This window comes from Phycodurus eques, chromosome 8 (assembly GCF_024500275.1).
Source record: "Phycodurus eques isolate BA_2022a chromosome 8, UOR_Pequ_1.1, whole genome shotgun sequence".
NCBI lineage: Eukaryota > Metazoa > Chordata > Actinopteri > Syngnathiformes > Syngnathidae > Phycodurus > Phycodurus eques.
In genome coordinates this window covers 16,543,584-16,823,585 of record NC_084532.1, presented here as the reverse complement: position 1 = coordinate 16,823,585, position 280,002 = coordinate 16,543,584, and the positions used below count along the sequence as shown (strand labels likewise).

Sequence of the window (280,002 nt, the reverse complement as noted above, 5' to 3'; positions counted from 1 at the left end):
GAACTAAAATCATACAATGGTGTGTGTGTGTGTGTACGTGTGTGCACATAGTGGTCAATGTCAGTCTAAGTGCAGAGTGTGTTATACCCAGTGTCAGAGCTCACAGCGTGATCCTGGGGGCTTAAGAAGACCCATTGACCCATCGCCTGCTCTCCCACTCCGTCTCAGGTCAAAGTTCAGCGGGCCGTATCGATTCCCCATATGACGGGCGCTTTAGCCCCTCCGCCCGCTCTCCGGCCCACATGTTCCTGTACCAACATCGCCCTCCCAAAAGCCCCTCAATTGTGTTTCGCATGCCGATTGATCCAGTCGCCGTCCGAGGGGGCCGTCCATTCAGATAACTGACAACTGCAAAGGTCCCCTCTTGACAGAGCTTGTCAATATAAATTTCCACTATTGATAACTCATTAAAGAAAGCTGCGACATAAGGGGCCTTGCTTTTGAAAACATCTGTTAAACAGGAGACATTGACCAAAAAAATGGCAGAACAAAAAAGAAAACACAATAAGGAGGCACATATAACCACGCCTTCTCCCTCCTCATACCCATCTGCACTCTATTAGACGAGTGCATTAAGAACTATAACTAATACTTTATTATTGAGCCTCAGAAAGTTGATTTTTAACATTTGAATTCCTTCAATGGACTAATATTGTTGTTCTATATATTTGGGAACAACGGATTCATGAAAGAATAAATGAGTAATAATATATCATGACAATACTCCAACCACTTGCACAATATGATCCTTGCCAATTCAAGAACTGCAATAAATATTTTGCATACAAACATGAGGAGAAAATGCATACATCAAGTCCCTAGCTGAGATTTGATCGCAGATCCTTTTGACTGTGAGGCAATTGTGACCCTAAATAGAAATGATAAAGAAAATTGATGGATGGATAGATGGATGCAATGATCTAGCAATTGTTTATTATCATATATTATTCATATTTGTGGGGAAAAATGCTTTTGCGTTTTATTTTTAGAATTGCATGGCAGGCCGGACCAATTGCTCTTGCAGATCGTATATGGCCCACAGGACACAGGTGTCCCCATACTCAACTCGTTGGCAATTTTACATGGAAAGGGACCCATAATGGCAAAAGTCGTAAGCTTCAAGTCATCAAGAAGGATAAAATATGTTTTGACTGTTAGGCAGCTGTGATACAACATCCTGCGGTACATGTCTTCACCTGCTCAGTGATGTGACTGGCCTTTTGTCTTTCAACCACTGTAATCCATGCATGGGTAAGCGGATCCCCTAAGTGGAGGATCACTGCTTTTTTAGCGGTTTTACACCCGACAGGGGAAGCATGTGTGTGGGGGCGGGGGGGGGGGTTCACTGAAATCCACTAATTACTCATTTTCTCATCCTTCAGTCTTCAATGCAAGCTCCGTATTTGCTGGTGATTATATGTGCTGCACCAAATCAAGTAGTTTTGCACTACAGTTACTAAAGGATGCTACATAAGACAGTGATTCGAACCAGTTTGCCTTCTGAAATGATCTATGACACTTTATTAGACTGAAATAATGGCGGCACGGTGACCGACTGGTTAGCACATCGGCCTCACGGTTCTGAGGATCGGGGTTCAAATCCCGGCCCCACCTGTGTGGAGCTTGCATGTTCTCCCTGTGCCTGCGTGGCATATGCTTTATATGTACCCTGCGATTGTTTTTATATATGTTTATATGTACCCTGCGATTGGCTGGCAACCAGTTCAGGGTGTACCCTGCCTCTGTTCTTAACAAACCACACAGTGGAAAACCTGCTTCTACCACCACTGATGGAAACTCCAAACTTCTAGAGTGTTTGTGCAAAGCCAGGTAAAGTCAATCTGGTGGGCTGCAGTGGAATTTAGCATCAACAAAAACTCGATTCATCCATCCATTTTCTGAGCCGCTTCTCCTCACTAGGGTCGCGGGCGTGCCGGAGCCTATCCCAGCTATCATCGGGCAGGAGGCGGGGTACACCCTGAACTGGTTGCCAGCCAATCGCAGGGCACACACAAACAAACAACCATTCGCACTCACATTCACACCTACGGGCAATTTAGAGTTGCCAATTAACCTAGCATGCATGTTTTTGGGATGTGGGAGGAAACCGGAGTGCCCGGAGAAAACCCACGCAGGCACGGGGAGAACATGCAAACTCCACACAGGCGGGGCCAGGGACTGAACCCCGGTCCTCAGAACTGTGAGGCAGACGCTCTAGCCACCGTGCCGCAACCTCGATTCAGTGCATGCTTAAAGCTTTTCAAACTGTCACTGAACTGCAGTCGGGGGCACAGAAAATCATCTTGTCAGGCTCCAATGGCAATTGGCAAGCTATGGACAAAAAACTGCAAAGGCCTAGGCAGTCAAATGTTGATGGCCTCACATTTGTCTGAATTATATCTGAAATGGAATAGAAAAATGGAAGTGTCTAGTGACTTTTTGGACACCCTGTATATGCCTTGGCTAAGTAAAGGATGGGAAACCCTGCCCTCAAAGTTACTGATGTCATCAATTTGACATTTGGCAACATAACACTACCTTTTAAGCCTTGAAAAAGCCACAAACGGTGACCTCTAGTACAATAATTGGCCCCTAAATTGTACATTAGTGTAGTTCTCACTTGCTCATGTGGCAAGATCCAGCCAATGAGGGAATTGAGATGAGACATGATGCCTACGAGGTGAACTCGGCCAAGACCTTCGTGGCCTTCCGAACGGGAAACTATGGCAGAGGGAAGGGGTTGCCGGTGGCAGTGAGTGAGTCAGCGGTGGTGGCTCAGGGATGGGGCGGGTCACACACAAGCCCACTCTTTGTGTGCCTTTAATCCCCCCAGCCAACACAGCTTTGGCCAGGTTTCATCATGAAAGTGCCATGAAATAACTACTTTTTTTTTCTCTCCTCGCGCTAAATCTCCCCTAATCCTACGGGCTGCGGAGACAAAGGCCTCTGAGACCTAATCCTAGAGCTTTTAGTGGGGCTGAGGGGCTGGCCGACAGAGCCTCTTCTAAATGACTTATTTCTATCGGACACTAATATAGCTTGACAGCCAGGAACAGCGAAAGGAGGAAGACAAAAAAGGCCAAGTGGTGTGTGTGTGTGGAGGGGGGGGTAAAAAAAAAAAGTCCACAAACATTTTCACATATTTTCAAAGTCTGAGCTGCTGCTTATGTATGTCGAAGAAGAGAATTCCATATATTAGTCTTCACCCTCTAAGACAATAACAATTGAATGTTATAACTTTGGTCCCATATATATATATTTCAAGCATGAAACGGCCTTTTTTACGGTCGTGCCACAACATTTCAGTCGGATTCAGGTCCGGACTTTGACGAGGCCATTCCAAAGCAATCGAGTTTTTGAAGCCCATTCTGAAGTTGACTTGCTGGTGTGATCTGAATCGTTATCCTGCTGCAGAAGCCAAGTGTGCTTCAGCTTGAGGTCACAAACTGATGGCTGAACATTCTCCTTCAGGATTTTCTGGTAAAGAGCAGAATTCATGGTTCCATCAGTCACAGCAAAGTCGTCCAGGTCCTGAAGGAAAAAAGCATTCCGAGACCACCACACTCCCACCACCATGTTTAACTGTTGGTATGATGTTCTTTTTCTGAAATGCTGCGCTACATTTACGCCAGCTGTAACGAGACACACGTCCCAAAAAGTTCAACTTTCGTCTCATCGGTCCATAGAATATTCTTCCAAAAGTCTTGGGAATCATTCAGATGTTGATTGATTGATTGATTTAGTCATTCATTCATTCATCTTCCGTACCGCTTCTCCTCACTAGGGTCGCGGGCGTGCTGGAGCCTATCCCAGCTATCTTCGGACAAGCAGGCGGGGTACACCCTGAACTGGTCGCCAGCCAATCGCAGGGCACATAGAAACAAACAACCATTCGCACTCACAGTCACACTAACGTTCTTTATGTATTTATTTATTTATTGCAAGAGTCAGACAAGGCCTTATTGTTGAGTCATGAAAACTAAACTTAACTGAGGCAAGGGAAGCCTGCAGTTCACCGCTGTTCCATGTTTTTTTTTCCATTTGAGGATAAGGGCCCTCCCTCTGGTTCACTGGAATCCTCAAACTTTAGAACTGTTTTTTTTGTAACCCTTGCCAGACTGATAGATGTATTTCTTGTCTGTTTTTGGAATTTCTTTCGATCACGTCATTTTGGTGCAGCTTTTTGAGATCCTTTCGCCGACTTCATTTTGTCAAACAAGTCCTATTTAAGTGATTTGTTGATTGAAAAGGTCTGGAGGTAGTGAGGCTTGGGTGTGGTCAGAGAAGCTGAACTGAACTGAAAATGTGATTAACCACAGTTAATTCATTACACACATTGCTTCTTCACACAGGCCAGGTAGCTTTGAATATGTTTTATCCTTAAAAAATAAAATGAATATTTAAAAACAGCATTTAATGTTTACTTAGTTTATCTTTGTCTGATAGTTACATCGCTTTGCTGATCTTAAATCACAATTTCGCTGCCCTATAGACAGATAGGTTGAAGTGTTCATATAGAAATAATGAATAATATATAACTAAAAACAATGCCTGTGCGTATGAATATTAAGTGAAATGACATTGTATTTATTGCAGTTCTGAGCTCTCTGGGAACATTCCTAATTGAGCTTGCTTTGAAGAAGTTCTTAACAGGTTTGAGTTGGGATTACCTTCACACGGTGACAGTTTACTAAGGGAAATATTGTGTGTGTGTTAGCAAAACAAACCCCCCCTGGGAAGAAGGGAGGTAAGGAGAGGATTGAGGCGGGGGCAGTCAAAGGCAGCAGCGTGATGGGAGAAAGAAAAGAAGGCCGACTGAGGAGAGGGCGGCTATTTTAATCTGGGCTGCCTCAGAGATTAGCCCACCGCATTGTTTTAATTGTTTTAACGCTCGGTTGTAGGGGGATCCTTGGCATAAATCTCCCAAGTTCAATAGTTTCAAAAACTTGAGCCCTGTGCAACCCCCGCGGCCCCCTTCTCATCCCACCTAATCCCGGCTAATACCTTTTTTTCTATTGGCTAATGGTTGAAGGGAGCCTGGCTAAATGCTTCTTAAATAGTGCAGGCTGCCAATGTTTGCAGGCAGCTGAGGCGGACTGGGAGCTAGTGCACTGGGGATATGCGATACTACTGCACTGAGAACTTCTCAAAAAGACAAGATTATCATCTGAGGTAAACCACCTGTACACACCTACAATATTTTAACAGTCATAAAAAACGTTGTATTTGCATGTTTATCCAGAGATTGTATCTCATTCCTCCTGGAGTATTGTTTATTACCCTAAAAAGATGGTTTAAACCCCCTCATAATGCATTTCAAATGCATGTTAAAATTCAACTTTCACGAGGTGATATTCGCTGCCACGTGTCCTTGGATCTGGTGCCATTTGCGTTTGAATTGGCCTGCCACCTATTCCAAAACCAAACTTTCTGGAACAAAAAGTTTGACGTTACAAAATGTTTACCACAATGTTTATTTGAATTCTTTTTACAAAACAAGTTTCATGAAATTTTCTCAACGTTTTTCATTTAAAATTGGAAATCAGTTTCATGTTACAAGATATCACACTATTTTTTTTAACAATTATTTCTTTAAGGTTGAATGTTGTAAGAAATCTTTTTTTTTTTCAAAGTGAAGTGCCCCCACTCACCACCTCTTCCCTTTATTTTGTTGTATGTAAACCTCAGTTGAAAAAGTTTGGACACCCGCCTTAGCCTGAACAAGAGCTCGATTGGTTTGTGATTGCGCAGCATGTTTCCTCTGCATGGCGTCAACGCCGCGATGCTGCTGGAGCTCCACCAGCAGATGGCGCCACAGTACAGCAGCGTCTACGCGGCCAGCCCCGCAGCGCGCACCCTGTCGGTGGCTGAAAGACTTGCAGGTACTCAAATCGACACCATACGTACACTGAGGGGCCTCGGGTTACGACGGTAGCGATATCCGAACGGCGCAAGAATAAATCGTGACGCGGCACAAGAAGCACGCTCAGTTACCACCGAACTTACAGTTTTACATTTGATTGTTTTTATACACACTACTCACAACGAAGTAGGAATACTGTCAGGTGGAATTTCAGGACCTAAATTGCTTTACAAGTGAACTTAATTGGACCTTCTCTATACATTTGAATGCAAACGCCCCACTGTTCAACGTTTCAGTCTTTTGCATAAGTTGCTGTTCTTTGACGAGGAGCTGAATGGCAAAATTCATGAAAGCTGTTTGATCCATATTGCCCATTACATTTACTTAAAATTGGTATTTCAGCAATTCTCTTAATCGTAGTGTTGTTTCTTCTTCTTCTTCTTTTTTTTTTCCATCATGAGACCATGAGGCCACCTAAGAACTGATCAAGATGACCTTGTAATCGTTAGGTTTCAAACAACATGTTCTAGGAGGGATGTGGCCAATGAAGCGACTATCACAGTGTCATCAGCAGGTTGCAACAGAGGCACAGCGAGACTGGAAGAGTCACAGAGAGGCATCGAAGTGGCCGCCCTTAAAAAAAATAACAACACCTGTTGTAAATGTTTCCGTTCAGCAAGTTGTGCAAAATGTACTGCAACATTGAACAGTTGGACATAAAAATGTGCTTCAAAAGTTTAGAAGTGAAGTTAAGTTCACTTGTAAGGATTATGGTGGATTTTAGGTTTATCCTGAAATTTCACCCAAAAGCCCAATATCCTTCAGAGTAGTGTATTTTCTTGTCCAGGAATGTTTTTACACAAATATTTACTGTAATTGTGACATTTTGAGCATGCAGATGTCACACAATTAGCTCGTTTGTGCAACAGTGTAAGAATACGTCGTCACGAAGCATAGGAAGTACATTTTCAATTTGATTTAAGTTCTACAAGTATTTTGCATGCAAATATTTACTGCAGTTATGACATTATTACAGCTTTAGTGTAGGCAAGGCAAGGCGAGTTGATCTGGATAGCGCCATTCATACTCAAGGCAAATCCATACAGTGCTTTATGGAGCCAAAGAAATAATGATTAACTACACGAATACATTAAAAGTATGAAACATCAATCACCAAGGTAAAAAATAAAATGGTGAAAACAAGAAATCATATTTGTATGAAAAAAAGCGGCATGGTGAGCTAGTGGTTAGCGCAGTTCTGCGGTTGGGGATTCAAACCCGGGCAACAGCCATCCTGTGTGGAGTCTGCATGTTCTCCCTGCACTTGTTTGGGTTTTCTGCGGCTACCAAAAAAAAAAAAAGAAAGAAGAAGAAGCATGTTAGGCATATGTGAAACTGAAAATCATCCATAGGTGAGAATGTTTGTTTGTCGATATTGGACCTGCGATTTGCTTTTGACCAGTCCAGGGAGTACCCTGCCTCTCACCTGAAATCAGCTGGGATAGGCTCTGTTTTACCCGCAACCCTAATAAGGGCAAGCGGTAAAGATTTGTTTTTCTGGCTAGATTAAAACGTAAAGACACTTTGAGCAGATCACAGGTGTTCAGGTGGTTTGTTCCACAGTTAGAGGAGCATAAAATTCTCGAGCCTGCACCCGACAACCTGAGGCGTGTTGAAGTCTCACTGGGAACTTAAAGGTCTTGAATATATTCAGGCCCAAGGCCATTCTGAGCTTTGTAAACCAATGGTAACATTTTAAAATCTATTCGTTGACTCCCAGGAACCTACTGTAAAGAGTAAAGGCACATTCCTTACGTACAAATGTGCAGTTATCGTCAACTCAGGACCCACTGTATTGCTGACATGAAGTCAGTTGTATTTTTTTCCCTGCATATCCACCATCTTATCGATACTATCATATAAATGTGAATATTACTACAGTAGAATAGATGTGTCATCATCGCATACACACGTGACAGGTGTCGAGACCCAACACAAGACTGTACCTGTTGTTACAAAGATAATAATGCTTAGCTTTGATTGACACTGGCAGAGATGTCCTGTAGCCTACTGTATATCATTAGAGAGGTGTACTGTGAAATGTTATCGTGTGGGCGACTTGTTACCCGTGTTAATTGGTATTGTTTGAGGTATAGATAGATTGAAATGTTATAAGAATATTTAACTAAATATACATTCGATCTAAAGTCAAATGTAAATATTGCAGCTTTCAGCATTGTAGTTCCACATCACTGGAAATTACAGCCACAATAATAACAATAATATTGTTACAGTGTCAATTTAAACCGAACACTTAGTTGACAAAATTGAAAGTTCGATACAGTTCTTGTATCGGATCTCATCGTCTGTGCAGGCGAACCAATTGCTGGGCCCAGTTTTGTAGCCTTTTACTGTTTTTGTTACTGGTTTAGATTACACATAAGAAAATATGCAAACTCCTGGAGGAGTATATGGAAGCTCTTTCTGCATTAAACAGTAACAACAAGATTACATTTTATACATCTGTAATATGCATTGATTTTTTTTTTTTTTTTATCAAGTTATTTCTTTCCATGGCACCAGAACTTATACTTGAGGCACGCTATGGGAACCAGCAGAAGCAGCGCCGCAGCCGCACGGCCTTCACGGTGTCCCAGCTGCAGGCTCTGGAGAAAGCTTTTGAGCAGACCCAGTACCCTGATGTCAGCATGAGAGAGAGGCTCGCTGTTTGCATCAACCTGCCCGAGGCGCGCATTCAGGTCAGGCTCCAAGTAACACTGGATGGATTTGTTTACTTATGCTATAATCGGCCCCACATTTGTAGTTCTCCTGACCTTTTTCACAACTCATTTTGTCATGGCAACTGGTAGAATAGATCCATCCATCCATTTTCTGTACCGCGTTATACTCACCAGGGTTGTAGGCGTGCTGGAGCCTATCCCAGCTATCTTCGGGCGAGAGGCAGGGTACACCCAGAACTGGTCGCCAGCCAATCGCAGGGCACATATAAACAAACAACCATTCGCACTCACATTCACACCTACGGGCAATTGAAAGTATTCAATGAACCTACCATCCATGTTTTTGGGATGTGGGAGGAAACCGGAGTGCCCGGAGAAAACCCACGCAGGCACGGGGAGAACATGCAAACTCCACACAGGCGGGGCCGGGATTTGAACCCCGGTCCTCAGAACTGTGAGGCAGATGTGCTAACCAGTTGCTCACCATGCCGCCCTGGTAGAACAGATACACACATTAATTACCAACAATGGCAAATTAGGGTCGCATTTAAGAGGGGTAGGTTCTACCTTCTTACTAGTGCAAGAAAAAGTCACACTAAATAGCACTAATATGGAAGCATTTTTTCCATGTATTTTTGTATTTTAATCATAAAGATGATATACGGTCAAGCATTGCCATCCATCCATTTTCTGAACCGCTTATGTTCACTATGGTCACATGTGTGCTGGGGCCAATCCCAGCTGACTATGGGCGAGAGGTGGGTACACCCTAAAATTGGTCGGCAGCAAATCGCAGGGTACAACAAAAAAAAAAACATTCATACTCACATACGCACAATTTAGAGTCTTCAGTTAACCTACCATACATGATTTTGAAATGTGTGAGGAAACCGGAGGAGCTGGAGAAAACCAATGCAGGCAAGGGGTGAACAAGCAAACTCCACACAGGGGAGGCCGGATTTGAACCCCTGTCCTCGGAACTGTGAGGCAGATGTGATAACCAGTCACCCACAGCGTGCCGCTGGTCAAATATAGCATAACAATATTTGTTTGATATTCTTTCGCTGACACGGTCAAATGGGTGAATATTATTTTTAAGAAGAATAATGTATGACTGTACCGCCCCCTTGGTGAGACTCTGCCCTCTATACCACTTACACGTTACACTTATATTATTACATGCATAGGGAAATTCGACCTAATACACCTCACGGAATTGTAATACCTGGAAATGATGCTTTAAGATGAACAAATGGCATGAAAAGGCAGCACATTGGACTAGTGGTAGCACGTCTGCCTCACAGCTGAGAGGTCCCGAGTTCAACTCTCAGCTCAAGCCATCCTGTGCATGTTCTCCTCATGCTCGCAGGGGTTTTTTCCAGGTTCTCCGGCTTTCCTTCCAATAACCTGTAATTTGAAAAGGGGTCTAATGATCTTCACCTTCTTTGTTAATAGTTATAATTTTGAGTGTGTTGATTGTGTTAACAGAAATAACTACATATGTTAAATACATACCACAGTTGTTTTTTTTTTTTTTTATTGTATGAGCAACTGCCCCCAAAAAATCTCCTAAAAAGGGATATATAAAATGGTTGCATATAGAACAAAAATGTGAAGGGATTAGAAGACAGAAGAGGCATGTATAAAATGCACATATGCAACTTGACTATAATGTAAAACAAACAAACAAACAAACAAACAAACAAAAACCTCACTCAGTATACTTAAAGCTTATGTAAGTATTGTTAAGTTTCAAGTGCTTTCTGAAGTCCCTATTACACTGCCTGGGAAAGCCACTTTTATCTGAACGGCTCTTCTTTAGCGATGGCACTGACACAGATTGGAGGGAATTTCCCACCTTCTGAGGTAATACCCGAGATGTAACAGAGGCGGGGCAGTTTAGTGGAGTTATACACTCGAAACTCACCACTTCTCCTAAACTGTTGTGTTGAAAGAGATTTTTATTCACACCAGACGCCACTGGTGACATCAACTCACATCTAATGAAGTGTCAGTAGGATGCTGTGCTGCTTGTGTAACGGCGCACACAGTTGCGGTAATATCTCATATCACTGCGTTCTGTCGAAGTAATAGAAATGCCTGATTTTCTGTTATGACTCTGATGCAGCAATTTTGCAGGATCTCCGTATAAAAAAAACGCTCTGTGCCAAGGGCGGGCAAAGTATGGCCCGTGGGCCACATACAGTATGCCACCCACTGATTCCCCGCCTCCTGGTTCTTTAATCCTGCCCACCGAGTACGAGTCCTCTGTGTTTTGTTGCATACATTTTTCCTTCGATGGATTAATTCAAATGCATGTTCATTTGTCTCAATAAACAATTAGTTAATTGATTTATTGTAAATAAGCAATTAAACATTTTTTATTATGTATTTTATTGAATAACTGGTTTATTAATTATAGTTTTGAAAAAGAACATTATTTATTATTTCAGTTCATATTTGTTAAAATAAACAGTTTGACCCATTTTACATATGCAGTGGGTACGGACAGTTTTCAGACCCCCTTAAATTTTTCACTCTTTTTTTCTATTGCAGCCATTTGCTAAAATAATTTAAGTTCATTGTTTTACTCATTCATGTACACAGAGCACCCCATATTGACAGAAAAAAAATTGAAATAAGAAAGGAAAAACTGAAATATCACACAGCCATAAGTATTCAGACCCTTTGCTGTGACACTCATATATTTAACTTGGGTGCTGTCCATTTCTTCTGATCATCCTTAAGATGGTTCTACACCTTCATTGGAAGATAGGCTCCAGCACGCCCGCGACCCTCGTGAGGCTAAGCGGAATGGAAGATGAATTTTAAGAGGGTCAATACTTTCCGTACCCGCTGTGTATATATTCACCTCATAACCTGGCCCATCTGTCCATTTTAAAAATCAAATGTGGGCCTTAAGCACAACATTTGCCTATTCCTGCTAATTTTAGTGTTGGATTTAAGTATTTGTATTTTTCTTGAATCCCTTCAGGTGTGGTTTAAGAACAGGAGAGCAAAGTTTCGCAAAGGTCAAAGGTGCGTACCCCTCTCCAAAGACAAAAATACAGAGGAGGCACTAAATGACAGCAAGCTGGGAGAGGAGGGGGACCGACAAGACATGGACGCATCGCCCACTGAAAGCAACATCGCACTCAGGCCATGTCTGCCTCCCACTACCGTGTCAGATAAAAGAAGAGATATTTGCCCCCGTACAAACTCTCATCTCATCTCCAGCTGCCCCCTACGACTCCCCTCCCCTCCACTTTTCCCTTTCATCCCAGGCCAGAGTTATAGCCACCCACCTCGCCAGCCACTTTTTGGGATGTTTTCCACAGAGCTTGTAGCCCCTCCAGAGTTCTGGCCCTTCATACAGCAGCAGAGCCAGAGCCTCGGGGCTCCTCTGTCAGCCATGACTAAAAACTGTAGCCTCTCCCTTCAGACTGCTTGTTCCAGTAAAGCTGTGCTGTATCCTAACTTGGGCTTGTAACTGTGGATATGGGGCCACCAAGCCAAGAGGCTGCACGATGTGTGTGTGTGTGTGTGTGTGTGTGTGTGTGTGTGTGTGTGTGTGTGCATGCGCGCGCGCCCGCGCATGCTACGTCTTTTACCATATAGTGCTGTGTGATGCTCGCTTTTTAGCATATGAGGAATATATATTTATCAAGTTGCACTGCTCTCTAGCTGCAATAACAATGGCGACTTAAGACTCCTGACTAAATAAAGCTGGTTGAGATCAGTATAACAGAGCACTGCAATATAAACAAAATGAATGTAAAATAAAAGCATTTGTATGTAAAATCTCTGCGTCTCACTATTGTTTCGCTATTTGTTTTTTTAACCAAGACTACTACTTGTGATGAGGATAACTGAATTTGAATAGGCTTATCATTTCTTTTTCTAACTGTGCATTCAAAGTCAGCTTCCCCAAAAACACTCTCTGCAACTTTTACAGTTGGTTCATATTGTCAAATATATTTCACAAGTACACTGGGATTACTTGGTATGCAATTTTGCATGTCACATATACTGTATGAATTGTTACTGTCATCTCATCCAGCCAAATTGAGACTCGTGAAATTCCTAACATAATGGAATATATTATACAGTATTAGTTTTGGCATTGTGTCTGTAATACACTTTTTTTATTTTTAAAATTTTTTTTTTTACATAATTAAAGATTGTACAGTGGATATAAAAAGTCTACACACAACCTTTTCAAATACCATGTTTTATGATAGAAAAAACAAGAGCAAAACACATTTTAAAAACATTAATGTGACCTATATCCTGTACAAATAAATTGAAACAAGAGAGAAATGTTTTCAAAAGGGAAAAACATTAAACAACTAAAGAAATATACAAGTCATGGTCAAGTCAAGTTATACAGGTCTGCACACTGTCTTATAACTGGGAATGTGGTTGTGTTCAGAATTAACCAATTACATTCAAATTCATGTTAAATAGGAGACATCTGAACTTTATTTGAGGTTCATCAGAGGCACTTTAAATGGTGGCAGGCAGACTCCCATTTAACATGAGTTTGAATGTGATTGGTTAATTCTGAGTATAGCCACATCCCCAAGTATAAGGTGTGAGAGTTTTTTTTTTTTAATTCAGGAAAAACTTTTGAAATCATTTACAGTGTCTCTTGGTCTAATTTCTTTTCACAAAAACCTTTGAACAGGGGTGTGTACACTTGTTTTTATATCCACTGTAAATGACAAACTATAAACAAGTGCCTATCATGTGGCTAGAAAGAGAGATAACTGAGGTAAACATTTAATTCAATGTTAAGTGACCTTTGGAATGATTTACGTTCAAGCTTGTTTCATAAACATACAATCTACAGTGCGTTTTTCTTCTTCTTGTAAATGAATTATACATTAACTGGACACGTCACAATTTAATGCGCTCCAACAAAAGTGTCATATAATTATTAATTTATTATGACTGTAGTTTGCAGTGTTTTATGACTTGATGAATCATCTGAAGAATTGTTTCTGATTTCTTACTACGATGAAAAAAATAACCACAAAAGGTTATGAGAAGTTCAGATTTACATTACTGTAAAGACCAATCTGCACAACCACAAATGATATATTCTCAGGCGAACATGCTGAATAGAAAGTTTTCTATGTGCTCCAATACTATGAAGTGTTCACTGTTAAGGACCTATATTATGCCATTGTACTCTGCAACTATCAGAAGACCCAACTGTAAGAAGTTGAGTATGCAAACTTAAAGTTGCCAACAATGATGCACTGAGTCTTCTGCTACCAGTCTCAAGGTGGCATGGTGCCAGTCAATTGTTTGTCTCTATTAGGGTGCCAACTTTTGAGGCACTAAGACAGCTGATTTTTAGATTTATGAAAATGTCAATCAAAAGTGATCATTACTATTTTCCTAAAAAGACGGGATTTTAGGGTACAAACAGTGCTTGAATTTAAAATCTAATAAACTAAACTGCTCTAGCTTCATTTTGTCGAATACTGTACTGAACTTCACACTAAATTGCTAAAACTGCGGAAGCTGCGAACTTTCCTATCCGTATTCCCGAAGAAAGTTACGTCCCGTTTGTTTCTACGTAGTAGTGGCGTGAGGCAGTGTGACGCTGTGTCAGTATCGGCAGTCGAGGGAGGCTTAAAGAGACATCTTGGCAACTGGAGAACAAGAGGGGAAAAAAAATAAACGATTCACACGTACGGAGAGCCATGACTTCGACTGCCCGTCGATAGCTTAAGTCTAAAGGTAATTCCACACGCTTTGCTGTGGGCGTAAAAGCTCCTTCCCAATGGTTGTTCCTCGAGGAAAGCGCCTCGCTGTACGTGAACGTTTCGTGTGCTAGTTTGGCCAACCGCTAACGTTAGCATGTGAGCTAAAGAGAGCCCTGGCTGCCGCTGGTGTACATCTCGCTCGTTAGGATTAAGGAGTTGCCCGGCAGTGGTCGGTGCTATGCCAATGACGGCAAAATGTATTTAGAACTAAACTGTCAGACTAAATGGTGATGGATCGGACTGAAAGTGTACAACAGTCGTTACAATCTATAAGAATTAAGGAAGTGACAGTGTTATTCATTTGTTATTAGTCATTTACTAACCAGATTGTCGTAGTTTCGGCGTTGTCAATCAATGAATAATTTGTGCGTTGCCTTCTTCCTACTTTTTATGACTCGGTTCGCTTACTGTTAGTTTGTGTTAATATATTTTATATTCGTGTTGCTATATTAGCGCTGGCTAACATTAGCTGTTTTTTTAGGCGTAGGGCCAAGAGGAGCGGTGTTTTTTTTTTTTTTTTTTTATATAGATGTGCTAACTAGGTTAGCATTCGTCAACTTTGTAATATTTAGTAACTACCAGTATACATCCGCTTTGGATGAGGTGCTAGTTGTTCACCCGACTTATGTTTATGCAGCGCAAGCCAACACAGCGATATACATCAAATCGCTGAACGAATGAACGCTATTATGCTAACTGGCTAAATAACGCCAGGATGTCCTGAGAGTATCTGGCCTTGTCCTCCAACTAGCAAGTGTTAGTCTCCGTTTATTTTCGAAGAAATGTATCGCTGCTTCTTGTATTTAATGTCGACATCATCGCCGTCATAAGCAATATACTGCGGTATTTAGTTCAGGAAATAGTTATCTGTGGAACTAAACAAAAGTAACGTTAAATGACACCTTGTGTTAGCTAGCTAGTTGTTAGCTAGCATTAACCAAGTACGAAAGGCACGCATTTTACATCGCCATCACAAAACAATCTACTGATTGATGTGGGCTGTATTGATTAATATCATTTTAGGCTTTCGCTTTGTTGTGGTGACAATAATCACACCGAATAATTTTTTTTAAAACCATAGCTACACTGGGAGAACTGACGGTAAAGCTACTAGCCATGATTTAGACATCTTCTGTCTGTTTTACCTCTACAAGGTCTAAAATGTAAACCTATTCATAATTGGAATTCACATATACAGTATCCAACTTTTTAAACAACATTTCACAATTGTGATGATTTAGCATGTATCCTCTAATGGCTTTCAGTCACCTTGTTTATCGTACTTGTGCTCTCGTGACCAGGTGGCTAGTCTCTTAATTTTCTACAATATGGATCACCAAACAGTATATGTTTACTGACTGGATATCCACTTGTTTTCAGAGCGTATAGTCTAAAATATAATGTAAATGCAATGCCTTTTCAGACAAGTCCTCTACTATTTTGGTGTGTGCCTTCCGCTTTTGAAAGTATTTTTGGCAATATTCTGTAACCTTGCCTCTAATTGGAAACCGCTTTATTAACACTCTTGTATTGTCATGTGGCAAATTGAACCATTTTAGAGTAACAAAAAAGTGTAAGTATTATCGAAGCAGGTTTTTTTTTATGTGGGTGCCTTGAGCTCATTATGTAGTTAAAATTGATATTGTGTTCTTTTTACTTTTTCACTTTTGGATAATTAAACATGCCTGAGTCAATATGACCCAGGAACACTATTGCTGTTCCTGAGAAATGAACATGACAGGAGGCTTAAACCTATTTGTGCAGACCATTAAAATGTCACTTGTGTGAGTCAATGCTACATGTTCAGCATACACGTTTTAGAGGATGTTGTATATTTATGTTGTAATATTTATTCTTGGCCATTTTGGCCAATCGTCACTGTATCCAATACCTGTATATACTTATTATTGATCTATGTAAGTGCTTTCCCATTGATAAGAGTAGTTGCCAATTACCTGCTCTCTTCTACTCATATACTCATACAGCGTTCAGTAGAGCAGATTTGGATGCAGGGTTGAAGTTACACTGTCAAATAAAATAAAAATTATGTTCGTTATTGACAGCTGTGCCTGCAACGGATTGATTTTTACACCACATGCTTGTTGCTTAACTGAATAAATCTAATTAAAATGGTTTTGATTTTGACCATTCAAATTGATTTTTTTTCACGAGTCATTGTTGTGAATATCTGTTTATATTAATAGATTTTGGTTTTGTATTTATCTTGTACCATTAGCGCAAGATCTCATTAAACGAACAGTAGTAAGGAAAAGTACAATTCCACTCTCCAAATGCCTTTGAAGAAGAAGATTCGAAGAACAAATCACTGCTGTGTATTGTTTGCTCAAGTATATCATTGTAATTATAGAATTGGCACGTTCATCTCACCTTCAATTAGATGGCATGTTGAGTTGACCTTAATGCTTTAAAACTTGAATTTTAATGTTTTACAATTTGAATCTGTCCTCATTGTTAAGTCATGACTGAGTTTAGTATTTAGTTTAGGCTAAGGTTTGTAATATAATGCCATAATATTGACATACAAATCTGACAATTTAACCTTTGCCATGAGAATGCATGCTTCGTCAATGATTAATTAAATATCCTACAGAATTTTACTGACAATCGGCGACCCTATAAAATATATCTGAGAGCCATATTTGACCCCAAAGTTTGAGGCACATTTGTTATAGGTCAGACTGGGAAGTATGACCTAAGTTATGAACTCAATTTATTCTTTTGCTTCTTTTGCAGGCATCAAGGGGACATAAAACGAAATCCGTTACCTATTCATCTCATCGCTGTTTGCTCTCCGGGTCGCTCTGTGTCTTGACCCTACAACATGGATAGCATCCACTGTATCACTGAGGGCTGACCACAAGGAATGAGGAACCCCAAGGGATGTTCCCAAGTGGCCTTGTGGATGCAATAGCTGGCTTTTGGAGTGCTTTTTTATGATTTATACTGTATGTGTCTGTGTGTGGGCACATTCTAGCACCCCCTGCCTCGTCTCCTGTCGGGACCGTAATTCTGTTCGACTGGAGCTGCAGTGACGAAGAATTAAGAAGGCAACACAGGAGGACGCAGGATTAGATACATTTACCTTTTTCCGCCACCACAGTTTTAAAAGCAACACCTTTCCTCTGTCCATTGAGATTTGTCTCCCTCCCCCCTTCCTAAAGCTTCCTCTGCCATTGTTACTGGATCTTCTATGGTTTGCATGGCTGGAGAATAACCGTGGAGAGGCCAGGGTATCATAAGCTTATGGATTTTGACAAGAGAGGGGGCAAGGGAGAGACAGAGGAAGGGAAAAAAATGTCTAAGACGGCAGGTAGCAGGACTGGACATGGGGGCCGGAGTTCTGGGACCAATTCTGGAGTTCTTATGGTTGGCCCAAACTTCCGTGTTGGTAAAAAGATTGGCTGCGGGAATTTTGGAGAGCTGCGCCTTGGAAAAAACCTGTATACCAACGAATATGTGGCGATCAAATTGGTAAGCGCACACTCTCATTTAACACAGCATTGATGTTGTAGCTCCTCCTTTGTCAGTTTTTGTCAAACCTAATCCACAATGGTTGTTTAGTGATTATCAACTAGTTAAAACTGAATTGGGTAACTGCTCAAAGGGATAATTTGGGAGTCTGAACAAAGCAGTGCATTGTATTGGTCTACCACTTTATTCCATTAGAACCAATAGTCATTGTAGTGTGAAAAAGCTATGGCTGTACCAGGAAGTGGTGTGCATCTATTCTCATGGAATGACAACTATCTAACGTAGCTACCTTTACTCCTGAATTTTTAAAATTCAGGAATGAAATATACATGATACAAGTTTTTAATAAGAAAATAAGAATAAGAAATTGTGTCTGTAAAGTTATTTTAACAGGTTTATAACCAGAGCTGTTATATTGGTATTCAGTGTTTTCTTTGGGTTTTTATTGTTGGGCACTGACTAGACACAGCCAGACATTGACTAAATCAGACATTTGCTTTGCACACACTCTTTTCTCATCTCACTGCTTGTTGTGTACTGATATTTGGGTGACATTTGCCAGCTGGTATGATCAATCCTGATAATACATTAATGAAAGCAAAGCCCAAGTCTAACTCAAGTTAAGTAGTCATTACAAAAGATATTGGTGACTTGGCGTCATTTCCACCACAGCTCCACTGGTCTCTGTATGATTATTCTTACATTTGTATATCCCAGGGAGGTCATTATCTCTGAATGGGCATCCACTAAAGGCTTTGTGAACCACATGAAGGCAGAGGTTAGAAAACGGCTGTAATTGCAGTTCTCTCTTCTGAAATCTTACGTTGCGCTTACTGCCTCTACCCTTGCCTGTGAACCCTCCCATCTGTTCTGGTATTTTTATCCCCATGGTGTCCAGCTATATCTGGGTATGGCATTAAGGCAATACCATTACTCCATGATTCTTGTGCCCACTGTATCTAGTGTTCTTTTACACATGATAGTAGGTGGGCAGTTAAATACATAAATTTTCAGCATTCACCAGAAGAGTAGAAAAACAACTCATTGGAAAATTTAACACGAGTATTGCTCGGCCTGATATAAAAGGGCCGCCCACTCCTGACCAGTTGTCTTTCTACATGTTTATGTCCATCCCTGATCTCACAGGTCTGAGTGCCACACTGCTTGTCAAGTCAGTATCTATCTTAGTGTCCTCTTTGCTATAAGATCTGAACAACTGATGACTCCAGTACTGTAGCGTTTACTTCTTTGTCACCCACTTAAGCTGTTAATATTGCCTAACCACAGATAGTAATCTATGAGTAGCTATCCATATATCCCCTCACACGAGCAGTCTTTCTCTTTTCAAGGCAAGTAGCACATACAGGCTTCTGTTCGTCTGTCTCAGCTGGCTTGGTAATAGCGGGAGTATGGGAATAAATGTAAGAGTTTAAGAAAATGTTTCACCATTTTGCTGGCATATCGGTAGTGTGCAGTACTCTGTTGTTTGTGCAAAAAGGCATCTGAAACAGGATTAATTTTAATATGCCCACACTTTGTCAAACCTTTGTTTAAGAATTCCATCTAAAATCACAAACTGAGGCATGAAGAGGAACTTTTGCAATGTATAAATTAGATGATATAAAAGTGTTGTTTGACAAATTATGAAGCAGTGTTGTAAAATCTTAGTACAAAAGCAGCTTGTAAAACTCTTATGAGGAAGTGTATCAGCTATTTCACAGGTGAATGGTCTATGAGCTGATCAATAGGGAAGTTCTTCAATCTGAGTACTTCTTTAAACTCATTTGAAGTAATCTATTGTATTGAATGTTAGATAGCAGGCTTTGAAGGATAACACTTGGTTTTCCCAGTGTGCGTAGCCCCTTTTACACAGATATCCACTATATTCTGCATTAGGGCCTTAACATCTGGTGTGTGTCTTTGCCTTTTACACAGAATCAATTGAAGTCAGGATATTGCCATAAATGTAGCCACTGTCACACAGTGATACGTCATCCCGCAATCAGATAATTTGTCCCTCCATCTTGAGCAGCATAACAAAACAAAACAGAAAATAGAAAAATCCTGGCAGTGTAAAAGGCCCTAATGTTTTGCTAAGGACTGGTAACACCAAAGAGGACTGTGGAGTTGGCATTGTAAACCCTGATCTGGCTTCCATTTCTGCCACTGGCTGGGTAGGCAAGATGATGATAGCTATGTCAATGTATAACAACATATCAGCACAACACAGTAACCTCGAGCTATGCGATCATATAACAATATGTATCATAGATACGATATAAAACGTCTATCGAACAAAATAATCCTATATCGTTAGATTTACCTTGCTGCAACTGAGGTAATCTGTAATTTCTTTTCCTCTGCCTTGTTTTTACTGTATAAATGGTAGGCATACTTTGTTATTTGAAGGACTGTGTTGTATTTATTTTGCACTGTACTGCATTCCTTGAAAATGTATGGTTCCACCAGATATTTCGAATGGTGTTTATTTGGCCGCTGGGTATTTGTTTTTATCTGAATAATCCTTGAGTCATTTAATTGTGTGGTCTATACAAAATATGTATTTTATAAATAGAGAAAAGATCCCAGAAAATTACCATTAGTTTCATGTAATTTTAAGGAAGCATATGTCAGTATATACGTCATTATCGGGATATAGAATTACCAATACTGTATTGGGATTATATAAAATTTTGTCATTTTGTCGTTTGTGTTTCTTCAATTCCACTCATGTTGTTGCATGGTAGTGGCCAGTCTATGTCAAACAATCAACGGGCAGCAGTCAAGCATCTCCCTACTGTTGCACTATTGCAAAAAAAATGGGTGCTGAAAAGTGACGTGCGTCTCAGTTATGGCAATGAGTGGAAAAAATAATGGACCAAACTGAACCAAATTAATGATTGGTGAAAACAGCTATACTTGCAGATCAAGACCGGTGCCTACATCTACCTGAGACAACCATGCATGCCAGAATTACCTCTTTGACCAAATTATACCAGACCTGAGAAATAGAGTAACCTCTTCTGAGCCCGTGTTAATGTTGAAATGAAAAGCAAGAGACAAGTGGAAACTGCTGTGCTCTGAAAGGTTGTCTTTGTTATAGCAGGCCTCGTCGACACACAGTGGGTCAGTATGTGGTTTAGCTGGGTGCTTTCTTACACTGACTGAATGCCTGTGAGATGGTGACAGGACTGTATATCCATTTACGTATGTACACTGCAGGCTCAACTCACAGGGAGATCCCAGTCCCTTAAAGAAAACACCAACATGTAATGTCAGCTGTCATGGTCTCCTGTAGAAGCTATTGCTAAACCTTATGTATTTAAATGGCCTTGGTTACTGGTGATGTGAAAACATGAACAGAGAAATTTCCATCTAATTGCCATTTCTTTTAAGTATTCAAGTTTCTAAAAACATTATTTTGGTTTATTGAACTTATTGGTTCTAACATGAGAGTAGTACTCTATACAGGATTGATCATTTACATCAGAGACTTACTTTGTACATAAAAATAACTCATTACCTTATATATGTTTTGGCCAAAGAAGGGTCAATAAAATAGAAGTGTTCCTGAGTCACAAATTTAATAAAAAAATGTCAGTCCTGGCTCATGCTGCACTAAACCTAGTCTCCCAACCTGATTTGTGACCTTCTCAGTAAATAAACAGATATTCATTTGATCCAGAATCTAATGAAACAGAATACAAGCGCTGCACCAAAAATGAGAACTTAAGATAGGACTGTGTGATGAATATATTTAATAATTTGAGTTTCTAAAAACTAAGATATAAATATATATATTTTTAAGAGTCTTCCATAGTTCAAAGTGCATCCCCATGGACGGACAGGCATTGCAACTTTTATGCCCACCCCCCGCCCACCTCACTTTTACGACCCCCCCCCAGCCCCGTGCCTTTTTTTCACTGACTTTTTTTTGTGACAGATAAGCACAAGCTGAATAATTTTCAGTTTGTTTTCCGTATGACAAGAAAGGAGTCTGGTGTGAGTTACTCATGGAGTTAATAGTGCTGCACATTTCCAAAGACATGGTGCCCATTTATATGTTGCAAAAGTCATTATTTATCAACAGTTTGGAAACTTCGAACTAGTGGGGCACTGAATTTTTGGCCACCGAAAATCTTCGGACGAAAATGGCACGCAAGGGCATTTTGGTTTCGGAATCAAGTTTTTAGACGCAAAACAAAATGGCTGAAGCACTGTGGTCAGCACACGCTTCTATGGGTAAAGCTTAGAAGCCAACGACGAGGTGGTGTGTTCCGTGGGGGTCTGTCTCAATCCCACTGTTTCGCGGCTGCGACAGTCCATCAATTTCTTAAATGTCGTAATTAGGGTTGGGTGATAATAAAACGATAAAAAAAAAAACTGTTTATATCAAAATACCTTTTCCTTGATAAACATATGAGAGGCGGTGAGCTAAACACGTAGCTCTGGGCAGTCAAATAGATGTCAGCCATGACTTCACAGTTTCCCTCCGAAGATGAGGCTATTTTGACAAGAGAAGTCACTCAATGTTGATTGTGTGGCAGTATCTCCAAAGTGGCGTGGAGCAAATTAAGCCGATGTGCAAGGTATGTCAGCGGTTGGTGATATAATAAACAGACAACACCTCGAACCTGTTTCATCATTTGGGCAAGTACCACCAAGTAATTATGTGGAAAGCATGAAAATGAGAGCTGAGTCTGCACAGCCTGCCATTGCTGCCAGCAAAGGTTGAAAATAGCCAAAACCCATGAAAATACAGGCAGTGTCCTGGAGACGTCCAAAATAGAGCCACTAATGTTCAATAATTACTACATTGTAATATAAAATGAAAACGAGCCAAGAATTTTATTGAAATAAATAGGAAAAATAACTGATAATTTTTGTAACTATCTGCTGGACTAGTTTGCTGTTATTTTGTATTTTTATACATTTGTTATACTGTTGCGTAACATTAAAAAAAAATTATAATCTAATCTTTTTAACTTTTTTTCATTTACTGCATATGTTAATTAAATGTTGGAACTATTCTAGTTTTTTTTAGTTTTGTGAACAGATACTTTAAAACTGTCAGTTTAAAAACAATATAAAATCGAAATAATAATAGCGATTGGATGATTTGAAAAAAATAGATTGTGATAATTTTTTTTACCATACTGCCCAGCCCTAGGTTAGTACACAGTCGTAGCCATAAATGCAATTTTACTAATAATTGGCGGCATAATTTAATTCTGTTTTTGGTTTCGGCCAAGAATTTTTAATTTTGGTGCATCGCTACTTTTAACCCAAGCTATTTGCCTTCAAGCCCAAATGTTTTGCTGAGGTTGCCTTGCCTCACCTGTACAAATCTCCATGATAAAACAGCATTCGAGAGATGGAGTGGGTGCGATGTTCCTGACATATGGACCACCCGAGCCATGCAATTTAACAGTTAATTTACATTATGTTAAATTGTTGAATTTCTAAAATCTTACACATATTAAGCGGCATCATGTTTACATACATTTATAGACAAAAGTGACATTATTTTGCAAGAGGAAGCGCTTATTTTGACATCCGTAGAGAAGAGAATATATATTTCCATTATTTCTGTGGAATTGGATGCAAATTAAGTCAGAGGAAAAACACTTTCAAAGTTTGTTTGGTATACTATCAGGAGAAATAAAGCAAATTCCAGGAGAGAAAAAACAAGAAGCAAAACTTGGTTTGTATAATGTCATTATTCAGTTTTTTTCTAGACACAAAGGGGAAAAATAAATAAAATGAATACAATTGGGAATCAGATTTTGTGAAAAAAAGAAAAAAAAATGACATTTTTTATTTTAAGGCCGTGTTGCCAGGCCCTTCTTATAGATTAATCACCAGAATGGAAGTCACAGACCTCTACCAAGACTGAATTCTTTCAAATTTTATTTTGTCTGTCTTGTCTTGTTGGCTGTTGTTAGTTACTTCCTGGATCATGGAGTGTTGTATTATCCGACTATTGTGAAATAAAACATGTCAATATGTTCCCTGTGATTAATTGGCGATTAGCGTTTTACACAAAGTTTTCTGGCATGGACTCCAGCACTCCATAAGCAACAGAAAATGAATGGCTTATACAGTTTCTTTAGTGCATCTCTCTGGGCACTGCCAACGCTGTGTAATGACAGGCTACTGTGTATTGGTGAAGTTGTGGTTGATTTATTTCCCTATTATGTGAACTACAACAGGCAGGTGCAAATGCCTGTTGCATGATCAAAAAGATATATGTAAAATAATCAGTTGTGTTAGCAGAAGGTGTTGAGCAGTTGAGTGAAATGGCAGATGGAGTAAAGCTAGTCCATCAGTCTACTCGTGTAATATTTGTAATATGACCAGATTACGGCGGCATGGTAGCCGACTGGTTAGAGCGTCTGCCTCACAGTTCTGAGGACCGGGGTTCAATCCCCGGACCCACCTGTGTGGAGTTTGCATGTTTTCCCCGTGCCTGCATGGGTTTTCTCCGGGCACTCCGGTTTCCTCTCACATCCCAAAAACATGCATGAGTTGGAGACTCTAAATTGCCCGTAGGTGTGAATGTGAGTGCGAATGGTTGTTTGTTTGTATGTGCCCTGCGATTGGCTGGCAACCAGTTCAGGGTGTACCCCGCCTCCTGCCCGATGATAGCTGGGATAGGCTCTAGCACGCCCGCGACCTTAGTGAGGAGAAGTGGCTCAGAAAATGGATTGATGGATGAACATATTACATTGTATATGGTCAGTAAAAGTGTACTTCCGTCTGATTATATGCAGCTAGGTGAGGCTGACTAAAAATGCAGAAGTTTAAGAAAAAGAAAGAAAAAGAAGAAGAAACCATGCCAGTTGCTTTAAATAGGACATATATGAACATTTTGACTTTTTAATATGCAAATAGTTGGGTCTCTGGAGTGCCTGCCCACCCATCAAGCATGAAATTAGACATCCATCTTTTGCTATCTGCCTATTTCAGAAAATGTGTCTGTGATCAAGACCTCCTACACTTCGTAATTTACAGAATAAATACCACACACTACATTGAGTTTCTCTCAGAATGACATTTTATGCTATGGCGGGTGAAGATCCACGGCCACTTTCAAGCGACGGCTGGAGTCAGGCTGCTGGACTACAATGTTTGAAACAACATCATGCAGAGAAAGGGACAATCATTCAGAAACACCCACATTCCTGGGGCGTATCCAATTCTGATGGTATACTAACCTTGAGCAAAAATATGGCCCTATCATGGTTAGGGATGCATATCATTAAGATTTTAACTTTATTTTACTACTGCTCTTAAACGATACTGTTAACTGAGCCGGTACTTTAACGATATTCTTACCCAGCAGCAGTATATAGGGCACGGTGTCCAGTCGCAGCGTATCCATCTCTAGCAGGCTGATAAAAAGACATCTTGTCTCCTCTAATGCTGTTGCAGTGAAGCAGTGTTAGTCAGGGTCCGACATTAAGCCTTTTTGAGTGGTGGCCCTGTGGCCAGAACCGATACTGGCCCAGTATGTATATTCATGATATAATACGATGAGTTTCAATGATTATTTCACATTTAACATCTTTATACTGTATTATTTAAGCTCTTAAGAAAATATTACTTCTGTGTACTCTGTTTTGGATGTAAAAAAAAAAAAAAAAAAAGCAAGAACATCTTTATTGTATTTATTTATGAACTTACGCTGAACCGACACAGGCCCATCGTACCACCATTCAGGGCGGACCATGGTGTTGGTATATTTTCTGAATTCTGGATCTTGGGGGAAAGACATCAAGAATAAGTTTAAAACAAAAAAACTTTTGATTACACCAAAGTCTAATTAACTGACTCGGAACTATGGCCTGACAGCAAAACCAAAAGTATTTTACCAGATAATGACTCTTGCCAGTTATTTACTGGATCACGGTTCTGAGATGGATTAAGGTGTTTTATCCAACTCTTCTGACTGCCTCCCACTGAAGCGTGATTAACGGCTCGTTTCAGTCTAGCTCAGGAGGTTACATCTGGCTGCTATGAGGGAGTTGTCGCAGAACTGTAAAGGAATCAGAATCATCTTTATTTGCCAAGTATGTCCAAAAAACACACAAGGAATTTGTCTCCGGTAATTGGAGCCGCTCTAGTATGACAACAGACAGTCAATTGACAGAGAACACTTTTGGGACATAAAGACATTGAGAAAAACAGTCACTGAGCAATAAAGGGTTGCTAGTTATCTGGTAATGCCGGTACATTTTTTAAAATTTGTTTTATTTTTTTGACAATTGTGCAAAAAGATGCAGTGTCCTCTAGCACTTAGAGCAGTTCGAATGACTAATATTGCAACAGTCCGGCGCAATGACCATTGCGCAAAGGGCGCCGAGACTTCAAGCGAGTAGTACGATAGTCTGGGACAATGTTGATTGTGCAAATGTTGCAGATACTCCTCAGTCAGTGTGCAAATGGAGCAGATGCTACTCTGGCATGAGTTGCCAGTATTGGTCAACAACAGATATGCAAATAGTGCAGCGTGGTGAGACTACTACAGTGAGTGTACGAGTAATAGACAGAAATGTGACAACAAACTCAAGACAAACAATTGCCAGCATGTTGCAATGGAATTGTAGGTTAGGTGTTTAAGAAGTTGATTGCAAGAGGGAAGAAGCTGTTGGAATGTCTGCTAGTTCTAGTTTGCATTGATCGGTAGCGCCTACCTGAGGGAAGGAGCTGGAAGAGCTGGTGACCGGGATGTGGAGGGTCCTAGAGGATTTTGCACGCTCTTGTCTTAGTTCTGGCAGCGTGCAAGTCCTCAAGGGTGGGTAGTGGGGTACCGACAATCCTTTCAGCAGTTTTGATTGTCCGTTGCAGTCGGAGTTTGTCCTTTTTTGTAGCAGCACCAAACCAGACTGTGATGGAAGAACACAGGACTGATTCGATGAGCGCTGTGTAGAACTGCCTCACCAGCTCCCGTGGCAGGCTGTGCTTTCTCAGAAGCCGCAAGAAGTACATCCTCTGCTGGGCCTTTTTGAGGACGGAGTTGATGTTGATCGCCCACTTCAGGTCCTGAGAGACTGTAATTCCCAGGACCTTGAAGGTCTCGACAGGGTTCACACAAGGCAGCTGGACAGCGTGAGGGGTAGCTGTGGCGAAGTATGCCTCCTGAAGTCCATGATCATCTCTACAGTCTTGAACGTGTTCAGCTCCAGGTTGTGTCGGTCACACCACAGCTCCAGCCGCTCTGCTTCCTGTCGATATGCAGACTCGTCACCGTCCTTGATGAGGCCGATGACAGTGGTGTCATCTGCAAACTTCAGGAGTTTGACAGCCGGGTGCGTTGAGGTGCAGTCGTTCGTGTAGAGAGAGAAGAGCAGCAGAGAGAGGACACAACCTTGGGGCGTCCCAGTGCTGATGCTGCGCATGAATCGGGTGGCCTCCCCCAGCCTCACCTGCTGTGTCCTGCCCGTCAGGAAGCTGTAAATCCACTGGCAGATGGGAGGTGAGACGCTGAGCTGGAGAAGCTTGGAGGAAAGGAGTTCAGGGATAATGGTGTTGAACGCTGAGCTGAAGTCCACAAACAGGATCCTGCACTGTTGAGGTGTTCTAGGATGAAGTGCAGTAAAGCTCTGTCAGCATGTTTGATACAATTTAAAGTGACATTTTGACAATTTAAGGTCTTTGCTGCTTTGTTTGAGCACATTGGCCAGGTTGAATGAATTAATACTATCATGTAAAAACCCACCTTCAGTCAACTAGCTAATCTGCTAATGAATCAGTAGCCAGCAGCAGCACACTGGCTGTGTCCAAAATCATTCACTCACTCACTACTCCCCATGTAGGGTTGTACTGAGTGATGCACTGAAATGAAAATTCTTGAACGAACCCAAAAAATGAAACTCAGAAACCCAGGGACGAGAGCCAAAACACCTTTAAGAAATTCTCAATCAATCAATGAAACTTTATTTGTAAGCGCTTTTCATACAAAAAATGCAACACAAAGTGCTTTACATTAAAATTAAAATAAATCAAACCTGCCAATTATTAATTACAAAAGTATGCCAATTATTAGTAAAATAGCATTTATGGCTATGACTTCAGAGCTGCCAACCTATAGAAATTCACTTCCGGAACATTTTTAATTTCCATACTTTTAAAATTGTCAAGAACATTACTGCGGGACAGTTATTTCAGTACACAGACACTATACGGCGCTCTGTTGATGACGTCACAACCGTTGGAAAAGTAGGCTGTTGCGGTGGGTAAAAAACAACAACTGCTGCACATTAAAATATACTGTTACTGTACATTGCTATAAAAATGCCAACAATCAAAGCTTGGTTGGAAACATTACTTGCATTTATACAAAAAAATTCACTCCCGTCTGCGATGCATAAAGTCCCGCTATTCTTTTACTACTACTTCTCTGAAGACTCAATGCATTATGGTATATCATGACTTGGTGAGTGACCATTGGTTGGTCACTACTTTTTGTTATGCTTTTTGGAAAATTTTGACTGCACTATATAGGGCACTGAATTTGATCACTAAGCATTCGGACACCACTACAAAATGGTGTAACCACTACATATTGAGTGATTTCGGACACAGTAAAGTAACTGTGTTTACATATTGCTTTGACAGTGATGTAGTTAGTAATTTTCTATATAGTAACATACATTACCACTAAGTTTTATTTATCTTAGAAACAGTTTTTGTCCTTTGGTATAACTGACAACAAAATTTGAATGGACTCAGTCAGCAGTTAACACATTAATGGCCATGTGTGAACAATAGCATAATTGTATGAACGTTAATTACTGCCACTGCACTATATTATTCTTCCTGATGGGAGAAGGCTGTATTAAAAGGCGCAGTCTCAGTTACGGGGTCTATTTCTGTATTTAACATACACAAGGCGCACCGTATTATTGGGGGGGAACAGCTGGGGAACAGTTCTCCATCAAACATGCCCTCTCGTCATTGTCGGAGTTGGGCCACCTCGCCTTGTTTCCGCGGAAACTCGGCTTTGTCTTCTTGACTTGGCGAAGCTCGTTTTCCTGCTTCCTCCACTTGCGAACCATGAATTCGTTGAATTTGAATTCTCTTGCGGCTGCTCGATTCCCATGTTCCTCCGCGTAACTGATAGCTTGCGGTTTAAACTGTGCTTTGTAAGCGTGTCTCTTCGTAGGTGCCATTTTCGGGGGTCCTTAGCCAAACCGATGATGTTTTGCACAATGCACATACCGGCACTATATACATACTGGGGGCGTGCCTTTAGGGTCCTCTTTCACGCGCACCCTTCTCCCTTTAATGTCCGCATGCTGTCCTCAGTCACGTCCGCCTTTCCTCTATATAAGCAGCGTGTCGGTATGAAATGCTCCCAGTCAGCCAAGCGGAGCGCTCATCAGAAGTCACACAACAACATTTACAGATTTTGGAACTCTGTGCACACACAGGGCACGCCGCATTATAAGGCGCCCCCGTCCATTTTGGAGAAAATATAAGACTTTTAAGTGCGCCTTATGGTCGTGAAAATACGGCACCTATTTCATAGCCACCAAAATCATGCTAACAATGATATTTCTCTGGTGCCCTCTCAATGTAACGCCCTTAAACAATGGCTTTTCACTGCCTGACATTGACACAGTGGTCATTTTTAGTCTGGTTTAGATGTAGTATGTCTTGGCCTATGTAATAAACAGAACCAAACTAAAGTCATCAACAAAACGGGAATTCTAGTGGAGCTGCGCTTTGGCCCAGTATCAGCCTGAATCTGTGTCGGTAGTTCTTGTGTGTGTTACCGGTAAATCTGAAATGAAACAGGAGACGTGCTGGACACTGTCCAGCTGTTGTTCTGTGACACCACTCTCTTCAGAACACTCTCTCTCAACTGTAGACACTGCTCTTGTCAGGAAAACCTATCCCACTGGAACAAAATGCACACATGCATATCTCCGGGATCTTCATTCGTTTGAACTGTCCAGTCAGCAGATCATTTATACTTGTCCTAAGGCTTCTGATTAAAGATGGTCTTTGTTGACATTTGAGTAGTTCTCGACAGTTGAGTCACATTGCGAAATGTGTATTGTTAAATGGTTTACTGGGAGTCATGCAAAGGTCAATCTATTTTGGGGCTAATACATAATGTTGGTTCTATTGCATGCATGTCACACATTGGCATATGTTTTCACACTTAGATACACTCTTTTCTATTGATAAATTGCTAAAATGTAATGCTACAGTATTAACAACTTATTGTAAAATAACATCATTCTAGATGTTTCTTCTACTGTAGCAAAGACTGTTTGAAAATGTGCCCTGTTACTGATGTTTTCGAACTGATGATTACAATGGAACTGCCCATTACCCTATACTTTGGTGTACTGTATTCTATATTGATTTTTTTGCTGTATTTATTTTGAAATACAGCTACAGATTGGATGTTTAATTTCCTTAGGGTGTTCCTGTTTGCTGCTTTTTTACACTGTGTGAAAGCTCAACATGAAATGTATTAAGATTAACAGTTATTTTGTAGAATGTATGGGTTAGTAAGAAAATATGTAGTTTGCTGTCTAGTTGCAGAGGTCATTTCTGGTCGTTCTCTACTGTGATTGAGCAGCTATCAGATTTAGCCTGCATGACATGAAAAATTGGTTAATCCTTGAAAGATTATTGTTGATTTTCTAACCATACAAGTCTGTCCGAGACTACCGCGGTTAAAATACTGAAAACGCTCCATAATCTCTGATGACATAATCATGTATTTGTACGAGCTTCAAGTGTTTACTCTAAGAGGGATCCTTGAAATGGTGTATAACGTGTCATGGAACACATCATCCCAGATCTGTTGTACAAGCTTTTATCCTTCTAGAGCAGGGGTGTCTAACTCATTTTTGTCGTGGGCCACATTGTAGTTACGGTTTCCCTCAGAGGGCCGTTATGACTGTCAAACCATAAAAATGTTTAATCACCTCATAATTCTTTTTTGTGTGTCCTGTTCGGCTGTAACAGCCTGACAGCCGAATCACCTCATCATATTATTACACCCAACATTTATAAACTAGTTTTGGAATCAGAAATCAAGGGTAATGGGTTTTTCAACTATTGTTCATATTTGGTAACACACACACATGCTTGCAATATCGCAATGATATTTACGAAATATGACAATTTGAAATCTTTGTTACAGATTTTAACAAGAATCATGGAAGTTGACACACATGATTAGCCTTCGCGTGCCACATAAAATCATGTGGCGGGCCGGATCTGGCCCGCGGACCTTGATTTTGACACCCTGTATTCTTAAGCAATATTCGTTGGCATGACTTATAACAAATCAGTAAGCTTTTTAACTATATGAACAGCAACCAGTGTTACTCTGCTGTTATTATTTTCTGTATGCGCGTGTTGCTGCAGTTTTTGATCTAACTTTTTTAGTCAGTTATTTTTTCCTCTGTGTTGTCTGTCCGTCTTCTATACCAATAAGCATGAATGTGCTTGTGATCCACAACCCATCAGGTGATATCCATCCATCCATCCATCCTTTTTTGAGCCGCTTCTCCTCACTAGGGTCGCGGGCGTGCTGGAGCCTATCCCAGCGATCCTCGGGCAGAAGGCAGGGTACACCCTGAACTGGTTGCCAGCCAATCGCAGGGCACATACAAACAAACAACCATTCGCACTCACATTCACACCTACGGGCAAGTTAGAGTTGTCAATTAACCTACCATGCATGTTTTTGGGATGTGGGAGGAAACCGGAGTGCCCGGAGAAAAGCCACACAGGCACGGACGGGGAGAACATGCAAACTCCACACAGGCGGGGTCCTCAGGACTGTGAGGCAGATGCTCTAACTAGTCGTTCACTGTGCCGCCGCCTCAGGTGATATAGAGCTAAAATATGCTGGTACCCTTAGTGAAAGTCTTATCTTGGCCAAAATCACAAATTTACTTTGAGCAAACCTGCTGTGGTGTGGAACAGCTGAGCTGGATAGGTTAGTGCAGCAGCAGGTCAGACAGGGAAGGGCCCTTCTGGCCTGTTGGTCAGCTGCCCTGGACACAGGCCAGCATTCTTGGTGTAATACTGCTCTCTTATTGACACGCTACAGAGTAACCAAAGAATACTCTGGTATTGGATAACTTTAAAGGGACATTCAAATAGCATTAGTATGGAAAAATTATAATCCATTCAGAAAACAGCCAAATGTCAAGGATAACTGGATAGTTAATACGTCACTGCATATCATAGCAAGCCCTAAGCAAAAGAGAAAATTGGCCCGGAAGGACTTTGTGCAAGACTGGAATGACATCAGAGCAACCTGGACACTTTGTTTCTGACATCATTACCCCATAATTGCAGTGTTTGGACTGAATGAAGTAATAATTCAACCATTCCAAGTGAGCAACATATTTTTGCGGTAATGCTATTTTGCTCACAAACCCAAGGGGGCATATTTGTTTAAGATATGCCATGATGTATTGACCTGCATTGATTCCTCCCCTGCAATGACATTATTCAAATAGTTTTGCTTTGTTTGTTTGTTTGTTTTTTTATTTCTCCTGAAACCAAAACACAGGCTTTTATACAACCCCAATTCCAATGAAGTTGGGATGTTGTGTTAAACACACACAAAAAAAACAGAATATACTGTTTGATTGTTGATAGATTTTTAGGTGTTGTCTTAGTTTTCCATGTCTTTTTGCACGTCCCTTTCTTCATGTGTTCAGTACTTTTTCACTGTCATTTCACATTTGTACACAACTTAATTTCTGAGCTTATTTCTTCTACTTTCTTTGTATGTACGGATTACTTTGGTTGTGCCCAACATATGGTTAAATGTTCAGGTCAATAGCTCGTTAGGAAGTATATTTATTTATTTATTTATTTATTTCTTCAGAAAACGGAGACGTGTTAAATACTTATTTCAGCTGCTCAATATGAACAACAGGTATCTCACATGAACAGCAGCTATCCATCCATCCATTTTACATACTGCTTCTCCTCACTAGGGTTGCGGGTGTGCTGGAGCCTATCCCACCTGAGTCTGGGCGAGAGAAAATTTGACTCGAGGTTCTTTATAACCAGTATCAATATCCAACCTATGAACTAAAAGGTGTCTCGACCTAACCCAATTGACTTAATATTCATTCATTAATGTTTCAGCTAAAAGTTAAATATAGCATTGTTAAAGTAGTTATTTGGGACTGTTTCATGTCAAATGGTTTATATGTGCAAGTTTTAACTAGACTTCCTGTTTTAAGCTTGTGGCCTTTTATTTTGGAGGGTACGCACCGGAACTCAGCATTTTGGCACAAAAAGTAACTTCACATGGCAATCGGGGATTTATTATTATTATTTTTTAATGTTTTATGTTTATTTTTTAAATGGATCAAACCAAATGCTATAAAACACTGATTTCTTTTCCTGCGCACCAATGTGGCACAAGGTTAGTGTTTGTGATACAGGAAGTCCTCGAGTTACGACGCACTCGACCTACGATGTTTCGAATTTACGACGCCCATTCCTCGTCCGCCATTTTGTCCCAGCACCATAGTGTTTCTGCTTAGCTAGTGCATAGTGGTTGTCTGTTTTTGTGTGGCGGGAGTATCTTTGCCTTTTTCGCCCTCCTTTTTTCACACTCTCAGCAGTAATGATAAGTACAGCATCTTATTATTTTATTTTAATGTATTTTAGTTTCTTTATACGAAGTGTTAACCTTTCCTGCTACGGTCACCTGACCGTGGTAGGGAGACGCAGGGGTTAAATCCCTTCTCTCGTTGCACAGCCAACAATAAAGGCACGAAGCACCGATTTTCTGCTTTAATGGCTTTATTAGCTCCTCTGCACATTCAACGTCAACGGGTCCTCCGCTAATCGCTACTCTTCCCCGGTCGCCGTCACTACACTTGCTACTGTACACACTCGCACCGACGCGTACTCCTTCCTCCTTCATAGTCCCACTGGACGACGCCTGCGCAGTCCCGTCACTCACACGTCAACGCATACGCCCACACACACTGAGCTTGCTGTCACAATCACGTGGGACAATACCCGTAACAGAAGTATTTCGCCGTAAATTTCAACTTTAACGGTGAAATCCAACTTACGCGGAAAATCTTGTTACGTTGCCAGCGTAGGAACGGAACTCGTTCGTAAATCGAGGACTTCCTGTACTGTGAGACAACGTTTGTGGATTTTGTCCCAATTCATTGTCAATTTTAGCCCAATGTTAAGCTTTTTATTTATTTTTTTTTACCATCGGTGCTTACGTTGGTGTAAAGACTAAAATAAAAGCGAAAAACCATAAGTGCAAGCAACCGTTTATACCTTGTTAGCGTCTCAATGTTGGCATAGACCTATTTTGTTTCGCTCACCCAGTTGAATGAGAGTTGTTCACTGAAACTCCACGCGGTGTAGGCTGAGGCTCGGGTGGGAGCACGTCAGACGCTACACATCGTGAAAGCCTCCTTTGCACAATATAATCTTATTCCAAGTGTTGCACTGAGGCAACTGGTCATTAATATTAACAAAGTTAAAGACACACTTTTGTTCGCCGCCGCCTTTGGGCACAAGCACGTCTTCGTGCGTATTCCTTTCCGTTGGTTTTCACCGCTTCTTTGTTGATTTTCACCACTTCGTCGTGGTGGGCGGAGTGTAGGCATGTCCAACCCTACTCACTAGGGTCGCGAGCGTGCTGGAGCCTATCTCAGCTATCTTCGGGCGAGAGGCGGGGCACACTCTGACGTGGTCGCCAGCCAATCACAGGGCACATAGACACAACCAACCATTCGCACTCACATTCACTCCTGCAGACAATTTAGACTCTTCAATCAACCATACCACGCATGTTTTTGGGATGTGGGAGTTACGTCGCCAGCGTAGGAACGGAACTTGTTCGTAAATCGAAGACTTCCTGTACTGTGAGACAACGTTTGTAGATTTTGTCCCAATTCATTGTCAATTTTAACCCAATGTTAAGCTTTTTATTTATTTTTTTGCCATCGGTGCTTATGTTGGTGTAAAGACTAAAATAAAAGCGAAAAACCATAAGTGCAAAAGTGTAAGCAACCTTTATACCTTGGTAGCGTCTCAATGTTGGCATAGACATATTTTATTGTTTCGCTCACCCAGTTGACTGAGAGTTGATTTGACTGAAGCTCCTCAAGGTGTAGGCTGTGGCACGGGGGGTCAGACTCTACACATAGTGAAAGCCTCCCTTCCACAATATAATCTTATTCCAAGTGAGGCAACTGTTCATTAATATTAACAAACAAAGTTAAAGACACACTTTTGTTCGCCGCCGCCGTTGGGCACAAGCACGTCTTCGTGCGTATTCTTTTTCGTTGGTTTTCGCCGTTTCTTTGTTGATTTTCACCACTTCGTCGTGGTGGGCGGACTGTAGGCATCGAAACTGGGAACCAAAATGTTTAAATTTGAACGGTTCCGGGAGAACCAGAACGTTAGTCCTGGTTCCAATCGATTCTCGATGTCCAACCCTACTCACTAGGTCGCGAGCGTGCTGCAGCCTATTTCAGCTATCTTCGGGCGAGAGGCTGGGCACACTCTGACGTGGTCGCCAGCCAATCACAGGGCACATAGAAACAACCAACCAGTCGCACTCACATTCACTCCTGCAGACAATTTAGACTCTTCAGTCAACCCTACCATGCATGTTTTTGGGATGTGGGAGGAAACTGGAGTACCCGGAGAAAACCCACGCAGCACTGCGAGAACATGCAAACTCCACAGAGGCGGTGCCAGGATTTTAAACACCTCTGAAAATATCAGAACGATAGCCCAAATATTATAGACTTTATGGACCAAAAGTATGTTCCTTTTTTTCTAGTGAGGGTCTGTGGAGAGGAAAACGCCTAAACATTCATAAAATAAAAAATATCACCCAGCCCTATGATGTATTAATTAAAATGTAGCGCGCAATCCTATTTTCTTGCATTTTGTGGCATTTGACAGCATCACCTTTTGGCGTCATGCAATTTTGATGCGTTTTATGTGTTGCTGATTTCCAAATAAAAGCTGGCTTTTCAAATTCAATGTTTTATTTTATTTTTGACTTTTTAAAATTAAAAATATTTTTGTTTTGTTTTGTTTTTCGTAGTCATGCTTGATGCATCATTGCTTATTATTGGACACAGGCAATATGAAAGCATAAAGTATTCTAGCATTCATGCAACGAAATAACACAAAACCAAAAAGCAGCTGGAAATGTTGTCGTCTGTTTATGATATGACAATGGTATTCGAGAATTCAACAATACACATACGTGACGAACCAGTAAAAGAGGACCAGGGTGGATCTTTTATTGGTTCGTCACGTATGTATTGTTGAACACCAACGAGCTGACATGGTGGGACATTTCCAGTTTCCCATCAGATTGGGATGATTGAACCTAGGCTTGTCACGATAATCACTATACAGACTTATCGTTCGATAATTAAAATGAACATGATAGCTTTTCCGGACTCGATAAATTGTCATTGTTGTGGTGAGCCGGCGTGCGGACCACACAGTGAGCCGACAGAGTTGGGCGGCTGTGTCATTAGCACACATTAGTACACTCTTCACGGTGTTGGCTCTGTCCAATAAGGAGGGACCGAAAAATATGCACACATTAGAATTTCAGTTGTAGTTTTTTTTCCCGCTTTAAGCCCTCTGATATTGAACTTTCATTTGATAACTTGTAACAAACTTTGAGGAAAAAAATATATTTTTTGCAAAGGATCACGGTTAAATGACAAACCAATTCCATTTGTCTCGCTTGTGTAACTGCTATGTCAGAACATGGCCCTCCTTTCCTTCCATCCTGTGAGTAGATCACAAATGTGATATTTGCAAGTTCTGAGAAAAATCCGTCAAAAAACAAAGTTGTACATCAGACATTCACAGCTTGGCTTTGATCATTTACACAACCATAGTTTAGTCCATCTGCTGGAAATAGAGATGATTCTTCAGTAGGCTACATAAAGCTGCCATAAGCCTCTGTTTCCTATTGTAAGCTGTTTTAAATGGTTCTTTAATGTAGTGCCATCTGGTTTGACCCATCATTTATATATTTGTTGTCCATGTTCATGGTGTGCGTGTTTGTGTGTGTGTTTGTGTGTGTGTGTGTCAGGGGTGTGTGGGGGTGGGGGGGTTTCATACAAGCAGAGCAGTTGCTTGCTACGCCTCTCAAGCCTGTCACATGTCTTCATCCCACAGGCTTGCACTCATCTACATTACTCGCTCTGCCCTGCTCACAGTTTATGCTGTCCCTTTTGGGACTCTTATGCATGGTCAGAAAGCCTCTGGATATTTCTCTGGTTGCCATGATGTGCAAGCGTGACGTTTTTTAGATCAACCACTAATTATGTATATTTAGTATTTTTCCTGTTTAAAAGTATTGTTTTTATGTGTTGGGAAAGGTATATTTAAATAATTCTGTGACTGAAGCCTAAACTAAAAATACATAATTTAGTTTGAATATACAAGAAGAAATACTCATGTTTCACCGCCTTGAGCGGGACATACTTGGTGTGCAGATCCTACGTCTTGACAAGGCAGCAGAAGAGAAAATGCTCCTAATTTGATTAAGGCATAATTGAGTGAATGTGAGCGCTTAACAGCCTTCAGTTTTCCTTCAATTTAATTTAAAATCAGAAATACATCTGAAATTACATGTACTTGAATAATAACTTTGATTTGCTTTTAGTAAGATATTTCAACTTTTTTTATTCATTTGTATATAAAAAGGGAGGCCTCGATTTAAAAAAAAAATAAAATAAAAGAAAATTAAAAAAAAAAAGAAAATCTTGTTTATTGCTTATACAATGTCACACTGTAATTAGGCTTTACACGATCAGGATTTTTGGTGCCGATCAGCGAGTTTAAAAAAACTGATCCGATCACAAGATGGAGCAGTATGTTTATTTAAATGACTTGTTCATTTACTGTATTTACTTGTGTACTTAATTGCTCAAAACATTATATATACAATAAATAATGTATCTTTGTTCATCTATTTATGCCAGTGAGGCATAGTGACAGACAGAACAAATGAATGGATTAGATGGCAGGAAGTACATACAGTAATTAATGTATCAATTTTTCGTGACTATTTTGTTTGTTGGTGTGCCGTGAGATTTTTTTATGGTAAAATATGTGCCTTGGCTCCTTAAAGGCTGGAAATCACTGCTCTAGTCAGATCATGTATTCTAAGCAGTCAGGTCAAACCAACATTACAACATGACAGAAATAATGGGTGCTAACTTACTGGAATTAAATTACTTTGTCATTAAATTACTTCACACACACCAAAACTTTAGAGCATGATTCGACAGAAAGCCTGCATGTTCGCTTACAACCGTTAGTGCTAGCACTAGCTTGTGAGGTTACATACCATTTTGTTGCCTGCTTGCACGCGGTATCGTATTAAAACTACATGAACTTACCTCAAACAAGCCTTAAACGACTGTCCTCTCCCGAGCACCAATGACCACCAACACACCTTTCCCCCCATTTTGTTCTTATAAACACACGATGCGATCATTATTGTTGTCGTTGCCATGGTAACGAGTGTATCCGGTTGCATTTGAGTTGACAAGATGAAGCCCAGTGATTGTAAAAAATGGGATGTGGTGGTATCGGCATACAAGATTCGATTTCAATAGTCTGACATAGTGCAATTGTGAAAGACCAAATGTGTCTTGTCGTCTGATCCAGGCATTTTGTGTTGTCTGTCTCAAATGTGTTGTCTGTCCCACACCGCCAACGTTTTTTTTTTTAAATAACTTTATTGATGGTCCGATATACTACGTCAAAAGACACGCGACAAGGCTAAAAATAACCTAGCTTTTGGATTCAAATATCCTGTACATGATGGCGACACGGAGTAAATGTCTTTTGCGGATTGATCGGATCGGCGAATTATGACATTAAAGCCGATCGGCATAAAATGGTCATTTTCGGCCGTTAGAGTAAAGTCTAACTGTAATATAGGAGTTAGTAATTATTTTTGTTTGTCCAAGGAAAAATTGTTGTATATAAAGTACCTACATAGATCCCTACAGTAGTCATGAAGTCTGCTGGTATGTAAAGATTTGTTGTTACAGCAGCATAATGCAGGTGGCAATTTAAGTCTGACATACATTACATCGAACATTGGTGAGAATTTCATAGCTGTTTTCTGGTCTTTCTAAATCACTGAAGTCACTTGACTTTGACACTTGACACTGTTCATGTATGGATCATGTGCATAGTAATAAGACGTACCCCATATTAATATGCGTTTTTCACTGGCTTTATTGTGATTTGTCTTTTGCAGATATCAGAGGACAGACCAGGTCTTCCCTGTAGTGTAGGGCACTCATTGACTTTTCTTAATTTTTTTTTGACAGGTATCACTATTTTTCTTTATTCTGCTGACTTGAAGAATGCCAAAAGTAATAGTGCAAGAGCCATTTTGAACAAATACTTAAGTCTCCAAATATGGTTCCTTGTCCAACGTGGCTGCCTTGCAATTAAAAGTCTATTTCTGTATATATATCTTATTTCCATCCACTATATTGCCAAAAGTATTCGCTCACCTGTCTTGACCCACGTGAATTTAAGTGATATCCCATTCTAAATCCATCCATTTTCTTTACCGCTTATCCTCACCAGGGTCGCGGGCGGGCCGAAGCCTATCCCAGCTATCTTTGGGTGAGAGGCGGGGTACACCCTCAACTGGTCGCCAGCCAATCGCAGGGCACATATAAACAAACAACCATTCGTACTCACATTCACACCTACGAGAAATTTAGTCGCCAATTAACCTACCATACATGTTTTTGGGATGTGGGAGGAAACCGGAGTACCTGGAGAAAACCCACACAGGCACGGGGAGAACATGCAAACTCCACACAGTCGAGGCCGGATTTGAACCCTCCTCAGAACTGTGAGGCACATGTGCTAATCAGTCGCCCCCCCGTGCCGCTCATTCTAAATCCATATGGTTTAATATGATGTTGGGCTACCCTTTGGAGCTCTAACATCTTAAAGTTTTGTGTGTAGGCTTTCAACAAGGTTTAGGAGTACGTTTATGGGAATTTTTGCCCATTCTTCCAAGAGCATATTTATGAGGTCACACACTGATGTTGGACGAGAAGGCTTGGCTCACTGTCCACTCAAAATCAACCCAAAGATGTTCTTTCGGGTTGAGGCCAGGATTCTATGCAGTCCAGTCAAGTTCATTCATACCAAATTCTCTCACCTATGTCTTTGTGGACCTTGCTTTGTGCAGTGGTGCACAGACATGTTGGAACAGGAAGGGGTAATCCCCAAACTGTTTGACTGTCCAGAATCTCTAGGTATGCTGAAGCATTCATAGTTCCTTTCACTGGAGCTCAGGGGCTAGTATTTTGGACATTTCTAACTTTGTGGGAACAGTTTGGAGATGGCCCCTTCCTGTTCCAAGATGACTGTGCATTCAGTGCACAAATCAAGGTTCATAAAGACATGGATAAGAGAGTTTGATGGATAAACTTGATTAGCCTGCACAATCCTAACCTCAACCCTATAAAATGGTAAATGGACTGCACTGATATAGCGTTTTATCTACACTATCACATTGCCCAAAGCGCTTTTCAAAGCTTCACATTCACCCATTCACGCACACATTCATACACCAATGGGCGACTGCTGCCATGCAAGGCTCTGCCAGGCCCACTGGGAGCAAATTAGGGTTCAGTGTTTTTGCCCAAGGGCACTTTGACATGCGGACAGTCGGAGCCGGGATTCGAACCTGCTACCCTTCGGTCACTTGTTCTACCTACTGAGCCACAGCTGCCCAAATAGAACATAGAACACATATAGACCACTTTTGGGTGTATTAGAGCAGAGACAGGCCTTCTCGTCCAAAATCAGAGCGTAACCTCACAAATGCGCTTCTGAAAAAATGGTCATAAATTTTCATAAACACACTCATAAACCTTGTGAAAAGCCATTCCAGAAGAGTTTAAGATGTTATAATTGCAGAGGGTGGACCAATGTCATATTAAACTTGATGGATTAAGAATGGGATGTCACTTAAATTCATATCTGAGTCAAGGCAAGTGAGCGAATACTTTTGGCAAAAATAGTTTATATTGTGTAATGTGAATATGTTTGGTACTGCAGTACTGGATCAACTGTGGCACAGCTAGTGAAGTCTTAGAAAGGAGTACATTTGTGTGTGTTTATGTTGCTCATGTTTCTCTATAATGCCCTTGTCCTCACCTTCCTGGTGGGGTTAATCAGATTACATTTTAAAGTTGTAAATCTCGCAATGAGCAAAATGTGCGGGTGGGTTTTTTTTATTAGCAATGCCATCACAAAAGCCTGCTGTTCACCAGCTGGAGCTGCTCTTTATCCTCTCACAATGACATCTTTACTTACACTCAAAAGTTATTTTTAGCAATTAAAACCTGTAAAACACTTTTTGTTAAGTTATTCTGGCCAGTCACAACATGACTTGTATGGTGGTGCCAATTTCTATTTCAGAATTTCTTTAATTCTAGGTGAACTTTTTGTACTGCGATGTTTTATTCAAAATTTTCCTTTTTTCTTCCAGGAGCCTATTAAATCGAGGGCACCACAGCTCCATTTGGAGTATAGATTTTACAAACAGTTGGGGAATTCAGGTAAGAAAAATATGATGTTTTGAATTGCTGTTGGTTAATACTACTACAACGGATCTTTTAACACAAGGGATATGTATGTGTATACGTTATGTCGCCTCACAACACTGTTTTCAAGGTACCGTCATGTACTGTATGTCATTTATTTGTTTGTTTTGTTTCGCATGACAAGTGCATTTTGGTTCTTATTTAGTGACATGTGCCAACTTCCTTGTTCCATGTGCCGGAGCAAAAGTCCTAAAAGGGGTTGGGGCACAAGGGAAGTCCTTGACTATTTATAGATGGCCCTCTGCAAGCTGTGTGAGCCATTATGGTGTGTTTACTCAGATAACTTGCTCAGTCGGTATCCTTTGTTTTCCTGATTGTGCCACCAGCATAAATTATGGGGAAAATTCTCAATTATGCATTGCTAATAAGGCATGTCCCACGTTTCCTTGTGTGTACTCTTTTACTAATATCATCACTGATTATATTAATCGTACATGATTAATGTGCACACATACAGTGCCAGTTATAGCTTTTTTTTTTTTTTTTTTTTAATTTTTTTTTTTTTTTTTTAAAACATTTTACAGATTGTTAGTTGTGGTATTTTGTGGAAGAAAGAGACAATATGCCACAGTAGGTTTCAAGATCTGCCAGATTTGATGCTGCAGTTGTTTTTGAATACATATAGACAATAGCCTCTCCCCGATTTTGCGCCTAATCTACATACACCTACATTTTCCACATCTTGTTAGTAGCCTTCAGATGGAAGAAAAAGGCTATGCCCATTTTAATGAATTGAGCAAATTGGACACTATACTTTTCAGTGAATTAAGAATGTGGATAACTCAACTAAGGATTATTTTAATAATCAATTAATCTGTAAAATTTTTTTCAACTAATCAAAATCTATCCAGTAAGATTATTATTATTTTTTTTTTCCTCCATCCTTTTACTCAAGAACAGGAAATTCCAAATTGACAGTTCAGAAAATGTATTATGATGCAGTTTCTGGTTGAGTTCAGAAAATGTCAGAAAATAGCCAAAAATGTTGATCGTTATTTTCCAAAGTAATAGCCAGTATTTGCAAATGTTTATTTTGATTAAACACAAAGATAATAATTTTCTCTAATGGAGGACTACAGAAATCTGAGAACATTTAAAGTGGAGAGGCTATTTCGGGAATTTGGAGAAAGTTAAACAAGCTCTCTAAACGATTAATAGATTGTCAAAATAGTTGTTGATTAATTTGATAATCGATTAGTTGTTCATTAATAAATTTTTCAGCCCAGCCACAACTCAAGGATGGGACACAATGTTGATTAAGTCTATCAACTCCTCTTAGGTCTTGCTGTATTTTTCAGTCTTTTATCGTTTATATTTTGTGTTGACAGGCTAAGTTCCCGGTCTCTGCACTTACCGAGCAATGAGCAGACCGCGGCCCTTGTCTCCTGTTTGTAAAAAGCTCAGTAAACATATTATTTTGTGTTTCTGTAACAGAAAATAATCACACATACTAATTGCCTTTTCCCCACCGTCTGTCCTTCAAAACAGAAAAATGTTTTTTGCAAGTTCTCCCACTTAAAAAGATGAGAGAGGCCTGTAATTTTCATCATAGGTATGCCTCACCTATGAGAGACAAAATGAGGGGGGAAAAATCCAGAAAATCACATTCTCTGATTTAAAAATAAAAATAAATAAATCATAAGAAAATTATGGTGGAAAATAAGTATTTGGTCACCTACAAACAACCAAGATTACTGGCTCTCACAGACCTGTAACTTCTTCTTTAAGAGGCTCCTCTGTCCTCCACTTGCTACCTGTATTAATGGCACCTGTTTGAACTCGTTATCGGTATAAAAGACACCTGTGCACAACCTCAAACAGTCACACTCCAAACTCCACTATGGCCAAGACCAAAGAGCTGTCAAAGTATACTAGAAACAAAATTCGAGACCTGCACCGGGCTGGGAAGACTGAATCTGCAATAGGTAAGCAGTTTGGTTTGAAGAAATCAACTGTGGGAGCATTATTAGAAAATGGAAGACATACAAGACCACTGATAATCTCCTTCGATCTGGGGCTCCCACGCAAGATCTTATCCCGTGGGGTCAAACTGATGACAAGAACGGTGTGCAAAAATCCCAGAACCACACGAGGGGACCTAGTGAATGACCTGCAGAGAGCTGGGACTAAAGTAACAAAGGCTACCATGAGTAACACCGCCAGGGACTCAAATCGTGCAGTGCCAGATGTGTCCTCTTGCTTAACCCAGCACATGTCCAGGCCTGTCTGAAGTTTGGTAGAGAGCATTTGGATGATCCAGAAGAGGATTGGGAGAATGTCATATAGTCAGATGAAACCAATATAGAACTTTTTGGTAAAAACCCAACTTAACGTGTTTGGAGGAGAAAGAATGCTGAGTTACATCCAAGGAACACCATACCTACTGTGAAGCATGGGGTGGAAACATCATACTTTGGGGCTGTTTTTCTGCAAAGGGACCAGGACGACTGATCCATGAGGAAAGAATGAATGGGGCCATGTATTGTGAGAATTGAGCCCGGGCAACGAAGGAGTGGCTTCGTTAGAAGCATTTCAAGGTCCTGGAATGGCCTAGCCAGTCTCCAGATCTCAACCACAAAGAAAATCTTTGGAGGGAGTTGAAAGTCTGTGTTGCCCAGCCCCAACGGCCCCAAAACATCACTGCTCTAGAGGAGATCTGCATTGAGGAATGGCCCAAAATACCAGCAACAGTGTGTGAAAACCTTTGATCTCTGTCATTGCCAACAATGGGTAGATAAAGAATTTAGATGAACTTTTGTTATTGAGCAAATACTTATTTTCCACCATAATTTGTGAATAAATCCTTAAAAAAAATTTGATTTTCTGGATTTTTTCCCTCATTTTGTCAAAATTATAGGCCTCTCTCATCTTTTTAAGTGGGAGAACTTGCACAGCGGGTGACTCAATACTTTTTTGCCCCACTGTATGTCATACCAAAGCAACGGCTCTGTTGTTTTAATTAAAAATTCTAGCCTTGGGGGTGACAGAAGCGACAGTGCAGCTTCAGTAATTGTGGCACCTCTACACTGTACGTAATGTAAATTAATCGTTCCTTGAAATAAGTTTCAATTCAGAGAAATAACTCAGTTTTAGTGGTTAGTATGGTGGTGTTGCATCACCTGATATAATTTTTTTTTGTTTTCTATAATAAAACACTTTCAACATCGAATTACTTTGGCACGTACATGCACACTATGTTAATGCACCCCAATTTGTGGATTTCAGTTTACAGCTGCAATATTATTATGCTGGTGAAGATGCACCTAGGTAGGAAGGTGTGTAGGAATGTGGGTACTTTATTAATCCTGTAGAAAATTGTTTGGTGTAAATATTTTATTACCATGACACTGTGTATATGGGGTCTTCAATCAGTCAACATGTTTACAAAATGCTCTGCAGATTTTCCAACTTTTCTTTTTCAAATTATTTCTCTTTGGCAGCGCAAGCGCTCTCCAATTTCTCTTTTGGTAGCAGTCATTTTCACAAGCTTGCGAGCACTTGCCTGTCGTCATCCAAAACGTGCCTGTAGCCTATATCGGCTTTTGGCCACACTTTGTTCCCTGGAATCTACCTGCCGCACTGTTAACCTGCACAACCAGAAAATTCTGCTTTTTACTGTAATTTAAAGAACAGATACAGCTCTGTTGATTGAGTAACTTGTCAAGCAGTTGCTCCTGCTTTGACCAGTCATATAGGTCATTTCTGCTACATGAATTTTCATCCATCCATCCATACACCCACCCACCCATGCATCCATCCATCCATTTTCTTCCACTTTATCTGGGGTCTGGTCACGGGGGAAGACTTCCTTCTCCCCAGCCACTTCATCCAGCTCCTCTGGGGGGGATCCAGAGGCGTTCCTGGGCCAGCCAGGTGACATCCAGCGTGTCTTGGGGCGACCCCAGAACACCTCACCAAGGAGTCGTCCAAGGGGTATCCTAACCACATGCCCGAGCCACCTCATCTGGCTCCTCTCGATGCGGAGGAGCAGCGGCTCAACTCTAAGCCCTTCCCGGATGACTGAGCTCCTCACCATATACTGTAAATGAACATGAATTTTTACAAGGAAAATTGTCGTCTTTGAATCGTTTATCTCAGCCTCTGTACTAACTGAGAAGACACAGACAATGAGTTTCTCTATAGTGATTGTTGTCTTTATTCACTGTTAGTGTTGCTGGCAAGCATGCATGGATAAAGACAATGTGGTTTGAGAGCAGATAAAACATAAATACTGCCTTTACACTTCTCTAAAATTAGCAACATCAGTTTAAAAACTGCAATTAGCATTCTTGTGTATCTTTCATTTTGTTGGTCTAGCCTCAGCCTGAACTAACCAGGCCATTGATCTTATTTCAATCTTAGGAGGACATCTCCTGAGCATTTGGCCTAATGGAAGTCACTTATCTTCATCCTCTTCCTCTCCATCTCTCCGTAGTCTGAATGTTTAAAATCACTCCCTTCAACTCCTCTCTGGCCATCTCCTTTTTTCCCAATCTTTCTCGTCTCTGACCCTCAACTCTGACATTTCACTGTACGGCAACATTGTCTTCAGCTGCCATGATGCAGCCTGATAAGGCCAGCAGTGGATACAATAGATTGAATTGTCTCTAATTATGGCAACAGGGGCAGAGCACCACTGACGACTGGTTTGGCACGAAACCCAGTCTGTTCTTCATGACTAAAAATTGTATTATAACACAAGAATTAGTTGTTTCTTTGCCACTTGTGTTGCTTTTAAAATACAGTTTTTACTGTTAAAATGTATCACGTCGTACTGCAGTTTATTTTACTCTTCATAAAATCTTGATGAGGCAGAGACTTTTTCCGTATTATTTTTATGGCGCTATATATTTTAAAAAGACATTGCTCCAGGCAATTTAATGTTACTGTAGAATGTAGGACACAACCATCTAGCTGCTCACATTCACCAGCTCAGTGTTCATTCCCTGCTTTCCTTTTGTGATGACTATGCTTTGAATGCCCACTTGATTTGGCCAAGCTTTCATGAGTCAAGCCTCCCACTGACCTCTTGTCATGGGCTTCATTACCTAAAAAATATTACAGACTAAATTACAGTATGAATGGCGATTGGTTTTCTTCCGTATTGTCATGCATTGTATTTTATGGGACTGACGTAAAACAAAAATTAAATTCTTCAAATACAAATTGTGCAAGTTTTTGATAACACAATTTCTGTGTTAATGCTCAAGTGCTGCTCAAGATATTGAGTTTAGTATTGCTTCTCCAGAATAGTTTATATTTACTGCAATGCCAAGGATTAGTTATTTTATTGAGTCAAAAGGGCTGTTTTTTTTTTTCTCTACTGGAAATCAGCAATGTGGGAATTACACACTGTCATCAGTGATAGTGATGGTTTTACTCGATTGACATCCGCTGTCTTTAGATTCATCTTATATCCCTTTCACATACTCTATTGAGAGAGATTTCCACAAAGCGGGTCAGAACTGGAAAACTGTCTCGTTTCTGCTCTGGGGTGTCTAGCTAGTTTGCAAAAACCACTTCAAGAATGTAAATACAAAGGCCTCTTACCAGCCCAGCACAGTGTAACCCGCCAATAAATTCAAGGTGGAGAAAAAAGTCTACTAACAAAAATGTCCTTCAAGTTGTTGCACTAAGTCAAGAATCTCTGTTAACCGATCAACAGGAGACAGGGTGTCTAGATTGGTGCTTTTTAAGTATTACCACTGAAGTTGGTACCCCCACAGAAGGGGGCCCAAAAAAGACAAAGCAGTTATTTTGTTACCCTTCACAATTTTTGACTATAATTGCTGTAAACTTTGGGTACTATAGTGAACAAAATGGTACTGAACCACAGAATTTGTTGGAAGTAATCTTAACTCATAACACATCAGCGCTGCTTAATAATTTATGCAATATCTAATGTTTTTTGGGTGGCTGTTATATCGATGCTACGGTGGTCCATATTACTGTAGGTAGACCTTGACAATGCTGAAAGGTGGCATGATTTGTTTTTAACTGATTTTCAGAAGTGAAAAGGTGGCTCCTAAGTGTATTGCAATTATATTATCATTAAGGTTGGGCATAGTTTGAATTTGAGAGATTCCGGTTCCGGTTCCTTATTTCGATTCGGGTTCCAAATGATTCTCGATTCCGATTCTTTTAGGAGGCTGGGTCAAAAAAGTTCGCATGGTTTAAATAAAGGAACTAATAGGCAATGTGTGTTGATCCTAACCCAATTGACATAATATTCATTAATTAATGTTTCAGATAAAAGTTAAATATAGCATTGTTAAAGTAGTTATTTGGGACTGTTTCGTCACGTCAAATGGTTTACATGTGCAAGTTTTAACTTGACTTCCTGTTTTAAGCTTGAAGCCTTTTATTTTGAAGGGTACGCACTGGAACTCTGCATTTTGGCATGAAAAGTAACCACATGGCAGCGGTGATTTTTAAAAAAGAATTATTTTATTTTATTTTTTTAAATGGATGGAACCAAATGCTATAAAACGCTGATTCCTTTCCCTACCCACAGATGAGGCACGAGGTTAGTGTTTGATACTGTAAGGCAACGTTTATGTAAATTTTGTCCCAATTCATTGTGATGTAAAGTTGCTACGGTGAAGTTTTAGCCCAATGTTAACTTGCGCTGGTTTGAAGACAAAAATAAACGCTAAAAACCATCAGTGCAAAAGTGCAAGCAACCGTTTACCTTGTTAGGTGTCTCAATGTTGGCATAGACGTATTTAATTGTTTCACTCACCCAGTTGACTGAGAGTTGACTTGACTGAAGCTTCGCCCGGTGTAGGCTGAGGCTCGGAAGCGCGTCAGACGCTACACATCGTGAAAGCCTCCTTTGCACAATATAATCTTATTCCAAGTGTCTCATTGAGGCGACTGGTCATTCATTTTAACAAAATTAAGACACACTTTTGTTCAACCGCCACCATTGGGCACAAGCACGTCATCGTTGCACGTTCTTCTTCGTTGGTTTTTGCCGCTTCTTCGTTGGTTTTCGCCACTTCTGCTTTCCGGCTGGAGAACTAGGCATCGAAACTGGGAGCCAAATTTTTTTAATTTGAACGGTTCTGGGAGAACCGGAACGTTGATCCCGGTTCCAATCGGTTCTCGATTCTCAATGCCCAACCCTAATTATCATACACGTCACTACAAAATGGGGTGTGGTGGTGTGAAGTAGCAAATATATCAGCTTCAGATAGTGATATGCTCTTGACCTCCACTGAGGTTTTACACTTTCCCTTTATTCCCACTTCAGAAGAGTCACTCCTTTTCCTGACAGACCTTTTGAAGGAAGCAAACAAGTGTACTTCATTATTGTTGCTCTCTGAGGAGACGCTTACCATACTTATTCTTATCAGCAAAGGTGCAGAGGTTGAAATTGCTCCTTCCGCCCGCATAGGACAACAACTGGACAACTGTTTTATCATTGCTCATTGTGTAACGTAATTTCTCGTGTATAATGCGCACCTCCAAAGTTGACCTCAAAATTCCGCAAACCCTTCTACCTATGTATAATGCATTTTTACAATACATAATTTTTGACCATACCCATATGGTCAAAACATGAATTATCTGTATTTTGTTAATTTTGTTTAAAGAATTATTCTGAAGTTAACCACTTTATTTGACCACCTCATACTTTTTTAAATTTACTTGCTCATAATTTGAAATTCACAGCCCTACTTTTATTTATTAAATTAGAAAACACACAGTTGTGCTCATATGTTTGATTACCCAGGCAGAATTTGTAAGATGGGTACAATTCTTTAAAGAAAACATGAAAGACCAGGTGAAACACATTTAATTTTATTTTAATGGGATTCAAATTAAACGGTCAAGCATTTCAGAAAAAGCATTATCATTAAACAACATATAATCAGAAAGAAATTAATGATGGTTGTTGTTCAGTCATCAGTCATTTTTATATTAAAAAAAAAAAAAAACACCACAAATTCTGCCAGTTGTATGTAAACTTATGAGCACAACTGTATATATATATATATATATATATATATATATATATATATATGAAGTCATAAGTAACCCCTGTCATATTGGAATGAAAGTGTAGGGTACAGATTTTTTATAACCACTAGGTGGCGGTGGCATATTAGAATGAAAGTGTACAGCCTTTTCATAACCACTAGATACCGGCATACATTTATAAAATGTGAGGGTTTTTTTCCATTTGCCCCTATACCTACGTATAATGCGCAGTATTGACTTTTGACAATTTTTTGGGGGGGAAAAAATGCACTTTATACACGGGAAATTACGGTACTTGTTTGCTCTGCATCTTCATCAAATTGATGGTGTAATGTGGGGCATTTTTGTCATTTTTCAATGACACAGAGTTTTAAAACATCACAGATTGATACATTGTGTGAATGTGATCGTAGTCCAAACTAAAGACATCTAAGGCTATGTTCACGCTGCAGGTCAGTTCTGATTTTTATTTTTTTTTTGCCAATATGTAACTTGTATCTGATTTCTTTCATGTCAATGTCAACAGTACAATTCCAATTGATTTATTTTATTATTATTTTTTCAATCCGACCCAGGCCGTTTTCATCTATGGATATAAACTGGGTATATATCTGATGCGACTACAGTCTGGACACTCAGGTTGTGCTTATTTGACCTTTTCGTCATCAAAAGGCAAAAACTGTCAAAATAATTCAACAAAGCAGACAGCCGAAATCAGTCAGTGGTCAAAAGAAGATGCTTTAGAACTGATAAATATACAGATATGTGTTCAACCTCAAAGTCCCTGAAATTGCCACAAATGTTTCAGGATAAGGGGCCAGCCATATTTGCTACTGTAAACACACTGCGCCTTGTGTTTTGTGCGCATGCGTGTCACTTGAGAAGGTGCATTTGTTGCTGTAATCTGAAAGACTACTTAAATAGATCAGATTTAACAAATAATCCGAATTGGGTAACATGTCCTGCAGTGTGAACGGAGCCTAATTTCTACCAATTGTCATGTTAATGATGACCAATGATTTTATCAAAGCTTTATTAATGTGAAATGCACTATTTATGTTTCTTCCCACAGAGGGAATTCCACAGGTGTACTACTTTGGTCCTTGCGGTAAATACAACGCTATGGTGTTGGAGCTGCTTGGGCCCAGTCTAGAAGACCTGTTTGATCTTTGCGACCGGACCTTCTCCCTCAAGACCGTCCTGATGATAGCCATACAGCTGGTAAGGCTGAAAGTTATGTGGCACGTGAACAAATTTGAGCATTAAATATTTAACTGTATTTGCAGCAGTGAGGATAAGCAGTACAGAAAATGGATGGAGGAAAGAGTATGTGAAACCTTAAGTCTTAAATTTCTGCATAAACTGGTCATACAATATATGGTCTAAAGCACAGGGGAAAAAAACAAATTTTCAGTTTTATCCCAGTAGAGTATGCATGTTTCTGTCACTAAACAAATGTTTTACTGTACTTTGCTAATATACTGTAATTTCTTGTGTATATTATGCTCTCGAGAAATAGAAAACTCCCAAACTTGTCCCCCAAAATCATGAATTCCCTTCTACCCATGTGTAATACGATTTGCTGGTATCCATGCTCAAAACATGAAGTATTATCTATATTTTATTAGGTTTTTCAAAGAAATATTCTGCTCTGTGTACGACGTCCGTATCTCTCTATTCCTCCCTTCCTCTGACATATTGAGCAGTGCGATGTGTTCTTAACCACTCGGAAATAACAATGCTAAGCCACAGAACAGAACATGCTTCAACAACCCCTAAACAACACACACAACCAGTTCGTTACAATAATGTTAAAAATAGCACAGTCTTTTACTGGGTAGGAGCTTCTCCTTCGATTTACTCCATAAGTTTGGTTTATGTTAAACTGTTGAGCTGTTTTCAGGTTACCTGCCGACACTGCAACGGTGATCTTATTATTACAAGTAGCAGAGTAACTTGCTCTCCTTTTATTCAACATTTTTTTTCATTTGGGAGATGTGCTCCGTCAAGTGGGGGTTACAGCACAGGTGTCAAACTAGTGGCCCGGGGGCCAGATCCGCCCCGCCACGTCATTTTATGTGTCCCGCGAAAGTAAATCAAATTTGCTCAGTGTTCTGGTGTAATACCATTGAGATATTTGCAAGCTTTTTTTTGTTACCAATCCCCCTTTGAAAAGAAATGTAATAGTTGAAAACAATGTTTTTATAGGCTTCTGATTTCAAAACTGGCTATTCATCAATGTGTTGTATATACTGTATGTAATTACAGTATAGGCTGTACTCTTTCATTTATATGGGTTCACAGTTGTAGCGGCCCTCCGAGGGAAGTCATAACTACCATGTGGCCCATGACAAAAATGAGTTTGACACCCCTGAGTTACAAGAAATAAATCTGCAGGAAATGCTTAATCCGATCAATATCACCCGTGAGGCTCTCATGAGTCTCTGGGGACTTGCGAAAATGTACTACGGCGCGTTGTGCTACACTCCGGACCGTTCAGAAATGCAAAACTTTGTTGGAATATGCAGAACACGTACACGCTCAGAGTAGCATTAGGGCATTAGATTGACGTTCCAAACGTTATGTTATTTATTTATAACATTAGACATTGCATATAATTTTGGAATGAAAGTACACCTTTTTCACAGCCCCTAGGTACTGGTATATGTTATACAATGTGAAAAAATCTTTCCGTTTTCCCTTTACCTATGTATAAATACGCTTTACCGACTGATACATTTTTTGGGGGGAAAAAATGCATATTATACATGAGAAATTTGGTATATCATTCTGGGCACTATAATAGTAAAAATATTTTGTTGGTGATATGCCACCTTTAAATATTATTTATGAGGGATGACCCGTGTCGACTTTAAAGTGATTCTAATCTGGGAACATGTCCCAAATTTGTATTTAAAAAAAAAAAGAAAAAAAAAAAAAAAGAAAAAGGGTAAATTGATTTGAATTTGTGATGTACAACAATTGAAGTGACCAGAGATTGTTTCTTTTAGATTTTAATACAAAGGCAATCTTTGTTTTTTCTGAAAACAGTAAGTAAACATTTTAATACAGAGGCTGAAAGAAACAAAATACTTCTTGTGAAATTACTCCCTCCATTGTATCAACATTGAAAACTGACGGACGTTTCATCTATTGGCATCTCATCTAGATAACGCGGATGGAGTATGTCCACACAAAGAGTCTGATATACAGAGATGTGAAGCCGGAAAACTTCTTAGTTGGGCGACCAGGAAGCAAAAGACAGCACACAATTCACATCATCGATTTTGGTCTGGCCAAAGAGTACATAGACCCCGAGACCAAAAAACACATCCCATACCGGGAGCACAAGAGTCTGACTGGAACAGCACGCTACATGAGCATCAACACACACCTGGGAAAAGGTGAGTGAGAATATCATCTTGATTCTCTTTTATACATATATTTGTTAATTGAACTATTCATAATTAGTTTTGGACCACGTCTTAACCTTTTTTAATTAAGTGATGAAATCCTTTTTTTTTTCTTTGTAAAGCTTAGTTTTTATTGTGATATGTTGGTGTTTGGAATGACTATTCTGTTTTCCCTTATTGTCCTCACTTCATGCGTAGGTTCCACTGATTCGTAATTCTCCTATGATTGCTTTGTCACTGCCCAAGCACCACTGTCATTGTTGAATGAAAATATATTGCTTGATGGTACATAATTTTTTTCTTTTGTCCATTTCAGAGCAAAGTAGGCGGGATGATTTGGAAGCCTTGGGTCACATGTTCATGTACTTCCTTCGAGGTAGCCTCCCGTGGCAGGGCTTAAAGGTATATTACTGCATTGTCTATCGATTTGATTTTTAGCTTAATTGCATTCCTCAGTGCAGCCTCTCGCATCTTTGATCTAGATGACCTTGGGAAAACAACACCATTGTTTCACACAGGAGACATTTGAAGCTCTTCCCTTCTTTTTTTTTTTGGAGCCTGAAACCTAAGAGAGGCCAAAAGATTTTTGGTCTCAGCCTCAAGTCTCACCTGTATAAATGTGTATGCCTTGAAATACAGAAATTTTAGATTATACTGAAGGAAAATTATGCCTGTCGTAGAGTGGTTTCCTGTTAAAGCAGATGATAAGAATCTACTCAGAAATTGTTGTCTAATGATGGATTTCTTTCAAGGTACAATCCAGACTGTCCCTCTTGAAAATAATAAGTGTAGAGTGAGACATCTGAACATTTGTTATGTGGGAGGAAGCTTGTTGCTGATGAATGTGAGGGATGGATGACTGTGGGGGATGTTGCATGGCTTGGGGCAAGCCAAGTTTTCATCAATATGTAACATGGCAGCAAGCATAAAATACAATGACAGGGTACAGTGACCAGTACTGAAATTCACAGTGGCTACACACTCAAGTTGCCTTGGTTACAGTCGACAGCTGATATACACAAACAAAAATAATTCCTACAAAAGAAACCTGATATCTTAATTTTGATTTCTCCTTAAGAGCTTATTCCTGCCATTTTTGTGGGCAGAGTACTTAGGTTTTCATTTTTTCCATTTTTTTTAAATTTCGCCTGATTACATAGTCGATCCCATGCATGTGCATAATGACAGCCTACAACCATGTGACATACCAAGTAGTAGAACTCCTTAGGAAATCTAAGCGTAAACATTCCTATGCTACAAATGTTTGAAGCGGGTTGTAGTTGGAGTGCGAGGAAGGAATTGTCCACTTTCTTTCCCCAATTGAAATTTTAAGATATAGTGACTGTCTATTCAGGGTTTGATATTCACAAATTCACCTATTCACATTTTTTTTCTGTGGTACCTATGCTCAAATATTTGCTGAAAAATTCTTTCTTGTGCTTTCTGTAATGCTCTAAGATGCCACAAGATGACTCCAAAGCCCTGACTGATAGGAAAGTTGGAATTGGTGTCAAGGAAGGACATTTAAATAATACATCTTGACTAAGAGACTAAGATCTGTGTGTGTTGGGAAGGAGGAAAGTTTAGCCTGGGTTGTTAGTGGAAGGTGTTTGTTGACATTTAAAGTTCAGATTAATGTCTTGCAGTGTTCGTTCTCCAGTTTCATGTTTCATCTAACATTAAAAACAATACTGGAGGCTTTTGAAGAAACATTGTGGAGTACAGTATTTTTGAGTAGTTGCCAGGTTTTCATTGAGGATTACTTCCATCTGTCTGGGACTAAAGAACATCTAATTAAATAATTTGCAAAAAATCCAGTGTACAGACATTCGACTATGCCATATATTTGTTTACAGTCTTCAGTTATGTGCAAGACCAGCTTTCAGTTTGATAATTCTGGTTCTTTTCTCTTTCCTTTCTAGGCGGAAACTTTAAAGGAGAGGTATCAAAAAATTGGGGATACCAAACGAGCGACCCCGATCGAAGTGCTTTGTGAAAGCTTCCCTGGTCAGCCTAATCAACCGGTTGAAGTATTGTAATGTCATTCTATGATGAACCATCTCTTTTGTTGCTAACTTCCCTTTCGATACAGAAGAGATGGCCACCTACCTCCGATATGTGAGGAGGCTGGACTTCTTTGAGAAGCCTGACTACGACTACTTGCGGAAGCTCTTCACTGATCTGTTTGACAGAAACGGCTACGTCTTTGACTATGAATATGACTGGGTTGGCAAATCCCTGGTGAGTGCCCTTTAATGTAGAAATGATTGGCGCGTTATACTGTCTTAATATATACCTGTATATTTTCCATTGTTATTCTGTGTTGTTTCCATCTGGTTCAGGTGTTTTCTATTTGACTCTTTGTGTGTTTATTACAGCCCACACCAATAGGCCCTATCCCAAGTGATGCTCCCCTGCAGCCCAGCAGCAGGGACAAAGCACAACAGCAGACCAAAAACCAGGTGAGCTCATTAGCAATGTTGCATAATCAACACAGCCAATTGCCACTCTGCCAGCCGACTGACTGACCAACCCAGTCATTCGAGTTCCTCTGCCTGTTTGTTCTTGCTGTATCCAACTCTAAGCAACTTCCTTGAGAAAATGGCTCCCACTCATTTCCACTTGTCCGCCACTCGCAATAATGTGGTGAAAATCTTAGCAGTGATGTACAAAAGTGAGTCATTGTTCCAAGTCTCTGTCAGACAGCAGTATACATTTACCTGCGCAGTCATGAGTTTGATTTTGCTGCACTAGCTGTCAACCAAATCACTGTTTAGGTGTTGACTTTATTTCTTATACCATGCCACTCTAAGCTCTGGTCATTGCATGCCTGAGTTGAAAATGCAGACTGCATTGTTCATACCAGAAATGACAATAATTGCTTAGTGTGTGACAAAGCTTGGACTGTTTTCCTCCATTTTACCAACCATATCCAATTATTGTCTTGTTAGCCTTGTTAGTAATTTACAATGATTGTTATACAAAAAAATATTTCTGGTAGACACAGATGTGCAATTACACGTAATGAGCCCAACCCATTGTTTCCGATAAGGATGCACAGGGTGTTTGATTTAAGATTTTATGATTGGCTTCTTACTGTCGATTACATCTTTTATTGCTGTCTATGAAACGGTGACCTTTCACGCACCACCTCCACTAACATGCACATTGCCTATGGCTGTAAACTAGCATCCAGATACAATCCAGACAGTAACAAACTAGGCTAAGTATGGGGAGAGATTTGTCTCAAAATTATTTATTTTATTTTTCAGTGATTATTAAATTATTTCAGTGATTTACACGTGTTTTTCAGATCCACAAATATATCCACAATTTAAACACATTTTTCAAATCCACAAATATATGTGCAATTTACACTTGTTTTTAATGTTGTGTGTGCCTTTATCATTACTTATCATTTGTAAATACTCAATTCTGCTTGTGAATTGTTGGTGTGTTTGTGGATCAGCAGGCACGCACATTTATTTTTTAGACAAACGTAATGTAGTTCTCAAGGTATTCACACACACAAATTGAGAATATTCACGTGTGGGAAGGCCCGTCCCTCCATCTGCGAAGCAGCAGGGTTGCTATCCCCATTGAGAGCATAGACTATAAAATAGATGATTGAGAGCAAGCTATTATTTAAACACTGTAATAATAAGATGGTTTTTGCATCATGCTGACAGATGAGGAAAGCGTTTTTTTTTGTTTTTTTTAATGTTACTTACTAATGGCAGGGCTGCCGGTTGTCCACCTTGTTCAGCCGTGGTCGGTTAACGGGGATTTCAGTAGGGTCGTATCATAGACTGTTGGATTCCCATAAAAATGACTTGCAGTCAAGTCATCAACGGAGACAGCAATACTACTGCCTAGTTGATGAAGGGACGGGCCTTCCCACACCTGTGAATATCTTGAAAACTGCATTGTTTGTCTCAAAAATAAATGCGCGTGCCCGCTAATCCACAAACGCACCTTCAACAATTCCTAAGCAGAATTTAATATTCATGTCATGATAAATGCACACACACCATTAAAAAAAAAAAACGTTTTAATCGCGGATATATTTGTGGATTTGAAAAACGTGTGTAAATCCCGGATATACTTAAGGATCTGAAAAACACGTGTAAATCACGGATATATTTGTATAAATATTTTATATTTCTCCCCATAAAGGGGAAGTACATTTTCAAATGATAATCAGCAAATTGACAGAGCACCCTCATAGTTCCGTATTTTCACGACCATAAGGCACACCGTATTAAAAGGCGCAGTCTCAGTTACGGGGGTCTATTTCTGTATTTAACACATACATAAGGCTCACCTTATTATTGGGCGCAGGCAGGGTAAAACATACGCTAGCTTAAAACATACGGTAGCATGCATGCAAGCTAAAATAATGTTTTTAAAAAGGCAACGGGAGCAAAACTGAGTTCGGTTGTACTTTATTGAAGTATTTAACAATGTACCTCATCCACAAATCCATCAAAGTCCTCATGTTCTGTATCCGAAATGAACAGCTGGGCATGTTCTCCAACAAACACGGGGTGGTTCCCTCTCGTCATTGTCAGAGTCAGTCTCGTTGCCGGGGGGCTGTTCAGCAATGATGCCGGCTTTCGCGAAAGCTCGGACAACAGTCAAAGCAGATACCTTAGCCCAAGCATCCACAATGCATTGACATATGGTGGCGTAACTCGCCCGGCGTTGCCTCCCAGTCTTAGTAAAGCTGTGTTCACCATCTGTCATCCATCGCTCCCACGCCACTCGCAACTGCACTTTGAATGCGTTGGAGTTCCTTCGTCAAGGATCCCAGAATGATGGCAGGCTCGAGTTCATTTGCTGCACTTGGTTTTTCACAGCGGCTGTGAGATGGGCGCACATGGACTCACAGATCAACAGGGACGGTGACGCGTGGAAAAAAAACATCCGGTCTTTTACGTACATCTCACTCAGCCACTCTCTCATTTTCTCCTCGTCCATCCAGCCCTTTTGATTGGCCTTAACGATGACTTCGGCAGGAAACATTTCTTTAGGCAGCGTCTTCCTCTTAAAAATCATCATAGGTGGCAGTTTCTGTCCATTACCATGGCAACCAAGCACAACAGTAAAAGCCGACTTCTCGTGCCCCGTTGTGCTTATCGCTACCGTGGTGGTGCCCTTCTTCTCTACAGTGTGGTTCACCGGGATGTCGAAAGTGAGCGGCACGTCGTCCATGTTGGTGATGTGGTTGGGCTGGATGTATTTGTCAGCAATCTTTTTACTGCAGCAGAAGCGGAAGATGGCCAGCTTTTCCTTGTAATCCGCCGGAAGTTGCTGCGCCACAGTAGTCCTTGCCCGGATGGATAGATGCCGCCGTTTTATAAAACGAAAGCACCAAGACGGACCTCCTTGAAAATGTTCGATTTTCATTTCTTCTGCAAGCGTTATTGGCCTCAGTTGAATGGTGACTGTAGAGACGCTTCTCCCAACTGTTCTCGGGCCACCTCGCCTTGTTTCCGCGGAAACTCAGCTTCGTCTTCTTGACTTGGCCAAGCTCGTTTTCCTGCTTCCTCCACTTGCGAACCATGGATTCGTTGATCTTGAATTCTTTCGCGGCTGCTCGATTCCCATGTTCCTCCTCGTAACTGACAGCTTGCAGTTCAAACTGTGCTTCGTAAGCGTGTCTCTTCGTAGGTACCATTTTCGGGGGTCCGGAGTCAAACCGATGTTGTTTTGGACAATGCACATACCGCTGCTGTATACCTACTGGGGGCTTGCCTTTAGTGTTCTCTGTCATGCGCACCCTTTATGTCTGCATGTTGTCCTCAGCCACGTCCGCTTTTCCTCTGTATAAGCAGCGTGTCGGCAGGAAATGCTCCCAGTCAGTCAAGCGGAACGCGCATCACACAACAACATTTATAGATTTTGGAACTCGGTGCACACACAGGGCGTGCCGCATTATAAGGCACACCGTCCATTTTGGAGAAAATTTAAGACCTTTAAGTGTGCCTTATGGTCGTAAAAATACAGTACTTAGGTGTGTCTGTTGAATATTCAGTGCTAGTAAGTTTGATTAAGGCTGTTTTTTCTTTTACTCCTGCATGACTTTAAGTGTGTTGATCTGTGCTTCATATAAATTTTGCTTCCCTCTTCTCCTATATTAACATAGTATGTCTTAACAAGCCTGCTTCTGCTTGGGAGATGTCTTCTGTAATTGTTTTGTTTCTTTTTGTTTTTCTTTTTTGTTTTTACTCACCTACCCCACCTCTTCCTTATCCCCTCTCTCCCTCACAACTCTACCCTCACCCCAACTCCCACCACATCAATACCCACACCTCCTTGCCTCTTCACCGCCACCACCTGCGTCTTCAACCTTTTTTGCTATTGCATCAAGTCACCTGAGCCAAAAGGAAGTGAGTCTCAGCCCACCCCCGTGACCAATAAGGAGACTTTGGGGTCGCACCTCACAGCTGAGCGGCTGGGGGGCTCTGTCCAGGTACTGCTGCTACTGCTGCTGCTTGGATGGCTAGTGCATGAAGCTGTATGATTATGCGTGTGCTGTCATCCCTCACACTCACTTCATGCTGCCTGTGCTCTGTCCTCTGCTGTTTGCGTATATTCAACTGTCTGAATCCCTTTCCGTCCGTACTGTTTGCTCTCACAGCAGCAATTGCTTCATCTGCTAATTGCTTGATACATGAAGGGCAATGCAGAAATGACACCAGCAGCAAGTATCATGACATTATTTTTTTAAGGTTAGCTAAATGCAAAAGATTTATAATCTATATGTACAATAAATCAGTATTCCCCCCCACCACAATTTAATATTCCATTGCCATTTCCCATATTTGCTTGGAATAGGCTATTTGTAGAGCTCCTGAAATCAGAGGCCTCATTGTTAATGCTGCAACTCAATTATGCCACCAAGTGTTCGGCCAATAGTACTGCAGCTTTTAAGCTTCTATGAAGTTGCTTTGGTTGGAGCACTCAAGTTCCTGCACAAGTCGATCCACCCAAAGATGGCTGGCAAACTGATATTATATGAGTATGGGACTTTCCATTGTCACCCTACAACTAGTGGGCTCTTTGTGTGTGTGTGTGTGTGTGTGTGTGTGTGTGTGTGTGTGTGTGTGTGTGTGTGTGTGTTGAGCTCTCTGTTCTCTTTGTTTCCTCTTGCAGGTGATGAGCTCAACAAATGGTGAGCTGAACACTGATGACCCCACAGCTGGACACTCCAATGCTCCCATCACTGCTCCCACCGAGGTTGAAGTGGCTGATGAAACCAAGTACGAGACCACAAGTGGCTGTGTTTTACAAAACTGTGATGCTTGCTGTCATATAAACAGGGGTGTGCAGGTCCATCCATCCATTTTCTGAGCCACTTATCCTCACTAGGGTCGCGGGCGTGCTGGAGTCTATCACAGCTATCATCGGGCAGGAGGCGGGGTACACCCTGAACTGGTTGCCAGCCAATCGCAGGGCACATACAAACAGACAACCATTCGCAGTCACACCTACGGGCAATTTAGAGTCGGGTGTGCAGGTGTTCATGAGAATGTTAAAAGCGTACCTGTGCTCATTTGCGTACCACCAAGCATTTTCTTTCTTTTTTGGGAGGGAGTGGGGGGAGAACCATACATTAGGTCCACATCTGACTTCATCTTGTTCTCCTTTGCTGTTGAAGTCTGACCCAGCTGCTATTCATCATCATCATCATCTTCTACAGAGATGTTAAGTACAGGAGTAAAGATGATTGAAATTTGAATTACCGCGAACCGTCTGAAATTTGATCACGGTTTATTGGTAAATCATTTCATCCTTAATATACACTGCTTGAACATTGAAGGAACATAGTGTACTATTTTGTCAAATCTGAAAGAGATCACTTTCTACAGTCTTCTCCAACACATCCCAGATATTCTCAGTGGCGTTTAATGTCTGGACTGTGGAGGCCTCTCGGAAAATGTTTCATGTTGAACCACCCTTTCACCCTTGAATCCTGACATTATCATCTTGGAATGTCCATTTTTTCATCAGAAATTAGAGCCCATTGATAGGAAAATATACTTGGGTATTCAGCTGACATAATTTTAGGCATACTTAACATTGTTGAACGCAAGCAACTGAAGCAACCCCAGACCATAACTGTGCCCCGCCAAGCTTGTATGGTAGGCACTAGACATGATTTGTCTTGTCTTTACCAGCCTTTCTTTTTACCCTAATGTCCGTCACTCTTGAAGAATGACAACAAGTGGTCACCGAGGTTTTTGAAGCCAATTCTACTTTTATATGAGGAAAAAAGGTCCGCCACACTGTTAAGATACTTAAGAAATACAGTACGCCTCACTACTATTTGTTTTATTGGGCAGAAAAAAACTACAAAATCTATGGTTGTAAATCCTGAAACAAAGATTTGAACAGAAAAGGAGGCCTTTGAGGCCTTTGCAACACTCGCTGAGCAGAGTTAAACAAAACTACTTTTTTGTTATTGTTGTTTTTAATAATGCGTTTGGGTTGGCAGTAGCCTCTATTGCTTCCATGAACGAATATCCATTGTATACAGCTTTCTTGTGATTAGCCAAAAGTGTACCCGTACGAATTGACACCTTGACTTACTTCCGGTCCTATTCATATTTGGGTTCTCTAACTTGGGTAAAAAGCAGCTGCTGAGCTTTCATTATTCATTTCTGTACACGTCCAGCTTTGGCTGTTTAGTCCTCTTTAAACTTGTGGTGGTGGTGTACTGATGCTCTTTAAATTCCTTTGACTATACTGTATGTGTGTGTGTGTGTGTGTGTGTGTGTGTGTATATATATATATATATATATATATATATATATATATATATATGCCTGTTTATAATCTAACACAGACAAGGTTGCTTTCAATAAGGTGAGCAGGAACACAAGTTTCATTTAATTAATAATTACTTTTTTCTTCTTCAGTGACTCACTGCTAGCCAAGCCGACTGCTTACAGTATAATTCATACAAACACGTGCAACACAAGCCTTATTGGTGGGGAAAAAAGTAAAATGGGGGGGGGGGGGCACTCCCGATTATGATATGTGTACCCTGCTTTAGTTAAATCCTGGCGGTGACAGTTTTTATGGCCAGCTATTGTATACACAAGAATGTATCGTTTGTTTTTAACAAAAACATTCTCGTCTGTTTATCCCCAGGTGCTGTTGTTTCTTCAAAAGGAGAAAGAGGAAAGCCCTCCAGAGGCACAAGTGAATGACACCATTGGAGAGAACTTGAAACCTTGTTGTCACTGTCAAGTTTTAAACGGAAGCAACGACACAGACTCCTCCTTGTCCTTTTCTCTGCCCAGCTTCCCTCTTACCTCTTTACCGCCCCACTTCCACCTCATCCTCCACTCCCCTACCGCCAACCCAGCCCCTGCTTCTATCTTTCTCGTTCTCAGTGCTCCCTGGCTGCTGGTGTGTCAAAGGAATGTTGCAGTCATACTGACTCACAACAGACTCTGATTCCTTTATCAGCAGAAAAACTTACCTGCATTACAAGGAGGGAGGGGGGGAGGGTGGGGGCTTGAGAAAACGTTAAAAAAAGCTGTAACAATGAAACTGTGGCGTGAATATGAAAAAAGATACTGTTTGAAACAGTTGTATTCTAGATTCCATAAAGGTTTGTTGTTCCAACAGTGAGCTGTTGATCAGGGGGAACCATCAGAATTCTGCTCCTTAAGAAATTGTTTATTGCTTTTGTTTTCTTCCTTTGGTGTGTGTTTTGGGATCAAAGTAAAGAGGAAAGGTGAAAATATGATGTTAAAATCTGAGAGACACAGGAAGCTTTTCAACTATAACAGAATTTGGAGGATTTTTATGTATTTTTTCTCTTTTTTTGTAATTGACTCCTCAGTTTTCAAAGTCAAATCCCTGCATTGAAGACTTATTTTTATGTTGTAGTGTTCTGGAGTTTCATTTTTTTTTTTTTTTTTTTTTCCCCCCCCCCTTCCTCTGGCTTTCTTTTTGTCTGTCAACGTGGACTTTGTAGCACAGTCACTGGCCTCAGGTACTGTGGAAGATTGAGAGAAACAGATATTAAGCTCTCTTGCTATTATTGCACTTTTGGGAAAAAAAACAGAAAATTACAGTGAAAACTCTAGGTTTGGAATTAACAATTACGAAAACAAAACTTAATAAAGACTGATCTAGGAAGAGTCCTTCACGACGCTTATATCTGAGTTATGGCAGAAAATGTTGATTTACATTGGGGAAGATGTCTTTCAACTTTTATTTCTTACATCAGAATAATTTACCAGGAAATCATAGTTTGTGCCTTTCTAAGTAAAATGTTTAAAGCTCAACGAGTGTCCCGCCATGACATTTTATCTAATCTCTTCCAAATGTTTACTGTGTCACTGTGTGAATGTGTGTGCACTCGTGCACATACCTGCAGTTGTTTTGGAAGTGCGCATGGGTAGTGAACTTACACGTCACTATCACAGAATATACAGTTCCCCTCTCCTGGAGCTATCAACACATCTGTGCGGTGGTGCTGTGTTTGTGTGTGTGTGTGTGTGTGTTCACAATGGTTTACAGACAGCCATGATGCACCTCTGTAGTTCATGTTTCCTAGCTGGAGAAAACGTGACCAAATTCAAATTTGTTTTTTTTGTTCAGAATAACACTGTTGCACCTGTGGAGTTCTTCGCTGCTGCTTTCACAATGCAATTTTATTTCACTTTAGCTTTGTCTTAGCTAAATGTACACACAGGTGACAATTGACAGAAAATTCTGCATGGATGAGAGGAGAAAGAGGATGACTATGCAGGTGACCAAATCGGATGGTTGGAGTTGTAAAATATGTCATGCTGTAGTCTATGTGTTGTGTATTTGTCACCTGATCTCAGCCAAGTTATCACTTTTAGGGGAGACTTTAGACCTACAAAACAGCCAGCAATTTTCTACCGTGTTATCATCACAACAGTAAGGAAGGGAACACAGTATAGGACATAAAATTAAGTAGACCTGCACGAGCAAAACAAGGCATTTGCCTACCATTACAAAGATAATACTTTATTATAGAGCTGCAGCTAATAATTATTGTAATAATAGATTATTTCATTGATCGATGAATCTCTTGAGTTTTTTTTTTTTAAACTAATTACACCACATTATTAAAAAGCATCAATATTTCAAATTGACAGTGTAGGAAATGCACAAATGTTAAGTGATTATGATTCAGTTACTGATTTGGTCCATAACGTGTCAGTCAGCAAATGGGCAAAAATCTTGATCATTGGTTTCCAAAGTTATGGCAGAATGTATTATTTTGATTAAACATGCAGATAATCGATCTGATTTCATGGAGGACTACAAAAACTGAGAATATTGACTGTTGAGAGGATTTTGACAATTTAAACAAGGTCTCTAAACGGTCAACTGGTTATCAAGATAGTCGTCGAGTCATTTGATAATCCTACTTGGTTTTGATTGACAGAGCGGTATATAGGTACACACTTCTATGCTGGTTGGTAGTGGTGCAAAATTGCTTCATACTAGTTTAACGTATTGGTCATATTTAGTTACACGGAGCATAAAAATATGAAGATGCAAAGCACGTTTACAGCACTGCATATTACAACCACAACAGCAGTGTATTGGGACTTTTTCTTCATGCAAATTAAACGGTTCAGTTCAATAGCTGACATAGCACTAAACTTGGAAGTACGCTACATTTTCCACTATCATAAACAACGAGGATATCGGGTGTACTATGATTGCATACTTTTTTTTTTTTTCTTTGTGCATGTGTGTATGTGTTAAGAGCTTGTGTGAGCGTTCAAACCGGACGGATGGTGCTGAGATCCGAAAGCTCCCTTGCGCGTGTATGCCCACGCTCCCGGGTTTTGTGTTTGTTTGTTTATTTGTGTTACTTGTTTTGTTTTACTCGTCACTGTTTTACGAGCAGACGGATTGCTATGTGGTCAGGATATTACACAGTATTACATGCCAACATTTGTTCATGTTTATTACATTAGTAAAATTGCAAAGTTGGGGTACACGATGTCTTTTGAAGCGTACGTCGGACTTCCTTTCCCACAATGCAACAGGATGTCATCGTCCGAAACACTTAGCTTGCACTTTTTTTTGGGAAGGCATTGTTTCATAAAAGCGTTGACGAGGATTGTAGCTCAAGGCTGTGGTTATGTTTTGAGCTGCTGCTTGCTTGAGATGAGTGGAACCTGTTTTAGCTACGACGTTGTGATACTAATGGAGAAGTGGAACCACGACACACGTGTCAAGAAAAGACACGAAAACGGAAGTTTGGAGCCAGTGGTGAACATGTTTTGAGACCTAAGTGGCAAGTTTCACCAGGTGTTTTATGTAATGTTTATTTTGTTTTTGCTTTCGTAAGCAGCAGCTGTTTGTCTTCCTTGCTTTTCTCCACAAAGCACGGAAGGACTTTTGGTCACGAGTAAGCCACTCCTAATCGTAGTTTGTTTATTCATCTTTGCATTGCTTTGAGGCGTTTAAGAGTTCCTTGGTCTAGTAATCATTTGGTTATCGAGGAGGAGGATCGAAAGTTGACCCCGGCTCCTCCTCGCTGTATGATGGAGCACTGAATGAAGTAGCGCTTTACCTTTTCATTTTTTTTTTTTTTTTTTTAATTTTTTTATTTAAGGGTTTCATCAAAAGTTACTTCGGATTAGTTCAGCGTGTTGGGTATCCACTTTGTCATAATCTTTCACGCTGAATTAATTATATCGCTTAATGCAGCAGATTTCGTGAACGCTTAGCAAGTTGGGCTGGGCGGTTTTTTGTTGTTGTTGTAACTATTGTGCATGTGTAAATACGACAAGGACAGGTCTCTAAATTGCAAATAAAGACTCTTTAATCAGCAGTCCGGGTCATCATGGAGCCGTGTGTCCCAGTCGATAGCGAGAGGACCCTGTCAGTCTGCCGGCGCCTGTGTTACGCCGTCGGGCATTTCCTCAATGACTTGTGCGCCTCGATGTGGTTCAGCTATCTGCTGGTCTACCTGCACTCGGTCCTGGGCCTCCGGAGCACCTTTGCGGGCGTGCTGCTGCTCATCGGCCAGCTCGCAGACGGAGTGTGCACTCCTCTCATTGGGTACGAATCCGACAGATCTCCCGGCAGGAGGTACGGCAAGAGAAAAAGCTGGCATTTGTTGGGTGAGTAATGCAAGCGTTTTGTTCCGTTTCAGTCGTCCTGCTTCAAAGTTCTGTGCGTTTCCTTGAGTGTTAAAATATAGACCGAGGTGGCAAAAGTACGTGCGCTCTGTATTCAAGGAGAAGTAGAGAGAGTTGTTCGGGGAGAGGACAAGTGTTGCTACAAGTTAAAACCACAGCAAGAGAAGTCCATGCCGAAATGTACTGAACCGTCTTCTATATGAATTGTGACAACCAGAGCAATAGATAAAATGGCGTCACTGGGCACATTTGCGTTTGGGCACATACAGGCAGTCCAGTGTTTTATTCCATCTCGTTGCAGTCTACATGTGTGAGTTTGTTGGTAGATGAGCGAGAGGAAGATGATTGACATCTCCACTGACCAGTATGAAAGTGCTGGGATGCTGATTTGTATTATTTATTGGGAGGGGATGGTGAAATTTAAATCTCTACGGTTTTCCAACAGCTGCTAGTTCATCCACTGGCAGGTAATCTGACTTTTAGGGGGGCTACATGAAATGATTTTCTCTTGGCATCGTGGCGTGGAAACGGTTGACGTATGGGAAATGTGTGCCCCCTTGTGGAGACATAAAGGGTCTTCAAAGATTTTGCATGCAAAATGGCCTCTGGGTGCTGAGCGTCTGTTTTTCTTTTCTTGCCACATCTGCTGGGGACTGGCCAACACACGAAGAGGCCGCGTGGGTCACTGAGCTACGTGTGACAGTGATGTTTTCAGCATTGCTGACGAAAGAGCAAGATCCTCTACCTTCTCCTTTGACTTTCTTTTTATGCTTTGCATCAGCTTTTTCATTTACACACGTGACATTTACAAATAACAGTGGATCTATATATACCATTTAAAAAACAACTCCGTTTAGGTCGAGAAATCATTTTAAATTGACATAGATTTTTGCATCCATCTAGAAATCTTGACGACCACAACTGACTCATCACACCACACAAACTAAAGTGGGAGCTATCCAGAAAAGAGGATGTGGTTGTCCGCCCACCGTGTACATGAAAATACATATGTTGTGGCAGTGCACGACGAAAAACAAAAGGGTTCCACCATACCAACCTCTTTTGAACTGAAGCTGTTGACTGACATTTTTCAGGATTCAATCTCTTAAAATATTTCAACAGTCCTTTTCACAGGACTGTCATCCAAAGGTGGCACAGCATTTTATATGAAGCAGGCTACCTTTGATCCTGAAACGTTTAGCTTTCAAAAGTGTATCAATATGCAGAAGTGTCAAAATTTGAACGTTCATTACTCAAGTAGAGCTATAGATATTAGGGTTTAAGAAGACCTCTGTCGACGAAGTATCAATTCAAGCTTTTTACGTAAAAAGTATAAAGGTAATGGTTTAAAAACTACTTAAAGTATACATAAAATAAATGCAAGGGGGGAAAAAAATTCCATTCAGGACAAAAGATTAGGCTGTCTCACAGGAGCCTATTATGCACTACTCCACCACCCAAAAAAACATTTTGATTACCATGTTATTTTAATATGTTGCGTTGAAGGCTACCTGTTTCAGCTCCATTTATGCACACCAAACAATGTTGAACAGCGCCTATTGCTAGCCAGCAAACCATGGCATGCCTTGGTAGGGACTGCAAAAATACACACAGACACTAAACGTTACACACTTGCTCCTCCAAGTTTGCCACGGGCAAAAACAGAAAATTCAACTAGTTCTTGGAGAGATTCTAGTCTGCATACTGATTACTGTGATGGTGCCCTTGAGCAACCCACCACCTTCAGCTCAGGGGCACAGCACAATTCTCCTTGTGTGCCTGTTTCTCTGTGTTGTGTGCAACAACAAAATTCTTCTGAGAGAAACGCACGATAAAATCAAAATGAACTTATTTTACCCATTTTGTTTGGTACAGAATTTAATTGTATAATACATGGTGATTCAGTAGATGTCCTAGGTAAATGGAATTACAATAGGCTTTATTGAAAATTATTTTTAAAAAATCCCAACAGCATATTCAAATGGCTACATATACTGTATATTTTTAGAGTTGATTTCACAAAGCTTGACAAATGTTTCATTGGTGCACCACCCGTGACACGACACATTTTCCTTCTTTCCTTCCTTTGAATTGTTTTTGCCGTGTCCAAATCTGCTTTCCAACTATTGTATTTTTCTTGAATTTCCTAGAACATACAAGCTGGACAGTGCAAAGTATTGTTTGTGTTCAGGCATACTCTTACCACAGAAAAAGCGTTTTCATTGCAAGTGAATTGTTATTCTTCACCCCGAAAAACAAAACAAAAAGTAAAACATTAAAGTCAAGTTTCACATTTAACCTTGTTTTTATACATATCATCTTATTAGACTATGAAATGATGTCTTATTTTGGAACACGCTGTACAGTGTATAAGAATGGGTGATGAGGAATCTTGGTTCGGTACCAGCTACGTAGCAAAAGCTGCAAAACCGTCATAGTCTAAAGAGGACGTACTGTAAACGCGGGGTCACCTCTGCTTGAATACTGGCTCCAAAGCCACAACTGCTCCAGGTGGGTTAGCGATATTGCCCGTACGAAACAATGACTACAAACATTCTTTTCAACGTCAGTTGACTGTGGTTTGACAATGACTAAAAACATTCTGTTCAACTTCAGTTGACTGTGGTTTGAACAGCACATGATACCATAACCTTAATGTAAAATAATAAGCATTGTTTGGGTTTTTTGAAATCAGATATTTGCCCCGATATTTACAGACGGTCAGTCAGCAGACATTGCACCACACCGAGCAGGCCCCCAAAGATTGGAGCTGCAAATTCCCAATCCCAAAGAGAAATCCCAAGAGATTATTCCATCTCCAACTAAAAAGACTAGGAACATGTATTATTTGATCTGTTCAGGGTCACTATGTAAAAGACCCACGTCCTAAAAACATGCATGTTAAGTAATTGAACTCTCTAACTTGTCCATAGTTGTGAATGTGAATAGTTGTTTGCTATGGAAAAGTGCTATGGAAAATGGATGGGAGGTGCAACGTTATTTTATAAATAGCTGAGTAAAAGGATTACAGTATGTACAGTTTTCATAGTCAGTTATGTACAGTAGAACTTTTTTTACGATCAGAATATTCTGAGTATATTCATTCATTCATAGAGGGAAGTCATGTAAATTCACCTGCTGGTAGACAGGATTAGCTGTCCTTAAATTCCCCTTCCCTCGTTGAATGAATGTTGAACAACATTTGAATTGACCTGGCTTTCATTGCCAGATGAGAGCCCCCGTGCAGTGAAACAGAATGGACCGCTTAAACTTGAACAATGCTATGTAAACATCCAACAGGTCTGCTCAATGATGGCACCTACTGTATTTAGTGGCTATAGAAAGTCTATACACCAATGTTCCAATGGCAGGTTCCCACCATTAATGTGACCTATAACCTGTACAGCTCAACTGAAAATAAATACAACTTTTTGAGAGGTAAAATAAAAATAAACAACTGAGATGTGGTTGCACAAGTGTGCACATCCTCATTTAACTGGGGACGTGGCTTTGTTCATTCATTCATTTTCCGTACCGCTTATCCTCACTAGGGTCGCGGGCGTGGTGGAGCCTATCCCAGCTGACTTCGGGCGATAGGCAGGGTTCTCCCTGAACTGGTCGCCAGCCAATCTCAGGGCACATATAAACAAACAGCCGTTCACACTCACATTCACACCTACGGGCAATTTAGAGTCTTCAGTTAACCTACCACGTATGTTTTTGGATGTGGGAGGAAAACAAAGTACCCGGAGAAAACCCTCGCAGGCACGGGGAGAACATGCAAACTCCACACAGGCGGGGCCGGGATTTGAAAACCGGTCCTCAGAACTGTGAGGCAGATGTGCTAACCAGTCACCCGCCGGTATTGTAAGATGTGACTACAAAATGTCAGGGAAAGCATATGAGAACATTGCACTTAATTTGGGATAATGCAGAGGTAGTTTAAATGGTGACAGGTGTGCTCAGTCACCACCATATTTTATTTTTATTTTTTTTAACAGCTTCTCTAGAGCATGTGCTCAAATGATTTTTATCCCACATTTTCAGGTCAGCTTGAGGGCATTTAATTTTTTTTTTTTTTTAATGAGCCACAATAAAGGATCGTTGTTTTCTTCCTGATCTTTTCTGCAACACGACAACCCTCAAGTACAAACAATCCCTTAACATCAAAGTCAAACACTATGCCATACAGTCACACAAACCTCCCATAGCCGGACATATTTTTTTCCAAACAATTAAGTGAAATTGATTGAAGAAGAAACTGTCTGATACAACAATTCTCCTTTTCACCCCGCCAGGAACCATCTGTGTTATCGCATCTTTCCCCTTCATTTTCAACCCCTGCCTGGCCTGCTCGGCAAGCACTCCCCAATGGGCCAAGATCATCTACTTCGCCCCCTTCATCATCATCTTCCAGTTTGGATGGGCGGCAACTCAGATCTCACACCTCTCCCTCATTCCAGAGCTGGTGTCCAGTGAGAGCGGCAAGGTGGAGCTCACCGCGTACAGGTGTGCTCGTGATGGATGCCCTCATGGAGCATTTCCAGTATTAGTATTCCATACATAATGATCTTCAAAACGTTTACTGAGCTATTTGCATGATGGATTAGTGTCTTGTAGTGGATATCAAAAGTCAATTCATCCGTCCATTTTTTCATACAGATTACCCTCATAAGGATCATGGTTGAGCTGGAGCCTATCCCAGCTGAATTTGGGCAAGAGGCAGGATACACCCTAGACTAGTCGTCAGCCAATCACAGGGCGCACATAGACAAACAACCATTTACACTCCTACCTTGGGACAATTTAGTCTTCCATTAACTTCACATATTTCTTAAAAAAAAAAAAAAAAAAAAAAAAAAGTATCTGAGGAAAAAAAAAACAAGCATGGTGAGATCATGCAAACTCTTAAATTTTTAATCGACATTAATTCTTTGTACATTCACTCCTTTGTCATATTTGATCCATGGATGATGTCTTTGCTACGGCCATGTAAATCCCAATGCCTTTGAAGTTCTTCCTGTCTTTCATAAGCTTGTCTTTACTAGTAACACACAATTACAGTAGATGAAGACTGAACCATTTTATGCCGGGCGTGGTAGTTTTAAAGCTGCACTTAACGGTAAATGTCAGCACAATCATGAGATCATCTTAACTTTATTTCTGGTTAATCATTTACTTTAGTTATGGTCAGACTGATGGCCATTTAACATTTCAAAGTGATTGCTGACGACTATACAATCGCATTGATTTTTTTTATTTTTATTTTTTTTCTCCCCCCTCAGTTTTTCAGCATATTTTCCCCCAAACTTTAGAATCCACTGCTAACAGAAAAGCTTTCATTAAGAAATGTCTTTATCTTACTAAAATATTTTTGATCTTTTTACCTATTGTCACGAAGATATAATTTATGCCAATGTTTATAATTCAATGTAAGAATAACCACGTCTGCTTAGAACCACCAATTACTCAACTCACAATGTGTCCGCTTTGTTGTTTTCTCTGTTTGCATGACTATTTTGTCATCGGTGGATATGTGTCATAAACTCGTGACAAAAATGAATCCGGTGTGTTTTAGTCATCCAGTCCTTCTTAGTTTGGAAGCAACTTCTGTTTCTGATGTCAGTGACTGTGATGAAGGAACAACTGCATGTGGCTTTTCATAATATTATCCAACATGGCAAAAATATGCATACCGCATTAGTTCAGACGGCAAGATACTGTATCTGCTTTAACAACCCAACTGAATGCATTGTTGTGTCTCTCTGGCAGGTATGCCTTCACTGTGGTGGCCAACATCACAGTGTATGCTGTGGCCTGGGTGCTTTTTCACTTCCTGTCTCAAGAGGACATCACAGACAACCTGGGCCAGGCAGACATTCCTCTGTTTAGGGTAAGATATGAGATGCTCGGTGGTTAGCTGCTCCAGCTGCCACCTGCTCTCCAGTGTGTTCCACTAACAAGTGTGTGCGTGTTCACTGTGATTGGTAAAATGCAGAGAACCAATTTCGTGTGCATCCATGCATGTTCATGACAATAAAGGTGGTGATTTTTCTTCTTATTGTTATGTATTTATTATGAAATTAACCTAGTATGGCACTATATATGCTTTGTGAATACTGTAGAGCAGGGGTGTCAAACTAATTGTTGTCACAGGCCACATTGTTGGTACGGTTTTCCTCAGAGGGCCGTTATGACTGAAAAAGTGTAAAGGCTCATTATAGTTTTGAATACACAAGAAATTGATGTACAACTAGTTTTGAAATCAGTAGTCACTGATAGTAGTTTAACTATTGTTCAAGTTATTGTAAAAAAGGGGGTTATTACTTATAGACAACAATTTCAAATTTTGGTACAGATTTTAGCAGGAAACATGGGAGCTGACGCAACTGGTTTAATTTTGCGGGCTACATAAAACGATGTGGCGGGCCGGATCTGACCCCTGGGCCTTGAGTTTGACACTGTGCTGTAGAGGCTTTCAGCAGGCCTGAAAGCAAACCTAATCTTTTTTTGCACCTTTCATCATTTTTTGGAAGTACATGTGACAGAGAGAGCGGATATACCGTAATAGCTACACAGCAGCTGGAGGTCCGGCCCCACCATTGTTTTGTGAATTGACGTGTAGAATTTTGGTGAAGTACTGATTTTTGCATCTCTGAGTGCCATTCCAATGCACTTTTCCTCGTCACAGGATACACATTTTTGACTTCCTAATTTCATCTGGAATGTGGCATTGTCCATTATCGTAGTCAAGCCCAGTTGGACATTTATTTTTCCGTTGGTCTATCGGGTCCAAGTGATGTGCTTCATGAATTCTGCGTAGCAACAAATAATCAGGCAACTCTGACGTTACCAAGAAAAACGATATGATCAATTCTGTTGAACTGCTTTGGTGCTAGCTAGATAGTTCAAATGAATTGTAGCTTTGAACTTTGATAAAAATCTCCAAAGGATTCTGGGCTAGTCCTAACTTTTGAATTGGAAGAGGAATTAGAATTTTATGAAAGCCCATTTGACCTGAGATTCTCAAACTTTTTAGTTTTTCCCAAGGACGCCCCTAATGCCAATTAAACATACAGTACTGTAACTACCACATGTACTGGTAAATGCCAGAGGACTGTTTTTTTTTTTTTTTTTTTTTTTAACTTTTCAACCTAAATATTCACATTTTGTCATTTCAGCCAGTTTGGAATTAGCACCACTTGACATCTTTAAATCTACATCAACGTTGGTAGCTAGAAGTGATTCATGAGTAAAGTGACTGCTGCAGGGATGACATTTACGTGATATGACAACAGTCATTTTAGAGCTTTTAATGGGCCCAATGCTAAGGTAGGGAGGCGTAATCGGTATAGTATGTTAGGTTTTAGTGGCACGCCAATCCCCATATGTAGGTATGCACTTTTTATACAATTATATGACACAATTTATTGCAAATTATTTTGCGGTGCCCATGGTTCGCCAGACCCTATTTTGAGAAACCCCTGCATTACACAATAAGTGGAACTGACCGTGTAGTGGAGTGCCAGCCCAAGCCTTTATGGTGCCCTAAGCAGAATTTGATTTGGGGCCTCCCTCCCGCCACCGCAGTGTCATCTGGGCTTGACTACTACTAAAACCAGTGTTAGACTTGTATATAGGATTTTAATGTTTGTGGTACCTCTTTAATTTCTTGAATATTTTGAAAAATCCTTATGCTTTCTGGGGATCCCATACTGGCCAAGGGGCCCCAAGCAACCGCTTCATTCGCTTATGCCTCAACCCAGTTCTGGTAGTGGGGTTCACTCACCTTACTTCCGTTCATGGCGCGTGGGTTCAGTTCACATTCAGTAACGGTATGAATGTGAGTGCGAATGCATGTCTCTATATGCGCCCTGTGCTAGACTTGCAAACAATCCAGAGTGTAACCTATCTTTCGACTGAAGCCAGCTGGCATAAGCTTCGGCTCGCTCTGATCTTGAAGAATGTAAATGGGATAGAAAATGAATGGATAGCATAAGCTCGTAAGTGTAAGTACAGTACTGTAGTTTTTAAAGGACCTTAAGGGGTTGGTGCCTTGTCAACCCCCCAAAAAGACAAAAACAGGAGTGGCGATGCTAGCGATATTTACTGTACATACACACACACTGTCACAGTTATGTTTACCTGAGATTTCCCCTGTACAACAGATGCTGGCTCTCATTGTACTGGGGGTTGGAGCAGTGTTCTCGCTCATATTCCACATTGGCACAAAGGAGAAGTCAGGAGAGGATCTGCTGCGCAGACCTTCGTCTGATCAGGAAGCACTGTCGGTTCGAGTGTTGCAGTGGAAACACTGGCTTAAAGAGCCTTCTTTTTACCAGGTAACAGTCACTTCACTAATACCTCCAGGTAGTACAACAGTATATGGCTCCAGCCATTACATTCATGCTTTTTATTTATTAATGAAGTTTTTCTTGGCAGCATGGTGATCTATAGGTCAGCATATCTGCTTTGCAGTTGTGAGGTTTGAGGTTCGAATCTTGGCTCACTTTTGTGTGGAGTTTGCACGATTTCTGTGCTTGTGTGGGTTTGCTCCTAATATTCTGTCCAAACCATGGACATGCTATCATTAATTAGCTTTTGGAAGATAAAGATACAGGTACATATTAATAAATTAGAATAGTGTCAAAAAAAACAACAACTTAATTTAGTTAGGTAATTCAATTCAAAAAGTGAAACTCATTCTAAAGATGTACTACACACAGTCAGAGTAAACATTTTTCATGTTTGTTTTTTATTTTAATTATTATAGCTTACAGCAAACGAAAACCTAAAATTCACCATCTCTACAAACTAGAATATTACGTTGTGTTAAACATAAATAAAAACAGAATACAATGATTTGCAAATCATGTTCAACCTATATTTAATTGAAGACATTACAACGACAAGATATTAAATGTTCAAACTGATAAACTTTATTGTTTATAGCAAATAATCATTAACTTGGAATTTGATGGCTGCGACACGTTCCAAAAAAGCTGGGACAGGGTCATGTTTACCACTGTGTTAGATCACCTTTACTTTTAACAACATTCAACAAACCTTTGGGAACTGAGGACACTAATTGTTGAAGCTTTGGAGGTGAAATTCTTTCCCATTCTTGCTTGATATACAGCTTCAGCTGTCCAACAGTACGGGGTCTCCGTTGTCATATTTTACGTTTCATAATGCGCCACACATTTTCAATGGGAGACAGGTCTGGACTGCAGGCAGGCCAGTCTAGTACCCGCACTCTTTTACTACGAAGCCACGCTGTTGTAACACATGCAGAATGTGGTTTGGCATTGTCTTGCTGAAATAAGCTTGTGCGTCCATGAAAAAGACGTTGCTTGGATGGCAGCATATGTTTCTCCAAAACCTGTATGTACCCTTCAGTATTAATGGTGCCTTCACAGATGTGTAAGTTACCCATGCCATTGGCACTAACACAGCCCCATACCATCACAGATGCTGGCTTTTGAACATTGCGTCCATAACAGTCTGGATGGTTATTTTCCTCTTTGGCCCAGAGGACACGACGTCCACAATTTCCCAAAAACAATTTGAAATGTGACATTGTCGGACCACAGAACACTTTTCTACTTTGCATCCGTCCATCTTAGATGAGCTCGGGCCCAGAAAGCCGGCGGTGTTTCTGGGTGTTGTTGATAAATGGCTTTTGCATAGTAGAGTTTCAAGTTGCACTTACGGATGTAGCGTCAAACTCCATTTACTGACATTGTTTTTTTTTTTTTAATAAGTGTTCCTGAGCCCATGTGGTGATATCCTTTACACATTGTCTGTTTTTGATGCGGTGCCGCCTGAGGGATCGAAGGTTACGGGTATTCAATGTTGGTTTTCGGCCTTGCCGCTTACATGCAGTGATTTCTCCAGACTCTCTGAACCTTTTGATGATGTTATGGTCCGTAGATGATGAAATCCCCAAATTCCTTGCAATTGTACGTTGAGGAACGTTGTCCTTAAACTGTTCGACTATTTTCTCACGCACTTGTTCACAAAGAGGTGAACCTCACTCCATCTTTGCTTGTGAATGATTGCGCAATTCAGGGAAGCTCCTTTTATACCCAATTTTGGCACCCACCTGTTCCCAATTAGCTTGTTCACCTGTGGGATGTTCCAAACAGGTGTTTGATGAGCATTCCTCAACTTTCTCATTCTTTTTTGCCACCTGTCCCAGCTTTTTCGGAACGTGTTGCAGCCATAAAATTCTAGGTTAATGATTATTTGCTAAAAACAATCAAGTTTATCAGTTTGAACATTAAATATCTTGTCCTTGTGGTGTATTAAATTAAATATAGGTTGAACATGATTTGCAAATCATTGTATTCAGTTTTTAGTTATGTTTAATACAACGTCCCAACTTCATTGGAATTAGGGTTGTATAATCTGCATGTTTTAAAAGGCTATTTTTGAATAATACTTTTTATTTATTTGTTCTTAGCTTCTATAAAAATGGGATGCGACTTACAATGACGACAAGAAAATGTGTGTCCCAGTATGACAACAGTTGAGAACAAGTGCCTAGATTACAATGTTTCCCAACCTTTACTGAGCCAAGGCACCCATTTTACATTAAAAAATCTTACGGAACAGCACCAAACAAAAACGTCACAAAAACTCAAATAATAATCATCTTATCTCAATTTACTCTCAAATGTTCTCAGTGTGTGTCTGTTGCAACACAAACCGTTGGATACACAGGTTTATTGTTCCTTCTAATGTTCTGCCTGTCACTATACATCAACAGCATTTTGAGATGACCAAAGATGTATTTTTAATTAATATTTAATGGCACGTGTAGCGGTCCAGAGTCCCCACCCTAAACGGGGCCCTAAATCCCTAGCAGCGCCCTTGTCACAAGGTCAAATGATCCTATTAAATGATTTTTGTCAACACAGTGGTGCATTTAGTGCCACTGCGTCATCTGGGTTGCAAGCAAAAATTCAGTTTAAAAGCTGAATTTGCCATGCTTAAAAATGTATTGTTTTAAATAAATCAAAATGAGCATGTAGCTGAATGATTATCATGCGTGTTACTTTTCATACAAGGTGGCCTTCGTCTACATGTGCACTAGACTGATAGTTAACCTATCCCAGTCGTACATCACTGTTTACATCACCAACTCACTGTTGCTACCAAAGGTAAGCGATTGCGCCTTGTCAGCTTGCAACTTCTGTCTGTTTGCAGTCTAACGTGTACCTTATTGTCTTAACAGAACTTCATTGCCATCATACCGCTTGTGATGTATGTCAGTGGTTTCGTTAGCTCGCTGGTCATGAAGCCAATCAGCAAGCTTGTAGGCATCAGTGTGAGTAAAACACCATTGCAATCTGTTCAGCTTAATGTTTCTGTACATTCAGTGTCTTACAAAAGTGAGTTACACCTCTCACATTTTTGAAGAAAGGACTCTTTGCTACAATGTAAAGTAGTCAGTGTACAGCTTGTACAGGAAGTCCTCGCTTTACGAACGAGTTCCGTTCCTACGCTGGCGACGTAACAGGAATTTGCCCGTAAGTCGGATTTCACCGTTAAAGGCGAAATTTACGGTGAAATACTTCTGTTACGGGTATTGTCCCACGTGATTGTGACAGCAAGCTCAGTGTGTGTGGGCGTGTGCGTCGATGTGTGAGTGAGACGGGACTGCGAAGGAGGATGGAGCGCGCGCACCGCGGTGCGAGTGTGTACAGTAGCAAGTGTAGTGACGGCGACCGGGGACCCGTTGACGTTGAATGTGAAGAGGCGCTAATAAAGCCATTAAAGCAGCAAATCGGTGCTTCGTGCCTTTTATTGTTGCCGCCACCCAGCTCAGCTGTGCAACGAGAGAAGGGATTTAACCCCTGCGTCTCCCTACCACGGTCAGGTGACCGTAGCAGGAAAGGTTAACACTTCGTATAAAGAAACTAAAATACATTAAAATAAAAAAATAAGATGCTGTACTTACCATTACTGCTGAGAGTCTGAAAAAAGGAGGGCGAAAAAGCAAACATACTCCCGCCACACAAAAACAGACAACCACTATGCACTAGCTAAGCAGAAACACTATGGTGCTGGGGACAAAATGGCGGACGAGGCACGGGCGTCGTAAAGTCGAAACGTCGTAGGTCGAGTACGTCGTAACTCGAGGACTTCCTGTTTAACTAAACTTACTCAATGGTGGGGTGTACTCACTTTTGTGAGATACTGAAGGTGAGCTGTGTAGACAAGCCTCAAAATTTGAGTTATTTACAAATCATTTCTTCAACAATCTGTATTTGTTTTTGCTGTAGTTTTGATAATGGGTCTCTTGTGGGGAACTGCGATCCTTTGCCTTGAATATCATTGCATTATGCATTTGTACCTAATGCCAATGAGTTCAGCCACCCAACGTGTGATGAATGTGTGAGATTTTAGTGAGACACAATGTACTGCACTTTTCAGATGATGTATTTTGTCGGTCTGCTATTGGTGATCGGCTTTGCCATCTGGGTGATTTTTGACAAGAACATGGGAGCTGAAAGTATCTATGGTGCGGCTGTGCTTCTGGGAGCTGGCTCAGCTATCATCCTGGTCATGTCTCTCTCTATGACCGCCAAACTCATCGGCGAGCAAACAGTAAGTTTGGGGAGGATACACCCAAAAACCTTACACGCCCATCAGCATGCGGAGAAAGATAAGCATAAGTTGTCCTGCTGAGTCATGGCTGGGCTGTTACCACATTTTTTGTCTATAATGTCCTTTCCCAAACATTTTCAGCTTGAGACCCATTTAAATTTTTATCTTTCCTCATTACCTAAACAGATTTATATCAAGTGTTGCAACAGTAGTTACCAATTACACATGAACTGATAATGATATAGAACTAAACAGAAATGCATTTATGCTCTAACTGATTATTCATTCACTCATTCATTTTCCGTCCCGCTTATCCTTACTAGCCCCGCGGGCGTGCTGAGCCGAAAGGCGGGGTAAACCCTGAACTGGTTGCCAGCCCATTGCAGGGCACATATAAACAAAAAAGCAGTTACAGTCACACCTACGGGCAATTTAGAGTCTTCAATTAACTTACCATGCATGTTTTTGGAATGTGGGAGAAAACCGGAGGAAAACCCACGCAGGCACGTAGAGAACATGCAAACTCAGCACGTGAGGCCGGATTTGAACCCAGGTCCTCAGAACTGTGAGGCTAACCAGTCGTCCACCGTGACGGCTGACTGATTAACAACTACATTTTACTTTTCAATTATTTGTGCATTTTGTTTAAAGTTTTAAGGTCCCGTATGTTGCCAAACCGACTTTTTCTAGTATTTGCGATGTAATATTGTCTCTATGGTGCGGCAGTAAATGTGAAATATGAATTAAAATCGTTCACACATTCCTGAGGTCCAGATGTTTTTTTCTGCCGAGAGGCCTGAAATCAGGTCCTTCGAACTTCTCGAGCTTATCTACGTCACAAGCGAAGATCTCCGCTCCCAAGCCAGCGCTGTCAACATAACAAATGCGTGTGCTCTCACAAGTAGGTCTTCTATACGGAGGCAACTTATCAGAGGAAAGTGGGCGGTCTGAGCCAAATTTTGACAAACCGGATACAAAACTGGGTCAAGCGGAAGTAGCTGTCAGAGGGGCCTTTTCTGGATACTTTTCTGACAATACCAAGGTCTTTTTAAAAAAAAAAATAAATAAATAAAATTGAATTGACACTTTTATACTAAATCCATGTTAGATAGTCATTCTATGGCGGTCTAAATAGCCAAAATATTGGACCTTTAAATGTACATTCTACATGTCATTTCACAACATTTCAACCCGAATGACAGTTACTGTATGTGGTTGGTCAAGACTCAGATCTATTATGGGCCGGGTCGTTGAAAGCGCAGTTCTCAGGCCATGAGAAAGAATCACTTAAACACGTGATGCCAAACTGAATCAATACAACAGTACTGATTCTACAGCTTTATAAGCCAACCAGCTGTTCATCAAAATGCAGCTGTTTCCCCTCTGGTCACTCATCTTGTGTGCTGACACTCTCCTTTCTATTTTTGCCATCACGCTCACAGTCTCTTACCTGACCCTAGTTTGTGGCAATATGTGTTGATAGTATTACAGTGCATACCTCTTGATATGGATTGGACACTTCAAAAAGGGGCAAAATGGGCAAAGACCTTATTAGCACACAGAAACATTTATTGTTTTTGCGTCCATCATCAGATCAGCTGTTGTTTACTATCTTTTTTCTAACATCCATCTTTATACTGTTTATCCTCGCTGGGGTCAGGGGGTGTGCTGGAGCCTGTCGTAGCTGACATCGGTCTCCCCGGGACTGGTCGCCAGCCAATTGCAGAGCACATACAGATAAGCATTCACACTCCATACAGGATGTGCTGAAAATGCTGTGAAAGTTTGTGATATATACTACCTGTTCTCATGGATTTTTTTTGTAAAGTCGTATTAGTAGAAAAAATTATTTTAAATATTATTTAAACAATATACCGTACACTTAAAAAAAACAATGGGAAAGTATTGTTGCTCGCAATTCAATTAATTGATCCTGAATAATTTGGATGATTATGTGGAATTGATGGTTGATTAATTGCATCTTGAAGCAATTGCTGAAAAATGTGCCCTATTTGCATGACACTTTTGCTTCAGTCTTAACTTTGCTGTCAAAAGAAAACGGCATGACACATCAGCTATGGGAAGTTGAGTTGCATCCAGGTTTCCTCTGGCAGGGGAACAAGCACTGAGGACATTCAGGTATTCCCATCCCATCAACATTATACTAAAATAATTATGAGTCACTAAATTGTCCGTAGGTGTAAATATTATTATCATAGTCAATTCATTAACTTTCCTACAGTCAACTAAATGTGGTCTAATGCCTATCCCTTATAGCTACAGCATTTTTTCATGTAGGTCTAAGATCTAGCCTCAATTCCTGTGAGCATACTTTAGCGAGCGTTCTATCTTTCTACATGGATAAAAGAGCAGACAGTGGGTCTGCTGTGGAGCTAGATTTCCTCCCATTGTGCTTTGCATTTAATGGTGATGTCAAGTGTCTGATCTGTCATTCAGTCTCTGTGTGTGTCTGTGTCTCTCGTCTGTCTTGTTTGGCAGCAAAGTGGGGCTTTTGTTTATGGTTCAATGAGCTTCACAGACAAGGTGGCCAATGGCGTGGGTGTCATTATTATCCAGAGCATCAGACCGTGCAGGTAAGCCTCACTTACTCACATTGTCACGTCAAATATTGTAGGTAGCTGTTAGTGATGTTTTGGGTTTGGCTTCAGGGCAATAAGGCACTGGTTAATTTGTTTGAATTGACGGTGTTATAGAAAATGTATGGATGCACAGGATATTATGACTCCTACGTGGAGCACACAATTTCCTCATTTTACATGCTTCAAATGTTTTTAAAAAAAAAAATAAAAAAATATTTTAAAAAAGCAGAGTATAGATTTAACCCTACCCTCTAATTTATCTGTATCGTCAAATTATACATTACACTATACAGTATGACATAACTGATCACACGAGCATCAATGTAATATTGTCCAAAGGTTTTAACAGTGACTCAAAATTGGTGTTTCATTAACTTTGCTATTTGTAATTAACAGAATAATTGTTCAAAATTTCAAAGTTCAAAACTTTACAGGACATGTGAAGGGTCAAGATTTGCATACATTATACTCACACTTATTATATATTTGTGTCGAAAGAGTAGGCCGATTGTAAAATGACTGTAAACCATGACTTTTCCCCTCAGCTTTAACCCCTGCAGCTTAAACAATGATGCATCTTATTTGCGGATATGCAGGAGCATCACTTGTCTATTCTTCTCTCAAACTTGCCAAAATTGTTTACAGTTCACAATTTGTCAGGTGAGCTCCACATTAACTCTCAACTGTTCACGTTTTTAAATCAGTGTTTAGTTTGTCAGGTGGTTAACAGTTCTCCAAATCAGAGAGGCACAGTGTTCTGTTTATTTGTCAGAAATCTTCATTCAAAGTACTTTCAAGAAACAGAAGTCCGCTAACACATGGGTTAGCTTACCATCATTACTGCAGTAATTTTAAATCATCAAACAACTGTTACGTTAGCATAAACACTGCAGTAATGCACACAAATTGAACATTCAACATCACGCTCAGGCATTTATTCTTGATGCTCTGTGGAAACAATCAAAGCTAAAGATTGAAACTCTAGCAATTCCAGCTTGGTTTGCTGAACTGATAAATCAACTGTATTTGAGTAATATCACCATAACGTGCCTTTGAGATGTCCCCATTTCACCCCCCAAAAGTTGAACTTTTCCTTTGAACTTCATCACCCTTCTATTAAATATATATTATTATTAATACATAATAGTCCAGCTCCCACACTGTTTTATGCATTAACTGCAAGCAGACAATGCACATGCAAACAGCAAAATATGTAAGCTTGCTGTCAGGGTGGTCAATGACACAGTGGACATTTTTGACTGATGTTCACATTTTATGAGCACATGGGGTGGACCGTCAGTGAGCACCATATCAAATTTCTGAAAGTTTTTTTTTTTTTTTTTTTTAATCAATTGATATTTCACTAGTGGACTTGTTAAGGTTGACAATATCCAACTTCACACGCAAGATGATGAAAATTACTAAACACAAGTGTAAATACTGCGGTTGGCTGGCGACCGGTTCAGGGTGTACCTCCCACCCGAAGATAGTTGGGATAGCCTCCAGCAGCCCGCCACCCTAGTGAGTATAAGCCGTAAAGAAGATGGATGGATGGATGGCTCGGTAAGTGTAAATGCTTATTCTGCATCTATGCACTATTTCAGTTGGAAGAAGACAAAATGCTGGTGGTGATAATGAAAATATTAGAGGGTTTAATAAAGGTACAGTTGCACCATATTGACAGGGTGGACAGGGACCCAAAATGTTCAACATGATTAAAATATATACATATTCAAAATTACTCGTTTCATCAAATAACTTGTTGTGGACAATAAAACCATGTAAAAATATTCTGCTACATTTTCTTAATGACTGAGTGATTCTGATAAGGACATCAAAGGCACTTTATAGTGATACTGACCCACTAGTGTTAAATTGCTGCCACCATCAGATGATTATTTTTTTGGTTCATATTTAGTCATACGGGTGCTCAATAGGCCAAATTTTGTGGTACTTACTATAGTATTCCTTGTTGATTTTCATTATGTAATGCACGCATGAAATTAATATTTTATTGGTCCTACAGCAGTGTTGAAAAAATCTGCAGCAATAATCAGTACTCCAACAATGAGTGCTGTGAAAATCTAAATTGAATGACGCAAACTGACAAACTGGTGAGCAGGTGACCAATGAAATTGGTCTGTCTTTTTTACACCTAGATCAGAGGCATTGGGGCAAGAATTTAGGTGACGGATGATGAACCCCGGGGCCAGTGTGGTGAAGGACACCGAGCCACCCAAATAGCAGGAAATTATTTTAATACCAACTGTAACAGGTCACTTCAAAACCCGGATACAGAGCAGTTAACTTCACCGTTGAGTTTGGAGATCGGGCATTCGTCTTGGGGCAAATTCCCGATATCCGTGCTGGATAACAAAACTAACATTACTTCAAACCCATTAGGTTTTTATGTAAATACCTGTATTTTCAATGATTTCTTATTTTATTCAACACTGAGGTGTTCTTTGTGCTCCAAGCAAGTAGGGTACAATAGCGCCTCACTGGGAGAGGGAAAAAATACTGTACTCTAATTTATATAATTTTGTTGTTGTTGTTGTTGTGTTTTTGTTTTTTACACAGCTGTATCTTCTTTACCATGTGAAAGGGTGTTTTCAAAGGCTGGTGAGAGGTTGTGTTTAAAAAAAAGAAAAACTGTCCAGAAACCATTATTTTCCAATTAAAATTCATACATTATCCTCTCTTCTAAACATAATTTTCCAAGTTACATAAGCATATTAATCTCCTCTTCCTGGTTCCACAAGCACTTTCACTGTTCTATACCTGGTCATGCCACTTTCCAAATGTGACAGAAAAACGATGCAATATGCTCTGTCATATGATACTACTACTTTGGAAAAATGTATGCACACAGAATATGTTCCAAAAACATTTTACTGTCCAGTTTATCTCGAGGCATTATTTGGTCATACATACTTTTGTAATTCCTAAGAGCAAAAACGGATGCAAAAATTCAATGCATCACACATTTAAGAGATTGAGATGCAGCTGCCTGTGATTATACACATGGCCAGCAGGTGGTTTCGTGTATACATGCCGCTTTGAGAAATAAAAGCCTTTATCGAACCAATTGGCACAAGTGGTAGAATGCCACATGATGGTTCATCTCACCATCACTAACAAGCAAAGTTATAACTCTGTGGGTGTGTGTGACTTACTGGCAGAGGTGGGCGTGAGAGAGAGTGGGTGCTCCTGGTTTGTAGGGACAAGCGATATTGAGCAATTGATCAGGAAGTCATGCAGACACCTAAGTGCTGGTGGATGAAAGGGTAATCTAGTTGACTAGTTTTAATATGTAGATTAGTTTGAAATGGTCAACGTGGGAGGGGTTCACTATTCGTAAGGATGTCGATTATGCTAGTGTCCTCGGAGATGCCCAACTGTCTTATTTGTCATTCTCTCTCTTTTTCTCATCCACAGCACAGAGACATGCTGCCCAGCATGTATTTGGTTTTATCGTGACGTCATGGCAACAGTAACAGGAGGCGTGGCGTTGGCAGCAGTGGTTGGCCTGTTAACAATTCTCATCTGGCCACTCAAGACTAGAAAAAATGAATGAAGGATTATTAGCATCATTCCTAAATTGTGCATTGAGATTGTGAAAAGGAAACAAAATCCCATTGATGTTCAATACTTTCACTGTATGCGTGACATCATTATGAATGTCTTTTCATACTTAATGATATTTGTGCACAATTCACTTTGTTTTGTTTAAAAAAAAAAAAAGAAAATCTATTTTTAATACATTAGGTCAAACCCCAATGTAATGGATAGATATCAAACCTCATTCTTTTTATGTTATGTTATTTACTCACCAATTTACTAATGGCGACACTGTAACATTATAGAACTTAATCCGTTAAGGACACAACACTAAATACGTTGTCGTAAAGTACAGGATGTTTTTTTTTTTTGCATTACATTTTTTATGTTGCAGTGCATTTTTCTTTCATTATATTTAATTAGCATTTTTCCTGGTTGGCTGGAAGAAAGCACACGATTCTATTGCCTAATGAGGTGTGTGTCATCGATTTTAAATTAAGTCAAATGATGGTCCCTTGATAAGGTCAACACAGAAACCAAATGAATAAGCCAAAAATAATTAAAAAAAAAAGGAAGTACAATATCATCTCAGTGTGTGACTGAATTTATCTTTTCTGGGTCTCGATCATTTGGAAATGTACAGGAAATCACAAAAAATTAATACCAAATGTTACAATGTGTTATGGTATCATTATTGTTTAGCGGTTTAGAACTGTGCTGAGGCCTTTTTATTTTATGTTTTTTTTTTTTTTTTTTTTTGGTACCTGAATTAGGCTACCACAATTAGAAATGTAAGTCACTACGATGCAATGCAGATCTCATTGGACTGGGCAAGTGTACATAACTGGCATCGTTAGGCCTATTATAGGGTCGCTTCACCTACTTGGTAGTAGCATGGGACCTTCTCCTGTTAGCTGGGGACCTGAGCTAACTAGTTGTTTCTACTAGTAGTGATGAAAAACCCCAAAACAGTTGCCTGGGTGTTTACATAAAGATGAAAGGGGTTGTAGAGTGAAATTTATGCACGAATTCACATCATGAAACAGAAGCTGAACTCATTCACCTATAGTTGTCATCAGTGGATAATCATCATAATCATTCCACCCATATTGAACTGTAGAATTAGGACAGTTAAGTAACAAGGGAGTTGTATCTACTGGAAATATGAGTCTACAGGATTTCACAGTATAAAGCCATTTGTGATGCAGTCCAAGAATCATATTGAACTCTGTATGGATATATGAAACATTTCAGTCAAGGTGCATAGTATCAGCCTTTAACTTGAAATTTTATTTAGGAGAGCAATGATTATAAAGTGGAGAGGCAAGGGAGAAATACAAGCCATATTAACCTATCCCATCATTTACAAAACTACTACTTTATTTAATTTAAAAGTAATTGAGTAATCTTTTTCTCCAACCATTTTAGTCACATGCACCCAGAATATATCTGCAACTTCAAAAGTATCTGGGAGCAAACAATTGTGTTGTGAGTCAGTCTTGTCATTGGCCTTCATATTGATAAGTTATTAATTGTTTCAATGTTTCTTGAAGGAGAAGAATTCATTCTTACACTGTCAATTGAAAAAAAAAAAAACACTTCATCTGAGTAAAAACAGAGTGACAGACAGATTTGCCACCCTTAAAAATAGACCGATTCATTGATGCTTCCACCCATCAAGTACCTGGTGACAGCAGCTTTGATTAAAAAATTTGATTTTGATTCCATTGTTAACCCCTCAAAGGGAAATTATCTTTCCATTTTTGTCAATTGAAAACAATAGGCTTGGCTGACTTTGTGACAACACACACAGACGCAAACACAGTAAGTAACCTTTTTTTTTTGCATATATTTACATACAGTGTAACAATGCATAGATGTTTTTTTCTTTTTTGTGGTTAATGCTGAAAAGATACTTCCTCTGTTTGTGTAAAAAGGATGTACTTGAATTATTATGCGCTAATATGAGTGGCATAAAAACGTCAGCGATACTATTGTTTGTCATAATAGTTATTGGGAAAATATATCACCTCAAAAATGTGCTATCATGACAGACCTAAACACATATACTGAGAGAGAACAAGAGCAATGAATAACATAAAAATATTGTACAAACAGTGTAGAAAATAGAGTAACGCCTGTAATAAAAATCTGCAATATAGCAGGACCGCGAAGCAAGAACAGTGATATAGTGGAGGATTACTGTCTGTATTCCGTGATGATAAATTGCAGGGACTCATTGTTCCCGGGTTGGACTCATTGTTTCCGTGACTTGTGCTTCCTGGGACTCACATAGTCTCCAGTGTATAATTATCTGTGGTCCTTACTCTGTTCCTTTTGTCTTTGTTTATCTGAGTAGTTTTAGGTTTTAAGGTTATTAACTACTCCATTAAGTATGGTCCAAAAGAGCATTATATATATATGTATATATATATTTTTTTTTTAATCATCGGGGTTACATGGAATTTGTGTTGCCGGCGGACTGGCTCCCCCTGCCCCCTGTTAACTCCTTGGCCGCCCCTGGAGATGGCAACTTTTTTTCATTGTGCCAAGTTATCAAATTAGGCATTGTACAAAACTAACAACTCTTACTTTTTCCTTTTTTTTTTTTAATACTTAAGGACATCTCAGAATGCACCTTTTGCAGTCAAGTACAGGAGTTGAATCAATACTGTTACCTTCTTTTTTTTCTTTCTTTTTTTTACTCGAGTATCTATACCTCTTCCCCCAGTGTGTTAGTACTTTTGCCAACTCTGCCTAAATTAGGTAACCAACGTTTAAAACATCTCAGTATGATGCAGTGCAATGCAATGTAGATCTCATTGGATCTTGCAGCTGTACCTAATATTGTAGCTAGTGCATGAGGACAATGTATTATTAACAAATACTGAAATTATCTATTTTTATCGTAATATGTATATTAATTGTCCAGGGTAATGGGCGCACCATACCGAATAAGCTTTATTTTGAATGAATAAGGGGCAGTGTCGTAAACTCGTGTACCGAGGCTGACCCCTGGCGCTGGAACACATACAGTGTTGCGGGTGTTGTGCGGCCGGCCTCATCACCGCGGACCTGCTGGACCATCGAGCGGCACTTGGCTTCAGGCTGCTGACCGAGACTCATACCAGCGTCCTAAGTGGAGAAATACTTTTCCCACCTTACTTTAAACGACCTTAATATCAAGAAATTCGCTGCAAAGATATCGTAACAAAAAGTAATTATCCTCATTTTTGGCCATAGTTCTAACTTGGAAGTATTTTGACTGGAAACGAGGAGGACTGGAGTTTTTGTCTCACAGTGGTCCTCAGGTAAGCTCTACACTAAAAAGGTGTCGAATGGCGCTTTAAACGACCCCTTTTAAGACCTTATTTAAGCTGTTTAATGTCACTTCGGGCTTTTCGCGTACAAAAGGTAATCAATTTGGTCAAGTAGATTAGATTGTCATCCTGCCATTTCCTCTAGTTGTGGTACATAATTCTATGGACTCAAGTGTTAGTGCATATGTAGCAGTTCTATCATTTTATCCATCAACATGAATTTGCAGTACTGCCAATAGGTGACCAGTAATCGCGATTCATTCAGAAGTTGACCTGCTGAATGCTCAGGACAATAACGCCGGTTCATGCATGATAGTGTTCTGACGGCTCCCCCAACGCTAAGACTTTATCATCATTTTCGGTCCATGACCTCACTATTGATCCTCTTTCATAAAAATATATTTAGAAATCAATGTTTGCACTAAAAAAAAAAAAAAAAAAAAGTAACTCGAACAAGTCTTAAATTGTGTGATGATGATGATATGACGATGTTCCATTCCTAATCTGTTTTGCAGAATAACATTAGTGTAATGCTCACGCCCAAGGTACACCTGAGCTATATTTATTTCCTAGATGCTATGTAACCCTCATAAAAGAAATGTGCTGATACTTACTTCAGTGATATGGAGTGAATGCAATTCTTAGGCTACACCTCCGTCTATCAAGCAGTGCAATTCACTATCAACAACGACACAGTTCAACCAGAAATGCAATGTTTGGGTGCATTGCTTTTGGTGCAACGATGCAATGAATTACAAAACCATTTGGTGTAATATAAATATCTTTGATGTCCTTTTCCATAGTTATTTTTTCAGTTTACTTCATCCTTTATACATACATATTTATATAGGTATAATAAAGTCAATTTGCTCAATTGTAGTGGGGATTCTGTACATCGATGTGTCAAGTGATGATTTTAGGCATTCAACAAATGCCATGGTAGGATTTTCTGTGATGTGTTTCGATGGGTGTTAATTAAGTCCTGGGGTTATGCCAGTAGATCCCAGGCCACGCGAGGCAGGGGCCTAACTGTTTTTGACAGACCGAAGACATGTGACTGTATGAGTGAAATTCCATCGGTGGCAGCATATGAACCTGGTGGGTTCCTACCACTTGGGCCAGTGTTCTTGTTGTGATGACTCTCTTTCCACACCAATACTTAATGATCCACAGTCTTTGTGGAATTTGGTGCAACATGTCAACTAGCCTTCTGTTCTTTGGAAAATAACACAGCAAGCTCATTGCAGTTTGGTTGACCTATAACAATAATCACATCTTCCTTGTAGCTCTATGATTATAAACACAGCCATCCATTTTGTATAGTGCTGGAGCCTATCCCTATTGACTTTGGGTAAGAGGCGGTTTACACCCCGGACTGGTTGCCAACTGATTGCATGGCATTTAAAAACAAACCACTATTCATACTCACATTCACACCTGTGGAGTATTCAGTCTTCAGTTAACCTAACATGCATCTTTTAGAATGTGGGAGGCAGCCAGAGGAAATGCAAACTCCACACAGGAAGGCCAGATACAAGACTCGACCCCCGAACCTCTGAACTGTGAGCAGACCAGAGCTGAAAAATACATATTTTTTTCATATTTATATGAATATTTATATTCATTTTTCTATAGTACAGGTACCAGCTTTGTAAGGTCCAACAAATAAGCCCTCAGTGGGCAGTTGTCATGCATGTGGTAGTTTTCATTAAGGCTGCAACAGTACTTGTTTGATACATTCTGCATGGGACAATGCGTGCTTATGGACTGGGGTTTTCACATTTTGCAATTCACTTTGAATTAAAACTGTATGTGTGCGTATGCGTGCCTGCCCAGGCAGACTCAACAACTGCAACGTATCCCGCGAGGCAATATCCGATCAGTGTTGCACGTTCACCAACTCACAGTTGTATCTGTCTCCGGCTATTGCAGTTCATGGACGTTGTAAAATGTAAAACACGTCCAGTAGCACAAGCTGAGGAGTTAAGAGACTGAAATTTGTAAAAAAGCTTAATGTTGCTTAACGTTCGAAAACTGCAATCTATCATCACTAAATTTATGGAGACATCTCTACTTATGCCCATATAGAGCCTCCAAAAATAGTCAAGCCATCAGCCAAATATTTAGGATTTCATGGACGGTAAGCGCTTTCCTCTCCGTTGCAGTTCACTATACAGAAAAAGCTCAACGTCGCTTAACTATCATCAATCATCACCAAAATATATGTGGACATCTCTCGTTTTGCCCACTTCTACCTCTGAAGAAATTACAATGATGAATATTTTGGAAGTTCCCGTATTTTGCCAAACCATTTTTTTCTAGTATTTGTGACGTAATATTGTCTCTATGGTGCCTCAGTAAACATGTGGAATATAAATTTAAAATCATCCACACATCCTTGAGTTTTTCTGCTGAGAGGCCTAAAATTAGGTCCTGTGAATTTCTCAAGCTTATCTACGTCACTAGCAAAGCTCTCCGTCTACATCTCCGCTCACAAGTCAGCGCTGTCAACAAAGCATGCAAAATAAGTACAGAAAATTTACCAAACCGTGTTACCTGGGCCGTCCCACACCTAGTTTTTATTCAGTTATCTTTGCAAAAAAGACTCAGTGGCCAGTGATGAAGGGAAACCACTTTGCAAAACCTGCATACACCTGCATTCCCTTCTTTTTGACTCTTTCATAGGACTTGGGACACACAGAGGAGCTGTTGTTTGGTTCTCCCAGGACAGTGCCCCAATTTTCTTCTTTTTTTTTCTTTTTTTTTTAAAATCCTAACTCCATGACAACGCTATTCCTGTGAGGAGAAGGCCTGATTTTTGCCCCTCCTGTTCCCCAAACAAAGGCAGGCAGTAAGGACAGGGGGAATGTTGGCGGTTGCAAGGACACAGAGGAATGAAGGAGGGAATGATAGAAGGGTGTCTGGGATAGAGGCTCTGAGGCGAGACCTCCTCTGTCCCATAGAGAGAGAAGAGTTATGGTTGTGTAGGCTGTGAGCACAGCCAGAGAGCACATCTTTCAATGTCTCAACCACTGAATGGGGTTGTGTTTACAGTGACAGACAAGGGCACATTACTTTGTATTTTCCACTTCAATACTGCAAGTGTTTCCCTTGCGGGTTTAAAGACTAGTTTGGCTGAGATTACATTTGGCAAATTGGATACTCTAACGTTCTCATTTCAGAAGCTTCACTCGGTCTTCTGCCTGAAGGTCTTGGTGGCTATTGTTGAGTTGGGGCCTTGCTCCCTTGTAAGATTATTATTATTTTTTTTTATATAGAAGAAAAACAAAATGTGTTGAGAGCAGGACATACAGTCCCCTCCAAAAGTATTGGAATGGCAAGGTCAATTGCTTTGTTTCTGTTGTATACTGAAGACATTTGGGTTTCAGATCAAAAGATGAATATGAGACAAAGGTTCGGAATTCCAGCTTTTATTTCATGGTATTTACATCTAGATACGTCAAACAACTCAGGACAGAGCACTTTTTGTTTTAAGCCACCTACTTTTCAAGTAAGCAAAAGTATTGGAACATGTGACTGATGGGTGTGTCTAGTTGCTCAGGTGTTGCCTTTTCAATTGATTGCTTAAACATTAGATAGTGCTTGTTTTTGGCTTGGGTTTCACCTGTGAAAACTGCATTTGCTGTTAAGCAAACATGAAGACCAGAGAGCTGTCTATGTGAGGAAAGCAAACTATTTTGAAGCTGGGAGAAGAGGGAAAATCAATCAGAGCTATTGCACAAACAATGGGCATAGCCAGTATAACAATTTGGAATGTTCTGAAAAAGAAAGAAATGACTGGTGTATTGAGCAACAGACATCGAACAGGCCGGCCATGGGTATCAAAAGCAGTTGATAACATTGCGAGAGCTGTGAAGAAGTACCAAAAGATCACAGTCAGTGACATCACTGCCAACCCCCAAAGGGCAGGGGTTAAGGTATCACAATCCACTGTTCGATGAAGACTTCGAGAGAAGAAATATACAGGCCATACTACGAGATGCAAACCACTCATCAGCAAAAAGAATCAGAAGGCCGGATTGTATTTTGCAAAGTACAGAGATGAGCCACAAATGTTTTGGAAGTCTTATGGACTGATGAGACCAAGATTAACCTCTAACAAAGTGATGAAAAGGCCAAAGTATGGAGAAAGAAAGTATCTGCTTATGATCCAAAACAAACAAGCTCATCGGTGAAGCATGTGTGGAGTTAATGTCATAGCTTGGGCTTGCATGGCTGCTTCTGGAACAGGCTCACTAGTTTTTATTGATGATGTAACTCATGATGGTAGCAGCAGAATCCATCCATCCATCCACTTTCTGTACCGCTTATCCTCACTAGGGTCGTGGGCGTGCTGGAGCCTTTCCCAGCTATCTTCAGGCGAGAGGTACAGCCTGAACAGGTCGCCAGCCAATCGCAGGACACATAAACAAACAACCATTCACACTCACAATCACACCTATGGACAATTTAGAGTCTTCAATGAACCTACCATACATGTTTTTGGGATATGGGAGGAAACCGGAGGTGGCACGGTGGACGACTGGTTAGCATGTCTGCCTCACAGTTCGGAGGACCCGGGTTCAAATCCTGCCTCGCCTGTGTGAAGTTTGCACGTTTTCCCCGTGCCTGTGTGGGTTTTCTCCGGGTGCTCCGGTTTCCTCCCACATCCCAAAAACCAGCGTGGTAGGTTAATTGAAGACTCTAAATTGCCCATAGGTGTGAATGTGAATACGAATGGTTGTTTGTTTCTATGTGCCCTGCGATTGGCTGGCAACCAGTTCAGGGTGTACCGCGCCTCTCGCCCGAAGATAGCTGGGATAGACTCCAACATGCCCGCAACCCACATGAGAATAAGCGGTACGGAAAATGGATGGATGGAGGAAACCGGAGTACCTGGAGAAAACCCACACTGGCACGGGGAAAACATGCAAAATCCACACAGGTGGGCCTGGGATTTGAACCACAGTCCTCAGAACTATGAGGCAGATGTGCTTACCAGTCATACACTGTGCATCCGTAGCTTGTCACGGTTAGGGTTTTTGAAGGCAAGGCAAAAACGTGAAGGACACGTGCAGGGAAGCAGGGAGGCAAGGCAGGAGTCTCAAAAAATGATATTTAATTTCCAAAAAAAGGCGAACATGGAACAATCAAACTAAGTCACACAACTGATAACCAAAGTAACAAAGAAACACTTGAATAAACCTAAAACTGGGGGGGAAAAAACATGACTGGTGAAATAACTGAGCGACAACTGGCAACTATGATGTGACACCGACAGAGACAGTGACACCTGACAATGAACCGACAAGTGAAAGAAACCAGGGAACTAAATACGAACAGCTTGACGAGGCAACGAGGAACACCTGGACAAGACACGAGTGGCTGGAGGGAGCTGATTGGTTGACACAAGGTAGAAGGTTGATGAGAACAGGTGGACACAATAACTAAATGAGCACACAAGACATGAAAAACGTGAAACACAGGAAAACATGAAACAAAACCAAACGCAACCTAAACCAAAACATAGACCATGACAGTAGCAGCAGAATTAATTTTGAATTCTACAAAACTAATTGGTGTGCCAAACTAATCGGGAGACGTTTCATCATGAAACAGGACAATGACCCAAAACACACTGCCAACACAACAAAGGACTTCATCAGGGGAAAAAAGTGGAAGGTCAAATACCGGACCTTAACCGAATAGAGCATCCTGAAGAGGAGACTGAAGGGAGAAAACCCCCAGAAATAAAACAAGAACTGAAAGAGGCTGCTTTAAAGGCCTGGAAAATCATTTCAAATGAAGAATGCCACAGTCTGGTGATTTCAATGGTTCGCAGGGTTGATGCAGTTATTACAAGTAAGGGTTATGCCACCAAATGTTAAATGTTATTCACTTTAAGTTAATTTAATTGTTCTGTTCCAATACTTTTGGTCACTTGAAAAGTGGGTGGCCTCAAACAAAAAGTGCTCTGTCCCGAGTTGTTTACCACATCTAGATGTAAATACCATGAAATAAAAGCTGGAATTCGGAACTTTTGTCTCATATTCATCTTTTGATCTGAAACCCAAATGTCTTCCGTATACAACAAAAACAAATTGACCTTGCCGTTCCAATACTTTTAGAGGGGACTGTATGAACTGTTCAAGGCCTGAACATTGCAAGGGCAGCAGAAAGACTCTAACTGCCCGTGAAGACTCAAAAAATGAAAGTATTGTTTGGCTGAGCTCCCTGTCTGCCCTGGTACAGACATCTCCACACTGGTTCGGATTTTGCTCTGTGAAAGGCCTTCAAAGCTGAGGTCATTCCACTCATAGTTAATTTTTTTCTGATAATAACAGAAAGCAGGTCTGAACTAGTTCATGACAAGATCATAAAAACACTTTATGCCGCCAATAAACATCATCTACTCCAGCTGAAGACTACGATCGTGTTAAGATACAGTATGTATGAAGTACTTTCTGCCCTGATTTGTATGCATGTATTTTGGACAGTTGTTTAAAGTTGATTAATTTATTAAGGACTAACCTGTAGATTATGCTGTAAATTACACATGTAAGTGTCCATTTTGTGTTGTCACTCTCTTTTATGTTACCCCACTTTCTTGTTAATTATAATGAAGACGTTGAAGAGCAAGTTTGAGATTTCTGTCCCACCACTAACGCATTCCTCCATTATTTTTCTGTGCACGCAGAACAACCATACTTCGGTAACAGAGTTCACCAAGTATCTACAGTCATCACAGACAGCCAATTATTTACTGTTCTCTTACTAAGCCTCATTACGATGGACAGTCACACCCATCTTCTCATAATAACCGTGAACTCCAGCATAACTCTTATCAATGCTCTCTGCTCTTCGGCACTCACACAAGCATTTGAATTGCTTCTCTTTAATCTCTTACTTTTTTCTGTTTCTTGACATTTGTAGAGATGTTTGACAAACAGCCCTATGATAGTCCGCCTGTGTACACCCCACCATCCAACAATGGGTTTGGAGCACCAGGCAGCGTCCATGCTCCTCTGAGTGATTACAACGCTTACCCTCCTCCACCAGGCTCTTACTACATTGAGGACAAACCGCAGCACTTCTACAAATGGTTGTCACCTCCAGGGATCGTCAAGGCTATGATGGCTGTTGTCATCGTGCTGTGTGTGGCCATATTCGCCTGCGTGGCCTCCACTCTCATGTGGGACATGCAGTACGCGAATGGCATGGGAATAGGCTATGGCTATGGATCTGGCTACGGTGGTGGATATGGCGGAGGCAGCTATGGCTCAGGATATGGTGGCTATGGCAGTTATGGAGGATATGGTAACTACCAGGGTTCCTACATTTCCCCCTATTCAGCCAAAACAGCAATGATTGCCATGGCGGCCATTAACTTCATTGGGACACTGGCTTTCTTCATTGCCAGTTTCTCTAAAGCCTCCGCCATCCGCAGCAGGAAGTACTTTCTGGCCCTCCTGATCGCCAGTGTCATCATGGCTGTGCTTCAGGTAAGAGTCAGTCACACATTCAGGTACTCCAACTACCATGTGTAACAAAAACAAGACTGAATTTGTATCTAATGCATATGTATAAACCTTGGTTAGCGTGTTATAATTAAGGTAACTGTTTTGTTTGTTAGTAATTGACAGACCTCACATTTGTATTTAGTTTGTACAAACCCCAATTCCAATGACGTTGAGACGTGTAAAACAGAAATAAAAACAGAACACGATTTGCAAATGGTTTTCAACCTATATTCAATTGAATACACTACAAAGACAAGATATTTAATGTGCTGCAGGCATCAAATTCAAAATGAATAAAAATGAATATGTTGCAAAAAAAAAACAATGTTTATCAGTTTGAACATTAAATATCGTGTCTTAGTAGTGTATTCAGTTACATATAGGTTGAAAAGGATTTGCCAATCTTTGTTTTCTGTTTTTAGTTACGTTTTACACAACGTCCCAAATTCAATGAAATTGAGGTTTGTAGAACAATGGAAACAACACTGACTGCGGAGTGGCAAATATTCCCAAAACAGACTCTTGTTTTTATTACAACGAAGCAAAATGCAAGAAATCTACTGTAATGATCAGTGATGAAATTATTAGGTTGTATATTCTATTTGATTTATTAATTAATCTAAACTACACAGTGAAATAATGAAAACCGCACACACATCTTGTTTCTGTTCAAGGTTTCTCCCTGGTTTTTTGTGTGCTTTTTTGTACTGTGGATAAGTGCTATTCCTGCCACTTGACTGCTGAAAGTAACTAAAAAGTAACATTTTTCTAACTTAGTTACTTTTGAAATCAAGTAATTAAGCTCAAGTAATCATTAAAGTAACTAAGTCACTTTTTCAAGGTTTTTTTTAAACCTGCTCCATATGGAAAGCATATTGACGTAACTATTAATAGAATTGACAAGGCTTGAACATGTTTACAAGTCTTAACCAAGTTGTTTTAGAGTACATTGTCTTGATGTTCCATTCAGAGAGTTTTACTGAGGTGATCTTCATGTCCTAAGTTTAATCTTCCACAGTATTTGTAACAATGATAATACAATGAAATGCAACAAATGTCCAAATACAATTAAAAGCTTTATGAGATGTGGATGTTTGAGATCGATCCATGAGTGTTAAGCAAAGAGTAATAGTCAAATTTGTATGTTACAGGGTATCATAAACATTGTGTATATAGTTGGAGTAAACCCCATGGCCCAAGGATCATCCAATATGATGTACAACCCCATGCTCATGATGTGCCAGAACCTCTATCAGACAGGCTATTCGCAGATGGGAGGAGTGGGAGGCTTCCCCATATACAACCAATACCTCTATCATTACTGCTTTGTGGACCCTCAAGAGGTTTTTTTTCCCTCATATTATGGTTGCAGACTGGATTGGCTTTGATCATCTGTTTGTGATCGTCTTTTGTTCTCAACTGTTTTGCTACTTATTCCTCATACACAGAGACAAAGCTAGTGATATTTTGTATGTATTTGTAGACTTATACCAGAACGAACTGTCTTTGTGGTACATCTTATCTTTGACCCCTTTCATATTTGACTTCCATTTCCTTGATTCTGTAGGGAGTCGCCATGGTGTGTGGATTCCTGATTGTCATCGCCCTGGCTGTCGCCGCTTTCTATGCACACAAAACTAGAGGCAAGATCTGGCGCTATGGAAAACCAAATATCTTCTGGGATGGACCTCTGGTTGGCGGGAAGGCATCAGAGGGCAGAGATGTAGAGGAGTGGGTAAGAGACAAGAGTTTGGTGGTCACCATTGCATAACGTTGCACCGATGAAAACCAATCACATTTGACCTTAACTGATCCAGATTTCTTAACATCTCTGTCTGTAGTCAAGGGAATGGGGTCAGGGATTTAAAGCCAGCCTTGATGAAATATTCCATTACTTGTTTTGTTGTGGCTAGTAGATAAACTCATGAAAATTCAATGACATTTGCTCCTCAATGCTCGATTTCCGTAGAAAGCACATCTGCAGCAGGGCGCATGACCACTGGTCTAACACAATTTTGGAGAGTTTGACCGGGGCACAGGCAGACAGATAAGAAGCTCCGTTGACATATTTAAATCACGAGTGGTTATCGCCAGCTCATTCTATATAACCGCTCATATTGTCTGTTGCCACACCGGGGCCAGAGAAGTGACAATCCTCCACTCACGCACGGATCGCTGCGATTACGCGGGCCAAAGTGTTAATTTGCTGTATGTGAGGGATTAGTCTCCTCCAAGTTTTAAATGCAAAGTGAGTAAGTAGGTATCTCATGGGTTGTGGTAGTCATTCATCCTAAGTCGTCATCATTTATAAGATAATTGAGTTGACTGGCGAGGCAGAACATAGTGAAGATTAGAGTTCTGCTTTGCAACATTTTCATGCCTGTTGTGAGTTGAAATGCAGATTGGTGTATCAGTGTCAGTGTGTTACCTCTGATGGAGTGACTTTGTTCAGTCTCATGGCTGATAGCGGTCAGTGAATGTTTGTTCATGGTCTACTACCTAGTTTCATTCACATTAATTATTAACTACCTGTGAAGATAGTAAGCAGGCAGGTGGTTTCTACAGAGTTTTATAAATGTCAACAACACTCATAAGAGAGTCATACCTGAAATGGGGATTCATTATTGACTTGATCTGCCACTATTTAAGTAATGTGCTCCTTAGTTTGAATGACATTGAGTGCGAAACGGTATGCCTTGACACTGCATTTCAGGTCGAATAGGATGAAAAGTGTAGAAAGTTGTTGTTTCTCTGGAGAAAAATGGAGAAACGACAGCTGGTGTTCCCATTTAAAAAGTCCTAAGAATGATCATAGTTTGATTTAACTACTTAACAGTACTGCTTTCCACCAGTGTTTATCACTGTAGCATAGGTTATAAATGCCCGTATGTCATTTTCACATATAACATATTTAGGATTTAGGATATGTCTACCTTGGCTGTCTAAGAAACGACTCAAAAGGAAAAGGACTCATTTATTGCCACAGCACAGCTTATATCATCATCGAAGGAAATACCCGAACACAAAGGTGTGGTGAGCTATTTTTTTAGATGGTTATCTATATACTGTATCTTCTTTCATAGTTATTGCACCACGTGCATAGCAGTGTCACTCAATGAGTCATCAGGCTTGGTTTGACACTGGACCAGCTCCTTGAGGATGACCTCACACACTGGCCTCATTCTTCTCAGCTTGGGCTCCATTGTGTTTAATTCATGAGGCCATTAGTGCTGTCAGTGTGTTGGTAATACAGAGGTATTGCATGCTGTAGAATGCCACATACATGGGGCTGGTCTCCAACTTATATTAAAATGTCAAAATGTAGTATTGTAGTCAGAAGGGCAACATACAGTTTTTGGTGAAGTTTAATTTCTGGTTTGCACTTTGCTTTGGTTTGCATATTGTACGTGTTGATGCATTATGACATGACTCGAATGACACAATGTGATCTTTTTAATTGAATTGTCATTTTTTAAATGTCCAAGTGTTTCAAAAAATACTTCTGTCCTTCTCTAAATTACTTTTTTTCAGCCACTAATATGTCTATCACTCTGTCGTCTGCATGTTTTCTTTTGGTCTACCTCCATTCTTGGCATTTGTTTCTATTAACAGCTACATACTGGAGATGGTTTTTCATTTTTGCTTTCTTTATTTCACCACGTTCAATTATCAGACATTTTTTTGACTGTTCTTGCAGTTACAGTCATGGTAGCCTTTGTTTAGTTCTGCTCAGTCGGAGGGAATTTTTGGGATTTTTGCAAGAGCTGCGCCCTTCAAATAGGAATCTCATGCAGCTGTAAGGTGGGAAGCTGTACTCCACAGACTGTTATTATTATTTTTGGGGGCTGCACTGATATCTGCTTCTGCTTTGGCCCTTTGGGAAATATATAATTTTAATTATGCCTGAGTGCTCTCTCAAACAACATGAAGCACTAATTACCAAAATTGTGAGGGTTTTTGGGGCTACAATAGTATATCCTTCTCTTTTAAAAGTAAATACAGTATTTACACATACACTAAGCGGTCCAAAGTTAAGGCCACACTGTTGTTGGTAAGAAGTAGAACTGTCTTAGTGGGTGTTAAATGTAAGAGTTGTACCAAGATAAGAGTTATTAATTATATATGCTAGAGTGGTGCATATGTGTTTCAAGCAGGATGTCAGTTAGAAAAGAAAGGTCGGTTCACAGTCTTTGGGAATGGGTTGTTTATGTTGCGTCTGTTTTTCCTTCCTGCGTAGGTGAACAATGTGGAGGAAAGCCGAAGTGTTCAGGATGCCCCAACCCTTCTGGTGTCAGAGAAAGGAGGTGGTCTGCTCAATGCCTCAGCAAACAGTGTCATCTCCTATCCCCCAGACAAGGTGGACGGCAGCTCTCTCAATGGGGACACCTACGACAACAAAGAGTGGGTCCATTGCTCAACATCTCTCTGGAAACATGTGACTTATCATGCAAAGTCTACTCCGTTTAAAAAAAAACAAAAAACATATTGCCCGACCCACGCTGTGCCTCTGACCTTTGAGCCATTGTGGGATTATCTTTCCCTTGTTTTTCGCTCATGTTTATTGAGTTTTGTTCTGGTAGGCATTTTACAACAATGACAAATACATATTGCATTCTCACTCTTTATCTTAATGCAGAAAAACAACTTCAGCAAGCTACAATCACGATACAGTTCTAACATTTAACAGTTGGTGATTGCCTAACACAAAATAAACATCTTCATGTTATTGGCATAATTCCACTGCTGGGTTTCGATCCCTATACAAATCCCCCGCAAACACACAAAATTGGGTATGTTTCCTGCCTATGTCATTAAATCAACTGCCTATGTCTTTGTGTGTGGTGTCAACGCAATATAAGTCACTAATCATCGCCTCCATGGTAGCGAAGAAACTACACTTCTCAGCATGCTTCTTACACTTGCCGTTGACGTTATCATGAAGGGCGGGCGAGGAGTGAGTCGGAAAAGAGGGAAAAGCATGATGCTCAGTGCTAAGCTAACGTGTCATGAAATCACAAAACTCTGAAATAAGTGATTGGGTGATACAGTACACTTGTGACATAGATCTGGCTGGAACCGCGTTATAGCAGAGAAAAACCTCGTTTGAACAACAAAATGACAAGCCAATTCATATGTGTATGGCGATATAAATGCGTAGTAATTCACAGCCTCTGAACCGGAAATGAATTAATACGTCACTGGAGATGTCCTCTGAAAAGCGGGTCGGGTTTAAAGTACATTATTATTAATAATAAATATTGATAATGTATGATAAAATAACCTTTATTTGTCCCATAATGGGTTAACTTCCATCATCTCAGTAGCAACAGTGGATATAGGAAATATAAATACTGTATATAAATAGCATGCCAGACATACTGTATATACGTACAAGTACATTCACAAACTTAGAAATCTAAACTATTGTCCATGCATAAATTATCCAATTCAATCTATCTGAAAGTTATTTGTTTGTTTGCAAAATAGAGTGCTGAGATCTGATTAATCTGATTTAATACTGTAGACTTGCTTTTTTTATTTCATTTTTTTCAACCAAGTTTGAAAACATGATTGGTAAAGGCGAATTAATCCATAGACACAGATATTTTTGACGATGGCACATCGAAATCTCATACTTTGATTCAGGCTGCAACTGCGTCCGCCATTACAAGGTTGATGCATAAAAACATTACAATAACAATATTGAAGCCGTAATTTATTAACGGTTACGATTATAGAGTAATGCGCATTGTACATGAGAAATTACGGTAATTGTCCTGGGAACACCCCTTTCTTCTCACCAAAATCGATACTCCACCATCATGCCTTGGTGTATCGTCAGTGACAGAAATGGAGACCAAATTCGCTGCATAGCTGAAATAATGTGGTACACTATAAAGTGGCAGTATTTACTCATATTTTTTTACTGTATATTTTCGCTGTCGGGCGGAAATCCCCACCTCCAAAAATAACACATTTTCAGGAAATGAAAAAACATTAATAACGCCATCTTGCTTGAGTTCCCCCCAAAAAGTATTGAGTCCATATGTTGGATTTTGTGCCTCAAACCCGAATCTTAAGTCTTTTTTTTTGTGGTCAACCCAACAGGTACTCTGAGCGGACCGCCTGCCAACCATCAGAGGCGTTCGCCCACGGTGGGAGGACCAGCTCCAGTCCTTCAGAAGAGACTGGCGGGGGCCGTAAACCCTCTGCCAACAGGAACAAGCGGCGCAGACGTAACCCTGATATGGACGAGTCTCAGTATGAGACCGAGTACACTACCGGAGGAGAGACGGGCAATGAGCTCGATATGGAAGAGTGGGAGAGGTGAGATATAAGATGGAGGCTTACGTCACACAGTCTGGATTAGAGAGGTGCAGATGACCTTCGACAAGAGGACATCATGTAGATTAAAGATTTTGCTGCTCTCTCAGACCAAGCCTTAATTCTCAGATTTTTAATAAATTACGGTTGGATTTGGGGGAAAAAACATCTGTTTACAGCATACTGCAGCCAAAAGATCTGTTTTATGAGGAACAGATGGATATAGATGACTATTTTTCACTTGCACAAGCAAAAAGCTGCACTGGATATTTGTCATTCTGTTTTGAGGATTAGTTAATCTTGTGAGGCATGCCGTTGTATTCGTGCATGAGGAAACTCAGCCTAAGCTACAAAGCAGTTCATAGTATTATTTATCGTTTGCATAGACCTCAAATAGATATCCCATAGACAGTTGGCGCTCACCTTTTTCTTCAAAACGACCACAATGTCTTCCTTTCAACCACAGTGCCTTTTGTCTTTCCTTCCAGTATGTACCCTGAGATCACATCTGATGAACAACGCCACGACTATAAGTCAGAGTTTGATGCTGACCTAAGGGAGTACAAGCGCATGTGTGCAGACATGGACGACGTCAACGATCAGTTTAACAAACTCAGCAGGCAGTTGGACACAGTAGATGACACCTCTGCTAAATACCAGGTGAGAGAGAATATTATTAATATTTCATTGGTTAGATGGAAATTGACAGAAGAGTACCAAACAAAATGTATAAACAGATATACAGTATTTGTAACATTTTTACTTAAAGAAAGATTGAATGCTAATGGTAACAAATGTGTTCAGTGTCTAGCATGTGATGTGATGTGACACCACCGTGAATATGACAAAGGTATTTTTTTTTTTCCCTCTCAGGCTGTAGCAGAGGAATATAATCATCTGAAAGACTTTAAGCGGGTCAGTAATTGCTTTTAATTTGACAGTGTGGAAATGTCTGGATATAATTGTTCTTTATACCTAAATGGAAAGACATTTGTTTGCACATAGCAGATTCAAGCACTGTATTTGAATAATAAACAATAAGAGATTTTTCACGTTTTTGTACATTTTTGTACATTTTCCTTGATAGTCAATGCAATTTACACAGTAAAAATGTTTTTGATCATTAACTATTATATTTGCTTCCATAACAACTATTATTTGGTGCAAAATTACTCAAAATATAGTATTCCAAATAATTACACAGAAACACAACAAATAGGTTGTGAAGAACTGCGCTGCAAAGAGGTCATTAAAATAATTCATTTTCATTTAAAACAAAAGTCATCCAGTCAAATGAAGTTCACATAGGAGCCCCTCTTTGACATCACCTGACAACCCGTCTATCGAAGTTCCAAGTCCACGGCTAGTTTCTGTCTGCATCTCATTTGAGGATGCAATATTTTCCTCCCAGAGTTGCCGTTTTGAGGTATACTTCCATTCATCCTCATAAATCTTCCTTTAAAAGATGCATTACAGGTTCTCTATAGGGTTGAAGTCAGGGGATGAATATGGCCACACCGTGAATTTTTCGTCCTGTGAATACCCATGGCATCCACAGCGTCAATGCATTTGGATCCATTAGTTTCAACTCAAGTCACTGATGGTGGAGTGGTACACTCGACTGACTTTGTTGCGGGCATCGCGGGTTCACTTCCCACTGAGTGGTGAATGTGACTGGGAATGGTTGTCCGTGTCCATATGTGCCCTAACTCGCGACCAGTTCAGGTTGTAGTCTGCCTCTCGCCCGAAGTCAACTGGGATAGACGCCAGCGCCCCGTGACCCTGATCAGGATAAGCGGTGTTGAGAATGCCCTTGAGCAAAAACGATTAAAACAACTTTCCTGTTACTTTTCAGACACCAGAATACCAGTCGAAGAAGAAAGAGTGTCGGAGGCTGCGACACAAACTGTTCCACATCAAGCGCATGGTGAAGAACTATGACAAGAGCCACTCATAGACTTACGCCATCTTGATACCACTCTGATAACACTCCAAAAAGCTTCTCTCACTCTCTGTTATGCTTGGACCACAGTTACTGGCTTACTGGGACAGACACTGCCAATGTTCTCTGCACAGAGAAGGACACGCTCGCACACAGTAACAATGATCTAGAATACTATTTTAGTCCCTAGTCATTTATGTAAGGCGACATATGGAAGCAGACAAATGACTTAGCTAGCAGGACACTCTTCTGGTTTCCCATCATAAAACAGAAAAAGCACAATAATATTGTGTAGAACATGTCACCTTCTAAAAAAAATTTATGGCAATGATTTTTCCATATTGTACATTGAAAAATTTTTTTAACTTGATGCTGAATGCCAGATTCAGTGAGACCAAAAAGGGGAGATTTTTGACAACTTGTACTGTAAATAATCTCAACATCTGTTTATTCTCCATGAATATTTCAGTGATGATTTGTGTTTTCTTGCACTGCAGGAGTCAAAGGAACAACTGTAAAAAAAGTACTGTATCTATTTGGTTATTGATGCCATCTTTGGACTGCATTCGCTTGTTCTCAAACAAATAGTAATTCGAAATGTTCTGATACCTATGCATATTAGTAAAAAGAACAATGTCTCTAACCAATAAACTATGCAAATAATTGTATAAAGTTACTTCGAGGCCAATGAAAACAATTACGTTTGGTAATGTATGGCTCAACTTAATGCAGGATATTACAATCAATTGTGTATTTTTAAATTGCTTGACAAGTGTGATCTGTTGTAAACGTTTATGTTTTCGAAGAACATTGTTGTCATCTGATAAACCTTTTGTGAGCCATTTATTTTTGTATGAATTTTTCTAAGCTATTGCAAACCTTTGTAACTGACAGTCTAAAAAGTACTGAATTCATAAAATAATAAACATTTCTCATTCGCTCACAATGAGTCAACTGAACGTTTCATTAAATCAGTCTAGATCACCAACATTGTGCCTTTGGAGACCAGGTTGCCCCCAAGGACCACGGCCTGTTCAAAAATTAGCTTAGCAGTGAGGAGACACTGTGGTATATCACTGGTGATAATTATTGTGAGGAATCATCAATGTATTCAGTGTCTTCACATAGATCAGTCCATCCATCCATTTTCCGTACCGCTTATCCTCACTAGGGTCGCGGGTATGCTGGAGCCTATCACAGCTAACTGCGGGGCGAGGTACACCCTGAACTGGTCACCAGCCAATCGCGGCGCACATATGGACAAACCACCATTCAGACTCATATTCACACCTTGGGGGAATTTAGAGTCTTCAATTAGCCTACCATGCATGTTTTTGGAGTACCTGGAGAAAGCCCACGCAGGCACGGGGAGAACATGCAAACTCCACACAGGGGAGGCCGGATTTGAACCCAGGGCCTCAGAACTGTGAGGCAGATGTGCTAACCAGTCGCCCATCGTGCCGCCACATAGATCAGTATCATTGATTATTATTATTAACGTTTAGTTAATGGTAATGTGAGAAAATTAGTTATTTTAGGGGTGTGTATCAAACTGGTAGCGGCACGGTGGCCGACTGGTTAGAGCGTCAGCCTCACAGTTCTGAGGAGTGGGGTTCAATCCCGGGCCCCGCCTGTGTGGAGTTTGCATGTTCTCCCCGTGCCTGCGTGGGTTTTCTGCGGGCACACCGTTTTCCTCCCACATCCCTAAAACATGCATTAATTGGAGACTCTAAATTGCCCGTAGGCATGACCGTGAGTGCGAATGGTTGTTTGTTTGTATGTGCCCTGCGATCCATTTTCTGAGCCGCTTATCCTCACTCGGGTCGCGGGCGTGCTGGTGCCTATCCCAGCTGTCATCGGGCAGGAGGCGGGGTACACCCTGAACTGGTTGCCAGCCAATCGCAGGGCACATACAAACAGACAAGCATTCGCACTCACAGTCACACCTACGGGCAATTTAGAGTCTCCAATTTATGCATGTTTTTGGGATGTGGGAGGAAACCGGAGTGCCCGGAGAAAACCCACGCAGGCACGGGGAGAACATGCAAACTCCACACAGGCCAGGACTTTAACCCCATCCTCAGAACTGTGAGGCTGACGCTCTAACCAGCCGGCCACCGTGCCGCTACCTTAACTATAACTTTAGTCATTTTTTTTAATAGTAATTTGGTGTCTTAACAAAACAAAATACAGCCTACTGTAAATATAATTTGTAAAAAATGTAACGCGAGTGATGTATCAACTAGTTGACTAGTAGAGTTTGCGAATATTTGACTATGGATGACTAGCTTTTGTGTTTGATGCGTTTGCCGCATGATTCATAAACAATGATCTTGGACTATGTCTTAAAATAGTTAAGTTTTTATATAGCACATATACTGGAACAGAAACCCAAACCTTTGCTTATGCTCTAAGGCTATTTTTTCTTGACGGAAAAATAAGACTCATCAAATAATTTCCCATATGGTTGATATCTACAGGAGTGTGCATACTTTTATTTCAAGTATTGCAAATACAGCCTGTCAAACATTTAAATTGATCTGGATTTTGGTTCTTTCTGCAAGGTCATAGAAACACAAGTCGTCCATCCATCCATTTTCTGAGCCTCTTCTCCTCACTAGGGTCGCGGGCGTGCTGGAGCCTATCCCAGCTATCATCGGCCAGGAGGCGGGGCACACCCTGAACTGGTTGCCAGCCAATCGCAGGGAACATACAAACAAACAAACATTCGCACTCACATTCACACCTAAGGGCAATTTAAAGTTTTTCAATTAACCTACAAGCATGTTTTCGGGATGTGGGAGGAAACCGGAGTGCCCGGAGAAAACCCACGCAGGCACGAGGAGAACATGCAAACTCCACACAGGCGGGGCCCGGGATTGAACCCCACTCCTCAGAACTGTGAGGCTGACGCTCTAACCAGTCGGCCACCGTGCCGCCAAATCAAGTCGTGTAAATCTAATAAAGCAGCTCAGTCAAATCACTATAGTTTTAATTCTGACAAACAACAAAGTGAAGAACGTTTTGAGCTTTTGAGGAAGTTGTGGTCTTTTGACAATTTGAGAGACTACAGAAAAGGTCATACCAAAAAAACTTATAATTAGGTAGATAGATATAGATAATTAACTAATTAGATAATTAGGTAAAGGAAAACATGCATCAGATAGTCGTTGTTTGTTGTGTTAACAAGACATGAGTACCAACAAGTGCTTTGTGTAAGCATAGCTATCATTCTCTGCTGTCTGTAAGGCCCTGTTTGCTTTACAATATTGGATTACATACAGTATGTCCATAAATGAAGTAGCCTAAAAAAAATGAAACATAACAAGAGTCGCAAGAGTCGTATTCATGAATGAGCTACACAACCTTGGGCGCCTTGTTGAAGTACATTTCACAATACATTGTATCTAAAAAAAATCACTGCACATGGGTGCCTTGTTAAATTACATTTCACAATACATTGTATCTAAAAATCACTGCACATGTCTGTCCTTGGGAGGGTACGACTGAAACATTCTTGTGATGATGGTGATGACGACCTTGATCCCTTTACATTTACTGTTAGCACATTACAATCTTTGTCTTTAAAAAGAATAAAACATGAGGTAATAATGTCAGACTATGACGTGACAGTCTCGGGGGGGGGGCATGTTATGCTTTCTATGTGATGAACTGCATACAGCCTAAAACCTAAAACGGTGTGTAATTTACTACATACTGCATATTAAAGTCATGTGTGAGCAAAGATGGCTTCTGTTTTTCGGCCACTTGAGGGCAGCAAATCCTGAAAAGAATATGCAACTTCTTCAGAAAGTGACTGAGCATGAATATTTGTGGAGCAAATATAGTATGACACATTATGGGAAGCCGTTTGAGCATTTATTTCATATTCTTGGTATCTAGCTTAAGCTCCATATACTAGTACGCTCTTCTTCTTTCTCACCAGTAAGACAATTCAGAGCGCTAAGAAGAAAGACTGAATGATAACGAGCATTGTTTAGTAGGACAACTCTGGCCTACTATTAGGACAGCTACATGTTACTAGTGAGGCAAAACTGTGACCTCTGTGCACTACTGGTACAACTAGTAAAGTGGTAAATGTTAACTCGTTGAATTTTGTCACTAGTTGTACTAGTAGCCCACAACTTTCAACTAGTGCGCAGTTTTGCCTCACTAGTAACATTTAGCTGTCGAAAAAAAAAACATGACTAGTTGCCTCACTCATGTGCTGCATTGTCTTACAAGCAAGGACAGGGAGTGTGCTAGGGCATGGGCCTTAAGATTGATTTCGAATAAATGATCAAGCGTTTTTCCATTGACACACAATGCAACAACATGACTCGGGTGATACAATACATTTGGTAACAACTTTGATACAGTCTGCACTACACGCGGACGTTGCTATGGTTTCACTTGGACTCAAAGCAGATACGCCCGCTCGCACGCACGCACGCACGCACGCACGCACACACACACACACCCGCGCGGGCACACACACACACACGCAGGGTTGGATCTAACTCAGTCACATTAAAGGTGATACGGGATGAGGTAGTATGTGCTCATGGCCTAAGTCTGCATTTGAATAAGCCTTGTTTTTGTTTTCTTTCTCTTTAGTCCAGAATGAGACGAAGAGAGATAACGATGGCGACCAGAGCCAAAACACCCAAGTGCTGCAACTGAATTGACCTAACATCCAGCTCTTTTTATGTTCTTTGCATCCTCCAGTCCGATCTCAGCGTCTCCCACCCCGGCCTGCGGTTTCACTACTGTCCGGGGGCGTAGGGCCAGCTGATGGAGCTCCCTGACAGCTGCATGTCTCGGATCAGCGTCTCGATGGGCGTCTTGCCCACCAGGCGCATGAAGAAGAGCTGCGAGATGAGGTTGGCCGGCACGGCGCGGAGAGCCGGCAGGCGCAGGAGCAAGCGGCCAAAGCGCTGAGGCTGGTTAGGGTACTGCAACCTCTCGTATTCGGTCAGGGCCACCTGGGCCTTCTCCTGCAGGGACTCCACATGGGCCGGATCCGTCAGACCACATGCATCTGACGGCAAACACACAGAGGAGGACAGGTTAAAAAAAAAAAACCTGTGATCTGACGCCTGATTGGATTTAGAGCACAGTGGCAGTTTTTGTGTTTCTCTGTGAACACATTGGGGGTCATTTTACAGTTTTTGTGTCACCAATCTGGTTACATGCAGACTTACCCGGTGAAAAGAGAGCAATGGCTTTCAGGCAGCTGTATTCAGCGGTGTCGACTTGCAGTCTGTTGAGTTTGTCCACTTGGTCCTGGAACACCCTGACCTGGTCCATGAAGTTCACCACCCTCTCTGCAGACATGGGGGACGAGTGGAAGCCGGCCGCTGCCAGCAGTGGGGCCATGTGGATTGGCAAAGCAGACTGGGCTGCGTTGAGAATGAACAGTTCGCTCCAGCTCAGCCTCAGCAGTGCCACCTGTAGGGATCAAGTCAAGTTTTTGAGCCAGTGTAACCACAAGTCAGTCTCGTCAGTGTTTGGCACAGGTGGGAAAAGTACTCAAACAAGTACAGACTCTGAAAAGTACAAAAGTAAGTATTATTTGTTTCTTAACATGGCAGTGTATGAAGTGAGAATAAGAAATAAAAACGCTTTACATTACACGTCGCATGTTGTTGTTAAGCGTTAGCTAGCGTTGGCTAGACTTGTATCGATCAAAACAAAGTGTTTCGATAGCTTCGATAAAATTATGAACCGAGCAACAAAAATGCTAAATAAGCTAATGATAATTGAAAAAAAAAAAGACTGCACGGATTTTCTTTCCAGCGTGATGTTTCGGCTGGCACAAGATACAGTGTATTCATCAGACTCATTCTTTAAATCTCTTAAATGAGGCCATAGATAGGAAATATATTGCATCTCCAAATATGTCGCCGCTATTGCTCCCTGCTTAATGTTCTTCTTTGTTGCTGTTGTCCCTGTTTTTTCTCCACCCAAAGATCTCAAATCAATCAAGGTCTCAACCGCCGTTGACTTTAACTCTCTCTGTGCAAGGCTATTTAACGTTGTGTTGTCATCTGCAGAGGTTGAAAAAAAAAAAGAAACAATCTATATATTGACAAAGTAAAGCGTGGAAAGCACTTACTGTATATCTGTTCAAATGTAGGGAGTAAAAGTAACAAGTCATCAGAAAAATAAAATACTCAAAGTACAGTAAATCTAAAATAGTAGGTACAGTACTTTGTTGCTTCCCACCACTGTTGAGTAAAAACCTCTTTATTCTACTTAAATTGGTTAACCATCTGATGTTTTGGTACCTCCCATCATCCTTGACTGACCTGCTCAGAAACTGGCAGCTCTGGGAAGTACGGGATGTTTCTGGCCCATTCGATGGTGCTGAAGAGGAGCCGAGCAGCTAGCTCGCAGATGCTGTCGATGCCCATGACGGGGGCTCCGCTCGCAGAAGCCCCCATCTGCGCCTGGCCGTACGGGGTCCCGTAGCGGCTGTTGGGGTACGGCTCGGCCCGAAGCAGCTGGGAGATGAGCTCCGACACCGGCTGCCCGTTGAAGTAGTCTGCACCAAGGTGACCGGGCAACACGCCTCCCACTCCGCCAGCCCGTTGGGAGTTGGGACTGATACCTGAGTGGGAAGGTGGGATGCGACCCCGCTGGACAGCTGCAATGACGCATGGAGGAGTGGTGACTGTCAGCAGCCACAGACACACAGGCAACTATGCAAGACATGTTGGCAGTATCGTTAGTTTTAAAAAGTAAAAGTGCATGGTTGTAGACAAACACAACATATTGTATCCCACCCCGTAGCTTCCAATTGTTCATGATACTATAAATCAGTGCATTTAGTACCAGGCCTTCAGTGAGGATTTACTTGACTTAATCCACCTCTTAACTCATTCACTGCCAGCCTTCCCAGTTAACATGGATATTTGACTCCTAAAGCCGTCAATGGCAGTGAATGTGTTAATACCACCGCCACTCTCACGCCCCAAATATAGAACCCATCAATACTATACAAAAAGGCAAAAAAACAGCACTCAGCAGTGCAGTTCAGAATCAACATTTACCTAATAACAAAACAAACAAAATTATTTTTAATGAAAATATATAATACTTGCCAGAGATACTGATTTGTAAAAGTATTCATGTGTGCAGATCGCTACGGATGTGTTTTGCTCGCTGAAATTTTGCTTTGACCAACCAATCAGAGGACAGAAAAATGTTGACGTCATCGAGGGCCAGCGCTGTGGCCCTGCAACGACGAAGTTAAAATCGTATTGGCTAAATAAAACAGCCCTATAACTAACATAGTTTAAGTTTGACCATCGGTCAGCACTACTGCTTATGAAGGCCCAGGGCAGATTAAAGAGACATGGCAGCGCATAAAGGCTGAAGTCAGATTGGACAAAAAAGTCGAACATCCACATCCACCAAGCAAACGCTCGGAAATGAATGTACGGTCATTTCTCGTGTGTAATGCGCATTTGTTTTCACTCCAAAAATGGTCAAAAGTCAATAACGCGCATTTTATATTGGTATGGTGGAAAATGAAAAGACTTTCACATTTTATAAATGACATTCATTTCAGTATGCCACTGCCCCCTAGATGTTATGAAAAAGTTGTTGGCTTTCATTCTATTATGCTATCTAGAGCAAGGATTTCCAACCTTTATGGACCCGTGGCACATATTTTACGATTGAAAACTCTCACGGCACACCAACAAACAAAAATGTCACAAAACGTGGATACATTCATTACTGTATGTAATTCCTGCCATCTAATCTAATAGAAGAGCATGTATTTGTTGTGTCTGTCAGTATGCCTCACTGGCATAAATAGATGAATAAAGATACATTATTAGTTGGGAAATAAATATTATTTTGAGAAGGTAAGTCCAATTTGATAATTTCCCACAGCACACCTGAAAAGCGCTCACGGCACATTCATGTGCCCCGGCACACTGGTTGGGAATCGTTGATTTAGAGGTTATGAAAAAGGTGGAGCCTCCACTTTCATTCCAATATGACAGGGGTACACATAACTGCATATATGTACAATTGTGCTCATAAGTTTACATACCCAGGCAGAATTTGTGAAATTGTATTTTCTATTTTTCTTTTGTAAATACGACTGATGACTGAACAACAACCATCATTCATTTCTTTATGGTCATGCTTTGATTAATGATAATGTTTTCTGAGATGCTTGACAGTTTAATTTGAATCCATTAAAATCAAATTAAATGTGTTTCACCTGGGCCGTCATGTTTTCTTTAAAGAATTGTACACATCTTCCAAATTCTGCCTGGGTAATCAAACGTGAGCACAACTGTGTGTTTTCTCATTTACAAAATAAAAGTAGGACTGTGAATTTCAAAATAACAGCAAGTTTATTAAAAAAAGTATTGTGTTTTCCAATAAAGTGCTTAACTTCAGAATAATTATTTGAACAAAATAACAAAATACAGATATTACTTCATGTTTTGGTCATATGGGTAGAAGCCAAATCATGCATGGTAAAAATGTATTATACATAGGTAGAAGGGTTTTCCAGGATGTCGAGGTCAACTTTGGGGGTGCGTATTATACATGGGTGCACATTATACTCGAGAAATTACGGTAAACGTTGGGAATAAATTATTACAGTTTCATGTAATAAATAGAAGTTTGGTTGTGAATGTAGGTCAGAGCTTCTGATAGCGTTTCAGCTAGCAGCATCTGAGCATGCTCTGTATGTACTGTATGTATATTGCACGTCGCTATCATGCAAACAAGCTCCAATAATAAGGCCTGGCATGCTATTGTTCTTGGCCACACAAAGCAACAGGTCCTTCTTCTCGTCCCTGTAATCTAGTTTGTTTTCATATTGGTATTTTGTTGAACTTTAACTTTTAATGTTTTGCGTTGCTCATCCATCTACGCTCTGCCCCCTCGCTACCAAAGAAAATGGTTCTCATCTGCCATCCCGCTCCTCCGTCAACATTAATTAAGTGAAACTGTGCTGTGAATGGCATCTCAGCATCACTGACAAAAAAATGATGACCTTTTCGAAATTGAAGAAAGTGTCTCTTTCATTTTTTTGACAATGTCGACATCTCAAGTTACAAATGCAAAATTTGATCAAGATCCAAATAAAACTGTGACCCATATTGTGCGCACCATAAAATCTCTGCATTGGCAGATGCCCTTCCTGGTAAAGTCCAATCGGCATTTTTGAGAGAGGAGCTCTGCTGCAGCTCTTAGTGAATTTGGTTGCCTGTTGTGTTTATGTTTGTGGCATTTGAGAGGTTTATTCAAAAGAAATTGCTACCAATATAATTTTACCTTAGCAAACCTGTCATAAATGAAACTACAGACTCAGGCTACAGCTAACAGCTGCAATTATGATTATTTGGTCCGTTATCCATTACTTTTCCATATCCACAGTAAGTAGGGTTTATATACATTACTGTGAAAAAGCTCAGTCCATCTCAACTGTATTATTATTTTAATTGCCTTTATCACAGCAGTCAAATAGTTGAACAAAAAAATGTGTTAAAGGACAGCCTCTGCTAGCAGTCTTATGCACAAAATGCATTACAGAAACTTTTTAGGGGCTGCATGTGCTAAGGAAATGATCTTTCCATTTTGGTGTCATGCCAGATAAAAGGGCAATGAATTTGTTTATGGATTCTAATCAATGGAACAGTCCACCCCCAAGAATCATAATGGCACCATTCTTTTGATCAACCTCCAGTTGGACAAACGAATATAAACACCATGATTTTTTTTTTTTGTCTCCCCACTTGTTAACAGTTTAGCCTTGGCTCCACTGAGTGACCTTCTGGTTATATATGGCCATTTTAGAATTGATTTTAAAAAACAAAAAACAACAACAACAACAAAAAAACACGTCTAACAGTGGCCAAGACCTTTGCTCTGTATGCTGTAAACCATTTCTACATATAGTACCTTTAAGTTCACCCTGCAGTGGTATATAATCACCTAAAAAGTTAATACTACTTTGACTGGGCCAACGTTGAGCTCCACATTTCCAGGTAGTGTGGAAACAGCAACAACGTGCGTCACGGCCACAGTCAGGCATTACTAACCAGGCCCGATATAACCTCCGCCACTCCTTACTGTGCATTAGGTGTGGAGATCGTAGGTCACTCCACGACAGTCCAACATGTAAGCAGACTTTTATAGGATCGTCAGTAAAGTTTCTAAAATACATTTTGAATAGTTAAATATAAGAAATGAATGATTTCATTTTGTGTTTCTTTCCCTTCTGCCCATTCAAATGTGTTGTGCGAGCAGCCACTTTCCCCCCTCTCATTACCTTCGGCTGCCCGCTTATCACAGAGGATCAGCAGCTGCCGCAGTTGAGCACCGTGGTGAAAACGTGCCTTCGGTTGACAGTACAAATATTGTGCTTGGGTCAATGGCAAATGTCACTGCTCGCCCTCACAGTTAGCTATCTATCTATCTATCTCTCTATCTCTCCATCTATCTCTCTAGCTTTCTTACGAGCCCCTTTTTATATTTTTCCTTTAAAATCTTAAGGGCTCATCACTTGTTATTGAGGGTTTATTACTGATTATAAGCAATTTAAGCTTAAAATAAAAAATACCACAATTCTATTGGTGTAGGTTGTGTGTGTGTATATATATATATATATATACACACACAGTATATAATACATATCGGTGAGGGTTTCTGAGGCTATCTATGTTTACTTGTTTTAAAGAATCTTTCTTTCCTGTTCTATTGGCAGATAATTTTGCTTAAATTGAGTAATATATTCCCCATTTCATTACTTTTTCCCTTGTTTTTCTTTAAGTCCAGTTTTGCAGTGATCTCGCTGTTTGTCATGCTTCCCTGTTTAAATTCAGGCCCATGCATTTAACATTCTAAATAGCTATTTACTGTAAAACGTGCAGTTGGAAGTGTTTTAAGGATGACCCAGTAACCTGACGTGGCAGCCCAGCGGCAACCGTGTTTAACTAACCTTCTTTCCGCATGCCTACACGGAAACATTTCTTGAGTCGGCAGTACTGGCACTGGTTGCGATGGTGCTGGTCGATTTGGCATTCCCTGTTTGATCTGCAATTACAAACATGAATGTAAGGTGGTGAAAGCCTTCACATGCGGCATGCTTTTCCAATAAGCACTTTGTAATCGCACGAACCTACCCCCCGCCCCGGTCCCCTACCCCACCTCCCGCCCCCCACCATCCTCGCCTCTCATGGACCTCTCTGATGAGTGAAAAGTGCGAGCTGGCGTGACTGAATATCTCCTCAAGGCTGTGACCTTTGTAAATCATCAACCCTACGCGACCTTGTGTGGCCTTTTACAGCGAGACGAGTTGTGGCAACATTCCTTTCAGCCCTGGATGTGACACGCTGATTAAAAAGAAACATTCCTTTCAGGGTTAGCGCATTATTATGAGGAAAGGAATAACCACATTTTGTGGCTGAGAGCTCCCAGGCTAAGAGCAAAGAATTGAGTTTGCAGCACTTGTGCTCCTGTACGGCAACAATAATGACAATGGTGACCTTCTGAGGCAATCCAGCAGCATATGCCTGACCTTCAGGGTGATCATGTTTTTCCTTCTTGTCAGGGCTGTTTGCGAGGTGAGGACCGACAAGCACTTTGGGTTGCAAAGGGGAAGCTCGGAAATATGGACCCTCGCCATTGAGAAAAACATTATACTGTACATCTCATTGCCGCTGTAGTATTTCATCTGGTCTTGAGACTAAAAGAAATAAGTTACCTGCAGGAGTAGTTGAGGTTGCGTCGGATGCTCCTTTTGAAGAAGCTCTTGCAGCCCTCGCACGTGAACACGCCGTAGTGCTTCCCGCTGGACTTGTCCCCGCACACACCACAGTCCAGCACGCAGGCCTTGTCCTCATCCGCGACGTCCACATCGCTGCTTCCGGCGTGCGGCGAGCCCTCCTCTTCCTCCCTGTGCAGGTACACTTTCTCCTCCACTCCGGTCGTGTCCCCGTTGGGGTTGCTCCATCCCCCGCTTACCATGGCCATATTCTCCAAGTCTCGTCACCCCGTGAGTGGATCATACACTGACCCGCCCCGGCTTTAAACTATGCTCAAAGTCAAAGAAGTGAGCCCAGGTGACAATGCTCCAGTGTGATTTAGAAGGTAGGTCGGAGGCAAAAGGATGAAAAGATATCTCTACGATGACCTCTCGCTCCTTGTCGGCTGTTTGGCTTGACCCGGCGATCCTTCCCGGTGGCCTCTGGTCGTCTTTAATCTGGCTGCACCCTCTGTTCTTGCCTTTCACCCTTGTGTTTGCTGCCCTGACCTCCAATCAATGGCTCCTGAGAAAACTTAACACACGCATTCAGTGGTTCAGAGTTCAGGCAGGAGGAAAAAAAAAAGGGTGCAGCCCGCTCTAACCCAGGAAACAATAAATTATACTTTGTCTCCCACTCTGGTTTCTCCCTCCCTCTTACTTTCGTTCGAATACTTTCTCCTTCTGAGAAGAAGAAGAAGAAGAAGAAGAAGAAGAAGAGCAAACTCAGTTATCCCTCAGCATAGTGGCGAAGGCGCAAACAGCCACTATGATGCTCTGCGCGTGACTGCTTTCTCCCAAAAGGACGAGTGGGAAGAAAACAAAACAGAGTTCTCCTTCAGGCAGGGTTAAACTACCCTGCCCTCTGCTCCGACTTCTAAACTCGTCCAACCAGTTCCTGTGCAGTGCTGAGGTGTTATCTGCTGATCTGGGGCAGCTCGAGTCCAGACTCACTCTTGACTTGTCGAGGCAGAGGTGACACTCATGAAGAAGGGGGGAAACGAGCCCCGCAAACGTTGATCCACTCAGCTGCTTTGGAGGAGGAATCGAAGTGTCCTATACGGCAAGATGACAGCCAAGCCCCACACTTTGTACCAATGAAAGGATCTGTGACCTAAAAGTGATGAAAGTTTTCCAGTAGAACGCTGACACCGGCTGCAGGCATTATATTAAAAGGGGAGAGGTCTGAGAAAGACAACACACTTCTCTTTCTCCCGGAAAAACGCCTCTGTGGTTTCTGCGGCAACTAAACTCATTAGCCCTCTCGTGTGCAGTTGACTTCTGTTTTCTTACAGCGCCTCCAACTCTGTTGGAAAGGCTCAAATGTCACAAGACAAATAATACCCCAAAAAGTCGACCTCCCCTGAGATCCTTTTTTCTTTTCTGTCTTGTTAAGTCACTGTCCATCTAGCAGTTACAAGCAGAGGCCAGAACCTCTCCACATTCCGTGCCAGGGAGTCAGGGTGTACTGTTGCACTCTGTCGTCCTTTCTCTCACCCACCCCCCTCCTCCCCCTCCTCCCCCTCCTCCTCCTCCTCCTCCTCCAATAGGAATAAATTAGTCAAAGAAGCAGGAAAAAGCAGGTCACGGAGCTCCAGTGGAAGGCAGACTGTTCCGCGAAGAGCAGCCAGCCTCCTCTCGGTCTCAGTCAGCCCCTCTCTGCCTCTCTCGGCTCGGCCTCCCCCTTTAGGGAGAGTAAGCGTGTGTCTGTGTGCTCAGGGATTTGACACTGCTATTCAAGCCCCGCCGTTGCCATGACGCCAGATGCCTTATAAGGCCAGCAGAGTCAAAGAGCACAGAGTGGGCCACGGCCATACACAGCACACACCACACACACACACACACACACACACACACACACACACACACATAGTCACAGAGAAAGAATGCCTGACTGGCTGCCTGTTTCCCCCCTGACCTCGGGCCATGGAGAGAGCGGGTGGAGTTAACCCCAACACTGCCACAGGACAAAGAGGAGGGGGGTGGCAGCTATCGGGGTGGACTCGTCACATCAAGCGTATGGCACCCATACTTACGTTCCCCACTCCACTCTAATCCTCAAGACTTCCTGCGACATTGTTGACCCGATAATATCGGGGAGGGCCAGTTGTTGTTGTTGTAGCGCGACTTGCGAAAAGGTTATATGATAAGGCCGCGGATCGTTTTCACACCTGCTGCTCACACTAACCCGCACGCCTCCGCACGAGGGGGCTGGAAGACTCCCCTGCGCACCCTGCCCGCACACGCCGCACCACCGGTCACAAGTTCCTGCTGTGTTGTCACATGAACTATTTTCCTCTTGGAAACTGACTTTATGAAGAAATAAGGGAAAGGTCAGCGTGTCCACGCGGTGTGTTTTTCAATATATCACACTACTACAAAAGGCCATTTGATAGTGTTTGGCTTTTCATATTCAAGAGTAATAGAATCATAGCATATTATGTGACTAAAACAAACAGTTGTTTCAATTTGCAATATTATCAATAAGGTCTTTACATGGTTTAGGGTGACTTACTAAGCTGCAGGTCTGAACTTTGACAACATTTGCGTCATTCCTTTGTAGGATGAGCAGGTTTCCATCCAACCATCCATTTTCTGTACCACTTATCCTCACTAGAGTCGCGGGCTGAGCAGGTTTATTCAATAAATCTGATTATTATTTTTTTTTTTCATGAAGGGTAGCATGGTGTGCTAGTGTTCAGCACGTTCGCCTCGCAGCTCTGAGGTTGGCGTACTGTAACTATATCAAAAAAACAACAACAAATTCCCAAAGTACAAGCTAAACATTTTGTTTTTTCATCACGTGTCTGTCCATCCAGATCATGGTAATCCGCAAAGGTTGAATTGAGGCAAGTGGACTCTTCTTGTTTGTTGATGTATTCCCCCCCCCCCCCAGAAATATTCATTCCTGCTTCAAATCAAAAATGTCTCATCAGATGGCCGTGCAGGAATGTCGCTTGAATGGGGAAACATTTTCCCTTCGTTGCAACATTCTTTGTCTCAGAAGAGGACGCTTTGTCAAAATAACACAAATTTAAAGTTGTCCCAACAAGGTGCAGTTTTTCCTCCAGTGATTTTAAACTTGATTGAGGCTTTGGACTGTTAACCTAACGTAACTTTAACCGACATCTTTTACAGCGAGACTATTTGTGCATGGGTAGACGTTTTGTTTAGTAAAGAGTTTATCAGGGGTGGAGCTAAACTGGGAGCTGAATTAGTGCTGTCCTTTAAGCTGCTGTGTATCAGGCATAGTGAACTGTCTGTGATTTTCACCTTTGACAGCCCACATTTGTTATGAACAACAGTGACAAACAACAACAACAAACAGCTAATTGACGCCATACACACATAAAGATGATTCGGGGACCAAAAGACATGATGATTTAGCTGTGGAAGCGTATTTGTTAATTTGAGCGATTGCTCACCTACACTAAAGCGAGGTTAACGCATACCTAATGTTAACATCTTAACTTGTTTCAAAAATATAAAGAGGAAAACATTGCAATGTGTGTTCTTACTGCTCTTATAGGGTGTGGTGTCCAGACTGCATTCAATTATAAAAAAGAAGAAAGAGAAGGCTAACAGTTGACTACGTTCTGGTTGCAACATCTTGTCGTTTTTGATTTGGGAGACAAACAGTCAACAGAAGCGGCGGCAACAGCGCGAGGTTTAGATCCACAAACGTCATCAGTTTCTCGCCCCCAATCTCCGAGAGGACGGCGATTTTGAAGTGGAAATGTTGAACTGTTTAACATCCCGAGCAGATTGGGGAGGAAAAGAAATCGCCCAGGATAATCTTTCCGGCGTCCGAGAATCTAGCCTTTCCTGATTTGCTCAAATTTGGCTTGATTGTCGGTGTGCTGTTCTCACGAATTGGGACCATTGACCTCTGGGTCATGTCGTTGTCAAGGTTTTGTTACGAGAGAATACACCCATAGAGTTCATATTTACAGCTGGGGGTTTGTCGCCAACCTTCAACTCATCATGCATTTTTTTTTAAGCCTGAGGTTTTGTAAACGAGTTATAGCAGCTAAACAAGTGTCACTTTGTGTTGGTTCCCTGTTGAGCGTAATGCAGTGCGCCTAACTGAAAGACTGGGGCGTGTTTTGTGCTCTTTGGACCGCAGGTCAGGAATGCAGCTGCTCTCAACGTGAAGTCGACTTTTGCGGAGTCGCCGCATTCTTTACATAGACAAGAGTCCACAAAACGCCAGCAGGGCAAGCACTCACCTGAGTACGACACAACCTGAACACACACACACACACACAAACAAACACACACAGATTCAGACAAATACATTATCTAGTTAAAACTAGGGCGTCTTTGTCACAGGCAAAAACATATATTTTGAATATTATATATTTCATTTACAGTTAGCCCCTGTTATTCGTGGGGATGTTCCAGACCCACAACCACACCCCAACCTTACCTATAAGTGAAAATCTGAGCTATTCAGAGATCATATAAAATATTTGCTATAGCTTAACGTACAGTGTTTTAAAACCTATTAAAAACACAATTTTCTTTCGTGCTCTATTAAGTATTCATTAGCACTGTTTTCACTCTCTTGCTTGCACAGTTCTTTAAATAAGAGGCAAAGCGAGTTTGCTTCAAGCTGTTTATTTGTTACTACCAGTTGAAGTTAATGTAAAACTGACTCAAAAAACAATAGTTAATCAAACATTGTATCGTTAAAAACCAACATTTTCGACACAACCATATAATATTGCTTAATTGTTAATGCTAACATTTTATGAGAATTGCCAAAGACGAGCTAAAGGAAATTAGCATTGACGTTACGGTAATTAACCTTGAAACAACTGCTACTTTAACCTACATGAAGCAGCAACACAAACAAAGAACAATACTAACATGTATTTATTTTCACTGCTCTGTGGAAACAACGAATGTTAAAACAGCAAAACGTTGTACTGTATTACTGTAGACTGAAGGGGCATCCTCTTATTCTTGCTCAAATTAAGCCGCATCTCTTCCAGGAGACCTCAGTGCTGCCCGGCAAGTTGTGGCACAACGTGTGACCTCACTGAAAGCACGCAACTCTAAATTCAAACTTGTCTGTATGCTGTAAAAACCCATACCAAAAAAAAAAATCTGCGCTATAGTGGAGAAACACTTTACAGGTCCAACAAAATCAACAACAATCAGCTCTAATTTTAGCTTATCTTTCTAATGTCAGTTTTGTGACGTGCCCATGCGGCACATACACACAGTTATCTGCTACCTCTATGAGTTGAAATGTTTTATTGTCTTTATGGGGCCTCGATTTATTATGATTTTTTTCCCCCTTCCTACTCTGGGCTCGTCTGAGCTCAGCCAACCGGCCGAGTGACATGGAAAAGGAGACAAAACTCGGGCTCTCCCCTATCGTCATGGAAACAGAAGTCTCGGACAAGCCATTGGCCCAGGAGTATATGGGGCGGGATGACGACTGGTTCACTTGCATCAAAAAGTCCCTAAAAACAGGATGATTTCAGCAAGTCAAGAAATGGGGTGTGTAAAGCAAGCCTGATGTAATGGATATAATTGATCCTTGTGGTATTTTGACTAAAGCAGGTTCAAGGCAAGACACACACGCACACACACACACACACACACACACACACACATGCACACTCACTCGTCGTACTACGTACCTTCATTCTGTACAGGTTTAACCAGTTGAAGACCTGTGGGCAGCTGGACATGCTCCGCTGCAATGGCCACTTATATTATCTCAACAAGGGAACACAAAAGCCCTTTTGATGATCAAGTGTCTGAAAACATTTGCACCCGCTTGCTTTTTGTGTGCGTGCGCGTGTGCTCGTTCGTGTATGCGTTCAAACCCTCCGGTGAGCAAGGTGAGGAGAGCAGAGGTCAACATGTGGCAGTCAAGCAGTGCGGCAGGAAGCGCGTGTTCTTTGGTTTGGAGTGGAGGTGGGGGCATATAGCATGTGATGAGCACAACCGGCGTTGGGGAGATTACTTTGGAAATGTAGTTGCGTAGAATACTCCTATTCAAATTTTCAACAGAGCATCTTGAAAGATGCTCTGTTGAAAATGTAATAGGAGTGTAAATATTTCAATTACTTTCTCAATATAATATAACTAATTACATTTGATTGCATTTGGATTTCAATTTTCAATTAAAGCCTAAACAGGACCCATGTATGTTTTCTCTAAAAAAGTGGATTAAAACCATTGATCATTATTTTGGAATTAACCACACATTTGTTCTTTACACAAATAATAAACTGATAGCAAAACATGATGAAATGTCTATACATCATAAAAATGTGTTTGTTGCATTATATGTGTACAGCATCGGTGAAACATGATACCATGTTGACATAATGACAAATGTGCACAATTTAGACAATATTGCTTCATATGACAAGTGAACGTTCCATAAAAAAAAGTCCCAAATTATGAAGATGAAACAGTTCAAAAGTGTAACTATAAGTCTAACCTTTTCAAAACCTCAGACAAACTAATAGATTTGCCCACAAGGTGGCACTTCAAGGTCATATTTGGAAAGATATGTCACGTTTGAGACTCCAGCAGAACTGCACACGACCGCAGAGCGTCACAAACAAGCGTCAGCTTTAGAAGGAGGAAGTGCTGGACTGCCACATGTTGACCTCTGCTCTCCTAACCTCGCTCACCAGTGGGTTTGAACACATACACACGCGTAAACAGAAAAAAAGCAAGCATGTGCAAATGTTTTCAGACACTTGATCATCAAAAGGGCTTTTGTGTTCCCTTGTCAAGATAACAGAAGTGGCCATTGCAGCAGAGCATGTCCGTACATTTTGTAATTAAATTACATACTGATAATCTAGTTACATGCAATTAGTTACTCCCTAACAATGATCACAACATCAAATTGTACGATGTCTTTGTACCAGTGATTCTCAACCTTTATTGAGTCAAGGCACATATTTTACATTTGAAAAATGTCACGCCACACCAACAAATAGAAATGTCATACAAAGTGGATACACAAGTCAATTATCCACTTTCTGCCATCTCATTGAATAGATTTGTTTTCTGTCAGTCCTTATATGCCACTGGCATAGCTAGATGAACAAAGATATAAAGAAAGAATATGTTGACCAATTAATTGGAATTTGGTCATTTCCCACGGCGCACCAGAAGAGCTCTCACGGCACACTGGTTGGGAATCACTGCTTTATACTATTATACAATCACTTTGGTAGTTAATTTAAAAATATATATATTTGTAGCAAAACAATTAAAGCGGTTGTCATGGCACATTTCTTTTCTTTTATGAAGAAGCAAATGCACACTAATGCACTGACTATTGATCTGGGCGTGTGTAAGAAGAGTTGAATTGTCCTTAAACTCATATAAGTAATTTTACGTGTACAAGCACAAGCACATGATTCCCTTTCCTTCCTCATGAGCCCCCGTGCCCTTTGGCCCATAGAGCAGCTTCTTCTTCCCTCTCTCTCTCTCTCTCTCTCTCTCTCTCTCTCTCTCTCTCTCTCTCTCTCTCTGGCTCTCTCTCTGTTTTCCATCACGGTCTCTCACCCCCTCACAACACCCTCCATACAGAGGCCTTTGACCTCGAGCGAATAACAGAGCAATTGAGAATAAACAGGGCAAAGGAACCTGCCAAAGAAAACCATCTGCTGGGGTGAGCGCAGCGCACCACACGGCGTCCAATCAATAGTGCGCCTGCTCCACGCCCAGGACCTGCAGGAGGTGGTGGGAAAGTTCCCATTCGGTGTGTGTCCTTGTCATTCAAATCAGCTGCCTTGAGACGGCTGTGAACAAGGTATCGAGTCATGTCGGTGCATTTGCTGAGTTGGCGGGAATTGTGTCTTTTTGTATCGTGGAGATTAAATGTCACGGAGCAAATGACTTTCTACTGCCTGACACAGTAGAGCGATGACTGTTTCATTCTCTCCGCGCCTGAAGTGTTGCGTCACTATATCCGCTGTCTTTGTGGAACTACTCTCACTTTATTGTTGCGTATATTTCCTGAACTTTGACCTCTGCGTTTCACCCATCACGGTAGTGAACACAGTAAGTACATGGCATTAGTGACACGTGGCACAGTGGCTGACTTTCCACTTGCATTAGCATCAGCACTAGGTTTTTTAAAACAACAACACAATAAGATGCTCATTGTAATAGATTTGTTTTCTTAAATAACTTATGAAAGAAAATTCTATTAATATTCCTCCATTTTCTATCGCAATTGTCCTCATTTGGAACATTGGTGAGTTGGATCCTATCCGAGCTGATTTGGGCGAGAGGCTGGACACACCCCGGACAGGTCGGCAGCCAGCCGCAAGTGTTTCTTTATCTCTCCAATGCACAGCTCTGGTGCAGAAAACGGACTTCCAAGTCGTTCCTTTTATGCAACAGAGATCTTGTGTTGGACAGATCATAACTCACTGGAAATGGCTGTGTTCGTACAAATATGTCTGTCGATGTGCATCATCCATCAAGTAAGATTTATAATGTAATACAAGACATTCATTTGCCTATGAATTATGCAATAGCCATCAAAATAATCTCGAGGGTTTTAGAGGTCGATAAAGGCCAAGCAGCTATTTAACTCTCAAGTCCAAAATGATTACCACTGGCAGGCTGTCAATATGTTGTCAGTGCATAATCCAGTTGAGTGATTGTCACCATGTAAATTTGTTTCAGACAGGCCATTCATTTAACACTCAGGTGCAGTCACAACATTTCGGTCAAGCTCCTGACTTCTCACTTTTGTAAATCTTCGTCCAATCTGCTCTGTCGATGTGCCTTAGACATTGGCCAGAGGTCACAGAAGAGTTCTTAGGGCTATACTATGAACCTAATCTGCTCAGCGAAGATGACTCAAATGCTCTAACGGGATTAAAAGGAAGCCCCGCCCCTCGCCGTCTTTCTTCTTTAAACACCTTAGTGCAGTAATCTAACAGCCACAACCTGCCCACTCAAGTAACCTCATTAGCTCACCTCATCTGCTGCCGCCGCTGCTCTCGACGTCTTATGTTTGCTTTAAATCACGGTAAATCACAACCAGTCTGACGACGGCCTCTTACTTATACGCCACATTCAACATGCATTTTAATTCTGTTACCCTCTGTTATCATTCTGCTGGACCCAGTAGAGTACAACAGGAATGACAACACAGTCAATGATGTGAATTCACACTTAAAAACTTACTTCTTTCATTCATTTTTATGATCTTTATTTGCAACCAGAGAGCAAAATCTACATCTCATCTCATCGGAAATATTGTACTTTTTGAGCATTTGTGAGGCAATGATATCATACTTCAAAGCACTCGCGAATGTTGCTGTGATGTCATTGTTATACTGCTCACAGTGCAAAACGACTTGGTACTGGTATGATATGCTGTAACGGCGTTACTAGCGTTCAAAGACTTGAATTCATTTGTCTCTGTGGCATGCCAGCATTCGTCAACAAATATTATTTCTAGTTATAGCCCAAATAACTTCAGATATTGTTGCAGTGCAGTGGATGAATATTGAGATATTGTATATATTGTTGCAGTGCAGTGGATGAATAATATTATTAGTGTGAGTCTCAAGTATTAAAATGCTATTATGGAAATCACTCCACAATGCCCAGGTGCATCAAGTGTGTGAATTGTGGATGCATTCCTATCTATATTGTTGTTAAAATCCAAAGAATCCACAGGCGCCATTCCATGTGAGATGCCTGTTGCGTAGGTGTGTGTGACTTGAGTTATTGCGTACGACATAATCGTAATGCAATGCGCATTCATGTGGAAATAATCATAGTGGACCAGAATCCACTCTCTGTGTACTGTTGTCCCGCATCACAATCCCAAAGTTTCTGGTTGTATGTATACCCCAGAAAAATCTTTCGGTGGTTGCATCACAAAAGCCTACCCAAGAAAAGAAATCCAATAAAATAAAAGCAAAACATATTTGTGGTGTAAATCCTTTTGATGGACACTGAGCTGAAGCCTCACATGATTTAGCGACAATTGTTTGAACTCAGAAAAGTTGACTATTTTTGCAAAACATTTTGCTCAAACTACAATCGTACCACTTGAGAAGCATTTGACTTGAGAGCTTCCGCTGTGCATGTTTTGGAGTAATACAAGCTGACTTGGACAAGCCATATCTGCTAATGTATTATGAAGCTAATACACTGTACATCTTCGTGACTACCGCACAATTCACACGTGTCTCCAGTGGAAAATGTCTGATGCTTGTACAAAACCTAAACAGAGGTTTGGACTGAAGTAAAAATAAACCAATGAAAGTAATTTGCTTTGGAAACACATCTTAAATGCTTAAGAAGCGTTTGGACAAAAATGGTGACGTAATCCGGCCTAGGTGGGCAAAGTATAGCTTGCGTGCCACATATGGTCCACACCGTACTTAAATCCGGCCCACTGATCATAACATAAACAACAGTCCTGTAATATTTGGCTCACTCATTTCGCCCTTGTCCTTCAAATTGGTCAATTTCAATGTATTTATTCCTTATTTAGCTTATCTACATATGGATCTAATGAAATAAGTGATTAATTGATTTATTTTCAATAATACAAAAACAGTAAAATAAGCAATTTTATATATTAATTTAAAAACGTTATCATCATATGTTTTATTATTATTATTATTATTAATTAAATAATTATATAATCATACTTAAATAAATTCTGGATAATAAAATTTAAAAAATGAGAATTCCTATATTTTCCTAAAAAAAAAAATAAATGTTTGACCTCATCTGGCTCTGGCCTAGACAGCATCCCCTCCTGATATTTTCAGATGCTATTGCTATGACATCATTTATTACGAGTTTAAATTGACAAAAGGCAGTCAACTCGTCATGAGTACGTTTATGTTCAGTATATTATTCCTTCAAATGGCTTGTGATGAGGATGGTATATTTTGAAACAACTATATTGCGTGTCAAGCTTCCACACACACACGTGCTGCTGATGGGCCGGAGGAGGAGGAGAAGGAGAAGAAGAGGGTGGATATGGAGCTGTGTGACAGGTGAGCTAATGGCTTTAGGGGAGAAAGGGATGAGGCCACCGGCTGTGATCTCTTTACACAGATTACAAGGGGACAATTTATTAAAATGAGGAACGGAGGCCGAGTAAATGAATTGACCTAAAACCCCTGAGTCACTGCGCCCTTGTGTGTGCGTGCGTGTGCGTGTGTGTGTGTGTGTGTGTGTGTGTGTTTGAGGGAGAGATTGCATGCACCCTCACGCTGACACACAGGGATCATTCGATGTCTAATAATGGTTGGAGTATTTTTGAAAACTGCAGGCTTGCAGGCTTCATGCTATAACTGTCAACTGCAAATTTTGGGGGTTAATGCCACATCAATAGATTTATTTCTCTTAGGTTTTTGTAGGCCTGAGAGTTCAGTATATGAAGAATACATTGAGATAGGTGTGAATGTGAGTGCGAATGGTTGTTTGTCTATATGTGCGCTGCGATTGGTTGGTAACCAGTTCAGGGTTACATCGCACTCGCCAAAGCAAGGAGGCGAAGGAAGGCTCCAGTTCACCCTCAATCCTACTGAGGACAACTAGTATATGGGAGGAAAAATCCAAATGGAAAAGGCAAACATAGTTTAGTAATAACGTAAATATATAATAAAGTAAAAACGTCTCACAATACTGTGTCACTTCATGTAATTTATCACAAGATATAACCATTTAATTACAAAAAAGGAGGCTTTTTATACAATAAACAACGCTTCCTTTAGTTTTGTGCATACCTGTAATTCCATGATCAAATTCATAGCCACAGCACCAAAGTGAAATTAATTATTATTATCATCATCATCATCATTATCATTATTATCATTGAATCTAGCTGTTCCGTCAAAATCATTGCGTGTAAGCAAACAGGATTGAGTCCAACATGTGACGCAATTCTGAAGGCATGCTCCCTCATCTGGTGAGAGTTGTTGTCACAGAGTAAACATGAGTGAGAGCCAGAGGAGGAAGCGAGTGCACACAGTGGCACTCGAGTGTCCAGATAACGTCATCGAAGTGTGACCTGCTACTAGTGCACGGGAAAGCATGGCGGCACAGTGACTAAACTATCACACACTACACCGCAGTTTTGGACCAATATTTCCAAACTGTCAATAATTTACAGTTGACACAGAGTTGCAGCATTAGAAGATATACAGACTTCTTGTCAGACTTCTACAGATGTACAATAGTTACATTTTTAGCCAACTTAGTCAACACGGATTTGTGAGAGGAAGCGTTGTCAGATCTGTGTAAAAGTGCATTAAAAAGGCAAACAACAACAAAAAAGGATTTCCCCATGGGAAAAGATAAATAAAATAAATCTCCGCTACCACCCCGTCAATGGTGCAAATTGAAAATGCGATTTTCTAGGGTCCCTTTTAGTCATCGTGGGCGCTTAGAAAAGTCATTATTTTTCTTGGCATTACGGTGTCCCTGCACCTGTATCCAATAAAGAAGCAACCGCACAGTAACTTTAATTCGACTCTCGTAATATTACGCCTTTTCCCTTGAAAAATATGGCTATGTTCTAGTAACATTACATGTATTCTTCTCCAAAATACACTATTTTTTTAAATATCAAAAACATACAATTTTATTCCGTAATATTACAATTTAAATGTCATACTGTTATTATCTTTATCTGTGCAGCATGGCCCTAAAACTCAATTATAAAAACAAGAATAAAACAAAACTAACAACAATTTCAACAACAAAGATGATGCATATTTAAGATATTGCTGTTGTTGTTTTTTTTTTTTTTTTTTTACAGAGACCAAAATATATAAAATATTATATAAAGCTATACAATAGATTTGTTTTGGTAGCTATAGACTAAAGCTACGTAAAATAGTATAAAACCTAGTAGTATTTCAAATAAAACAAACATACAGTGGGTACGGAAAGTATTCAGACACCCTTCAATTTTTATTCAGACCCTCTTACATTCCCCCCCCCCCCCCCCCCCTTTGTTATATAGCACCCATTTGCTAAAATCATTTAAGTTCTTTTTTCCCCCTCATTAATCTCCATACAGCACCCCATATTGACAGGAAAAAACAGAATTGTAAAATGTTTTGCAGATTTATTAAAAAAGAAAAACTGAAATATCACACAGCCATACGTATTCAGATCCTTTGCTGAGTATTTATTTTAGTAGAAGCACGTTTTCACCACACATGCCACTTAGAATTAAGGCCAGCAGTTTCTATCTTAGTCTCATCAGACCAGAGAATCTTATTTCTCACCATCTTGGAGTCTCTCAGGTGTTTTTTTTTCGCAAACTCCATGCGGGCCTTTATGTGTCTTGCACTGAGGAGAGGCTTCCGTCGGGCCACTCTGCCATAAAGCACCCAACTGGTGGAGGGCTGCAGTGATGGTTGACTTTCTAGAACTTTCTCCAATCTCCCGACTGCATCTCTGGAGCTCAGCCACAGCGATCTTTGGGTTCTTCTTCACCAAGGCTCTTCTCCCTCGATTGCTCAGTTTGGTGTACGAAGGGCGCTGGTCGTCCCAAACGTATTCCATTCAAAGATTATGGAGGCCACTGTGCTCTTAGGAACCTTAAGTGGAGCAGATTTGTTTTTTTTGTAACCTTGGCCAGATCTGTGCCTTGCCACAATTCTGTCTCTGAGATCTTCAGGCAGTTCCTTTGACCTCATGATGCTTATTAGCTCTGGCATGCACTGTAAGATGTAAGGTCTTATATAGACAGGGGTGTGGCTTTCCTAATCAAGCCTAATCAGTATAACCAAAACACAGCTGAACTCCAATGAAGATGTAGAACCATTTTAAGGACGATCAGAAGAAATGGACAGCACCAGAGTTAAATATGTGATTCTCACAGCAAAGGGTCTGAATACTACGTTTTTTTCTGTCAATATACGGTGTTGTGTGTAGATTAATGATGGAAAAAAATGAACTTAAATGATTTTAGCAAATGGCGAGTGAAGAAATTAAGGGGGTCTGAATACTTTCTGTACCCACTGTACATTCTGATAAACTTAATAAAAACATCAACAACTAATTAAGACGCTCCACTGACAACAGCTGATTTCTCTCAATAGTGATCCAAAATTCAAGAGAATGAGCTAATGCGACACCAGTCTGGTTGCGCTCACCACCCACCGTTGGCTCTTAACAAAAGGTCAGCAGCATGTTTCCACACAATGCGGTCTCTTTGATACAAGAAGAGTCAAGCAGAGGTTACGACCGTAGCGTAATCTAAAGAAACCTTTGATGAACTCAAACATTAGACATAGATCTTCAAGAACAGGCACACAAAGAGGAATGATAATTGCGTCATCTGCTTAAATGGCAGCTATCACAACAATAGTGACAGTGACCTGGACGTATGGGCGAAGCGGGAAGGACACGGCCTTTATGGCGACCTTTGCTCGGGAAGCAGCGACCTGGCCAAGAGTCAGGGTGCCTGGGACTCGCCACCTCGTCTGCCATTGTCAAGCCTCAATTCACAGCACGACGCAACAGCCAGGCATCTTGTGGGCGTGACACTCAACCTTTGCCTTAACCTCCTGACCGCCGTTCACAGCTGCAGTTGACCCGCTTGGGCGGGGCGGGGCACAGTGTTGGCCGGAGGGTAGGGGGCGAAATGATTGAGAAATGAGTTTGGTTCTGGGGGATGGCATTGGGTCCCTGCGGCCTCCTCCAAGTGGCCGGTTTTCGGGGCGCCTTAGTGGGACCGTTGGACCGCCCCGGACCCCTGGATAAGTGACGTGTCCCGTCCACGGGGCCGCTCTCAGGTAGACTCCTGGGCCCGACCCCGCCTCTCGATTGATTAGACGGGGCCCTAAGCCCCCGCGGTGCAGGCACAGCAATTACAGGACACTTCTGACAGGCATCGTGGATGCGAAACGGCGTCAATTCACTTGCATGTGTCCGCAGACACACACCCCTGAGACTTATTCGCTGGGTATGAGGCCACGCACTCATTGCGAGAAATAACTTATGACTGTGAATTTCCTGGGTATCCCCGCACTCAAACTCTGGTCCTATAGAAGTTTATAATTTACATAGCCACTCCCACCACACTTCAGTCGTACAGCCGGGTTCACGACCCCCTTGTCCTGCGTGCTTCCCCTCCTGTCCTTATCCTGTCCCATCTTTCCCTCACAGGGTGTAGCACTACTACCCCATACAACATTCATATCTAATATATATTTGTTCGAGGTATATAATGATTTACTTTCCTCATCTTGTTTACAGCTAGTGCTTTGTCTTTTGTTGTCTTCTTTTCTCACTCCCCTCTAGAAACCTTGTTCTGTTCGACTTTGATTCCCAATAAATATCCATTAAAATACTAAGAAGCCACAGTGGCAGCGTAAAAAGTCCACTGTGACACAGTAAAACTGTTCCGGCATAAAAGGGATACATATCCTCCTTTCTGCTTGACCTAACAGCCGACCAGGACAAAAAAAAAAAAAGAAAAAAAAAAAAAAAAAAAAACTCACATGGATTTAGGGGGCCTATTATTATCGTTACGCAAACTAAGCCTAGGGCCTTCGGTAAAATAACGACTGAGGGCGGAGCAACCGCATGTAAGGCAAGATTTGCAACTCCGTGGCCATATTTATCCACTTTTCTGACCCCTTTAACAACTATTCTGAGTGAATTGTGTTTGTATTAGTGTGACTCATTTGCAGTGGCTTGCCACCACTAATTCAGTACAGAAAGTCTTGCTTACAGACATATTTTCAGATTTAGGCGCCAGCTCACCTGCGACTCTAGCAAGAACAAGAAAATGACAGAAAATGGATAGACTTGTTCTTGTGCAAACTTACCCTTGGAGTAAAATATTTTAGGTTTTTCATAATCCTGCAAAAATGCATGCATAAAAAAAAGTAATAATGAGCTTGGTACACAAAGAGCTTCCGTTTATTTGAAATTGTGCACTGTTGTGGAGGTGTAAAAAAAAAAAAAAAAAACTTGATTAAAATTAAAAACAGTCTTGTTGGTTGTTTTTTTTTTAATAATGGGAGAGACATTAAACAATAACATAAAATGTGGTGCCCACGTATTTTGTGCAGTGCCCTCTTATTGGAGTGGCTTTATAGTTGGCTTGAATGCAATAAAAGTGTACTTAGAGTTCTGCTATGCAATTGAAATTATGTTTATTATAATCCCCCAATGGATGAACAAGCAGTGTTTTCCATGTCTTACTGTTATGCATACATATTTAAACAGGTCTTGTACACTATCTGAAGTAGGTTGCTTGAAACAGTCACAACCCTACAAGCAGGACTCGACCCATTAAGATGTCCAGTTAGTTTGTCTCTGTGACGCATAACTGGATTACAGAACAGTCTCTTCCCTCCTCCAATCTGAATCTTCCCCTGCCGCCGCCGTCGTCGTTTCACTCTGGATGTGCTGACTCTCCATCATGGCTGCTAGTTTCTGCTCTAGCTTCCACACCTGCTCCCTGTACCTTCTGCGAATGTGTCTGTATGAGCTCAAGGCCTTACTGGAATGAAAACGATGAAAGAAGATTTGGTTTCATACATCACTTGTGAAATTCTTTTGCTACTTTGGACAGGAATTTATCTAAAAATATTGCACCTGTGAGCTTGTGCAATCCGTGCAACATGCTCGTCACTGACCCTGCTGTTGGAAGCGCTGTCTGGGAGTGTTGCATTGAGTGAGTCATAAACTAAAGCCAGTCTCTTCTTTAGGGCTTGTTCCCTAAAAGCAAGAAAGGAAAAGAAGATGAATTGTAGCATTTTCAGATCTGAAGTAACTGAAAAAAGAATGGGACAGTTTCCTTGAGCTCAGACCAAACACAGTGTAAACTAACAGGGGCGTCGCAGCCGTGCAACACTTTTCCCGATGAAACATTTCAGGACTCGGCCTCACCCATCTGACAGGGAAGTGCGGGCCGGTGCATCCATTCCACGGGCACCCAGTCCTAAGAATACCACCCACACCCAGAGTTTCCCAAAAAGCCAGGGGGACCCTCCTTTCTTAATATAAAGCCCCCCAATACAAGGAATGATAAAATTTGTTGCTAAGTTTTGCTCTACTTTCAAGCCACATTTTAGGAGAATACTGAATTTATGGAGTTAGATGGTGTTAAACTCTCTGTTAAGGAAGATGTAATGCTACTGTACTTCAATTGGAACCCCTTTTTGTCTTATTTTGGGGCCGTTGTGTTGTTTTCTGTTTGGTTACATCTTGACTACTGTAACAGTTATTGAGTCATTGATATTTCCCGTGTGAAAAGTCACTTAACCGACTGTTAAAAAAAAGACGTTCTCTGACGCTCATGCTGGATAAAACCACATGGTCTTGTTCAGACATTTTCCAGCATTGACAGCTATCAGGTAAGGCAACAGTACATCAATTGGAAACGGTATGCTTATGAAGGAACACCTCACCTCTGAAGCAGTGCCTGCAGCTCTTTCAATATGGGCCTCGTCCCGAGCCCAGCCACGTCACCATCACTACACACTTTAGCTGCATTCTCACAGAGCCTCTGAAAAGTTAACATTAACACATATTGTCAAAAATTACATAGTATCACTGAATGACATTTGCAAGGACTACACGACACACAAATGTAATTGTGCATTGTGCTTATTTCTATACTGACTTTGGAATGACTGACTCATACACCATTTAAAAGTGTGTCCTAATACTTCTGTCTAACGTGTATTAAGATGTGTTCTGCCACGTCCTTGTCCTTTGACGGTGGCAGAGGTGTGAAGAGCAGCTCTAATCTAAAGACCTTGTTTGACCAAAATATCCCTCTAGGCCTGGAGGGATTCTCTGCTTTGGTAGCTAGATGTATGATTTCCCATGTGGGACACCCAGATTTGAATCGGGTCTGTCACAAAAGACCAACGTCCTGCTCCCTCTTGTACATTTCACCTTGACTTTGTATCACTTGGAAAAGTAAAAGAAAAGTGAGCTGCCGTTCGTCCCGTCTACCTGTTGTTCAGTCTTACAGTCCCCAAGCTCCTCTCGGAGGCTTTCTGGAACACGTGCTTCAGATGCTTCCTGTGCTTTTTGGGCCACCACACTCCACTCCAGACACCTGAGCTCTTTCTCCTTCAGACGAATCAGAGCACGGAGATCTGACATCTCTTCCTGAACAAGCAGCGAAACCGTGAGGTAATATTGTTATAAGATTCATCATTGAGTGAATTTAAAAAAAAATACCCTTAACTAATAAAATGGATCAATCCACATGTCTTTGCAGCAAAGGTCTGTGTTCCATATTTGAGGAGCTCACTGATGTAGATGTCTTACCCTGGCCGTGATCAGCTCATGGAACAAAGATGTCTTATCTCTCTTGCTTTCACCAGGCTTGGTGTTATCTTTTGATAAGTGCCCAACTCTCATGCCAGCAGAGTAACCAGCATCCGGGCTCATTTTGACTTCTGCTTGATGTGGACGTGGCTTATGGAGGTAAATGGCCGCCCGGTCTCTTTTCAGCCGTTCAATTAGCTGACGCAGCGCAACCTCTCGATCAGTCGGTTCAGGAGTTCTGGAGTTACAAATTCTGAATTATTTTGCCATTGCTATTCTTAGCTTTGTATGCCAGGGAGTCCTTCAAAACATCACCTCTGTGCTGTGTCTGTTTCCATCTCCTGGGTGACCTCTACTATTGTGAAGGAGGTGGACAACTCCTCGCTTCCCATTTTGTTGTGCTGCTGTGATGGACTGTGCTGCTCGTCCTCGACGCCTGCCAAGGACAAGAAAAAACAACAACAGTTGTTGTTTGGGAACGACAGGCGCACACACAATGCTTGTACATGGGTGAGTGCTGAGTAGTAAACACTGAAAAAGTGTTATTCAAACACCTGCTCTGTTGGTCTGCAGAGGAATGCTTTGTTGCCTCTGAGCATCATAAAGTGACAACAGTTCGCTGTAGGCCTCTTCACACTCTTCACTGGCAAAAAAAACAAAAAAACAGCACAATGTGATATGATTCTCTACAGCTGACAGGTGATAAGCATGTTATGTGACAAGCGTGTTTACGTGTACCAGTATCTGAGAGCCAAGTGCATGGCAGAGCAATCGGCCTCAAACCTCTTCAGTGTAACACTGATCTGCTCACACTCTGCCCGCCTTCGCTCGAAAGCAACAGTCAGACGTTCATTTCTGGCCTTCAGCTTCTCAATGTACCTGTAAAACACCAGAGGAGAAACGATTGGCCACATTTGCTACCAGGAAATCCTGCTACCAGGAACTCAAAGTTTTCTTTGATGTAAACACCTGCAAGTAACAAAGTACAAATAACTTGTTACCGTACTTAAGTAAGTTTTTCAGTTGTCTGTACTTGAGTATAATTAGAATTCGAATCTTTATTTTTCTGACTCGCTACATTTCAAAACTCCCTAAATAAACTATGGTTGAGATCATGACTGATTGTATAAGATCTTGGGTTCTTATAAGGCAGAAAAAACAGGGACAAAAGTAACATGGAGGAATGTGAACTGGGGAGCGATAGATTCCTGTCTGATTATGCGCAGTGGCAGAATTTCAGAGGTGCCTTTGTGGCCTAACTTCTAAGCAGCAGTCACCAGCAGCATCATTCTTTCTTACCCATCGTCCAGCACTGCACAGGTCTCAAGAGTGTGGCAACCTTGGTGAAGGGATACAGGAACTACTTGAAGCAGAGTCCATCCACCTTCTGTTGGCTGGTTGTGGTAGAACACTCTTGTGGAACTCTTACCAGTATCCTGCCATGACATTGCTGGCATCATTTGCCTTCTTTGTCCTGTGTTGGCATTAAGTGAGACGTGTAAGTGACAACCTTGGCAGTTGACCGGCCTTCCTTAAATTGCAATGCGCTGCATGGTGTGCGTGGGCACAGCGCAAGCCACTTCAATTGGCTTTCATCCACTCAGTGACCGAGTCTTTAATTAGTTGGCCGATGGCCGCACACTGGCTGAGGTGGTGCTCATGGCTACCACAGAAAGCACAATAAGGTGAGGGTTTAGCTTTGGCTGGTATCACTTCCTTTGGCGTGTTATCTGAGTCATGCAGTACAGGGACGGGTCATTTTCCTCAGTACTTGTCAGGCTTCGGGTAATTCTCTTTATCCTTGGTCCTTGTAGGGGATAGCTCACCGTGGAAGTCTTGACACCAGGATCTATACTTGTGCCACTGGGCTAGGTCATCGAGAGTATTGTAATTGCTGCGCTGAGTGAGCGTGTATCAGCGAAACTCAGCTCATTGCTCGGGCGTAGCCTGCTGATTAAACAAGTGACGTAAGAGCTGCACTGTGGATCCACTTCTCCATCTGGGCCAATATTGAGCAACCCCACCAATATCGAGATCTGAAGGGAATATCTTTCTGATGTCGGGTGAGTACATCACTGTGGCGATTCTCTTCAGGGCTAACTGGTGAGGTTGCTCCAACTTCTCATTTGCAGCCCTCGGTGTCTGTTAAAGGGGTGTGAGAAGGGAGATAAGCATCACCTATGAGTTTGACTTCCTTTCCTCCAACTCCAGGTGACAGAGAGGCAAGACTGGTACTTGAACAGTTCAGTGCTGTCAGCAGAAAACAAGTTCTCTATTGCAATCTTGAGGTTTCTTTGATAGCGATTGGGGATAGTTGGACGTGACATTCTTTCATGTGCTACATTCATCCTGATGCTCTGAAGAAGGGGGTTTGTATGGGTGGTGGATGTGGAGCAGACCACGAGGGCCGCTGAAGTGGGTTAGCCAGTTGGGTATAGCAGGCGGTTGTGGATCAGTAGATAGAGCGCGTCGTCCAGTGACGCGAGGGTAGCTGGTTTCGAATCCCAGCTCCGACTGTCTAGATGTCGAAGTGTCCTTGGGCAAGACACTGAACTCTACTTTGCTCCCAGTGGGCCTGGCAGTGACTTGCATGACAGCAGCCACCCATTGGTGTGTGAATGGGTGAATGTGAGGCTTTTTAAAGCGCTTTGGGCACTGTGATGGTTTTGATAAAAGCACTATATAAGTGTATTCCATTTACCATTCATAGATGGGGTTGCTTAACCTGAGAGGTATATGGGAGGAGACGGTCAAAGTCTTGTGCTTCGTAGCTTGAAGTTCTCCCATTATCTGTTGCGGTGTTCGATTGTAGATTGGTTCAGCGGGGCCCTGTCTGCATCGTCAATCACACTACTACTACACTCTTAAGGCCAGTATGCAGTTTGCAGGAATAAGGCAGGTGCAGTAAGATGGCAGAATGAACAGAAGGCAGAGGGAATGGGCCATCACTTTATCCAACGGATTCCCAATGGTCATCCTGTACGTTTCAACGCCACAATGAGATAAGTATTTTGCACATTTCCCTTATCTTTTGTGTATTCTCTTTGAGGGTTGTTTTTGTAAATATTTTTGTTTGTGCAGTGCTTTATGAATAAATTTAAATCAAGACAGGACAGTAAATTGGTGGGCACGTCTGCCTCACAGTCAACAGGGTTGGATCTTGGTTTGGGTCCTCCCTTGTGGAGGCTGCGTATTCTCCCGCTGCTTGTTTTCTGCAGGTATTTGGGGTTTCTCCGACATTCAAAATACCCCAACCATCTCCCAAGGTCAACTTGGATAGATTCCAGCTCACAGATCCAATACAAATGTCCTTCTGTAGAAAACAATAATTCTCATAGACAGTGTAAATGAGAATTATTGTTTTGTACAGAGTTTTGGAGTGTGTCTAATCACACTCCAAAACTGTGTGGGAATTCTTCCCAGAAAACTGGAAGGGGTTGTAATGTCTTCTTATTATTACTTTGTGTATAAGTAATGGCCAGGAGTCCCAATCAATACTTTTGTGTATATAACTGAAGTTTGCGATTGGCTGGCGACCAGTTCGGGGTGTACCCCGCCTCTCGCCCAGAGTCAGCTGGGATATATCCAGCACACCCGCAACCCTAGTGAGGATAAACGGTATGGAAAATGGATGGAAATAACTGAAGTTGTCACAGAAATAGTAACACAAATTACGCTGTCAGTATACCAATGCACTTTGGGAACAGACAAAACTACTTGTGGATTTTTTCCAGAACTATTAAAAGTGGTTGGGCATAGGTCATAAAAGAACCTTTAAAGGTTTGTGTGTGGATTCAGATATAAGTACACATATATAACTTTAATTCATTTCTCAATGTGAAAATAAAAAACTGATGTGTTGATGATAGTGTGCAGTTTGGCTTGGCAAAGTTCTGAGCTTTATCCTTGTGTACTCTGCTACAGTAGTAGTAGTAGTAGTAGTAGTAGTAGTAGTAGTAATTGCAGGAGGTCTAGCTTGATAAGGCGTACCAACCTGTTCAGCCGTTCTATCTCAGTCTCGAGGCCAATGGGGCTTGGACAAGGACTTCCTGAGATAACAAAGCTCAGTGGGGAGCTGTCACCTCCTGAAGATAATGATCCTCCTGCAGCTCTTCTGAGGAGTAAAGGAGAATTCGGAAAGGAAGAGGCCCTGTCTGTACTCAGAGGCCCAGTGGTGCCTGAAGATCTGTATGGAGGAGAGTAAATAGCAGACCTCCAAGCCCTCTGTTGACCAACCTGCCAAAAGACAAGACAAGAACTTTCACATACACATATAGTCAAAACATGTATTACTTATCGGAATGAGACACCAAAGCCGATGCCATGGTTCAATTTCTTCTCATCAGCGACAAAAATGGGCGTAATATGAATAAAAAATATTTTTGTGGCCCTTCATGAAATACAAAATGCTTACAGTCTCCTTAATGCAACCACTATACGCACACATATATAACAAATTCCTAAAGCAGTAACCTTGCTCTTCTCCTCTTCCACCTGGCTGATGCTGTGTGCTCCCTGGAGTTCTCCCACTTGAGCCTGCGAGAGAGGAGAGTCTATACCCTTTTCCATGAACACCTCCTGAAATGTTTCCTTTGCCACATCTGATGGACAAGAAATCCCAAATTCCTTTTCAATTTCCTCCAAAATCTGCAGGGACCAGAAGACCCAAATGAAATGCTGACAAGGACACGTGATCACTTGGAAGCATTTGAGTTTTTTTTCACATTGTTTTTGTCAATACCTTAGTAGCCTTAGCCCAGCTGTCCTGAGCTGCTCTCAGATGCTCTTTGGGTTTGTCTCGGTCAGAGGATGTGATGGGGGTTGCCCAGGACCTTCTGCAGTTGATGGAGTCCTCCACAGCAGCCAGAGCGCCCTTGAGTTCTGCCCACATGATACTACAGCCTCCTAGAGGAAGATGTGAGTACTAATCATTTTAGAAATGGATACGAGAAGCCTCTTTTATTCATTTTATGCAGTGGCACGCCATCAGGGCCAGCAAGGCCTTCTCTGCCAGTCTAAACACAATATGAAGCACTGATCTATGTTTACAACTTCTACTGTAGTAATATTTCCATGAAATTTTATTAATTTGTTTCCAACACGAGCGTTTCTCTTGGCAGGTTCCAATAAGTGTAAGATGATATTTGATTTAGGTTTTTTTTTTTTTTTTTGGGGGCCAATCTGATTATAACCTCTATTTGTTGCAGTTGCCATGTGAATGTAATCTTCCCAGGGCCTTCAGAATAGGTAGTGCTGGCTGATGTGCATTACCAATGGGACTGCTAAAGCAATCCGATTTCAAATTTGTCCTCACAAGCCCAACCTGATGATGACGGTCATCGATGATGTCAGCATTTTTCTGTCCTCTGATTGGTTGATCAGAGCAAAACGTGTTACAACAGTTCACAAGTTAGACTGGCAAAATCTGTCTGCACACATGAATACATTTAATAATGAGTATCTTTGGTGAATATGATGGGCTTATTGAACTGCTCCAGATGATGTACGTGGCACAGGTGCATGCTGTTTTTTGTAACAGGTGGTGGTCAAAATCCCACGGGCCCCACCAATAACAATGCCGCGTGTATTTCTTAGCGTCACTGTCAGTCATGGGTCTTTAGAAACGTCATCACTCTTATCCCTTTAATTGCGCCTTTGCATCTGATGATCAAGCGCCACAGGCAACATCTGTCCGTCCATTTCTACTGCTTATCATGACAGGATAGGAGTCGGTCCCAGCTGACAGTTGAGAGGCGCGGTACGCTCCCACTCACATTCAGTCACTAAGCGGGAATCGATCCGACGCTGGCTGCACAAGTCACCGCAACACTATCGGTGGCACCATATACTGTAAGTAAGAAAAACAAAAAAGAAAGAGAAAGAAAAACCTCGGTAAGGCAGTGAAGGTCTACATTTGACATCAGAGGCAGTGTTCTTTTCTGGGATGCTTCTCATTAGCCTGTGTGAAAGCAGGTCAGGAAACAGAGGGCTGGGTGGTCTTGGTGGTCTCAAATCACCTGGGTCACTGGAGAGGAGCATCAGTATGCTGCTTTAAGTATATTCAACTGTGATTATTGTAAGGCAAGCAACTGTATTCATTGATTAACTTTATGAGGTAGACACATTATTGTAGTTGTAGGTGCAGTGGGGTAGAACAATCACAGTTGTTCCTAATATTTAGCTTTTCTTATTATTATAGTATTACATATAATTCTATGATGCGAGTATACCTACTGTAGCGTGCATTGAGTGTATACTTTACAGATTGGACAATTCCGATGAACAATAAACTTTCTACTAATTAAATGGGAATAAAATTGAATTGAATCATGTTTATCCCTGACATCAACTCGCTTACCTTGGCGCCTTCAGTGAGCCCATCTTTTTGTTCACTTCAGCGATGATGCTGAGCAGGGTGCCCAGTTCTGCTTCACACTGATCCAATTCTGCTGGCGAAGGCGCCACCTCAGGATAAAGACTCCTGTGGTCGAAGCGGGTCGTCAGCTCCTTGTCACTGCCAGACGCTGTATCCAGGCTGTCACAGCGGACCAAGCTGAACTCCTACAAAACCATGTCGTACACTTTTTTTATATATGAGGACTAATATTTTTATAAATATTTTTTTAAGTAAGATTACTATAGGTACAGACAACTTAAACAATTATACAAGAAAGCAGAACAACCACACTGTTAAGTGCAGTAGCCATTGCGGTTTGAAGGAGGTGTCTTACGGTTTATCTATCCAAAGATTTGTCCAGCCCATTTAGTGTCTATTTATTAGGAATGAATCAATAAAAAGGATTTTAATTAATTCTATAGATGAAATCTGTTGTGAACTCAAAGCAGATGTGTTATTGGCACCTATTGTTTTGCGCTGCGGAAAGGGGGGAAAGTAAAACATCCTGTATCCAACTTCCTGCCTGTGCAAATATTTGTGCATCAAACAACTTTGTGTTGTGCACAAAAATCAAGTCTGTTATTTAACCATCCAGTAAAAGTGCAGGATTATATCAATAGTTGAGCTCAAATGTGCAGTTTCTGACGAATATAATGAATCTCTTCTAGGCAAAGTAAATATATTATTTGTTTAGCAGAAGGTTTTGGTGGCATATTTGAATTCCTCATTCCAAAATTCATCCTGACAACGAACAATAGGGATACATTCCTGTTCTGCATGACTATCTCAAGCATCCACTGGACGAAATTCCAAGACCTAACACATTTTCATGCAATATATATATGGAATATATTTAGCTAAGTGTATGAACTTGGACCTAGAAGAACGTGAAAAGTAAATATCAAGAGCAAGGTTTCTGTTAATGCAATGATGATACCAGCACAACATGATTACAGGGGGATTGATTCAGTTTATTGTTGTAGTCTACATCTACATCTTGTTCTCTCAGGGGTTAATTGAACAATATTGTCATTGTTACTTCTAAAGTTACTTCAACGTATTAGATCATGTAACATGTCACATAAAAAAAAGTCATAATAATAATAGTGAGTCACTTAAACATGACTTACCTCCATACTTGACAGAGCTGAGATGAAATTTAGGCAAGATGTCCCCTTCCCACTGCAAAACGGACAAAATAAGATGTTACACTGTCCCTGCAGTTATTTTATACAGTTAAACGTTCATTAGAATGTCAGCCACTCTCTACATGTCTGGCAACAAGAGTTTAGTAAATGGAAAGTCATCTCCACCCATCCCTCGTCATTTTGTGTCCCTTCCTGTTTTGCCCAGTTTTACATTTCATGCTTTTTAAATAGCAGCCTATGACCAGTAGTGTGAACACAGGATGTGTGCAAGTTAGGTAAAGGGCTTATTATAGTTCTGAATGTTGACTGAATTTGGAAACTTGCCCATATCTACAATACACGTAGAGTAAATGTGTGTGTGTGTGCGTTCTTTACCAGTTTACTTTGATCAGTTTAGCTGCTTTACTTTGCTTTTATCTTAATGACACTCTTGTCATCCATATGCATCCTTATCTATTAAAAGATCAAAAGAAAAGTTTCTGAATCTGAACCCTTCTGTGAGTACATGGCTAACAAAGTACAAGATGGCAGTATATTTGTATATTGACCACTATATATACATACAATTATATGTACTGTGAATACTGTTGTTGTTGTTGCTGCTGCTGCTGCTGCTATTGTCTCTGTTTTCGTCTTCAGATGCTAGGAAGCGGCAATGGGTACTTTGTTTGCTCAACTACATTCCCCATACTGCTTAGCGATCTAGCTAGCTCTTTGTCATATCCTGGACGGAAGTTCAAAACAAACACTAGCTGCTCGGGGATTGCTCGGGCAACTTTCAATGAGTTTTACGTTATTTGCATTTGAGAACTATCCAAGCCATTAATTAGGTAGGTCTCCTCATTACTTGAATCGTACGTCTTTGTGCAGGGAACCGGTTGCGCTTTAAAATTCCAATCAAGGCTGGCTAATGCTAGTAGCTGCTCATTTTTGCTACTAAGCTGTCATCAAACATCGCCTTTATTATTATACAGTATTTTTTTTTAATTGTATCTATGCTTTTTCTACCTGCTGTTAAGCTGCCCCGCATTTCACACTGCATACGTCACGTCTGCTTTATACTTGACATAATGATAACTACCTTATCTATATATCGTCTTTCGTTGTTTATAAGGTGGCGTTTTATGAATATGGGATGATGTAATAGTAGTTTTTAAACCATAAACATTATTATGAAAACACTTATTTAAAGGGTTTAAATTTCTTCTGTATGGATGCAATAGGCAACAGAAAAGTGTAATAGTGGTTGGCTCGTCTGCCTCACAGTTCTGAGGTCATGTGTTCAAATCTCAGCTGTGGCCTTCCTGCCGTCTGCTGGAATTGGCTCCAATTCACCTGCAACCCTAATGAGGATAGAAAACATTTGGCTGGATCAAATAAACAGCACGGTACAGTAGTGGTGAGCACAACTGCCTGACAGTCAGAGGTTCTGGGTTTGATTCTTGGTTCTGGCCTTCCTGTGTGTAGTTTGCATTTTCTCTATGCTTGTGTGGGGTTTCTGCAGGTACTCCGGCTTCCGCCCACATTTCATAACATTCATTTGAGATTAATTGAAGGCTCTTAAAGGGGACATAGTTTGCTAAACCAAATTCTTCTAGTATTTGGGATGTAATATTGTCTCTATGAAACCTCACTAAACGTGAACTATGAATTAAACTTGTCCACGCATTCCTGAGTTCCAGAGAGTTTTCTGTCGAGAGGCCTGAACTCAGGTCATTCAAATTTCTCGAGCTTATCTCCGTCACTAACGAACATCAACGCCTTCTATTTCCACTCCCGAGCCAGCGCTATCAGCATAACAAACGCCCTCACAAGTGGGTCTTCTTCACAGAGGCACCCAATCAGAGGAAAGGGGGTGGTCTTAGCCAAATATGGACAAAGTGGATACAAAACTGGGTCAAACAGAAGTAGCTGTCAGTGGGGCCTTTTCTAGACACACGTATGACAAAACCAAGGTGTTTTTTTTTTTTTTTTTAATTAAATTGACACTTTTATACTAAATTCATGTTCGAGAGTTACTCTATGGAGGTCTAAATAGCCAAAACACAGGACCTTTAAAATATCCATGGGTGTAAATGTGAGTGAATGGTTGTTAGTCCACGTGCGCCCTGCAATTGGCTGGCGACCAATTTGGCTGATTTGGCTAGGACAGCTGGAATAGGCTCCAGCTCACCTACAACCCGAATGAGGACAAGTTTTTTTTTTTTCTTCTTTTTCTTAACCGAGCAGCCTGTGTATCCATGGAGACGCCCGAGCCTGGCCCTGCAGATGGAGAGGAGCGCCAGGTAGAGCTGCGACCACGAACCCGCTCCAACCCTGAAGGTGCAGAGGACCGTCGAAGCAGCACAGGGAGCCTCGGAGGCGGAGGTAATCCTAGTTTATCGCAACCGGCCGTGGGTAGCCGTGTCGAAGGCGAGGGCGAGGCCTCGACCAGCGACAGTCCTCCGTCTTCCGCCACCGCGACCATCTCCACAGCCGTGGCTCAGACTGTCGTCCCTGTTGCTGCCGCCACAACCGTACAACTTGCTTTGGCTGCTGCATCCAAAGAGAGGTCCAAGCCCACACCACAGCAGCCTGCACTGATAGCCTCCGTCCCCCCACCAGCAGAGTACCAAATCAGAGTTCCTCGTGTCAACTGCCCAGAGAAAGTGGTAAGCTCACATTTAGGGTAGCAACATTCCAAGATTTTTTTAAAATTGGAAGATTTCCATAGGAATTAAGGAGAATGAAAGGAGCTCGATGGAAGATGGGTTGTTTTGGAATGGAGAGGGGCTTTTTTCATTTAAAATGTTTTCTTTTTTGGGATTTTGTGGGTGCATTTTTGTTCATTTTTAATGGGTTTGGTGACTTCGGTCAGGGCGGAGGATTAATATTTAACTCAACATTCATGTTTTTGTTCAATAAAATAATTTATTGTTCAATAAAATATGTAAAATGATAATTATAATTACAAATAAATCTGTTGAAATATCATGCTTTTTGTATTGTTTTGTATGGATGTCTTGCGATAAAAGTAAATGTTGTCTTTATCCTTATTATTTCAAAGATTCCTCAAATCAACTTCCCATGGACATTTACCATAAATCTTCAAGAAATTTACTGGAAATTTGCCACCCCTTTGCAGCCCTACTTGCATTGTACACAGATTTACAGCTTTAAATACACTGTGTAATGTACACTTCACAAGATGAATAGAATGTGAGTGTGTTTCCCCTCCTCCCAATAGATCATCTGCTTGGACCTTTCTGAAGAGATGTGTTTACCGAAGCTGGAGTCTTTTAATGGGTATGCTCCTGTTGTGTTTTAAACTTTCCTCACCCCAATGAAAATGTTTGTTTTTTATTTATGTATTTATTTTGTAAATCATGTATCTTTCTGACCAGCTCAAAAACAAACGCCCTGAACATTTCCCAGAAGATGATTGAGATGTTTGTCAGAACAAAGCACAAGATTGACAAACGGCACGAGTTTGCTCTGGTGGTGGTCAATGATGATGCTCTGTGGGTGAGTCAGGGATGCATTTGATAGGCATAATTCATGTAACCTGCCTTTTACAGCAGTGCTTTGTCCGGGCGAGGGGGTGGGGTTTAGAGGAATTTTGTTGTTATTTTAATTTTTTTTATTCATCAAGAAATACAATTATACTTCATGATAATAATGACGAGCCATTTACAGTGGCTATAAAGGTCTACAGAGCCCTATTTAAATGCCAGGTTTTTGTGATGTAGAAAAATGGGTTGGGACCCCTGTTTTACAAACTTTTCCTCTTTGTCTCAGCTCTCAGGCTTCACTTCAGACCCCAGGGAGCTGTGCAGCTGTCTGTATGACCTGGAGACCAACGTATGTGAGACGTTTAGTATCCTTCGATTCACTATCCATTCAGGTACAATTAGAAGTTCTAGCCTTAACTGTCCTCTGCAGACCTGGAAGATCTTCTCAGTGTCATGTAAGTACACTCAGTGCACATCTTGGTTTCTCACAGGATTCTACTATCTTAAGATGATTTTACAAAAATAGTCTTGTTCATTTAACAGTCGTCAAAAGATTGAACTGCCTTCGATGGAGAATGTTCAAACTGTGCCACCTCCTTACGTGGTGCGGACTGTACTTATTTACAGCCGCCATGCTGGACAGCTCCAGCTCAACCCATCTGAGGCTGTCAGTGTAAGTTGGACTGAGACGGTCACCATTACTGTCTATACACTTATTTTGCTTTAATTTAAGCATCGTTGGGGTGGCAGTAGCTCATCTGTATTGACTTGGACTCTTCAGAGGTTCTGGTTTGAGTCCCAATGCGTCCAAAAAAAATTACTCCTCTATTTTGAAGAGATGCTAGTCTGCTTCCTAATGTCTGTCGAGGTGCCTTTGAGCAAGGCTACAACGCCATCCCGACCCCGAAGCCCCCATACACACCCTCAGCGCTGTTTGCACGGCTATTCACTTTGTTGTCGTCCTTGCGGTCCTCCATAAATTTGGTTCCGTGTGGTGTCGTAATAAAAGATGCCAGGAAGGGCAGCTGGTGTAAAACTGCCAAGCAAATCATCAAAGTGACTCGCTGTGGCAACCCCTGATGGGATGAGCTGAAAGTCGCAACAACAACATGTTGCAGAATATCTCAGAACTGCAGACATCACTCACTATTTGTTGCATTCACAAGTGCTTAATTTCAGTTGTTTTCAGTCTTTGTGTGTCCTATATGTAAGGAGTTTTGTAATTCTAACCATCACAACATGTTTATTTCTCGTGTCCTCCAGAAAATGCTACAGTCTCCCTACTTTTTCTTCGACGTGGTCTACCTCCACAACGGTGCGGAAGATCACGGGGAGGATACAAGCTGGCGGGTGAGTGGGAACCCTCTTTAAGCCAAAGCAAGAACCCCCTTAATTTTGAACATCGTCTCACACATGTAGCGGGTCACTCGCCTGACTTGCATGGCCTCGTTTCCCACCCCTGTGAATGGTTGTCTGTCTCTATATGTGCCCGTGATTGACTGGCAACCATTCCAGGCTGTAGTCTGCCTTCCGCCCAGAGTTAACTTGGATATTTGCATGTTCTCCCCGTGCCTGCGTGGGTTTTCTCCGGGTACTGCGGTTTCCTCCCACATCCCAAAAACATGCATGGTAGGTTAATTGAAGACTCTAAATTGCCTGTAGGTGTGAATGTGAGTGCGAATGGTTGTTTGTTTGTATGTGCCCTGCGATTGGCTGGCAACCAGTTCAGGGTGTACCCTGCCTCCTGCCCGATGATAGCTGGGATTGGCTCCAGCACTCCCGCGACCCTTGTGTAGATAAGCGGCTCAGAAAATGGATGGATGGATGGATGGATGCTCCAGTTATCTACGACCCTGAACAGGATAAGTGTCTAAAATATGAAGGGATGGATCTGACACGTGAAGTAGCTAGAGTAAAGATAATCTATTAAATTGATTCCATCGGTGATTATTCTATACCGTATATCATTTTTAGCTTTTATAGCATATAGAGGAAATCATACAATTGTAGGATGTACTTTCAGATACATTGTGGTTGTCTATGACCATGCTTTTGCAGGGTCTGCACATTTGTTTTCTCATTTCTCTCGTTATCTACTGAAAGTGTTGTGTTTTCTGTCTCCAGGACAACTACACTTCTTTCTGCAACCTTGACTCAAAGGGCATGTGCTATCGCTTCGAGGTGTCCTTGAGTGGCCCCGCCATCGAGCTGCACAACTGCATGGCCAAACTTCTCGCTCACCCTCTGCAGAGACCCTTCCAGAGTCACGCGTCGTACAGCCTCCTGGAGGGAGAGGAGGTGCAGGACGTTGAGGCCACCGTCTAGAAGAGGTCTAGTTCTGTGGGGAATAAACGTACACTGTAAATGAATAGACCAGCGCTTGGATTGTCGTTTTCTGTTGTCTTTTAAGTTTTTCTCTTGATTATCATGGCTAAGGTATAAAAAAAAAAAAATACAAAGTGAGCGCCACGCAGGCTCGGGGGGAACATGCAATCTCCACACAGGCGAGGCTGGATTTGAACCCCAGTCCTCAGAACTGTGAGGCGGATGTGCTGCCTTAGTTCGAATATATTTTACAAAAATAATTTTGATGATTTTCATCATTTGGCTTACTGTATGTTATAGCTGACGGGAAATCAATTCACTGACCACTTTTGGTGTATCCAACGCACGATCCAATTCAGTTGCCGTATAAAATAATCAGACTTTGCGACGGTAACGTTGACGCTGAATTCATTAGATTTTTATTATTGAGCTTGTAGTTTGCAGTGGCGTGCAACTGCACAGCATCATACTGAGAGTTGTTCCTGATAGAAATTATACTAATAATAACGCCTCTCTCAAGAGCATGGCTATTTTTGTAAAGCCAGAATGAACACTTGTATTGGTGGTCAATACACTGCAAAGTGGTCAGTGAGTTCGTATGCTTTGTATTTAACAACAAAATTCATCATACTGCACTTGTAATACACTGTACAGTTTTATAATGTTTCTGGAAAATGACTCATTTCCATTCTGTTTGAGCGAGTCCAATTGTAAGTGTTTTTTTTTTGCTCTCTCCATAGTTGTCAGGAGATGGCAGTATTCCTCCTGGAACTGATGGTAGAAATTCAATAGTCTAGCTTGAAAAATGACGTGTGGACGTTACGTACATGTAAGTGCAAGCCTGCTTAAAAAATAAATGTTGCTTGAAATTCTGCTTCGAGGCTCTGTCATCCATCTTCCGGTTCATCGGACAGAATGACGACCATTTAAGTGGATTATCTTTAAGAATGCTTTCTCTTATCTACGTTTGGTGTAAATATTACATTGGTGCTAAAGACGTGATTTGTCTGCCGTCTCCTGTTACTTATCTAAAGTAGTCGTTTTGTCTTATCCCTCCAACACAAGGTTTCCTGTTTTGAATCCAACGTCTGTCTCCACTTGTGATCGTTGCTCACTTTCTGTCACTCACGGGCCTTCATAATTGAGGTTTGTTGGTGAGACAATGGGGAGCAGGAAAGCTCGGGGCCCAGAAGACCTTTCCCCTTTTCCACTCTGCCCCTTCACTGTCGGCCGGTCCTCACGTCACCGCTGCAGATAACAGCGTGCGGGAGGGCCCGCAGACTCTGGACTGCAGAGAATTTGTTGTCCCCTCATCCCTGCAGAATGACAGCTCCCCATTGTTTTCATTCCTTCACTCCTCCGCAACCGTGACTCCTTTCCGTGCTTGCTTGGGACAGGATATGCTGTTTTCTTATTTTGTTCATCTACAGTCTGGGGAATGTGGGGAGGCAGCATCTCGGTAGCAATGCAATTAGTTACCAGAAATGTCACTATTTTACTCCGAGCCTTCATTCATTTTCAATGAATTTTCAAGTGTGTATTCAGTATTTAGATATACCTGTTACTATTGGAAGGAAAAGGGTCCAGGTTTTGAAATACAGGTGCTTACGAAACCACATTCGTATAAAAACATTTTCACAACAAGAAGCTCAGTGCTTGGGACTCTGATAGGTTGATCCCAAGTTTGAGTACAGAACATGGAACTGCATACCACAGTTATTATTATTATTGCTGTTGCTGTTAATAACAGTAATAATACAATACAATTCTGCAAAGTGAGCTGTAATAAGCTCTATATGTATGGACGGATGAATAACACAGTGCAATATAAATTAATTGCCATAGAGAAAGAATTTGAGACACCCGTGCTTCATCTGGGTCAAATCACAGTAAATGCAAAAGCTGTTCATGTTTTTAAAAGTGTGCTTACAACTTCACTTTCTGCTGTAGTTTAGTGCTAGTACTTGGAGAGGATTTTCCTCTGTTCTATTTTAGTACAGTATCTATGCTTTATTAGTACTGTAAGAATGCCTTTTGAATTTATGGTATCATAACCAGCAAGACGTTGATAATCTTACAGCTCATCAAATATTACAGGTATATTGCATGAACAGTGTCTGATGAAAACAAATACTGTGAATTCTATCATTTACACTGGTATCAGACATTTTACAGTATTTTGTATTTACTTTTGTACTATAGATGTAACTCCTTTATTGCAGTATTGTGAACAAACCCAACGTAATAAAAGCAAAATAAGTATCAAGTATGCCTATTCTTCTCCATATATGTTATTTGCTGAATAATGTTAAAATATTTCAGTGTGTTATTTCCGACAGTGACAATGGCCATCTACTATATATACTTAATGTTGATCAACAATATACCGGTCGAATTCTCCATGCACACCAATCTATTTTAGTAATATTGACTTGAAGTATGAGTTGGTGAGGCTGCCAGAGGCTGTAACAGTGACAGAGGTCGATGAGGGGGGTGGGGGATGAGGACGGGGGAGGTATGTGAGGTGAGGGCTGGGCCAGGATGGACTGGAAGTGTGCCCCCAAGCAGCATTTATAAACATGGCCCCACTTCTCTCCTCAGGATTTTTGTTTACATACGTCCATACGTGCGTGTTGTGCTGTGCTGTGACGGTGTCACAACCTCGGAAGACAAACGACTTCCCCGCCAACGCTCGACTTTGGGCTTCTGCGCTTCAAGGGGGAGAACCTTTTGGATTTGAGGGTCCTCTAAGCTATTCCTGTTTAGAGCTGTCAAACCAGTTGCTGCCATTTCACCCCCAAACATGTACAGCTCCAGCTATTCCCGGGCCAAGTTTGGCCTGCAGGCAAGGGAGCCTTTGCACAAGCCCAAAGGCAAGAGCTGTGGCTACTACATGAGGATCGTGTTCTTCTTCTCCTCACTCATCCAGTCCCTCATCATCGTCAGCCTGGTGCTCTTCCTCATCTACGGGCAGCCGGAGAAGTCAGCCGAGGAGATGAGAGTCAAGGTCAGGGATTTGATTCTAAGATATTCAAGACCTTACATACTCTTTAAAACATAAAACGCCAGTGTATAATATTCTTATTTCAGAGTAACACACTGCTTACACCAATAAGGATGTGGGCTTATTTCTGCAGCAGCTTTTGCTGATACCCAATGGACACCTCTTTTATTTTTCATTACTCTCTGAGATGATGCCGACTGTTCTGCTGTTGTGCAGGAGCTGGAGCTGGGCTTCAACAGACTAAGTGACAACAACATCGAGCTGAGGAAGGAGAAGGGCGAGCTGAGAGCTCAACTCGGGGCGCGCACGTCGGAGAAAGATGCTCTGGAGAAACAGCTGGAGCAGCTCAGGAGCGTTGCCAACGCCACAAAGCTTGACCTAATGACTAAATTAGTAAGTATATATATATACATATATATTCAAGAAATGTGTTTATGGCTCATTATTGATGATATATATTTTTTTAAATCAACAAAAAATCTTTCTTGGTTTCATATAGGCCAATTATGAGAGGCAGATTGTGCAAACACGAATGATGACGCGATGTCCCACTGCTCCCATACAGCAGCCTATTGTGGTTACTTCTAGCAGTATGTATTCCCATCCATCCTTCCTTGTCATACTTTAGAAATTTCAGTGCAACAAAAAATGCTCTGTCTTCGTCATCTAGTATTTGTTTGCCATTTACCCATAATCAGTCAGAATTGATCCAAAATTATTATACAAATGATTATTAAGAATCATTCATCATTCACTGTTAGGAAAAAACATAGCCATGGTGGACTTCTTTGTACCTTAATTTCACTTTTTTCCTGCAATTTTAGCATTTACCTGTAAAATTATCACATGAAATTGCACCTCATGTTTGTATAGTCTATTCAAGTGGATCCTGAAAAATTGAATATGGAGACACTGTTAAAAGTCTACATAAGCACAATAAATGATTTTTCACGGATATAACATCCTAAAGGAGATTTTTCAAATTCAAATTATAGCTTCTGAACCATCTTATTATTTTTACTCCAGTACTCAAATAAAAAAAAAAAGTTTTATCCTAAAATGTAACCATATATAAATTAGTTAGGAAGTAGGAGTTTCACTTTATAAAGGAACTACTGAAGTGAATAATTAATAATAATAAACATTTATTGTTCTCTTAATGAAATCTGTAAATGTTTTTTTTCTTCTTTTTTTCATTAAATCACCAGTGCAGTTAGCCTCAGAGGAAAACATCAACAGGTTGTAATATTAAAGAGTTAGCAAGTTGGACACAAACAAACAAAGCCACAGCTCTCTGGCAAAGTAATGAAACAGTAAACAGCTACTCAGGAGATGAAATTGTTAAAACAAAAAAAAACCCTAAAGCTTGTGTTATCCCTCCAGATGAGCTCAAAACCTTGCAGAGCCTCAATGCGCAGCAGAGAGCCATGATTGAGCTCATTGAGGCCAACTTCAGCCAGACGGTCCGCTACCTGAGTCAGGAGAGGGACAACGCCCTCAAGGAAAGAGACGTCCACCACCAGGACGTCATCGCTCTCCGCAGAGAAAACATCATGCTGAAGGAGCAGCTCACCACCTACACCAGGTATACATACCCACGTGTGTGTGTGAGTGTGTATATGTGTGTGAGTGCATCAAACTGAATCATTGCAGGTTTAAATTCAGATAAATGAAACATTAAACATTGTGTTTCACCAGGAAATGTAAAGAAGACTTTGCTCATTCTCTGGATGGGATCCAATCGGTGACCAGGGATTTTCTGAACAAAATCAACAACCTGTTCCCCCACCAGATGACCTTTCACCTCACCTGTGAGAGCCAGCAGGAGCAAATGGAGAAGATAAGAAACAGCTGCACCAACCTGTCCAGAGACGTGGAGAACAAGTTTCAGTTGTATTTGGACAACGTGGGCAACAAGGTATTTGCATGGGAAAAAAATATAGACTACTGTAGTTGCTATGTAATTTTTTTTCTATTCAAAACAATCAGCATGTAGTGGAAAACTTAATTTATTTCAGTAGTTCTATTCAAAAAAAAAGGTGAAACTCATGTAGTATGTTTGCTACACGAAGCGTGAAATAGTTCATAATTTTGAAAATGTTGATAATTATAGCTTGCAACGAACAAAAAAAAAAAAAAAACAACAAAAAACATACAAGTTAAACCAAATGTTTTTTTAATTTAGAAATTACATATGTAAGTTCTGAAAAATACTGTGTTGTGTTTAATGAATCTATGAGTCTCACTTTTTGAATTGAATTAGTGAAATAAATGAACATTTCTCCAAATAGAAACTCATACCTGAGGTATTGCGTTGAAATGGATATATTATAGTGTATAAATAACTAATTAGACCTTCTTTACTTCTGTTAAATTGATCCCGATATTATTACTGAGAACAATTTACATTCTCTAGAGAGGATGTCTTTCCTCTGGAAAAATACTACTAGACTGAGTTAAGGACACAGCTGCCCTCTCAGGTGAATTCAGGGTCAATGTAGAGGGGACGCATGGCTCTGCTGATACAGCAGAAAGCTATACAGAACAAAGGCACATATCCTCTCCAAATCACTCACCAAATCTAATGGCGATACACTGCTAAATGAGGGGTAGAAAATGTCTCTTCATTGTTTTAGCACTTGAATGCATCTTCGCTTTCTGAAACCATTCGATTTGCAGGTAAAAACCAAGTTCTCTTCATCTCATTGCCTTTTTTCCACTGTGCCCCAAACCATTAATGTAATGGAAATCATCCATAAATCCATCCATCCATTTTCCACACCCTTTATCGTCGTCACTCGCGTCGCGGGTGTGCTGGAGCCTATCCCAGCTGACTTTAGGTGAGAGGCGGGTACACCCTGAACTGGTCGACAGCCAATCACAGGGCACATATCAACAAACAACTACCTGTACTCACATTCATTCCTACAGGCAGTTTAGAGTTTTCCATGAACCTACTGTGCATGTTTTTTGGGGCGGATGTGGGAGGTAAACCGGAGTACCCGGAGAAAACCCACATAGGCACGGGGAGAACATGCAAACTCCACACAGGCGAGGCTGGAATTGAACCCGGGTCCTCAGAACTGTGAGGCAGATGTGCTAACCAGTCGTGTTCTCCCCGTGCCTCTGTGGGTTTTCATTCCGCTTTCCTCCCACATCCCAAAAACATGCATGGTAGGTTAATTGACAACTCTAAATTGCCCGTAGGTGTGAATGTGAGTGCAAATGGTTGTTTGTTTGTATGTGCCCTGCGATTGGCTGGCAACCAGTTCACCGCCTCCTGCCCGATGATAGCTGGGATAGGCTCCAGCACGCCCGCGACCCTAGTGAGGAGAAGCGGCTCAGAAAATGGATGGATAAAATAAGAGGATTGGCTTACTGTATGTTATAGTTGATGGGAAATCCACTCACTGACCACTTCTGGTGCATCCAATGTAAGATCCAATTCAATAGCCCTATAAAATAATTAGACTTAGCAAAGGTAACATGTTGCCGCTGAATTCACTAGATTTTTATTATTGAGCTTGTAGTTTGCAGTGGCGTGCAACTGCACAGCATCATACTGAGTGTTGTTCCTGATAGAAATGATGCTAATAATAATGCCTCTCTTAAGAGCACTGTCTGAAATGTATATTTTTTGCATCATCTTCAGTGTGATTTTACATAATAACTCAACTATAGCTATGTCATGGAATTAATCGTGAAACAGTTTATGAAGAACTGCACCAGCTGCCATGTGCATGACGTTGAGGAAATTGCGCATTAAACAAACTGACACAGTCAACATTAGGTTAGACAATTTGTAAAGGCAGCTCTGGACAAAGAATTGGCACAGAAGGGCGGAACCCTGTCAAGTCTCTGCGCTCACACCCAAATCTATCTTCCACAAAGTTTAGAGCGTCACATCTGTCTTCTTCTTGCAGGTGGCTCAGATTCAAGGTATGTCGAGTCGACTGGAGGTGCAAAACTCGCACTTGAGCGCTGACCTGCAGCGGTGTGAACACAACCGCAGCGACATACTCGCCGAAGTCAGCAAGCAGCTGCAACTCAAGGAGAAGAACCATGACGAAGAGGTTCTTATAAGCACACCGCCATCCCTCTTATTATTAGTCCTACTCTACTCTCCCTTTGACATTAACACACGTTCTATTCAGATGACGAAACGGCTGATTGAGAGTAACCAGCTAAGAGAACAGAAACAATTCTTGGCAGACAACTTAGCGCTGAGAGAAAACGAGCTGCAGACCCTGAGGGCATTGCGCAATTGCAAGGTACAATACTCTCACTTGACATGGTTTGTTGTACGCACACACACGTCTGGGGAAGGCAGTGTCCGCAGATGGTCTCTGATTAAATGGCACATGGTGCAGAGGTGAGACGGACGTGTGTGTACTCAGCATTCGTGAGGAATCATAGCCCAGTAGCAGCAGCAGCAGCAGCAGCAGCAGCAGGAAGGATGGGCGGCCAAGATAACAACTCCTGAAATCTGTCACCTTTCAAGCGCTGTAGTTGAACCCGTCAGTTTGCATGTCTGTATGTGAGCGTGTGTGTGTGTGTGTGTGTGCAATCACAGTAAGCTGCACTCGTATATAAATAGAATTGAAATGTTCTGCAGGTTGGTTTGCCACAACCTGCGGGTGGCCTGTCGGTCCAACAGCAGAACAGACAAACCGCTGCCAAGTGACCTGCTATTAGAGCACCGAGTCTCAGCAAAACACCAACGGTAACGTTGCTCAAAGTGCACAGCTTCATACATTTGCATTTTTCAGAGAAATCGATGACTATCCAGAGAAAACAAGCATACAGTAGTTGATTTTCTTCGAATATTACTTCAGTTGTAACTACAATGAATCTGCTGTCTCGTCAGCTCTTTGCAGCCTAGGTGATATTTAGTCACAATTTTTATGTTTTCTCTTTCAGGTGAGATGAATTGCTCCATTAAAAATATGTGTGGAAGCACCGTTAGCGTAAAAACAAGATATACGTATCAAGACACAACAAACAAGGACAAAGAACAACCTGTAAATATACCGATGTCACATGCACTCATGATTGATTCTCACTTTGATTGCTTTGTAATAATGTGTAATGTGTGTGTATCCCTGCAGTCAGGTTCATGTCAAAACAGAATGTGACACAGGTTGTAAATATTGCTTGCGGGTGGTACTCACTTTGTTTATAAACTAATATTGTTTCTTTTTCACTTTAATAAATTAAATGAACCATCAAAATGTCTTCTTTTTTGTATTTGCTGTTATAAAACTGCAAACTAGCTACTACATTACAGCTCAAGCTCTTGAGATGGTGAAGTTTGTTTCCTCTGGCTTCCCATTTTAATGGGAACCAAGAAAGCTTCGTACTGCACGTTCAAAAGGTGACAACACACCATCCGTGAACTTTGAATTCAAAATAAGACAGAAGTAACAAGGCATGACACATTGACGATTTCAGTTATTAAAGAGAGTCATACTAAAGATTTATGCCCATTCTTATAATGTGTTTAACACACTAGCTATTATATGAGCGCTAGCTTTATTGCTTCCCTTTCCTTTTATAAACAGTGTTTAGACGTTACACAGCTGAGTAGCTGCATACAACGTGCCAGAATTTTATGAATGAATAATAACCATTATCCTGTTAATGTGAACACTACATTTCATGTGAAACTGGGGAACACTTAAGACTAGAGTATCGCAAACACGCACACGTACGAACACGTATGCCTTATGGTACTAGTACCCTGCACTGGAGTCCATCCTATTTACAGGTATGTGTTATAATAACCATTAATATCTTCCAAAAAGGTATCCAAATCTAGCCATATCACAAATGCAATACAATGCTCTGTTTCTGTATTCATTTAACAATATACGTAATCAAACACATTTTTGTCGCGGGCTACATTCTAGTTCAGGTTTCCCTCAGAGTGCCATTATGACTGTGAAACCATGAATAAGTTTAATTGCCTCATTATAGTATTACACAACAAATTGATGGATAACTAGTTTTGAAATCACATGTGAAGAATTATAGTTTGTTCAACTATTGTCAAAGTTACTGTAAAAAGGGGTTTGGGAACAAAAAAATGCTTGCAATATCTCAAGGTTATTATTCATTACGTATCGCAATTTTTAATTTTGGTGCAGATTTTAGCAAGCATCACGGAAGTTGATACACATGATTTGCTTTCGCAGGCCACATAAAATGATGTGGCGGGCCAGATGTGGTCCCCGTGCCTTAAGTTTGGCACCCGTGAATTAGATGAATGACTTTTTAATTGCGTTCTCATTCTTGTGATTGCAATTGTGTGAGGACAATGCATTTTAATCCAAATTTCACTTTTAAGACAGAGGAGGATTTACGAGAGACATGACAAGAGACACTGCGCTGATGATGTAACGGCTACAGGTGACTGAATTTGTCCACAGGAAATCCTGTTTAACAGTTTTCAGTGCCCTGTGGATCTAACACACACACACAAACACACACACACGCACACACGGCACAAGTCAAGATTACATCAGAATTATTACAGCCAATGAAAATTGGCATCCAAGAAGCTAAACATTCAGGCAAAAAGTTATGTCTCAAACGTTCAAAGTTAAGCGATTTTCTTTTTTTTTTTCACGTCAACTAACAACAAGTGGGAGATGTTCTGATAAGCTCAGCAACATTTTGGGAGTTTAGGAATGGCGCGCTCATTCTATATTCACATAGGGGAGAACGGGCCAATGTAAGACATTGAGTATTGTGAGACACACACTGTAAGAGCCAACCGAATACATTTGTAGTCATGTGACCACATTTTTAAAGCCCCTCCCATTTCACCTTAGCCATGGAGAAAATGACCTCATAGTGCTGTGATGAGCTTGTTTTCATCACAAAAATATATTTTTCGCTTGTAAAGCTTGCTTTTGACTTAATCAACGGTTGTATCAAAGCTAATTAATTCTGGCAGACAAACTTCCTCATACATGTTGATGAACGACCAGTGTATTAAAACCATGTGATTGATGGAGAGAAGTCTTTTTTGTTGTTGTTCTTAAATGGCAATTGTGGGGTAAAGTGAGACATTGTTACTGATGATCCTGAGAAGCAGGAAATGGAAAAGGCTTATAAAGAGGGACAAAAGAAACCAGCTGGGGGAAAACCAAAATAGAAATGGGAAAACTGAAAAAGACAGCAACCAAAAAGAATATAATGGCAGCTAAGAGAGTGATGTCCTGTTGCACTTGATGATATAGGAAAGAGAGCTCTGAGGATGAGATAAGTCAACCAGGAAACACAGATCTGTCCATGGGTGACTTTGTCATGGTCAGTTTTCCAACTGAACACAGGATTGTTTGTTACATCATGTTCCGTTACAAAGTTGATAGTGATGACAGAAGCGTGCAATTTTTCAGAAGAATCTGGGGAAATGCGTGGGAGAGACCCATGTTTGCTTTTAGGGAAATGATGCAGCAGATGTCTCGAAAAGAGAACAGTGGTGGTGAAGGAGTAGCCTCAACTGAAAAACCGAGAGAGCAACGCTTCATCTTTCCCTGCAACCTTCAGGGGTGCAATTAGGGGCAGGCCTAGTTCTAATCCACCTGTAGGTGGGTCTAGTCCTGTTCTGAGTTTCAGACTGTTCAAACTGGTTCTGATGGTCCTATGTTCTGAGCCCCAGACTGTATTACCTAGCTTTTATTCTTGTTCTATGTTCTGACGCCCATACTGTGTACTGACTGACTCTAATGCTCCTGTCTTCTGACCTCCAGAATGTGTTTAATTTAACTGGTTCTATCAGTCATTTGAATATTAGATAAAGCATTTTGCATTACATTATGGGGTACTGTATTTGGTTGATCTATATTGTTCAGTCAAGTATTTTGAGAAAAACAGTTACAAATGTACGCCTTTTGATGTGTTGGACAGCAAGTCTCACATTTAGCTTAACATGCCCCCTCCCTTTTTGTGTTGTAATTAATCAAAAAGAACATGAAAAGGCTGACAAAGTAGAGCGGGAAGAGGAAAGGTCTGAGCGCAGAGAGACGCCGGAGAAAGACAAAAAGATGCAGAGACATGCACTTCTGTTGCCGTTAAAGGGGACCAAATGTCGTCAGCGACCACCGAATGGGGAAGAAGGGTGACAAGTTCAACAAAGAAACATAAATATTTGATCAAGGCCAGATTGACAGCGGAACAAAAGCCACAGCATTCATCGCCTCGACAATGTTCCTTTCTCACAGCCTGGAAGAGACCTGGGTCACTCACTTTCTGCATATTTTGGGTACATTTAAAGGCAAAACCATAACAACTCTATCGGTGTCCAATTAAGATGTGACGTGAATTGAAAATTGTGATTACGGATATATTTACAATTTTATTTTGAGGCCCTTTAAAGGGGAGTTGGCAAAAAAACAACAACTTGTTATATTTGTTTAAACTGTATCAACTGACAGTAGTACATGAGTTAAATCCATCCATCCATCCATTTTCTGTGCCGCTTGTCCTCATTAGGGTCGTGGGCGTGCTTGAGCCTATCCCAGCTATCTTCGCGCGAGAGGCGGGGTACACGCCGAACTGGTCGCCAGCCAATCGCAGGGCACATGTAAACAACCAATCATTCACACTCACATTCACACCTACGGGCAATTTAGAGTCTTCAGTTACCCTACCATGCATATTTTTGGCATGTGGCAGGAGTGGGAGGACCCGGAGAAAACCCACGCAGGCATGTTGAGAGCATGCAGACTCCACACAATTGAGGCCGGATTTGAACCCAGGTCCTCAGAACTGTGAGGCTGATGTGCTAACCAGTCGCCCAACGTGTCGCCGACATGAGTAAAATGATCTACGAAAAAAAAAAAAAGGCCTCTCTGGCCCCATCTTGTGCCTCTAATTCAATAACAGACAGAAGGTGTAACTGATGAGGTGTCAATCATTTCTCACGCTGACCCGTTACCTTGCGCTTCAGGAGCTTTGCTGAAACTGGAGCCTAGTAAGTGTGCGGAAGAACCATGCACAGCCACAACAGCCACAGCCTGGCACCTCCACATGACAATGTAAATGGAGTGCACTTATATAGTGCTTTATCGACACCATTACGGTGCTATGCAGGGCGCTGCCAGGCCGATTGGGAGCAATTTAGGTTTCAGCGTCTTGCCCAAGGACAGCGGACAGTCGGAACCAAGTTTCGAACCGCCGACCCTTCGGTCACTGGACAACTGAGCCACAGCCATCCATCAGAGCCTTCCCGCATGCTGGGAAGAGCAAGCCCTCGCGGATCCCACAAGAGTTCAATGGGGCCGAGTTGAGAACATTCCATCCTCTCCACTCCCAAATTCTGGAGGTAGTCTCTGATAAACATCGCTCTGTGCGGGTGAGCATTGCCATCTTGGAGGATAGAGATCCATCCGTCCCAGACTGCAGCCATTTGAGACTGCCACTGGTTGGAGGAGCGCCTCTCGATGTGTCTGCATTGAAATTTTTTTTTCCAATAAGGTAGATGCCGCCCCCTGCCATCACACTGCCTCCACCAAGAGGTAGTTGTCTTGCAGCAATCAGATGGAGTTCTCCATGACTTCTCCACACTTTGACCTTACATGAGAATCTGCACTCCTCACTGAACATAATGTTCCTCCACATTTTCAGGTTCCAGTGCACGTGATGGTGAAAGGCAGTCATGGCAGGCCTCCTGGCAGCCCCACGAGACCGGAGATTGGCCGTATGCAGTTTGTTTCAGATTGTTTGGACAGACAGTCGTCAGCCATATCGTCCTGCAGATCTGTAGAAGGCAGCCTAGAGCCGGGGTGTCAAACTAATTGCTAATTGTTGGTGCGAACTTGTCCTAACCTCATATAGATTGTGTTTTCAGCTCTGGGTGACTAATAAATAAGCAGCTAATTTAAGTTTGTATTTTGCACTTACTGTGGATATGTATGTCTTTAATACACATAGCTAATACATTTATTTTGCCTTCTTTTATCATTTCTTTGATTATTTTTATCATTTACAAGGCAGGGAGATGACTGTGATGATTTCATTTTGAAAATCTGTAACGTGTGATTGGTCAGTTGCGCCTGTCAGGATTTCCAGATGGGTGTGAAAATGTATGTAAATTTAAAATGATTTCTAAATAAGCTAAGTACAGTTTATAGATAGCGTGTGATCTGCAAGTTGCATGTGTAAATGAAAACACTGATTCATATTGTTGAAATTGCACAAAGTTTGTTATGACAGTTGAGATTGCCCATATTATTTGAAACAATAATCAATTGTTAATATTTTCCCAAATGTAGTTGTACCAAAAAAATGGTAAAAAATTGAATTGTCATTATTTATAACGTATAAGGCCACTAATATACTGGTCCAGCCCACTTGACGTCAAGTCGGGGTGAATGTGGCCCGCAAACTAAAATGAGTTTGACACCCATGGCCTAGAGCACCTAAGTGCTGACAGCGTGAGGAAACGGTTTTCCTGGCTCGTCTTCTTGGGATACCCACCTTGCAGCTTGTCTCTGACATGCCCATTATATGGAATAATTTTTTAAATTTTGATTTGGAGATGGTACTAGAGCTCTCTTCAAAGTAATGCTGCAGCTTTATTTTGTAGCAGAGTGCAGACTCTAAGAGACCGCTCTTGCAGGGCCAACGCTCAGGCTGGGGGCAACAGAAGCTCAAAGCAAGAGTCAATGCCAATAGTAAAATAAGCTGTTTGGCATTGGCAAAGAAGACTTGGAAAATGTTTCATGGTCGTGGGGACCCATACTGTATATTCAGTGCCGCTGATCTTCACACAAATTAATGTTCATTACAAAGAAAGAACAAAAGGCATTGTTACATCAATAAAATCTACCAGACACAAATGCTCTTACATTTTGTACTCCGTATAAATACATAGATACTTTATTCATCTCTTGAGAGCAATTAAAATAATTAAATAAAAGAATATATTATGACAAATCATAAGTGGGATTACTGTAGTGAATTTTCTTATCACTCCATCAAAATATATATATATTTTTTAAATTCTGCATTCATTTGATTTGAAGCAATTAAAGACAGATTTACCGACTTGAATGCATAAACAGAAATGATCAAATAGAAAGTTTATAAAAGATACAATAATACAGAGATAGTAATTCTAAAGTAATTTATTAAAAGCACGCCATTGATGCATCTGCTCTGCTGGTTTATGTAATCATTCACACAGCAAATTAAAACATACCAACACATTTTACTTGAATCGAATGCCAGCTTTCACACAGTGGAACAGCCATCCATCCATTCTCAATATCGCTAATCGTGTTCAGGGTCGCAGGGCGAACTGGTCGCCAGTCAGTCGCAGAGCACTTATAGACACACACATTCACCCCGTCACTAAGTGGGAACTTAACCAACGCTGCCTACACCAGAGGCAGGCGAATGTACCACTACACCATCAGTGACTCACAGTGAAACAAATATGGGGATGCAGCTGAAATCATAAATTCTTCCAGGTCAGACTGTACACCCAAACATCCGTACTGAGAGTTGTGACTGCAGTTGTCAGGTGGAGCCAGTTTATTATGCAGGATAAATTTGGCTTTGTTGGACCCAGGGGCCAAATATTCACTTATCAAAGGCTCGAAACATTGTTTCTAAACATGACTCCAGACTGGCCAAACTCTTGTACATAGTGTACAGTATGTGTGTGAGACATCATGTCAAGTATTTCCACTCCATTCAGTTAACAAAAAACAACCCCCCAAAATATTTGGGTGTCTTGGGGGCCGTTTGGAACCAAGAACGCAATGTGTTCTTTTGATGACACAAAGCTTGGCACAGTGCCAAGGTTCTAGCCTTTCACCTTCCTCTGCCTGTACTGCGGGTCAATGCAAGAATGCAGCTCAGCTTCTCTATGCAGTTTATTGTTATCATTACAGTATTATCAGTATTATTACATAGGGTGCCCAACTATTTGCCAATGCAGAAGTCTTTGAAGATAATATCAAGGATCTCCTCTGGTCCGACCTTTCCAGTAATCCGGCCCAGGCTGGTGAGAGCCAGGCGAACGCCCTCGGCTGCCAGAGCGAGATCGAGGTCACGGTATCGCTGGTACTGATCCAGGGCTGCGAAACATTGCTGCAGGTGGGCCCTGTGGCGTGCTTGGGTCAGGGTAGGGGCACCAGACAGAGGGTCGCCACACCTAGACGAGAGGTTTGATATACTGAACTGGTGAAATATGGATTTTCTTTTTAATTCATCTATTTATAGCACAAGCATTCCATTGTATTACTTTCCCTTTTCCTTACTTATTCATACCCTGCGGGTAGGAAAGTTGCGGAAAACACATCTTCTATGGTCAAATGGCAGTAATAAAGTATAATATAGTCTGCCAATAAACCCTGAGTCTCAATTAATTAGTGTATTAATTGCCTTCCCCCAAGGGTGACAATTCTCCATCAACCAAACAGACAGCAGTATATATTTTTACGACCCATAAACATGTATTTGTCCTTATAAGGGTCCTTGGTATACAATGGCCTTGTACATCATCTTGCGGTGATGAAGTGTGCGCGGCACAAGAAGGCACACTCACTAGCGCTGTCCTGACTGTTTTCCCATTTGTTTACTTTATATTTACGGCCCAGAAGTTTTTTTTCATACAAATATTTTCGTTAATTATGAGTCTACAATTGTTTCGGTGTAGGCTAGTGATGGAATCTGGTGTGTTTCAATATCCAGTATGTAAAAAAAAAAAAAAAAAAAAAAATATAGAAATCAGCATTATGTCACAGCCACAGGAACAGAACTCGTGAACGCAGAAACACCTGTATGAAGGCCTCCTCTCAAATAAACTCCTGCTATACTCTGCATTTGAGTAAATAAACACCCTTGGCCAAGGTTTGAGGAAATATGGTATCAAAAAGTAAAGGTGTCATGATAATACGGCTCTGATTTAGGGCTCAAAACAGTAACAGTTATCTTAGCATAAATATTAGCAATACCGTAACTTATATAGCTTGGAATTCGTCTTTCTTAATTATTATTAATGTTATTTCAAAGAAAGCAACTTAGTTAAAACTAAGACTCACAAAGTCTTGACTCTGCCGTGCAGTGTTGTGAGGAAGTCTTGAAGTCCCTCATTAGTGTGACAGGACAGCAGACAAACAGGAGGGAGCCCAGCTATGCACCCAAACTTCATTTTCAGCATGTCTCTCTGTTCCTCAGGCAGCAAGTCCACCTTGTTCAGGACCACAAGGAACCTGTCAGATTGTAACGCTGGGATGAAAAAGTAAATACATTTTTACTGTACTTAACCATAAGGTCCTATATTGTTGTGAAAATGCCAATCTGGTGTGTACAAGCATATCTAGATCAGTACCTGTGTGGACCTGCTCCTGAGTGAGGAGAACACTTCTGAGGTGGTCCTGAAGAAAGGCTACAGCTTGCTGGATGTCAGTGGGGAGATGAGAACTATCCACAACCACCAGAGTCAGATCTGCTTGCTCAACTCTGGAGAAAATAAATACAGTACATCAACAATTCAGTTGTTTAAGAATAAATGTATGTATAAAACCAGAGCCTGTCCCAGCTGACTTTGGGTGAGATGCAGGCTACAAGCTACAGTAGTCATCAGCCAGTCGCAGAACATCAGAAGTACTTAAAGGAAATCAAATGCTATCTTTCATGGAAACATGTATGTTCTGTAGGAGACCTCGATTTTCAAACCTGACTTTGGTTTCAGTTGCTCTGAAAAAAAACGCTCGGTAATTCTCTGAACCCCACACATGTAAGCATTTATTTAATTAGTTAGGTGGCTGTCAATAAATGCCATGAGGTCATCTAGTTCATTTATGTCCATTCATATTTCCATTGGGAAAAAAAATACAAGTTTGCTTTAGCAATTGCTAGCACCAACCCTGGTGCACATCCATCTTACGAGAGGAGCAAGTTGCAACAGCGGATGCTTGTACTTACCACCTCCTTCCTGTAGTGACCCAGGTCACAAGTGTCTGACCTGCTTCATGCACACAAAGTTCTTTATACAACACGGACCGTACACCCTTCCTATACAGAAGCCCACCCCTTGAACAGTTAGTTAAAAATTGCACTAAAGAGTACTCTGTTAATACAATAGCAGAAACCTCCCCAGAACACAAAAGACTGAAAAGCATTTCCCTGCCAAGAAGTTCCCTACTGTATAATTGAGTATGTGACAATAATCCTGAATAATCTCTCTCACTGTACAGAGGCTTTAAAGTACAAACTAATGTATTCCTACTGAATACATTAATACATATTCTTACAAAAATAATAGTGATTTAGCAGCTAATCAGTTATTATCTTGGAATCAAGTGGAACAGAGGTGAATGAATTGTTACATACTGAACTGGAGCAATAATTATGCTCACATTTCAGAGTGGATTAAAGTGGTGAAATGAAGAACTATTTATTATCAACCCAGGAGACATGCAATGTGGTGTCACATAAACATGCATCGGGACGCTGCTACTTTTTATTGGCTAAATGTTAGTTTTTCCTCACTACACTTGCATCGACCTGAGCAATTGGTCGAGTGCGCGTTGTCAGCTCTCCAGAGTCATTCTGATTGTTTTTGACCAATTTCAAATGTGATCAAACACATGCCAATAATAGTGTGTGTGTCCGTGGCCTGTCTGTCTAGTGGCCTCTTAGTACAGGACCAAGTAGCGCTGACGGGCTTAACGAGTACTGCTATTTTTCTCAGTGTAAACAGGGGAAGCGGCTGTCAGTAAACGCCTCTCAATATGTCCATTCTCAGCATGGATGAGGTGCTGTAAATATATTAAGGAAAGGTACAACTTCATTACGCAACCTCCTGGGAGTGTTTTTCCAGGTATTTATATCCACAGAGCAATAAGACACGTTCTGTGGGTTTCAGAGCCATTTGTATAGGTTGATGTACAGGGGAAAAGTGATGACTTATTTCTTCCTTTATTTGTTTTCAAACAGATCAGACATTGGCCACAGAGCTAATGTATGTCACCACCAATTATAGACAAAAGGCCATTATGTGAGCGCTAATGTAAACATTGTAGTACCTTTCACGAGCTCGACGGACCCCCTCTCTCTCCACCAGATCCCAGCTGTCTCTGAGCCCCGCCGTGTCACTCAAGAGAACAGGAAATCCACCGATGTCCAGAGCCGTCTCCACCACATCTCTGGTGGTTCCAGCGATGGGGGACACTATGGCTGCAGGTCTCTGGCCTGCATTTGAAAACATCAGAATAAAGCACTTGCCATTTGTAATTTATCAGAAATAATACACACATTTGTATCAGACTGAAGCCCTACACACAGACACAGTGCTAAATTAATTCAATGAGGAGGACAAAATTACCAAAGACTGGTTCTAGTTTTTAGATTTGTTGTGATGTGTTTGTATCAACAATATTTGTGTTAAAAAAGCTGAAACCTGAAAATAAAGGTGGTTCAATTGTGCCATTTACAGTTGTAGACCTGGTTAAAATACCAAGAGACCACAATGAATAATTAAAACTTTAGTAAAGAACATTTTCTTTAATGACAACATTCAGACTTTTTGGTTAATCAGCATGGCACATCTTGACTTGTCCTTCGTGTTTTATTTGATCCTGAAGCAGTTACGTATATTTTACAGGAACTCTTTCATTACTACTGACGACATGTCTATCAAAAGACTAATCAGAATAGGAAACTATGATATCATTTGACAAATTGAGCTATTATTAGAATAGGAAGTGGTGAGGAGACTGTACGAGTATCCACTCAGGAAAGTTTATATAATGTAATTCTAAATGCTTTCAGGATACAATATGCTAAACAAATGTGTCCTTAGTCTATAAACAACATGTATTTGATTTGCAAGACACAATATGGGAAATGATGTGGCCATACAAGCCTGGACTAAAGTCATGTGAATTTAAGTTAAAATATTCAACTTTTTTAGGCGGCACGGTGGCCGACTGGTTAGAGCGTCAGCCTCACAGTTCTGAGGAGCGGGGTTCAATCCCCGGTCCCGCCTGTGTGGAGTTTGCATGTTCTCCCCGCGCCTGCGTGGGTTTTCTTCGGGCACTCTGGTTTCCTCCCACATCCCAAAAAACATGCATTAATTGGGGACTCTAAATTGCCCGTAGGTGTGAATGTGAGTGCGAATGTTGTTCGTTTGTATGTGCCCTGCGATTGGCTAGCAACCAGTTCAGGGTGTACCCCGCCTCCTGCCCGATGATAGCTGGGATAGGCTCCAGCACGCCCGCGACCCTAGTGAGGAGAAGCGGCTCAGGAAATGGATGGATGGATTATATATATATTTATATAATGCATATATATATATATATATATGCTTAGGGTTTGAATACATTATGGATTAATGTGGATAAATCTCCCAATTGTGGCAGCAGGACCACACTGAAATATTGAGAAATTAAACATTTTGACTCAAGAAATTATAAATACAGCAATCCCTCGTTATATCATTCTTCACGGTCCTGCTATATCGCAGACTTTTTTTGTTACTGCAGTTGTTATTAAATTTTTTTTATACTGTTTGTAAATTTTTGTTATCCATTGCTCTTGCACTCTCTCAATACCACGTGTTTAAATGTGCTTGTATTGCTTTAAAAGTGTGTTTAAAGACCTTAAAAAATATAAGTGCAGTAAAGGCTATAAAAATATGCCTCGGGTGTATTTAAATAGGATATTTCTATATTGTGTATTTCATTTATCGCGGGGGTGGTCTGGAATGTAACCCCAGCGATAGAGGAGGGGATTACTGTATTCTGTATTAAAACATTCCTTTTACAGTATTTTAATTGCAATCATATATCATGACTCACAATTCTACCAACAAATGGGAAGAATTTGTTCCTAAATGGGCCTAAGGGCCCCAGGTTGGAGTCCCCTGAACAGCCAAGGAATAGAAGCAGGGCCTTTGAGCAAGGCACACATCTCCCCAAACTGCTCCACAGGCACTGCAAAGCTGACAACCTGTGTGACACTCATATTGTGTATTTGCTGTGTTCACCACTGTTATCCATGATATAAACTCACTCTTTCCCTGCAAGTAATACTGCAGTCTAAAGACTGGAAGTGTGTTTAACATTTAATCATACTGTAATCCCATCGCGTGCTATATTCCATGGTTGTCTTACAGAGCGAGTTGAGGAGACTGCTTTTCCCTGCATTGGTGGCACCCGCAATGACCACCTGCACACCGCTACGTAGCCGCTCGCCCCTCCTCTCATCCTGTAGGTGTCGCGCCATCTCCGCTTGCAGATCATGCACCACTCCATCTACTGGAAACACAGGAACGGGACATGACGGAGGTTATCGCGCTCAACTTCACCTTCTTGTCTTTGTTCACAGAATTTCAGTGCTTTGAAGCAAAGACTTCCGCTGTCAGAAAATATGTCTAGACATAAACTGGGTCACGCTCCCTCTTTCTTCACATGACTAAAAGTACAAATACATAAATAAAGCATTTTGTGTTCCAGATTAATCAGTTTGTTACAAAATAAGATATATTAGTTCAACCGATAACCCTACAAACATTTATACATGTGCAGTACAAAAAAGGAAACATTTTGTCCACATCCTTTGGGGCATATTTGCGTGTGGCAGTGGAAGGACAATGTGCCAGCGAGGCTTATTATTTTTAAACACAAGTCTATTATTATTTGCACCTCTGAGGCGTGAGCCTAGATTCCGTGCCATCAAAACAAACAACAGTTCCCAGGCTATATTGTGTCGAAACTTGGGCTCGAAAAAGTTCTGCCAATGCCAGACAGCAGGCGACAGACTCTAGGGAGGCATTCCTCACACACAAACGCACACACATGGGAAACCAGTCTAGAGAGCAACGGTAATGCTGACAGTACTATTCCTGTGAGCACAGCGGCAGTTTGGCTTTGAAGGCAAGACGAAAGCTTCCACTGTCCCGCTCCTCTCTTTTCACGCTTCCTAAAAGGAAACTGTTTTTTGAACAGTTTGATGTCTATGGCTTCTCTCTGTGACCCTGTACTGTTTTTTGTCTTGTTTTTTTACACGAGTACACATACCTTGGGTTAAGACTCCATCCTCAATAAGCTCATCCTCACCGAAGTCTATGAAGGCCTCCACATGGGCAAGACACTGAGACAGAAGAGGAGAAACAAGCATCACTTAACATCTGTTCAACCCACTGACTTTACAGGTGAAATAATTGAGCAGCGAGCGTTGTAATTAATAAATGTAATCAAAAGAGCTCTCATAAGAATTATTGCTAAACATTTCCTTGCTGTTTTAAACACACTACATTGATATCTGCCTCAATAGTTCAACCCATTACAGTATATTTTAGATGATGGTGGCTCATTGTTAAGACCTGGCTTGGGGACCAGGAGTTCAAAATTCAAGACCTTACCTGGGAATCCCCATTTAAACCTAGGTCTGCATTACCCGAATCCCTGAAACACACAACTGGGCACTCCCTAATTAGTTACCTGCTCCAGTAAGTTCTACTGTGATAGGTTACCTTTTATGAATACAACAACAACAACAATAAAGATTATTCTTAATTTTTCTCTACTCCCCCCCCCAAAAAATCTCCCTTCACAAATATGATACTGTTGAGTTTTGATAGACACGGCAAGGGGGATTAATTTTCCACTATTTTAGGATGAATGTAGTGTGTGTAGCGGTTTAGCATTGCATTGCTGATACTTTTCATTTTAAATACTAATTTAGAGACTTGAGGATGTATAATGAATACCTCTGTGACAGTGTCAATCAAAACTCAGCTTTATTATGTTGATGAAAAGAAAAACGATGTAAAGAAAAAGTCAGCTATCATCCAAATAGGTGTCCTTCACCTAAGGCTAAAAAAACAAAACCAAACAGAACAAAACAAAACAAAACGTCAACAGTAGTTACTGTAACTGAGCATCTGACGTATACATAGCATGTACTTGATTTATATTGGAAACCAAAATATAAAATTGAACAGCTTCCAAGGTGTTTTGGAAGCCGAATCCAGCTGAAGGAAAGCCTCTGGACTTGCACCACACCATAAATCAGTAACATGATTGACATTGCGGAACACACACAATAGTAGTATAGCTGAAGAAAAACAGGAAGCCTCAGATTCCCATACTCAGATGCATACACACATGCGATAATAGTTTAAAAAAAGTTGCATTGTTTTTTTGTTTTTTTAAATAAGGTTTCACGCAAAGCTTCACACGGACAGTGTACTTCTGATTTATCACATTCCCAGAGGTCTGAACCAAAAATAAAGTTTCTATTAAGAAACCTATAGAAAAACGTCTCAGGAAGTTTCTCAAGGAAGAACATCTGGCCCGCTTGCTCCCAACTGGTGCAACGGGGATGTGGGGTAGAGGGTGGTGGTGTGTAGTGCTTGGACAGTGTCCATAAAGTTCTTCCATGTAGAGACAGCAGCTTGACAGAAGAACAGTCACATGATGTGAAAAGAAAACCATGCGTTTCTCAGAAGTACCTAGTTTTGAACCGGCCAAACATCTGTCAGCATTGTCCATCAGCATTGGGGGCCATAAAGGCTCTAGAGCCCACTGAAGACACACACAGAATGACTTTCACAAACACTGAGAAGTACATATAGAACAAATCTCTCCAAGGATACTCAATTGGGTTAAGTTTTTTGTTGCTACAAGTCACATGGTAGAAACTCAATGCATGTAGGCATGGCTAAGATTACTTGCTGAACTTTAACTTGAATGAGGAAGAAATGTGATTGAAGTTATTTCAAATGTATTATAGGAGGTTAATTTTATTTCCCCCCTCCCTCAATTTTAAACAGTTCCCAGGTGTAAATTAGCCGACTTGTGACGTCTCATGTGCACACATATTTTAGGAAACAGGCAGCTAACGAAATATTTACTTGGTTGTGTAATCTCACACTTGATGTGTGGGAAGACAATTCGGAGAACCAGCTATTTGTCCAAACAATTCAAAAGTCAAGTTTCCGTAATAAAACCCCTTTGATTGTAGTTATCACCTGACAACTGCTTTAAAAAATGATGATGTACTGGAATTTTCACACACAATCATCGGTAGAGTTTGCAGAGGATGTCAAAAAGGTGAAAATATCCATGGAAGCAGCAAATCATTGTGCAAAACAATACCTTGGCGATAGCAGAGGCCAAAGGAGAATGACCAGAAAGGTTTGAGGTAATAGAAAGTTAACTAACTCAAATCACAACTGAGGAAGCCGTCTGTCCTGAAATATTTCCTTTGTTGCTGCAACATTCAGATGGTAGGGTCATGATTTGGCAAAAACAACATAAAGCATGGACTTGGATCAGCAGTTCAGGCAGGTGGTGAAATGGTGTGGGGATATTTTCTTGGGATACTTTCAGCCCCACTTGAGCATCCAATAACATATTTTACTGGCCACATTTATCTTTTTATGACCGCAGTATACCATCCTGTGATGGCTATTTCCACAAGTATAATGCAACAAGCCACAAAGCTAAAACCATCCCAAAGTGATTTATTAAAAATAATTTCACTGCAATCAAAGGATTCTATTGTCACTTGTTCTCTTTCCAAAATAATGCTTTTGGGATGTGCTACAATGGGAAATTCACATCAAGAATGAGCAGCATTCTACAGCAAATGCCTGATGTCCACACTGAAAAAACAAACTTGTTGCCTGTGTGGAGGAATGGGCCAAAATAACACCAGAGCAATGCATGCGACTAGTTTCTCCACACAGGTGTCTTGAAGCTGTCATTATAAACAAAGGCTGTTGGAGAATAAAGTATTAAATAAATACCAGTTGGTGTGCCAATACTTTTTTCCCTGTTTCATTTCACATTATTACACATAAATTAATTTATGATCTTATTTGTTCTATTTTCTTTGTATGTATGGATTACTTGGGCTATTCCCAACATCTGGTGAAATTTCCATGTCAATAGCATCTTTAGTGAGAATATCAATATGTCAATATATTTAGTGAGAAAAATGGTGACGAGTTATATAATTATTTCAGCCGCTCCAGTTGCCAGCACTTTGTTGCCATGAAAAAATAAGAATTAAGGCTGAGAGTTCCAAATTTGTAAAAGCAAAATATACAATAAGGTGGCTTGTGAAGTATGTTTAACACTGACTATACAATAGAGATTAGAGATGGTGAGGTGACTAAAGCCAACGTACCCGTTTCAGGTTGTGAGTCCAGCCTTGATATAGACGGGCAAGTTCTCCTGACATTTGCCTTAGCGCCTGTCTCCTCTGGGCCTCGGTCTCAGCGTGGATCAGATCCCCGAGCCCTTCCACCTTCAGGGAGTATTACAACTGACAGTGAAGCAGTTGAAACTATAGTATATACAGTGGGTACGGAAAGTATTCAGACCCCCTTACATTTTTCACTCTGTCATATTGCAGCCATTTGCTAAAATCATTTAAGTTAATTTTTTTACTCATTAAATGTACACACAAAAAAAATAAATGCAAAAAATGAATTGTTGAAATTTTTGCAGATTTATTACAAAATGAAAACTGAAATATCACACAGCCAGAAGTATTCAGACCCTTTGCGGTGACACTCGTATATTTAAATCAGGTGTTGTCCATTTCTTCTGATCAGCCTTGAGATGGTTCTACACCTTCATTGGAGTCCTGCTGTGTTTTATTATACTGATTGGACTTGATTAGGAAACCCACACACCTGTCTATATAAGACCTGACCACTCACAGTGCATGTCAGAGCAAATGAGAATCATGAGGTCAAAGGAACTGCGTGAAGAGCTCAGAGACAGAATTGTGGCAAGGCACAGATCTGGCCAAGGTTATCAAAACAATTCTGATGCTTTTAAGCTTCCTAAGAGCACAGTGGCCTCCGTAATCCTTGAGCTCTCAAGCCCTCTTGAGAGGGGTTGGACTCTCTTCCACTCTGGAGTTTCCCACAGTGAGAGGCGCCGAGGAGGTGTACTTAATGCCCACCGGCTCGACGCCTGTACATTGGGGTTCATCCCGGTGGACGAGAGGGTAGCCTCCCTCTGCCTTCGGGTGGGGGGACGGGTCCTGACTGTTGTTTGTGCCTATGCACCAAACAGCAGCACCCTGATACGGGCTGTTCGGTCCCTGTACGACCAGTGTCAGAGTTTGGTGCGCATTGCTGGGAGTGAGTCAGATTCGTTGCTGGTCAGGGTTGGACTCCGCCAAGTCTGCACTTTGTCACCGATTCTGTTCATAACTTTTATGGAGAAGCTTCATCATGCAACCCAAAACACACTGCCATCACAAAAAAAAGTGGCAGGTCTTGACTGGCCAAGTCAATCAACCTTAAACCAGAAAGAGCATTCATTTTACCTCCTGAAGAGGAGACTGAAGGGAGAAACCCCCAGAAACAAACAAGAACTGAAAGAGGCTGCAGTAAAGGCCTGGAAAAGCATTTCAAATGAAGAATGCAACAGTCTGGTGAAGTCAATGGGTCGTTCAGTTCAGTTGAGTTTAGCTGCGAGCGTTTGCCTTACCAGAAACTCCCCCGCAAAGGGTGCCACTCGCAGGGTGGCGACGGTGGCTTATTAGCACTGAGGGGCTATGATGACGTCGTTATGTGAAACCAATCCGTGGTGCAAAAAAGACTACGGTCCGCTACAGATGTTCACCAAATCAGCTCTTTAAGCAGTCCCATGCTATAAGTCTTTAATTGTGTATCCAGTGCTTGCAGGCTGTCTACAGTGGTCACTCAACAAGCCCCACGCTGGGGCGTGCAAGCTAAATAGTGATCGAACCTCGACATTCAATGTTTCACTGTGTTTCAGTTATTTCGCTTACCCATACATCAATACTGATGACTAACAGAACAACTACAAATGCCTCTTCACTCTCCTATATTGATTCTTCACTTTGTATTTTAGCAACTTATGGAGAGCTTTTGTTTTTTTCTAATTTAACTTTGGAATTAATTAAAAATAATTAAAAACAATATTATATGTTGTCAATTTCTGTTACCAACCATACCTACCAAAGAAAGCCCCAAAATCCTGACCTCCCAATGACTTGAATAATAAAAAGTTACCAGAAATTGGTGCATTGTCAGTTTTCATATCACTGGAGTCATCTTTAAAAAATCTGTCTGATAACGCTGGTCCAATGTAAAACAATAAAAATTGTACAATGTACACACATCCCTACTTTCAGTTCATCCAGTGAGGTCGGTAAAAAAATGAGGACCAAGAAAAACAACGTCTGGTGCTCCTTTGAGAACCAGACCAAAATTGTTATATGCACCCCTGCCTATTTGGAATAAGCTCAATGGTCTCGATTGATTGAAAAATACCCCCAAATGACCTACAGTACCTCTGTTAGGCCAAGTTTCCCTGCTTGAAAGGCTCTTCGCGTGAACTCCCCAGACTCAGCAGGCCTCATGCCAGCCACACTTCCTGAGAAACAAACACACAACCAGCATGCAAATATGATAATAATGTATGCACTTCACACACAAAACACACACACGCACACGTACGAGTGCGCACGCTCACACATCAAATAAGGTTCACGTGAAACTACAAGGAAGAATTTATGCATTCAAAGATTCAACAATTATATTGGCAAGAGACAGCAAAACTGTCAAACTAAATATAGCCTTTAAATACCGTCAAATATTATAGAGCACATATTTTCTTTAGAATTTGTTTTATTTCACTTCAAAACACTATTGAAATATGCAATAACTTGCAGAGAGCATTGCTTTTTTATTATGAGTGGCGACAGATCACCATTCGAATTGATACAATACTGCTCTCGAGAGGCACAAAAGAGCAAGTGCAGCCAAACAATTTTCTGTTTTCCAAGTCACGTGGTGTTGCTTGTCAAGCTTAAGGATGCAAAATGGGACTGTACAACAGATCATATGATAATTGTGTGAATGCCACTGTACAACATTGCATGCATGTATTCAAACTGTAAAAATAGTGTAAATAGAATGCTACCAAGAGCCTGAAGGACAGCAGCAGTAACAGCAGGACCTCCATGGATGTGGAACTCAACACTGTCCTCTCCTGTGAAACTGTGAGGAGCTGATATCATGAACACAAAAGACACAGAAGTCAGAAAGCTAATCAGTCATTTAAATGTAAAGAAGCAGTAAGATGAGTGAAATTGAATAGAAATGTTTTTTCAAAATATTTTGTAAATATGACTCAGCAACATCCATATTCTATAACCCTTTTCCTCATTAGGGTAGCGCATGACCTGAAGCATATACCAGTTGACTTTGGGCTAGAAACAGGCTACTCCCTGGACTGGTCATCAGCCAATCACACGGCACATAAACAAACAACCCTTAATACACATGGAACATTTAGAGTCTTCAATTAACCAAACATGCACGTTTTTGAGATGTGGAAGGAAGACGGCGTGCCTGAAGAAAACCCCCAAAATAATGGATGAACATGCAAAGTCCAAACAGAAGGGCGTGAGCCAAGATTCCAACCAGTCACCTCTCGGCTGTGAAGGAGATGTGCTAATCACCACTCCATGGTGATGCACTAGAAGTCAACAATTAGCAAAAAAGTATTCCAAACAACATCTGGTTATTCGTGTACAAAGAATTACAGGGCAGCGAAGTGGAGTCATGGTATTGTTATGGGCATTTTCCGGGTACTCTCACATTATAACGACATGCGACACAACAAGTTAAATTAAGACTCTAACTTGCCCATAGGTGAGACAGTGAGTGTGAATGGGCAAACAGTCCAAGGTGTACCCCGCCTGTCACTCAAAGTCAGTTAGGATAGGTTCCAGTTACCCATGACCCTTATGAGGACAAGCACTATAGTAAATGGATGGCTATACATATAAAAAGGAGAAGAGGCATCAATCCAAAATCATTTTGTGTGAGTAATGTAAGAGTTTTAAACACCTGGAAACCAAAGGACAAGCCCACGGTCCAGCACCTCTCTCGAATGGGGATGCGTGATGCTCCTTAACAATGCGCTGCGAGGAACTGGCAGGTTGCGGGTGAGGCCCGCCATGCACCTGAGGGCTGTAGTGGATGCGGGTCCACTGATCCGTACCACAGCAACCCCACACTTGCCGTGGCCTGATGATAATGCAAAGATAGTTTCAGCATCAACCAGTGCAGGAGGGACTCCATCGCAGGAGCTCAGGTGCCTTAAGAGTGAAGTCCATCTGCTATATAGGGAATAATAGATACACTATATTACAATTTCATAAGATAAATGACAGACCAAATACATCCCATTTAAATTGTTAATATGCCAATAGACTTGTTACAATTTGGGAAGGGCTAAATGGTAAGATGGCTAGTAAATTGTACCAGTAACTTTAGTATGGCTTTTGTAAATCTGCAGTTTACTACCAATGGTTCTAAATAAAAATGTCGCTCCAAATTCATTTTGAAGCATTTCTTTTTGCTGACATATTTTAGCGTCCTCCTGTAATATCAGTCAACAAACGGAAATGATGGTGTGAAGTACAAACCTCGTTTTAAAGTAGTGGACTGTAGCTCTCCTCACTCCATGGATTGGCGATAGTAGCATTGTATTATTATTTTTTTTAAGAAACACAAAGGTTACGTTTCGCTTATTCCACGACATTTTGACATTGCGAATACCACGGCGCTACATATTACTTTATAATGACACATTTACGAAAAACCAATGAACACAAGTGACCCATTGTTTATACATAGTGTGGTGTGTGCTGTTGTTCCTTGTCGATTTCTATTGGTTAATTTTCATCACTAGCGGTAATAATGAAGTCCCATTCGTTTAAAAATCTGTCAAGCTAAAATTCATCCCGCCTACTGTGCGTCTTGAAATTCATTCCGTCCTGCTCGGGGTCCTCAGCCTTGTTACAAAGGTGAGTGCCATCGAAAAATGTAAAAACAAACGAAACATTAAAAACATCCATTGGATTTTTTTGGGGTGGTCTTGTGAATATGGTTATTAGTTTCTACTAGTGTGTTTCTGTTTATTTGCGAGCTAACATCTCTTTATCCTCAAACGTTACTGTGTAATGGTATTGGGGTCTGCAGTCAATATGGAATGATATAGTTATCAAATATAAACTATGCACGCAGATAGATATACTGAAGTTGCCACACTTGATATGTAATTTCATTAGCATGAACACAGAAATTTCTGTGTTCATTAGCATGAACACAGAAATTCAGGTTTCCACTGGCAGCCTGCAAAAGTTTACTCTTTTGATGTTTAAGCCATGATATGCTATCACTGCAATGTTTGCACCTTGTTCTTTATATTTCACAATTATCTGTTACTGTTGTTGTAAGTGAATGTTTGAATGAAAGTGTATTATGTGCCTCACGCCAGAAACACAGACAACATTCCACACATGGTGAGTGGGACGTACAGCAGGGACATATATGTCTGTCAGTTCAAAATAATAAGAGAAAGCAAACAAACAAAAAAAAAGCTAATATGAGATATACAGGGGTCCGGGGTTGTATGAATGCTGCACTATAAAACACACCATCCAAGGCATGTTGTGTATACACAAATGATACATGGCCTAAGATCCAGAAGCAATCTTTACCTAGGATCTCAATCATTTACAGCTGTCCATTGTGTGTAAAGAACAGGAGGCAGGACAGGTGTACCCAACAGCTGTTGATCAGCACTGGACAAACATCCTTGTCTCCAACCACTATTCTGTCATAATGTTACACAAACATTGGAACAGAACATACCAAGCATCAGCTTACTGCCACGTAATCGCGAGTACTGTTTGTTCATTTTCATTTTATTTTTCCATCTCGCTTATCCTCACTAGGGTCGCAGGCATGCTGGAGCCTATCCCAGCTGACTTTGGGCGAGAGGGGGGGTACACCCTAAACTGGTCGCCAGCCAATCGCAGGGCACATATAAACAAACAACCATCCGCACTCACATTCACACCTACGGGCAATTTAGAGTTTTCAGTTAACCTACCGTGCGTGTTTTAGAGAGGAAACCGGAGTACCCGGAGAAAACCCACGCAGGAACAGGGAGAACATGCAAACTCCACACAGGGGAGGCCGGATTTGAAACCGGGCCCTCAGAACTGTGAGGCTGTTGTCCTAACAAGTAGTCCACCATCCCACCCAGTACTGTTTGTTTTGAAGAATATAAGTTTACATAAAAGACACTGATGTGTAGTGGTACAATTGCCTGACTTTGGTCCAGGCAGTCCATATTTAGTCCCTACCCACTCAGTGACAAACTGAAGCCCAATAGATTTGTTCTTTTGATTGTGTTGTCAAAGATAATTACATGATGATTACAATTTTAGTTACATTTGAAAAAGTGCCACAAAAGCTAGATTTTTTTTTCATATCACTTCTTCATTCTAAAGCCGACACTTGTGATTGGCTCTCTCTGTTCACGTGCCATTCGGATGTAGTCTCAAACATGACCTCGAAGTGTTACCTTGTAATACAATCTGTTAGTTTATTTGAGATTTTGAAATGGTTAAACTTTTAAACACAAAACAAAATTGACTTTTTTTAACAGTTTCATTTTTATAATTTTTGACTTTATTGATGGAACGTTCACTTATCTGGGTTGTCATATGAAGCGATATTGCCTAAATTGTGCACATTTGTCATTAGTCAACATGGTATGGTATGCTGGTTTTCCACATGGTTTACACATAATGCAAGAGACACATTTAAAATATATATTTATTTACTTTTTATCTACTAGTCCGTGACCTTGGATTTCTGATTGTGACATTCCACTATTAACCATCATGAAAATGCTCATTTTCTCCATAACATACGGCTAATGTGGTGAATTGTCCTGAAGGTGCGTGTGGCCCAGCCCCCTTTCCGCCCCCCGCTCCCCTCGCCCCTCGCCCCTCTCTTGGTCCCGCCCCAGTAGTCATCGCGGGGTGGCTCTCCATGGAACCTCGCATCCTGCTCCACAGTCCCACCGCCGCACAGTCACAGACAACCTTCACGCCACATTCACACTCATTGAACACCCAACTCCACCGCCGCGCCGTTCCCATGCTCTGCCCTCACCCTGAGATGCGACAGCCCTGCTCGATCACCAGGAGAATCCCCTCAGCAAGCGTCGCTCCTCGCGGATAGAGAGCATGCCCGACGCGGGGACGCAAGGCGCCGCAGCCCCGGTGGCGGCCGCCGCCGGTGGCGTTGCGACAGCGGCCGGCGACGGATCCGAGAGCGGCCGCCACCGACACCGAACGCAGCAGGCAGAGGCGGAGAGGCCGGAGACGGTCGCTACCCTCCCGCTAAGCTCCGGCTCCGGTGTACTGGGTAAGTTTGGCCGGCCGGGACGATGGCAGTGTGCGGGCAGGTGGATTGTGGGATGGCTGGAAACGAAACGAGCGTCAGACACTTCGAGGCAGCCTTCTTTTGTCTGCACCGTGCTGCCTTAAATTAGCTCCAGATTACACTGGACGTCTGTAAAAAAAAAAAAAAAAAAAAAAAAAAAAAAAACAACAACAACCTTTCACCTGTTCTTGTCGCTGTTATCAGCGACATAAAACATAATGGATGGAAAATGGCCATTTGTGAACCTAGTCTGCCTTTGACCTTCTGGTGTCTGTTATTGTGGTGGATCATACTGTACCGTACCTCCACTGCATTTATGGGCTTATCCAAGCCAGTTGGGTTTTATTTTAGAAGGGATTCGCTTCTGTGGTAATTGTGAGAGCTTCCTTCCCTCCTAGTAACCAAATGTTTAACAACTTCATGATGTCATCCAGAGATTTCTAACCTATGCACTGAGTGGCTGTGGTCTACTTCACAGTTATTGCCCCAGTGCAAATTGTTATGCTATTTGTTAGCAATGCAAACGGTTTAGGTGCAACTCTGTGTTGTATACATCTCATCGCATTCAAATAGGTTTGTCTGATTTGGCGACAGCATGAAAACACCTCATCATAGCTGTCTTTTTAACAATAGCACAATATTTTCTAAACAGACCAATTATTAGACGGGGTCTAGTTTCAGCTATGGAGCCAGGTTTGTTTTCCTGTGTGCGGGTTGCAGACTGCAAGTGCTGCTGCAGAGTGATGCGGTAGACTGTCAGGCACTGCGAGTGCCTGCTGGAGGTAACCTGAGAAGACTGCTGCTGACTGGAAGAGAAGACTGATGTCATCTGGTGGAGGTGGTGGCACCCAGTAGTTTCCAGTATACAGTAGTGTCAAGCTGAGCCAACTTTGTTTTGAGGGGCAGCAGTGGCCTTGTAGTTAAGAATGCAGCATGTGACCAAAGGACCCCAAGCGTAAATCCCAGACATCGGTGGAGTTCAAAATCCAGAGATCAAATGCGCAAACAGGACAATACAAAAGATGTTAAATATATCACAATACTGTATCTGATAGGAAGGTTGAGAGCTAATTGCAGTGTGTTTCGTCAGGTTTTCAAATTCCCCCCCCCCTGAGTAAGTTCCTTTTTAATTCGCCCACAGATAAATTCCCTTAAGGGCCGTCCCCAAAATCTTTGGTTTGACATAGCACATATTAGAAAATACATAGATGAATGTTTGTTGATTCTCCATTTGTATTCAATGTTGCAATTTTAAGAGAGACAATCAAATCCAACCCATGCTTTTAATTTTGATATGCATACAAAATACACACCAGCCACCAAATTAATAATTTACAAAGACAACTTGAAATGCCTGGTCATTGTTGTAGACAACCACAATCATGCATCCTACATGTTTTTGATTATCTCATTCATTCCAGTACACAAGTGGATAGAAACAGATATCATCAACCAGTTAACACCTTGACAAAAACTGTTGAAAATCGAACACATTTCTTAACATTGAAGGAAGCACCATGTTTTACATGTTGTGATCCCATGTACTCTAATACACAAAATCTGACAACTGTTTTGGCAAATCTTTTTCTGACAGAGTAAGCAAGGAAGCAATCTTGTCTTTGTGGGTTTTTATTACAAGAGGTTTTTTTTCATTAAATTATGAGTTTACAACATGTATTGAAAGTAAAATATGTATTCTAATGGCTTGGTTATTGTACTTAGCTGTGTCTCTTATGTACAGCGTCTTATTTTAGCCACTGAATTTGGGGGGACTGAATGCACTGGTGAAATTTGTTGATACTATAGTATTGTATCACTTTAGATTGAGCAGGTGTACTTAATGTGTGTCTGGTGATTGTAGCTAAAATATAGGTAATATAGTTCGAGGTACTGGCAATCCAATAAAACAATATCTTTCAAGAACAAGTACTGAAAGTACCGAACTAATGTTCAAGTTTCTGTTTTGGAGTTATAATGTACATCTGATTTTTAGATGTTCATGTCAGAAGTGTGTGTTATAAATCTGAAGCATTTATTGGCCTCGTGAGAACTGTTACCACTATGTAACTGGGGATTTTGTCACTTGGGTATTGAGAGTGATGGATCCGGACTGGCGGGGCTTCAGTGGGATTACCATCATGATATCTCATCTCAGCTGTGACATGTGTCGGTGTCAGTCATCCAGCACTGCACCAAAGCCGGGTAATTTCTCCAACTGAGATTTTTGGGTTCTGCTTGCAAGGATTTTCCTCACCGAAGGCATGAATCGTCGCCTCTTGCCTCCGCCTCGTTTTCCTAATCCCATCACAGTTGACTTGGATGACTTTGTTCCTGTCTTCCTACTTTCATCACACAAATGCCAATTTTCTTCCCTTCAAAGATTTATTAAGCGGCCATCATGAGAAAGACGAACATAAAAATCTCAACAATTAGTTGGGGTTTCCTCAGGGGCCACTGTTGATAGAGAGAGTCTATGTAGTGGAAATCAGGTCATGTCATTTATGGATGTCCAATTAGCCAGCCGAGATACAGTGAGATACATACAATGAACGAAAAGTGCAATCAGATCATGTTTAAAATGGAAATGTGGATCTCTCTGTTCATTCTTGTAAGTTAATTGACACTGCAGCAAAATTGTATTAATATTTAACCTTTTAAAATATTTGTTGGGCAGGTCCAGTACTAATTATTTTAATGATTTGTGTTCTTCATGACAAGTGAGTGAGGCTTAATCTTCTTCTCCAATGACTTATCACCTAACTGCCATCTTTTATTTTATGTACCTAATTTGTCAGGAAAGAATCTTGATTTATTTAATCTGTTTGATAAATGGCGAATGTTATCTGTGCAGTAGTTGGGAAACCACTATGGTATTTTCTTTGGCATTCTATTGCTTATTTGTGCAAAAACAATCATGACAATAGCCTGCATAATAGTAGGTTGTTTTTGTAGATTGTGTTCAATTATTTGTCAAATCGTCATATGTTTTGAAGGAAGTGAAGAAGAGAAACTGAGTTGACTATTTGGCTGTAACAGCAGGGGCGCTGTTGGTTCAGTAACTAATTCAATGAAAAATTTAATTTTCAAGAGAAACCAAGGAAGAGGGCAGTATTACTATAATTAAGTTACATGACAGACATGTAAAACAATACTAAAGACAATCCTGAAATTTCAAAAAACAACTAGCAAGATTCAACTCATGTTCAGCTACTGTGACCAGCACATTTGGCAGTAGTGTTTTTCTATGTCCCTTAAAATCAACTTTAATTCATTAAGTGGAATCAGTTCAGATATATTTGAAGCCCTTTTAATAATCATTCCAGGATGATGGAGCAGCTGCTCTAAAAGCTAAGTTAAAAAAACAACTTTTTCCATCTGTATTTGGAAGGTCCAGTCGGCGGCAGCGGGGTGATTCAAAATGTGAACTCATCTATGAGCTCAATGCCTGCTGTTATTAGATGCACTTTACAGTCTGCAAAATGTATTCGTAAAATCTGTCAAGGAGAGATTTGTTCTCTTGACTTACTCTCCTTTCCTGCCTTTGCTTTGTTTCTGAGATTTTGAGTCAGGTTCCTGTTCACGCAGATCACTTAAGTACTGTCGCGCAGAGCAGAACTAGGGGTGAAAGCAGCGTATTGAATTGTTTTATTTGCCCAGCGGCAGTCATAGTAAGGCAATGGTTTTGCGTCCTCCCACAACACTCAAATGAAGGGGCTGATGTTATGTGAAACGCAATGGCAATGCCAGTGGTGTGTTGCACCCTAATGACTTCCACCTTAACGTCTCTCTCCCTCTATGGATCTCTTATTGTATCTATCATATGCGCCACAGAGAACATATATCCTGTTCTTTCCCTTTGAACTAAGGGAATATTTGAGGCAGGTCATTGAGCTGACTTGGAAACTAATGTGTTAGTGGGATAATGTTTATGTTTATTACACACCTATTGAGGCTATAAAAGAATACAGTAGGAGTTGTTCAGTGTGTGGTTGTTGTTAGTGCTACAATCAATTTGATTGATTTTCTCTCGATGTATTTTACTGGGCATAGTATGAAGGGTGGGAAATGAAATAGCCAGGCACACATTATTTCTAAACAGTTCATTTTCATCTTAAACATCTGGTCTTTTTTGCAGAAAACTGTGGTATTGTTTTCCATTATAAATTGTGAATGCTGAATTAATGATGTTCGCCTGCCATTAAATAAATATAAGCCCGTCATTGGCCTGTAACATTACACAAATCCAAAATTTAAGAATAAATAGGTGTTTGGAGTGATACAGCTTTCTGATGTCTGAAGGAGGTGTGCTGCTATTAGGTATATGTCGAATGCTTTTAGCATTTATTTGCACAATAACTTTAAGAAGCATTAACTGTCTCTCAGCATTTATGCAAGTTACAATAACAATAAATAAGTTTGTTCTGTTCGACTGATCAAGTCTGATTCTCAATAAACCTCAATTATAATACTAAGAAACCACAGCGGATGCTTAAAAAGTAAAACTGTTCCGGCATAAAAGGGATACAGATTTTCCGTTTTGCTTGACCTAACAGCCGAACAGGACAACCCACCCCCCCCCAGAAAAAACAAAAAAAACAAAAACAAACTGCTACGCCACCTGACCTTTCCCCTAGAAATCCTAATAAGGTCAATTACTTCTGCTCATGGTGTCAGTGAAAGCTGGCAATGTAGTAACAAATACTTTATCAATAGTTTATAAAAATGAATCAATCCATAACTGCCTAAAAGTGTCAACCCAAAACAACCTTTGGTATTGTTTTGTTTCATTAATGGAGGATGTAATTTGGCGTGTCTTCATGGTAGCACAGAAGGACAAATTGATAAACTTCTAAGCATCCTTAGGAAAATTCTACAGCAAACTGAGAGCACAGACAAACACAAAGTGTGGCTGATCGGTGATGCTGCTGCCAAAAACAGACACATTTAAAAAAATATATATTTTAGTTTCTAAAAATCCACCCAGCGATGATGGCACACCTGCGTCACAAATTACAAAGTACTGTTCAGGAAGTTACAAACCCTTCTTTAAGATGTGATAAGGCATATGTTGTGCCCGGTGGCAATTTATCTGCCCTGGATTCTCAATTTTTAGTGGTTTTATCACCACAGATAATGGATCATTGCTTCTAGCCATCCAACTTCTAAATCACCATTTCTGTTTTCTTGCCATTAAGTTGATCAAACTGAAGCAGAAAATGATGTTGCACAGCCTGCAGCTTAATATACTTGAAGCACAGATGGCATGCTGCTTCGTGCAGAATTTCTACCATGTCGCATCTGTTATTTTAGACTTCATTCAATGTAATCAGAGGAGATTCACTAACCGTCGTCCTCCTCCTATGTGTCATTGATATTGTGGAGAAAAATGCATTGGGTAGGCCTGTGATTTGTTTATCCTGTGACATTTTTTGTAGTTGCTAAGCAAAGCCGGGAGCATTCCAAAGACCAGGGTGAGGAATGCTATGTGGAGTTTCACATTAGCCACTTGACAGCCTCCAGCGGAGACTTGAGAGAATGACAATGAGTCAAACGGCTCATAATAGAAGAGGGGATGCTAACAAACACTAAGACAGTGATGAACAAGGGAAGCACTGGGATCTGTTATGAAATAAATTCATCCATTTTCTGTAGCGCTTCTTCTCACAGGGTCGTGGGTCAGGCAAGGGGCAGGGTACACCCTGGATTGGTTGCCAGCCAATCGCAGGGCAATGCAACAAACAAAAATAGTGCCTTCACAATGATAATAATGCTCAGAGAGGTATTAATGTGAAAAATATTTCATACGTTAGTATTCTTCTTATTTAATTAAAATTGAGCATTATCTGTGTAAAGGTAATTTAAACATCCCTTGAATTTGGATCGCATGAGTGAGTGCAGAAGTATTTTCTGAGTGTGTATAAAGCTCTTACCCTCCATCAGCTCTTTTTTTCTTTTCTTCCTTCTGTTACGCTGGCCAATTAATATACAGTATTTATGGAGTAGATTCCTCTAATTTCATCAATGTAAGTCACTTTCACTCAGCACATTTTCAGCCTATTTGTCCTACTTGTTGCAGTTGATCGCTGTTTGATGGAATCATGGTGGTCACTGTAGAATCGAAATCAGTACTCGGCAGCCTCTGGGATTTATCGCTGACTGAAGTGTGTCGAGCGAGTGATTTATATGCAGCTTTGCAATGGGATAAACAACACATTAACATTAACAATAGAGCCCGCAGCTGGAGATGACAGATACAAGCTTCACCATGGTTTCTCCTCTGAGATGTCACCAAAATAATTTCTATGAAAAGTAATTTTCCTTTTCTAATCTGTTTTCCGTGTTGATATAAAAGCTCAAAGGTTGGAAACATTAGTCACTAGGTGCCTCAATTTATTATGTCATGGTTGAGATCCCTATAACGCCACAGCATTTAACCTTAAGAAATGGGCATGCCTGCAAGGAGCTGCAATGTTATACTATAAATTGGGCTATTCCCTCGAGTGTCAATGACACATAAAAACTGCAATATACACTCACATTTATGATTCATCTCTGTGATCATCACTCTAAATTGTACACCAAGGCAGGTTTGCTATTAAGTACTTTATATCACTGTTGTTCAGTAACTTAAAGTAGTTTGGGGTGGAGTTTTATATGCATGAAAATTAATTTCAGTTGTTGCTGTTTACAATTTTACAACTCCTAACGAACAAGGAAACAAATGTGTAAACAGTTTCAGGTGTGTATCGCTGATTTTTGTTTAATTTATTTTAGCAATGTTATGATAATAAGGATACTGTTTCATCTTTGTTTATTACAATATTGATTTTTATTATTATGCTTTTTCTAATTAGCAACATGTGAGTGGGACTATTAGAATCCCCCTCTTAATATCCTTTACATAATGACATGACCACATCAGACCTAAACTGTCACATCATTTGTGTAGTTTGGTTTCTAGTCACTCACAACTTACTGCAGTACTTCACAACTATCCTTGCTACTTATATTGTCCTAAAAGTGCTTATTTTCTCTTTTCATTTCCTGTCAGTATATTTCTAACGTTCTTCAATATTTTTTTTCTGAACCACGCTGAGGTAAAGGAGTCGTGAGGAAAAACTGCATTGATCGGCTTTAAGCTTCTTTTCTGAAAGCACCCGGAATCAAAGCTGCCTCAGTCATCAATGGTGTCTTCCTCTGCCTGCCATTGAGGCTGGATGGAAATGGAATGAGGAATGATGCACTAATACATAATAATTACTGGCTCCTCTGCTTATTGACCTCACTCCCTTTCCACCTAAAGAGGATCACGTAATCACACAGATTGGTTAGGTCACAGACGTCAAATTGTGCTGAAGTCGCTGAATTGATTCGATTTTGTTGCTATTGTGCCCAGCAGCGTTTCTGATGGTCTCACTTTAGCAGAGGCTCTGATTATATAATGATTATAATTATCATCTAAACCCCCAAGGCACTGGCTCAATACAAAGCCAATCTCACTCGTAAGTTCAACTCACAATAACATAACTGAGGCCTAAATAGGTGGGACTCTGAAAACAAGCAGTATTATCAACTGAATTTACTGCTCTTAAAGCTGATACAGTCACATCCAGACCCTTGAAGTGGAAACATTTTACACCTTATCTCTCCCATGAATGGGCATAATTTTGCATTTTATGGTATTTTATTGTTTGTGTCACTCATCCTGATGTCGTTTTAGTACTATTTGACATCTGGATACTTAAGGTGGTTTCTGCTCTTCATAAGGGACACAATGTACAATACTTCATTTATTTCAACAGTGTTTGTAGCATGAACTGGAAATGCTGTGCATGTGCAATGAATGTAAACGTCACCCATTTCAACACGCTGTCCTTTTTACTCGTTTTTTGAAGACAGGCCAGTCAGTGGCTCAGAGTAATCATTTTACTCCATAGTGTTATGAGATTAATTGGAAAGACTTAATTTATTATATTTTTCATACACTACTACGTAGGTAAAACTATTGGGACACTACAGCTACAGGAACGGAAAATGGAACTGACCTTGAAAGACAGAAGTGGCTACTAGGGTTCACAGGACATTGGTATAAGTGTAATCTACATTCTGTTGTTGTGAGTTCATTTGAAATCCTTTTCTCTGCAAGTCTGGCTGTTGCCCACTATGCAAGGAGGAGCCTTGTTTGCTGCACAAAGGCAGCTATTCATCCTACTGTCTTCATCATCACCACGTTTACGCTTATTCATAATGTGTAATCTCTACATTCAACCGAAAGGAGAAGTGTTCATGTGTCAGATGGATTCACCACATTCCTGTTGTTTCTTACCTGGATAAATACAGACAGGTCCTATCCCCTTTTCACCTCACTTTAATAATATATAGCGCAGATAAATCGCTCATGGTTTTGCAGTATAATCCTAATAAACCAGCTGAATGAAACAGAGTGATGCAGCAACTGTGGCCACTGTGCTGCTGCTTAGTCATATTTAAGCAATCTGAAAGCAAATATGTTTTTCATTTTCATCAGTAAAAAAATATTGGTAATGTTTATTTCATTGAGTTTACGTTATATCCACAAGGTTATGTTGCATAGTTCTTTGCCTGAATGGGCTGCTGTCAAAATCGAAACTATACTAAACCTAAACACGCTTTAAAGTTGTTGTTGCGACTTTATACTTGTCTCAACAGGGCTCCCCGCAGCGAGTCACTCGCTCTATTTGTTTGGCACAGTTTTTACACCAGATGCCCTTCTGACGCAACCCACCTTTTTTTAATCATATTTTTTTTTTTTAATCAGGGCTTGGGACTGATTGTGGCTCGGTATTGGGGCACTGGTATGGTTATGGAATCCGTGCCATCTGCACAAAAGGCAGAAGCATGTACTACTATAATATCAGTGCCCTAAACACACTTCAAAGTAGATAAGTGTAAATGGGAATTGCTGTAGACTTCATAAGCATCTGACCAGTTTTAGTTAAAACTAACAAATAATAATGATTAAAAAAAATCTTAGGCTATTCATGACCTACAGAGACACATTCTTTCCATAACTCCAGAGAGCAAGCAGTAGATCCCCATTTTCGTATGCAAATTCATTGTTTGTGTTGATGCTCTATGGGGTTTCTTTGGACACTTTTTGACATGTAACTTACAATTTTTTTTACCAGATCATTCTTATCCAAAACTATGCAAAAAAAGGTGATATGTTCAAGTTCCACTGCAAACCGTAAAGTGGGGAAAAATATTAAAGTTTGAATTGATTAATGTTGAGATCCTCATGCATGGATTTTCTCCGGGCACTCCGGTTTTCCTCCCACATCCCAAAAAACATGCATGGTAGGTTAATTGAAGACTCTAAATTGCCCGTAGGTGTGAATGTGAGTGCGGATGGTTGTTTGTTGATATGTGCCCTGCGATTGGCTGGCAACCAGTTCAGGGTGTACCCCGTCTCCTGCCCGATGATAGCTGGGATAGGCTCCAGCACTCCCACGGCCCTTGTGAGTATAAGCGGGTCAGAAAATGGATGGATGGATGGAATGTTGTGATCCCTATTTGATTGAGCAAGGCACTGAACCGTCACGGCACCGAGCCTTGAGTTGAAATGGAGCGGCATTGCTGTGTGCCGTCAGACGGCGCTTCTAATAGGGGAGGGGTTGGCGGATTGATTTCAACGTACAAACAGCAATACACACATGAATAGAAGACTATATAAATACTAGAAGGCATCTATGCACCGTAGCAGCCCGACTAAGTGGTGTCCCAATGTGGCGGCCACATTGGTGGGGGCAACGTTATTATCAAAGGCAATGCATTGACATTAAAAAGAAATATGAGCGACGCTTGCTCATTTCTCAACCAATTTTCTTGAGGTTTACTGTTTTGTCAACATTACAGCATGTGCTATTACTACAGAAAATTTGAAGAAAGAGCCACAAAAATCTTTTTACCGAGGCTAAGACAGTTCATTCCCATTTCCCTTATTGTGAATGTACGGCATTCTGTGCAACCATATGAAGCACAATGTGAAGGCATCCTTGTTATTTTGGTTTTCGTTCCGTCCACAAACATGGACTGCGCAGACACATTGCCCCTACTACCTTAGCATTGCCGTAGGCACACAGCAATATACCAACAAGAGGGAAAAGCAGACTGGTTACTATACTGGACGTATCTTAATGAACAGGATTGTCGACATAAAAGCAAAGAAAAGGAACAGACTTTGCTGTGGAAATGATATGAGAGTGGCACTTGCCAAGGTGAAAGGTAACAGCAGAATCCACATTCATTTACAGTACATTTTCATTGAATCGGATTGTGTGTTTTTTTGTTGTTGTGAATTTCATTTTTGTGGGTTTTGTTCTTTGAACTCAGTGATGTTGTGTGCAACTGATGTTTGGTTCATTTTAAGCACAAATAAAATATATAACTCTTTTGAATTTGAAATAAACCAGATTTATTTTTTCCAATTGTGAGGGGTTTTGTGAATGTGCAGAATAAACTTGTAAGGTTCACTCCGTCCACCGAGGTTAAGAACCACAGCTTTATGGACATTGCTTTGTGCACTAGGGCACAGTCCTGTTGGAACAGACTTTCCATAAACTGTTCCCACAAAGTTGGAGGCATAAAGATTTTTTGTATGTCTAAGTCCTTGTCCAAAACATAGATGTTGAAATCATTGCCGGCATGAAGGAAAGCTGTAGAATGGACTGTTTTTTTTTCCAAATGCCTCGAGAATGTTACCTTGAATTTGGATTGACAGCTCCTTTTTCTTTACCCAAGACATCCAAGTCACAGTTTCTTCTGCTTCATCTTTGTGTGTCAAACATTTATTGTGGACAGTTCATATTTGATGACTCACTGCTTTGTTTGTACAGTGTGTTCATATTCTGTCCTTGATATGTTTGCGTGTGTGCATTTTTCGCTAGCATATTTGTGTGCGAGCGTCTGTGCAAGCGTGTGAGTGTGAGTGTAGTCATGCGGACAGTTGGTAGCAAGTTTGAAACGGAACTTGTCATCCGTAATGTTGGTTTATCGTACAGAGTTGACAGCTGGATAGCGTACTCAAAACTGAGCCTCTTACTGATGTTATGTTCATTATTTGTTTCATTTACCCTCTTTACCTGTAACCTCTTTCCCAATATTGTCTGCTAGTAGCTCTATCATGCTATCCGGCTTCAGTATTCTGTGTCTGTATCACTATTATTATGCATCACTGAAAGTCATATTTACCAAGCTGTTGTGGAAGTTTTGCCATCGTCTTCAGCCTCCTGTTTCCACCCCCCCCCCCCCCCCCCAAAAAAAAAAACAAAAAAAAAAAAAACAACAACAAAAAACACTTTATTTTTTTATTAGTTCGTCATGCCGGTGTGAAACTGAGGATTCAGGTCTCAAAAGACATCTTTTTGTTTCCCTAATGCTGTATGTAGACATTTGGAAAACTACAATGACAACAAAGTTCTTTTGTATTTTATTTTAGATTGCAGTTAGAAGAAAACTAGATTTGATATATACTATTTTTTTTCATTTTATGCCCGTGACTACATTTACAAGAATGTCTTCCACTGGGTAGGATGACATGCTGTTTTTATATTTAACGATATGTGTTGGCACGGGGCACTTTGCTAATTTTTAGCAGCATTTGCTGTCCTTTGAATCTGCTGAAACATGACAGAATGTTATCTGAAAGCTTCTTTGTGAGTTTCGGAATGATAAAGTTGTATTGCTCTTTTAAACGCAATGCTCCTTATGATGTTGGCTATATACAACACTATTTCCGTTCTTCTTTGCCTCGTTTTATTGATTAGCAATATTGTACTTTTTCTCTGCTCTCATCTCTGGTCAAGTGGGGAAAATACATACCGACGAGCAGGCCAAATTTGAGCGATTTCCCTTCCTTGCAAACAAAGTCAGCAAAGGGTCTAAAAGATTATCCTGGGCGATTCTCCTGTGGTGTAGAGTGTGTTAAAAACAGAGGTGGGACTAAGTCATTGATTTGCAAGTCACAAGTAAGTCTTGTCCCTCAAGTCCCGAGTATGAATGTTAAATCTATGGTTAACACCGACTTTGATCAAGTCACGGACGTCGTGATTGTGACGTAAAACAGAATGATAGCCAGTTGGGAAGCGACCTGAAGCTCAGGCTGTTGCAGGACACAAATAGAGGAGCAACTGGTTGTCTTGAGTGTTTGTATGTGTTTGCTACTTCTATTTCTTCTTGTACAACTACTCTCTCATCATAGATTGTACCAGTGTGGAAGATGAAACTAAATTGCTGCAGTCGCGCATAGAGAGCAGCCACTTATCAAGGAGCATCACACAGCAGGATTTCAAGGGTCTGTGACCTTAATTTTACTGTTTCATCTGTGGCTTCACCCTATTATCTGCCACTTTCTCTCTCAGGCTCATGGCCGTGTTCACATACTGTACCTGTACGGACAACACAGATGGAAATATGTTCTTTCCCAGTTATTCCATTCCTGGGAATCGTTTGTTTGCTTGCCTTACGATTCCGCTCAATGATTCCTCTTACGTTGCAAAGGAGTGATGCCGTCACACGCATCTGGCATGCATTCCAATCGCTGACTAATTACAAGCGACGATCCCCCCAAGCTGAGAACAATAGCACACTAGCCAACGACTTGAATACCTTCTACTGCAGATTTGAAAAGGACAGTTTCACACCACACACCCACCCAGCCGCACCCGCGACCACAATCACACCTCTGACTTCTGCGTTAACCATCCATGAACAGGATGTGAGACGCATCTTCAAACAACAAAAGATTAACAAAGCGGCAGGCCCGGACCATGTGTCACCATCCTGCCTCAAAGTCTGCGCGGACCAGCTCGCTCCAGTCTTCACTCAGATCTTCAATAGATCTCTGGAAATGTGCGAAGTTCCATCCTGTTTCAAACGCTCCACCATCATTCCAGTCCCCAAGAAACCTGCAATCTCGGGTCTGAATGACTACAGGCCTGTCGCTTTGACATCTGTGGCCATGAAGTCCGTTGAACGTCTCGTGCTGGACCACCTCAAGAGTGTCACAGGTCCCCTGCTGGACCCCCTGCAGTTTGCCTACCAAGCGAACAGGTCTGCGGATGATGCAGTCAACATGGGACTGCACTTCATCCTAGAACACCTCGACAGTGCAGGGACCTACGCGAGGATCCTGTTCGTGGACTTCAGCTCAGTGTTCAACACCATCATCCCTGAACTCCTTTCATCCAAGCTTCTCCAGCTCAGCATCTCACCTGCCATCTGCCAGTGGATTTACAGCTTTCTGACGGGCAGGACACAGCAGGTCAGGCTGGGGGAGGCCACCTCATCCACACGCAGCCTCAGCACTGGGGCGCCCCAAGGTTGTGTCCTCTCTCCGCTGCTCTTCTCTCTCTACACGAACGGCTGCACCTCAGCGAACCCGACTGTCAAACTCCTGAAGTTTGCAGATGACACCACTGTCATCGGCCTCATCAAGGACGGTGACGAGTCTGCCGTCAAAGGTTGTGGGATTTCAAAGAATGTCTGTGAAATGGGCCTCTCCATTTCCGGGTTTCCGCAATTGTAATTTGTTTCGTCTTTTTGTAAAAGTGTTTCTGCTTTTGTTTTTGTGTTTCTTGAAATGTTAGTGTTTCGTGTTTTGTTTTCGTGGTTCCTAAAATGTTAAAGTGTTTCGTCTTTTGTTTTTGTGTTTACTAAATGTTAAAGTGTTTCACAATTTGTTATATTGTTTTGCACTTGCAGGTCACCGTGCTTAAAGCTATATTTACATCGAACAAAAAGCATGCGGCTATCTTATAAAATTAATGACCATGGACATACAATAAATCTTCAGTAAACACACACAACTAAACTTGTTAAATATACCCTCCATCCCTCCTCTTTCATTTATCTGGGGATGCTTCGTGGCACGGGTGCACCAGCCTGAGCAGAGAGGTCCAGACTTTCCCATCCCTGGTCACTTTGTTAGAAATATACCTAGAACAAATAAAGATAATTTGATTCCCCTTGTGAAATCAGTACCTGGGGTTGAACAATAGGTCATGAAAAACTCGTTAAGACTAGAACCATTTGTAAACAGATAAGGTGTTGCATCTTCTCTCCCCTGAATATTTACTTGTACTTTGAGATGTGACCTCTATGCCTTTTATTGATGATTGGGTCATGAATGACTTCATCATGACACAGGCATTTTCAACAAAAGGACTTCTGTGTACCATTAAGTTGAAACTTCAAACTGACTGTGGAGTTTAGGATCTCCTTTAGACAGTTAGAAATGAATAATTAGTTTGGATTAAAAGGGGTTCTTCACCCATAAAGAAGATCACTTGCTTTATAGTTAACCTTCTTGTTCATTTTGCACATACAAGGTGGCGTGGTTGGAAGTTTTCATGGGAATTTCTGAGACTTTACAAGATTATTTGAGTTTGTGAATAAACTGGAAATGTGCAGAACTGCAGGTTACTATTTAATGGAATGGCTCGATTTTTGTAAAGTAAGTTACATTCTCATTTCCTCTGTGGAAAGTGTCCAACTTGTAATTTTTTCAAAATTTCCCTTAAAGGTTTCTACCCTTTAACACCTATCACTAATAATTTAGCAAAGTCTTTTAGATAATGGTAATTGTCTTGGGATAATATTATATAGTGTTATATACAGCGGCTGAAATAAGTATTTAACACGTCACCATTTCTCTCAATAAATATATTTCCAAAGGTGCTATTGACATGAAATCTTCACCAGATGTTGGGAACAGACCAAGTAATCCATACATACATTTCCATGCCTTTTTGCACCTCCCTTTCTTCATGTGTTCAATACATTTTCCCTGTGTCATTTCACATTATTACACACAACAACACATTTCTGACCTTATTTGTTCTACTTTCGTTGTATCTATGGATTACTTGGGTTGTTACCAACATCTGGTGAAATGTTCATGTCAGTAGCACCTTTGGAAATATATTTAATGACAAAAATGGTGACGTGTTAAATACTTATTTCAGCCGCTGTATAGGGATGTCCTGATCCAACTTTTTTACTTTCAATCCGATACAGATATTGCAGCCTTGAGTTTTGGCCGATATCGGTCCGATCTGATTTCAGCAATAATCATACATAATTTACTTATTTTGTCTTATGGAATGTTGGAAAAGACTTGATCAAGTGATATCACTCAGAGAACAATGATCAGCATCAGTAGGTATGAGAAAAATGGACCCGTTTATTACTAAGCAATGGGTTACATAAAGTAACTGCTGTGCACGTCTTGACCTCTGAGGGGCAATGTGGTGCAACACTTAGAGTGAATTTCCGAACGTACCCATAAGTTAGATGCTAATTTTCATTAGCTCGTCAATTGCGTTTTTCCTTCATTGTGTGTTAGCTTTGAGCAATGATTTTTTTTGTGAACAAAAGGTATGTGATGTGTTTGAGCATTCAATAGGTGTAATTCTTTTGTTACGTGTGTTTGGTTTTACAGTGAACCTCAACTGGAGTGTCAATAAACGACTTTAAGCAAGCAACATTGACACTTACTCCTTGCTACTATGTTAGCACCTTAGCAGCCTGTTGTTGTGATCACGTGGACTGGGCGCTGCTTGATAGACGTGCTGATAGCGGCGCATGGAATGGACTGCTTCTATGAGAGGAGTACAATCTGAGATTTTAAATCCACTCCGATCTGATCCGATCCTTTTTTTTTTTGCAGGTATCAGACCGATTTCCGATCTCAAAGATCGGATCGGGACACCCAAAAATATGAATTCTTAAAGTAAAATAACATTACTCAAATCAGTCAATCCAATCAATCAATAGGGATCAAATCCCCAAAGCACTTTAATGACTGGCAGACATAGTTTGGTCTGGTCAATCAAGTCTAGGTGGGTTCTTTGTGAAAAGCTGTCGTTCAGCTCAGACGGTGCTGATAAAACGAAGCACTATGAAAGCATTTTAAGTAGTCTGATTGCTGTTGCTGGACTGTGCGTTGCCCACAGCAATGAATAGAGGACTCCTTAGAATGGCAGGCATGCCACCGCGCTGTCTGCAGCATTTGAGCCAATGCACACTGTGGCCAGTCACATTTCAGTATCTTGTGTGGGTACTTGTCAGGATTAAAAATTTAAATACCATCTTTCTTCTGAACGCACTGTTGCAGTGTTTGAATTTGACCTTCACAGTGGAAGAGCTGCGTGGAAGCAGATAAGGTTGTCATAGTCTTTTGTAAGTACAGAAGCAATTATTTTTATACCAATGCTCTTTTGCCTCGAAATCCAATTTCAATCCCAATGCTTTTTTTTTTCTTTTCTTTTGATTCTCATGACAAAATATTTTGGGCAGTCTTTTAATGTAAAGTTGTAAAGTTAGGTTGGTGTAAAAAATGTATACAAAAAGTACATGGAATACTAGATAGTAGGTGTATTTATACTTGTAGAGATATACTAATAGAGAAGCATACATAGCCCTTCTTAGTTTTGCATGAATCAAGAGGAAGCTGCCACTCCGGAGTGGCAGCTTCCTCTTGATTCCACCGTTAAAATAACGGAATACAGTTGTTTTGCTTTGTTTGGGCAGAGGTAGCTGCACTTAATCACCGTTGTTGTGGAGCTAGGGTGTTGAAAACAGCTGCAGGAAAGCAAAGATGACAGAGTGTCATTGCATCCACCAACAAGAGGACCTAATTTCCGAAACAATAAGCCTGCGCTTGTTGTAAGCAGCAACGTTACTTCCAGGAGTAACAGCTTTTCACTGCTTGCTCGCGTTCTTCTCACGAGTTACTAACTGCTGTAATGCAGGAAGCTGATGCACCAAGTAACAGTGCACCGATGCCTTTTAAGTGATTTACTGCATTACATGCTTGCGGCTGGGTTATGGCCTTGTTCTTTCTCTCTTTGTGAGCATGTTTGCATCTAACACCCAATTACACTTTTGTTTTGGAGAATCAAATACATTTCTTTAAAGTAGTAACTGATTGCTGGCTTCATATGGGATTCTCTACCTCCAGGCTGCATTATCATTATTTAGGACCAGGGAAAAATCTTTCATTTTTATCTGATTGCTGGATTTATATTCTATGCAAACATAAAGTGAACTAGAAAACATATTAGATGCGTGATGATTCATGAATAAAGTGTCCAAACCGAGATAAAGATGTGCCATTTTTCTACTGTTAAAACTAGTAATTACCTTTAATATGATATTAATGTGATATACTGTAAGAAGCCCCTGATGGATTCTGTCAATCTCATATTGTGACATAAATTGGTCTGATATTTAAATGTCCAGTCGAAAGGGGCTTGCCAATTTTTAAAGATATATCCTTGCTCCTTCCGCTGTGTCATTGTGAAAAGCTGACCCACTCTGTGTGCTTGTCCCCCATTTCTGCTTTTCTCACCCACACAGATAAGTTGTTTGGAAAGAGGCTGCTGCAGGCTGGGAGACACGTCATGTCTCATAAGTCTTGGATGAAGACGGTGCCCACAGAGAACTGTGACGTCCTCATGACATTTGCAGGTCAAACAATCAAACACACTAACAATTGTAGTTCCAAAACATGCAAACAAGTAAATATTTATTATAGTGTTTCATACTTTCCTTTCGCAATACCCTACCACGGTTAACTGGTGTGCAATATAACATACTGTGTTTTGATATAGTTGTACAAAAAATGGACAACCTGAAATGGCTTTAAATTAACTCTTGACCAATTTTCAACCATAATGTGATTCACATGCAGTCTTGCAGTCACGGTCAGCCTTTCATGTGCAGGCCCCCCGAAAGACACGATAATAACATTGAAAAGTGTAGTAGATTTTAACACAACTTCATGGAAATGCCACAATGTGTAAAATAACGACAGTTATTTCATCATTTTGGTTTGTCTCCGGTAGTTGGAGCCGCTCTAATACGACAACAGACAGTCAATTGACAGCGAACACTTTTGAGACATAAAGACATTGACAAAAAAACTGAACAATAAAGGGTTGCTAGTTATCTGGTAATGCCGGTACAAATTTTTTTTCTCGCACTTTCACAGTGTTTTGCTTTTTTTTTAAATCATCGCCATCCCCGATCTTCTTGGACAATTGTGAGGAAACACAATCTCGTTTCCCCATTTCAAACGATCCTGGTAACATCGAGCACAATCTCGACTGGAGCATTGTAATCAACTCTAAATTCAGAGCATTGGAAATGCATGCTTTGAGAAAGGGTATGAATAATTTTGGACGTGAACTTTTTGTCAGAATGTAAAAGATTATAAACATAACACAATATCTCACAACAAAACATCTTAGTCTTTTTTAGCTATCATGTGTCGTTTGCAACTGAAATATATAAATTCAACAAATACAAATTCACTTTCTCAACAAAGGTTTTTTTTTTTAAATACGGAACTCTAAAATGTTTTTTTTTGCCATGAATAATTACAGTGCATATGCTTTTGAGCATAACTCCTCCTGATGGTACGAACAGGCTTCGCCTTTATCCATGAAATATATTTATGTAATAAAATGTGATGTCATGAAAATGACTTCAGGGCTTTTAGCATTTAATGATTAAAATAACGGACAATTAGAGTATGAAGATGGTGACCAGAGTAGGTCTGTACAATAATCAAAATGCACTGAGCATGAGCTTAAGAGTGATAATTGCAGAGAAATAATAGTACTTAAAGCTTTTTTAAAACATTTAGTCTGCAAAATTTGGGAAATGAACTGAATGTTTCATACAAGCCAAAATCCAAAATGCACTTGACGAAGTGGAGCAGAGTGGTTTGTTTGTACATCACTTAACCCTCAGCTGCTACTTGAGCATATAAGCACAGACCAACGGAGCGCTCAGCAGCACAAAGGTGCATGCAAGGGGCTAGTTGAAAATGTTTTTTTTATCATCCATCTGCATCACAGATACCACAGATGACCACACGTTGCTATGGCTACTGAACCACATCCGGCTGGGAATCCCAGAGCTCATCATCCAAATCCGTCATCATAAGCATACGCGCGTCTACGCGTTCTTCGTCACCGCCACCTATGAGAAGTAAGAAAGAGCACGCGGAGATTGACTGCTTCTTTTCTTAACCCTTTGTTGGACAAGGTACCATATTGGTCAACTTTAGTGGGCGTTCAAAATGAGGCAACACAGTATGATTCCTCAGAGTCAATCCAAAGATTCGTCCCTCCAGCGGTTTTCCACCGCTTATCCTGTTTGGGGTCATGAGTCTATCGTACCCAACTGAATTCTGGCGAGATGAGGTACCGCAAACTTGAGCTAAGCTTTGAACACGGACGTTTTGACTATGAAGCAGACTTGCTATCCACCCTCCTGCCACAAAGATGGCAAGCAATTATTTGAAATTATGATATCACAGTGATAAATCCTTCAAATTAAATTTGTAAATAAGACTGAAAGATGTCGCCAAAGTATGTACTCCCCCCAAAAAAACAGTACTCTATTTAAATTATTGCAAAGAAGTGATTGTAAAGTTTTAATATGATCTTTAGAGACAATTTAGTCATACAACCTGAATTGTAACACTTCCGAAATTAATTACATCTTAAAATAGCCTCATGGGAGATTTAGTCAATCCCGTATAACTCTGCAAACCAAAATGGATCAATTATTTTGAGAAACTATATCACTAATATTGAGTATTCAAAAAGAATATCTATTATGAATATATGACACATTACTTTTATAATTTTGTTGAGGGTAATGTGTGGACTGTGCAGTATTGTAATGAAAGAAATGAAGTTCACAATTTAACAGACGAGGCAACGCGGTGGAATGTTGGTCAGCATGTTTGAACATTATTTCTGAGGTCCGGGTTTGAATCTCGGCTCCGGCCGTCCTGTGCGGACTTAGCATGTTTCCTCGTGCTTGCGTCGGTTTTCTTCAGGTACTCCGGCTTCCTCCCACATTCCCAAAACATGCATGTTAGGTTAAGTGAAGACTTTAAATTGTCAATAGGTGTGAATGTCAGTGTGAATGGTTGTTTGTCTTTGTGTGCCCTTGATTGACTGATGACCATTCCAGCGTGGTCTTTTCTAAATTTGGTGGGGATAGCTCAAACAATGTAGCTCCAGCTCAAACAATGTAGAAAATGGATGGATGTTTCGGCAATTGTAGTTTGTTTTTATCGGTTCTGTTCTTTTTTTGCCTTCGAAGCTGATTTAAATGGACCTGGGATTTATTTTGATGTTAGTCAGAAATATTACTAGGTTATTTTTGTGGTAAATTATGGCCATAGTTTATCATGCTGTTATATTTAGCTGCAGCTCTTCTTAGCACAGCCCTTACATAGCAAATTATCATTGATGCTGCTGTGATGTCTCAGCACTCCACAGCTCTCCTGGTGACTGCTTGGCTGCAGGTTATTTAAAGTTTCACTCCATCACAGCATCCAGGTGAAACTCACAGTTCTCTTGTTTTCAAGATAATCACCAAATGAGCACAGGAACATTTTACTGTCAGTGTGGACTTACTGTAAGTGCATATTGAAAATACAACCCAAAAGGTCAGGGTGGCACACGCTGTTCCATTTAGTTGTCTCTGCTAACTCTTATGTGAAAATGGAATAAGAAGTGGTAAAAAAAAAAAAGAATGAAGTGGGGTAAAAGTATACTAGTGGTGCTGTTGAGGTAAAGATGAAGATAATGGAAAAGGAAGACAGCAAGTGAGGTAATGCAGTAGGAGGCTAGAGGGACCACTTTCTCAAAGTGTACCAGCAGGCTTAAGATGAAATGCTCAAGGAGAAAGATTTCACACGCACGCACGCGCACACACACAAAAAAAGGTGAGCACTTACGAACCTGCTGCCAGTGAGCTTGACCTACATTCTGTCAGAGAATTTAACCCAGAAACGATTCTGTCCTTTCAATTTCACCTTGAGCATTCACCTTTTCTGGAGCAACAGTTTCATTACCACATGCATAATACACAGTGCCAGTATGTGTGTCTCCATCTAACAACCCTGAAAACTCTTATTGGCAGTATATCCCCACGTATTCAAAAATTAGGGGAGTACATTTGTTTCGCAAATAACAGGGGTCCACTGTGAAGTCTTACATGCATGTTATATTCATGTTGCCGGAACTGGAGTACTGTACCCGGATAAAAACATACATGTGGAGAAGCCCTGAGCCGACAGTCACACCCAGCCTCTGACTATGAGAGAGATGTGCTACTGAAACTTTATGAGCTACTGAAACTCACTTTTTATATAATACAGTGATCATTTTCTTTATCAAAAAACACAATATTTTTTTTTGGGGGGGGGGGGGGGGGGGTCTGGAATGGATGACCTAATGGAATATCCATTTATTTCAGTGGGGAAAATCTATTTGAGTAAATTGCGTTTGGTCACTGAACGAATTCAACTAAGTCAAGGTACCACTGGTATTATACAAAACTTTTGGGGTTCAATCCCCCCCCCCCCCAAATCAGAAGCTCTCTTTTCAGAGGTTCACCATGCCTGATTCCTTTTCTGAGACCTGGATTGTAGTGACACACAAGCTTACAGCTTTTTTTTTTTTTTTTTTTTTTTTTGCAGTTCTGTAAACCATCATGGTGTTGAACACGCTTTATTATTATTGTTCCCCCAAGAGCCTGGCAGTACATGATGGTTGCAGGCTTTACCCCGATCATGTGTATGGACATAAATGTGAAGAGGAGAGGTGAGCTAACAGCATGCAGGGAACAGAGGACGTGTGGCTGCAATTGTTCCAGCTGACTTTAGCCTCTGGGAAGGACAGAGGGGGGAGAAGGGAAGGATGATAGGATAAAAGGGGAGGAATGAGATATAAAAAGGACTAAGAGCCAGGGAGGGTGAGGGGGATGCGAAACAGAAGGATGGGGGGGGGGGGGCAGGGTGGTTAGGTTGAAGGGAAATTAGATGAGGGGACAGGGAGATGAGGATGAAGCACAGGAGAGCTGGTAAGACGATGAAAGATGATACGTCACTGTTCATAAGGCAACAGAAAGAAAGCACAAGCACAAAGTGTGACTCCACTGCACCCATTTATTGCACACACAATTAACAATCCATCCATCCATCCATTTTCTGAGCCGCTTCTCCTCACTCGGGTCGCGGGCGTGCTGGAGGCCTATCCCAGCTGTACATCGGGCAGGAGGCGGGGTACACCCTGAACTGGTTGCCAGCCAATCGCAGCACAATTAACAAGAACAAGAAAATAACAATTATTATTACTACTGAAAATGTGTATTCGAAAGGCCAGTGACAATGTCTGTAAAACACAATATTTAAGTATGCCACTCATTTGACTTGTGATCAGTCAAGTTGTAGTATCTGCCGCTTGGCCCAAATCAGCTGGAAGAGGCTCAGGAAAAGTAATATACAATGGATGAATAATAAAAGCAATCATAGAAAATTTATTAAGTAAATAATAAAAAAATTATTTTAGAAAAGCAGTAATCCGTGAATTTTTTTGAATATTTATACATATTTTAAAGCTTTATGAACCTCTCCATACTCTTCTTAATCTCCCCCACATTTCTATTAACCTCTAACATACTCTTATAAACACTTTCTATACGCTTAAACACCTTTTAAACTCTTAGACATACAGTAATGCACAATAGTACTGTACAGTATGTACATTTTATTCCTTGTAATGTGTTTTGATGAATTTATTTTAAAAAGATATTTTTTTTACAGGTTTAATGTTTTGAGCTAGGAAGTGTTTATTTTACTATCCCCACCCCCTCCCCGGAAAAAAAAAAGCATAGACTCAAAATCCCGCGATATGGTGTATTATGCACGATATGAATATGAAAAAATATCTGCAATGTACTGAATCCACAATAGGTGAACTGCAATATAGCAAGGGAACACTGTACTGTAAAACTCCATTGAATGATCAAAGGTATGAACAGCTTCTCTGTTTTATCGTGACAGACTGAAGACACATCGATAAAGATGTTTTGTCTGCCGCAGCTTGTTGCGAGGTGCTGAAGAGATCGGCCTGAGGAAGGCGGTGAAGCCCGAGTTCGGAGCAGGAACCCGGAACTTCTCCTGCGAGGAGGACTACATCTATGAGAACATCGAGAGCGAGCTGTGCTTCTTCACCTCGCAGGTCACCTCACACATGCGCACATATGCATGCGTGCACATGCTTGCAACATATGACTTTGTTCTGTCATCAGGAGAGGCAGAGTATCATTAAATACTGGCTGGATAATCTACGTGCCAAACATGGGGAGGTGCTTCATAATATCAACTTCCTGGAAGGTCAACCAATCAGTAAGCTGCATCATGTCCATTATTGTAAATAAATGTGAAAAAACAGCCGAGTTTAGTTGATTTATGATTGTGCCAAATCATCCTAGTCCCAGAGCTGAGTGCACGAGGCGTGATCCAGCAGATGTTTCCCCTCCACGAACAGCGCGTCCTGAGTCACCTAATGAAGTCCTGGGTCCAGGCCGTTTGTGAGAAACAGCCCTTAGGTGAATATTTGCACAATATCAGGAGCGAGACTTGTTTTCTTTGCATGCTTTGCATTGTTTACAGATGATATCTGCGACTACTTTGGTGTGAAGATAGCCATGTATTTTGCCTGGTTGGGTTTTTACACCACTTCCATGTTGTATCCTGCTGTGATCGGCTTTGTACTGTGGATGCTCACCGAATCGGATCAGGTGAGGGATTCTCTTGTCGACTTGATTAACTGTCAATACATGATCAGTCAGTATCGATAGATCAATACATAGGTGGTGGAATACACGTCTCTCCTCCTCGTGTCACTTCAACATAGTTGCTTTGTCACACGATGCCTCAAGATGGCGCAAAAGGGAATATGTCATATTGGACATGGATTTGGCCTAAGCAGAAACAAACTGTGAATAACGGAGATGAAATCCCCCAAAAATCTGCAAATTGGCAAATTTGCAAACGCAAAATATGTGTGTGTGTGTATGAATGTACGTTTGAAGGTGGCAAACTTTGCAAGAGACGCTCCACATGATAAATTATACTGAGCATGGAAATGAGGTGAATAAAGGTGGACTGTGCTTTATTTTGGCGTTTCAGACGAGCCGTGACATCTGCTGCGTGGTTTTTGCACTCTTCAACGTGGTGTGGGCCACTTTGTTTCTGGAACGGTGGAAGAGAAGAGGTGCTGAGCTTGCGTATAAATGGGGAACTCTGGACACGCCTGCCGAATCCCTGGAGGAACCACGTCCTCAGTTCCGGGTCTGAAGTAGTCCAACTCGTCATTACTTTATCTTCCCCCTTTTCTCTTCTTTTTCCCTGTCTTTAACACCTTTCTTGATGTCCGGGCAGGGAGTCAAGCGCTGTAGTCCTGTCACAGGATGTGAGGAGCTCTACTATCCGCCATGGCGGAGACGTGTGTTCAGGTGGCTGGTCAGCTTGCCCATCTGTCTTCTCTGTCTCTGTTTTGTCTTCCTGGTAATGCTCATCTGCTTTGAGCTACAGGTCAGTCGCTATTACATTTGCCCGTACAAATCCGTATCTATTTTGCGACGCTCCCTTTTGATGTCACCGAATGATAACCTGCTTAAATGCACAACTTTTGAGTGGAGCTAACAGGACAGGCAATGTCCATGTATACGTGCTGTCTACGCACATGAACAATACTGCTCTCTATAAGATCCTCACTCACAGAAAATTGAAGCTCATTACCTGGCATGTTTTTGCTGGCTTGCTCAGTAACAATAGCACAGGCAATATCATTGAAATCTTCTTTTTGAAAATGTTACAATTTGTTTGATGCCGCTTCAAAAACACAAGATGCTGACTGTATGCCATAAAACCCTTTCCCACGTGTCCCTGACTTGATTTAAAAATACTTTCATTTCATCTTATATTTTCTTGGTCAGCAAAGTCCATTTTCTGTAGTTGTCTTCATTTGAGTCACAGGCAAGCGAGAACCTATCGCAGCTGACTTTCTGCAAAAGGTGTACACCCTGGGCTGGCCACCAGCCAATGGCAGGGCACTTATAGATTCACACTCATACTCACGCCTATGGAAAATGTTGAGTGCTCAGTTAACCTAACATGCTTGCTCTTTGGAATGTGGGAAGAAGCCAGAGTACTCGGATGCTGTTAAGCTAAGAGTGCTAAATAAAAACGACCAACTGCTGTGTCTATGCAGGAGTTTGTAATGGGGATCAAGGAAATGCCTCGGCTGGCTCGCTTCATCCCTAAAATAATGCTCGCTATCACTGTGACTGCATGCGATGAGGTGTACAGGAAAATTGCCTGCTGGCTCAATGACATGGGTAAGTCCTAAATATGTCTTACACTGCTATAAGAGCTGGTGAATGAAATCAAATGAATATGAATCATTTAAATTGCAGTATCACACTAATGTACTGTTTCCATAGAAAACTATCGACTCCAGAGTGCCTATGAGAAAAATCTCATCATCAAAATTGTTCTTGTTAGTAATCTTTGATTCCTTTAAGTCTATCAGCCCAACATGCTCTATTTTAAAATGTATTTTTTTCCCCCACTTTGATGACATTTTATCTTTCCCACAGTTTCAGTTCGTAAATTCATATCTCAGCCTTTTTTACATTGGATTCTACCTCAAAGACATGGAGCGGCTCAAAGAGGTAATATCCTAATCAGTTTGACTCAAAAGTGTATTCTTCGCATGTATCCATTAAGATCCTGCTCTTCTTGTCTCTCATAAGGAGAGGCAGGTGCAGGCTAAAGTGTTTTGAATAAAACTCATGCTATGGACATGAAACAAGCTTAAACATGGCTTTCTATTTAACAAGATCTACCATGATGCTGAGATTTAAAAGGCTTTGTATGTAGCCCCGATAGGTTGTCATGGCAATGTGTGGATGACGTTTGGAGGATTCAGAAGGGAGCTTCAAAGACAATTCTGAACAAATTGTCATTATTTATATGAAGAAGTAGATATTGCTTTCCTGGAGGAATATGAGGATTCTTCCATGTCAATGATATTATTGACTTCGTGCCTAGACTTTTCACAGCAGCGTTTTCTCTCGTCTGAGAACCAAATCATGAAGATCAGTTATTTGTCACAGATGTATTTTCTTCTTGATGCATTTTTGAACAGTTTTTTCCTCTGCGCTTCTGTCTTGGTCAGATGCTGGCCACTCTGCTCATCATCCGTCAGTTCCTTCAAAATGTGAAGGAGGTGCTGCAGCCTTATGTGTACGAGCGCCACAAGCTGGGCGAGCTCACTTTGCGAGCTCTGTGGGACCTGCTGCTTTCTGTGCTGCTAAAATACGCCAGGCTGGCTGCTGGGAAAGCACAGGCCTCGCCCACTGACCCGGCCATGCCGGGACCTGGTCTGAGGGGCACGAGGCCCGGGGTGGGGCACACCGACAAAAGGTCACCCTCTAAACATTAAGACACTATACGCTTAAAGATCAGGCACAATGCAAAGGACACTACAGTATTATATAGTTAGCCTAAAACTCTATGCGCTAGACATTCGCCACTACGCTATGTACGATGTGGACTATATTAGCACATTAATCGTTGTGCTCGTTGCACTAAATACTGCATGTTGCAGATTGCCAGCAAATCAGAATAATCACAATTCAAAAAAAATATCGTAGGAGTCTGACTTGAGTGTTTCATATTGATTGATACAGGTGCATCTCAATAAATTCAAATATTGTGAAAAATGCTATTTCAATTTGAAAGAGTGAAACATTATATAAATTCACTACGCACAGAGTGAAATACAGTATTTCATGATTTAAATGTGTTTTTTCAATTTTGGTGATTAAAGCTTACAGTTAATGAAAATCTAAAATTCACCATTTCAAAAAAATTAAGTGTAACAAAAAAACAATCCAAATGATTTTTAATACAAAAACGACATAGGAATTGGCCTTCTGAAAAGTATTTCCCTACATATTATCTCAATTCAAAATGAGCTTATTTTTTTTGTAATGGAACTACTTAAATGAACTTTTCGATGTTGTAATTCATTGAGATGCACCTGTGTGTCACATCAGCCTGTCATGAGAGTGACTGTAAGTTGTCAAAAAAAGTTTGTTACGTGAACTTAAAAGTTTGTCTTTATTTCGATACAGGGAAAAGAAGTGTTTAAATGGAGGGTGCGGCGTGCCTGATGACGAAGAGAGTGGCAAGAGGGACGAGGCTGACAGCGGGAGGTTCAGTGAAGGAGAAACTGATGAGGAAAGTTTGATCGACTGTGGTTTGAAACTGAGGAAAGTCAGCTTTATAGAGAAGGTACACAGCTGGGTGTCAAGTTGGCTTTACTCTGCTAATTGTAATGAAAGGCCTAAACCAGTGTTTCTCAAGTATTATGAGCCAAGGCATATATTTTACATGAGAAAAAATCGGAGGCACACCACCAAACAAAAATGTCACAAAAATGCAGATACACTGGTTATGTACCGTCTGCCACCTAGCGAAAGAGAATTTTAATTGCTCTGCCTTTCTAGGCGTCATTGGCATAGAAGGTAAACATTTAGATTTGTAGTAAAGAAATACTATTTGGATGAATTAAGGGAGATTTGGTCATTTCCTGCAGCACACCCGTTGAGCTCTCACGGCACACAAAAAGTACCAAAGCACAGTGGTTGTGCAACACTAGTCTAAACAACGATACAACAGTCGTCATAATGCTTCTATTGCGCTTTGTTGTTTAGATGGACAGGAGGCCAGCATGTAGCGACCACCCCGTGGACGATAGTTTTATGGAAGAGGGGAGCCCGACTATGGTGGAAAAAGGAATGGACCCCAACTCTGTGTTTTCAATGTGCGATGATGAAGATGTTAATGGCATCCATGACGTGAAGGAGACGGGCGGAAGGGTGGCGTGTGCAGCTGAAGGAATCAGCTATGCTACTGCTGCTGCCTGTGCCGCTCCCCCTGCCTCCAGGAGTGAGAGCAGCGCATCCTTGCGAAATCGGAGAAGAGGCCGGAGCACCGAGCGGACCGAAGCCAGAACAAAGAGGGAGTCGTGGATTGACCCTCCTGAAGTGAAAGAGAGCACCACGCTCACTCAGGCGGAGATAGAGAGCTGCATGCAGACTTATGAGGTAAAGGGGACCCAGTAGGTACACATTTTGGGGTGCCTCGCCTTCGTAACCCGACTTTGACTTTTTCGAAATACAAGGTCAATATTTTGCCTTGACTTTCAAGTGAACATTTTAGAAACTAGCGCCAGCTGTGGAAGCAAATTTCACAACCAAACCACATAACTTTGCTTTACGAAACCTCCGCCAGCTTAATGTTAACACATAATGGGAAAGGCCATAGATGGGCTACAAATATAGCATTGATATTGTGGTAGTTATAAACCTTTAAATCAGCATTCATTCTATTTGCTAAATGCCAGAATATTGAGAGGAGGATTTTTTAAAAGCAAATATATATATAATAGACAATACAGTCAAGTCGCTGATGGTGTAGTGGTACATTCGCCCGGTAGCGTGGGTTCGGTTCCCACTCGGTGACAGTGTGAATGTGAATCCGAATGGTTGTCTGTCTCTATACGTGCCCTCCGACTGACTGCCGACCGGTTCAGGGTGTAGTCCGCCTTTCATCAGGCTCCAGCGCCCAACAACCCTGAATAGGGTAAGGGGTGTCCAGAATGGATGGATGACAATGCAGTCACCCCAGGCATGCCAATGTTATTAGCCGTGGCCTTATTGATTTTTATGTATTGTTTTTTATTTCTATTTTGCAATTAAGTTCTTATTTTACTTGTTACTAACTTATTTTTCTGGTTCTTCTATTAAATGATATTTAAAGTTCAGTTTTGGTAGTGAAAGAAATGCCAAGCACCGAAATCAACGAATAATCATGTGTATTAATTGTGATTTCAGGAGCAATCCAAATAATCGTGATCATTACTTTTTCCATAATCGCCGAGCCCTAATAAATAGATGGATGGATGGATAGATGGATAGATAGATAGCGGTCTTCTGTTTCATCATCAAATCTATGCACACCAGACACACAATGCCCATTGAATTAATGCACGAAATCATGATGCATAATCCGACTAATTTTTCACATAATATTTATATCATCAATCTATGTTTTTATAAGTTACGATACAGTACAGTGCTATTTGTCTTTTTAAAAAACACTTTTAAAAAAATGTTGGGGTGTTCTTTGGGGGTCTGGATTGGATGATATTTGCATTTATTTAAATGGGGTAAGATACCGGGGTTTTGAGTTACAAGCAGGGTCACGGAACAAATTAAACTTGTAAGTCAAGAGACCACTGTATACGCTGAAAAATAAGTCATTTGAATTTACTTAATTCGAACATGTACATCAGTCGCACATGATTAAAATAGGGTAAACTGATGTTGGAGGCTCAATGCAAAGGTGATTTAGAAATACGAAATATTCAACATTAGCGCTGATAGCAAGGGACAACATGCCAGTTGACACTGGATTCTTACAGTTTTGAATGCGAGTCTCTTGACTTCTCCTAACATGTAGGTGGTGCTGTACGGGTGGGTGTATTCTTCTCTTCTCACATTTTGTGTCCTTGTGCTGTGGACAATGCAAATGTGGTCCTCAAAAGTACTGCGCTTCCTCTCGATGTGGAGTTACAATAGATCATTCTTTCTTAGGACACCTTCCAGGACTACCAGGAGATGTTTGTCCAGTTTGGCTATGTGGTGCTGTTCTCCTCGGCCTTCCCTCTGGCTGCCATGTGCGCACTCATCAACAACATCATTGAGATCCGCAGTGATGCCTTCAAGCTCTGCACGGGTCTGCAGAGGCCCTTTGGTCTCAGAGTGGAGAGCATTGGCCAGTGGCAGGTCAGAACAAAAACTCACGAGGCTCATCTAAACACAAAATGATTCTGTTTTGTCTGAGCAGTACTGTATATCTTCCCCTCTCCTGCTGCAGTCTGCCATGGAAGCCATGGGTCTGATTGCCATCATTGTGAACTGTTACCTGATTGGTCAGTGTGGTCAGCTGCAGCGCCTCTTCCCCTGGCTCAGCCCCGAGATGGCCATAATCTCAATTGTCATCCTTGAGGTACTACAGCTCAACTCTTACTTCACTGTGGAAAGAAACCTTTCCACACAGTTGGGGACCTGTTTTACGAAGACCCCAAATAGCGGGCGCTAAATTGCGTGTTCACACGCTCCTAACAGATTGTGTGCGCTGTTGGCGACCGCTGTCTTCAAAAGAGGGTTTGGCGCTTTAGGTAGCTCTGATGGTTTCTGCCATGGAAAATTTGGGAGAGCACCCCAAGCACAAAATGAAGTTTGAAGTGATGGAATTGGAAGTGTTAGTGGAAGAGGCAAATAAACACAATACTGAGTGACAGAAAATAAATGTATCGATCCAACCATTTTTGTTTGATTTAACTCCCCCGGGTGAGTGGCAATCGGATGTACTGTGTCTACCCATCCTGCGTAACATTGGGTTTAAAACTTGGGACCTGAAAAACTGCTTGGGGAGGGGCCAGCACCTATCGTCACTGTATGCTGCCGTTTGTACCTGCCTTTCAGACACAATAATTAAAGACGCAAAATGAGCCATCGCTATTTGTCTCAGGTTCGATAAATCGCATTGCACGTGCTGAATTAATCTATTTGAAAATGATCCTTTTGTGTTTGGCAGATGCAATCCTGGTTGTGCCCGGTTATTAGATAAGATCCCATATCTGTTTGCGTGAGTAATCAAGATTGCAACTGTTGTTGCACGCACAAATCTTTAGTAAATCAGGCCCTTAGTGCGCCCAACATTTTTTTTCTTGTTTTTTGTTTGTTTACAGCATTATGCAAAAGCTACCGAAACAAATTCACTACTTAAATTACTCCTTAAAGTGAAACAAAGAATCCTGGATCTGCACCTTTTCCATACTTGTGCCTAATTGTAATTATTTCATCCTTAGCCCATGCTTCAACAATCTGCAAGTGGCAATCGGTAGTAGTAGTTTTTGTGCAATCCTGCACACAAACAAACCTACACTCGCGTAAACATGACTTTGTTGTGCAATAATGCCAGATGTGCTACCGTATATTAGTGGATCAGTCTGTACAGTAGTTGAAAATGTAAGCTATTCTTTTCATCATGTATTTCTCGTAAATATGAGGGCCAGTTTATTAACACACAACAAGTAGAGTAACTGCCCTCTTTTTGAAAATCCTCACTGTTCTCACAAGCTGCACTTGCATTTCCCCTGCAGATGTGATTTGTGCCAACATGAAATGCTTCACTTATTTGGACCGTAGTGGTCTTCTCCTTAGCTCAGCTGTGTTTATACTGGAGCTAAAGCACACCTTACAGAAGACACATCATCAGAACGTAGAGGACCGTTGCGAGTCTTTTCATTTGTCCTCAACTACCCGTAACATATTTGTGTTCTGTCTCTGTGAGCCCAGAGCTCTGTAGCTGTCTAGAATAAGATAAGGTAAAGAGCCCTATAGCACTGTCCTGGCCTGTTAAAGAAGTCCGTCTTATCTCAAGGAGAATTACACAGCCCGAGTGTTGCACCAGAAACTCAAGTCGCATCCATATAATATGTACACTGGTTCATTTTGTCCCATATTTCATTTGAATGTCACTTGTGTGAGCTCACCCTCCTGTCTGCCTGTCTATCTGCAGCACTTCGCTATCCTCTTGAAGTATGTCATCCATGTGGCCATTCCTGACATTCCAACATGGGTCAGAGAGGAGATGGCTAAACTGGATTATCAGCGCAGGGAGGCCTTTAAGGTGAATTATGAGAATGTATAAATAAGTAGGGGTTTTATATGGACGAATTGGTCGGGGGCCAACTACTTAAAAAGAGAACAGACGACAAGAGTTGCTGGATTATCTGCGTCGGTAGCGAAGATCTCGCCTGCCTCTCTGCCCCTGAGCCAGCGCTGTCAACATAACAAACACGTGTGCTCTCACAAGTGGGTCCTCTACACAGAGGTAACCGATCACAGGAAAGGGGGCGGTCTTAGCCAAATATGGACAAAGTAGGTAGAAAACTGGGTCAAACAGAAGTAGCTGTCAGAGGGTTCTTTTCAAGATTTATGACAAAACCAAGGTATTTGTTGTTGTTTTTTTTAAATGAAATTGACAAGTCCATGTTAGAGAGTCACTGTATGGAGGTCTAAATATCTAAAATATGCCTTTAATATGATGATTCTTGGAGACTTTAGGCTGTGGGTTACACTGCCCCATATAGCAGAAAAAGTATCACAAGGGTTGTCAGAAACCCAGTCAATCAGAATTAGGATTAGGATTACGAGACTGGGGTTAATTTATAATTGAATCCATCCATCCTTTTTCTATACTGCTTATCCTCATTAGGATCACGGTTGAGCCTATCCCAGCTGACTTTGGACCAGGGAGGCGTAAAATGGTAAACAGACATTAAATAAATGTTTTAAAAAGCGTGTAACGTCCGTTTACCATCTTCTTGTTAAAAGATGGTAAACAGACGTTACATGCTTTTTTTTAAATTAATTAAAAACATTTTTTATCCACAGCACCATGTGCATTTAATGCTCATCTAATGCAAAATATAGAGGTAAACATTTTGTTTTGGAAGAGTTCAAGTTGTATTCACACAGGATAAGACGTCATTCTTCCTTTGCCAGAACAACCGCATTTCCTTTCTGTCAGCATACGAAAACAAGTGTGTTTCAGTAGTAATGGACGACCGCGTTTCCCTTCCTCTGCAGAAGCACGAACGTCAGGCTCAGCAGCACTACCAGCAGCTGCAGAGAAAGAAGAGGGAGGAGGAGGAGAGGCAGAGGCAAGTGGAGCATATGGCCCGCAGAGAAAGGGACAGGGATGACGGCAAGGGCGACACCTCCGCGGAGCACCACCACGACAAAAGCCACAGCAGCAAATCACGCTCTGGCGGCGGCGGCGGCGGGGGAGGGGGCGGCGGCTCGGACAAGCCCAAGAGGCCCAGCTCCCTGTTGGCCAACAACAACGTCATGAAGCTGAAACAGATCATTCCGCTGCAGAGCAAGTTCTCCTCAGGTGGCGCCCGCTCCCCTCAGTCACCCACGGAAGCCAAGCTGCCAGGGTTCCTCAGCTTCAAATTCCTCAAATCACCTGAGAATAAGAAAGAGTCTGCAGCGACTTCTGCGGCGGCCGCCAGCTCCGCTGCGAACGGGACGACGACATCGTCATCATCATCATCATCAGGTAGCAGCTCACAGGAGCGTTCACAGTCACCCAGCAAAGCCTTCAACCCTGGCAAATTGTTTAATTTTGGAAAATCGGAAGCGGGGACGTGCGTGAACGGGGCGGCCCTGCCCAGACCAGGGGAGGGATCCTCATCATCACAGATGTCAGAGAGACCGGCTTCCAGGTCCGACTTGAACGGCATTCCGGATGAGATCCCCTCACCTGGAGGAGAGGCGTTCGAGAACGGACATTCGAGTGAGCTGGACCCTCCTGGCCCAAAAGTCTAGTAGCTCCTTTGGTTTCACCTCAACTGACGAACTAACGTGAGCGTTGTGGCAACACCAGGCTCCACGCTGTTGGAGTACTTGAAGTTGAAATTGATTCCTGTTGTTTTTGGTTCTCCTGAACAACAAAATACACTTCACAACATACATACAGGACACACACAATCATGTCTGCAATACATAAAGAAATGCATGAGCTGCATTTCTTCTATTTTGAAGCCTTCAAAGCAAAAAGCTGTGATTCTTAATTTCCTCTTTGGCCCATTGTGAGCATCTTCCAAAAGCCTGGAAGGGGAAAAAGACATGATAGAAAAAGGATCTCTATTTGTGCCCAGTAAGTGTTTCTTAGTCATCAAAAATCAATATTAGACAACTCTCTTGTTTTTAACTGAAATATTTGGCCCTTCTTTTTTATGTGGAAAAAAATTAAAAGCAATACTAGTCAGTCTCTTAATTTTGTGTAATGCTGCAGTTTCTATTGTGACATAACCCCCCCCCCCCCCCCCTTAGCGGGCATCCTTGATAAATTACCAGCTTTATTTTCAAAGCTGAGGTGATGTCTAAGCTTTGTACACATCTTCCCATCTGTGGCAATATGGGATTCATTTGAAACAACAGTCAATAGATTAGCAAGTCCTGCTGTCATTGTTTCTCGTAGGAGAGTTAAAGAGGCGTGCAAAAAAAAAAAGAAAGGGAAAGGAAACAGGAAACCGAGCAAAAGGTACACGCAGTCCTGTTGCTGGACCGTAGCCCACCTCTCACAGACAGATTGTTCTCCATTTCATACCGTCTAAACACACTTGGCTAGTGAGCGGCAAATTAAAGTTACTTTTGCCCTAAACGCCACATCACTGCAGGAGACGGCAGCCTGCCTCACATTATTATGCAAACGGGACTGTATAGTTTTCCTCTTTTTACAGTACACAGTATCCAAGCAGAAATACCTTAAATATTTCATATTTATTTTTGCAAGGTGCTCTAATTTCTGTAGAGCTCCATGACAGGATTGCTTTATTATTGCTAATAATTGTAATATTTTTTTTCCGTTTCTGCACTTTTGCCAGCCGTATCTTTTACACAGTGGCAACAACAAAAGCGTCCAGACAGACCTCCAGATAGAGCAAGTGTTTTCCAACCTTTAATGTTTGACATTACAGCAATCTCACAGCACACCACCAAACACGAATGTCACAAAAAGTTAATATACACTCAAATAATAATGATCACATCTCAATTGACTTACTGGCCTGTTTAGGAAATACTATTCTGTTGTATGGCAACAAGCGGATACACAGGTTAATTATGCCATATCCCATCTAGTGGAAGAGTATTTAATTGTTCTGCCTTCCACTAGCCGTCACTGGCAAGGATAGATGAACAAAGATCCATTATTTGTAAGAAATCATTTTTGGAAGAATTACACGAACTTGCATAATTTCCCACGGCCCGCCTGACGATCTCACATGGCAAAGTAATTTGCCGCATGAGTAGGGGTTGGGAATCAGTGCTCTCGAGCAGCTTAAAACCAAATTTCAGAGTAGGCATCACAATCTGGTTTGAGAGACATTACCTATGCATTTCCACATCACTGTCACTGACAAGGGTTTTGGCAATAACAGAGGACACTTACCTGTAAGAATCAGTCAGTCCACTTGTCACACGGCTGTATTTGTTGTGCGTCGTGTCCACTAGTTGATATTATCAGTAGAGGAGAGTGCACCTCTCCTTATCCACAGATAACATCATTTAATTCATTTTTAACACCAATTTACTCTCTTCTGTATTAACATGGAACTATAGGTCCATCCACTTTATCGCCTCTGCATTAACGACAAGTTTATATTGCTGCAGAGGAGTAAAAATGACATGACATGCAATAAGGGAATAGGCTATATTATCAAGCTATGTATTGTTTTAAAATATTTGGAGGTGGGAGAGATACATTAAGCGCCTGTGTATGATTTGCAGACGGGCGTAGTGATGTGTAGCTGGGCTTAAGCTCAAAAACTCAAATACTTGCATCAACGAATGCCTCCACGACCCAAATGGTCGATTTGAAAGTTTGAAAGAAGGGATAACAAACGTGAGGACACGATGCAGTTACTCATGTAACACACATTTTTGGGTCACTATATACTTTTCAGGGAAACCACAAGTTCCGACTGCAGATATTAATCACGTTGACCACTTGTGTATTCAAACTAGCCTTTTGCTGCAGCAACATCAACGCATCATTATAATAGGGGTTTACATGTTGGCTTTGTTTTAAAATAAACAGAACTATGCCAGAGGATCTGTTTCCTGGTTCACAAATGCATCGACACGTTGGAAGAGCAGCTTAAACAAAAAAGAAACATTTGATCATTGAAATGATTTCATGTGAAGTCGGCAGGTGAAGATTTTTGAAATTTCCCTGTAATTGTTGGACGTGAACATTTATTTGGCTGTCAACAATGCCACAAATATCACCATCATCATCATCATCATCCATTGATGCCTCATTTACAGATCATCATCAAGCTCTTCCAATGTATCACTGAACAAAAACTCTTTTGAAGACTAACTGGGAACTTGGACTATTTATTTGTTTTAATTTATTTTGTCATATTTTTGTAAGATCTGAAGAAGTTGATAGTTAATAAAACTATTTCAAATGCATTTCATGTGTTGTGATTGTTGCTGTAGAATGACCCACCAATGTCAACATAACACTGAATTCTTGTTGTCACCCCGGGATCTGCATTTTTCTATTGTCGTCCCAAGTACCGACCCACTTACAGAAGAAAAAAACAGCCTCTGAAAATATAGGAATAGTATATTTTTAAACACAAGAGCACCTAATTAAGAAATTGATGAAAATAAGCATGTAGAAAAATGCACTGATCTCTTTGCGACTATTGATGAAGAGATCAGTGCATTTTTCTTCTTTTCAGGAAATGAAGACTGCAGACCAAAGCAATTGTAACAGTCTGAATTATCATGCTATCAATCTTTTACTACCCGCCCACGACCTACCCAAAATCGCTCTGCAATCCACTTTTGGGTCCCGACCCACAAGTTGAGAATCACTGCTATAAAGCACCACATGACAACAAATATGCCAGTCCAGTTTTATTTCAGCAAAGCTAGAAAAAACAAACAAAACAAAACAAAACAAAAACATCTAACACAAGAGTGGGAAAAGGCTTCATGTGTTGTCAAACAGTCTTAGCAGAAGCATCTTATGGCTGAAACTGACAGGATATTTACACAACGGGTAGCGAGGTGATGGACCACATTGTTTTATTCCCCTTCACATATACCTGTATATATCTTTATTCAGTATTGTAATGGACAACAAAAGGACCAAGCAAAGTTGTGGACTGCATTTGGCTGTATGCTAAAAACACAACCTCTTTGAACCGCGCAACATGGAACTACTTAAGTCACCAAAACGCAGGTGATGCGAGAACACAACAGAATCCAAACGGTGACAACCAGTCGTAAGGCCTCTAAGGCTAACAATCCAGAAATGCCATGGGAGAGAGGAGAGGGGGCGAGGGAGAGAGAGAGAGAGAGAGAGCGGGAAAAAAACAACAACAACAAAAAACAGGCAAGGCCAGGATCACATCTACTCTGCACTGAGGCTCCACTCTTAAATTGTACAGCTCTTTCTTACAATGTACCTAAATAGACGTATTTAACAAGTGCATATTAAATTAAATTATGGAATTGACATTTATTTACAAAAAATGTAGTATTTTTCTTTCCTTTTGCTCAAACTAGGAAATACAACGTTAGATTGTAGAATCCTTTGACATATTAGCCTCACTTAGATGATAGGTGCAAGATGCATGAGTGGAGATATTTAATTAAGTCCAACCAAAACGACGAACGAAATGGAGCGATGCACTGCAAACATACACCCGAGTGGTGCTTCTACTTTGTGCTGTTGTTCACATTGCATTCTTGGTTGTGGGGATTCAACCAGTGGGGAGAAACGTCGCCATTGTTACAGAGTGGGCAGTGAAACGGAGAAGGAGGGAGGGGGCACTTTGGCAGGCAGGAAGCGCATTGCCGTACTTAAAACAATAAACACAAGAGAACGCCAGAGATCAAATTGGGACAGTTTTAAGACTTGACTCGGCAAGTCACTCGTAATCTACCTTTTCAACAGATCACTTACCTCACATGTACAGCACGATACACACACAGCTCAGCATGCATACAAACATACATGACACAGTACACATATCCTAACACAACAAAAGGCATATGCAACCTGGCCCAATAAGGGGTTTTTTCAGTTCTCAAAGAGTGGTTGCAAATCTGTTTAAAAGTGTGGATTTCCTTTACTTCACAGCGAAGCCCTCTTAGTTTACCGAATACCCCATCTTATGAGAGGTGCGGCCCCTTGCCACAAAACAGAGCGGCCACACGCTGTCACCGAGGTGGGAATACCCTCTCTTTTTACATGTTTTGATTGGCTACAGCCTGCACACACAGACACAACCGCGCACACACATACACACACTTATGAGTCTTCATTCATTTCTTGGCTGTCTGTCCTGGCGATTTTCCTTGGGGGCGCGGGGCTGTCGCCCTCCCCTTGCTCCTGTTCCCGTTTCTTTGCTGCGTTCTGCACATCAAAAGGGATCGTTAATAATCACGGTGCGAGGCTGAGCATCAACTTTAGGAAACCAGCTCCACCCGTCGAAACATGCTCACCTCTTTGTCCCACTGATGATGGAGGTAGCGCAGAAGGATGTTGGTTTTCTCTGTGACGATAACTGGGGGGGGGGGGAAAACCCGACAAAACTGTCACATATACACAACAGGGTACAGCACCCGTAAACATCATCACAAATTGACAGTGGGGAAAACTGCTTTATAGCTGATCCAAGTAGGAAATAAGATGAGATTTGACACCAGCTAGTTCAAGTATCTTGGAGGAATCTTGGTGTAAAGTCCATGGCTCCTAAGGATGGGAAGTAAGCACCTGAATAAATCCCACTCCCGGATGGTGGTCTTGATTTTTCAATGACCACCCGACACCACTGCATGTTGTAATACGGCCCATATTGGACAAGAAGAATCAATCGGCTAGAGCTGCTTCATATCATTACAGCAGGCTTGCTTTTGCGCACGTCACTGTGAAAGGGTTTGGCTTGCTGCCTCAGGCTCAGCTGCATTTAAAAGTGCAACAATTATTATTTTTTTTTTAAGTTGCAGCAAAATGCTCAGGCTGTTCATTTTAATCATAATACAGTTGAAAATCAATGTAAAGGTCCCATGCCATTAATTGTTTTAATTTTAAATTTTAATGTCCTTTTATTGGGTTTACAAGATAATTTGGTTTGAAAATGGCCAGAATGCCCTTTTCAAGCTATGCCAGGTTGTTCTGTTTCATCTGGCAGTTGAGACGGTCAGATTTCGCATTAATATTTGACATGTAAATAAGCTTTGCACTGAGTGGCTCGCTCATCTTCTCAATTTGAATATGTAAAACAGCTTCGCTCTGACTGGCCGTTGCCGATAACATATCTGCGCTCAAGCGTGCATACCGAGAAGCAGAATTCACAAAACATACGATTGTTTCCGACCAATAGTGAACATGAGCGGAAATAACAGTTGGCGACTCACAACTCCAAAGAGGGGACATGGGTGAAAATAAACAAGAGGCGGATATTTTGAGAGGCTGATCCTGCGCTCCCATTCAATCACTTGAACGCAACCTACACACGGCATTCATTTCTCAGGCACATTTTGGCGACAATGACCGCGAGCTTCGCGATTTGATCGACAGTTACATCATAATTTATAGATATTGGTAAGCATCACTGTAAACCACAACACGTATACTTTTATATACCATCATTGTATGGCTTGGCGGGACACTTTCAGGAGTGTGTGAAAGCTTGTTTACAAAGTCATCCTCCACGAAACGGGCCCGACACAACACAATTCTGGTTCCAAAACGCTTAGCTATGCAAAATTCCTCCCAAAATAGATTAAAGACATTTATTCCTCATTCAGCAATTTTTCCTGATATGAGGGGGCTTGTCCCAACCACCAATTAGGCAGGTACTTGAATATGAATTGACTAAACTACATCACAACAACGGCAATTTTAAATCCACCAGTTTTGCAAGCCTTATGCTTTTTATTCCCTTTTGCATTCAATCGACATACCGCATAGATGTCAAACTTAAACCATGTCACTCATTTTGACCTATGTTACATATAAAACAGTAGAAAAAAAAATATTTCGATGGAAGGGGAAGGGAAAGTATTTTCCGATAAGAAAAAGTGACTAATCAATAATCATTTGACCTAAAAAAAATTAAAGAAATCCCTTCAAATGCCACTGCTTGAAAAGGACTACCTAAAGTTAACTTAAAATTGGTGTTCCGGGGTGGAGCAAGAATTCTTACATTCTTCAAGATGGGTTGAAAACTGTGATTAGATGATGGCCACTGATTTGATCTTTTGAAGTCAGCAACTTTCTTGAAGTCAGCCATCATAAGTCAGATGCAATACTCAAAAGATTTATTGGGCTTCCGGGTGAAATTTCAAGATGAGCCTAAAACATTTCTAGGTACATTTAATTTAACCTTCCCTAAACTTTGGAATGCACATGTCCAACTGCTGAAATGTTTCAGTACTTTTTGCACAACTTGCTTTGCTAACAAGCTGAATAACAAAATTCACATTTCCATGAATTGACCAAAACATCTCCAAAAATGTCCACTTCTCCACCTTCCTGTGACTCTTTCAATTTCTCTGTATCTCTGTTGTAATCTTCTGATGACACTCTAAGCTCAGCCGCCACATCCCTCTGAGAACATCCTGTTTGAAGCCTTGCAATGGCAAGGGACTTGATCAATTGTTAAGGCTTCTTTATACTCGCGCGGACGCCGACCGCCCTGACGTCACTGCGGCCATCCCGCACGCAGTTTGCCTCGAGCCCGACCCACGCGCGGCGTTTTGAACGTGTGCTGCAGTTCTCCTCCAAGTCGAGGGTGTCGCTACGGCTGGTATTGGCTAGGACGCCACAGGGTAGAGTTTCCTCTGCATTTTGTGGCCATTTCCGGTAGCCGTTTTTACAACTCCAATTCCAATGAAGTTGGGACGTTGTGTTAAACAAATAAAAACAGAATACAATGATTTGTAAATCATGTTCAACCTATATTTAATTAAATACACTCCAAAGACAAGATATTTAATGTTCAAACTGATAAACTTTATTGTTTTTAGCAAATAATCATTAACTTGGAATTTTATGGCTGCAACACGTTCCAAAAAAGCTGGGACAGGGTCATGTTTACCACTGTGTTACATCACCTTTTCTTTTAACAATATTCAATAAACGTTTGGGAACTGAGGACACTCATTGGTGAAGCTTTGTAGGTGGAATTCTTTCCCATTCTTGCTTTATGTACTGATTCAGCTGTTCAACAATCCACGGTCCCCGTTGTCGTATTTTACGCTTCATAATGCGCCACACATTTTCAATGGGAGACAGGTCTGGACTGCATGAAGGCCAGTCTAGTACCCGCACTCTTTTACTACGAAGCCACGCTGTTGTAACACGTGCTGAAGGTGGTTTGGCATTGTCTTGCTGAAATAAGCAGGGGCGTCCATGAAAAAGATGTTGCTTGAGTGGCAGCATATGTTTCTCCAAAACCTGTATGTACCTTTTAGCATTGATGGTGACTTCACAGATGTGTACGTTACCCATGCCATTGCCACTAACACAGCCCCATACCATCACAGATGCTGGCTTTTGAACTTTGCGTCCATGACAGTCCGGATGGTTCTTTTGCTCTTTGGCGCGGAGGACACGACGTCCACAATTTCCAAAAACAATTTGAAATGTGGACTCGTCGGACCACGGAACACTTTTGCACTTTGCATCAGTCCATTTTAGATGAGCTCGGGCTCAGAGAAGCCGGCGGCGGCGTCTCTGGGTGTTGTTGATGAATGGCTTTTGCTTAGCATTGCAGAGTTTCAAGTTCCACTTAACGGATGTAGCGCCGAACTGTATTTACTGACATTGGTTTTCAGCGCGAGAGAAAGAGAGCACTTCAAACACCTTCCATAACAGCGAGAAACAAGTCATTACGAAAGTACATTAGCTACTCTGCTGCCCATACTGCTCTTCCATCCATTTTCTGAGCCTCTTATCCTCACTCGGGTCGCGGGAGTGCTGGAGCCTATCCCAGCTATCATCGGGCAGGAGGCGGGGTACACCCTGAACTGGTTGCCAGCCAATCGCAAGGCGCACATAAACAAATAACCATTCGCACTCACATTCACACCTACGGGCAATTTAGTCTTCAATTAACCGACCATGCATGTTTTTGGGATGTGGGAGGAAACCGGAGTGCCCAGAGAAGACCCACTCAGGCACAGGGAGAACATGCAAACTCCACACAGGCGGGGATTGAACCCCGGACCTCAGAACTGTGAGGCAGACGCTCTAACCAGTCGCTCACCGTGCCACCCATACTGCTCTTCTTATGAATAATGTTCCATTTGTACAATTTCAGTCAAGTTTTTTCGGGCAAGTGAAGCTGTTTGAAACTTCTGCAATTTAGGAGAAACCCTCAGAATTTCAGCCCATACTAGCCTATTGGTGGATATTTTTAACTGAAATTTGTCAGGCAATTGGAGAAGGCATTCCCTGAGTAACAGATGAAACAAACGAGTGTATATGTTGACAAACAATCATGTAATACTGTTTTATTCAATTTTTTTAGATTTTCAATTGTCAATATCACACAAACACAACTTCTCCAGAACCCATCATCCAATTTTCTACATTCTTGGTGCGTTGTACTCAGGTTGAAGTGGCCATTCCAACCAGGCGCAGCATTTTGACAGACTGCCATTTTTGGCTTGCCACGTTGCTGCTTGCAATACGGGGGGTTTTGTTTTGTTTTTGTGTTTTAGGAGTCTGTGTTTTTTAAGCCAACACGGAAGTGTGTACTTTGTATGTCATGAATCTGCATATTTCGATCAAGTGAAGCCCGCATTTAGATGTATGAGGCTTTTATCCACATTTGGAAGACGCCTGATCTGAATATCTAAGGGTGTCTGGTTCCATGTCATTCTTTTTTTCTTTTTACACTGCTGTGACGCACATCCAAAGCCACTTGAGAACAAAACAATTTGGGAAATGTGTCACTTGAATCATTCAGTGCAACTCCGACCTAAGACAGAACATATCCATACATCCTTCCATATTAGGGGACAAAAAGAGTAAGCAGGGGAGTATCTAACAAAATAGGAGTACGCTGAATGTAGAAAAGCGGAACCCTTTTTTGGGTTTAATTCTAAATATTTCACCCAGAGATTGGCACTCACTCTGTTCAGAAGGGTATTCACGTGTTGGAAGATAGACAGAGGGCCTCCGATTCTGCAGAGGACAGAAAAAGGAATTTGCGATTACATTTTGGTAGATCAAGTGAGAAGAGAAACCAGTACCAACGTGTACTTACAGATGCTTTACAAACAGAGTCTGCATGAAACCTGCTGAAGTTGCTTTTGTTGTAGACGGGAAGCCCTTTTAGGAAGTCTGCCTGTGAATAGAGCCATGAGTTGGATTATTGTCTTTCCAACTATTTTAAACCTGAGCACTGTACGATATGTTGTATCGCCATGTCATCGTGACCACACGTCGCTCGCCGACCGAGGCAAAAACATCAATCCCGACAAATCTGATCTATTTACACCACAATTGCGGAGTGCCGGATGATGCCGGATTGACCTCAGTGATGAGAATAATGACGTGAATCGGCATCGAGCCGACTTGCGGCTACTGGCTTGTTAACGTAATCTCTGCGCTAATGACAGCAGCTCTGCAATTGGTACGTAGTAATATAGATACCTTTTCCATGACAGCAGTCGAAGAAACTGCAACGTCGATACGCCGACCGTGGAGCTTGTCGCGGGTGATAGCAGGCCGGCACTCAAAAGTGTTTACGACTATGTCACCGATAGCCGAGCTAGTTTACGAAATAAGACAGACACGACTCGACTATATCGGGTGGCGCGTGCCACGCAAACTCAAAACTGGCACTCAAACCGCTTTTTTATTCTATATTCAATTTTACGTAGAACTATATCGCTCCAAAATGAAGTCCAGGTTGACATTGCATCAACTAGCGGAGCTGCTTGTTAATGTGGAGCTCCACAGCTAGCATGATGGCATCGCTGCTTCTTTAGACCGCTCCCCGGAAACGCTCGTCGCGCTCATGCTCATGTTTTAGGACCTGCTAAGCATTGTGCTAGCGCCCACTAGCGTCTGGAGGCTGTATTACAAGCACTACTGTACTCTGATCATCTGTCGTACGCTGAGCAAATTCTGCACAACTAGCTTTGATCAACACTTCGATTTGTTTGTGCTTCATATACCAATTCATAATGTTTGTTAAAAAAAAAAGCAAAAAAAAAAAACAGGCACCAGACAGAACGGGGACCTGAAACGATGACAAAATCTCGTTGTGATTCAGAGTCGTTTTATTGCCATTGTCAGTGAAAAGGTACATTCACAACTATAGGATTTTGTTCTCGGTCCGATGGTGCAACAATAATAATAATGAAAACATTAATTCAAATATAAACTAACTAAAAAGAAGGAACATAAGAAATGTACAATAAACATAAACAATATAAGTACAGTTCGGGCTGCCCCCCTCCACACACATGTATTTTAAAAAATGTATCATTTTACATCCATTATGATAATTGTATATTTTATATTAATTATAACATGCACATGGACAAAAAAAATCAATGGATATTTTATGAAAGGTGTCCTCCGTTTTTATTAAACTTTTTTTCATTCCCCAAATTAATGTACAGTACAGTAGAGTAGCGCCCAGTACTGTGAAGTAATCTTGTGCTGCTTGCGTCAGTAGAGGGCGGCTCGTCCCATCCATGAATCCGACCAGGAGAGATTCGAGCTGCTCGAAGCGCCCAATTAAAAGTGCTCATTTGTCTTTGATTATTCGTCCGACATTCTTCATCATGTAGACTGGATCCGTGGAGCACATAAGAAGCGAATGAACAAGAACAGCTAGAACATGCACGCAATGCCGCTCGTCAGACGGTGGACGTCGAGGGCTGCACTCGATATAAATTAGATTATTGGATTGACTTTGACAGATTACAGCGCTCCGATGCTTCTCGAGAAAACCACGCCAATCTAATAATAGTATTCGTATTTCACACCAGGGTTCTGAAATATTAAAGGTATGAAAACTTTCATCTTTTTTTGTAATTTTTTTTTGGTTTTGTTTTTTTGAAGCGTCTAGGATCATTTCAAAGTAAACAAGTTCGCTGCCTGTAAAATTGGACCGCAGTTGCAGTTTTCAAGTGTCTAATGCTAAAGGGGGAATTAGTGAAGCTACACAGCAGTTTTGACAGCAGAAGAAGTTATTTGTGTTGTGGTGTTAGATACTGTAGTAAAGAAAACATGTTTAAATGAATGAAAATGACAGCGTGCGGATTTGGGGATGTTTAAGGCCTTGTCACTAGTCGAGATGAATGATCAACAACAACAACAACAACAACAATGCGTGCGCCACACAATTGAATGTTTTGTTGTTGTTGTTTTGGGAGGGCCATGATTATTGTGGTACTTACACTTAAATTGTCCGTTTTAATCATATGGCAGGTTGAGACTCAACAGATCCAATTCGTTCTCATTAAAAGGTGCTGCCGCTGTTGTGGCTGGTTATAGGTGCTATCAGGTAGGCCTAATATCAGTTGCACTTGGTTGTTTCATCAGTGATACATAGGGCTACTGTATGTCATACTTGTAACTAAATGTGTCTAATGCAGGAAGTAACCTGTTGGTTCTGGGTTGAAATCTCTTCTCTATGCTTCTCACGCTTGTTCTCCCTGTGGGTTTTCTACGGATATTTGGAACTTCATCCCACATTCCCAAAACATGCCTGCGAGGTGCGTTGAAGACTAAATTGCCTTACGATTGGCTGGCGACCAGTCCAGGGTGTACTCCGCCTCTTGCCCCAAGTCAGCTGGGATAGGCTCCAATGGATGGATGGATTATTTTATGGTGTCTACATTTCAATTGTCAGTTTGTATCATTTGTATATTCTGTCAGGATAAACATTTCAAGTTAATCGATGTCACTTTTATGGATGGTTAAGGTGGACAAGTAGGGAATACTATTTTATTTTAGGCCAATTCGGTCAACCATATTATGATTGTTTGCATAATAAACATGTCGTCAAATCAATACTTTGTGAAAACTGAGCATTTTAGTCCTGTAAAGATGTTTTTGTAGCAGTCATCCAGCCTCATCCAGGGACTTGATTTTGATGTATTCAGTACTAGTAATTAAGATGGAGTCCCCTTTGTTCATATCCCTGCTACAGTGCAATACTGCAGTTGGATGAATGTACAAGTGCAAAGGCCCAGCGGAGCAAGCGTGCTCTGAAACACACCACAAATGCGCAAGTGATCCTCATTGCGAATGGGCTGTAGGCAATGCAAAACTCCATCAACTCCAAGGCGAGACTGTAGCCAAAGAGTGTGACAATTTACATCAGGAAAGGCCACAGACAGATTGCGTTGTGTGGATTTAGACACAAACTATAATCCCTTCTAGCCTGAGAGGAAAGTAACAGGAAGGCAGGATAATGCCACCAGCACAGACTTGCAGACCCTGCATGGTGCCCTGTTGTTGCCATGACTGGTAATCACCTGACAGCTGCTGTATCTGTTGCTGCTGCTGCTGCTGCTGTGTCTCAGTGTTATCAGAAGTAAGCAAAAGAGAAGCCAGGATGGGCTGTAGGCATGAAAGACAAGCTGGAGGAGGGTGGTGCAGATACTAGTGCTACATGATGCTAAATATATGACTGTGGATGCACAAGTACTGCAGTAACATTATAACATCTGTGTTTGCCACCACTACTCTCAGTTACTTGGCATAACTTTCTCATGCGTCTCAAACATTTGCATTTTGACCGGTTGGACCATAGAGCATTCGTGAAATTGGCGCATATTCAAAAACAGCAAATCATTTCAAATCGACACCGCAGAAAATGCACATCAACTATGATTCAGTAACAGGTTTGGTTCGTAACATATCAGAAAATAGGCAAAAATCTTGATCATTGTTTCCCAATGCAGAATATGCTTGCAAATGTCTTATTTTGAAGAAACACAAAAATAAACCGTTATTATTACAATGACTATAATTATTAATAGGGTTAGATGATCAACAATAGTTATCGATTCATTTGATAATCAATTAGTTGTCGATTACTCGTTACAGCCTCAGTTTGCATGCATTCTTCCACTGCTCTATAGCTTGTGTTTCTGTTTCGGTCCTGCCTTCTCGCACGCTCTGAATGTCAAAACTTTATGATGTTATTGGCTGGCCTTTTCAGTCACTTTTCTTATATGCATTTGTCTGTGTACAACGCAATCATCACCCCCCCCCCCCAAAAAAAAACACACGTCCTATTTTTGGAATACTTAAGATAGTGTAAGTCTAGTCTGAGGCCTTCCATTTCTTTGTCGACTTCCTTTTACAAGACATTAGCACACATTTGTTTTCCTCAGCGATGACAGGGCAATTAATTGAATGTTGCTATGGGAGGGAGCCAAATAAGGCTAATAATGCAAGCAAAATAAAGATAAGGCTGACATTATGTTATTGCAAGAGCTTTGAGAGCTATGGCTATGTTGTTGAGATCGGCAAGGGAAGATTGTTTCAAATGTTTTTATGTTGTGTCAGAGTAACTTAATGTTTTTGACTTGACGTTAACCTAATATTTGTGTGGAACTAGAACATACATACTATTTGATTAACCGTAACATATGATCAAGCCTCCTAATGTCATTGTATTGTGTTTATTTAGTGCATTAAATAACATAATAAATCAAAAACTGGAGTGTCAGACCTCAGATTTTCAATAGATTGCACATTGTTTGTCTTGTGGATAGCTGTAAGTCAAACAGACATCTTGTTTGTGAACATTAAAGCATGAACTAACAACGACTATTCCTCAAGGTCATATTGGCGATGTATTCTCTGTATCTTCTCTGTCTTGTTTATTCATGTTTTTTTACTTGTGTGTTTGCATGCAGCCATGCTGGCCAGCTTTATGGAAGGTCTGCTCTGCTGCCTCACCTCAAAGTCGACCAATGTTGTGGTTCCTGTCGAGACGTCCGAACCTAGCGACGGTTATGAGTTTGTCGAAGTGAAACCAGGCCGGGTGCCTTCGCGTTCGACATATAATCCCTGAGCGGTCGGTGGTGGAGCAACCTACAGGAGAGGGTGGGTGCGTCAGCTGCAAGAGGAGGATCTCAGTCTTCTGCAATGGACAGCTATTCATCGAGAACCTGGGGGACAGTGCAGGTGCGGCGCTAAAAACCTGCCAGAATGGTGACACAGAACCGAGCAGCACTGTAGAGGTGGAACTGACAGACTGTGGCAACACCTCGCTGCCCACTGGAGTCCCTGATACCAGGTCAGACTCGGTCACAGCAAGAAAAACTGTAACATCCGAGATGGGAGCAGGAGGGGACGCACTCGCCGCTCCGCAGGTCGAAGCGTCACAGAACTGCCGCAAACGGAAGCTCAAGCGCACTGTGGTGATTGACTGCGAGAGGAAAATATCACCGTGTAAAGGGACGCATCCAGATGTTGCTCTGTTCTTCATCCACGGTGTTGGAGGCTCACTGGATATCTGGAGGAGCCAGTTGGACTTTTTTTCCCGACTGGGCTATGAGGTGATTGCCCCGGACCTGGCAGGCCACGGGTCCAGCTCAGCACCTCCAATACCCGCTGCGTACACCTTCTATGCCCTTGCAGAAGACATGCGAGTTATCTTTAAGAGATATGCACGCAAGAGGAATATTCTCATTGGACATTCTTATGGGTAAACAATGTTCATATCACACTTATTAGCAGACAGACCAGTAAAATCGAGGGTCATCAGTTCGTATCCCCGCCTGAGTGCCTGTTGTCTATGTGTCCCTGGGCAAGACACTTACCGTAATTTGTCGTGTATAATGCGCACCCATGTATGATACGCACCCCCAAATTTGACCTCAAAATTCTTTGAAACCCTTCTACCTATGTATAATGCATTTTTACAATGCATGATTTTGCTTCTACCCATATGATCAAAACGTGAAGTATTATCTGTATTTTTTTAGTTTTTTCAAAGAATTATTCTGAAATTAAGCACTTTATTTGAACACGTCATACTTTTTATTTGCTTGCTCATATTTTGAAATTCACAGCCCTACTTTTATTTAGGAAATGAGAGAACACACAGTTGTGCTCATATGTTTGATTAACCAGATGAATTTGATGTCTCTTTAATATGCGACGTAAATAAGTTTTGCTCTGATTGCCCCTCGGCGACATCACGCACCTCGCGTCCAATAGCATTGCGCTGTGAGCAGCCCTAACCAGGATAAGCGGTGTTGAAAATGGATGGATGGATTTTCCTAAACCATAACACATGTATGCTTTTATATACTGCGGCCAGATATATCTCGCTCTCTCAAAACCCGGAAATGCACTTCCAGCAGCGTGAAAGCTTCTGCTTACAAAGTCATCCTCCACGAAATGGGCCTGAACGCAGCACAATTCTGGTTCGGAAATGCCGAGCAATTTCTCCCCAAATAAATTGAAGCCATTTATTCCTCAACTGCTCTGAGTTTAGCAGGTAATGCAAAGCTTTGTACAATGTCGCAGCCGCTTTGTCACTCAGCCCTGTTTCCTAAGATGAGTGGGAACGAAGTGGGCAGGCACTTAAATAACGAGTGCCGTTTCTACGTCACAACGACAGCAAATTCAAATCCACCTGTTTTGCAGGCGGTTTGGCTGTTCAAAGGCTGTTGCATTCAACCAACAAACTGCATAGACGTCAAACTAAAACCCAGTTCACAGACTCATTTTGACCCACAGTACGTTATGCATAAAACAGTCGAAAAATGTGCATATTGATGGAGGGGGACATTTAAGAAACTGTTAACAAAAGGACTAAAAATCTCTCTGTCTGCGCCTTGGAACCATACCTGGAATGAGTTCGTCCTTCTACCTATCTGTCACACCCTTCCAAAGTTTTCTGTAAATTTGTTTGCTAGTTTCTCACATGTACCAGACACAACATTAACCACTGTGCCTGCAAATGGGATCTTCATGAGAACCAACACAAGAGCTGTGTTCGGAATCACTCTCTATTCAAGATATAGTGCTCTACATAGTGAGCTCAGTGTTCAAATGTGTAGTGAGTATACACTACCAGCCAAAAGTTGTAGAACAACCCAATTTTCCCATCTTTTTTTACATTGCAATTAATGCAGTTCAATTAAAAACTGATACTGATTGAGATGTTCTTTTTGCACTAGAGTGTCATTCTGTACGTTCCTGGCCCATGAGTATCCGGAGCAGATCCACAAGATGGTGATGATCAATGGAGGTGGCCCCACAGCTCTAGAGCCCAGCCTGTTCTCTGTCTTCAACTTGCCTTCATGTGTGCTTGACTGCCTCTCTCCACTGCTCAGCTGGAGTTTTCTCAAGTAAGACAGATCAAGACAAACATTGTAATTTGCTAGAACTAAACCGTGGGCTAATTACACGCGCACATTACTTCAGAATTGAGTGAATGCTGAGAAACAAGCATCCTCACCAATGCTATTGCACGTCACATGTGCACTATTGTGTAATGCTGAGAGAATCAAGCATTCACAGTTATGTGATTCTTGAACAGAAAGAAATGCACCTGATTACGTCACTCAATAATTAAAAAAAAAAACAACAACTGCAATTGGCTGCTGACCAGTCCAAGGCGTAATGCACATATTTCCCAAAGTCAGCTGGGATAGGCTCCAGCCCACCAGCAAGCCCAAGAACACATGCTATTAAAAAAAAAATATATATATATATAGATAGATAAATGAAAAAACAAATGTTGGACCTTTTTCTGATACAAGATCAAAGGTGTGCAATAGTGTGGGGACAAGTTGATGTTATTGCCTGAAAAAAAATAAAGAAATAAACAAGAAAGAATACTTACTTCGTCTCCAATCAGATTGCTCTGATGTCATCCCTATGCAGCTCCCAACCACAAGGCCTCGATGTGTATGGCGTGTTTATTTTGTGTGGGGAGGGCATGTTGAGATGGTGACAATGTTTCACATTCTTTCTGATTGATGTGCAGTCTGTAGTTTTCACTTGCTGTCACACTGACATGCAGTTTGGAATTACTACACAGTATTCTTTCTCCCCAGACCGAAAACCCCCCCACAAATAATCAATGCCAACCTTAAAAAGCTTTATATTTGACTATAAATGTGGGCAAAGCACTACTACTGTCTAAGTGAAGCCTTCGACTCACTTCAACATAGGTCCTTTGGACGAAGATGCCACAATATGGCTCCAAAGCAATACTTTTATTTTCATTTTGGCCTGAATATAGAAACAATGAATCGGTGAGTATTTCGACAAAAAACAGAGGACAGGTTCCCCCCAAAATGCGTTAATAGCTAAAGTCGCGATCCTGTGGCGGAACACTGTAATGACATTTCTAAATGTCCGTTTGGTCTGTGCCTTCTCATTGGTGCCCCCTACAGGGCCGGTTTTGCTCGTCAGGGTGCAAGGGAGAAGCGGTTGCTCAAAGAGAACAACGCCTTCAATGTGTCGGCTTTTGTGCTGCGTGCCATGATGAGCGGGCAGTATTGGCCCGAGGGGGATGAGGTCTACCACGCTGAGCTCACAGTACCCACCCTGCTGGTTCATGGAATACACGACAAGTTTGTCCCCGTTGAAGAGGACCAGCGTATGGCAGAGGTAAACTAAACTACTGGGAAGGTGATCCCGCATGTCAAAGAGGGTCGGTCGTACCTTTGTTTGAATCCGAATAGTTCCCATCAAAATGAATTCTCATGCAGTGCGCAGACCTTCGCCAAGGCTGAACAAATGTTAATGTGTAACAGTAACGACATTCTAGGCTCTTTTATTCCAGTCCAGCAAGTGCCCGAAACAATTTCCTTGTTCTCTACGACTTAAATAGGTACGTGTGTTCAGTCAAATAAATCCACTACAAAAGCTGCATCAAAGATTCTGTCTTTATAACATACAACATACAACATAATATAAACATAATTGGAAAATCACTTGGCACAGTGCAGACCTCAGTCTTAAACATGCCCGTCTGACTTTCTTGATTGGAAAATTGAAGACTCAAAATTTCTCCGAGGTGTGAATACGAGTGTGATACATTATATGGAGGCATACATACTACATTCATATCAATTTCCATGCAGAGCAGCAAGTGATGAGGATATTATGACCAATAATACAGATAAATATAGTTTATATAATCTTTCGATTTCTTTCGTTTTAGCCAGCTTTGTTGTGTGACATAAGGTTTGCAAATGCATCTTAGTAAGGTTGGGGTACACCGATATACCTCGAGTTTGCGAGTTAGACCGCTGACTTTCCTGGGAAACAGCAGCAGTACATTCAATACCAGATTGCATTGTGACTTTTGCGCTTCCCCTCGTTTAAGATTTTTTTTTTATTTTTTTAACATCTATCAGATCCTTCTCATCGGCTTCTTAAAGGTCCTGGAGGACGGCAGTCATATGGTCATGATGGAATGTCCAGAGGCTGTCAACACACTACTGTATGAGTTCTTCCTCTGGGAGCCTGCAGCCCCTCCACCACCAAAGTCCAAAGCCCGTCCAGAGACTGCCAAGGCCCAAAGTGACAAGACCAAAGCTGCGCCAGACCCTGCCAAGATCCGACCAGCAACTGCTTTGCAGGCCTCATTAAACAGTGCAGCAGAGGTCATGTTCGACAGAGGGGACAAAAAATAAGTCAAGGTTTAACGGTGACGGCGATCAAACTTGAAGAAAGTTCCGTGTGATCACACGTGAACTGAGATGGCTTGAGCTGAAAATGTCCATGGAAAGGGTCCGGCTGAAGGTCAGTCATGAAGGCGGGACACAGTCAAGAAGATGTGTCAACTCAAACCAAGCATGAGGAGAAATGAAATGGAGCTTGAGTCATTGTGACGAGTCAAGACGCTCCGGGAGATGTGCCTTGAAGTGATGCATGCTCATCTTTTTGGGTGAGATCTGAAAAAATTGAATTTTAACACTAACATTTTTGCCATGTGAGCCAGAACCATCGACACATTTCCAGTAGCATTTCCTTCTAGTAAAATACAAGTTGTAGCAAAAGAAAAAGCAAATATGCGACTTGCCATGTTGATGCAAAGAGACAAAAGAAAGTAAATGAAACTGTTTACATGTGAAATGTAGTCATAGGCAAGGCCTATGACCATACACGGAGAACATGCTTTACCAAAAAACGGGACATAACATGTTTTTGAGTGGTCTGAAGTCTGTAAATGCGTGCATATACAATATTTTTGTACCAAAATACAATATCTTTCCAGGTAGTTCATTAAAGGACCTCTCAAATGCTGTGAACATTGGCACTTATTCCATGGTTCTGGACTTAAAATGTTGTCTGAAGAAAAAAATCCCCCTAAAATAGACTCAGAAGAAATGTTAGGCTTGTTTTTGATGACATATTTGTTTTTCAGCCAGATCTTCGCCTGCCCACCTTTATGGCGAAACCTGCGTGAGCCTGCTGACGTCAAGCACATTTCCTTATACAGTATTAGTACGTACCGAGTATGTTCTCGGTTGCTTCACAAATCGATACTATTGGTCTGTTCCCACTTCATCTATTATTTTTTTGTACGCAATATCAACCAATTTAAAATATGAAAATAGCTTGAGAGCTAATGTACACACGCTCTTGAACGCTATAAATATCTGAGAATTGTCATAAAACGGCAATTTCCTCATTCTGTGGAAGCAAGCCATGCGTCATAATTGTCACCTATAATAAGGTTGGATGTTTTTAGACAATAACGAGGGAAAATAGTGAGGTTAGGTACATTTCAGTAGGCTTGTTTTATTCAAATCAATTGCTGTAATACTTCGTTGCAGAAGGAAGGAACCCGCATGTGCAGATTCCTTTATGCATGGATTTAATCTGCTCATTGTTGTATTGATTGCATCGCTCACCTTTAAAAAGTTTGGGAAGAAAACACGGCGAACACCATCCAGCATGGCGCCATGTTTGTGCCATTTTAATCAATGACAGCGTAATAAGTTAGCTATTGAACATCATTTTGGGGTGCTGGTGTGTTGATGTGAATGTGCAACAGTATATGATCGCAAGGTAAGGTACTGTATTGTACCAACTTGAACAAAGCAGTGTTTGGAAGGTCAAGCAAGATGTCATTTTGGAGGTGAGGGACTCAGCCTGACAGTGACATCAGGTAAAATATTGGTAAACCCTGCCACTTAATAGGATTGTACATTCCTTTATCCACACCGGCTATTGGGGCCGCATGATATTGGAAAAATTTGACATTCCAATTTTCCGTCACCCTGCAATATATATTGTGATGTTAAAAAAACACACGATAACCAGTGTTGCGACAGTTACCTTGAAAAAGTAACTTAGTTACTTTACTGGTTACTTGATTTCAAAAGTAACTAAGTTAGAGAAAAAGTAACTTTTTAGTTACTTTCAGCAGCTGCCAAGTGGCAAGAATATCACTTATCCATAGTACAAAAAAAGCATCAGCTTAACTGTACCCATTACTTGGTAATGAACGCCACACAAGTTACAGTTACATATAATAATAACTTCAATATTAGTGTCGTCGAAGCGCCATTAAATCAGCAACTTAGTGCAGTCTTGACATGACAACACGGTGTTGTAAGTACCTAAACGTAAACAAGCACACCATTCTGAATACACTTCTCTAAAGACTCTTAACTGATAGACAGATGCCGATTGTGGTCCATGAAGGCAACCGTGTGTGTGTGTGCGTTTGTGCGTGCGTGTACGTAAATGTAAAAGTGAGTGGCGGTTTGATATTGGGGGCATACAAATACACACACCATTGCTCCCACCATGGTCATTTTAAATGTGAAGAGCGGGAAAAGGCGACAAGATTACGCAACTGTTTAACTAGCAAAACTGTGGATGATTGACGTGGGGGAGAAGCACTTACTTACGTGACGTCAGCTGTGCAGCGCGTTAAACCAGCTCACCGCCCGAACTACAATGAAGTTGAAAGTTCTCACTTTTCATTGTCAATATTATTTAAGATAAGTATTGTAAGTCCTTCAGGGAGACAGTCCTTATCCTCCATGACCGATTTATGACCGTGCTTCACCATTACCCACAATGCAGTGCGCATTTAACACGTCAGTAAAACTGTATTCTTAATTCGTATATTTAAAAAAAAGTAATAACAATCAAATACACGTTTTACAAAGGAAAATAACAAAAATAGTGTGGTGATAGTGAAATTGTGTATTTCTTTTGCACTTTTATGGTACTGCACTTTCACCGTGCATCAACAATCACCTCCCAATCGCTGTCTTCCCCTTATTGAGAAAACAGCGGTCTGCGTGAAGGGTTAAATGCTATTTTGGAGTCACCAGTCACAAAGCAGTACTTGGTGAGAGACATTGATGACTCAAAACTAACTATCAATGGTTATAAAAAGTAACTGTAGTCTGATTACTCTCCCGGGGAAAGTAACGCGATACTTTGCTGGTTACTCAAAATGGCGGAATTTTGGAGTAACGCGTTACTTTACTTTACTTGACCATAATGAAAAAAAACACACATTTCTCTTTTTCCCTTTGTATAAAAACAGCTCAGTAGAGCACAAAAGTATACTGAGTCATTTGTTTGAAGTCTAACTGTATTTAAATACACTAATATTGAGCAACAGTCGTGACAGACATGAAGTTAAAATAATTTCTTTTCATGACCAGTTATACTGTAGAGTCATTTGCACATTCCTAACACTATTCATTTGTTTTTAAGCAATCTGTTATTTTACACCTATGTTTGAACATATGCATTACTATTTCTATATTTGATTGCATTAATTAAAGCAAAGTATGCTGTTGTGTACACCTTAAGTTTGTCCCTCCCATAATGCCGTGGCTCTCCCCCCTCCCCCCAATTGTAATCTGTTGCTACATGCATTTGTTCTTCACATTCTGAAGGGAGATACAGTTAATGCAGGCATGTAATTCTTTCCCATGTCCTCATTAACAGTTATCATACAAAAAAGAATAGTATATAACACTCTGGGGTGCGCCATGATTGTTGTTTAAAGGGTTAAGAGTTACCGTAACATCGGCGTTTAATCTTATTAGCATGTCCAACAAGGTCGCTCTGCTGGTCACTTATTAATATCATAGCTCGTTGACTGCATCACCGACATAGCACAGGACGCTTCGATGTGACTATTGCACACACATACATTGCAACGACGATGCTCAAACGATATATCGTACGCAGCAAATTTGGTCTCCACATCTGTGGGTGATGTCGCACCAAGACATGGCGGCATATCGATTTTGGCAATCCCAGGGCAATTATTTATTAGTTATTTACCGATCGCTCCAAAATGGATTGATATTATTGTAAATGACTGCTACTTTCATTTTCTTGAGCAAAAGATACACAAAGACAACTTGTTAGTGAAAGTGTTTTGTACTTCCTGCAAGATTTTTATGCATAAAGCTTTCAATAAAGCTCACCAAATATCAACTATAGACGCAGCTCTGATGAAGGGATTGTTTTCATATTATACTTTTGCACTTGTGTTTACAATGAATGAAGTTGTTTTGATTATGAGGGTTTTAAATTTGTCAAGCCTTTCAAAATGATTTCAACATTTATTTGCTGTTTTTTTTTTTTTAAATTAAGGACAATACTGACATTTTTTAGCTTCATCTTAATACTTTTTATTTTTACAATATGACTTTCAAACCATAGGCATGATAGCAGAGACAAAAAAATTAAAATAAAAAATGTACCGGCATTACCAGACAACTAGCAATCCTTTTTTGCTGTTTTTTTTTTTGTCAATGTCTTTATGTCTCATAAGTGTTCTCTGTCAATTGACTCTTTGTTGTCGTACTAGAGCGGCTCCAACTACCGGAGACAAATTCCTTGTGTGTTTTTTTTGGACATACTTGGCAAATAAAGATGATTCTGATTCTGACAATGGACACTGAGACTGATGAGGATCAGTTAAAAAAAAAAAATGTAGGAACATACTGTAGCTTAGTCACTAATGCAGTACCATGTAACAAATTACAAACGTTTAAAGTACTCAGCGATGTACTCAAATATGGACAATTATTATGAGACATTATGCAGTAATAGTGGTATGTTGACCATCAACTTGTTCCCCATCTTCCTTAAACTTAAAAGCATTCCAAAAATAAAAGATGTGTAATCTTGAAAAAGATGATGTGTTGCCCATATTACTCACTCACATAACTTGGACTGATACCCCAAAAACTGAAGGTTGAGACTAAGATCTCTAAAATAAAATCTGTCTTCGTTTAAAACATGATTACTGTCCCACACGGAAGCATCCGACTGAAGCACGTATTGCTGCAAATAAACTTGCAACACCTCACACCTCCCGAGTGACATTGTCCTCAAGTGGTGTCTCTGTGACAATGCTGGATAATTTTTCGGCCTCCTTTTTCTCCTCCTGCCCTACCTGGGCCACCCGATCATCGCTCTCTGCAGCCCCTTGCTGGCCCACCTCGGTAGTGCAGACTTCGTCTGAAGCCTTCTCTGTTGTTGTGCTTTCATTGACCAACTGGACAGAATCCATTTCAGAGGCCTGGACCGCTTTCACCTCTCCGTTCTGGACAGGATAGGCCGCGTCCAGTGCATCATACAAGAACTGGTACTGGTCCTGTCAAAAGCACACACTGGTTTGAGAGGAGGCACACAAACACAGAAATGTAACATTGTATTTCAGTTTTAAAAATATTTTTTGTCATATGCATATTTATACTCTAGCGCTTCCTCACATGAGGGATCATTATTAAAAGAAAATCAGAATGTACACTCCAATGTCAGCTATGTTGAGTATTTACAGTATGTCAAGAGACTCACCTCCCAGGCACATACAGTAATCACCGTGTGCATGAAGACTACCACGCCTCATCAAAGTAATTGTGAAAACATTATTGCTTGTTTGTTAAATTCAATGATACAGTGGTCAAATTCATTTGACTCTCTGACAATTAAAAATGTTAAAATATGCGATGCATAAAGACAACAGCACATGTTATTAAGGAGAGTAATTTATTTTCAGTTTAGTTTTATTGGCCTTATTATACAGCCCTTCACTTATTTTTATAATTCTATGTACAAGATCAAATTTCTATAGCGCTTGTCCTCATCAGGGAGCCTATCTCAGGTGATTTAACCCAGGCTAATTCCCCACAATAATTATTTTAGGAGTTCAAGTTGACCAAACACACGTATGAGTAAATACACAGGATGAACACACTTGTAGTTCTTACCAGACTCGCAATCATGCCCTGTCGCTCCTTCCGCAAGGTTCGGGTCACGTGGAAAATGTCCACGACCTTTTCAGTCTCAGCGCTGTCGAGCAGGTTCCACAGAGCACAGAAAACTCCACAACGGGACGAGCCATCACTGAGGAGAAGCAACACGCACACGCGCAGATGCACACACACGCACACAGATCTTGCTCATCACTTCACTTTTACATTACAGATTGTAAACTTACATTCATTTCCTGATGACCTCTTGTAATGTAACTTTTTCTTTTTTTGTCCACCTTTATTTCAAACCCATGGTACAAGACTGCTGCATGATGTGCACATGATGTACAGTATACTTCGAACAGGTATCACTGTTTGTTTCAGTCATACAGTATTGTTGCTGTAAGGGCATATATGTTTTTATGTTAAACAACTATTTTTACAGTATATCTTGACACTAACCTGGTTGAAACAAACCAGACATGCAAACACCAAAGGCATTAAAAAAAAAAAAAAAAAAAAATACATAAAAAAAAAAAATAAACATTGTAGGGAGGGATCTGGATCCCCCGGGCCCCGGCAGAGATTTTTTTTATTATTATTATTGTTATAACATAAATTAAGCAATCTGGAAGACTCTGAAGAGTACAATAAGGAAAATAATAATTCTTCACGCAGGAAAACACTGCTCGAGTACATGTTGCTGTACAAATTTAAGATTATAATTAAATTTGCCTCATTTCTTTGCTTTTTTTGTTTTGGCCTCCAACTTGAACCAGGCCCATCTCCACCTGCACCTGATGCCTGCTTCAAGCTGTGTCACATGAATAGCATCCTCTCTCTTTAAGCACTCTCATTACGGCATTTTATATTGAAGTTCATTAATGCGTGATGTTCATATCAAATAAAAACAAATAAATGTGAGCGAATGTTTGTCTGCCTTCTACAGTATGTGACAGTCCTATATTTGAAAGGTGATCAGTCCAGGGGACCTGACTTACTACCAAGAGTCCAGCTTACCTGCAGTGGACCACAACTGGAGGGCCTCTTTGTGTCTTGCCGCAGTCACAACTACGCTTGACATCTTTAATCATCTCAGTCAGATCTTGAGGGTTCTGTGGTCGTAAACTATTGGCCCACTTCAGGAATTCGACGTGTCTCACTGCATGACTCTCTTTCCTCTGTTGACAAAAGAATTAGGATGAAATTAATTGAATAATTATTGAGTGATCGTGGACATAAACAACTTAGTGGCTGAAGGCTGCAGTACCTTGACGTGACGAATCAGCACGTTACGGTTGATAATATTTGGAGAAGCATCTGTTGAGGTCACCTCTACCTCAATATCTCCAGTGTTCTCCTTATCCCAGTACACAGATTCCTATACACAAGCAAGCATGAACTCATTTGATGTGGCAAAAACATTGTTAGGATGATGAGTATTTGAATACCTTTACATCAGGACTAGCGCCTGACAGCATGACGATGGTGGACACTTTCTTCTGGTAAACCATCAACCAAAAGTCACTAACAGTGTTGGCCAGAGGAGTCTGTGCTACAATAAAGCTGCGTGGGCCCCAGTAGCCCTGTGTGCACAAGAAATCTGAATCAGAATCATCTTTATTTTGCCAAGTATGTCCAAAAAACACACAAGAAATTTGTCTCCGGTAGTGGGAGCCGCTCTAGTACGACAACAGACAGTCAATTGACAGAGAACACTTTTGAGACATAAAGACATTTAGAAAAACAGTCACTGAGCAATAATACCAGTAATCTGGTAATGCCGGTACAGTTTTTTTGTTTTTGTTTGTTTTGACAATTGTGCAAAAAGATGCAGAGTCCTCTCGCAATTAGAGAAGTTTGAATGACTGATATAACAATAGTCCGGTACAATGAGCAACAAATCTTTCTATTGGTGGATGTCAGTGTTCCTCTATTAAAAGGTCCAGTTGAAAGGAAGCATGCATTTTAATTCATCCATCCATCTAATCGCAGGGCATATATAAACAAACAACCATTCGCACTCACAATCAGTGCCTAAAAAAATGAAAGTTAATATTAAAAACTTAATTAAATTATTACATCAATTAAATAAAAGAAAAATGAGTGCAAGTTGTTTGAGTTGGGCAGAACGGTGAGGGAGTGGTTAGCACACCTGGCTCATAATTCGGAGCTGCGGCGTTCGAATCTCGGCTTGTGTCATATTCTCCCAATGCTTGCGTAGGCTTTCTGTGGGGTCTCTGGGTACTCCAGCTTTCACCCACATTCCAAAAACAGGCATTAGATTATTTGAATACTCTAGATTTTCCATATGCATAAATGTGAATGACTGTTTATATGTGGCCTGCGATTGGTTGGCCACCAGTCCAAGGTGCCTCTCGCCCAAAGTCCCCTAGGGTAGGTTCCATCTTATCTGCAACCTTAATGACAACAAGCGTGACAGAAAATGGATATTTTGAGTTGCTGCATTTTGTCTTGACAAAAAACATTTAACTGATGTCTGCTCGTGTCCTTTATACAAATTTGGTCAATTTCGTATTTTTTTACAAATCCGAAACAAATGTGGTCAATTTCATATTTTTTACAAATCCAAAACAAATTTGGTCAATTTCATATTTTTTACAAATCAAAAAATTGGTCAGTCCCAACATTGGTCTGTTATTTTTACAAATTATTGACCAATATAAAGTGTTGAAAATGTCTTACTATTGTTGATGATGCAATGTTAATGGATTAACAAACAAACCGGGGTTTTTTTTTTTGTTTCCTGAAAAGTGATGCTTTTGGAGATTCAGGATCCCGCCCGACACCAGCAATTTGCAGGACAAATGCACATATACAGTATCTTACCTCCGAACAAATACCCCCCCACCTTGCTGTTGTCTTGTTTCAAAGCATGACATTATCTGTTTACTTTGAACTTGTTTCCTTGAATATACTAAACTTGCAAAGTTGCTCTGAATAAATAATTTGATTGGCTGAGTCGACAATCAGTCTGCGTATTTCCTGTGTGCGTACATTTTGGGGATTGCTCAGGGGTCACCACAGCAAGTCACCCACAAGATTTGTTTGGCAGTTTTTACACCGGATACCCGTTTTGAATGCAACCCTCCCATTGAACCGTGTTTGAACTGAGTTTTGACCATAGCCTGTTAGTATTGGTGTACTGTATAAGATTGACAAATTGCAATTCATTCACAAATCACACCTGCGCCAGGAATGGTAGATGCTGCAACTTTTGACAAATAAAAATACACACGTGAATGTTGGAAGCGTTGATGTATTTAGTGGACTCCTCATCGTCTTCACTATCAGATGACTCTTCCTCATGATATTCATCACGGCTGCTATCCTGACTCTGCCTTTCATCCAGCCTCAGCAACACTCTGTTGTAATCATCTGAGGGTGCCAGGTTTATCAAGTTGACACACAAGACATGAATGATTTGAGAGGTTTGTTTGTTTTGTTTTGATTGTGACAATTCAAATGCACATTACGTGGACAAAAGCATTGAGACACTCTGAACGTGTGAATGAAATCACTTAAGTGCTGGACGAAACACATTTCACCAAATTTTGGGGACATTTCGGTGAACAAAACAAGGCACAGTGGCATGACAAGACGAGTTTGATGTGGAGACACTCAAGAGCCCTGACCTCGACCCCAAGAAACATGATTGGGATGAAGTAGATGAGCCAGGAGGTCCTCTCTCGAGTCCAACATCAGCGACCTCTGACAAGCACACACTCCAACATCTTGTAGAAAGTTTTTACAGAAGAGCGGAAGTTCATATAACTACAAAGGGAGCAAATCTGTTACTCTTTTCAAGGTGTCCCAATACCTTTGTCCATGCTGTGTGTGAAGAGTGATAAAGTCATATTTACAGGGGATGATAGATGAACAGCGATTCTTCTTTTTGTTTTCCTCTGTGATCCCAGTGTTGAATGTCTTCCACTTGTAGGTGGGAAGTCTCTAAATTGCAGTACAATACAATTACACATTTATTTTTGGAAATGAAGCGTGAATTAGTTGTATAATGTTTAATCATTGGAAAAAAGTTAAGGAAAATAGTTTAAATATAACAAACTAAAATCCATACTTCAAACTCATCCTCCAGTAATGTTGGTTCATTGGCACAGTTGCTTTCTTTAAGTATGCTCAGTGCACTGTGGAGCTCTGACAGTGAGATTTCAGTTTCACCAAACTGGTTGTGCTCCAACAAGGCCTGGTGAATCAGGATGTACTGGGCCTGTGGGGGGGACACACGGACACACACACACGGACACACACACACGGACACACACACGGACACACACACACACACGGACACACACACACACACACACACACACACACACACACACACACACACACACAAACAACGATGGAACCATGCAGTACATACACGTGAGCCTGAATATGGCATCAATAATCTTCTTGATAGGAGAGAATGAAAGAAAATCCTTCTCGATTTACCTCAGTGGTTTAAGTAGTGCGGTTTCTAGCTCTGTGAGCATATCGACTGTTAGCATGTTAGCATTTAATTAAATCTCATTTGAAACAGCACCTGACTTCAGTTCAATTTCTCTATTCAAGTACCCCATCCCAGGGCATGATGAATCCTTATTGAGCTGCCATCTTGCTATGTTAGCATACTAACTGTTAGCATGTTAGCATTTTATTAATTCTTATTTTAAACAATACGCGACTACAGGGCATAATCCAAAATGTTTATCGAGTTTTACAATCAAGTCTATATTCAAATTGTAGTTGTGCGTAAGCATTGTATGCAGTGCCATCAGTCTTTTGTATCATAGCACCCAAGGCAAGGGTATAATGTAAAATCCTTATTGAGCTGCCATTGTGGAGATAGTGTGCTCAGGTCGCTATGTTAGCATACATTGATGATGATACACTGTAGCACCTGTCCATAGAGGTACGAAATGCTCCAGAATTATCTTCACCAGTCGACGCCGGTTGTCAGCATGCTAGATGTTAGTATATTAGCCGTTAACATGAATGATTAGGATAAAATGTTGTACAGGGCAAGCAAATCTGCCACAAATGCTGGATTGCAGGTTAGCAACAGGCAGCAGACACATTTCAAATATCTGATGGAATTTTCTCACTTTTTATTATTCCGGCTTGTTCTCTGTATATGACAAATTGTTGTTATGTAATGTTATTGTAATTAATGGATAAATGTGGGATTGAGTGAAAACCTGTGTGTTTGTGTGCGTGGGTGCGTGTGCGTGTATGTACAGTACATGGTATACCTCCACTTGAACCATGAGACATCTGTGTTTGCGGAGACTGAAAACGAATCCATAGATGTCGACTTTGCCCTCAGCCTCCAGACACTCCATCATGGCGTCAATGCAGATGTAGGTGCCTGTCCTGCCAACACCGGCGCTACACAGGAGAAAACCAGTTGAACATGAAGTAAAATCACTTAAAGATGAGTTCAGAGACAACCAGAGGGAGGAAAAGGCTGGATGAGAAACTTGACTTCCAATTGAATAATAAAGTCATCCTTCTCCTGTCTTGACATTTATCACTTTGAATGTTGGGAATTTGAATAAAATGAGAATTTCCAGTGTCAAAGTGAAATTGGGAATTGCAACAAAATTTTCTGGAAAAACATTCATCTAAAATCGCACAGAATGTTGGAGGTCGACCCGTCATCATATTTGAGATTTTGTGAGACTTCAGCAAGTCTAATGAGACTTCAGTTCTGTGAGCATATAAAAAATGTAATGCGCATGTTTACTTTGCTTTTTCTTTGGTTTTCTCTGGCTCTCTTTGGCCACCAGAGATGCGTACCATTGATGCCAACAGGGAAAAGCGTGATTTATACAATAATATAATATACACAATAATAACAATAATAAATACAATATAATTCAAAATCAATTATACAGACATTTATTTTACCAAGCTGATGCTAACCTAAAAATAGCATTAAGCAAGCATACATAATTACTGCTTTTTTTTTTTTTTTGGACAAGTCACCATTTTTATGATGGTACAAATGGAACAAAGCAACCACAAACCTCAATATGGGTGCGCAGACACAGAGCATGGCTTACTACACAGCCGTATCTTGATTAGGCCTACTTCTGAAGTAAAGTTTTATTCAAACTGGCAACTTACTTCCAGCAAAACCTGTAAAAAGTAAACAAGCCAACAGTGGAGCGCTAATGACAAATTTTTAGTTGACCAATTATTAGCTTGGAATTTCTTTAAGTGGACAAAATAGGTAAGAATGTTCAGAAATACATTCCATGAAGTTAATTTGCGTTGAACAAGCCTCCTTTTTATTTATTTATTTATTTTCAAACAGTTGTTGCAAACCCATATTGACTGGAAATTGAATACATGGTCTCTTGGAAGACAGCAATAGCACGGCTATCAGTTTCAGGCGAAGAGGATAGCAGTAGAGATGAAGTGGAGAGTGACAGAAGGGATGCTTTTCATCACGAAGATGTGAGTAAAGCGGTCAAAATGGCAAACTATCGATTAAATGTCGCTTAATGTTCTTATCAATTACAGTAAAAGCATTGAGATGATTCAACTGTTAGATAATAATCCTCAATAAGGCTTTTAAGGATGTCATCTAACTCAGGAAATAGGAGAATATTCTCAAATTAAACACTTTTTAGTTGATGATAAAATGAACATTTGTTACAGATGTGGAGGGCCCAATGATTGGGTTTGCCTTGGGCACCCAAATGACTAAATGTGCCCCTGAGTGCATGGAAGAGTCATAAACGACAGATGCGTGCAGCATTAGCGTCAAAGACCCAGGAACTGGAACTTATGAGAGGGTGTGAAAAGAAGGAAACCGCATCAGAAAAAAAAGTCTGTTGAGTCAATATGCACACACTTAAAAGCAGACCAACTCCATTTTATACTTTGAATTGTAAAGTACAAGATGTCAGCTTTGCAGGCAAAAGGTTTATTTCTCTTAATTGTGGTTCCCAAATGTGTGTCGAAGTCTCTATTAGTAAGCATTATTGTAATAAATTCTGATGGCATGTGCGCCTTATCCTGATCCTTATTGGCTGTTATTGATTATTGTCGAATAAATAAACAATACATTTTAAAGACTTATTTCTAATCATTATTAATATATGTGTATTGCTGAAGATGTGACACCAGTAATACTTATGATTTATCATTTTAATTCTGATAGTTGAGGTTATTTGAATATGATTTTCCAAATTTTCTCATGGTTGTTTGTCTGAGTGTGGCACTGGGATCTGCTTTTGTTAGTTAGTTACCTATGTAGCATGGTTGTTTGCTCTATAAAAGGCTACATTTGCATCTTGATATGTCACACCAATTGGATGGACCATTTTTTTATTTATATGGTGCTCACTAAAAAGCACTAGAATTTGTAAGGTAATCCATCCATCCATTGTCTGTACCGCTTTATCCTCACAAGGGTCGCGGGTGTAAGCTAATATTCATGTAAAATAGCGAACAACATTGTTGCATTTACAAACTATTTATTGTTTCTTATTATATAGTCATAAATAGTAATCAATACACTTTATAATAATCAAGTTGTTAAAGTGATCGAAAACCTCCATAGAAATGGACTTACCTGCAATGGACGACAATGGGCCCGCTGAAAACATTTTTGAAGGCGTTAACGCGGCGTCTGAGCTTCAGGAGGAGGTGGGGCTCCTCCGGCACGCCGTGGTCGGGCCAACTGAGGAACTGAATGTGGGTCACGTCTCGCTCAGAGTTGTCTTTCCTCTGGACACATGTAACGACATGCAGTACACAACACATTGGGAACTCACGGCAGCAATAATAGACATTATCACAGGAGACTTACATGACTTAGGTTAAGATGGCGGATAGAATAATCAGGGAAGTGATCCTCCGAATTGAGCTTAACAACAAACTCCTCAAATATCTCAGTCTCGCGGTCAAGAGAAGGCCAGTACTGCACACACTTGTTCTGCAACACAACACAACACAACAGCTGATGAAAACTCCTGGAAAAACATCTCCATAATTATTTTAGTGGAGGGCCGTGCATTCTACCTGGGCCTTCAGTGGGGATTTACACTACATAATCCGCCTCTTAATACCGCCACTATCAGATCGCAATTAGAGAAACCATCACTCAATACTACACAAAAATGTAATATAACAGTACACAAGAGTGCCATGTACTGTACATCATCTGGAGTAGTTCAGAACCAAATTTAAAAAGAAGACAAAAACATAACAACATTAAATAAAATACATCATACTCACCAGAGATGCTGATTATTAAATGTATTAATGCAAGCGAATCGCTACAGACGTGTTGCTAGTTCAAGCTGGCTGTAACAAGTTCTGCTTTGCCCAACCAATCAGGGCCAGCGAGCTTTGCTAATATACGCTAGTTGAAATTACATCGACCAGCATTACTGATTCTGAAGGCCCTGGTTAGATTTGATTGACATGCAGCAGAGGCTGAAATCTGATTGGACAAAACAAAATAAAAAATCTAAGGCCCGCCGCAGACTGTGTGACGTGGCCAAACCCAACTGGAAAAGACCATCGCAAAAATATTACAGTTTGCGACTCACACCCACACAGTGAGTGAGTTGAGCCACACATACAACAAGATGTGTGTTTTTGGAATGTGGGAGGAAGCCAGAGTCCCAAAAAGCACAGGGAGAACAAGCAAACTCCACAAAGGAAGGTCGGTGATGAGATTCAAACCTCAAACCACAGACCGGTGAGACAGACGTGCTCACCACTCGGTCACCATTTGCAATACTTTCTATGGGAACATTTGTTTCCAACTCCAGATAAATTTGAGGTTGACCAGCATCTCAAAATGGATGATGCTCAACTTTTACGGGTGGACAAAATTCTTACCTTGTTTCCCTCCTCACAGCGCGTCACCATGACGATGATAGAAGACCGCTGCTCCCACATCATCCTCCAGAAGTCACACACAGTTTCCTCCTTTGGGCCTATGAAACACGCAACACACACACACAAATGCACAGACTTAACAATACGTGCCGTAAAATAAGGCAAGTGCAGTGAACACAGCGGTACCTTGAGCTGCAATGTACTTCTTGGATTCCTTGTAGCCCTGCACAGGAGCAAACATTCAATAAGTTGTGCTTGACCTATTTTTCCCAAAACGTGCATCACCAACTGCAAGACCCTTTGCTAAGTTGCACATATGTGCTGTATGAGGCTTATTTCCCATACATCAATGAAGCTGGCGTTGATGTAGTCGCTTCCGGCCCCTCCGTTTCCTGTGCTCAGGTGGACTCGGCTGTAATCATCTGTTCAAGAAAGCAAATGTTTGACCACTCCAGAGAAAAATGTTGTATACTGTAGTTGTATACTGGTAATTTTTTTTTGCTGTACAGTAACAACCAACTGCATACATGGTAGGATGTCCGCGTAACGGTTCTTGGGGAGGTTGCAAGTTTTTTTAGCCTCTCTCACTGTGTAGCGGGTAAATATTTTGGGGATGCTCTGTAAAGAAAATATTTGTTTTTCATTGTATGCCTCCCCTCATAAGTACCAAAGGATAACCCCCCCGCGCACACCCCCCCCCCCCCCCCCCCCCACCCCAAAAAGCAATCCACCTGAAACTCGGCCAGAAAAAGGCGGCCCTCATCAGCGAGTTTCCTTTTGTATGCTTCCAGAAAGATGTTGGCTTCGATCGGCTCCACAGAAGCTGCACCAGAAAAAAAAAACAGTTGCGCAAATGAGAAACACTTTAAAACAGGAAGTCTGTACTTTTTTAATTTACATTTACAATGAATCAAATCTGCATTCATCCAGTATAAGAAGTACGTGGGAGTTAGGGTCGTGCACTGTAATTAGTAGAACAATTTCTCTTTTCCTGTTACTTGAAGAATTAGTTTTTCAAAATAGATATTGAAGATTGTTATAAAATAAGTGCTAACAGTTAACCCAAGCTGCTTTGAAAACTATTCACAGTGTTTTCTGTGCACTGTGTGTTTACCCATCCATCCATTTTCCGTACCGCTTATCCTCACAATGGTCGCGGACGTGCTGGAGCCTATCCCAGCTGACTCCGGGCGAGAGGCGAGGTACACCCTGAAGTGGTCGCCAGCAAATCGCAGCACTATGTGTTTATAGGAATCTATATACTGTACTGTTGTACGAGTTTAACTTTTTGAATTTAACTACTGGAATAAATGACATTTTATAACATATTCTAATTTATTGAGATGCACCTATAAACATTTTTAAACTTTTCAAATAATATTACTCCACCAACTTTCATGAAATGATTTGGAGAGACTTGAAGTATGTTTGATTTTATGCCAAGTATGTAAAATAAAACAATGTATTGATGTGTGAATGCATTTCTAAAATTGTATTTTTTAAGACAATGTACAGTGGTACCTTGAGATATTGGTTAAATTCTTTCTGTGACTGTGCTCTCAAACACTCGTAACTCAAAACAGATTTCTCATTAAAATGAATGGAAACCCAATTAATGCTCACGTGGGCAATGACAGTGAGACCTGGAAGGGCGTGATTGGGAGGAACGGCCCCCCCCGATCAGAACCCGAGTGGTGTTCTGTTATTGGACTTCTGTGCTCACCATGGATTGTCCATAATGAACACTATGTTCAAGCATAAGGGTGTCCACACGTGCACCTGGCACTAGGACACTATAGGGCGCCATTTGATGATCGACTTTGTGGTCGTGTCATTGGACTTGCGGCCGCATGTCTTGGACACTCGGGTGAAAAGAGGGGCGGAGCTGTCAACTGGCTCCGATGGTGGGGGAAGATGCCAGTCCGACGTAGGCAGGCCCAAACATATTGTGAGGGTCTGCTGGGAACGTCTGGCAGAATCCCCTGTCAGAAGGAGTTTCAACTCCCACCTCTGGCAGAACTTCACCCACGTCCTGGGGGAGGCGGGGGATATTGAGTCCGAGTCGACAATGTTCCGCGCCTCTATTGCCGAGGCGGCCGACCGGAGCTGTGGCCGGAAGGTAGTCGGTGCCTGTCGTGGCGGCAATCCCCGAACCCGTTGGTGGACACCGGCAGTGAGGGATGCCGTCAAGCTGAAGGAGTCTATCGGGGCTTTTTGACCTGTGGGACTCCTGAGGAAGCTGATGGGTAACGGCTGGTTAAGCGGAATGCGGCTTTGGTGGTCGCTGAGGCAAAAACCCGGGCGTGGGAGGAGTTCCGTGAGGCCATGGAGACCGACTTCCGCTTGGCTTCGAGGAAATCTTGGTCCACCATCCGGTGTCTCAGAAGGGGGAAGCAGTGCACCATCAACACTGTGTATAGTGGGCATGGGGCGCTGCTGACCTCGACTCGGGACGTTGTGAATTGGTGGGGAGAATACTTCGAAGACCTCCTCAATTCCACTGACACGCCTTCCCTTGAGGAAGCAGAGTCTGGGTTCTCTGAGGCGGGCTCTGCTATCTCTGGGGTTGAGGTCACCGAGGTGGTTAAAAAAAAACTCGGTGGCAAGGCCCCGGGGGTGGATGAGATTCTCCCAGAGTTCCTAAAGGCTCTGGATGTTGTGGGGCTGTCCTGGTTGACACACCTCTGCAACATCGTGTGGACATCGGGGACAGTACCTCTGGATTGGCAGACTGGGGTGGTGGTCCCCCTTTTTAAGAAGGGGGAGCGGAGGGTGTGTTCCAACTACAGGGGATCACACTCCTCAGCCTCCCTGGTAAGGTCTATTCAGGGGTGCTGGAGAGGAGGGTCCGTCGGGAAGTCGAATCTCAGATTCAGGAGGAGCAGTGTGGTTTTCGTCCTGGGCGTGGAACAGTGGAGCAGCTCTTCACCCTCGGCAGGGTCCACGAGGGTGCATGGGAGTTCGCCCAACCAGTCTTGTGGACTTGGAGAAGACGTTCGACCGTGTCCCTCTGGGAGTCCTATGGGGGGTGCTTCGGGAGTATGGGGTACCGAACCCCCTGATACGGGCTGTTCGGTCCCTTTACGACCGGACTCAGAGTTTGGTCCGCATATCTGGCAGGAGGTCGGACTCGTTCCCAGTGAGGGTTGGACTCCGCCAAGGCTGCCCTTTGTCACCGATTCGGTTCATAACTTTTATGGACAGAATTTCTAGGCGCAGCCGAGGCGTAGAGGGGGTCCGGTTTGGTGGCTGTGCTTTTTGAAGAGGATGTGGTTCTGTTGGCTTCATCAAGCCGTGATCTCCAACTCTCACTGGAGCAGTTCGCAGCCAATTGTGAAGCAGCTGGGATGAGAATCACCACCTCCAAATCTGAGTCCATAGTCCTCAGTCGGAAAAGGGTGGCGTGCCCTCTCCAGGTCGGGGATGAGATCCTGCCCCAAGTGGAGGAGTTCAAGTATCTTGGGGTCTTGTTCACGAGTGAGGGAAGATGGAACGGGAGATCGACAGGTGGATCGGTGCAGCGTCTGCAGTGATGCGGACTTTGTATCAATCCATTGTGGTAAAGAAGGAGCTAAGCCGAAAGGCGAAGCTCTCGATTTACCGGTCGATCTACATTCCTACCCTCACCTATGGTCACGAGCTGTGGGTCGTGACCAAAAGAACAAGATCCCGGATACAAGCGGCCGAAATGAGTTTCCTCCGCAGGGTGTCCGGGCTCTCCCTTAGAGATAGGGTGTGAAGCTCGGTCTGGCTCCTCCGCATTGAGAGGAGCCAGATGAGGTGGCTCGGGCATCTGTTTAGGATGCTTCCTGGACGCCTCCCTGGTGAGGTGTTCCGGGCACGTTCCACCGGGAGGAGACCCTGGGGACGACCCAGGACACGCTGGAGAGACTACGTCTCTCGGCTTGCCTGGGAACGCCTCGGGATCCCTTCGAAAGAACTAGAGGAAGTGGCTGGGGAGAGGGAAGTCTGGGCTTCCCTGCTGAGGCTGCTGCCCCCGCGACCCGACCTCGGATAAGCGGAAGACAATGGATGGATCGAAACCCAACTAATCCGTTCTAGCGGCCCCCAACATTTTTTTTAATAAAGAAAAGCATACTAAAATATAGACAGTGTTCCGAGAGGCAGAGCCTCCCTAATGATTTTCCGGACGACCGCCTTGCTTGAAAACTTGCACCCTACAGTATGCTACTGTGTACAAACACACAATAACAACATTTGGACCCCCACACAACCAGCAGTTCTTCCTTAATAATGTTATGTGACTTAATTGATCTGCCGTTGTGTAATCCTCCACATTCCATGACCGTGAAATGCTCGTGGCTTCTGCAGAATACTCTTTGTCACCGTATTGCCGTAACTTCTCCGGTGTAATGGATCTCTTGTCCACAGCTTAAAATTGTTTTAAACATCCTTGGCTGGTGTTATTTTATTTTTGTATTTTTTTTGGGGGGGTGTTATGTTAATTGTTTTCATATGTGGCTGTGGCATTTTCCATTGTATACTTGATGGAGGCTCTGTGGTTGTTTGAAATAAATAACGTGTAATTCTCTTAGTTTTATGGATAGTTTGACAGTAGACTTAAATGATAGTGGCAATTAACAGCTTGAAGCCTCTTTTTTTAAAGAATATTTACTAATTATATCAGCCAAACTGCAGCTTGTGGTGTAGTGAGTGGCGGCACCTGCCGCCATAAAGCACTTGTATCTCAATTTTGGGCTCGCAAGTCAAAGCAAAAACTCAGCAGATCAACGGCTTGTATCTCAAGAAATGCGTGAGTCGGGTCACACGTATCTCAAGGCACCACTGTATATTGTCCATTCAACTAATTTATAGTGTCATGTAAGTTCATGTGAGCAATGCGCCTGGTGTATGCCGCTAAAATAAATTTCTGTTGTTTCCTGTGGACTTACTTGCATTGGGGATTAGAGGAATGTCTTCACTCGTGTCTCTGCAAACAAACACAAATTTGCGATGCTGTAAGATCCAGTGACCGCAGTTACACAGTTTTTCTTTCAACTGCAATTCAAATTCACCTTTGTCTATACAGTCCCTGTAAATTGCCAAGTAAAAGAAACAAACAAGAACAATATGAAGAGAATATAACAATGCAATAAAATATGCTTACTGGAACCGTCTGCATTTCACTAAGTAGATCCTGTAGATGACCACAAGTAGTGCCACAGATGTGAAAATGATGAGGAAGATAAGAAACCCTGTAAGGGCTTTGTCATTGTCTGCCAAACAAAAGACATATGTATTTCAGATATAGGGAGAAATTTATATATATAACTGTGTATATTAAGAAAAAACACCTACAATAAGTTGTTACAGTTTCTTTCCACCTTGTACTGTTGAAGCGCAGGTTGGATACAAATATCTGAAAAAGAAGAACATCACTTTTAACAGCAACTACTGTATATCACTAACCAAAGTATGTGGAAATCTTTTTCAGAAAAATTGGATGTACACACCTCTACTTGGTAGGTTGTAGAATAGCTCAGATCTTGGAAGAGGAATTTACATTCCTTATTTCTATGTAGCACAACTGTACTACCCCGAAGAAGTATTGCATTGAATTCCTTCATGGGTCCATTAAACCGATTTGAATGGTCACAGGTCACCTTAATATTATTACTGTCTACAACAACTGCTTGCAGACCAGTGATGCCATCTGGCACTGTGGGGGGGGGGGGAAATAAATATGTCCTGTATGATCATTTGTGACATTTCTACAGTTCAGGCTGCCATTGTTATGCAAGACCTGCTTTTATTAATATTGACATTAACACAACACATGCAAGCATTCAGTGGACATGATATTAGTAGCAGTTAATGAAGGTGCTGTTTACTGGGTGTTGTTATCGAAACAGCACTTAATATTATGATCAATTTGGTAAATCATAAGTTGACAATTTTCGGAGAAGTTTGCAGTACGAGGATGTGGGAAGGCAGGGTGGTGGTGGTGAAACTAGGGATGCTCATGGCTATTATACTCAGGTACACTGAAAAAAAGTGAAATAACTGTTTTACATCAGTTTAAAAATTGTGCTTTCTGTCTCAAACCTGTTTCAGACATCACTCCCATCAAATTGAATCGAAAGTAAAAGTTTTACTTAAATAGCATTTTTCTCTCAAACCAACGGTTTTCGTTCATGTAACCATGTAAATTCCTTTCTGTCTTTGTTTTAAAGTAGTTATGTTTTTTTTTTTTGGGGGGGGGGCGGGCTATTTTACAGTTACTAGTAGGATGGACAACTAGATGATAGACTGCTATTGCATTTTGGAAGGAAATATAGAAAGGAAGCAAACAAAGTTTTTTAAAAAATGTACAAAAGAAAGAATATTTTGGAAAATAACAATGAACATTTTGCTTATTTTCTGACATGTTACAAAAAAAAATCATGGAATCATAATCAATTCATGTTTTTGCATTTTCTGCCATATTGATCTGTGATTGAATCAATGGATGGAAATTAAAAAAAATATTTTTCTTATGTGATTCATCAATTAATCGAAAAAAAAATTGACAGATTAAATGATGGTGAAAATAATCGTTAGTTGCTGCCCTACAAAGAGCAATTAATACTTACCTCCAATGGCTGTAGTGAAGTCATGTTTACTTGCTTGTTCAACACTCAAATTATTGTACATTGGTTGGATTTCACAGATATAATTGGTGTATGAAGCCAAGCCATTAACATTACAGGCGTAAATCTCGTTTAGTTTGTTCGCCATACCTGGAAAAAAAACCCAGAACAACTGATTTCATTACAACAGGACAACAACAACATGAACATCACCCATCATTAACTGTGCCACTGTAAGACACTTCGACAAAGGGGAAACATTTATGTTCTCTATTCTTTGTAGAAGTCGTTTTTGGACACATAATTATTCCATATCTCTGATGACACAGTCAAGACTAAGCGCGTGAGTTATGAGTTTGTCATCAAGTGCTCTGCATGTTCCTCTCCTAAACACCAGAATGTATCTTGCTTACTTACCAACTCTTTGCATCCCTTTTCCTATTTGAGGCACACAGATGCATGTATATGATAGCAGATCGAGGTGAGCTATGACATCTGAGCAATTCTCACTTGCTGTTGTCCATACCAGTGCAATGGAGGTATTAGTCTTGTGTGCTGTTACGTTTTGGATTTTAAGATCTGTGGATACACAGAAGCCATCGTTAACACTGATCAGCATACGTGCATGTAATAACTTGACCATACAAGGTGTCACTAATTCACTGTGACCTATTTCAACATACCACAATCAATCTTGACAGAGATCGTTGAGAGATTTGCTATGATGGCATCATCCTCCCTAATCTCACCAGTACAGGTGTAGTTTGTGAAGGGTTTCAGATCAGAAACATTCGTGGGTTTTTCATCATCTGAGGAGATACACAACCATCTCACACCAAACATCCATTTTTTACAGCACTTATTTTTGTCGGGGTCCTAGGAGAGGCTGGAGTCTATCCCATCAGGGCTAAAGGCAGATTTCCTTTTTAACTACAGTTGCCAGCATGTGGCTAGCAATAGCAGCCAAGACATTTGGGAAGTCCATCCATCCTCCATCCATCCATTTTCCGTACCGTTTCTCCTCACGAGGGTTGCAGGGATTTATTGTTTATTATGTGTTTCTTTTAATGGCCAAATAATAAAATTGATGAATGAAACAAACACACGATTTGGTGGAATAAAATAAGAAGGACATGAGAATGGACTGTTGTACCAAAGCCAGCTGTATCTGACTAATATAATTTAGTTGAACTGCTCCCTTTTCTGTTAACCACAACAATAACATTGTGCTGTGTTGAAACTTTATTTGGTAAACACACTCACCTCTCTGATAACTAATATGTCTTTAATTGTTTTGCTATGCAGTTCAAATTCAATATCATTATAAAGTGTGTTCAGATTTTTGACTGCTAGTGTACATTAAGTGCTGGGCAGTAGCAACTTTACAAGTAGCGACGTTGCCAGTTTACAGTAAATACATTTCCCAGTAGCGGGGCCGTAACATCACTGTTTTCAATATCAAATAGCTTGTGAGCGATCACACAACAGTAACGTCCACAGAAGCTACAGTACGCTTCCCCAGCAGTTCTAAACCTTAAATGCATCACTTCCGTTTGATGTCTCGTAGTGTATTTATCCTCATGCTGATGCCTGCCCAGGATGGTGTATTAAAAAAAAAAACATGCCTGGAAATTGTCTTATAAAGGCAGAAGAGGGGGCAGAGAAAAGTACCACTTGTGAATCGCCATGACCTTAACAAATTCATATTATTTCTTGAGTATTTACAGCCAAAGAACAGTTAAGTTCCGGTGTTTACTGTGCATCCCCAACAGAAAGCTTCTGTTAAAATCTAAGATGTCCAACACCCATTTAAGGCCACACATTTAGGTATTTCCCAAAGTTCACACAACAATCGCCAGCTAAACTAGTCATCGCAACTCAGTCAGCAAACATCAACAGCTAACATAGCATTAGCTAGCAACATGTTTTTGGCAGCAATTGAATAAAAGTGTGTGTGTGTGCGTGCGTTTGCGCACGTGTCAAAGCAAGACGGGAACGGTTAGGAAGATTGAGAAGACAGACGAAGCGGGAAAGTAGTTATTTATGCTAGAAAACCATATTGCTTCAATGGATAAAAAAAAATTCACTAGAAGAGAACAATGACGCCTGGCACTGTTGAAGGCTGGTTGCGTGGGTTAGGGTTAGTACATGGTAGGTTCACTGAAGACTAAATCGTCCATCGGCATAAATGTGACAGTGTGAATGGTTGTTTAGTATCAGTGCGCCCTGCGATTGGTTGCCAACCAAGTCAAGGTTACTCCACTCCAAAACATTTGGCCAATCAGAGTGGAGATTTTTTGATTGACATCAACACGTGACCAATCACAGCAAAGCAAGAAAGCGAATGTCAGCTTGCATTGATAGAGTTGTCATCAGATGGCAAGGTAAGAATTAAACCTTTTTTCCGAATCTACAGCACAATGTTGATGGAAATGTAATTTGGGCTGACAAACAAACTGACACACTTGCACAACTTTGTTAGGTGGAGCTATAATATTGTATATACAGTTGCACAATCTCATGAGGTCCAATACAAAAGCTGGAACAAAAATGTCTTCAAAGAAATGATGAAATAATTTTTTATTGACACTGGCAGTGGTTTTTACTCGCTCGTAGATCTTCATGAGGTAAACAAAATATTAGATGTCCTCCAAGCGTATCCAGCTCAGAGTCACATCTGCCAGTGGATTTACAGCTTCCTGGGCACAGCAGGTGAGGCTGGGGTACACCACCGCACCTACACGCACCATCAGCACCGGGGCCCCCCAAGGGTCCTCTCCCCGCTGCGCTTATCTCTCTACATGAAAGACTGCACCACAACGCACCCAGCTGTCAAACTCCTGAAGTTTGCAGACGACACCACAGTCGTCGGCTTCATCAAAGATAGTGACGAGTCTGCGTGTCGACAGGAAGTGGAGCGGCTGGAGCTTTGGTGCGGCCGACACAACCTGGAGCTGAACACCCTCAAGACCATAGAGATGATCGTGGACTTGAGGAGGAACCCTTTGCCACAGCTGCCCCTCACGCTGTCCAACTGCCCTGTGTCAGCCATCGAGACCTTCAAGTTCCTGGGAATTTACAGTCTCTCAGGACCTGAAGTGGGAGACCAACATCAACTCCATCCTCAAAAAGGCCCAGCAGAGGATGTACTTCCTGCGGCCTCTCAGGACGCACGGCCTGCCACACGAGGTGTTGAGCAGCACTCATCAAATCAGTCCTGTGTTCATCCATCACAGTCTGGTTTAGTGGTGCAAAAAAGGACAAACTCCGACTGCAATGGAAAAATCGTCGGTCCCCCCCCTACCTACCCTTGAGGAGTTGCACGCTGCCAGAACTACGACAAGAGCATGCAAAATACTGTTGGACCCTCCACATCCTGGTTAGGACACTTCTGCAGTATTTGTGCACTCACTGTAATAGTCTCTGCACTATTAGCATATCTGTTGTTTACCAATACTGGCCACTTGTGCTTGAGAACTATCTGCACCATTTGCACAATTGTCACTGTTCCAGATTATTGCACTACTAGTCACTTTAAATTGCTTACATTTCCCGAGGACTCTGCACAATTGTCAATGTACCAGATTATTGCTCTATTAGTCATTTCAAACGGCTCCAAATTGCTTGAAGACTGCATCATTTGCACAGTACCACATTATTGGTAACCTTTCATTGCTCAGTGACTCTCCGTAGTGTGTTTTTATTGTCTCCAAAGTATTATTTTTTTTAATCACAGTGCCTGTCTGTTGTTGTACTAGAGCGGCTTCAACTCACGGAGGCAAATTTCTTGTGTGTTTTAGACATACATGGCGAATAAAATGATTCTGATTCTGATATTAACGCATTGACAATGCTGTAGGTCGTCCTTCTAGATTATCCACTTACCTAGACAGGAGTAAACAACGGTGAGATTGGTGCATTTGGGAGGTAAATCTGCTGTGATGTTTCCAGGAAGTTTAAAGGGAACATACTGTGGTATTTTATTTTGATTTGAAAGTCCAGAAAGGAAATCTGTAAAAGACAATTAAAACCATACATAAAGTAAAGGGTGCTGTAACATCCTTTTAGAAAGCCAGCACAGTTAAACATACCTGCATGGATGAACTTTGTTAGGTTGTAGGAATCATTTTCTCTTGCACAAGTGACGGTTGTTGTGAGTTGAGAGCAAATGTCACTGTAGGCTGGTCTGATGCACACTTTATTGTCACATTGCTCCAAATGAGCATTTTCTGGAAGTAACAGTGATGTGCTGAGATCCCATTTAGTCGTGTGCGAAAGACAGCTAGAATTGGAGTTGCAAATGGCGATTTCATCTTCACCTAAAATGTACATGAAATGCTCAGACGTGTCTCACAAATGTGTAAATTCAATATTAAGTCTTGTAAAAGACTTTTTAACTTACTCATTTTGTCTGTAAAGGTGGAATTAAGAACACCATTGCTGAAGATACAAGTTTCTGTCTCGCCATCGCTAGCAAGATATTCAACTTTATGCTCATATTCAGTGCATGGCTTTAGGTGTGGGATGTCGACCGATGTCTTGTTATAGATTGTTGTCTCCAGCGGGCTTGTCAAGCCATTTTCGGTCAAAAGGATTCTGTACCCGTCAGTGGAAGAGCTGGTGATGTCAAACCTGAAGCCATACTTGATGTTTGTAACATTGTAGGAGCCTGCATAACACAAACACAAGAATGTTGAATGTGTGTAAGTGTGATAACTAGCATCATTTTTCTTCAAATTTTACATTAATTAGTAAATTGGTACTTACACTGGAAGGGTGTGGAGGCTGGTGGATAATAATTCATATTGTTTGGAAAAGAACAAGGTAAATATCAAATTGTTATCCCATTCAAAGTTTTCCCAAACATCTTCAGAGTTCCTCACCGGGACTCAAACTTATAAAATACACGTATTGCCATAACACAAACATTTGTTGCATATAAATTAATGATCACGTACGATACATAGAAAACTTGAATTTCTTACAATTACTATAGCCTACAGCATTTTACTCAATCTTATTATGATTCAAACTTTCAGAAAAATCTCACCATTTGAGATCTGAAGGGTGTTTGGGGGAGGAGAGACGAGTGTGTTGCTGTTTGAAATGTGTGCGCTTGTGGCCTCCTTCGAAGGAACGGGAGTAGTAACTGGAGAAGAGAGAACACACTGAATACACTCAACACACTCATTGAATACGTGTTAATGCACACATTGAAAGTTTTTATTCAGACACAGTGAAGAATACGTGACACTGGACTGAGTGATCGTTGAATGATTATTTGAACTGTTTTTTTGATTGTATGATCCTATATAACAGTGGGCCTCAACTTTTTCACGCAACAGACTGGGTCAATGTAGGTACATATTTTTTTGCGGACAATATATATATATATATTTTTTTTATTTCCGGTCGATCTGTGCGGCCTGGCAGTAAATGGCCCGCGGGGACCACTGCTGTAGAACATCCAACAACCAAGATTTGGGTGCGCAAGTTTGAATTTATTTGGAATTGTTGTAACACAGTGCGGAATTTGTCTGCCTCAAAGCGCAGGTTCTGGGTTCAAATCTCGGCTTAGGCCTCCCAGTGTGGCGTTTGCATGATCTCCCCGTGCTTGTGTGGGCTTTCTGCATCGACTCCGGCTTCCTCCCACATCCCAAACGCATGCTTCTTGATTTAATTGAAGACTGTAAAAATGTCCACAGGTGTGAATGTGAGTGTGAATGTCGTCTATACAGTATGTGCCCTGTGATTGACTGGCAACCAGTCCAGGGTGTACGCTATCAAAGTCAGCTGGGATAGGCTCCAAAACTAATTAGCCAGACATTCACTGATTTTAAGTTTTACTAAGAAAAGAAGTTAAAAGTCATGAAAAGCACTGCTACAAACACTACTGTATCTACCATCCATTTATTAAAACATAATGCTGTTCAGGCTCATGCCGAATTTAAATGAATCCTAGTCATTTATGTCAACCACTAACAACCACTAATTTCTAATTTCCAAATCTGAACAAAACGAAGGTCAAACTTCATCCTGGAATGGATCATTTTGGAATATATATAAATGAATGATTAAGATTTATTGTACTACAACAAACATGAATCAAGAAGCTCTTTGCCAGGTTTGCCGATGTTAACAATTCTGTTGTGTAGAATGATGTCACTCACCTATTTTGCTTTGACCTGGAATTGGAAATAGAGGACAAAAAGTAATTATCCAAAAGGACAAAGTATTTACGTGAATACACGATCATGAGTCACAACATCGGGCATATGGTAATAAATGATTTTCAACATTACTATATTTAAAAAAAAAAAAAAAAAAAAAAAAGTCAAATACAGTAAAACAGTTTTGCTTGACCTTGTCAGATGTTTTTGTTTTTGACACATTTCCCCCCCCCCCCCATATTTACAATAACGCATGTCGGTGTGTCTAATGCTGTTGTCCGTCTGTGGATAACTTTGCAAAATGCACAGAGATACAACAAGAGCTAATGCCTAAAAAAAAAATCAAAAGAGCCTGTGAAGTTATTAAGGAGCTAGTCTAGATATTAGAGAAAAGAATGTGGCCACAGGATTTTCCCCACAAGCTCACCATAAACTTGTTGCTACGACACAACACAATCACCATTTCAGTAAGCAAACCATCATTTCCTGCTTTGCACTGACAAAAGTCACTACGCCCGCATTTGGTTTCACTTTAGAAAGAACACTTGCATAAGTTGAACAATTAATAGGGAACATGTAAAACATGATTACGATAAATGTGTTACATTAATTACAATAACCAGTATGTGGTGTAATAATAATAATAATACAAAAAAACATTTGTACTTTTTTTGTTGGACTGAACTGAAATATTTTTTTCTCTTCAAATTGCAAAATACTTTTGAAAATGAAGTTCAAACCGAGTCATTCACATGACTGAAAGATAAAATGCTGCATGGCTTAATCCATTTGTTGCTTTTAGCATGCACATGCGAATGAAAGCAATTTGACGAGGTGAACACTGACAGTGATAGTCAGGATGTGGTTTAGTGCGCCCTGTTTCTCGGGGGTGATGCATGCTATTTGCACTGACATTTCACCCAACGCACATGCACACACAGCCGCGTCTTATAATTAAGTGGGCGGTGTCTCTGGAAGGTTTCGGAGATTCGATTCAATGATGTATCAGTATTGAGAGAAAATAGGATCCTTTTAGGCATAGTGGGACAACACAGAACATGTTAGAAAAAAACATTTTTTTAATGATGATCACGAGCAAAATGTGCTGTCTGTCTATCTACGGTAAACCACCTCACATAGTTTGTCTCCATCAAACCTTTGCTTCCCACATCCAACATGTGTTAACTTGACTGGAGTACACGTCTCCCAAACTGCTTTAGTTGTACAGCAGGCCTCACATTTCTGACCCAGCTTCTTCATTTTGTGCTTCCCCTTTTTCTCAACATTTTCCTCAAGTCATTCGCTTGAGTTTTTGTCTTTGCCTGCTTGGCCCACGCTTCTCTGCTCAGCTCAGGAAATGAAGACAACTCACAAATGCAACACGGAAGTGGTCAACTTTGTAGTTTGTACTCACATGAACATTGAGATTCGAGAATTATTACCAATACAGTATAATGTGTATTATGTAATAATCTAGATTATACATGTCACTATAAGTAATTTTAGTTGTATAATTTGTTTTGTTTTTTTGTTATTTAATAATATTACATGACTGATTTTTCAAATATTTTACTGTCCTCAAATTGAATGCCGAGGCTGCTGTTCAAATGTGTCATTACGAATCTACATTTCAAATGACCTGGATAGCGAACTTAATAAGTAGTGAATCGCCATCTTCTTTTGTTGATGAAACACCAACGTTTATCTGCCCCGCAATTTCTCCATCCATGTGAGCTTTCACCGCCTCAAGCGACGTTGCTATTCATTTGTGTTTATACACTCATTACTTGCGTGAAGCAGTTTACGTTTACATCAACATGGGTTCATCAATTGGATTGTTTATTTGTGTGTGTGTGTGTGAGTGTGTGTGTGTGCGCGCTATGTCTCGCTAATATTTTTGTTACATCAATCCATGGTTACCTTTTTTTTTTTTTTTTATTTTAAATTATTTATCATCAATAGTCAAACTTGGATTGGAAAGTAATTCTTTAAGTGGGATGTTTATGGCATGAGTGTTTCATTTTATGCACTTGGATTACTGGGCCCAAAAATAATTTGGGATATGAATTCAACTTGTAACAATTAAGAGCCTCAATTTCATCCGTTCACTTACTGACGTGGAAAATATTTAAGCCTTGGTAGAGCTCTGCACCATTTTAAGTCGTGATACTATGAAACTGACATGGTGTAACATTTCACTTCACTTCAATTTCAAGTGGGACTTTGTACATTATTATTATTATTATTGTTATACTCTAGGATTATATCCCAACGTTCCTAGTATCAACAAGTTATAGCTACAAATGGCCCATAATAAAGTTATAATTTATATATAATAAAGTTAGATAGGCCAAACTACAAAGGCTGTAAATATTTGATTAAAAGTATATAATCTTAATCTTGATTACACTTTTCAAGCCAAACCAACAATGACAAAAATGTATATTTGTTCATTTATCTATGCCAGTGACAAGCAGAACAACTAAATGTTCTACCCCAGATAATTAACCTACGTATCCACATTTTGCTCTGCGATTCAGTGTATAATTGGTGCCTTTGTTCAATAAAGGTTGGCAAACACTGACGCACTGTATGCAGCCAATGTACAGACAGATACAGAGACACATTAACACGCGCACACACACAACTCCACACAAAGCAGAACAGAAACAAAGGATTGTGCTAAATGTTTCTCTTTCTCACCAGTAGACTTTGATTGAACAAGTTTTATAGCCTAAGGGCCACAAAAAACCTGTCACGTTTGTGGATCCTAAACAGCTCGTCATCTCTGCTCTCGGAACATTTTCCATTTTTCAAAAAAAGAACACCAAAAAACAAATGTGGACATTTGTCACAAATAGACACTCCACCAATCCTTCCACTCTTCCTCAGATGTCAAAGCAATGGTGACTTACAGTAGGCCGAAGAGATGATAGTAGCCCACAGCAGCAGGGTCCAGAGACCACACAGACCTTCCATGTGTGCCACCAAGCACCATCCACAAGTCACCTAGTGGGAACCCACATGGGAGATGTTCATAACCCACGCTCAACTGCTCAACAACCAATTCTAAAGTCAACATCAAGAGTGAAAGAAGACATTATTTAAGCCACTTACGTTTGGTGTCTTATCTGTTGACGCAGCTTCCTGGACTTGTTCCCCAAAGCCGAAAACCTCGCCTCTGCCCAAGTCAAGTGAGAGTGATGTCACGCCGAACGAGGCTGCCTTTACCTTAACGTTGGGTGACAGGAAGCTTCATTTCAGCACCGTCACCAAGAACAGGAAGTCGTCTCATCTACCATGTATGAAAGCCACCTGACTAAGGGGCGTGGGGGGGAAATCACTTATTTTCATGAAACAAAAGGGACTCTTCCTATGCTGGAGACACAACAATTGCACAAACATGGAAATGTTCACTCACGTGCATTCACGTTTTCCCTGTGCCTCGGTGGAAATCAAAGCTTTTAGCGAAGCACTTCGAAAAGAGACATGAAAGAGAAGTGAAACATCTTCAAGGTCCTGTTCTTTGCGACACCGCCCTCTTTCACTGTCCGCAGGCCAACAACATCTGACTGGCTGGACTTCTGCACTGTAAGTCAAGGCGATGCATCACCAAGGAAACACTTTTTTTTTTTTTTTTTTTTATTTATACAGAGCCAAACTATGTGTGGTCCATTGGCGACTTTCTTTCATTACAGGTCACCCTCCATTCCTTTTTTGATTCATTCTTTTTTTTTGTTTACACCCTGGACTGGTCGCAAGTCAATCGCTTTAAAAGTAAACGAGAAGCTCTCCAGGTATCTAGACAAATGGTGTCCAAATTACGGCCTGGGGCACATTTGCAGCCTGCCGTCCATTTTTTAGCGGCCCGCAGCATATACTCAAAATATTTGAAACGGCCCACGGACAAGTAACATTGTCTGACGGAACCTGACTGAACTGTCATGTAGCGTGCTGGGTTTGGCAACTTGTTTTCGCGCGCGGCCGACGATCGACCACCAGTTTTGCAGCGACTCAAAATTTGAATCGCCTGTGAACGGTGTCGCAATGTTGAAGATCTAACAGCCAATCAAAAATGCGCGAGCTTTCGCATTTTTTATCTACCTGTGACGAGTAAGCAAAGCGTGGACAGTCTCTGTCACCGAAATGCACAGGTACAATCAGTGAATAGGACGATCAATCATTGCCAACCGCCTTTCAAAATCTACTCTCGCCTTATTTTCGCCCGTTTCCTCTCTTTGTGACAATCTGCTTCTTTTTGACAATCACACCATGTTTTTGTGGTTCAATAAAATAATACAGTGAAGTTTATTGTATGTGGAACGGTGTTCAACAGGCCTTACAGGGCAACATCCCTGACAACTTCTACAACTCCTACTAAGAATTACAATTAAATGTTTTTAAAAGGGCATTTGTAGATATGTGAAGAAACTATTCACAACTAAAATAACATTTCTATTCATAAAGCTTTGATGAATAAAGATAATTCCGTTTCAGAAGAAAATTGCTCCACTTTTTCTCTGTGTCAAGGTCCATTTTTTGGGGGGGGAAATATCACACTAATGAAGTAAACACTCCTTCAAAGATTGTCAGTTTACGATGTAGATGGCTTTTGTTTTGTTTCTGAATGTGGGAATGTGGAGGGGGGCTCTATTCCTGTAGGATAAAGGACCAAAGGCCACCCCAAAATACTGAAAAATCCTAAACTATTTGCCTTCTCACCTTTAACAAAAAGCTGCAACATTGAAGTTTTTCAAAATACTCATAATATCTAAACAATATATAATTGCTCGATGGATTGGTTTTAGCGTGTTTAATAAATTAAAGTTAAAGAATTCCAAAGTGCCCTTTGCGTGTTTATTTTGAGCCATAAGCGGTACGGAAAATGGACGTTAACGAAGATTTAAACAGATATTTGACCTTACTGGCACATCAGATTCAATGTATTGCTGTCAATTGGGATTTGATTAGAGTGAACAACGGTAGGGAGAGCTCTGGAGCCGCAAATTATCCTCATTGTTACACTTGTGTTTATGAGGGAGGTGTTTCAAAGTCACGATGAGACACAGTGACAATATTCAGACAGGCTCAGTAAACAATTAATTAATCAGGAGTTGGACCAAACCCCAAGACATTCTGACAGAGGGAGAAAAGTGATGCGATGAAGGGAAGTGTGCCCATGGCTGACAGGGGCCCTCAAAAATATTCTCATTTACTGTATTTTCATTGTGGAGCATCAAAGTGGTGGGGCCCACAGTGACAGTCTGGAGAAGGCTCTTTTCTCTTCCTGCACGAATGACTTTTATTGTGCGTCTAGTTTCATTTACTGAAAACAGATGGGAGAGGATGTTTTTGATTTGGATTTTTTCTCATCACCATGCATGCTCGTCTCAGCAGTTTTTAAAATGAATCTCACATACAGTTCGACAAAGTTTCCCACTAGGGACGGTTGTTGCTTTTTGGACTTCTTTTATAGCGACAGTATTTTTAGCGCCATGGTGTTACTTCTTGGTGAAAGGTGAAGGGAGAGCGTGCGGGTGCACTGACAACATGGCCTAACACTTTTGTCTATGTAGTGTCTATCTTGGGATTTCAGGCTGAAACCCAAGAGAAACTTCTGATGAAGAGTTCTCTATATTTAGCATGCCTATATACGGACTTCGTGTGTTAGGGCTGCCACTGGTTGAAACCAGGAAGGATTTGTCACGCAAAGATCAAAATACAACAATAAAAGCACTCATTTGTTCCCATTGATAACAATAACATAAATGGACGCAGCACGGTGAACAACTGGTTAGAGCGTCAGCCTCGCAGTTCTGAGGACCAGGGTTCAATCCCCGGTCCCGCCTGTGTGGATGGATGGACATAAATGGACTTCATTTATGTTATTCGAGCAAATGTGTGCACGAGTATGTAAAAGGGTGTGACAGGTGACAATAAAATATGTGGGGAAAGTAGGAGGATGTCAAGACCATAATATTCCGCAACAGTTCATAAACAAAAAGCAGCAAAGCTGCCAAGTTACAAGCATTCTTCTTCTTCTTCTTCTTATTGTTATTTTACATTGTCACAATATCCGCGATTTACTTTTTGGAGGAGAACAGAACGACGATCAAGTTTTCGTGAAGTCCTTTTGTTAATACAGGATTCAGGAACAAATACAAATGTGTCCCTTTCAATGGCAGCAAATAGTCACTGATCTTTGAAGTACCAAGACTATACTTCTGTTTAACTGATACTAGTGGTTGAATTTTAATGAACGTGATTTTCGATTCACGTCACACCACTTAGCGAAAAAGCAGAAAGGTCTTATATAGTTTCAGCGTAACCACTTTTCGCTAATATGTGTGGATAGGGTGCGAGGATGTACTAATCAGGTGGTCCTAATAATGGTGTCTCAGGGGAAGAGGCGACGCAAGCTGGCAAACGTGTGGGGGATGTGGGGCGAGTTGCACTGTAACAACCGGGGGTGGGGGTTCAGGTTTGCTGGTGGGGGAAGTGATATCGATAACAACAGGAAAGGTGTGGGTGCTTAACCCTTTCACTGCGAAAAGTGCGGGTGTTGGAACACCTACATCGCCCAAGGGTGGGATACCCCCTTTCAGAGCTGTAAATCCTTAAAAGCATCCCTGTAAAAGTCACTGGCACCAGGTGAGTAAATGCTGGAGTGGGGAGTTTATATTGATTTCTGTTAACTGTGAAGTAAAATTGCCAAGTGTGAAAGTTACAGTAAACATACTCTGGTAGTATTTCTGGTTTCTTTTGGCAGCTCCGAACATTTCTGCAGGGCTTAAGTCAAGGGGTGTTGTAAGAATGACAAACTGTGTCACAATTTCCGCAGTTGTCGTCTTTCTTATGTACATACACTGTGCACGTTATTGTACGGGACATGTACTCGAAGAAAACTCAAGCAGGCACGAGGAGAACATGCAAACGTACACCATGCCGCCCAACTTACATTTAAAACATAAAAAAAAAAAGAAACATCAAACATATTATAGGGAAGCTAGTAGCTATAGAAATCCAGTACTGTAATGTTTTACTTTCAATGTATAATAGACTTAAAGTACAGTACATTGAAAGTGCTGTTCATTTGTATTACACTTTTAAGTACAGTACATTTGCATTGAATCTGGAAGAAGATTCAAGAAGTTTGTTTTTGATTGGAAGAAGTTTGTTTTTAAACATTGATTTAGATAAAATTTTGAATGAACCTTTATGTGCAATATATTTTCATTGAATCACTATTTAAGGACAGAAATGTATTTTCCTATATTTAAACGCAGTGTTGACATTTAAACTGTGAATAATGCTACAGTGGCTTACAATAATGAATATAAATATAATCATAAAACATCTCCATAACAGGGCTCAAAATTAAAACAAAAATTATTTGAGGAGCAGTTTTGTGAATAATTTCTTCATTTGAGGAGCAACTTTATAATTTTGAGTAACAATATTTTGCATGCTACCAGCAATCGCACTAAGACCAGAAGCAAGAATTTTATTAAACAATAAAAATATGACAATACACAGTCATGAGAGAGCTGAATTTAGAGCTGCAGCTAGCATGGTTGACCATTTAATTGAACTGCAAATACACGTAAATTGGGATTGGTCCTTGGAACCTTGCAAAAGTGTCCAGCTGCACAGTGACCTCATTCGAGATCTCCCAGCATGAATGCAACTGCTGTCGATTTATGTATTGAGAGGAAAAAAACAAAAACGCGGAAATAAAAAGAATTACAAAAAAAAAAAAAAAAAAGAAATTAGCCAGAGTACATAACAAAACCTACAATTGATGTTTATATGTGTCATAGGGGTACTGATAAAGGGGTAGAGAGCACGTTAAACATTCTCCTTTTTCTTTCTTGTCTCGTGTGTGCATTCTTAAGATCACCTGCAGGCTCAGTGCATCTCTCCCGAGAGCAATTTACACCAAACCAGACACTTGTTTTCTGGTAAAATTACACTTCCTCCTGCAGAGAAGTGGTTTTGATTGGGTGACAAACAAAAAGTTAAGACTTTCTCAACCGAAGTGTGTGAGTGTGAGTGTGTGTGTGTGTGTGATTAAACACTCTCTAACCACTGGAGGGCAGTGTTGCTTCATGTTGTACCACAGCTGTTCCTCTCGTGCTTACGTCTCTTTCACTTTTCTTTTTTTTTTTTTTTTTTTGTTTTTTTAAATGGGGGAATAGCCAGGAGTGTGTGTGTATTTTTTTTGCACGCACAAACATATGTGCACATACATTCCCACACGCTCAATGCTGCAATTTGGACTGCTTGTGGTTGTTCTCTGCCAGTGACTGACAGGTTCTTAACGAGAGCAGCCGAGAGCGTTTGCCCTCCAGGCCTGTACATCAACCATCAACATACAACGCACATACACATATTTCACACACCTTGCACACACATCTAGTCTTTCACAGCGATTAGATTTTTTTCCAATGATTGGCGGTCACCGTGAGTTGGTTTCTATGACGCAGCCTGATACAACATGGAAGGAATGTCATTGTCCTCTTCTGGTGAAAACATCAGGTGACAGAGAGACCTCAAAGCTCGAAGGTTGTGTGCCGGCGTGCACTTATTGTGACGGTCACGATGGACGAGGCCGCATAGCTGGCCAGCGAAAAACAGCAACCCGTGGCAGCGCGTTCCCTCCTCCATCCCTTCGTGATTCATCCCTCCGCTCACCTTTGTTCCTTCTCTTCCGCTGAGAGATAAGCCAATTAAAATACTATGTGGACGGATACGATGAAGAAAGACATACCTCCTCCATGACATTCTCGGTACCCCCTGCTCAGTGACAGATCTGGTGCATTCACACAGAGGTGAAAAAAAAAAAAAAAAAAAACGAGACGGCTCCCGCCCTCCTGCTGCTATTAAATGTTGATGTATAATATCAAAAATATATACACGCACAGCAACATGAAGACGAATGTAGGAATCAAACTCAACCCTGGATTCAATCCTGCATGCTCAAATAAGCCACATGAGTTTTTATGTGACTAGCAGACCAGTATTGAATATGAGAGGAGGTGGACCACTTATTTTTTACATGACACTGCACTGTCTTCCATGTGTGTTTTCTCGCTTCCTTCGTTCCCAGGAGGCCATGCTGCACACACACAAACACAGGCCAGGAGGCCACACAATCTGCACATTCTAGCATCGGTGCCTGTGTCGGGGGTCAAGAAAGTGTATTTGGGCCTACTTGATCGTGTGTGATATAACCATGATATGTTTTATCATATACAGTGAAACAAAGCCCCTCAGGCAGGTCTATGTTCATCCCTGTGAAACGGGAGACCACAACTCAACGTTTCCTCTCTCTCTCACACACACACACACACACTATACAGTCAGACACGACTTTGGGATTTGATTGGCCATTTAGAAATCTGGACGGCAGTTGAGTGACCCAGCACTAACAAGGCCTCAGAGGAGTGCTTCTCATCCGTTGACCACACAACACTGCTATCTTGTCACCGTGTTTGTTTAAATTGATTATTAGCACCTCATCCCATCAAGCTTACATGGAAATAACAGCATCAAAATGTGTCGACTGGCCACACCTTTAGGTAAACCTGCACTATCTAAGGAAGTCAAATACAAGAGCTGTAAATAAATAAATTAGTCTGCAAAGATCATATTCAGTTTTGATTCATGTCAGAGAGGTAATAATTGAACAATGCGTATTATCTGTACAGGTATAACACTGAAAAGCATTATGCTGAGCAAATTTTTGTAGTTACCTCATTTACTGTAGCTACAGTACCTCAGGGAACGCCTCTTCGTATGATGCGGTACAGTTGTACACCACGACAAACTACAACCACAATAATAAACATACTGTTTTAGTAAATGAATACCACTTTCCCTGAGCGTTACTATCCTTGAAAAGGCAAAATTTTGGTCACTTACTGACGCAGGGGTACCTACTGTTTTGGCCAATCTGTGCAGTCAACCTGTAAATATGCACTGCCTATTCACAATATCTGAGGACGACTTAATACACAGATTATAATTGTTGCTGTCAAATGAAAATCAAGTATTTCCATATGTATCTTATAATTAGACAAAAGACATTTTTACTCTGTTAATATCAAAAAAGGGACTTCTGAGATTTCTCCATTTCACCAAAAAAGTTGAAATTTTGCATTGAAATTCATAGTCATTGTATAGTATTAAGTACATCTTATGCTGTTAGAAATGCATATTGGTCAGGCTCCCACATTTTTTTAATGTATTATTATTATTTTAACGCCAAGCAGACAATGTTCATGGGAAAAAAAAAAAATGTATATATGTGAGCTTGCTGACAGGGCAGACATTTTTGGCTAATGTTAGCCAATGAGCAGGTGGTGGCCATTCACTTGGCAAAATGATTCACATCTGGAAAAGTTTTTTTCTACTAATTGATATTTCTCGATGACAGAGTGGGCATTTTAAACTTGACAACATCCAACGTTTAATATTATGAAAATGATCAAACATACAGTAAGTGTAAATATTTATTCTGCAACTATCCAATGTTTCCAATGAAAGACAAAATGATGGTCATAATGTCATCAGAAACATCAGAGAAGGAGCATCTACCCTTGAATGACATGGTGGACAGCTATTTCAGAGACAGACAAAATGTAAATGATCAAAATGACTAATTTGATCAAATAACTTGTTGTGGAAATTAAGTCCATGGAAAAGAAAGTTTGGATTTAGTATCATTTGACCTATTACACACACTGTAGTTGGCAAAACAGTGTATGGGACCTGCCAAAATCATGTACATCCAAAGGGGGGGGGGGGTGGTAGAAAAGAGAAACACTTTGAAGAGATGTGTGTTTGGCCACTTACAATAAGACCTCAGAGTTTAATTATTCTGCTACATTTTCATGATGACTGCGTGATTCTGATGAGGACACCAATATAATATAATATAATTCTTATTATTATTTTTTTTAATAACAACGTACTGCTTATTTTCACTGGACAGTCAAGGTATGCTAACTGGAATGAGGCAGTAATAATGACATACACACGTACAATACATTGCGATACATTATTGGTAATAGAGGGTTTTTTCCCCCCTCGTGGTGCCTGAAGTATCTTGCGGCACCGCAGAAATGCGTGCTTGCCAGTTTAATATGATAGCAGAAATGCCATCCAAGCAATGGCCTCGCTACTTCTGTCGAGTTAGATGGGACAAATAGTCAGCGTCGGAGATAGGGCAGAGTGGACATGTGATGGCCACTGTGTCAGGAAGTGGAGACTCAACCCGTTTAATGAGAATCTATGGCCCGTTTGGATAAAGAGCCTGACTGAGAGGCTGTGACAAGTCCTAATGCTCGCAAGTATAAATGATGTGGGTGGGCCGAGAAAGGGGGTTCATCCTGGGCGGATTAGGCTGAGTGGAATCAATCCTGCGAGACCGTGCGTGGTGCATGGGCTGTGTTGGGGAAGAGGCCGTGGAGACTGACAAATGGCTGGGGAGGGAAAAGTGAAGTGAGGGGGAAAAGCGAAGTGAACAAACTTGGAGAGGTGTAAAAAAGCAAAATGTGCACATTTTAAATCTGATTTTGATGGAGGAGTTGCATTTGTGTCAAAGACATGTTCAAATGGAATGGTACACACACACACACACACACACTTTGTTATATTGAGAGCATTTGTCTATGTATGGCTGCGGCAGAGAGGGGTTAAAATCCGATTGAGTCGATATCACTGGAGAATAACCAATTCAAAACCGTCTGAATGTGTGTTTGTGTGTGTGCGCGCATGCGAGCAACATGGCGCCGAGGGACTTCCTCCCTCTTCATCTACAGCCCCAGTTGAAATGGAATTGAATAGTCTGAATCCTCAATGGTAAATGTTCACTAAGTCAATAGCAACCGTTAGGTCTCTCCTGCATTGGGATTAGGGTTAAGGGCATTACCATTTCCAAGACTTCAGGAGAAAACACACACACACACACACACACAGTAAAGACATTCACCCAATGGCCCCATGAGATCGTAAAATATTTTTCAGTCTTTCGCAAAATGCTTAGTACACATTGTGCTTAAATATTCACTTGTACTATTCATTGGAGGCCTGTTTCAATTGTGTTAAACAATAATCTCGGCAAGATGGTGTCTTGGTCTAAGTGTCAGATAAGGCTGAGGGAGAGCGCCTTCGCTGATCTAAATGAGCCACATATTCCGAAACCTAACATGAATGTTCATGCACATCTCAGCAAAGACAAACTTTTATTAATATTAACTGTGTGAAAAGAATAGCAAGCAGTTAAGGTTTAATCACGAAACAGCTAAGTATTTCTGGTGAGTATGTTATTTTAAATGTTTTTTTTGTCATGTTATTAGATAAAAAATGATTAAGAACTGCTCTAGATGATGTACATGGCACAGTTGTGTGCTATTTATTGGCTTTTTGTATATTATTGATAGCTTGTATGATTGCAACATTTCTATAATTGCTTTCAACTGTATACCTGTAGCCCACCGCTGATAGTATAATGCAGTACAGTTGTATGCCACTGCAAATTCCAACCCAAATGATAAATGATCTGCATATTGTTAAATTACTGCCTAATGGAAAATAATCACAACTGTACAAGAATTATATTGGATACAGATCTTGTACTGGATCTCATTAAGAGTTTTCAAGCGCATCTAATAAAGGGTCCATCGAAAATGTTGGCAATTCAGTATAGTAATCCCTGGTTTATCACACGCGTTAGGTTCCGGACCACTCTCGCAATAGGTAAAATCCGTGAAGTAGCACCACATATATTTTCTTTAATTATTATTTATCCATATTTTAAACAGTATGAACCTCCCCAGACTCTTGTTAATCTTACCCAAACTCCTATTAATCTATACACCTTTAATACTCTTGATCATATAGTTTTTTTTTTTTTTTTTACAGTTTTAATACTTTCGGCTAGAAACGTTTATTTTACCATTTAAAAAAATACAGCATAAACTCAAAATCCCACGATATGGCGAACTATGCGTGATATATGTAAACAAATAAATAAAATAAATAGCAATGCACTGAATTCGTAATAGGTGAACCACGATACAGCAAGGGAGCACTGTATTCAGGCTATTTTAACATGTTTTTGTCGCGTTGGACCAGATAGCGTCAATGTATGTTTTAGCGCTCACGCTGCTGCAGTGTAGATCAAGTTTGGGCAGATTTGTTAGCCAGCGTGGAGCCGAGCTTTATGAGCACTGCAGCCCCTAATGCTTCCTGCTGGTCATTAACAGCGGGCGAACTTGGACTTTTTTTTTTTTTTTTTTTTTTTTAACTACAGCACAGTGTCTCATTTGAGCAGCGAGCCATAAAACCCCAGGCGCTGTCGCTCAGTGTCATTTAAAATGGGACTGATTGGAGCTATCTCTGGCCTTTGCTTGCCCACCTTCCTCCCCGCTTGCGTTCTTTGCCGGAGCCCTCATGAATAATGAATAAGGATATATATATATATATATATATATATATATATATATATATATATATATATATGCAGGATGGAGTTGTGATATTAATGGTGCTGAAAAACAGACGGAGAAACATCCTTTGTGCTGGCAGCCATAGCTTCCCTACCCAGCTCAAACTGCCCCTGCCCCGTCACCAGCTTTTTTACCTTCCACGTGTCCTCTCCATTCCCTCTACTGCCTGTGGGATGAGACTGTACAGTTTTTCCTCTCGCCAAGAGATATTCTCCACTTCTGGCTGCCACAGTGAGGGCAAAGGTTGCATCGCGACTTTGAAGTAGGAGGGACCAAACTTTCAAATGGTGAACTTGGCTGGATGTGTATGCAAAGTGGCTATTGTCTGCCTGCTCTGTCGTTCAAGGGCATGGCAGTGAGAGTCTCCCTTTCTTTGTCCCCTACAGCCAGTCCGGCCAGACAAACTCTCGACTGATCTGCATCAGTCAAGGGGAAGAGTTGTTAGGCTGACAGGACCATACATTTTTACAAAATCTCTGTTTTATACTTTCCTATTCAATTAAACAGTCCTCTCCTATTTGTACAGTAAGAAAAAAACAACCTATTGGTCTGGAGCACATCGAGCCTTATTGAGGCCAACCAATAAAATTCTTGCTGACACTGAATATGTGGCATGAGTGGGCTGGCAGTCAGTGAAGTTTGGCCCCAGGCTGCCAGAGTGCACTGCCCATCCTTGGATGACTCACCCAAATAGGCCAGAGGGCACAGATAATGGGCAGAGTTTTCAACCTTCTATTGGTGCCAGAATGTCGGCGCAGGCAACAATGATAAATCCTCACCTTATACGGACAGACAGGCCTCATTCGACACTACAGACGACTGCGAGTGGGCCCCGAAGTGGTTGGAGGGAAGGGATGGACCAACCAGGCCGAACCTCAGCATCTGACCAACATCTATATGCGGTGCTTTTATAATTAGAAACCAGTTCATGGAACTATCCATCTGTCAGATTGTCTATACCTCTTGTCCTCATTAAGATTGCAGGTGAGCTGGAGCCTATCCCAGCTGACTGGGGAACTGTGTGTGGTCTCCAGCCAATACGAGGGCACATACACAGTAGACAAGCATTCACAACAAAGGATCAATTCGCACACTGGAGCTCTCCACTGTGAGGCAGATGTACTAACCATTACAGCAGTGCTGCCATTAATGGGCCATTAGTTGGCATTGTTGTCACACACAAAGAGCGATATTCTTAGAGAATGCTATTGCGTCTCCTTTAAAAAACGTGTGCACTTCTGTGTACGTAGCGTTTAAAGACCCCTTGAATTTTATGAATTGGATTTTCATGTTATTACTTCAAGTTATACGTTTAAGTAAAGTTTTGTACGTCAGTATAGGGCGTACAGAAAAAAACTAAACTTTTTTGTGGGGGTTTTAGCTGGGGAATTTAGAAAATAATCAAGGTTAGGTTGTTTTCCGTGGAAATTAATTAACCAGTGTTTCTTTAACTGTAGTTTATTTGTAAATAGTACTTGAATCAAGTTGTTTCATTGAAAAAACTAACATGCATGTTACATTTTATTCTAGTAAATTCCCATTTATAGTTTCCAACTTTGAAAATTTCACAACGGAAGATGCAACTTCTTATTGTACTGTGGTCCTGTATACAATATTGGTGAGGGTTTCTATAGTTTGGTGTCACAGTGTTACTGAACGGGGAGTAATTAAAGTAGGGAAGCACTTTTGAACAAATGGTTGTGGTGGTGTTATGAGCTTGACAGTCGAAGAAGCACCATTTCATGTCAGTGGTCATGCAGCGGCTGCGGTTCTGCTCGTTTACATTCATCCATATTCCACAATATATATATATTTTTTCATGCACACAATTTCAAGTTTGTACAACTTGTTAATAGGACTTGCAAGTTGACTGTGCTGTTTTGATGTCCACACACTGAAAGAGTGAAATAAAAGCATGTTTCTACCATGGGGCAATGTTTTGATCCCCGGCGTGAAGCTGGAGTGTCAGTGAAATCCAGTTAAAAGGGAGTATAGTTCAAGAAGTTGGAAATTTAACTTTTTGCACTTGCTTGGGTGAGCATTTCAGCTAATTACACACAAATCCCTCACGCTCGCAGCTCCAATCCACCGGCGCCGCTGTCTCGGCAGAGGACAAAGAAAACAAAGGAGACTGACAAACAAACAGTGAGTGCGGAAAAAAAGATCTATAAGAAAAGGAAGCTTTCTTTCTGTGTAGCGGCTGAGCTGGATGACAGTGGTATTTAATCAGTTGGTTTCTGCAGCGGCGCCGGAGCGAGTGGCCCCGGTGGAGCGGCCCTCTGATCAGCGCCGGGAGATCGACTCCCCACAAAGACGCTGCCGCCCCCTGAACCTAAGGTCAATCCTCGGTGGCTACGTTTCATTCGGCTGTCGCCATCTCTTTCTCTCATTAAGACACAATATGTGTCTATGTGGCGTTTTGCACATGCTTGTTTGTTTCAGTATGCATATGTGTGTGTACGGAGAAAAATGCACCCCAGGACTAGCCTAAAGGGGATGAGGATTCCCGACCTCCACTGAGATCCTGCAGCACAAATAGAATATCTACCGGTGGGGGGTGGGGTCGTGTGTGTGTGTGTGTGTGTGTGTGTGTGTGTGTATGGAAAATGGGAGTTGTAGAAAGACGCAAGATGCATCAAGTGACTTTGTGCCTCGGGGTCACGCACACACACAAAAGGCGAGAAGAATTGGGAGCTGAGGCAGCGTAAACAAGAGCAGACTGTTCAGATCTCCGTCTCATCACACAGTTGATTTAGGAGCATATCGTAAAGTAATCACTAATCCAAGCATCACATGGGGACGTTGCGCTTAAAGGTTATGTGTATTGAGAGGGGGAAAGAATCTCTGCCTGAAACTTTTCTCCGCTTGCTTTGTGGCTCCTCGGGCCTTACGTGATCAACTGCTTGCTGAAAGGCCATGACCTTTCACCCTGATATGAAAGATTCAAATTGATGCCCGCCTCAGTTCACGTGCGAGGTGTGGGCTGATTGACTGGCACCGGAGGACCCAACATGGAAGTGGCGCACCGAACGGCCGTCAGGACTCTGCCTGTCTGTCGCCGTATGCTAATGTTGGCCTTTAAACAAATTCACGAAACACACTTCCAGCCTCGTGTGTTTGTTCACTTGCATAAATGCATATGATTCTCATTCCGTGGCAAGCACAACAATCCAACAGAGTAACGCTATAAAGTTCACAGAGTCTATTAATTTTGAGGCATCTGAATAACATCTCAGTGTTTGTTAGACCTGGAGGCACGCTTCATAAATAATGAACAAACAGTCCAGTCTTGCTTTACGGACGTGACTTTTGAGGTAGAAAGACACCACTTGTTTCCCGACTTGACTAAACCAGGACGTGCAAAGAAACTCCGATGTGTGGCGCACAGGCATGTGAGAAGACAAGAAACAAACAAGACACGAGTGACAAAAGGTGAGTGTGACGAAACTTCTCTTCTCACAGTCACATCATGGGGTTGGTGCAAGCATAACCACAAATACATGCACTCTTGACTTGCCCTGTGCTTAACAACCAAGGGCAATTGACTTTTTATTTATTTGAGCGTTTAACTCTTTTTAACAACAGTTTAACAGTTTTTGTCAGGAATGGACAGTGTTCGGCATTAGAGGTTTCTCTGTTTTACAAATTAAAAAAAAAAAAAAAAAAAACTGCACCTATGTAGCCACCTGTTTCCATCATTAATTACTATAAATATTGGAATTCAAATGAAAGTCAATCTGTTTTGGCTCATTCACTTCTGTCTGTCCCAACATTTTTTATAATTTTTTTTGTGAACCTGTCCTGTCCAGCTGCATAGCCTTGCAAAATGGTGAATCTGTATGCCTTTGTGCGGGAACAGTTTTGCTGTGCAACAGGTTTGAAATACTCCCTTTGCTTTTTTTTTTTTTTTTTTTTTTTCCAACACAAACACAACCATACCCAAGAGGAGGAGGGGAGAACAGGCCCAGCATCCCCAGAGGCCAACCCTGCAAATTCAGAAGGATAGGGGTTAAAATACATGCAAGTGACCCTATGGCGTGCACAGAGGTCTAAAATGGGTGGGGGGGGAATGGTTTGGTCACATTACATTGCATTTACATTTCTGTGTGACATTCTTTCCCAGGCAAACATCCCAGGCAAACATCTTTCCCAGGCAAATATCTGACCAACTTTTCTTATCCATTTGCTTATTACGTTTGGCAGATATTTTCTAGTGTTACATACTCTTTGACAAGATATTGCCATTGGTTAATATTGATAGCTTGTTTATTTTTCCTGTTAAACAATATTGCTTTTTCAGCGATAGCTAGAATTACAAGAATTGGTTGAGCATGTTTATTTGGAACATCTATACCTTTTATACAAGATTATTAGTGTCTTAAACGATGGATGACTGGTTAGCACATCTACCTCACAGTTTTGAGGACCGGGCTTCAAATCCCGGCCCCCCCTGTGTGGAGTTTGCATGTTCTCCCGGTGTCCGCGTGAGTTTTCTCCGGGTACTCCGATTTACTCCCACATCCCCAAAACCATGCATGGTAGGTTGATTGAAGACTCTAAATCTCCTATAGGTGTGAATGTGAGTGCGAATGGTTGTTTGTTTATATGTGCCCTGCGATTGGCTGGTGACCAGTTCAGGGTGTACCCTGCCTCTCGCCCGAAGATAGCTGAGATAGGCTCCCGCAACCCTAGTGAGGATAAGCGGTACAGAAAAGGAATATATATTATACAAAGATGAGGAGAAATTGGAATCCTACAGTTCAAAACTGAGGAAAGTTCCTGTGTAACTAGTGACCAGAAGCGCTGTACAATGCCAAAGAGGATGCAAATAAGTGTCTGGAGTGTTTTCAGTACAATGAGTGCATATGTTTGATTTTGAATAGCCCATTTCATGAATACTACATTTCGTAACATGTGATCTATGGAGTACTTTGAACAGGATTATCTGGAAATTATTGGGTTGTTTTTTTTGTCATCGAGAATGTGTTTCTACATATTTGTGCCCAGTAATCAATGTCAGTAGACACTGAGAGGTCTTTTCCCCATTTTGTGACTGGTAAGTGTATTAAACTAGTACTTGAGATTTATTTGTATACTTTCGAAAGGAGGTTTTTGTTTTGTGGAAGTAGTTCTACTAGTTTCTGAACAAAAAGTTCTAAAGTGTTCGCATGTGTTGAGAATCTTTTTAGGATTGTTGTTCTAACTTTATAATATTGAAGGCAGTTACCACCTCTAATTTGAAATTATTGGAATAAGATTTCACGTGACTTGAATACATTATTTTTTAATAAGTGATGCAGACGGTCAATGCCACTTTGTTTTCATATACCGCAGTAAGGGGGGTATTTTGTTAATCTCAAAATCGGGATTGTGCCAGATTGGGGTGGAATGATATGGTGCTAACTGAGATTGTGTGGTTTCTAGACTTTTCCACCAAACTGATAAAGTGGCAGCAATAATCGGATTCTTAAAACAATTGTGGCGTTTGAGACTTGTGCTGATAAATGGGAGCTCTGAAAGTTTGGTGCTATTGCAGTCTATCTGTTCTAGTTCCAGGAAAGATTGTTGTTAACTCCAGTTTGTTTGTGTGCACAAGCATGCATTCGGCTCAGACTAGTCTCTTGTCTATATTGGCAGTAGGGAGGTTGTTAACGTATGCAAATTAATTATGGTCACCGATCACTTGTTTGCGATTTATGAGGAAATAGATTAACTCAGGTGTAAAACATGTTAAAGAATCCAACTTAAACTTGGTGTTAACCCATCACAACAGGTTCTTTTATTCGTAAACACTGATCATGTTAGCGAGCTGAACTGTTTTCTAGCTCATTGGGAAGGGTAAAAATCACACAACACACCCTTTTAGAGTTCCAACAGAATGTGCTACATTTTGTTTTGATCTATTTGTTACGCATGAAAATCTGCCTAATTTGTTGCCTAGCAATGTGGATGCTTCTTTCGTGACCAGGTCACTCTTGTAAAACAGTTTTAATCTCCATGAGGATTTTCCCAAGGTTAAAACTAAAATAATAAAATTGAACTGTACTAAATTGGTTTCTATTGTTTTCCACTGCACAAAACCGTATTGCATGCTAAGCAACTACTATGAAGGTCAAACAGCATTTACAACAATTTAAATATCTGGCATCTATTAGCTTGGCTGAACAATTTTTAAATATTTATATTTATATATTTTTAAATATTTAAATATATCTTGCTAATATGCCATTTCCAACCAAGTACCAGCAGTTCATGGCAAAGTAGTAGGTCTATGACCCTGTCAACCACAACAACGAACTACTGTTAATTTTAACACAACTCTAATTGCCTTGATCAAAACTGCTTATGATGACTTTTTAAAGTAAAAACTGACTTTTAGATTTCTAGTATTGCTCATAACATTGTGCACTTGTACCTAAATGTTGTGGTCTGTGAGTGGTTTCTCCTTTTCTGTGATTCCTCTAACACATTTTGGTTCACCCGCCCTCACACTCACACTCACACACTCACACTCACACACACACACACACACACACACACACACACACACACACACACACACACACACACACACACACACGGTGCTCACCTGAAGGTGGTGGGTGGAAGTGGGAGGATGGGGTGTGTGTTTGGCTGTGGGCCCTGCAGACAGGGCGATCAAAGGCTCCTCAGTCTGTCTGCTAACGTAGAATAGACAATAGTAAAGAGGACCCGCTTTGATTCGAGCTCACTTTTATTGATCGCAGAGGAGCAGGGATTGAAATATGAGAGACAACTCTGAACCCCATTCATCTTTCAGCTATTGCTTATATCCAGAAAAGAGAGATCAATGACACAAGTTTCTGTTTTAACTTTTTTTTTTTTTTTTTTTTTTTTTTGTTCCCGAAAAAAAAAACAGGTCTGGTCCCTGGCTGTCTATCACGTGATGCTCTGACTGCTGCTGCTTTACCACACAATATATTATCTTAAGTAAGACGCTTCTATAAATTAACATCGAAAACTTGTTTGGGATTTGTTGACAGCCCTTCCCCTTCCCCGTGCTCTTTCATTGCCCATCTCTGCCCTGCTCAGCAACCTTTAAACAAGACTATTAGGATGTTTTATTTGATCATCCTAGTGGAGGTACAGTGGGGGTAATTCAGGCGCAGGGAGGTTTGGCTGCAGCTCAGAAAAGAGCGTGTGAATGAGGAAAACCAGCATGGCCAAGTGCACAACAGCCCGAACAACAGTGCCCACCCCCTTGTCTCTCTCACACACTGTTACAAGGCTTCTCTGCACGCAGGCCCTCAGCTCATCTCTGTCTTGACTCTGGCGGCAGCTGTGTTTAAATCCCTCCTGAGACACGAACTGCCCGGCCTACATTTGAGACCTGCAATGAGTTTATTGTCCTGGCTTTTACTGTTATGAGGTGAGACACAGAGCTGCCTATGAGCTCAACTTGTGTGCAAGAGAGTGATGTTTTGAATTTAACTTGGCTGGTAGTAAAAACAAAACCCAAACAAAACAGTCAAGTATGAAGGTCATTAGAGTAAGAAATAGTGATGCATAATGTTGCATGACTATACTGAATAGGTTGAAAATGATTTGGAAGGCTTCTCAAGTCAGTGATATTTTAGCTTGTGCCTTACAAGGAATCTTGGTTAAAACATGCAAAACATGCCTTTTGATATCTAATTTGCTCTGGCCGAGTTTAACTTTGAGTCGGACCAATTCTATGTGCAGCTGGTGGGGTGCCTTCATCTTTAAAAGTGACTCTTTAGAGCCTGTTTAAGTTGATCTGACAGATGTGGTTATTTGGGGACAGCTCATTGGCAATTTTATGGACAAAGTGCTTATTTTACTAGAGCCAAGCACGTGTGTGTGTGTGTGTGTGTGTGTGTGTGTGTGTGTGTGTGTGTGTGTGAGAGAGAGAGAGAGAGAGAGAGAGAGAGAGAGAGAGAGAGAGAGAGAGAGAGAGAGAGAATGAGGAAATCCTTTCCGAAGTCTGGCACAGGGCTGAAATATCGGAGACTTAAAAGAACATATAACCTCCTGATGTTTATGATCTATACAGGAAACAGTTTTGTCCAAATAACTACAAGAAAATGCCTTTCTTGAAAAAAATTAAAATTAAAAAAAAAAATCAACAGATTGCTTTGAACTGCTTGTACATTCAAATGCTACAAAGAGTGCAGGCCTTTTTCCCACTGTGCAATGATCATGTTCAAGAGATTTAAGAGACTGATGTGATGTTAAGTGTCAATTTAAAGTCACTTGTTATTACTGTGTTAAAAGTGAGCATGTCTCCGTATATCTGAATGTTGTACTTTATGCAGCAAACAATTTTCAATTTTAGCCCAGTAAATGGGAC

At 41.0% G+C, this 280,002-nt stretch overlaps 14 protein-coding genes across 34 annotated transcripts in view; 8 read left to right on the top strand and 6 right to left on the bottom strand.

The window, feature by feature from the left end:
- The first annotated feature begins 5,752 nt into the window (after positions 1–5,752).
- On the top strand, positions 5,753–12,094 carry zgc:101100 (uncharacterized protein LOC445169 homolog). The gene is made up of 3 exons (XM_061684186.1): positions 5,753–5,882; positions 8,447–8,622; positions 11,600–12,094. Exons 1-3 carry the CDS (start codon positions 5,753–5,755, stop codon positions 12,092–12,094), a joined length of 801 nt encoding a protein of 266 aa, XP_061540170.1.
- A 2,118-nt stretch (positions 12,095–14,212) lies between these two features.
- csnk1g2b (casein kinase 1, gamma 2b) lies at positions 14,213–63,110 on the top strand. 5 transcript variants are annotated; one of them, XM_061684679.1, is made up of 12 exons: positions 14,213–14,355; positions 17,136–17,873; positions 41,434–41,503; positions 50,607–50,755; positions 52,704–52,938; positions 53,264–53,349; positions 54,870–54,954; positions 55,043–55,188; positions 55,326–55,409; positions 59,321–59,422; positions 60,106–60,212; positions 62,107–63,110. In XM_061684679.1, the coding sequence occupies exons 2-12, from the start codon at positions 17,646–17,648 to the stop codon at positions 62,159–62,161; spliced, it is 1,347 nt and encodes a 448-aa protein (XP_061540663.1). In that variant the 5' UTR covers positions 14,213–14,355; positions 17,136–17,645; the 3' UTR covers positions 62,162–63,110. The 5 variants fall into 5 exon arrangements, with proteins under 5 accessions (XP_061540663.1, XP_061540662.1, XP_061540666.1 ...); XM_061684678.1 differs by having other exon boundaries at positions 55,040–55,188; XM_061684682.1 differs by lacking the exon at positions 59,321–59,422.
- Positions 63,111–65,274: 2,164 nt separating this feature from the next.
- Positions 65,275–85,463, top strand: mfsd12b (major facilitator superfamily domain containing 12b). Of its 2 annotated transcripts, XM_061684677.1 has the most exons (10): positions 65,328–65,368; positions 65,793–66,086; positions 70,403–70,613; positions 71,877–71,997; positions 74,273–74,446; positions 77,177–77,269; positions 77,344–77,436; positions 78,546–78,719; positions 81,219–81,313; positions 84,758–85,463. In XM_061684677.1, the coding sequence occupies exons 2-10, from the start codon at positions 65,807–65,809 to the stop codon at positions 84,894–84,896; spliced, it is 1,380 nt and encodes a 459-aa protein (XP_061540661.1). In that variant the 5' UTR covers positions 65,328–65,368; positions 65,793–65,806; the 3' UTR covers positions 84,897–85,463. The 2 variants fall into 2 exon arrangements, with proteins under 2 accessions (XP_061540660.1, XP_061540661.1); XM_061684676.1 differs by having other exon boundaries at positions 65,275–66,086.
- Positions 85,464–87,900: 2,437 nt separating this feature from the next.
- si:ch73-61d6.3 (occludin) lies at positions 87,901–104,922 on the top strand. Its single transcript, XM_061684289.1, has 9 exons — positions 87,901–88,191; positions 95,134–95,702; positions 96,872–97,063; positions 97,288–97,455; positions 99,958–100,121; positions 101,829–102,047; positions 102,533–102,704; positions 102,918–102,959; positions 103,900–104,922. Exons 2-9 carry the CDS (start codon positions 95,136–95,138, stop codon positions 103,999–104,001), a joined length of 1,626 nt encoding a protein of 541 aa, XP_061540273.1. The 5' UTR covers positions 87,901–88,191; positions 95,134–95,135; the 3' UTR covers positions 104,002–104,922.
- A 2,039-nt stretch (positions 104,923–106,961) lies between these two features.
- LOC133406387 (nuclear receptor subfamily 2 group F member 6-like) lies at positions 106,962–117,301 on the bottom strand. Its single transcript, XM_061683958.1, has 5 exons — positions 115,730–117,301; positions 114,965–115,059; positions 110,298–110,635; positions 109,191–109,437; positions 106,962–109,027 (listed from the first exon to the last, which is right to left on the bottom strand). The coding sequence occupies exons 1-5, from the start codon at positions 115,996–115,998 to the stop codon at positions 108,753–108,755; spliced, it is 1,224 nt and encodes a 407-aa protein (XP_061539942.1). The 5' UTR covers positions 115,999–117,301; the 3' UTR covers positions 106,962–108,752.
- Positions 117,302–131,742: 14,441 nt separating this feature from the next.
- Positions 131,743–141,785, bottom strand: ushbp1 (Usher syndrome 1C binding protein 1). Of its 4 annotated transcripts, XM_061684788.1 has the most exons (15): positions 141,584–141,785; positions 140,415–140,617; positions 139,945–140,081; positions 138,798–138,961; positions 138,530–138,703; positions 138,270–138,292; positions 138,051–138,170; positions 134,795–134,935; positions 134,611–134,699; positions 134,372–134,492; positions 134,057–134,294; positions 133,736–133,894; positions 133,183–133,280; positions 132,368–132,490; positions 131,743–132,272 (listed from the first exon to the last, which is right to left on the bottom strand). In XM_061684788.1, exons 1-15 carry the CDS (start codon positions 141,587–141,589, stop codon positions 132,104–132,106), a joined length of 1,965 nt encoding a protein of 654 aa, XP_061540772.1. In that variant the 5' UTR covers positions 141,590–141,785; the 3' UTR covers positions 131,743–132,103. The 4 variants fall into 4 exon arrangements, with proteins under 4 accessions (XP_061540772.1, XP_061540770.1, XP_061540771.1 ...); XM_061684786.1 differs by having other exon boundaries at positions 138,051–138,292; XM_061684787.1 differs by having other exon boundaries at positions 134,840–134,935; positions 138,051–138,292.
- Positions 141,786–142,329: 544 nt separating this feature from the next.
- babam1 (BRISC and BRCA1 A complex member 1) lies at positions 142,330–149,874 on the top strand. 5 transcript variants are annotated; one of them, XM_061684407.1, is made up of 10 exons: positions 142,330–142,431; positions 143,831–144,252; positions 144,828–144,886; positions 144,985–145,105; positions 145,379–145,457; positions 145,523–145,547; positions 145,636–145,765; positions 146,356–146,442; positions 147,217–147,422; positions 148,158–149,874. In XM_061684407.1, the coding sequence occupies exons 2-9, from the start codon at positions 143,842–143,844 to the stop codon at positions 147,415–147,417; spliced, it is 1,113 nt and encodes a 370-aa protein (XP_061540391.1). In that variant the 5' UTR covers positions 142,330–142,431; positions 143,831–143,841; the 3' UTR covers positions 147,418–147,422; positions 148,158–149,874. The 5 variants fall into 5 exon arrangements, with proteins under 5 accessions (XP_061540391.1, XP_061540393.1, XP_061540392.1 ...); XM_061684409.1 differs by lacking the exon at positions 148,158–149,874 and adding an exon at positions 142,895–142,989 and having other exon boundaries at positions 147,217–148,147; XM_061684408.1 differs by lacking the exon at positions 148,158–149,874 and adding an exon at positions 142,895–143,000 and having other exon boundaries at positions 147,217–148,147.
- Positions 149,875–149,942: 68 nt separating this feature from the next.
- plvapb (plasmalemma vesicle associated protein b) lies at positions 149,943–155,642 on the top strand. 2 transcript variants are annotated; one of them, XM_061684404.1, is made up of 9 exons: positions 149,943–150,424; positions 150,638–150,814; positions 150,921–151,011; positions 151,805–152,006; positions 152,120–152,339; positions 154,345–154,494; positions 154,576–154,692; positions 155,037–155,144; positions 155,342–155,642. In XM_061684404.1, exons 1-8 carry the CDS (start codon positions 150,221–150,223, stop codon positions 155,103–155,105), a joined length of 1,230 nt encoding a protein of 409 aa, XP_061540388.1. In that variant the 5' UTR covers positions 149,943–150,220; the 3' UTR covers positions 155,106–155,144; positions 155,342–155,642. The 2 variants fall into 2 exon arrangements, with proteins under 2 accessions (XP_061540388.1, XP_061540387.1); XM_061684403.1 differs by lacking the exon at positions 155,342–155,642 and having other exon boundaries at positions 154,576–155,130.
- A 5,930-nt stretch (positions 155,643–161,572) lies between these two features.
- On the bottom strand, positions 161,573–176,079 carry gtpbp3 (GTP binding protein 3, mitochondrial). Of its 3 annotated transcripts, none has more exons than XM_061683826.1 (11): positions 175,874–176,079; positions 175,293–175,564; positions 174,361–174,447; positions 173,729–173,811; positions 171,581–171,700; positions 168,463–168,535; positions 167,557–167,700; positions 165,469–165,634; positions 163,770–163,900; positions 163,480–163,666; positions 161,573–162,590 (listed from the first exon to the last, which is right to left on the bottom strand). In XM_061683826.1, exons 1-11 carry the CDS (start codon positions 175,987–175,989, stop codon positions 162,359–162,361), a joined length of 1,611 nt encoding a protein of 536 aa, XP_061539810.1. In that variant the 5' UTR covers positions 175,990–176,079; the 3' UTR covers positions 161,573–162,358. The 3 variants fall into 3 exon arrangements, with proteins under 3 accessions (XP_061539810.1, XP_061539811.1, XP_061539812.1); XM_061683827.1 differs by having other exon boundaries at positions 167,557–167,697; XM_061683828.1 differs by having other exon boundaries at positions 175,293–175,472.
- A 2,121-nt stretch (positions 176,080–178,200) lies between these two features.
- On the top strand, positions 178,201–214,728 carry ano8b (anoctamin 8b). 2 transcript variants are annotated; one of them, XM_061684119.1, is made up of 19 exons: positions 178,201–178,673; positions 196,089–196,199; positions 197,594–197,726; positions 201,643–201,781; positions 201,852–201,948; positions 202,035–202,151; positions 202,216–202,343; positions 202,735–202,896; positions 202,987–203,139; positions 203,819–203,945; positions 204,051–204,106; positions 204,207–204,281; positions 204,788–205,035; positions 205,749–205,908; positions 206,331–206,723; positions 208,275–208,466; positions 208,558–208,689; positions 210,268–210,378; positions 211,341–214,728. In XM_061684119.1, exons 1-19 carry the CDS (start codon positions 178,493–178,495, stop codon positions 212,082–212,084), a joined length of 3,459 nt encoding a protein of 1,152 aa, XP_061540103.1. In that variant the 5' UTR covers positions 178,201–178,492; the 3' UTR covers positions 212,085–214,728. The 2 variants fall into 2 exon arrangements, with proteins under 2 accessions (XP_061540103.1, XP_061540104.1); XM_061684120.1 differs by lacking the exon at positions 210,268–210,378.
- A 451-nt stretch (positions 214,729–215,179) lies between these two features.
- On the bottom strand, positions 215,180–222,294 carry dda1 (DET1 and DDB1 associated 1). The gene is made up of 5 exons (XM_061684673.1): positions 221,953–222,294; positions 221,564–221,644; positions 221,430–221,481; positions 216,789–216,850; positions 215,180–216,699 (listed from the first exon to the last, which is right to left on the bottom strand). The coding sequence occupies exons 1-5, from the start codon at positions 221,959–221,961 to the stop codon at positions 216,595–216,597; spliced, it is 309 nt and encodes a 102-aa protein (XP_061540657.1). The 5' UTR covers positions 221,962–222,294; the 3' UTR covers positions 215,180–216,594.
- Positions 222,295–222,993: 699 nt separating this feature from the next.
- On the top strand, positions 222,994–231,554 carry abhd8b (abhydrolase domain containing 8b). Its single transcript, XM_061684010.1, is given in 6 exon segments — positions 222,994–223,319; positions 226,188–226,318; positions 226,320–226,981; positions 228,465–228,635; positions 229,689–229,905; positions 230,658–231,554. Coding segments are annotated over 5 exon segments (1,458 nt in total). The 5' UTR covers positions 222,994–223,319; positions 226,188–226,189; the 3' UTR covers positions 230,937–231,554.
- Positions 230,190–261,687, bottom strand: ptprc (protein tyrosine phosphatase receptor type C). Of its 5 annotated transcripts, none has more exons than XM_061684005.1 (33): positions 261,560–261,685; positions 261,256–261,369; positions 261,054–261,147; positions 258,139–258,153; positions 257,019–257,117; positions 256,736–256,753; positions 256,371–256,637; positions 256,060–256,287; positions 255,854–255,979; positions 252,652–252,777; positions 252,386–252,547; positions 251,972–252,118; positions 250,853–251,058; positions 250,698–250,758; positions 250,507–250,615; positions 250,292–250,329; positions 246,110–246,201; positions 245,906–245,996; positions 245,724–245,800; positions 245,565–245,601; positions 245,379–245,476; positions 244,339–244,464; positions 244,102–244,256; positions 241,769–241,904; positions 240,592–240,741; positions 240,377–240,464; positions 239,752–239,891; positions 237,944–238,078; positions 237,763–237,873; positions 237,513–237,673; positions 236,508–236,643; positions 235,691–235,891; positions 230,190–231,197 (listed from the first exon to the last, which is right to left on the bottom strand). In XM_061684005.1, exons 1-33 carry the CDS (start codon positions 261,563–261,565, stop codon positions 231,126–231,128), a joined length of 3,822 nt encoding a protein of 1,273 aa, XP_061539989.1. In that variant the 5' UTR covers positions 261,566–261,685; the 3' UTR covers positions 230,190–231,125. The 5 variants fall into 5 exon arrangements, with proteins under 5 accessions (XP_061539989.1, XP_061539991.1, XP_061539988.1 ...); XM_061684007.1 differs by having other exon boundaries at positions 235,736–235,891; XM_061684004.1 differs by lacking the exon at positions 230,190–231,197 and having other exon boundaries at positions 235,077–235,891; positions 261,560–261,684.
- A 13,650-nt stretch (positions 261,688–275,337) lies between these two features.
- The window catches only part of nek7 (NIMA-related kinase 7), an 83,080-nt gene continuing 78,415 nt past the window's right edge, over positions 275,338–280,002 (bottom strand). The window contains exons 10-11 of the transcript XR_009769051.1: positions 278,242–278,332; positions 275,338–275,638 (exon numbers count right to left, since the gene is read on the bottom strand). The gene's annotated coding sequence lies outside the window, so the exon portion shown is untranslated. The remainder of the gene's footprint in view (positions 275,639–278,241; positions 278,333–280,002) is intronic.

Coding starts and splice junctions, on each gene's coding strand:
- mfsd12b (XM_061684676.1), top strand. CDS start 65,807: ATGGAGCCGTGTGTCCCAGTCGATAGCGAGAGGACCCTGTCAGTCTGC. Junction 70,614..71,876: donor GTGGAGCTCACCGCGTACAG/GTGTGCTCGTGA, acceptor TCTCTCTGGCAG/GTATGCCTTCACTGTGGTGG. Junction 81,314..84,757: donor CAGAGCATCAGACCGTGCAG/GTAAGCCTCACT, acceptor TCTCATCCACAG/CACAGAGACATGCTGCCCAG.
- ano8b (XM_061684119.1), top strand. CDS start 178,493: ATGCCCGACGCGGGGACGCAAGGCGCCGCAGCCCCGGTGGCGGCCGCC. Junction 202,897..202,986: donor AACCACGTCCTCAGTTCCGG/GTCTGAAGTAGT, acceptor ATGTCCGGGCAG/GGAGTCAAGCGCTGTAGTCC. Junction 210,379..211,340: donor AGCGCAGGGAGGCCTTTAAG/GTGAATTATGAG, acceptor CTTCCTCTGCAG/AAGCACGAACGTCAGGCTCA.
- zgc:101100 (XM_061684186.1), top strand. CDS start 5,753: ATGTTTCCTCTGCATGGCGTCAACGCCGCGATGCTGCTGGAGCTCCAC. Junction 5,883..8,446: donor GGTGGCTGAAAGACTTGCAG/GTACTCAAATCG, acceptor CCATGGCACCAG/AACTTATACTTGAGGCACGC. Junction 8,623..11,599: donor TGCCCGAGGCGCGCATTCAG/GTCAGGCTCCAA, acceptor GAATCCCTTCAG/GTGTGGTTTAAGAACAGGAG.
- LOC133406387 (XM_061683958.1), bottom strand. CDS start 115,998: ATGGCCATGGTAAGCGGGGGATGGAGCAACCCCAACGGGGACACGACC. Junction 115,060..115,729: donor AACCTCAACTACTCCTGCAG/GTAACTTATTTC, acceptor TTGTAATTGCAG/ATCAAACAGGGAATGCCAAA. Junction 109,028..109,190: donor CATTGCTCTCTTTTCACCGG/GTAAGTCTGCAT, acceptor GTTTGCCGTCAG/ATGCATGTGGTCTGACGGAT.
- csnk1g2b (XM_061684678.1), top strand. CDS start 17,646: ATGGATTTTGACAAGAGAGGGGGCAAGGGAGAGACAGAGGAAGGGAAA. Junction 55,410..59,320: donor AACAGCAGACCAAAAACCAG/GTGAGCTCATTA, acceptor TATTGCATCAAG/TCACCTGAGCCAAAAGGAAG. Junction 60,213..62,106: donor GAAGTGGCTGATGAAACCAA/GTACGAGACCAC, acceptor GTTTATCCCCAG/GTGCTGTTGTTTCTTCAAAA.
- plvapb (XM_061684403.1), top strand. CDS start 150,221: ATGTACAGCTCCAGCTATTCCCGGGCCAAGTTTGGCCTGCAGGCAAGG. Junction 150,425..150,637: donor CCGAGGAGATGAGAGTCAAG/GTCAGGGATTTG, acceptor GCTGTTGTGCAG/GAGCTGGAGCTGGGCTTCAA. Junction 154,495..154,575: donor AGAAGAACCATGACGAAGAG/GTTCTTATAAGC, acceptor CGTTCTATTCAG/ATGACGAAACGGCTGATTGA.
- ptprc (XM_061684004.1), bottom strand. Junction 261,148..261,255: donor CAACAGATAAGACACCAAAC/GTAAGTGGCTTA, acceptor GGTTCCCACTAG/GTGACTTGTGGATGGTGCTT. Junction 238,079..239,751: donor TCAACGCTTCCAACATTCAC/GTGTGTATTTTT, acceptor TTGTGCACACAG/GGCTACTGGGGCCCACGCAG.
- si:ch73-61d6.3 (XM_061684289.1), top strand. CDS start 95,136: ATGTTTGACAAACAGCCCTATGATAGTCCGCCTGTGTACACCCCACCA. Junction 100,122..101,828: donor GACACCTACGACAACAAAGA/GTGGGTCCATTG, acceptor TCAACCCAACAG/GTACTCTGAGCGGACCGCCT. Junction 102,048..102,532: donor GATATGGAAGAGTGGGAGAG/GTGAGATATAAG, acceptor CTTTCCTTCCAG/TATGTACCCTGAGATCACAT.
- gtpbp3 (XM_061683826.1), bottom strand. CDS start 175,989: ATGTCGTGGAATAAGCGAAACGTAACCTTTGTGTTTCTTAAAAAAAAT. Junction 168,536..171,580: donor GGACTCACAACCTGAAACGG/GTACGTTGGCTT, acceptor CTTCTGTCTCAG/TGTCTTGCCCATGTGGAGGC. Junction 163,667..163,769: donor TCAGGAGCAGGTCCACACAG/GTACTGATCTAG, acceptor TTTTCATCCCAG/CGTTACAATCTGACAGGTTC.
- ushbp1 (XM_061684786.1), bottom strand. Junction 138,293..138,529: donor TGGAAGAGGAGAAGAGCAAG/GTTACTGCTTTA, acceptor GTCTTTTGGCAG/GTTGGTCAACAGAGGGCTTG. Junction 132,273..132,367: donor CGGATTGCACAAGCTCACAG/GTGCAATATTTT, acceptor TTTTCATTCCAG/TAAGGCCTTGAGCTCATACA.
- dda1 (XM_061684673.1), bottom strand. Junction 216,851..221,429: donor TGAATACCCTTCTGAACAGA/GTGAGTGCCAAT, acceptor CCCCCCCCCCAG/TTATCGTCACAGAGAAAACC. Junction 216,700..216,788: donor ATCATCAGTGGGACAAAGAG/GTGAGCATGTTT, acceptor TTTGATGTGCAG/AACGCAGCAAAGAAACGGGA.
- babam1 (XM_061684407.1), top strand. CDS start 143,842: ATGGAGACGCCCGAGCCTGGCCCTGCAGATGGAGAGGAGCGCCAGGTA. Junction 144,253..144,827: donor TCAACTGCCCAGAGAAAGTG/GTAAGCTCACAT, acceptor TCCTCCCAATAG/ATCATCTGCTTGGACCTTTC. Junction 146,443..147,216: donor GGGAGGATACAAGCTGGCGG/GTGAGTGGGAAC, acceptor TTCTGTCTCCAG/GACAACTACACTTCTTTCTG.